General features: G+C 47.5%; 7 protein-coding genes across 12 annotated transcripts; 5 read left to right on the top strand and 2 right to left on the bottom strand.

Moving 5' to 3' along the window:
• The first annotated feature begins 12816 nt into the window (after positions 1 to 12816).
• On the top strand, positions 12817 to 25645 carry PIK3R6 (phosphoinositide-3-kinase regulatory subunit 6). The gene is made up of 15 exons (XM_074921910.1): positions 12817 to 12949; positions 14247 to 14316; positions 14731 to 14914; positions 15700 to 15847; positions 17017 to 17103; positions 17568 to 18024; positions 18690 to 18761; positions 19530 to 19659; positions 20154 to 20264; positions 21826 to 21916; positions 22613 to 22683; positions 22867 to 22957; positions 23426 to 23496; positions 24587 to 24699; positions 25452 to 25645. Exons 1-15 carry the CDS (start codon positions 12931 to 12933, stop codon positions 25606 to 25608), a joined length of 1872 nt encoding a protein of 623 aa, XP_074778011.1. The 5' UTR covers positions 12817 to 12930; the 3' UTR covers positions 25609 to 25645.
• A 7163-nt stretch (positions 25646 to 32808) lies between these two features.
• MFSD6L (major facilitator superfamily domain containing 6 like) lies at positions 32809 to 35402 on the top strand. Its single transcript, XM_074921993.1, has one exon. The coding sequence runs from the start codon at positions 32975 to 32977 to the stop codon at positions 34925 to 34927; it is 1953 nt and encodes a 650-aa protein (XP_074778094.1). The 5' UTR covers positions 32809 to 32974; the 3' UTR covers positions 34928 to 35402.
• Positions 35403 to 42594: 7192 nt separating this feature from the next.
• LOC141967970 (bMERB domain-containing protein 1-like) lies at positions 42595 to 61303 on the top strand. Its single transcript, XM_074922258.1, has 7 exons — positions 42595 to 42670; positions 49254 to 49374; positions 54935 to 55008; positions 58518 to 58632; positions 58764 to 58837; positions 59487 to 59642; positions 61191 to 61303. The coding sequence occupies exons 1-6, from the start codon at positions 42595 to 42597 to the stop codon at positions 59603 to 59605; spliced, it is 579 nt and encodes a 192-aa protein (XP_074778359.1). The 3' UTR covers positions 59606 to 59642; positions 61191 to 61303.
• Positions 61304 to 70427: 9124 nt separating this feature from the next.
• CCDC42 (coiled-coil domain containing 42) lies at positions 70428 to 83325 on the bottom strand. Its single transcript, XM_074922362.1, has 8 exons — positions 83197 to 83325; positions 74175 to 74356; positions 73732 to 73837; positions 73502 to 73606; positions 72769 to 72966; positions 71815 to 72036; positions 71010 to 71168; positions 70428 to 70526 (listed from the first exon to the last, which is right to left on the bottom strand). The coding sequence occupies exons 1-8, from the start codon at positions 83323 to 83325 to the stop codon at positions 70428 to 70430; spliced, it is 1200 nt and encodes a 399-aa protein (XP_074778463.1).
• Positions 83326 to 135024: 51699 nt separating this feature from the next.
• MYH10 (myosin heavy chain 10) lies at positions 135025 to 239178 on the top strand. 3 transcript variants are annotated; one of them, XM_074922324.1, is made up of 43 exons: positions 135025 to 135129; positions 137811 to 138188; positions 151199 to 151355; positions 173765 to 173792; positions 185211 to 185313; positions 191180 to 191209; positions 195121 to 195213; positions 198988 to 199051; positions 200698 to 200796; positions 201725 to 201868; positions 202164 to 202259; positions 206155 to 206273; positions 206668 to 206820; positions 207199 to 207372; positions 209168 to 209341; positions 211058 to 211172; positions 212232 to 212294; positions 214774 to 214967; positions 215237 to 215358; positions 215683 to 215752; positions 215855 to 216015; positions 216628 to 216736; positions 216819 to 216950; positions 218270 to 218476; positions 219670 to 219807; positions 220374 to 220497; positions 222696 to 222867; positions 223616 to 223828; positions 223929 to 224073; positions 225499 to 225705; positions 226774 to 226878; positions 227898 to 228050; positions 228389 to 228637; positions 229182 to 229394; positions 229894 to 230106; positions 231410 to 231571; positions 233006 to 233134; positions 234387 to 234475; positions 234725 to 234848; positions 234951 to 235159; positions 236017 to 236125; positions 236478 to 236650; positions 237484 to 239178. In XM_074922324.1, exons 2-43 carry the CDS (start codon positions 137844 to 137846, stop codon positions 237626 to 237628), a joined length of 6024 nt encoding a protein of 2007 aa, XP_074778425.1. In that variant the 5' UTR covers positions 135025 to 135129; positions 137811 to 137843; the 3' UTR covers positions 237629 to 239178. The 3 variants fall into 3 exon arrangements, with proteins under 3 accessions (XP_074778425.1, XP_074778426.1, XP_074778427.1); XM_074922325.1 differs by lacking the exon at positions 212232 to 212294; XM_074922326.1 differs by lacking the exons at positions 191180 to 191209; positions 212232 to 212294.
• Positions 239179 to 239767: 589 nt separating this feature from the next.
• Positions 239768 to 268400, bottom strand: NDEL1 (nudE neurodevelopment protein 1 like 1). 4 transcript variants are annotated; one of them, XM_074921736.1, is made up of 10 exons: positions 265742 to 265866; positions 258789 to 258886; positions 257170 to 257323; positions 255771 to 255919; positions 254560 to 254696; positions 252469 to 252642; positions 251573 to 251664; positions 249194 to 249345; positions 246133 to 246167; positions 239768 to 241354 (listed from the first exon to the last, which is right to left on the bottom strand). In XM_074921736.1, exons 1-10 carry the CDS (start codon positions 265808 to 265810, stop codon positions 241347 to 241349), a joined length of 1068 nt encoding a protein of 355 aa, XP_074777837.1. In that variant the 5' UTR covers positions 265811 to 265866; the 3' UTR covers positions 239768 to 241346. The 4 variants fall into 4 exon arrangements, with proteins under 4 accessions (XP_074777837.1, XP_074777840.1, XP_074777838.1 ...); XM_074921739.1 differs by lacking the exons at positions 246133 to 246167; positions 265742 to 265866 and adding an exon at positions 268285 to 268400; XM_074921737.1 differs by lacking the exons at positions 246133 to 246167; positions 265742 to 265866 and adding an exon at positions 267801 to 268031.
• Positions 268401 to 281130: 12730 nt separating this feature from the next.
• On the top strand, positions 281131 to 281796 carry RNF222 (ring finger protein 222). The gene has a single exon (XM_074922349.1). It carries the CDS (start codon positions 281131 to 281133, stop codon positions 281794 to 281796), a length of 666 nt encoding a protein of 221 aa, XP_074778450.1.
• Positions 281797 to 284252: the final 2456 nt, after the last annotated feature.

Raw genomic sequence — 284252 nt, 5'->3', positions numbered from 1 at the left:
GAAATAAAATACAGCTGATGCTATGGGTATTTTAAGAATTGCAGAGAGGAAGTGGGGATTTGCAGCTCTGCAAAGAAGTGGGATGAATGCAGAGAAGACTCTGGTCTTGCTGAGCTGGCAGACAGCAAAATAACCAGTTACGGGATGAAATGTGTCTTGTGTCTGCTGCAGGGAAAGGAAGAGATCCAAGGGGGGAGGAGGGGGACAGAAAGCAGAGAAGCCCTCACGGGTGTGGATCAGGGAACTGAGAGGCTTCTGCCTCTCGCTGGCACTTATGGAGGGCTTTTAAGCCCTGCACGATCATATTTTCCCTCAACTCATCTATCGTCTCCCCATGGTCATGTGTGTTGGCTGGGGCCTGTGGGCCCTTCCTGTTTCTGGGTAGAAAGCTTGTGGTCACCGGTGAGCTCAGACACATGCACACAGAGCAGAAGCGAGCCCTGCCTGCGCTCAGCGGCGCTGAGCGTGGGCTCCGGTGCAGATGCCGCGGGGATTGCTGCTTCGCTGTCTAACTCCCATCTGCTGCACCTCGGCCGAGGAGCCTGTGCCCTTTGGCTGCGCCTGATCTGCTGCCTCCTCCTCCTTCCTCCTCCTCGCAATGTGCTTGCTGGGACGGTCCTGTGCCCTGAAGGGAGCTGTGATCCTGGAAGCTGGAAGGACGAAAGGAAAGGTGAGTGCAGCCCAGATCTGAGTAGGTTTGGGACAGGGTCCTTCCTTGCATGGTGCCTCTGCTCCCACTTGCAGCTGAGATGGTGCAGGGAAAGACTGTGGTAGGGGATATGATGTGATATGATATATGATATGATATGGTATGATATGATATGATATGATATGATATGATACGATATCCCGAGCCTTTGGGGAAGCAGTGTAGGGGTTCCCAGGTGAAAGCCTGTGACTCTCTTGCAGGTCTGAGTTAGTCCACCAGGCACTAGGACCAACGCAGAGTCCATGCCCAGAAACAGGGACAATATCCCCCTACTTTCACCAGCAATGAGTCATTTCAGGAGAGATGAGGCAGGCAGAAATGGCTGTCTGTAGTGGGGGGCTCTGATGTCTTGTGCTTCCCTTCTTCTGGGGACTGCACTGACACATGTTGGCAGCAGCAGCCCATCTGCTGTGCTGGGATGTGAGGATGTGGCAGAGTTAGTCTTGAGGGTCTGGTCCTAGACACTCGGTGAAGTCTCCTTGGCTGAGCATCCCTGCATGAGTGCAAACCTGGGAGAGGGGACCTGGCTTGCCTGGAACCCCGGATGGGAAGGGGGGGCTGCAGCGCAGCTCACACGCTGTCTGTGCCTGCCATCCCCACACAGCACGTGCAAGTCGTGGGCATGGGGACCCCACCTGGCTCACGTCACGTGTGGGTTTGGTGGTCACAAAGTGTAAAGGTGGCTGTAACCAGGGTGTTTAGCCGCATGGTCTGTGACCAGAAGGGGTGGCCATGGCAAATGAGCCAGCAGGAAAGGACTTGACCCTGCATGCAGAGGACGCAGGACATCCCACTCCATCTTCTGCAGGGAAGAGGTGGTCCCAACATAACAGCATCACATCCCAGCATGTCACATCTGGTCTCCCAGAGGATTTATGGCTGCTGCGTCCTGGGAACAGGCAGAGGCACACAGGGTGGGTGTTGGGGACTGATCCTGCTGAGAGCAGGCCGAGAAACAGCCTGGTGTAGTGATAGGGATCCTGCTACACCCCAGGTTTCTGGGTGCCAGAGAGTGACATCTCCCACTGCTCTGACACCGGGAAAGGAGGCTCCATGGTGTGTGCCTGCAGTGCCACACACCCTCTGCTAAAATGCTTTTTCACCCAAATCAGCAGCTCTAAGTGTGTCATTGAAGCCTCAGATGGGTGTTGCACCCCTGCAATGCCACGCGTTCAGTGTATCCTTCCTGTCAGGTGATGGGCTTCATCCCTTTTGGTCAGCCTCTGCCCAGAGCAGCCTCACTGCCAGGGCAGGGGCTGGCAGTCTCCTTCCCAGGGGTGCATTGGTTGAGTCTTTGCTCCCCGACTCTTCCTGCTCAGCCAAAGTAATGCCAAGGTCAGATCATCTGGCATAAATCAGCCTGGTTTGTTAATGTCACTCAAACTCTGCCCATGTACCTCGGGTGGGGAGCAGCCTCCATCTCCACAGGCAAGAAACTGTCTAGAAATGTTCTGCACAAAGGTTGAATTTAGACCTTGGTTACAGCACAGGCTCTTGCACCTTCAAAGCCTTCCTCACCATGTTGCTGGGTTTGGATTTGTGTCGGGGTGATTGCAGGGCCAGCTGCTGTTGGGAAAGTCCTGCTGAAGCTCAGGAGAGAAGGGCAGGCAGCCCTCCATCTGTCGTGGCCAGGGAGGGCAAATGTGGTCCTGCTGTCTGAACTGCTCTGAACTGGGGCTGATGCCGTCCAGCCCTTCCTGTCCTCAGCTCTGCATCCTTCCTCCTACTTTGGTAGCCCTGGTATCCTCATCCCTGGGGAGCAAAGCAGGCAGAAAGTGTTCCCAGTGAAAATGGGTGATTTTCTGCTCATATAGGTCCCTGTACTGGTTATGGCCAGGCCAAGCAAGAACCAGCAGCTGGTGCCTGGCAGGAACCAGACTGACCCTAGTCTTCCTCACTGGGCTGTTTCTATGTGTGTCCTTTCATGCCTCTTCTCATACACCATTTACCTGTCCTCTTGCGGATGGTGTGACTGGACTCTGAATGTGCTGGGGACCCGGTTTTGGCATTTTATGTTGTATTTCTTGGGAGACCCAAGCACTCGGAGCAGGCAGGTGGACTATGTATTCAATCTCGGCTCCTCTTTGCTGACAGTGAGGAAAGCCAGCACGTTTTAAGCAGACAGATGAACTGAGAATTGGTTTCTCAGGCAGGAGGAGCTCACGTCACTCTGGCTCTCTTGAGTCCTTTTCTAAATCTGGAAACAAAGCGCTGGCAAGTAGGTTCCATGTTTGGTCACCAGCTCCCCTCCCACGTGCGGGCAGGTAGGATGCGGATGTGGAAAACCACCGACACAATTAGCAGCGGGCTGTGTTTCGCTTTGGCAGGCGGCTTCTCGGAGCCTCGGGGCCGGCGCGCTGGAGGAGCCTGGCGTGCAGCCCCAGCTCTGCTGCTCGGCACAGGCACTGTGGGTCTCCCACGGCACTGGGGACCCGAGCACTATTCCCAGCAGGAAATGTCATTTTGAGAGCTGCAGGGCCAACCCGCTCACCGCTGTGTAATGCTGCTCTACCCTAGTTGGTGCTCTTATGCCTGCAAGGGATTAGAGTATCATTCACTTCCCTTCTGTAGCCAGTGGCTCAAGGGGGTGATCTGTAATTTTTGAAACTAGGAGGAGTAATTGATGTGCTTCTCTGGCCCAGGTCCTGGCACACCAGGAGGCACATCCCATTTCTGCCTGTAGAAGTAAAGCCCTGTTAGTCCACAGACAGATGTCTGATGTTTGCTGCAGGCTCTCAGGGCTGGGGCATGACAGCATCCTTCCTTTGCTCCCCGCTCTGTACCAGGGGTGCTGAGCACCTCCAGGAAATCATCCTGTGCCTGGCCAGGGGTGACAGTGTGGGTGCAAGCGGGAGGGCAGGAACAACCTGTGGGCAGCACTGCTGCCATCAGTGTGGGGTGCTGAGGGGGAAATGGTTTGCTGACTTTAGTAGGCACTCTCTGCCCTGCTGTGCACCCCTGGTGCACCCCAGGGCAGTCACCTCAGAGGAAAGGGCACGTCCATTGTCACAGCTGTATCCACATGCTGCAGAGATGCGATTCCGAGGTTGGTATCAGGCATCAAGTTGAGCAAGAGGAGAGTTGACATCTTCTCCCCTCTCCTGGCTCCAGACCAAGCTGCCTGACACCTGTGCAAGCAGAGGCAGGGTTTGCTATAGTAAGCCCCTGGCCTGCAAAAGGACCCCTGTCCTCGCCTCCCTTGTCCTCTCCGCTTTTGACCATGGCTGGGAGCTGCCCCCATGGTGCTGCTGCTCGGCGGACATCCGCCTCAGTGGCTCAGTGCCAGGCCTTGTTATCCAGCCTCAGGGCCAGAAATAAAGGCCACACGGGTCTGGGGTGGGTTTTGAAAACTTTGCGTGCTGCAGGAAACCTTTAATGAGTTTCTGAAAGTCGCCGACACCAGGATGCTCTCGGGGTGTGAGTGGTGCGTGGCAGGGGCATTCCTGCGCGTGTCTGACCATCTTCCCCTGCAGCTGCAGAGCTGTTGGGTTTGGTGATGCATATTTACAGATTTAGGACCTACCTAGACAGAGTTAAGTCCTAAATCTACAAATTAAATAGAGCAAATCCTAAATAGAGCAGACATGAGCATGTGTAGGCTGATGGCCTGACTGTGCTTGGAGGGACATGGAGGACTGACAGGACTGTGTTGTTATTGCTGCCTGTGCTGGTTTGGGGACACTGGAGATGGGCTCCCTGTTATCAGCCATAAATGTGGGTGTTTCAGGGAGATCATAACATTCAGAATTATGGGCTGGTTTTTTCCATCCCTAAAGGCAAGAAGAGAGGGCAAAACCTGCAGGCTGGGAAAGCCTCAATCTAGAAATGCTGAAAGTGGTGTTGCAGATCACTCAGGCTGTAAATACAGGCAGCACAGTCCTCTGTATGGGAAGATGGGAGGGGGCAATGCACTGGGGGAGACGCTGCCTCGCCATGGGCACTGGGGGGGCAGGACCACGAGGTGCTGGAGCAGTGGGCTGGGAGGGACCCAATCGTGAGCGTTTTGCATAGAAGATGCTGGTGTCTCCTCTGCTCCCCTGTGCCTGCCCCACGCCAGCTCCCTGGCCTGCTTGTAGTCATGTCACAGGCAAACGTCCCTTCCTTCCTCTTCAACTCTTAGGATTATTATTTTTTTTCCTCTTTCTTTGGAGAGAACAATGCTTGAGGGCAAGGGAAGCTGTCCGGCTCCAGGCTGGCTTCCCTCTGCAGTGTGGCCGGCTCCTGAGCTTTCCCTGGGGTTTGTTTCTCTGGAATGCTAGATCAGGATGGCAGCAGATCAACACACCAAGCATAGAAACCTCATGGAAATTTGGGCTCTTTTTTTTTTTTTTTTCTTCTTCTTCTGGTTGCACTTTGCATTTCAAACTCAGTTCGACTTAACTTTAAATCCTGGGGAGGATGAAGTTCCTGATCCTGCCCTGCTTGGTGATGCTGATGCTCATCCCTGAGGGGCTCCTTGCTGTGGGAGGCTTTGGGGGCCAAAGCGTTCAGATGGGTTCAGCTTTCTTCAGCAAAACACAGCTCCTCAGACATGCTGTGCTCACCCTTAGGGCTCTGCCTCCCTGCTGGACATCCTCCATGCCAGGGTCCCCTGCCCACAGTGTCCTGGTGGCTTTGCACTCCTCTCCAAGGTTCAGGCTGATGCTGATCTCCACCACCAGCCTGAGCCAAGTGTGCCCTATTTTTTCTCACAGGGGAGACACAGGACCCAAGGCCATGCCCGTGTGGAGTGAGGAGCAGCTGCGCACTCACCCCATTGCTGCAGACGCCCTGCGGCCACCGTGCCTGCCTCGTGCTGCAGCCTCAGCTCGGCCATGGAGAGCACAGGTGGGTGATGCTGAGCCTCCCGGGGTGCTGGGGCAGGGGATCCCAACCAGATGAACCCACTGGATCTGCTGCCTTCTGCCTTCATTACCCTCTGATAAAATATAAGTCTATCTAAGGAGGATTTGTGGCCACTGGGCAGACCTTGCTCTTCGCAAGGTGTTGACAGACCATGATGGAGAGATGGGGAATGAGGCACAAAGCAACTGAGATGCAGCCAAAAGATTTGCTGCAGAGGGGTACTTTGAAAGCACCAGGTCTGGTAACCATTCACATTTTAATTTTAAAGCAGTTTTATGTTTTACTGTATTTTTGGTGTCCATTTTTTCCCCCACGCGTTTTATTTTCACACTGTTTCACAAGGTGGTATTGGTCTCCTGGCACCCTGAGGTCAGGATATCACTACTGAAATGTTTTATTTCATTTCTAAGCCACTGCTGTTTGTCGCTGGTAGGTTCAGATTGTTTTTAGATCAAAGTGCCTCTTGTTTGTGTTGGAACGAATGCTTTGATGCTCTGCTCCCCATGAAGAAACCTCAGTGTATCATGACTGTAGTTGCTTTGATTTAGAAAAAGAGGACAGTATTTATATCAGTGCTCAGGAAAAACTTCCCCTAGTAATTAAAAACATACACAAATGAAAAGAATAGGAAATTTCAAATAGTCCATTATTGCATAATTCCCTAGTGCAAAACCAATGAACATAACAGTGAAATTGAGGAGCTTTACAAATTCACTGGAAAGAAAACGAAACGGAGAGAAAATACAAATTTCCAAGACATTTCCCCAAATGACACTTCCAAAATGAGGAAAAATCCTGTTTCAAAGGACATTTTTGCACTGTAGTTTCTCCCCGCATGGGTACGATGGCATGAACTGTGCTGGCAGAGATGGGGCTTCTTGTGTGTACACACACAACTTCGCCAGCCCATGTGGATAAGTGTGAACCCAAGCATGTGGCTGTTTTCTAACATAGCTTTGCCTCAAGCCACAGCAGTAAGTACTCTTCTGCAAAAGAATCCTGAATTGAATGAATCCTCCGTACAAAGGTCAGTAAACAGGAGAACTATTTTGGCTATTGGGGTGTACTCAGGAATAGGCTACCCCCAATACTTTAAATTTTGCATTTCCCCGTTTCTTTTATGCAGAGCTCTGTCTGTTGCCCCCGTGCCCTGGTCACCATCTCACTGGACCATGGCACTGCAGTCTTGGGCTTGGAGAGGGCACGAGTGGCTTGTCATGTGCCTGGCCACGCTGCCTGCCCTGCGGGCTGGTGTCGAGGAGGCAGCAAGGATGCTGTGAGCAGCAAAGTGCTCCTGCTCTCTGATGTGCTTCACCAGTGGGAACAGTGTCAACTGTGGGGTACCATGTCCACTCCCCTGCATGATGACCCTGGGCCACCACTAAAAGATGCAGTAGAAGTGCAAAAAATCATCTCTGTTTTTGCTTCAAACCTATCCAGAGGTGGTGCATGGGATGAGGGACCAGATACTCAAAGCTGCCCCATCTCCTGCATGAGCATGTCTTGATGGTCCTCTGCCCACAGGAGAGATGCCCCTGTTGGTCTGACCCTCCAGCTGAGCTGTAAAATCCCCCCCCGTATTTTCCTGTTTCCCTTCCCTTAGCTCCTAACCCACCTCCCCTGGTCACCATTCCTTGCGAAGCCCAAAGCACCACATTCTCCACCAACCAGACCCAGCCCAGTTAGCTTTATCTCCTTCCAGAGCCAAGGAAGGAGGTTTGGAGACTGTGGTCCTTGAGCCCATCTCTTAAATAGTGTCACCCTGACTGCCTCCTCTGTTTCTTGTAGGTAAAGGTGAGTGCCCTCACTGCCCTCCTGCCACCTCTCTGAAGTTAGGGAAGATGGAGCTGTGGTAGAAGAGGGTGTGGAGGGAGTGAGAAAATTCCAGAGCAAAACTGGGTGGGAAACATGGTAGTAATGACATCAACCCCAAAAGGCAATCTCACATGGATGAGACAACTCAGACCAGTCAGTGTGTGTCTGGAGCTCCCTTAGGACCTGGATAAATTCCTCCTTGCTTGCATCCTCACCATGCAAGCAAGACCTGCTCAGCCACTGCTGGTGATGGTCTGGACCCCACCAGTGAACATGGAGGCAGGAACCTGCCCCAGGAAAGGGCCTTACCACAAATATCCTCCCCTGGATGTGGCCACGTTCTGGCTATTCCAGCCTGCAACTTCCTACAGAAGGAGAATATCACCTAATAATACCCAACTTTATATAATGCTTTTTTGTTTTACTACAAAGTGGCGAGAATGATTTTGCTGATAGGGAAAGTGTAAGGAGAGACGCAAAGATAAGCCGTGTTGGAGCAAAGGGACCTTGCATCTTTCCCAGCCGATACCCCATGTGCTTTCAGGGCTGACTTTTATTTTACATCTGCAATGTGTCAGCGCACGTGGCCAGACAGCTGTCATGCATGCTCACTCATGATCACGAGCCCTTGCTCCACGTACGAGTCATACCTCAAACTGTGTCTGAGGTCAATGGGCTTACTTTTGGCCGAGAGCAGGATGCAGTTTGGTTTTGATGTGTATGAGGCATGTGTGGTGGTTACCATACAGCAGCACCAACCTCAGACCCCTGCCTGGGGGAGCAGAAGTTGCTCGGAGCCCATGGCTGGGTGGTTGCACATCAGAGAGAGGCTGCAAGGGGTCACAGGTGGAATGCAGGAGGTGACATGACAGGTTGGTGGCTCTGCCTGGGTTTCCCCGGTGGGGTGAGGCTGAACCCATGCAGTGCCAAGATGCAGAGATGTTTCTGCTCTTTCATGGTTCCAAGTTGTGCTTTAATTTTATTAGTTTCTATATTTAATGTGTGGGTTTTTTATTGAGTAAGGGGAGAGAGGGGGTCTGCAGAGCTCATGCCTGAGCTGTGCTCTGCAGGGCTTCTCTATCAACACGTCCCCGTGGGAGCATTTTGCTCTCCACTGTGGCTCCATGGGGTGGCCGTTTGCCCCCAGCTCCAGTGGCCCTGGGCAGAGCTCTGCCCTGTTTCCATTGAGGCTCATCCAGGCTTGAAACCTGCTGAGACAGCCATCCTGAGGGATGCAGTCCCCATACTCACCCAAACCAGTGTCTTCTCCCCTGGGGTTCTCTCCCCTTGTCCCTGGGTGCCAGTCTCCCAGGGGTGCTGGCCTGGCTGCTCACGTCCTCTTTGTCTCTGCAGAGGTGGAGTCAGACATCCTGCGCCGTGTCCGCACGCTGCTGCGGGAGCTGGACGGGCACCACCCCGCCTGCCAGTGCGACCGAGGTAAGATGGACCCCTGGCACGGCTCCTGGGGGTCAGCACCCGCTGGCCCCCACACCTCCTTGCTGGGGCATTGCTTGGCCCCAGACCCTCCACCGCTCCCCTCTCTCAGTCAGTGCCAGGGTCAGGGGACACAGGGTGACCTCACTTCCATGGTGGGGCTCTGCCCTTTCTAACCTGCTCTCAGAGGTGCTAAATCTCTGGCAAGTTCCTGGTGTCTGCCATGCACCATCCTCAGCAGCTTTCATCCCTCCTCTGCATGGCTCTTACATCCTTTGCACCCTTCACTCACCCAGGGGGTCCAGCATTGAGGTGGGACATCAAATGCCAGAGTTTGTGATGCTGTTCCCAGCTCTGACACCGACTCACCACACAGCCCTGTCCAAGCCTCCCTGTCTCTCCCTGTGGGGATGTCGCTTCACCACGCACTGCTCAGCTCCTCGCTAGAGAGTCGGTTGAAATCCCTGTGTTACGGTTTTGGAGCATAAAACTTTAGCTGACCCAGCAACTGAACTGCTACAGCTTTAGGAAATGTAATTAATTTTGAAAAATTAATTTTACCTGGAGCACATGGAATATTTTACAGTTAATTAAACTTGATTTTGTCTGGAATGAGCCTTGACATCTACAGGACTGAGATGCTTTGTGGTCCTTGCTCTGAGGGTGTGCTTGTACCAGCAGGAACCCAAACCCCTCAGGGCAGGTGGTGAGAGCAGGCACTCATAAACAGGGCAACAGAGGGAACAGGACACAAACTTCATTGCCCTGCCTTGTTCTTCTCCAGCCTCCCCAGTCCTAGGATCTCTAGGACCTTTTGCCAAACGTTTCCCAGTATTAGAGGTACAATACATCAATGCTGCATCCAGAATCAGGGCAGTGGCATACTTGTCCCTTGCAGAAGGTCAGTGATTGAAGCAAGGGCAGAGGAGCCTGGTTTAGCTCTGGTAGTTATGTCAGTGCAGCATCCCACTGGGTGATTTTTGCAGCAACAGTGCTCAGGTCTCCTGATTCCTCAATGAAACACTGCCCCTGATCCACTCCTGCTCTGCTTGGCAACCTGACCTCTTTCTTGGTTTTCACTTCTTAGGGATGCTGCGATGGACCCTGCATAAAAAAATCGACCAGAATCCAAGTAACAGTTCTGTCCTGATCAGGATCCTGGTGAAGGAGCTGGAAAGGGTGAGTGCACCATATAGATGTCCCCTGAGTGCTGGGCTTGGCCTCTCTGTGGCATGTGTCCTGCTGTGGGGCCCAGGGGAGCAGAGGGATGGGGACTCATCCATCTCCAACAAGTGTTTTTAGAGGCCTTGAGCCTGTCTGGGGACTGTGGCTCATAGCAGAGAGTGAAAAACTCTGTGGCACACCAGGGCAGAGCTGTAACTCATCCCCAGCTGATGGCTTCAGGGACCAGGGTTTCCTCCGAAAGCAACGGTGAGCCATGATCAGAGCAGGGAACCTCCCCCAGCTCCTTGATGCCACAGCAGCCAAAGGCAGCTGGCCTTTACAGTTTGCAAATAACACAGTGAAAAACACTTCTGACCACCCCCAAAGCTCCCTCATCCCACCCCAGCCAGCTGTAGTCACATGTAAAGTGGAAATTTCTCCTCCGTGTCATTTATTCTGCCCCAGAAGGTGTTAAAGCAGAAACATCTAACACAGTATCCTGTCCCCAGAGCATCTGATGGAAACTTTGCGGTGGATTTTTTGTTTCATTGATTTGTCTTGTCATTTTCTGGTCTCATGGAAAAATTCAGTACCCTCAGCATCCTGGCATGACCTGGTTTGTGGTTTGATGTGATGTCATGTGTAGAAGTAGCACCTTTTTTTTTCTTACGAGCCTGCCTCATTTTACCCAGCGCCCTCTCATTCCGGTGTAGGGATCCACAGCCTATGTTCCCCCCTTCACCACCTCCTCCCCACCCTGGTGATGAGTCCCTGCTAGTTGTCCGTTGTGCAGAAACCTCCCTGTACCATCTTCTCTACACCTTTGTTATTTCTCCTTCTGAGCTGGAAGGATGGAGCCACAGTGCTCGGCATTGCTCACCTCCCGAGTCTCCAGCCAGCTGCTGCTAAGGCCGGGGGAGCCCAGCACCCTCTGCAGAGGCTGTCACCTCCCTCTGACAACACCCCCTATCACACACTCTGCCCTCCAGCCCAGCCCAGACGCCCGTGCACACATCACAGTGCTGTGAACATGGAGCAGCTATTCCTAATCTTTCTTTCCTGCCTTTTAAGCAGCTCTGAGGCTACTTGCAGGCTGTCTCTCTCAGGATGTGGCAGTCATCGGTGCCTTGGGGAGGGATCTCATCAAGTAGCTTTTGCAAATCCACACAGACAGGACACCCCCATGGCCCTTGGCTATGGATGCAGGGATTCCCCCAGAGGGCTTGAGGTCTGCTTTCCTCTGCAAAAGCCATGTCAGTCCCTCCCCATTATACCTATTATTGCTCTGCTACTCTTATCTCTCCTTGCCCAGGAAGGGTGTCAGGCCTCCTGGTCTGTAATTCCCGCCACCTCCCTGGGGAGATTTCCACATCACAGGAAATCAGTCTTACATTTAAATTTTTTTTTCATTCCTCTGGTACTGCAGCAGCTCTGAGCAGTCTAACCACAGATAATAATTTAGCAATTTCATGTTTGAGATCCTCTGGGACCCTGGGCAAATATCAGCTGGTCTCAGCAATTCAGTATTATTTATTTTACTGATCATTTCTAGAGCTTTGCTGCCATTAGTTCCATTTAACTCATCCATCAGCACAGCAGCCCTGAAGAAAGGTGCTGGAAATATCTCTGGGCTGGAAATATCTTTCCCAGGTTTATCCAGGGGCATTCCTGTTGCTGGAGTTGTTGTTAGAGCCAGACCAGGCTACAGGGAGGTGCCAAAACTGTGTCAGCTTGAGCATTCATCTGGCTTCCCACTGGCCAGGATGGGGACGCAAGAGCATCTCTCCTCCCTGTTCACTCTGGTCCACACCCACCGGCTTTTCCCAGAGGTTCTGTATTTCCACATGAGTTTTTGCAACAGAAAGGAGCTCCTTAATGAGCTCAGTTAGAAACTTTTGCTCACCCTCTCTCACAGCTCTTGGTGTGCAAACCATGCTCTTGCAGCAGCTCCTGGAGTTTTCACATCCCTACAGCAGCCTCCAGCCCTGTGGTGTAGCAGTGGCCATGGCAGCGTGGTCCATCCCCCCACACCCCTCCCCAGGGCTTGGCTCACATGATATGCCCACCATGCAGGACCTGTCTGCTCCAGAGCCATCCTGTCCACCCTGATGGCCTGTGGAGGGATCCCAAACCCCACCTTGAGCCGGGGAGCATCACCCCTAAGCCAGGGCGAATGCCTGTGCTCACCTTGTGTGTCTGAGCTGCTGAGAGGACAGAACCCCGCACATTCCGGGGGCTCCCGGGGCTCCCCTGGCTCTGGTCTCTGCTGCTGCCAGTGCTGCTGCCCATCCCAGCATCCTGCCAGGCCCTGCCTGTGCTGACTGTGCCTTTTGGTTCCACAGGCGGAGCGAGGTGACTTCAGACATTACATCATCCCTTTGCTGCACACGCTGATGTACACCTTGATAAAGGTAACCCACCATGGGCTTTGCTGGGGCAAGAGCCAGGGAAATCAGAAGCCACAGGAGGGGCCACCTCAAGTCACTCAGCACCTATTTCTGTGCTGAAATATCCCAGTATCTGCCCAGCAAAGTCCTGGGACTACCATGGGTGGACTCGACTGTGCATTTCCCAGTGTACTGTTTGATGGCTGAGTGGGAGTGACATGTCCTTCCAGGTGACCCCATTTTCTGGAGGTGTAGAAAGCCACAACCTGGCAAAACTTTGTGCCCACAGCCCTCCAGTGGGTATTCCTGGAGGCTTCCAAGCCATTGTAAGGCCCAATTCTGCTTGAATGTTGCATTTAAATCCATATGAATTTGGTGTAGCTCTCTGCCCTTCCACCCTAGGGGCTGTTGTGGGGAGAGCACCGTTGTGGCATTTCCTTATCTGTCCCTTTCTTGCTCCAGGCTCCCTGCATCTCCGACGAGCTCTGTGGCAGAGTGTATGATTTCTGTAAGAAGCTGCTCACCCTGCCCAAGCCTTTCTGCACCATTGGTTTGGACTACGCCATCAGGCTGAAGATGGAAAGGACAGCACCGGGTATGAGGGCTTCCCCGCCCTGCTTGTGCATGGCATGGCAAATGGCTTAGGTCCTCGAGGCAATGGTAGTGGGGACTTTGGGAATTTCCATACCTAAGCTGGCTTTGCCTAATGCAGCAAGCCATGGCAGGGATTTCTGCAACAGGCTGGCCAAGTGCTTGAGGTTTTAGTGATGCGTTTGGATGGGAGGGGTCTCCTCTCCTGATTTTAGGGTGCTGAGCCTTAGTTACAAGCAGAAAACTGTGGGGGCCACCTGCTGTCAATGTAGGTACCATAAGAGTCAAGTCCAGCCCATCTAAGGCTGGGTGTATATATATACCCTCTGTCTATATGCGAAACAGGGTGCTTATGCTCCAGCCTGGACATCTCAGTTATGGAGGTTTCCTTTTTGTAAAGTGAAGTATCCATCTGAGATTGAGTTGCAGGCTGTCCAGCATGGGCTCTCAGGTTTTAGACACTAAAACATCATTAGTTTCTGCAGAGAACAGACCCTTTTAGAAAGCAAGCCAGAGTATGACTCTACTTTCCTTTTTCCTTACATTGCTCATTAAAGTTCTTTTTGTTAAAGTCTTTAAAAGCAATCCTTTAAAACAGTGTAAGGTGCAGACACCTTGTGAGGTGAAGGTAAAATATGAGAAACCTGGTGGGAAATTGGAGAGAAAGTGCCATCCTTGGTAGTCTCAGCCCATCACTATCACCCCAACCACTCTATCTGGAGTTCCAAGGTCCACCTTTATCTCGCCTGACTTCTGGTAAAAGAATGATTCAGTGTGGAGAGATGGGGATCTCCAGCGGGCTTCTATCTGAGCACCACAAGGTTCACAAGATGACAGCACCTGAGCAGTGCGGGGTGGATGTATCTTTCCCACCCCAGAGATGGGTGAGGGTAAAGTACATCTCTCCTGATTCAGAAGCCCGTTGTGCTCTTCATATCCATCCAAATGCTGTCCCCGAAGGGTCCCTGGAGATGGAGGCCAGGAGTAGGGCTCTTCCTCCTGCTTCCGACTCCTCTCCCAAGCTCATAATCCACTAAACAAAGGAAGGGAAATACAGGAAATCGTCCCTGAATAGAAGGGGTTTTCTTTTCATGTAGCATGGTCTATCTTTGTCCTTGACTATTTTTAACTCTGGGCCGGGTTCTTGGCTCTTTCACATCATCTCTCCAGCAATGGATGTTCGCCAGTTTGGCAGACCCACCATCAGCCTCTACAACCAGGAGCAGCGCTGAATTGCTCTGGTAAATTGTGTTGTTATTTCTCATGCTCTGACTCCTGCGTGTTTATCTTGCATTTGCTAGGTATGTTGTACCAAAGAATGGTCATTTCCGAGCAAAGTCTCAAAAGCGATCCTTACCCTTATCAGGAAAAGTGAGTAGCGCCTCTTTGAATGTGTTACTTTCATTTCTTTTAGAGTCTCATAGTGAAATCTTTCTTTTTCCTGCACTCTGAATTCATGTCAGATGGAACAGACAATTTGGCCATAAACCACGTGGCAGCACGTGGTCTTTGGGGACGCAATTTTGTGGCATCCAATGCTTCGCTAAAATGAGCTTTGCACTGCGAGAAGCACATTCGTTCCACATGTCCCAATTTATTTCTGTGGTCCCGGGGGGCAGGGAGCTTTCCTTGGGGGAAGACAAGGCAGAGAAGGGGAATATCAGTAGCAACCCTTTTTCTCTGCATGGGATAATGGAGACGTGAGCTGCTCGGGCCAGCCCTGATGTCAGTAACGGGAAGTCCTCATCTCATCTCCCTCTTTTCCCACCCTCCATCCCCATGCAGGATTTTCATCTTTGCTGATCCAGAGCTGCTCTCTGAAGCCATCTGCAACGCGCTGGTCACCGACACGGAGGCAGCTCAGGTCTCCCAGAGCCCTCGGGCCTGCATGTCCTATGTGATCATCCACGCCATGCAGGCAGCCCTGGGCGAGGACTGTGACATCAGCAGCTTGAAGGCAAGCCTCCAGGTAACTGGCATCACCACTGCAGAACCACGTATGGTTTTCCAATGGTCCTGCTCTTGCCGGGCACCTCGGAGCAGGGGAAGGTTTTTTGGCAAGTGGAGAGAATCCCCCCCTGGCTACTCACTGCTGGTCTCCATCCCCAGTAGCCCCAGTGTCACTTGCAAGGCTGGGCTATGAGCAGACCTGGTGTTAACCTAAAAATTCTTCAAATATAAGAGTTGATGCAGCAGGAATCAGAGATTTTGAATGTTCAGTCTGAGTCTTCAGTTTTGCATGGCAAAGCTGAGCTCTGGGGCTGAAATGTAGGCTCCTCTGTGAACCACTGCTCGGGCAAAAACATCTCAGTGGAAAAGTTTCAACCAATTTTTTTCAAAACCTCCTTCAAGGAGCTGTGGGGCCACAGTAAGACAAATGTCTGGTTCAGAATGGCAACTTCACAGGGGGTCTCAGAAATTTCCACTCCAAAGACATCTTTGTGTGTTGGCTGTCCCCATCTCCCAAGGGTCACTTGAGCTGCCAGCCCTGTTGCTGACTCCCCGAGCTTGCGGCAGCCAGGAGCACAGCACCCATCAGCGACAAAACGGCCAGAAAAAAGCTTTAAGCAGACAGTGCAATGTGGCATCTCTCCTCCTTTAGCCTTTCCCGGAGACAGGAGGACATTTGTGTCCTCTGCTGTGACACAACTTTTGCAGGACTCATTTTCTCTCTTTCTGCCCCCTCCCACGGCCCTGTCTGTGAAGCATCTCCTCTTTTTCCACCTCGAGGTGTTAATATCTGTTCCTTGACAGGATATGGCCACCAGCGACGTCGAGCACTGGTTCCGGCAAGTGGTGGCAGCAGTTGAGTGTGCAGGAAATGAGGCGAGCGCAGACCGCGGCCGGCACGCAGAGAGGCTGGAGAAGATTTACCACACTGTCCTCAGCTCCTTGCAAGCAGGTGAGCTCCTGGCCAGCCATGCACAGGGTGTTAAGAGACGTGGAATTTGGCAGCCCCCTGCCTCACTGCTGTGTCCTCGCCATTGCCCGTCCACCTCCACTTAGGCAGCATCCATCACTGGGACCAGGGCATTGCAGCCTGGCTTCTTGCAGTGACCTGATGTCCAAGACGGCAAACTGCATGTGGCAGTGGAAGGCAGATTTGTCACCGGAGGAAAGGAACTGTGTCCATCTCTGCTGCTAATTCAGCTGTCCTGAGGCCCAGAGACATGCCTCCGTCATTTGCAAAGGGTGCCACAGAGGGACCCTAGGGGAGGCTGGACGGACTCTCTGGTGCTCTGCTGGTGTAAGATACATCCTGCCATGGCCCAGACTGGGGAGACACTGTGCACCACTCCCTGAAACTTCCTTGTACTGATGTGGTGGATGGTGGTACTGGCCCTCCCTCCATTCCTGGCAGTGCTCTGTTGCAGCTGGGTGCTACTGGGGCTACATGGACTATAACAAACATCCCCATCCACCACAGCTCCTCACACAAATCTGGGGTAAACCAGAGGGAAATGGAGGTCAAGCTTCCCTCTTCCTGGCTACTCCTGGTGGAAGGTTCCTGAATCCCAACTCCGTCCCCAGAAAGAGGTGGAGACTGTCCAGTGCAAGATATGGGGGGAACAACCAGTGGTGCAGGGAGAGGAGTGGGACCATCCCCTTTTGGTGGCAGTGAGCTATTAAATTGTCTCACTGCTTCTCACAGAGCCATAATGGGTTAAAAATAGCCAGTGATGGTGTGGTCAGAGGCATCCTTTGCATGTTGTCTGAGATCACCAAGGGAGATCCTGCCACATGCATTGGAGGCCCAGTGCTTTATTTATTCTGCAATCCCTCTGCTGTCTGAAGCAAAGCAAAGTCCTTCACTTGCCCATGCCTCAGTTTCCCTGTATTAATTTCTCTCTTCCACCGACAGTGTAGTTACCTTCTTATGGCTCAGTTTGTGAGAGCAGAGGTCTGTGATCACAGCCTCACGTCTGGCCAGAAGGCATCCAGGGTGGAAGAGCCCTTGGGGCTCAGCATGGGCGATCTCAGCCAGTGTCCGAAGCACAGCACCAGTGGGGGTTGAGGCACTTGTGTGGAAAAACTGCTCCTGTGTTTTACTAGGATCCTTGTTTCCCCCAGGTGATGCTCCCGTGGAAGGGCTGCAGGGTACCCCTCTGCCCAACCCCAACATCAGCTTTCACCTCTGGACAGAGGATGACCAGCTCTGTGAGTGCCCTGGGGGCAGGGGGGCTGTGGCGAGTTCAGATGTTGCCTGAGGCTGGGAAGCCTGTGCAAAACATGTCATTTAGCCCTTATTCTTCAGCAGTGAGTTTCATCACCATCACACAGGGGCCAAGCTTGTGAAGGCTTGCGCTGACTGCACCAGCCTTCCTTCTTATGGGGTGTCATAGTCAGCTGGGGGGATTATGCAGGGAGAGGTGTGAAGGAGATGAGGAGAGGAGCCCTGTGGGACAGGCTGCAGCAGAATGTGCCCAAAGTACCTGATCAGAGCGATACTGAGCTTTCCTCATGGTGTAATGTAAAATGGGACTGAAAGGCTGACTCCTCTTGGACCTGCTGGTGGAGGTATTGGCCTTATGGTTTGCATGAGAAGAGGGGAGCCAGGGCAGGACTAGGGCTCAGCCTGGCTTTGGTTGTGTTTCCCTCCTTGAGCTCCCTTCTGCCCGCAGGGAAGGAATTGGTGCTGTTCATCCGCCCGCTGTCGCAGAGCTGCGAGCCCGACTGCCTAAGCCAGGACCTGGACAACTTTGAGATCCAGGACATCATTTCAGACTGCGAGTGCTGTGAGCAGACCCGCTTCTCCGTGCTCTCCACTGACAGTGGCATCGAACGAGACCTGCCTGTGGCAGCTGAGGAGTCCTATGCCCCTTGCAGCGCTGAAACGGAGCAATCCCGGCTCCACAGGAAGGGTGGCATTAAAAAAAAACCTTCACCACTGGAAAGTGTCGCCTTCCTGCAGGCTGGCTGCAACGGTCCAGGGGCAAAGTCCCCGGCAAAGCTGCAGAGGAGACCGGGCATCCCCCCGGAGGCTGCAGGCCCGCTCCAGAGGCTGCACACTGCCCGCATTGTGCTGTTGGGGGACGACCGGATCCTGGGGCGCCTGGCCCAAGCCTACCACTCTTTGAGGTAACCAGTGGCCACAGCCTCTTTGGCTCTGGGGGCTTGAGGGAAGGGAGGATGGAGTGGGGTCTTTGCTCTTCAGCCAGCTGAAGCAGCCAAGATGGCTGAGGACTGGTTTGGGCTCCAGCGTTACCTGGGACAGGATGGGACCCAGGTGTTTTGCACCCAAATGCATCTGACTTCTCTGGCTGCATGGCATTGTTCAGCTCTGTTGGCCCACATGATGCATTCAGTGAGTTTTTCCCTTCTGTCCATGGAATGGGTTAAATGAACAATGGATGAAGCAAGACATTTTCCTATGCAAAAGGGAAAAATCCTAAAGAAAAGTTTTTCCCAGCTGGTTCACCTAGCCAGGAGAGCAGCCTGGGGTGGGTCTGGGTCGCGTTGCAGGCAGCAGCCTGGGAAACAGAGCTGGGTGCATACTGGATCACCAGTCCCAGCCAAGAGCCTGTCTGCAGGATGCCCCTTACCCCCATCATCTCCCCTCTCTCAGTTTGGGAACCTGGGGGCATTACTGCCATCCTGTCACACGGGGCAAAGGAGGCGTGTGAGGAGGGCACGTGCTCCCATTGCAGAGCAGCTGCAGTCTCCTGGCACTGCCCAGCCTTGGCCAAGAGCCGTGTTCTTCCACCTTCCCCTTGTGACACAGCTATTTATTTTTCCATTTCAAGGAAACGAGAAACGCGTCGAGTTTTCCTGACTCCCAGGCTGAACCTGCAGTTCTACTACATCCCGGTTGTGACGGAGCAGCCAAACACCTTGGCAGTTACGGTGAGTCTGGGCTCCACGGCTCTGGGTGCTGCTGCCGGCTGCCAGCAACTGATGGTGGTTTTGGAAGAAGAACAGGAGGGTTTACAGGAATTCACATCCATTAATGCCTTGTTCCTAGAACAAGGAGGATGGGAGCCAAGACAGGGCAACTAGGCTCAGTCTGCACACTGGCTTCAGGAATCCATCGGCCCCAAAGACACTCAGGTTGCTCCAACCACCCTGACAGGTGATAACTCACAGCTTAGAACTGGTGTTCAGTTTTGCTTCTATCGGAGGATCGAGGGAGTTTTAGCAAAGGATTGATGCTTTTCTTCCCTCCCAAATGCTTAGGGGAAGTGGTCGCCTTTTACTGAGGTCTTTGCCCGCTTGGTTGTGGCCCCAGTTTTAGTTCTGCAAGTCTTGCACTTTGTCTTGGGCATATCTCTTCCGCCCCGACAGCCTCAAGACAGTGACAAACAAACAGCTGCACTTCTCACAGTATTTTAGGCTGGCACAGAGCTGGCTGTGAGTCCTGACAAATGTGCCATTATAAAAATGATTATTTCTTCTTTTTATTCTTCACTTAAGTTTCGTTCTTGAGCACCTGGTAAACAACTGGTGCAATAAATGTTTTGCCATCTTCTCTGGACCAAGCAGGGAAGGGGGAGAAATGGAGGAACCATTCATCCCCCAGCTCCCTCTGCATCCTCTGCAGCTCCTGGTATTTTGAACCATGATCATGCTCTGAGCTGTGTGTTTCTCCCGCAGGACCATGCTGCCACTGACCAAGAGGAGCTCTGCGAGGTGGCCGGGTACCTGGGCAGAGCCGACCCATGGTACAAGAGCAACATCAACACGCTGTGCCACATGATTCCCAAGCTGGCCACCATGGTATGAGGGGAACCTTCCCACCTCCCCAGCCTGCCCCATTTCCCAAACACATCTGCCGTACCTGAGGCTCAGGCCTTGCAGGACTCCTCCATGCCCCAGATAGAGGCTTTCTGCCCCAGGGCCCAGCAGCTGGGAAGGTGCATGTGGCTGACACTACCCCAGCCCGCAAGACACATTTGCTTTGATGGTTTTTTTGGCCAAGGGACAGGAAGTGGCAGATTGTAAGAAAGAAAATGTAAATGAAGCATTTGCTGAAATGCCCCCAACTCCTTTCCTGGCACTTTGAGCCACCATCGATAGCCTACGGAAAAGGCTGGTAGGTGGGTGCAAGCCTTCACTTCTCCCATTCACTTTGACTAGTTATGGCAAAGCAGCTCAGTGCTGCCCTGGGTGACAGCTCATTGCTCATTATTTATCTAGGAAGGCATGAGGGTTTGTGGCAGTATTTTTGAGAAGTGACTGTGGCTGATCTGTAATGTGATTTGCCTCCCCAGCCTTCCTCTCCCAGCAAACATTTTGTGACTGACCTGTTCATCACTGACGTGATCGCTTACTACGTTCGCATGGGCATCCAGCCTGTCTGCTTCCAGGTCTACGCTGTGAAGGTGGGTGCCACATCTCTCGTGCCTTAACGTGGCCCTGCAAGGGCTTGCAGAGCCCCGCTGCTGGCAGAGCTGTGGGAAGTCAGTGGGGTCTGGGGCTTTCAGCAGGTCTGAACCTGGATCTCTGTGCTCTCCAGCCTGTCCCCTCCTTGCCAGGCTCCCAGATCTAGCGATTCCATGTAGCACAGCTCAGCCGGGGTCAGTGATCCCAGGAAGGTTATTTCAGGATCACATAGGTCAGCAAAGTGAGCTATGAAATTACCTCGTCAGGATACAGATCTCCTGCTCCAACTGGATTTGTGTTTGCTCAGGAGCTCTGGCACCTCCTGCTGCTTTAGGTGTTATGAGCAAAGAGGAGTTTTCTGAGTGGCTTTGCCAAAACTTTCCTGTACTTTGCAGGGGCTTTGCAGGACTTCCTGAAACATCATTTTATTTATTTCCTGCCAACTTTTCTCTGAAATGGTATCAGAGTGAGACCTGGCATTTGATATGAGAGCAAAGAACTACTGTATTTAGTCACGTAACATCAACCCCCCCATCTGCTTCTCTGGCAGTTTGCCCCCTTCAAAGCTTAGGGTGGCACTGATGCACATACCTCCTTTTAATCTACCCGTAGCCAATGTGGTAACCTATTGCAGCAAAGGAGCAGCCATTACATGAGCAAACCGTGGCCTGCAAGGAGCTGGAAGAGCTTTGGTAATCACTAGTAGAGCATCACCAGGACTTGAACTAATAACATGTAGCTTGTGAAGACTTGGAGCACGTGGTCCTCAGCTTGTGTGGCTGGGGATTTTGATTTTTTGGTAAATTTTTATTCCACTCATTTCTCCTCCAAGACAAAAATCAAAAGCAAACGAGAGAGTGGGTGACTCAAGCAGGGTAAGAGGAACTGACTCCAGATGTGGTTTTCAGATAGAGGCACCTAGCCTACACTGTTGTCATACAGGGTGTGATGTTGCTTCATCTGGAAACACTAAGCCTGTTTTGCCTTTTTGGTTAAGATCACACTGTTCCTCTTTGGTTGCAGACAGGTTTCCTGGAAGTGAGGATCAAGTCCCACAGGAGTTGGACATAGGGCTAGGAGTAGCTAGGAGAGGTACTCCAAGATCTTATCTTCACATTTTCCTCAAAACAAGCCCATGAAAAGGAAGTAATTAATAGGTTTGAAGTGAGTAGTTGATTTAGGTGTATCGGACAGAAATGAAGTGCCTCGAAGCTAAGGGAAGCTGCTCCCTTTGACCTGGGTTGCCTGTGGGTGGTGGCTGGGAGCAGACTGATGTGTGGGGGCGCAGTGACACCCAGTGGCAGGGGACACTGCCCGTGGCTCTGCTGGCCGCGTCCACCAGCCTCCTGGCAAGGCTCGCCACGCTCCCGGGCTTCTGAAAGCAGAGAAAAAGCAGTTCTCCATCCCATAGGCTCTCTGGCTGCCACGATGAGGTCAGAGATTTCCTTTGAGAATGTCACACCCGGATGCTCTGGGAGAACCTTTTGATGTCACAAGCCCAGCGTGATGCCGCAGGGTGACTGAGGAGGAGCTGATCTTAGAGATTTTCTTCTCTTTCAGATCTTCTTCAATGACCCGGCGCAGGAGCCGGCCGAGGATGTGTTCCTCACGGAGATGCGCACCCAGGTGCAGGAGAGCATCCCCTACAGAGGTGTGTGCGTCCCCCCATGTAGAGTCCTGAAGCAGGGGCTGCACCCCGAGCAGGGCTCCTGCCAGCCCCACTTCCCATTTGCCCCATCCCTCAGCCTGCAGCGTTCAAGGCCATACCATGGGGCAATATCCCTTGTTCCTTGATGAGCAGAAGACTTCCCTAAATGTCTCCATCTGCCTCTCGGGAGCATGACACCAGGCTAAATGAGAGACACCTTGTGGTCCCTGGCTCCTGGTCTCAACCAGGTTTTGTAGATTGTGCCTTTGGTTGGCTCCAGGACCCTTTGAAGTTGAATCAGTTTTGTTGAGGAAACAAGCTGGGCTTTACAGCCATTCCCTTTGCCAGATGTATGCCCTATCAGAAATTCAGCTTCTGCCAGTGATGGGACAAGGGTGCTTGAAGGCTGGACCATTACAGAGATCACATCCAGCCCTTCCATCATGACACCCTGGTGTCTGATCCAATGGATGTTTGCCATTGTGGTTTGGCACAGACCCTGGAGTGAGTCCATCTCACTGGACCTATTGATTGCACGGAGCCTCAGCTCCCGTAGGCAAGGAGAGAAGGGCCAGGGTGCCAGATCACAGCTGCTGTGTGACAGCAGGGGTGGCTCATCCCATGGGAAGATCCCTCTCTGCTGAACACAAACAGGTGGGATGAGTGAAACCTCAATCCTACCTGGTTGCCTCCTTGCAGAGTTAAGCATGACCAAGAAGAAAACGACCCTGGATGGCCCTGGCATTGATCTCACAGTAACATACAGAAAGGTAAGTGGGGCTCTTGGCAGCCCAAAATGTCTCTGCTCAGAGGGATCCCCAGCGTGGCACAGATCTCTTAAAAGGAGTGCTATAGAAGCCTGTTATCTAACCTTTCATTTGTGAAAAACTGCCCCCACACCTCTCCATGTCTGACCTCTCTGCCAGGGTGAATTAACAGAGCCTTTCCTGCAGGTTGTGGTGAGCAACCGGGCGAAGGAGCTGGCTATGTCCCTGCGCTCCACAGGTCTGGTGATGAAAGCCATCCCTGCCAATGAGGCTGAAGGTGGGTTCTTCCTGCTTGGACCTATGTGAAGAGGGTTTGCTGCATTTTTTGGTGCTCAATAGAGCAAATTTGACCATGGTGCTTAATACCAATTGTGCCTGGGCTGTGGGTGTTGAATCAGTGACAGGCATATATTGGAGTCACCACAGTCGGCGGCTGTGCATTTTCTCATGAATCACGTGCCTGGGGCTCCCTGTAATGTAGAGTTCAGCATAACCATAATCTAGCATCTTCCTCTTGCTGCAGCCTTCCTTTTTCACCTTGCCCTTAGCACACCCTCTGAAGTTTCCACCATGAGCATGATCCCATCCAAACCCTTAGCCCATGGAGCTTGCTAGAGTCCTCCTTTTCTGCTGCCCTATGTATCCCAAGCACCTCTGGCAGTGCACCCAAATGTGGGATCTGGCACCAGCCCCACTCAAAGCTGAGCCGAGATAGTGCCAGGCTAACATGCTGTTTCTGTTGCAGACCTGATGTGTCTGAATGTGAACATCACTGAAATCGTTAGGATCAACAACTTGTCAGGACGATCATTCTCAGTAAGTAGCTGTGGATGCTCATGGCCCTGGAGGGGTCAGCCAATGCTTGAAAATCCCTTATGACAATAGTGAAAGGAGAAACACTCTGTGGGGAGGAGAAGGCTTTAGAGCTACCCTGCTCAGAGAGTGTTTTGCAATTACTTTCCATGAAAAAGTCTAGATTTTTGAGCCAAAGCTCCAAATGACATCCCTTCTGGTCAATCCCACACTGAATCTTGTCTCAGGAGACCGTGAAGGACTGAGCTGCTGCTTCTGCGAGCCCAGGGACAAGGTAGAGAAATAAAGCTTAGCTCCAGTCATCATGGCTCCACTTGGATACAGGAGAGGGGCTGTAGTTTTGCAATCCACTGCATTAGCTCCACACCTCCAGCTGCAGTGCCCTCCCCAGACCCCATGTGTTAATCCCCACAGAGCTCATGAGAATAAAGGCCATGGGAGAAATATTTTAACAAATCATAAACAAGCAGCAGGAACTTCAATGAATCTAATTACCAACTCAGAAAGATGGATATGCAAGAGATGGGACTGAAAACTTGGGCTCCTGTCCTTTTCATTTTACATGTAGACTTTTGTTCCAGTAGAGCCCAGAGGACATGCTGCCCGATGGGAATGTGTCACTACAGTTTGGGTGGCACTAAGTAGTGTTGCACCTTGGTCATTTGGGTCCTGGAGCCTCCAGTCTCTCACCTGGTATTTTTAGCTAGGTAGCACATTTTTTTCTTATTTTCACCTGGCTTGTGGAAACACCGAGGTGCTGCAACCCAAGCTGCGCACCAAGATACATCACAGCCCTGGAGAACAGACCATGCCTCATAAGGCATCCCAAACCTTGCAACCTGTGCAAGCATTGCTGGTTTGGAAAGTTTGCCCTTGCCAAATTTGACTAGGTTGTGATTACAGGAAGAGGACAAGAGAGACACTTCCCTCCTTAAAGAAGTCCCCTTGTGTCACATCTGAGGTTTAAAAAAAAAAAAGAGAAATGTCATCATTTGTCCCTTTCATACCCAGTATGCACACATCACCCATCACTGTGCAGCCAAGAGAAGGGAGGTGAGATGCTCACTGGGCTCTTCCTCCTCTCTCAATCCAGGCTGTGGCAAACAAGTTGAAAACACGCAATATCAAAATCAGGAGCACAGAACAGAGGCCCTTCACAGTGTGTCTGGACAAGGACAGCAGAAGAGCCTACAGGAATGTGATCAGGTGAGAATGCCACATGTGCCAGGCTCTGCACATCTTGCCGGTGAACTTGCATCCCTCCCTGGAAGGGGTCCCAGGATGGCAGAGCTGTTTCCCAGGGAGTCCCAGTCCTGAGCCTCATAGATGACAAAGCGCTCACAGGTAAATACATTGCTCCTCCCGGAGAAGCAGGGTGGAGTGATGCTCTCCCACCTTTGTCATTTTGGGTGATGGTGTGAGAAACAAATGATTCTTCCATTTCAAGTGAGGTGCTGTCATTAAGACAGTAGAAGGATAGGTACCTCCAGGGACAAACAGATCTTAGATGTCCTTAATTATATTGTGGAGCTGCTGCTCTTTCCACTGACTGCATTCCTCACCCGAGTATCTCAAACATATGAAGGTAGGGTGAGAGAATTCAGCCCTATGAACGTAGCAGGGATCAATGTGACTATAGTAGTTGTGACATACAGTGTGTTGGAAGCAAACAGAGAGGTGGTTCGAGGCCCATGGGCCATGTGGAACATACATAAAATGTGAATTTCTGAGAATTGAACTGAGCCAGGCTAAGGACACTTGTGGTCAAATGTTAATACACATCAGTCAAAGGTTTCCAGCCAAAACCACTTGAAAAGGCATAAAAGCACTTGTACAACTCCACATGACAGCCTTCCCTCAGCAGTCAGTGGAGAGACCTGATGTTTAACCTGAAATCAGCTTCTGGCCCTCAAGGGCAGATTTGGACATGCAGTAAATACGTTTTTGTGCTTTTGCAGTGTGGAAGTGTCTCCTTGCCTAGAGCCCAGCTACTGCCTGCAAAAGACAAGGACAATGAAATTCAACCTGCATGAAACAGAAGATGTGGGGCTTGTGAAATACATGCCCAAGTCTCTGCTGTTGCCTATCAACACATTTGCAGGTGTCATCCAATGAAGAAAAGGAGAAAAAAGCTGGTGTGAGAGATGTGACATTGGGTCATCACAGAGGAGATGAAAAAAAAAAGCACACTAAAAGCCACCAACACTGATTTTACAACAGTAGTGGTGTAAAAAGCTGCAACAGCAGAGATGGGTAGGGCTCAGAAAGGACAGCTTGTGCACTGCTGAATGACAGCGATGGCCACAGCTAACACCCCTGCCAAGGGGCAGAGGTTGCTGAAGAACTGAATTTTAACGTTTTGCACAAGTCAGGGAAAACCTTTGAGCTTCTTTGTTTCAGGAAAACTGGGGAAAATACAGCTGAGGTGATGGTGCTTGCTGTGCTTGTGGATCACAGACCAGTTGCTACCAGTAACATTTCTGATGGCGATGTCTCACACCCCAGCAGGGGATCGGGGCTGGTTGCGCAGGGTTCTGCACAGCAAACCATTCTGGCACAGAGTGATGTATTTGGGCAAACCAGCAATTATTCGCCTGTCTGATTTTGGGCAAACCAGCAATTATTCGCCTGTCTGATTTAGGAAACCTCACTGTAAGCCTGACCACAGCTGGGAGAGCGTGTGTGTTTAATGCAGCTCCTAGGGAAGTCAGTGGAGAACCTGCTGTTGTTTCAAAGGGGCCACACAAAGCAACAACGAATGGTGGGAACCAGGGACTTGGGAAATGTAGATCAGTATTTAGCAGTGATGAACAGGCCTAGGCAGCGCTGTGGGATATGCTCAGCTGCGAGTGGTATAGATCTGCTTGAAGGAGAAACCTTCACTGAGCAGACAACGGAGGCTGCACAACAGCTCTGTGGTATCTGAGCTGTACCTTGGAGTCCACCTGGGATTTCACTGCAGCTTTGCTACACAACCTCTCTGCATCTGGTCTGGAGCCTCACAAGCAGCAGTTGCGTTCCTCCAGTTGTACACCCCAGGGACAACCACCTACAACCCCAGCAGCAGTGGAGCTCCTCCGCCAGGTCAGCCAGCAATACCTCTGGATCCAGTCTGCCTCGCAGTCCTGGTTTGGTCTGTGCCTGCTGTGTGGGTAAGAGGTGTAGGAGAGCGGAGTGCTGCTCCTGGGACTGATGGATGGGCAGGATGCCTGCAAGACTCCTCCGTTCCTTTCATCTGCTGCTACCATGATGTGGAAACCCTCCCCTGGTTTGCAGATGGGCCAGGCTGAGCTCCTGCTTCCACCCAGGCTCAGACTAGTGTGGTGTTAAGGATGATCATGTAGGAGGACCCTGTCTTCATTCCAGTTTTTGGCTGACTGAAATAATGGAAAAAAGAGTATTTATTGACTTTCTGAATGTGATCTGTGGTTTCTGGAGTGTCTCCGGTGAGTCTTCCACAAATTCATGTTGGAGGGGATTTGGGGGAATTCCTTCTATGACACTATAGTTTTTTTCATTCTCTTGGCTCCCAGATAACCTGTTAGCTGGGCTGCCTTCACTCAGGGGTGCTTGCTTGGACCAGCAGCCCAAAGAAAGTGTCCTTTAGCTTTGTGTATGTGCGTAACAGCTATTCCCAGTCATCTCTGGCTGTCACTGACGGGGAGTCCCTGGAGCCAGCTCTGTGCTACAGGGTGGTGCTGACCCAGCTGCAGAGGCACTGGCAAACCCCTGTGTTAGCCCCAGTGGCTGAGGACAAATCCCCCCACTCTATTCTGTTTGTGCTGGGTCTGCCCAGCCCTGGGGAGCTGCACCCTGGAAGGTCATTTCTGTTTAACCACCCGCAGCTGGAACAAGGACCCCACCCCCAGGTATCCCAGACTGGGGTACTGGAGAGGAGTTACCCCTCTGCAGAACTGCTCGGAGCTTGTGGGTTGTCTTGGCTGGTTAGGCCCTGTGGAAATCTTCCTTGCATTTCTTGACACGTGCACAAGGCTTTAAGGGTTCGACCCTCAGACTTCCCTGGTCCCTCTCTTTGCCAACAAGCACAGTGCTGCCGTGTTCCTGCTTCCTTTTCCCAAGATAAAGGATTGTTCACTCCCACCATGGCAGTCCGAAACAACCGCTGAAATACACTACTGGGGGCACAGCACCTCTAGAGCTGTCGGCAGGTGATGGGTTACTGAGCAGTGTAAAAACGCCTCCAGGTCTCAAGAAATATTTATTCCCAAACCAGCACCAACAACTGAAAGATCATGTTGGACAACAGCAACATGACCATTTCCTAAGGAAGCCACCTTGAAATGCTGGCAGATGTAGCCTCTTGCTCCCAGCTGAGCCAAGCACAGTTCCCAAGCCTTAACGTCCCCCCCCCACAGAAGTGACAAGGCTGCAAGATCTCAGCCTTCAGCTCTTCAGTACTGTTTTCCACCACACAAGTTAAAAATTGTTGATGCCCACCAATGCCAGATTTAGTCAGCAAGTATTTCAGTTCTGAAGGAAACTGAAGTTAGGAGGTTCAGAAACAAGTCCGGAAATGCCTGTTTGCACCAGCTGTTTTCTTCTGTGAGCTGCTGCACAGGGTAACACAGGGTTTAAGGGGTGACCAGCGGTTCTTCACACCTCTGCCTCCTTGGGTCTTCACTGGGGGTTTCACGTACCCTGGCACGCAAGGCAAATGCTTACAAAGCCAAGAGACCATGTGCTGGGTTGCAGCATGGTCTGCAGTGTCCAGAGTTTACTCTGTACAGTTGTAAATGATGTAGATGGATTATAAGTTATTTGTATATGTGTCAGAGATGATCTGTATCAGAAGGTGCAATGCTTTTAATGCCAATTAAAAAAAACAAAAACAAAACCAAAAACCAGCAGAAACTGTCAGTTTGGTTGTTTTTTTTATGTTTGCATGTGACTGGGGTAGGTGGGGAATAAGCTGTTTGAAAAAAAGACATCAGTGTCATTTGGCCCTTTATAGCTGATGTCTTCTCCCCAAATATGTCACAGAGAGACAGACTTGGTCAAAGAGCTCTTTTCTGAAGGGATGGGTAGAAATGGCTGGATTGCAGAAATGTACAAGCATTTAATGTGGAACTCTATAACCCCCATGCTGGCTGGCCCCTGAGTCCTCTCTGTGCTGGTACACTGTCCCCACAGCCAGTTCCCCTCAAAGTCTGTCACTTCAAAGCACCCCATTCCCTCAGTGGGGCTGGCGCTTGGCCCAGCACGTATAGGCTTGGGCTGGAAAAGGGGTGAAACGCTGGCTTTCTCCAAGTGTCCTGTAAAGGCCGCTGATCCCACTGACCACAGGAGATGCTCAATGGTAGTGCAGAAATAGTTCATGAACTCCTGTTAATGAATTAGCACAGAAAGAGAATTTCACGGGTTGTTTTATTTACTCCTGGGAACTGTGGGCAGCTAATGCAGATCACAGAGCAACCATAGTACAGGGAAAGTATTCAGGTATACCCTGTACCCTGGAACTGCTGGCTTCAGAGCAGAGCATCTTCTGCAAGGGGCTGGGTGAAATGCCTGGAGGAACGTGGCAGGTGGTCCTCAAGGGGAAAAGGGTGGACACGATTGCCTGGAGACTGGGAAAGCCCAGAAATCTGAGTGCAGCATGCATGCATAAAGGACAGAGCCTTGGAGGCAGGGCTTGCAGACACAAACCATCCTGGCACAGCTGTGTTAGGGTTTTACTGGGCAGGATTCCCCACATCCCTCCAGCTCACTGGATAGACAGCCTTTCAAAGTCCCTCCTGAATACATTTATTTAAAGCCATTATATCATGCTTGTCTTTGTTACAGCAAAATGCCCCCATCTCTCTCTGGGTGTCCAGCTCGATGCCGAGCAGAGGTGCAAAGACCTCTCCAGTGGATGGTGGCTGGCACTAAGGTGGTTTGGCCAGAGCCCGCGTGTGTCCCTGCATGGTGGCTTGCTGTGTCACCCCATGGTCCCGCTGTGTCATGCCAGGTTTGGCTCCCAGCATGAGTCACTGCTTCCTCCTCCTCCTGCACAGACCCGGACCAGCCTGGGTGGCAAGCAGTGCTATGGCGCTTGCATGTAGTTAAGGCAATCCCCAGCCAGCTGCCAGTGAGATCTGCATTCTGAACAACCTCCTCCTTCCATCACCTCTCCTGAAACACCGCCTAGGACAACCTGAAAACACCCACTGGCTATAAATTATTAAACACACAGAGGCGATACAAATTGCCTCTTTTCCAGGGAGCATTTTGTACCAAAATTAAAACCTTCAGAGGCAGAACAAACTCAGTAATAAGAAATGCTGGTATAGATCATTTTTATGTATGGAAATAAAATGCATCTCCTACCGGCTCCGTGTGAAAACCTACAGACTGATCGAGGGGGAGGACAACATTGCGTGGCCACTTAACGGTGGATCAATGTGTCTTCGTCATACAGCCTCCCCAGCAGCACCACTGCAAGGTGCCAGGAATAAATCAGCTCTAACAGCGCTGTTCACAGCCCTATCCATATTTCATATCCCACCGGGGTGATTTCAGTAGCTCTCTGCTCAGGCAGCCCTTCTCTTTTCTTAGCTGAACTTGCTGAGCCTCTGCGGGCGCCCAGTGTCCAGGCAGTCCTGCCTGCCTTTGCCCTGCTGCACTCAGGACAGACTGTAAAACTGGATGAGGGCAGCCTTCAAACACTGCTGGGATAAACGCAGAACAGAAGAAAAGCCCCTCTTAAAGGTGTTTCAAAGTAAGGAAGATGTGATCTTCCCATGTCTTGCTTTGCGTCCATTAAAATCAAGGCTCTGCTGGTTTCTGTGCTGAGCTATGCTGTTGGCATGTGTTTTCTGGGTGACCCCAGAAGCTGGAAGCAACTCCATGGGATGTCAGTGTCATGACAGCTCCTGTGAACAGTCTGCATGAACACACAACGCGACATGCAGAACAGCCTGCTACAAAGCACTGTAGTAAAAGACTATGAACGCATCATCAATGCATGGGAACAAAACCAAAGAGTCTGTGCTGAAAGAAGGGTATTCCTCATCATGAATGATGATTTAGGAGATCTAACTGCACTGAGCTTCTGAATTCAGTGATTCATGAGCCTATTTATACACGTTTCCTTGCGTCGTGCCCACTGTGCCACAGCAGAGGCATTGCCATGAATGTCAGGGCTTCTGCAGACCACCAGCACCTGAATAACTGCTCCCTTATGGAGTTGCACGGTGTAAACGCTCAGCAGCCAGCCCTTCCCGAGCTCTGCAGGGCTGGAAAAGAGAGGAGCAGAGCAAAGGCATTAGCACAGAATGGAGCTGTGAGCAGAGAGCTGTGGGGGCCAGGGGATGTAGCTGCAACCCTGGGGCAGCTGCCCCAAAGCAGCTTCAACCACCAGTGTGTGAAATTCACTTGGGAACACCCCGGATAGATGAAAGCCAGGGCTGATGCAAGGAGGGATTGCTGTGGGATTAGGATGTAAATTTGTTTTCTAACCTTCATAGAAATAAGCCTTAACAGCCCTGGGAGCCAGACTGGCTGACTTCTACAAAGCAGTGACAGGGTTAGGTTACAGTCCCTGTGATAGGGGAGGGGCTCTGGCTGCCCAGACCACGGGACCTGTGAGCAGGCAGGGGACAGATGCTGCAGATGGGCAGGGTCCAGGCCAGCCCTGACGGGGATGAGGAGGGATGGAGGGAGCTCCTACACCTGAGCAAAGCGTCTCGAACAAGACCCAGTGCCAGGCCAATGCCTTCACAGAATCACAGAAATGTCTAGGTTGGAAAAGACCTTGAAGATCATCCAGTCCAACCATCAACCCAACATTAACAGTTCCCAACTACACCAGATCCCTCAGCGCTGGGTCAACCCTACTCTTACTTCCAGGGGTACTCCACCACCTCCCTGGGCAGCCCATTCCAACACTCAACAACCTGTTCTGTAAAAAAATGCTTCCTAATATCTAGTGTAAACCTTCCCCGGTGCAGCTTGAGGCCATTCCCTCTTGTCCTGGTGCTGGTTCCTCAGCTTAAGAGACTCATCCCCCCTCTCTGCACCCTCCTGTCAGGGAGTTGCAGAGGGCCAGGAGGTCTCCCCTCAGCCTCCTCTTCTCCAGACTGAACCCCCCCAGTTCCCCCAGCCGCTCCCCAGCAGACCTGTGCTCCAGACCCTGCACCAGCTCCATTGCCCTTCTCTGGACATGCTCGAGTCATTCAATGGCCTTTTTGGGGTGAGGGGCCCAAAACTGAACACAGTAATTGAGGTGCGGCCTCACCAGCGCCAAGCACAGGGGTCAGATCCCTTCCCTGTCCCTGCTGGCCACGTTAGTGCTGATGCAAGCCAAGATGCCATTGGCCTTACGGCACTGCAGTGACCCGCAGCGTTGCCCAGGGCAGATCGGTGTCCCCCCACAGCATGGGGCTGAAGGCAGCAGGGTTATGTTGCAGGGGAGTGGGCTAGAGAGTAGCCAGTGCCAGGGGGTTGCCTTGCTTGGAAACATATAGTGTGGAGCTGATGAGATTTTATAGGAAAAAGGGAAAGCATTTCCTCTCTGCTTTGTGACCAGCATGGAAGGTTTTGATTCTCAAAATCCATCCTGACTCTGAATTGAAGAGTTCTGCTTCTTTTTTTCCACTTATGGAGAAACACTGCAGAAACAAAGTCTCCTTTTGGGACCTGAACAAAGTTGGAACATTCCTGCCACCACTTCAGGGAAAAAAATCCTCTGTGTCCCTTATTTTGTGAGAGGCAGCAGAGCCGTTCTGCTCCTCTTTACAGGCTGGGACGCTCCAGCAGGAACTGCCTGGCAGGGGAAGGCACGAGGGGAAAGACCCCGGAGCAGTTGACCCCACGGCCATGGTAACCCCACGGCCATGGTAAACCCACGGCCACGGCCACCCCACGGCCACGGACACCCCATGGCCACGGGCACCTACGTCCTACCCCATGGTGGCCGGCGCCTTGATCCACAGTCTGTAAACCTCCTTCCCTCCAGGATAAGGATAACAATAAGTAACTTAAGGACCGAAACCAAACATTAATGTGGACGGGAAGCATTAAATCTGAACTCAACGTTCAGGCTGGGGCTCGCGGTCAGGTTTCGCAGGCCCATGTACCAGAGCCCGGCTCTGTGCCCGACACCTCCCAAACACTCTCCCGGCGTCGCGCACCAGGCGGGATCCTCGGCCTCGCCACGGCCCGCAGGATCCTTCTGCCCCGGGAGGTGGCGGCGGGGGGCCGGGCCGGGCCGGGCCGGAGCTCAGGGCCGGGGCGGCCGTTGCCCTCCCGGCCGGCAGGCGGCGCTGTCCGCCCCCACCGCCCGCCGTCTCCTGGCAACGGGGCGGGCCCGGGGTGCGGCCCCGCAGGTGCGGGCTGGGCCGGGCCGGGCCGGGCCGGGCGGCGGTTCCGCGCCGTGCAGGTACGGGCACCGCGGCCCGGAGGGGCGGGGAGAGGGGGCGGCCCGGCTCTGAGGTGCGCGGCCGCCTCGCCGGTGCCCGCGGGAGGAGCATGCGGCGGCGCCATGAGCGAGCAGTGGGACGTCGGCCGGGCCCTGGCCCTCTCCGGCCTCTTCCGTCTGCTGCAGGGCGCGGGCAGGGCCTGCGCGGCCCCGTTCCTGACGCTGTACCTCCGGCACCTGGGGCTGCCGGCCCCGCTGGTCGGCGGCGTGGCCGGAGCCAAGCACCTGGCCGCGGCGCTCTGGGCCCCCCTCGGCGCCCGCTGCCCCAGGGGCCGCAGGAAGCGGCGCCTCCTGGTCGCCGGCTCCGTGCTGGGCTCGGCGGGGGCCGCGCTGCTGCTCACCCTCATCCCGCCCGCCGGCCGCGCCGAGGGGCACAACTCCTGTAACGGCAGCGGGCAGCAGGGGGACCGGGGGGCCGCCGCCACGGTGTCCGGTGCGGGCATGAGCGGCTACAGTGTTCTAAGCATGAGTGCTGTTACGAATGCAAAAACTGTGTCAAAAGAAACGATGAAAACAACCGCTGATGTTCTGATAGTGAGTAGAAAGCCAGCGCTACCCAGTTCAGCCTTCCGGGGATCATTTGGCTTGACGGATACTCGTGAGGAAAAAGGCAGAGGGCTTGGTGAAGGGGATGCAATGACAGATGGCTACTTGGATGGTCCCTCTGGCTGGACAACTTCTGTGAAAGCAGTTAACTGGGAGACACAAGAACCAGAAATGCCGGCCTCCTACAGACCTACCTTACGTGGACCGGAGAAGGAAACAAGCAGTCTGGGTTCTGCTGCAATAGATCTTGCTGGTAATGCTGAAGGAACCCTTTATGCTACTGAAAGCAAAGAGCTCTCTTTGTTTAAAACAACTTTTCCTACTGTTGGAGATACTTATGTGTTCGGAAACCTTTCAGACCAGCAGAAAGACACTCAAGATGTCAGCCTCGAGGGAGTGCAAAACATCTTTCAAGACAGAGAGTATCGGATTTTTCTTATGGTACTGGGTGCTGTTGTGCTTTGGGAGCTGTTGGCTACTTCTCTCGAATGGACAGTGGATGAGAGTCTCTATGAGTATCTCGACTTCATTGATGCGACTGATAAGTATGGCAAGCTGTGGATTTGGAGTTACCTGGGTGCATCTGCAGGTGCCTGCAGCATTGCTGTATTTGTGGATCAACTGAATTGCTTCCTCAGCAGTACAACCACCCGCCTCGCTGTCCATTTCTACGGCTATGCTCTCCTGGTAACGCTCTCGTTACTTGTCTGTGTCTTTTTTCCCATTCACATTCCCAGGAAAACCAACCGGGTTAACAAAACCGCCAAAGCCCTGGCCCTGCTGTGCAGCGACAGCCGAGCGATCCTGTACGCCATCACCGTCTTCCTCACCGGCGCGGCTGGGTCTGCGGTGCACAACTTTCTCTTCTGGCAGATGCAGGACCGAGGCAGCAGTGAGCTGTACATGGGGCTCTCTGTGGCTGTTGGGCTACTTGCTGAACTTCTGCTTTATTTCTTCAAAGGGAAGTTGCTGCGGACTTTCTCGGGCAGCAAAATTGCTGCAGTCAGTCTGAGCCTCCTGGCAGTACAGCTTCTGTGCTACTCCTTCTTGTGGACTGCATGGTCGGTTCTGCTTATCCAGATTTTATCTGCCTTCAGCAGCGGTGCGTTGTGGTGGGTGGTTAACATGACAGTGGATGACATAGCCACTCCAGGCATGGAGAGGTCCCTGCACGCTGTTCTCCAGGGCCTCTGCTACGGTGGAGGGGCAAGCTTGGGCAGTTTTGCAGGAGGATTTGTCGTGAAGCACTTTGGCCTGGCAGTTCTGTACAGGGCATGCAGCGTGTGCCTGGTGCTGTGGCTCTTCGTGTTCTTAGTTGTCCAATCTAAATTGCCACGACAGAAAAAAATTAATTATTCTCGTCTCCTGGCTGCCGATTCCAGTGATATGAGTGACTCTGACGAGGATAACGAGAGGGACTGGCTGGTAAAAGCTATGAAGGATGAAACCTTTAATAGGAGTTGGTCATAACAGCATGGGATCAGCTAATCTGGACTTGAATGTAGGAGATCGAGTGGTAATGCAGGATGATGATGATGCCCAGAAATGACCATTAATTCCTAAAGTGCTAAATACATACAGTATATATCTTACAAGACAGATTTTTGTTTAAAAAATTTTATAAATCTTTTTATTTTCTTAATTTATAGCATTCTTGTAGTAATTTTTCCTTTTTAACTTAATGATTTTGCTTCCAAAAGGATTTGCAAGGTATTTCAGGTATACATTTGCTGAAATGAATGTAGATAATTTTTTAGTCAAAATGCAAACTTGAATTCTTGCTCTGCAGAGCTGATGCTGTGGAAGGTGTGAGTGAAAGCTGTGACCTGTACTTTGATGCAATTGAATGAAAAATACTGTAATGCTAACAGCACACTAAACTTTTTCAAGGTGCTGTGTCTGTGAACTCCTTTCGCTGAATAAGGGATGTGAATAAAAAAATGGTTCATTTGTTCTGCTTTGATTTGTAAAATCAGGTTTTGCTACAGACTGTCTGTCTTCCCATGTTTTGGGATTTAAGTGTGCTTCAGCATTGGCATCTGGTGGAAAACACCTGTCATGTCTGCTCGCAGTTAGTGCCTGCTGGCTGCCCAAATGGAGCAGAGCAGGCAGTGGACTTCCTGGGGTTTATTTACCGAAGGTGGCACCCAGCATTCCGGGTGACCAGGAAGCAGTCTGCCCTCCTGATCTGAGCAGCTTCCGTGGGCTAGGGATTAACGTACGGCAACATTCATTCAGAAGGAACTTGGCACTGGCTAAGTTGATCAGGTTGAAGCTGGTGATCCTCCCTGGGTCAGTCCGGCCAGAGGGCAGCCCTCCTCTCACCTTTCCTACTTAGAACTAACAGGGCCTGCTAAGTCCAGAAAGATCCTCAAGCTGCTTTATCTGCCTTGCCTTAACCTCAGAAGCTCACAGATTTCAACACCTCTTTGACAGATAAGATTTGCTTACAAATGAGAAACTGGTGGTCTGATCTCATTACAAGATCTGTGTCAGACCTTAGACGGGGCTGGTGGAGAAGCTCAGCTACCATCAAGAGCTGCTGTCAGTTTATTAGGTACTTCCTTGGTCAAGTGACTTGGTCAAGTTCCTTTGCAGAGGGATAGATTTTAATAACACCTTCCTAATGTTTTACAAACCATGAGACAGCTGCAAAAAGCAGAATATTTATTTAAATGCATATTTAACTTGTAATATGTAAGTGGCATTGCAATCTGTCACCCCGCTGTGTTCTGGACTCGGTAGAAAGTGGCTGGAGACAGGGAAGAGCCAGTGCCAGTGAAGGTAATCTCTTTCTCTGTGTCCATCGATTCCAGGTTATCTGTACATCAAATGCTTTCAGGGCAATTAACTCTTTTTCTGGCACAAATCATTGTGCCATATAGAATACTCTACTGGAATGACTAGACAGAATTGTCCTTGTGCCAAGAATAGTTGGAAGTTTTTATTACGATGTTACCTTCTTCCAGGAATCCAAACTCAAATTGAGAACAATTTTAGTATCAAGAATTAATCCCAGCCTTATTATCATATAATACCTGAGGAACTCTAATTACTTGTTAATAGAGTATCTGACTTCAGGCTTGAGTAGCCTAACTGCAAGCAGCACATCGTGGAGCCGTGTGTGCTTTTGTGAGATGAGCGCTGCAGAAATAGCTGGAACGGTTCAAAATGCAGTTGCTTCTTTAGCTGGAAGTGGCTGCCCTCACTTGAAGCCAACTAAATGGGTTATATGTGCTCTTTTTATCTGCTTCAGCACGAAGTCAGCTGCTGTAATTCCAGTTTAGCAAAGAGGAAAACCTTGAAATGAAAAGCACTTGTGCAATCCGTGCTGCGAGTGTGGTGGCGGGGCGATGCGGGAGCCTGGCAGAGCCGTGGTGTGACCCCCCCCAGGCTCTTCCCTCTGTGGGTGTTTTGGCCTTGGCTGTTAGGTGTTCACTGCCACTGGGAACAGGGAGGATTTAAGGTATGGCCCAAATCTTTACTTCAGTGTAATAATCTTGCATAAGAAGATATATTTTTTAAAAGTTATTAATCCAATAAACACATTTGGTGCTGGTTCGGGGGAGAATCGTATTATGCAGTTTGAAATATGTTTTGAATTACAAACCACTGTGGAAGTGGACATGACAGAGGGCTCACTTTCTGAAGAAATCACCAATTTGGTTAAATCATTTTCCACTGGGGTTTATACAGTTTCTGTGTGTGAGCTCTGGTGACTCAATTTCTTCCCCTCTGATGGTCACAGACCCTGCAAGGCAAAAAGGTAAGGAAAGAGGTGGATTTATATTGTTCTGTGTGAGACTTCTTCACTCTGAGCATGGCTTTATTGTCCTTGCGGAAGTACGAATGTGCCATTTAATGCTGCTGGGAATATGATGTAACTGAGAAGAATCAAACTGCCTTTGGGGAAAACAGATTCTCTTGATGTATTTTCAACGACATCAGTGGTTGTTTTTGCATTACTTTGCAACTATTTGCCAAAAAATTGGCATAGAAACTTCTGTTTCTTTTAGTTTTTATTCTTAAGCAGCAATTGTAAGGTTAAAAGTGATCATAACATCATGTAAGATTTTACAGTTTGCCTACTTCATGGTGAACTTTAAGCAAATTTCAGAGGCCTATATATAGAAATACTTCTTTTTTTTTCCCCTTGGTGTCAGTCCAGGGTCTAAGTTGAGCTGTGTCCTTCTCTGAATACAATTTGATTTAAGTTAGCGCAGGAAGCAAACCATAGTTAGCAAAGAGGAACAAGTTCTGCACAATGACAGGCTTTGTAGCTCTTTGATGTTATATTTCACATAGCTCAATGTATGTGTACCTTGTGAGAGGCTTCAAAGGATCTCAGTAAACCACTTTTATTGGATGAGACATCATTTGCCAAAAAAATGACAAAGGGCTCTTTGCTTATCGTGGAACAACTTACAGGCCCTGCAGGTAGTTTCGGTATAGAGCTGAGGCAGCTGAACTGGAATCTGAGTAACTCATCGCATCAGCACCTTATCTTGCTTTTTAAAAATTTGTTCCCAAGTTATAAGGAAACGAAAATTGCAGATTCTGTCTTTCTGGCAGTTATTTTATGATGGAATAGTACAAATGTTTCCTTCATCTCCTCTCTGCGTGCCTCTCACATCTGCAATTGACTGTGTAAGTGTGGCACTTTCAGAATACAAAATTAGGTAAAACTCAGTGGGCACTGATCTCTAAAAGTTCATTTTTCTTGTGGGTCTGATCAGCATAGTAAGATCCTTCCCAATATTCTCCACAGAGTTCTATAATTCAGCAAACCACCACTGTTCTCCAAAGATTTCTGTAATTCAGCTAACCACCACAGCACGTTTCTCTGTGGACTGTAGTGATATCTGCCCAGATGGATTCACAGAGAGGTTTTTGTATTTTTGTAATGAGTCGTATCCCAGAATTGTAGATATGGTCCATTTAAAGTAAGTCCATTTAGCTGTAGTTTCACAAGAAGGGGAGAGTGATGTTTTTGAGAGCTGTGGAGTTATTCTGCATGTTCTGAATCTTAAAAGCAAGAGCTCTTGAATTGTCTTCTGTGATGGGGTGTAATGCCTCTAGGGCATGGTCCGCGCTGTCTTCAGTGCTGCTAGTAAAAGTGTTTCTCATTTTGTTCATCTTCAAAGTACAGGCAAGACATTCCCATTCTGATTTGAACTCTTAGGTGAATTATGATTACAACATAATACTGAAATTTGATGCCTTTATAATATGGGTCCTGTATAGACTTTTTAAAAATATTAGGCAGCTCCTGACCATTACTGGCATGAGCACTATGTAGTACTAATGCAGGAGAAAAAAAGAGTCTATCTTGAAATATCTTGATGCTTTCAGCTTGGCATTTAATACGTTGCCGTATTTATCAAGAGGGAGCTGATGTAAAGGAATCTCTGCTAATTTAGACTGTACATTTCTAAGGAAACATACATTTTTTTCTGCATTGTTCCTCCCTGGGGCCTGGTTTTGCTTCAATACAAATTACCTTCCTGGCCAAGGGTAATTTTTTACTTTAAATTTGGTATGTTGACACCATAAATCTGTGAACCCAAGTGTAAAGGTGAGTATGAGGCAACTTTAAAATTAACCTTTGCTTCACCTTTAATATTTAGAAATCTTGACCAAAGAAATCAAGGAACAGAAAACGTAGTTATCTTATCACGATCTCACCAGTACAGCAGACAGGGAAGTAGTTGGTAATGTGGCTTCATTTTAGAAACTTTGAGAACTTTTCTACCTCTAATCAGGTTGAAGGGTCAGAACTATGGATGTAGTTACAACACTGAAAATAGGAGGCTTGTGTTAACATGGGTTTTATTGTTGTTGGAATTTTTTACTAAAATGCTGAAATAACTTTAATATTTATTGTTAGTAAAAGGAAATTTTTACTAAAATGCTGAAATAACTTTAGTATTCAAAGCATGAATTGAGAAACATGAACCTGATTTTTTGACAATATCCTAAGGAAAATAAACTCATTAAATAAGTCCAGTTCTGACACGCACATCCCTCCACAGGAACAGGCACTCAGGTCCGTGGGACCATAGTCCTTTCTCAACAAGTGACAAACTAGAACACTTGGCTTCCTTCTGTCACCAAGATGTGCCTAAGTGGTTGGCAGCAAAGGGCCCTGTGAGAATCACCTTGGAATGTTTTTGAAGACTTGGAATTTGTTGAATGTCCCTTAGCGGTATCTGTTGTTTGCTGTTGCCTACTCTGGTTGTTTCTTTGAAGAGCTTCAAATGTTCATGTCTTTCCTGATGTTCTCCAAGCTGCGTTTTAATTCTTTTTGTATTTATCAGCACCTTTCAAGTGCCTGGGAGATTGTATTACTGTTGCTTGGTACTGGATGATCTTCTGTTTATAAGCTTATAATGTAGGTGTACTTTCTATTGTGTAGGTGCTTGATTTCTACAAAAGTGACTGCATACAGGGAAATACTAGTGCTTTTAAGAAATATTCTGCTAGTGCCGTGAAAGTGTTGCTGCTAGTGACTCTCCTCTCATGTAGGCTACTGTGAAAGTCACCTCAAGGCCCATTAAACTTCTCAGCCATGGATTTGAGGATGTAGAGCATACTGGGTGAGGGAAGAACCACGGGGTTTGCCTGCCAGGCAGTTTGCATGGGGCACACTGAGTGTTTCTGAACCATGTGGTGAACTTGGCTTGCATTTACGTCTGCAAAATGGATTTGCAGGTAGTGCTTACATTAGGTATGGCAGAGCAAGTAGCATGCGTTATTTGGATCATAACTCTGTGTATGACTCTGGATTGCTTGATTTAATCCCATGTTTTTATTAAGAATAAAGTGAGGGTATAGAATATATTGAATTCAAGTTACAGCCCACAGCAGATCTGGCTACTCCTGGTGGAAGTAATCCTGTAGAGTATTTGACTGAAGAACTGATTAAAATATTTACTTGTTTTCTCTGCATTGTGGAGCAATCAAAACAAGGTGAGTCACTTCAGACCTGCGTTCGTAATTATAGTGATGGTGGATGCTCATCATTTAATGAGCTGAGGAACAGCCAGTTGGTGGCTATTCTTATCTATCACATTAAAGCAACCAAACCACAAATCCTGAAGTGGCTGTGTCCCTCTGGTGGGCTTTGCCTAACTGAGAGCCTGGGAGTGCAGCTGCCTTGCAAAACTCAGGGCATTCCTGAACAATTCATTCCAATAGTGAAACTTTACAGAAGAAACCCTGTTTCGGCCCTGGGGGGGGTTACAGCACACTTCTGCTGCCTTGTGGCTTTGTGCCTGAGAGGTGCTTCTGTTCTTTCAGAGGATTGCCGGGCGAGGTGCTGCTGCTGCTGCTGCTGCTCACAGTTCACCAGCTCTCAGATGCTGCTGCTACATTTCTAACCCAGAGCAGCAGCTCCCAGATCCTTTCTCTTTTTCCTTTTTTTACGCATAGACTTAATTTTTGTCTCCTCATTTTGTTTATATGCCACAGTTATCCTCAGTGAATGAAGCACCCATCTCCCTTGCACATGTTCTGGTTTAAAACACGGGACAGAATCAAAAGTCAGCAGCTCCTCTCTGGTTTTTGGAGACTCAAATTCCAAGATTTTGCTCAGATTGTTATCCGTTCCAGTAGGGATGTTTCAAGTGGATTAGCTCGGCAGCTTGTTTCACTGGGAAGGGAGCAGCTAGAGACAAGGATGCTGCAAGGTCCTGATAGCAGGTACCACAGTCTGGAGTTTCTCTGCAGAGGGTGATCTTCCAGACTCAACCCTTACGTTCCTGTGCCCCTGTTTTTCTCACCAATAGCGTATTTTACTGCACTGACTATCTCCTTGTAACAATGTTTCTGCCAGCTGGGTGGCAGGATGAGAAGGCAGAGCCCCACAGCTGCTCCCCCAGGCCTGGCCCTCACCTCTCTGCTGCCATCACCCCTGCTGCCTCCAGTGACTTTGTGTGGCACTTCCCAAAACGCACTGGAGGGTGTCCAGAGCCCCCTCGGGAAGGTGGGGTGTCCCTGAGACCAGCCTCGCCCTCGTCTTGCACTTGTGCTCTTGTACAAAACCAGTGTGGGGTCATCAGTGTCACCTCCAGACATGTCCCAGCAGAGAAATGTGTCCCTGCAGAGGATGCGTGTCCCCTCCGTGTGTTCTGGGAAGGGGGTGCGGAGTGTGTGTCTCCACGGCGGTCAGTGGGTTGTGTGTGAATCCTCAGTGGCTAAGTGCTTCTGGCATCAGTCAGGGAGAAGCGTAAAACCTGTGAGCGGGAGGGTTTGCACAGCCCACCCCGTCCCCACCTTCCCCGGACCAGTTTGCTGGGACAAACCTTCAAGGAAGGTGGTGGGACTGGTCATTGCTGTGTCCCGCAGAAGAGCCTGGCCGGGGGGAGGCGAGGTCCCTGCCGCTGCGGTGCTGCCAGGTGCTGCCCACCCACCTTTGAGTTTCAGACCAACACGTACCTTTGACCCTCTCATAAACAAAATCCCAGAATCATCTCGATTGGACAAGACCTTGAAGCTCCTCCAGTCCAACCATGACCCCCTGACCGTTCCCAACTTCACCAGATCCCTCAGCGCTGGGTCAACCCGACTCTCCAACCCCTCCAGGGATGGGGACTCCCCCCCTGCCCTGGGCAGCGCATTCCAACGCCCAACAGCCCCTTCTGCACAGAAATCCTTCCTCAGAGCCAGCCTGACCCTGCCCTGGGCAGCTTGAGGCCATTCCCTCGGGGCCTGGCGCTGGGTCCTTCATTAAAAAAACACTTGCTGTTGTGTTTTTCCATTGGGAAAAGTTACTTCTAGCGGAGGGTGCAGCTGCCCTCCCCTGCCTCCTCGCAGTGTCCTTAGGGGGGGCAGTTAAGGCCGGTGCCCCGTGTCCCACGGCGGTTCTGGGTGGTTTAGTGACAGAGCAACGCGTGTGTCCCCCCCCCCGCCCCGCGCAGCCGTTTCCACCCCTCACCGCCTGTGCAGCTCTTCTCTGTGGTGCTCCTACCGCTGGGGTCGGCGTGGGGGCCGGGCCGGGGCGGAGGGGGCCGGGCCGCCGGTGCCCGGGGGGGGGCGGCGGCCGACAGAGGGCGCGGGGCGGCGCGGAGCGGCGGGAGCCCCCCCCAGCCCCCCCGGCCCGTCGGGGCGGAGCGGGGCGGAGCGGGCAGGGCTGCGGCATGGAGGGGAGCCGGGCCCCCCCCCGCTACGGAGCGCTGGAGTCCACCCGGTGGCCGCCGGCCGGCGCGGGGCCAGGTGAGCGCGGCGGGGCCGGGGCCGGGTCCAAACTTTCCTCCTCCGTCCTCCCCACCCCCGGTGGCTCCGGGACTCCCGGGACCCGAAGCCCCGGGAGCTGGCGCGGAACCGGCGGTTTCAGGCACCAAACGGAGCCCCGGGGGTGCTGCCCGGACCGGCACCGGCACCGCCGCGGGCAGCGGGAGTGGGGCAGGAGGGCTGGGGTGTGGGGGGAGGGAGAGGGGTGAATGGAAGGAGGGAAGGGGCGGCTGGAGGAGGAGAAGGACGGAGAGAAGGGAATGGATGGGAGGAGGCATGGCTGGTGGGGAGAAGGAGAGAGGGAAGGAGGGGAGGGAAAGAGAGAGGGAAGGAGAGAGGGAAGGAGGGGTGGCTGGGGGGAACGAACCGGGGGAAGGAGGTTCGCAGCCCGCCCCCCGGCTGGTGCTGCTCGGGAGACACGGAGCCGCGGTGCTGTCGTGCCCGGTCGCGGGTATGGCTGTGACCGGGAGACTGGGGTGCCCACCCTGTCCCTCGCTGCCTTTTCCCCCTCTCTGACCAGTTCTCCCTGTTGGAAACGAGGTGGGCAGATGGGGAACACCGGCTGGCGGGATTGTCCTGGGCAGAGTCCCTGACCTTGGGGTGGGAGGAAGAGGCCCAGTGCTGGGCTGTGGGCAACATCCTGGGGAGGGGAAGGTCCGACCGCTCCCCTTCCCATCCCGTTCTGCTCCCCCTTTAGCCCCTGGCACGCAGCAGGACAGAGACAGGCAGCTGGAAAGGCAGGGAGGAAGGATGGAGCAAACTCCAGCATCCTTCTTGCAGGGGGGTGCTGCCCGTGAAGCTGCTCAGCCTCTTGGTGAGCTGCCTGAAGTTTTACTTATTTGTGCCTTTCAGCATGGCAATATGTGTCCTCCTCCCACACCTCCCCTGCCTGGGAAGTGTCTGTGTGGAGACCCTGCCCTTGTGGGGTCTGGGCACTTCCATCACCTGGATCCTCCGCTCCCAGCAGCTGGGTGACTTCAGGATGGTCCAGGGAAGGCTCAGACGCTTGCTGGACTCCGGGTGCTGGGTATGGCCCGGGCATCCTCCCTCAGTGCAGCCACCACAGTGGGCAGGTTGTGGTGGCTGTGATGTTTACTGCTTCAATCCAGTTCTGTAAACTCCCAGCTCCTGGGGATCCTTGTGATGGGTGAGAAAGTGGCAACGGTTGGTGTCTTTTTTTGAATGCTGCTCAATTGTCTGCTACCATCCCAGGAAATCTGAGGCCAACCCTGCAGGGCACTGAGCACACGCAGCCTCTTGCCCTACTTGTGCTCAGGAGGTGACCCAGGCGAGCGTGCGCCCAGCAGCGGAGTGTTGGGGGGGGGGCTATCCCCTGTAACTCAGGGGGTGGTTGATACCACATGAGCAGGTGATGCCCCCTTTAAGTCATCCCAGGGTACGTCACCCGTGAACTCTGGTCTGTTTTATGGCTGTCTAACATGGTCCCAGTGGTGCTGGCTGTGCCAAGGGCTGCATGAACACAGCCAGAGAAATGCCCCCTGGCTGCGGTGGGCCAAGGCTGCATGTTTCTCCCTGGTTTACTAGAGGGGGGACTGGCAGGGAAACAGTGCCGTGGTTTGCAGGCTGACAGGAGCTGTGATCTCGCCCGTCTGAGCATGATCCTGTGCTCTGGGACCGGTGTGCTTGGCCACACGTCGTAGTCCTGGAGGCTGGTGTCCCTCCTGCCAGACAGTGGGGGTGGTGGGGATAGCACCCTGCCTGACCAGGCTGCCCCAAAGCTGCCCCCTGCCCGTGCTGCTTTCTGTGGCAGAGTGTGGCACATGGCTGAGTTAAATGCCTCTTGGGATGGAGCCCAAGTAAAGAGCTGACCCCCTCCACAGGGGACTGTCAGTCACTTGCCCAACCTTAATCATGAAGTAAATTGCTCGAAACTCAACCCTGCGCTGGTTGCTGCTGTGACTCATCTCAGGCTTGCTGCTGGCTGTCTAAATGTTTTCACCAAAGACATGCGGAGTGTAAGTCTCCGGCTATTTTACTCCTCACCAACAATTCTTGTTTCCCCTGGGCCATGTGTGGTGATTAGCGCACCTCCAAGTTTAAATCGAAGCTTTCTCCCCTTCCTTGGTTTGCCAGGTTGAAATCGTGGCAGAGGGGGGGTCCTTTGGCTCAGGCAGCGTGGGGCTGGTCTCTGTGTCAGACTGTGCTGCTCTGTGTGCAGCTGTGGGAGCTGAGGGACCCCTCCCTGGGCAGCGTGGCTTGACATGGGCATCATCCCTCTCCAGCCCCAAAGGGAGGCTCAGGACTGTGAGCTTGATCACAACTTTAATAAACATCGCTGCCTTAGGCCCTCACTGGTGCCAGGCACTTAGGGAGGGCATAAGAAACATATTCTTGGCTTTGGCAAAACCACCTCCAGGGAAATCGTTTGCCTATCTGTCTGCTTGCAGGACGTGCAAGGTTTTAATCCCTCATGAACTCCGAGCGGCTGCATTTGTGACTGCTGTGTGGTGTCGCTGCCATCGCACACATTCATGAGTGCACAGTGCCCTTTGGTTTCACTACTATCAGCAAAGCTGTGATCTGGCCCATGCCTCTAGCTGCTGTGGCTTGGGAACTCAGCATCACCCCGTATCTGCTTGGAGAAAGCGTCGTCTGAGCTGGCAGGGAATACCCACGCACATCCCAGTTGCTCATCACAGACTGATCTCTCTATGTGGAATCACAGAGGAATTTGGATCTAAAGGGACTTCTGGAGATATTGAGTCCAACTCTTGCTCAAAGCAGGTAGTTAAATAGTTAACAGTTAAATCAGGTTGCTCACAGCCTTGTCCAGGAGGTATCTTGTACCAAAGATGGAGATCCCACAATCTCTCTGATCCCTGTTCCAGTGTCTGAACAACCCTTCAGCCTCTCCTGGTCCATCCGTGCTCCAGCCCTGCCCTCACTCAGATGTTCAGGTCTTGGCACGATGACCTGCAGCCCTGGGCAGATGCTGGCGGATGGAAGGAGTCTCCAACCAGCAAGTTCATCTTGTCATCCAGTCATCAGCTGCATGTTAGTCACCTGTCTGGATTTACTGGTCTCTTGTGAGGTTTAGTGGATGGTTTTGGTGCAGAGGCACAGCTCTGTGTCCGGGTGCTCCCTCCCATTGCATTGTGCAGGAGGGCTCACCCAGCATTGCCCTTCCACTGCTTCTGCTGTGAAGCAGCTCCAGGCACATGACTGTCCTCTTAGAGCTTCTTGTCCAGGACTTGCTGCTTTGTCGAGCAGTTCCCTGACACGCCTGAGGTCACACTTTACCTGAGGGACATGGTGTGCCATGATCCTGACCACACCACCAGGCACATCCAAGGCCTGAGCACCTTCCAGCTCGGGTGCTGCAACCATGGCTCTGCTGCATGGTGCAGACCTGTGCGCTGTCCCTGCTTCACAGGAGGCTCCTTGGAAATGTCCTATAGGAGGGTGACCAGGGAGGAGAGGTGTGTGTGTGAGGCAGCTCCTTCTGAGCAGGGGGGTCCCAGCCATGCTGCATTCCCCACCTCTGAGGGGAACCCACCCAGAGGTGAGCCAGGAGCTTTCTCACTCTTGTGGGCAGCTGCCTATGGGCTGAAATTAGGTCCCAGCCTCCTGGCACAGATGGGGGAGAGCAACCAGCACTGCCACCTCCTCCCTTCGTGTGCACAGGTGAGGATTCACCTCTCCTGTCTGGGATGGCTTCTGCTAATGAAAAGGGAGAAGCAATGCTGACACTGGCTTGCACTCACCCACTGGGAAACAGCTGGCTGATAACCTCAGCCAAATACTTCTGCCACCAGTGATCAAAGATATTCCAGGTTATTCACCCACCCACCCAGGCCAGGAGTGACAGCCCCCCTCCCCCAGACTCACCCCAGTGCTCCTAGGAGTGATTAGATTTTTCCTGGCTAATGAAGGCTGCAGTAAGCTCCTATCTTTGTTTATTGAGCATCTGTAAAATAATCAGCCTTGTCATTTCAGCCTGGTCACAGAAGCAACACTTAGAGCAATGCAGCTTTTTCCTGACAGGTCTAGAGCTGCACTGAAGTACAGCTGAACCCCAGGGAGTGGCTGCCTACACGCACACACTGGCTGTACTGGCCACACCTTCCCGGGGGTTGTTCCCTGTGTGCCTGCTGTCATCTGCAGGGGGATCCCGCCTGGCCCTGGCGTGTGGCCTCAGCTGTTCAGCAGTGCTGGGGGTGGGTGCAGCAAAATATCCTGGGCAAGAGGAGCTCTGGGGTGGCAGAGCAACAGGGTGCTTGGGATGGGGACCTCAGCATCGTGATCCCCTAGCAACTGCACTCTGGTCCCCTAGCAACCTCATCCTGGCCCTGTAGCAACCACAGTCCGGTCCCCTAGCAACGCCCTTCAGGCCAGTAGAAATCTAGCTCAGAGAGGGTTTTTGTACAAATCTGTAGCAGAACCACTGAGCGAGAGTTGATGGAGGGCAGCACACATCCAACCCCACACTTTGTCTAACCCATGTATTCAACAGTCTGTCCTGAGCAGGTGCTGGCTCCTGAGAGCATCCTTATGGCTTAGAATGGGGAGTGATCGAGGATTCAGCAAACTGGCATTAGTTGACCATGGCTAAGGGAAGAGGGGAATAATCTCCACATAGTCCTTATGAGTTTCTAAGCCAGAAAGAGCAGAAAACTATTCTTCAAAGCAGTCACACCAACACAAACTGCTTGTATTTCCACTAAAAACCTTCTCTGCCAGCAACCTTGGAAACATGGGAATGATTTCTCAAGCAGTTTTACATGATGTGTGTGCAGAGTGGTTTGCCTTGTGCCTTAATGCTGGTTTCTTTGTGCCCTGTCACCCTCAGCACTGACCTGGGTCCCATTTGGGATCCCCAAGCCACATGCTCCAGCTCTGACATCTCCAGTTCCCAGACCTCAGCTGCCCAGGAAATCCTGCTTCTGGAGTTGGTGCTCCCTGACTCTGCTTTCTCCTCTCCCTGCATGGGAAATGTCCCAAGGCTGCAGGAAGGCAAAGTCTTGAAGGGGAGATGTGCCCTGTGAAGCTGCAAAGGAAGCAGAATTTGCCCCTGATGTTTGTGATCTCTAATGTTTTCTCACAGCCTGGCTTTGCTGTAGCTGCTCAGCCCCCTCTCCCCAACCTGTGCTGTGTGTACGTCACAGGAGAGCCAGGGTAGCCCATGTGTGATAAATGTGCTGCTGCGTGTCACTGATAACAAGCTCAATGGTGTGTCTCTGAGAGCCAGATCAGGCAGGGAGGTGGGAGCTGGCCTGGGGCAAAACCTCAGCTATCCCCATCCAATGGGCTGGGGGCTGCTGCGGGACGTGCAGGCTCGCAGGCACTGTGTGAATGGCATCCTCATGTAAATCAGTGTGACAGCCTTGTGCAAACCAGTGGGACACCAGAGGGACATCTGAATGTATATCAGTGGAGGGTGGGGAGGCAGAGCTGGTGGTCAGACCAATGGATTGAGGTTGCTGGGCTCTCATCCTGTCAGTCCCTGGTTTTGCTACTGCGCTCTTCTAAAATATAAATTACAGCCCCTTTTTCCCACGTTTTGCTGTGAGGCTCTTGCCTCTTGCTCTGAGCAAGTGACATCCCCTTTCCCTGCCTCAGTTTCCCCTGGTGGCTCATGGAGGTGATGCTCAGCATTCCAGAGGATGGAGGAAGCTGAACTGGCCCGCTGGGTACCATGGGGGCTTTTGCGGCCAGTGGATGGGGGGAGTCTTCATCCAGCCTGTGATGGAAGGGGTGCAGCTGTAGGAACTTCAGCTCCATAACTCCTTAGCTCTGTGCTATATGGGCATTTGTTCCTGGCAGTACTAGAGGAGGGTGCACAAACAGACTCATGTGTTGGAGATGCCTGAGGCTTACATGGCTCTGGAAAAGAGAGAGACATTCCCATCCTTTCCTCCAGCAGTTTTTATTTCCCTTGGCCTCCCACTTTTCGTTGGAGGCAGAGACCTCTGGAAATTGGAGGCTTTCTCAGCAGCACAGAGCCCAGCCCTGGTGTGAGCAGGGTGTGCTGCAAAGCCAGCACAAGCAAGCAAAATGATGCTTGTTTCTCAGGCTCAGAGAGCTGCAAGCTCAGATGAGATGGCCTGCTGGCCTCCGAGGTCCTCTTTCACACAGATACTTCGTGCATATTGCATGTGTGTGCGGAGCTGCACTCAGCAAGCCGAGCTGGTTTGGATGCTAACACAACAGTGAGCAGCCCTGTTCCAGTGCCCAGTCTCACATAAAGCATAAATCAAGACAAAGCACAGTTGCCAGCAGGTCAGTGCCCTTCCGTATGTTGGTGACTTTCCATGTGCTCGTTGGGTTGTCTTGCAGGAGACAGCAGAGTGGCAAGAATTCTGGAAATGAATTTAAAACTCTGCATGTGCTTGGTGGTTGTGCCGGTCTGGTGTTTGCAGGGAGACGGGTCCCTGTGACAGCCCTGTGGTCCCCGTTGTCCTCAGGTCCCATCTGACATTCCCATTGGAACTGTCAGTGCTAGGTTAACGGTTGGACTAGATCTTCAAGGTCCTTTCCAACCTAGTTGATTCTGTGATTCTGTGATGTCTCCTGCTGGCTAACGTGGCTCCCATTTAATTTCCAGAGGACGAGATTGTTTCCATGGCTGACTCCACCACCACCATCGATGACATTGAAGGAGAGCTCTTCAAAATCGAGAGGATCAGGGAGATCCTGGTGAGGAGGGAGTCAGAGCTGCGGTACATGTGAGTACCTGCCCTCGTCCTGCGCTGTCTCCGTTTCCCAGTGTTTTCTGCCTGCCCGATCAAACGTGGATCATCCCTAGGGATGGGCAGAGCTCAGGCTGCTTTCCACCTCACTTTGCACCTGGAAGCGCAGCCTCTCCCACCGCTCTGGCCTTGCTCTCAGAAGGGGCTTGAACAGGTCCCCGCTACAAGGCTGCCGCTGATGCTGTGATGATTTGAGCCAGCTTACTTCCATGCAAAAAGAGTTTATGATGCAGGTTTAACTACACTACATGTTTCCATATTTAACCATGAGCACCCCGTCTTCCCAGTGAGTCCATACTCTTCCTCAGTGCATGGCTCTTGGGCTGGGCTTGGAAGGGACCTGAGGTTTGGTGGCTCACTGCTGTTCTCTGGAGATATCACTCTGCCCCAGCACGCAGATCTGCAGCTGTTGAACAACCACACGACCACAGTTTACTCTCCCCGTATTGAAGTACTGCACATCCTCCCAGCTCCTCCTTTCTGCCTTCATCCCCTGGCTGCTCAGGTCATCAGGACACATTGGGGCTGGATCTGATGCCTCTCTCCACACCACATCCTGCTTTCCGCTCCCGGTACAGCCTTTGCAGCCAGATGAGGAGGGAAGCTTTTTCTCTGGGGTCCATTTCAATAACCAAACCAGTTTTTGAGTAAAAATCTGTAGGCCTTTCACATTTAAGGCAATCAAATAGCCACTGTGTTGCAGTGGAACTAACCAGCACTTAAGGTGATAAAGAACATTTTCCTTGGGTATATTGGGAAATTTTATGGTTTGGGAGGAAAAGGACCAACATTTATAGTCTGGGTTGGTTAAGCTTTTTAATACCACTAAATTGCTATATAAGTCAGGCCAGTCCTGAGATCCTGTGCTGTCAGGTCAACACAAAGCCTGAGATTTTTTACTGGTAGTGGAAAAGATCATATTTACTGGGCTACAGCACCTGATATGCTGCCTTTTTAATATGTCTGGGTCCCTCCTGGTACCTATGCTACAGGGATCACCAAAGCCTGGAAATACCCCTGTAGATTTGCTGTCTGGAGAAGCTGTGAGGTGGACTGTGATTTAGAGGCTCAGATTTCAAGTGCTGACCTCTTTGAGGCACAGTTCTCCTGAATATATTGTTGAAAAGGGGGTTTGGAAATCATAAAAAATGTAGTTCTTAAATGCTTTCCATGGCAACCAGTACCTAAATCTCAGAGGTGCTGTCAGAATTCACATCTCTTGCTTTTTCTTATCCTTTTATTTGCTTTCTTCTTTGGCTTATACTTGGAAAATAAAAGGAAATCACCTACAGAAACCACATACCAGGGTGGACATGGCTGCAAAAGTGATCACTTGGAAGTTTGGAAATGCCAGGATCGCATCTCCAAGTGGTTTGGCAGTGCTGTGGGCAACTCGAGCCTTGGCTCTGCGGAGCGCAGCAGCGGGGAGGAGCGTGGCTCTGCAGGGCAGGGAAAGCTGAGGGCTTCTGGAACTGTCAGTGTTAGGTCAATGGTTGGACTGGATGATCTTCAAGGTCTTTTCCAACCTAGACGATTCTGTGATTCTGTGATTCCCTAAGCATCGCTGCTGGAGAAGAGGGATCCCAGACCTAGGTTCTGCAGGACAGGATTAACAAAGATGGGGACCTGGGGCTGTAAGGGTTTTTTTTTTTTCCCCCAGTGGGTAAAAATGTGATATTCAGGATGGCTGGACTGTGGGGCTCGGGGAGATGGACATCTCCATTGATGTGCTGCCAAATGGAGGAGTGACCTGTCTGGTCAGTCGATAGCAATCAGTGTTTTCTTCTTGGAAATGCCAGACTAAAATATTCCAGCATTTCTGAGATGTCTGTGCTCTGGAAAACAATGAAGCTCCCGATAGCTTCTGTCCAACCTCTCCTTTTATAGGGCAAAAAGGAAGGTCTGAAACTCCTGTGGGAGATTCAGCTCTGCACTTCACCTGCTCAGTGCTCTGGTCTGCTCCCCAGGGCCAGACAGGGGTAGTATGGCAATGGCTGATGCTGCAATAAGTTTTATCACCAGTGGTAGAAATAATTTCAGCTCCAGCAGCAGACTTCTGGGTGCTTGTCTTTGCAATCTCCCAAATTTTATTGAAATGAGAACTTTTATTATTGCCCATTTATTATTCTCATTATCAGTTTTTACGGAATTAAATTCCAATTTAATTTTAATAATATTTCAGTTATTGTTTGACTGTTTATTTTAATTTTAGTCAGTATATCACTAGCAATCAGCCTGTTGCCCATGTGTGCTGTGCAGAGCTCCCCACTGGTGCTCTTTGTACAAGCTCAGGGCTTAGCCACCACAGGACTATGAGCAGGCAGTAAAAGGACAAACAGACCTCCCTGTTCTCCACGTGCAGCTCCCAGACATTGGTGTCGGTGGACCTGCTCAGTGTGTTATGCAAACAAATGGAAGACACTGTCAGATGGAGCAAAAATCTGACAGAGCCAAGAGGAAATCTTCTCCGCCTGAGATGATCTCCTCCTACAGCAATATCTCACAGGGTCCCTCTGTCAGTATGTTTATTTTCCCTTCCTTTATCAATATTTCTGGTGTCCTCGGCTCAGCTGACAAAGCTGCATCTTCAAGTAGCTCCAGCAAATATGACTCATCCCAGAAGGGGTGGACAGCATGACTCAGTGGAAGGATCTGCAGGATTATTGAAGATGCAGACAGGGCTTTTAGTAACACATACTTCAGAAGTATCAAGGCACATCTGTTCAAGGTGACACCAGCCCATAAGTCAGTCACGTATTATCTGTAGACACAGATCGTGTGTTAGTGTTTCTCGTCACTCATGGCCAAGGAGCTTGCTAGAAATCGGAATCCTAGAATGGTTTGGGTTGGAAGGAATGTTAAAGATCATCCAGTTCCAACCCCCCTGCCCCGGGCAGGGACACCTTCCACTAGCCCAGGTTGCTCAAAGCCCCGTCCAGCCTGGCCTTGAACCCTTCCAGGGAGGGGGCAGCCACAGCTTCTCTGGGCAACCTGTGCTCTTCCAGGTTGGATGATTTCCCATGTGCCCTGCAAAGTATCCGAGGAGTCCTTCTGCATCAAAGGCTTGGGAAGCTCGTTCTAAGACGCTGGGGGTGCTTAGTAGGGCTTAGCAGGGTGTATGGTGCCTCTATCTAGGTGAAAAATGGGTTGGCTGATTCTTCATAGTCAACATTCGAATATGCTGCTCTTCTTGGAGGCTCAGTCCAGACAGTGTGCCCTGTGGTGTTGGTACTTACCACCAGCTTCATGAAAGTGGTCAGTGAACATGATGTTTAATGGGGGCACATGCTTCCAATCCCACCCCATGTAGGCAAGGCACTGTGCACTGGGCAGCACAGGGCCAAATCCTGTATGGGCACGTCTGGTCTCCAGCTGAGAGTTTTGTGACACCAGATCTTTTCCCAGCACAGACTGCTCAAGCTTCAGTGCTCATGTCTGTTGTCTAAAACATGCAGGGCTGTGGTCACAAGTCTCTAAGGTCTAGGGAGCTCTTAGATACAGGCATTTCTGAGATATCAGTGGATTAGTCGCACTGTCATACAGAAATGGTCCTGGTCAGAGTGTCCACATCTACCTCAGGGTGATGTTGGGAACTCCCTTTTCTGCTGGTGGAGATACTTGGCACCATTTGAATGTGCAGCCTGACACCAGCACCCCTGCAATGGGGCTTCTGGTGCCATTGCTGGCTCCAAGCTCCTGGAAGATGCGTATGGAGAGCATGAGGACTGGTATGTCAGTGAAGAGATTGCTTTGTGGATGCACCAGTTGACCAATTTCTGGTTCAGGGGCATGGGAGCCTGTTACATCTGGAAAAACTGGGGCTGGATTTTGGATACAGGCACTTTGTTTTAGCTTCAGGCCAGTTAACAGAGGTGGGGAGATGTCAGATGGTCTGGTCAGGGTGGCTCACCCATGCCAAGGTAAGCTTGGAGAAAGATGAGAAGCATCCCAAATCCCAGCTCAACAGTCCCACCCTGATCAGCAGATTCAGTGCCTTGCCATGGGGTGGCACCTCAGAGAGTACTGACAATATGTATCTTTGGGGGGGCCTTGTAGAAACTCTTCTCAAATAAGCCAACAGCCAAAATCCCTGATCAGGGATTTAAGTTCCCAGGTACCTTAATGACAAGGAAATGGTGCTTCACTGGCTGGTGGCTGGCTGGACTGTGCTGAGGCTCAGGATGTCAGCAGGCTTTTCCTAATCTTCCCAGTGAGAGATAATGTGTAAGGAGCCCAAGGAAGGCTCAGAGCAGAAGAAAAAGTGTCAGATGAGTTGGTCTCATCATGCTTTGGTTGGAGATGTGTGGCCAGTTTTGGCCCTAGGCTGACACAACTTTGGAGAAGACTGCTGGAGAAGGGCAGACGGGGCTGGGCAACCCTTGGGTCGCTGCTCGCTGTGTGTATGAGTTGCTGACAGAAAGCAGGAGGACTCTGAGGAAAGGACCCTAAAGGGCAAAGCAAAGAGGTTTCTAAAGGCAAAAGCTGCTGGCATGAGAGAGGTCGGGGGGGGGGGGAGAGCACAGCCCACAGACCAGAGGCAGCACTGCGGTTATTGTGACTTGTGTCATCTGTGGTGTCACCTGCCCAGAAGAGATCCTCAAAGATGGGCTTTGTTCATGGTGGAGGGAGGTCTCAGCCACAAGAAATCTCTGCTCTTGGGGTTTCCCTCACCACAGGTGAGTGCATAAAGCTCTTCAAGCTGAAGCACTGGTGCTCATCATGCCCAGACACCATCGTTCCTCAGTCTTGTCCAAGCACAGCTTTAGTGAGGACACAGGCGTGCGATGTTTTAAAATAATAAATAAATTGTGTTTTCTCTGCCAGCCCTAGTGAGCAGTGAATAGCACTTGAACTGATAAACCATGGAGTGTCTGTGGTGCTTCTGAGACATCATCAAACTGCCTCCAGCACAGTCAGGGCTGCGCATCCCCCCGTCCGCTCCATCGCCAGCTGCTGCTGACATCTGAGCTGAGCCCATCCTGTTCGGTATCTTGCTGCTGTCGTGTGGTTTGAGCCAGAGATGATTTCATTGCCTGCAGCTTTAGCAGGCTCCTTTTCTTCTGTTGAAACGACCTTGTTTCTCAGCGGACAACCGCAAAGTCTGCCCATTCCCTCCCTCTGTTGTGTTTCATTCTCTACCTTTTTTTAATTCTGCAGAAAGGCAGTGTAAAAATGTCAGATCTTTTTATGTAGCAGCAGCTTCCGTTTGGTTTGGATTTTGCTGTTTGGGGATTCTTTTTTGCAAGAAGGAGAAACACAGCTGCCATTGCATGGTTGATGTGCCAGGTTTTAATAAGGCTTCATTGTCATTAGAGTTGATGAAACTTTTTCTTTGCCAACAACCCGTAATGCAATCCACGTAGCTCCAAGAAAAGCACTGCGATGAAGTGGGCTCCTATTGCCCATAGGAAGGCAGGTAAATCTGTGCTCCCTGCCTTGGGCACCAAGTGCATTGCCTTCCAGTGTTGGTTGGGTGTTGCTCTCGAGGGTTCCTCTCCCCGTCTTTCCCTCAGTGGTTTCCTTTGTGTCTCTGCAGGATGGATGACATTCAGCTTTGTAAAGAAATCAGCCGGCTGAAAAAAGAGCTTCAAAAGCTCATAGCTCTTCCAGGTAAGACTTTGTAAAGCTTCAGAGAGCTGCACCCTACTGCTGCAATCAGCAGAAAGTTTTCCATGAAATAGAAGCTTTTGAACGGCTCCCGCCCCGGGGTGCTCCCAGAGACACTGCTGCTGCAGGCAGTACAGGAGCATCAAGAAATACAGCTCCTGAGTATGACATGGGGTCTTCCGTGGGAGTTCTGCTGCTTGCAGTACTGCAAGGGAGTCCTTGTTCAGGCCTGGGCTGAAGGGTAAAGGAAACAGAAAAGAAGAAAAAACATGAGCTCTTTGAGGAAGAGCATCGGTCTGGTATAGGAGGAGGACAGGAGCTGAGTGAAGTAGGGGTGAACACAGGGGGACCTGCCACGTACACCGAGGAGAATCCCTAAATGAGTTGAGAGGACAAGCAGGGGATGCTGTCAGATCACACCATGGGCCCCTTTTGGAGGTAGCAGGAGGGGAAAAGTCTTCAGAGTCTTCAGGTATGTGAAAAGCAATGAATTCTTGCTGCGGCCACGTCAGAGCGGTGTGTCAGTGACAGGGCAGAGGGCAGCAGCTGCCGGGGAAGGATTCCTGGCTGCAGCCAGGGTAGGATGGGTGTCAGGGGGATGTCATACCGAAGGGGCTTGGCGATGTCCCTGATTTAGGTGAATTCATCATTCAGGATGTTGAAAAAAGGCAAACAGTCCAGAGCAGCATATGTGAAAACTCCAGCTGGGAGGAAATTCTGCTTTTGTCACCCCCCCTTACGATGACCAGTGACCCTCCATGTCCCTGTCACAGCCAGAGCCACCCTTGTCCCTTCACAGCCCAGGAAAGGCCAAACCTCGTTCCCCTAAAGGATCCCACTCAGCCAAAGTTTTCAAACGAAAGCACACACCAAACAGGTCAGGGTTTGAATGAAAACGAGCAAGAAAGGCTTCACCACAAACTGTGTCCATCGCTTTCATAAGGCTGTGCCTCCTCCTAGGACATCCTCATTCATCCCCCAGCAAGGACTTTATGTGTGTTTTCAGAACCAGATGGGAGACATATCCCTGCTTATTTGTACCCATCCAAGCATTAAGATTTGGACCTGGGTTATTTCCACCACTAGTATCTCTCTGAAGATGCTGCTCTCACTGAGACCAATGAGTGTGTAGCAGGGGCAATGCCTGGGTGCAGACAAGGGACCAGCTGTGCACACCGGCTTCCCAGAGGAGCAGCTCAGCTCATTGCTTCTGTACCCAGGGTTATCTCAAAGCCAGGAGTGGCAAGAAACCTCGACCCTTTCTAATGCCATAGTGTTGCTGTGCTGTGTGTTCTTGTGAATCCAGCATGCAGTTAGAGCCCAACTGCTGCTTAATATGCAGGTCTTGATCAGTTTAATACAACCTGGCTACGTCCAGAGAGAGGTTCAGACAGGGGAGGGGAGGATTCTACCATAAAAAACCAGGACCTGCTTGCAAAACATAGACCTGAATCTCACGCAGGCTTTCAATTCAAACATCTTCTAGTTCATAAAACGACTTGACCTAAATGATGGCTCAGGACCAGAGATAAACCTGGCCTTTTCTGAAGCTGGAAAAAGGTGGGTGGCGTTCCTTCATCTGCTTTGGTCTTTCATTTCTAGCCTTTTCAGTATTCCCAGGTTCCTCTGAGAGCAGAAATGCTGCTTGCATCAGAGATGCTCTTTTTGTCTTTTTTATAACTTGACTCAAATCAGACTGTGCTGGAAAAATCCTGCAAATCACTGGTCTTGTGAGTCTATCGCAGCAGATCATTTGTAAAAATGGGCATTGAACTTTGTTTCGGATGAAGATTCAAACACGTCAGTGCTTACTCAGAGCTCAGCCAGACCTGTGGCCTGAAATCTCACCAGACCAAGGTGACTTTAGTAATTCAGACAGTTATTGTGTTCATGATGGACTCTGACATCAGCAAGTTGGAAAAAAAGGTGCAGTGTTTATACAGTGGGTATGTTAACTCTGACATGCTCCCACTCAGGAATGCAGATTGCTAATTAACTCCAAATAGCTGGTATGTTTGTGTACAGCCTGATGCTTCCGATTTGTATGGCATCCCAACGACACTGTGAAGTGCTCCTATTCCCACCAGGCAAGTGGGAGCTGCTGCACAGAGACTGCCCTTGGCCAGGTCACTTTACATTAACTCTTCATGGTAGAAGACCAGCATCTGTGGCCCAGACCTCAGTCCAGATCAGCTTGCTCTGCCAGGAAGCTCAAGCTCACTCCCTGCACAAGACCACAGTTGTAGGAGAAACCTTTGTTTCCCGGGGATGTTTCCAATAACATGATGATTATGAGAAGTTCCTCCTACTCAGACCCCTGCAGCAACACCTCTGATCGATACATAGCAGACTTTAAACTGCAAATCAATACATAGTTTAGGTAACTGCTGAGACCCAGCCTACAGGGTTTGCTCCTTACTGTGAATTTTGCTGCATTTTTATTTAGCTAAAGGAAGGCAGGAGATTGATCCAGCCTGTGCTGGATTGATTTTGGAGCTGGCTGCTGAATTCAGAAATGGTATTAAACAGCTGCAGCACAGAGAGTCTGGTTTCCACCTGAAGTAGCTCTCCATTTATATTTAACACTCCTTAGCCCTATCTCTATCATCTTCATGTATCCGACTTTACCATTATGTATCAATATGTATAGGACATGACTTCATAGTGATGTGAGAGTTTTCCAGGTCTTCACTAACTCACTGCCCAAAGATATGGGGCACAAGTGGGTCCCACTGTGCTCAAGGTAGGTCAGTCTTGGGGTTCAAGTGACAACCAAGGCTAATGCATTCAAAATAGCCCAGCAGACATTTTTCATCCTTGTTGCTGGGGTGGAAATGGGGCTGACAGTGGTTTAAAAGGTCAGATGCAAAGGATGAGATCACTGGATCCCCTTCAGCAAGGGAACAAGGCAACAAAACCAGTGGATCATATTGGTTTTCATGTCTCCGTATGTATGGCATAAATGGCGGTGTGTGGTGTTCCCAAGGCATTGTTGCTAATTCCCTATACACAGCTGGTTTCTCAGGCACATGGAGGGCCTGACTCAGAGGTCTCTGGACCCCTACCCAGCTCAGGGCCAAGGTGAGGCTGGTTGGGTGTGCTGACACGGGAACTGTGGGTTAAGCGCATCCTGGCTGATGGATGATGTCTGAGTCTGACATTTCTGAGCTTGATGAGACCCGGTAGCCAGCCTCTTCAGCAGTGCACGGTGAAGGCCCCAGGGTAGCAAGCCATGGTCATCTCCCACCAGAGAGGTCATCTTGTTGAGGGGCCCTTTCTCTGCTCTGCAAAGCTCACCGTTGCTTCTTGCAGTGCTTAGCCGCATTAAAAATTTGGGGAGAATTTAAAATTTCAAAGTTTGATGATACCAGACCTGTCTCCTCCCAGCCAGGGTGGTTTGGGATGAGGCTGTTGCTTATTTAACAGCCTGGATCCAGGTGACCCCCACTCTTGGCCTTGACATGGGTAGGATGGACCCTGTTGGTATGTTAAATGTGTTCCCTGTGCTGCAGAGAATGAGAAGTCCAACGAGAAGAAGCAGAGGGAAGAGGAGCTGGTACAGCAGATACACAAGTTGGTGGAAACACGGGATTTCCTGGTGGACGATGTGGAGTTTGAGAGGCTCAGGTACTGGGTGCATTTTATTCCTTACACTGAGGACAGTGCAGTCTGTCCTCTGATCTGTATCATCCCTTGCCAGATGCTCCTGGATGCCTTTCTGCTCCTTTCCTGAGTGGTAACCAATCTCTTTGTCACAGGGAAAGGGAAGAAGACAAGGAAATGGCAGAGTTCCTGCAGAGTAAGCTCTCCAAAAGCTACTTCCAGAAAGAAAGTAGGTGGTTGATGAATTTTATTCCTTGCATTGAACCTTCCCTTTCCTAAGCACTCTGTCTCCCAAGACTTCATTGTTCTGCATGGGTCTAGCTTACTGGGAGGCCATCTGTTGCTGGAGGAGGGTGTGGGAACAGGAGGATGCTGGTGCTTTAGATCACATTGTGGAAACATCCCGAATCAGTACAGATGATATGCTTCTGTTTCCTTCCTGGCATTTCCCAGCCACCATGTCCCATGAGAATGGGCATGAGTTTCCTTTTATGGCTGATGTACTTCATCTGACTCTTTCCAATCACCTCCTTACATTTCATCACACCATTACCTAAGGTCACAAGCTGTGATATCCATCCAGTCCTCCTCCTTCGTGGCCTCTGACAGCAGGCCGTCCTCTTCCCTGTGCCTCCATCACTGCTGAAGGAACACCTCCCCAGTGCTGTGGGAGGCATTTCTAGCCCAGGGTCCCTGTGCCTGTGTCCTGCCTGTGGACACCCACAAAGCACACACAGTGATGTGCCTCCTGCATGCAGGAGCTCATGCCCAGCTGTGGGTCTGAAACGGGTCAGTATCTTAGCCCTGAAAGGACCTCTAAGAAGAAGCAATAGCCTGTACCCTTAGCACCAGTCAGACACTGTTTCCTCTTTCCATAGCTCCTGTCAAAGAGAAGAAAATGACTTCCAGGGGGCAGCAAACCTCCGCACCATACATGACCAAAACGGGCCTCACCCTGCTCAAGGAGTGCTGTGGCTTCACCTGCTCCATCATGTAGGACAGCCCCCAGCTCCTCTGCACAGGACATGACCATGGTAGTGTACATGTCCTGGGAGGCTGGGCGGGCAAGAGGGGCTTCCCTGGTGTGCTGAAACGGCCAAGTGCCTGTGCGGGGTGGGTGAGCAGCAACACCTCGACATGCACAGCTCCTGGTGCTGCATGAGGGGCCGGCAGGCTGCAGCCCTGCTCTGGAGGGTCTGCCACTGGGGAGAAGTGCTGGAGCCCCATTGAGTCCTGAGAGAGGGGCTGGAAGGGAAATGGCTTGGTTGTGGTTAGGAGGAGAAGAGGGTGGAGGGAGCTGGGTGGAAGGGAGAGATGGAGGCCAGGGAGGAGCAGAGCCAGGCACACTGCAGGTAGCGGACCCCAGGCATCCCCTTCGAAGTATGTACAGGAGGGAGTTGTTGGTCAAATGTACCCCTTCTGTGCACACCTGGTGCTCATGGAGTTACACCACCAATGCCTTTGTCTTCTCTGAAAGCTTAAGAAGCTGTCAGGACTTTCTGTCCTTGAGGGTCCTCATGTGCCTTCTCCTGCCTGCTCCTTCTCAGCAAGTTGCAGTTAAATCACTGGTATCTGCTGACAGCCACAGGTGCCCAACTGTAAAATGATGTGCCCATTATTTTTAAAACAGAGTTTAGTAAGGACCAGGCTATGTCAGTGGTACAGGACTATCCTCTGGCTGCTGGGGGGCACCCAGACAGTCCCTGTCCATTTGCCAGTGGTTCAGGACATAAACTCATTCTGAACATTGTCACTTTGTAGAAGTCTCACAGAGTGGCAGACCCATGGAGAGGTGCTTCTTGCCAGTGCAGCCTGGTAGGGACTTTCCCTCCTTATCCCAGGAGGAGGCTGAAGTGACCATGCTCACAGAGGTGGGTGGTTGGATCCCCACTGGGCCAGCTCTGCTTGGCTCTCCCTACTCTCATGCCTATGCATGGCACCGCTCCACAACACATGCTGCCAAAATTGGTGTTTGTGAGGTGCAGACAAGTCAAGCAAGGCCTAAATAGCTTGGTGTGGGATGAAGAAGAGGCTGAACTGGTGATAGGTGGTGAGCCGAGTTCGGTCCTGCCAGAGTGTGGTGCAGACACAGGAGAACCAAGTCACAGTTGAGATGATGTTATGTCTATAAGGATGTGCTTTAATACAGCTGAAGTGAAATTCTGTCCTCTAGCACCACAAATCTGAGTCCAGACCTTACATCCCCACACAGGGCAGCTGGAATGGAGGTAAAATCACTGAGCTCCCACCTTCCCCCATGGGCTTCACCCAGTATGTGATGAGCATGGCCAAAGCTGAGTGCTAGGTCCTGGCCGACAGCGTGTGTGACAAGCACTGTGTAAGAGGAAGATGATGGTAATGGAGGTCCAGTGGGTTGTAGTCTCTGTGAGAGGATACAACTCACCCTTAATATTGCCGGAGACTTCCATTGTGGTAGGTGGCCTGACACACAAGAGTTAGTCTCATTGGTATTAGGCCCTCTATAAAGCAGGGTTGGGTCTCTAGCCTTTGCAGAAAGGAAGCACCAAGGGGATCCCATGGTTGCAACCCATAGTTTCCTATCTCTTGACTTTCCTTCCCAGGTCTCCAGCCAGAGTCCACAATCTGCTCTCCTCCGAGAGTTTCAATTTCCCATCATTGTTCATGCTTCCCACTGCAGCACCACCACCAAAGAGACTTCCCAAGCAGGCTGGTGCAAGCTTGAATGATGGCATTTGTCCTTAGTGCCACGTCAACTGTCGTCTCCTCCATGACATCAACAAACACCAAATTCCACCTGAGCTCAGCTTGGAGGAGGTGTGTTGCAGCAGCAGCAAACAAGTTCATGACAAAGAAGACCAGTGCAGTCCTTCACCTGGACAGAGTAATAAAAAAAGCACTGGGAGCTAATGTATGGAGAACATTGTGCTCCACCGTCCAGGATATGCTGTGGCCACAGATGATGTCTCATCCTTAGCCTTGTACCACCTTGTGAGTCTCTATGGGCGGATTCATGAGGACTCTTGGTGGGGAATGTCTGGTCTGGGTTTTGTTGTGTTTGCATTGGTGTTATTGCAAGGTGCTCTATGGCTTTGGGTAGAGCTGAGCAAAGTGTGAAGGGCAGTCCCCAGAGCTGGCTGAATGAAGGGCTAATTCTTGTGAAGTTATCACCTGAGCACAGACCCGGCATGTTGAACTGTGAGCAGATGAGTTACTTTCTTCACCTCACTATTACTGGATTCAGTTTTCAGCTCCAAGAAAAAGGAGGAAATTAAAGCAAAAGAGAAAAGGAGAAAAATTCTGAAGAACAGGGCAATATGCAGAAAGAAATGAAAACCAAACAGGAGATTGCAATAGTGGCAGGGGAAGGTGGAGACAGCGGGTGAAAGACACTCTCACTGCCAAGAGGGCATTCAGTCCTGCTCTCCAGTGCTCAGACAGTGCCTCTGGGCTTGGCACCATGAGCCAGACTCATGGCACCCTGAGGTCATCCAGTGTCTCAGTTTCTGTTGTCCCTTCTGAGCATCCACCCGTGTTGAGGTGGCACAGCCAAAGCTGCTAACGCCTATCATGGCAAGACAGGGGCTGTTTCCTTATGGGTGTGAAGGCCTCTCACATCTCCTGCCCTGTAGGCTGCTATGGCGTCACTGGGTGTCCTGGCGTGGCCTTCCCTTTGGGTGGCTGCCCAAGAGCTCTGGCTGCACCTCTGGCCAAAATGCTGATTCCTCCAGCTCAGTCCTGCTACAGCTTGCTGTAGGGTCTGGAGATGGTGTTCCTGCCTGGGTCACTGTCAGACATGCCCATGCCAGTGAGATGGTCACAACTCATTTGGCTCTTTCCATTGCGCCTAATAGCACATTCATCCTTATAAAATACAGTTCAGGTGGAATACTTACAAGTGCAATCTCATAATCAGGTCCAAGTTCCTCCTGCATTTCTTTTTCAGCACTGCCAGAAAACCCAGTGTGTGGGAACCTGTTCTCCAACCTTTGCAAGGTGGTTCCACTCACTCGTCCTGAGCAATCTCATCCCCATTTGGATCTTACCAGCAGCTGGAAAAGTCCAAAAGCCAAACCAGTCCCTCTGCACACTCACAGACCAGAGTACAAGGCCTGAATGGGCCAACATGACACCTGGTCGTCTCTAGCAAACTTGACACCACTTTGGTCTGTGTCACCTCTGAGTTGACTTCAGTGGTCTCATTCTGAAGCCTGATTGCATTGTGCTGCCCAGTGTTAATGTCCTACAGCATCCCACAATCACCATCTGCCAGTTCATGGTCTCTCTTTGCTTAGTGGAGGCTTCAGTGTGGGCTGGAGAGAGCAACATGTAGGTCACAGCGACAAATTAAGTCACAGAGCTCCTTTCTGCTTTGTCAACCCTGTGTGATGGAATGCGGTGCAGTACACAGCCGGGGCTGTTGTCCAAGCAGGGGTGACGGGCCATCATCGGTAGCATCCATCCTGGAATTGATGGGATAGATTCAGTCACTCACTCCCTGCTTTTCCAGAAAGTATCCAGTGGCTGCTTTGCTTGGTCACTCTCTAGTCACGGACGTGGTGCTACGGGTGTTTGCTTTGATCCACACAGCCCAAAGGCTCCAGACCCAGAAGGCCCCCCTCACTGTCCTTGCCTTCCCCGGGGTCTTCTTGGGAAGGGAGAGTAACAAAGCCAGTTTGTTTAGTTGAACTGAGAGGGAGCCAAAGCCCTTGATTCAAAGGTTGCTAATTCATCCCTGCCTCCACCCTACAAGGCCCCAAGACCCAGATTTCAGCTGCTGAGCAGGCGGGGAGGTTGGCCAGGGGAGCATGGGCAAGGTCCTGGCCTGCTTTGGGCTGTACTGTCTGTGTTTGTGTGTGGCTGGTCATGGCGAAGGGGACAGGCTGCTGTCCTGGTCATACGATACGATTTGGCCTGTATTCCTGTATTTTAGCTGATGGCAGAGGTGTGCAGCACACGGGAGCGACGCTGTTTCATGTGCATTGATTTCAACCCAAACAAATAAATGTCTGTTGGAAGCTTGGTTCATAGATATTTTCCCCACCTGGGACCTTTGTGGAGAGGTTCTCAGGCTGTGTCACAGCAGGGTGAAGTGGAACAGAAACAAGATCCTACATAGGCTGGACTTTGGAGTTACCTGGTATTGCAGGTGCACAGAGCAGCTCCTGCTGCTGCAGCAAGATATCCAGCCCTTCCATTTCTGGCTGTTGACCTAACTTTGCACTTTTAAGCCAGGCTGAAAAATCTTTGTAAGGGCAAGAAAGTGCCTTCCTGAGTTAATATCCTTTAATGCTCAGAGCCCTGAATTCTTTTGATATATCTCTTCACTGATAACAGCCTTCTGTCCTCATCAAGCCTCAATGATGCCATTTATAGGGGGGCTGTGGAACATCGTCTTCTATATGTGGTATTTTGCTTAGTGGAGCACTGAAGGGGGTCTGGCTGCACCATCTCTTCTCTTGGCCCTCCTGTATCCCACCCCCAGGTGCTCTCAGAAGGCGAAACAGGACTGGCAGGCCTGCAAACTGTAGGATCTCATGAGTTTCGGAGTTTCTTGTCCTTAGGATGGGTCATTACGAACATATGAGAAGTGCCTTATGGTGGAGAAGGCAAGGAGGTGGGAGATGGGCTGAGTAGGAGCAGAGAGGTGGGACAGTCTGTGCGTTGCTGGGTCTTGTCAGTTGTGTAGGACCAGGGAAGCTTGCAGTCACTCACAGATACAACGTGCTTTTATGCCAGCGACTGCTGAGAGGGGACCAGGAAGCTCTGGCACCCACATCCTCTCTGGGATCAGGTGGCTGGAATGAGCAAAGCCAATGCTCTAATTCAGGTTTAATGACTTCCATGTCTTTTGCCATCTGGCACCCAATGGTGCTCGGCATGCCAAGTCCCAGGGAAGTGCTAATCATGGGGTGAATAAGCCAGCAATGTCTTCTGAAGTCACTTCTGAAGACAGTGGTCAGTGCTAGCACAAGGTTGTCCTCGTGCCTCCTTGCAGAATGCCTAAAAGGGGAGGTAGCAGGTCTCCAGGTGAGCATCCTAAGGGATCCGGAGCTGACTGACTTTCTGTACAGCCGTGTTCTGTGTCAGAACATGTCCCTGTCTCTTGGACTGCATGGTGGCCTCTCTGCATCTGGCCACTCTGGGGCACAAGCCCCTCCAGTGGGAATCCCACCATTCCAGTGGGGGGGCAGAGCTGTCCTGCAGAGCGGGGAGTGCAGCAGTGAGTACTGGCATTGCTAACTCATGCCCACACTGGTGGAGTAGCAGGCTGCTCCAGAGGAAATGTTGACAGAGTCCAGATTAAACGAATGACAACAATTCAATGTGCTGGGGATTTTCCATCAACAAGAGGCAAAACAGACTGCAGATTTAGCCAATACTTTAATCATCTCTTCTCTGTGCCAAGAGAAAAAAAAAATCTTACAGAAAAACCCACCCAAACCCAAAAAACACAATACAAACAAATCCAAACCCTGCAATTCCTCAAGGAGAAGTCAGGCTGTTAACACAAAAAAGCTTGTTTATTATACACAGCATCACAGAACTGAAACCCTGATACCTGATCAGGTAATTTTAGTCTTTACATCCATATCCCACGGCATCATGAGTCACAAGAAAGTGAATAGAGCCCAAGAAAGAGAATAGAGCTGGTAGGAACAGCATCTTTGTGTTGCTCAGCACAGTGTGTTCGGGCAGTGGCCATCTCCTCTGCTGGTGCTGAGGTCCCTGAGCCAGCAGGACAGCTCCAGCAAGCAGGAGAAGGGGAGCATGGTGGATGGTCCAGGAAACCCTGGCAACCCTCTGAGTTCCAGAGTTGCCTCTCTGGAACAGAACTCCAGGACCAGCACAGCTCTAGCTTGGCATCTTCTGGCATCTCACAAGTGATGAGAGCAGAGCTTGTCCTTCTGATCAGCTGGGGATGTCTTGGCTGGCTTTGCCTTAGAGGGGTTCTTTCCTTCCCAGCTTGCCAGGGAAGGGGAAGAGGAGGGGTGAGTTTCACATAGGCCGAGCAGCCAGTGTCTGTCCCCCACACCCCTATACCCCTGGTTCCCCTTCCAGGCCAAGGATCCTTCACCTCTGTCATGACAGTGACAGTGGACACTTAGGGTATGGCCTTGTCCCCTTTAACCCATGGGCACAATCTCCTGTCAAGACTTCCTGAAGAGGCGTCTTTAGGGGTTCCTTGTCAGGTGAGGAGAGTTGAGGAACTGAGATCATTTAGACATCCTGTAGCCATCCAAGGCACAACCTGTACTCTATAAGCTGGTCAGAGCCTCTGCAGTAGACTCAACTGTAGAAGGACACAGAATCATTTGGGCTGAAAAGTCAGAAAGTGCTTCTGTGGTGGTCTCATCACTTTGAGTGTGCTGCTGGCTATGAAGACCACTAGACATGTCTCAGACAGGAATCACATCTCCTCTGGAGCAGTCAAGGAAATACCATCTTGTCATGCCTTCCCACCTGGGAGAAGGCCAGAGGCAGCATCTCTTCTGTGTCACCCCTCTCTGTCCTTCCAGCAGCTTGGCTGGATCTAGTCCAGGCTGGTGTCAGACACAGGTTTGCCCCACCACTCTGCTCATGACAAAGACATCTGGCAGGTCTTTGGGGATAACTCCCTTCCCCTGATGTGCTCACAGAGATCCCTGGGCTCCTGGTTTCTCCCTCCAATAGCTTACCTGCAATCCCTGTGGTAGACAGCCTGACGCTGACTCTTTTCAGGAGCTTGCTCAGCTGCTCAGAAGGTCACAGTGCTGCATCTGAGGAGCAATGCCATCCGTCCAGAGATATGGAGGAAGAAGGGTTAGTTGCAATGCGTCCCAGAAATAATGGGACTTGAGTATGGCTTACTCATGCCAGGGTAAGGACTTTGTTTTGGGGAGGATCTGCTATTTTTGTTCTGCTGCTGTGACACAAATGGCACATAAGAAAAGACAAAATCTGCCCTCAAGTTTCAATTGCTGGTCTCTGACTTTCTAAAATTAGGCATTTCACTGTGTGGGGGCATGGATGGGGCCACAGAACCAAGCAGTTCCAGCAAACGGTGCTGCAGAGCAGCATCCACACATGCTGTGGCTTCATGTTCAAGATGGTGCGGGGTGCTGGGGCTGAGCAGGAGCAGACAGGCCATCAGGACCAGTCAGGAGCACAGGTCTTCAACTTGGCCTTTGAGTAGAGCTGTAAGGGACATGCTGAGTGTGATGTACTGGCTGACTGTCTGCTGAACGACAGGAAGAAAATATATTGAAACAGATCAGAAAGTGCCTGGTTGGACCAATGTGTCATCTTGTCTTTCTGACACATGCTGAAGGTTCCTCAGAAGAGCTCAGCTCAGGCATCCAGATAAGAGACAAGTCTCCAAACTGACCAGCACCCAGTGTCCAATGGACTTCAGGAAACCTGGCCCGTCAGTCTGTCCTCTCATAAGCCCAGCCTGGAGACAGTCATGCCCTCAGACGATCACTCGCAGAGTGGCGGGCTCAGAGCTGCAGCCCCCTGCCTTGAGCCGCTCCTCTCCCATTAGCTCCCATTACCTCCCATTACCTCCTGTCAGCTGCCACCACTGAGATGCATCAAAGTGGGTGAGGGGGTGGCTGTGGGTGGCAGGAGACGGGACAGCTGAGTCACCTCTCAGGATGGGTGTAAATGCTCCTGGTCCCTTTGGATATGCCACTGCCGAGATGAGATGTAAGAGCACAAACGTGTACTCAGATGAGTCATGAGTTGACTTTTCAGTGCAGGCAGCAGCTCTTTGTATCATCACCAGTGCCTGTAGAGACATTTACCAACATCTGGGACCCCTGAGGGCCTCAGCAAGGTTCACTCTCTCCAGCTTGGTTCTTGTTCTCTCTCTCTTGCTGTATTCGGTCTCACAGAAGAGCAGGCAAGGCCAGCATCTGAGGATGCCGCTGACTGTGGGGCAAAGGGCCTCAGCCCTGTCACAGTGAGCTGCTGTCTCCAAGGAGGTGGCATGCTCCTCATAAAGCCTAGTCCCAGGGCTGAGCACCGGATCACTCTATGCAAACAGAAAGAAATATATTTGCTTCCCATTGATAAATCAATTTTTACCACCCTGAAGTGCTCTGCAAGGCCTCTCAAGACCACCTCTGTGATCCCAGCCATGGCGGAGAGCGCAGCCAGACTGAAGGTGTCAGCTTGGTGGGGAAGAAGGCCCAGGCATGGCAGCAGGAGGAGTATCCCTTTTGGGATTGTGGGAAGTTCTTCCCATGGAAGGAATCACTGCAGACCCACAACCCCGTGTAGGGTCTTTACCAAAGGCAAGGGAAAGGTTCCCATTTACCCTTAGCTCACCTCTTCTTCATCCCTTTTATCCCTCAGCACATCATCCCACAACCCTCAGCTCCTGCTCCTAAGCCATGGTCCACTCTGTTGATGTGGCAACTCAATACCCCTCCCTGTGGGCAGCCAACGAGTGAAAAAACAACTTCTTCCCAACTCTGTTATTCATCCCCTGGGTGATCTGGGTGTCCTCTTTGCTGCTTCTACTCCCAGACTGGGCATTTCTTTCTTCCTTCCACCCTGCAGTCCTTGGAGCAAGGACTGTGTACGTGCACACCAAGCAGAGCAGAGCCCAGACCGCAGTACTGGCTTTGTTGTGACTTCAGCAGAACATGAATCTGGGCTCCTGCCACAAGAAGCAATATGGCCTTGGCAAATGTCCGCACTGTGAGACTCCCAGCCCACTGCAAGGAGCTGTTAATGCCAGGGCTCTCAGTGCACCCACAGGCTCTGTGACCCTTTCCCCACCTGCCAGGCTTTTGGTTGCCTATGCTCAAGGTCAGCCCTGATGTGGGACAGCCATGTAACTTGGGATCACACTGCTGGAAAAACAGATAAGGTGCTAGAAGGAGCTGCGTGGAGCCTTCACTGAAGCTTCTTCTGCTTTGCTCAGGAGTTACATTTAGTCTTAGATCATTGTCCTTGGTCCTTGCCTTGCAGGTAAGCCTGTGCTCAGCCTTGTACCTGGATGATTGTCACATTGCCTTGCTGACTGGACTTTCTGGCTTCACCTTGGACCTGCCTCATCACTGCAGACTAGCTTGGGAATCACTGGACACAGCCATGAACCTTTCTGCTCTTGCTCGGATACCACCTCATCCTTTTGGTGAGGATATCCTCCTGCCTGCTTTGCTGTCACCTTAGCTCTTTCCCTTGAGGAGCAGCCCACTCTTGCCCCTCTCTGATAGTTATTATCCCTGCTTTACAGAATGAACATATAATAATCATTAAAGTGTAGACACGTGGTAGCTGCATAAAGTTGCGACAGCTTTTACTTTTCCTTGCCGTCTGAAATGCAAACTGCCATTCACCTCCCACTGCTCTGGGGATGTATTCAGAAGAACATAGGGCACGTCGTGGCCCACACTGCATTTACATGTCAAGGTTTCTGAAAGAAATGAACTCTTCTTTCACATGTAACAGCTGAGAAGCAATTACTGCCCTTGCACCTGCAATGGAGGCTTTCACTATTGTGTTTTCTTCTGCACTAGCATCACTGTGGACACTGCACAAGGTCATTTTCAGCTGATGGATGGCAACTTGCTAAGCTTCAGTGGCTCAACATGGGGCTGAGCTCAGAGGCTTGAGGGAAATTGGGTTTCCTGGATGAGTTCTTGCTGAGACCTGACCAAAGGTACTGTGTTTCTAATTGACCTGTGAATTCAAACTTGCAGAGATAGCAACAGCAAAGACACACAGGGAGCAGCCTCTGCACCAGGTGTTCCTGCCCTGAACTCATCCTTCCTCTGCTTTCCGAACAAGCAGCCAGCACCAGCTCTGGGGTGCATTGGTTTTCCTTGTCACTCATGAAAGCACAGATCTGGGGAAGGGAGGGTGTTAATCTGTGCTTTCTTCACTCTTGAAGGAAGGGGTCAGGTGCCTGAGCTACCCCCAGGCTTTATAAGCATAGACCGACTGGACTCAGACTTTTCTGGAGGATGCATTAGCTGAATCCACTGGCTCAGGACAGCAGTAACTACTGGAGAGAAGGGAGCTAGGGCATGTGATCAATGGTCTCTTGCCTCAAAATCTGTAAGTTAATGTAATTGGATCCTTGGTCTGTTAAAATGTCCCTCTCAAAAGACTCTGAGACTGGCCTGAACTCCACAGTGTGCCTCCAGAGTAATTTTTAGTTCTTTTGTTTTGTATTCATCATGTTAGCACTCAGGATGAGTGGCTAAATGTGTGGTGGAATAGCTTTGGCTGGTTCATCCTTCACCTATATCCGTTCTCCACACTTTCTCTAACAGCTTGAGGCGGGAGGTGAGTTTTACTACATAGCATGTGGCTGGCAGAGAAATCCACACCAATGGATGTGCTGTGTGTTGTGGTGGAAAATCTCTGAAGCTCTCCCAAAGCACAGTCCCCCCACCCCATTGAGACATCCCTCTCAAACATCTCAGGGCTTAGGCTGAGTGGGAGGTCTGAATGTGAACACCAGTACTAATCCCTATTTGAGGCTATACTCCTACCCCAGCCTGCTCTCCCTTTCTTGCGTGCTTTGCTGGGACACTGTCTCCTGCAACCAGAATCCCATCTGCCAGGGAAGGCGCCCCTTCTGAATGGCATCTGGGGTGAAGCTGTGGATGGAGCTGCTCTGATGTTTCCAATCCTCCCAGGAAATAAAGACACCTTAAAATATTTGATTATTTTTGATAGTAAAAAAGGTGTTAGCGACTGTGCAGAAGAGCCAGAAAGGTATGAAACTTCACTGGTGTAACCTATGGTGGAGTCTACAATATCTGTAGGGCCCTCTGTCCTCTTTCCTTTAACACCCTGTTGAGCCTTTGCTGGCAGAGCAGGTCATGTTGGCATGTCCCTTATAGCTCTGTAGGTATAGATGCTCGCTGGTGGTTCTGCATGTCCTTCTGTCTCACCTCCATATAGATGTCTGTGAAGTCCTGGATAAACCGCTGAATCTAGGGTGGGGAAGAGAGATGGCAGAGTTCAGAGCAGGGATGGGAACAGGAGGCACGGGGGAGCTTGTTGGCCCTTTTAGAGACTACATTTCACAACCAAACTGAGCAGGAGGATAAGGCATTTGCCTTGCTGGATCTGCACCATCAGAATGGGCTTTTTTGGGTGAGTCAGAGCTCAGGGCAAGGGTGAATGAAACCAAACCTTGGCCATGTGTTGATCTGCAATCCCCTACATCCCCTGTCCCAGCCTGCCTGGCTCCCACTCCTTCTGCCCCCACAGGGATCTGCACCCTTCTCTGACTTCTCGGATGAGACAGGTTTGCCTGGTGTCCTCTGCCCATTCCCCGTGCCCAAGAGAGAGCCCAGGTGAAAAGGAAGGTGTCTGTTAGGCACATTCTGTGGGCTTTCCCCTCCCTTTGGGCAGCTGAGAGTCACTACTGCTCCTCTTTCTGAACAGGGAGAAGGGGTTTGGCTTGAGTCTACCATGTCCAGTTGCCTGTGGCTGTCATCCATTGGCACGTTCAGGTTTGCTTTCAGCTGTGTGCTCATGCACCGGAAGAGGCTTAAGATGGCCATCTTGATGGTCCCCAGCTTCAGGGTTTTCTTGGCAGTCGTGTTCTGGATGTTGGCCCAGGAATTCTCCTGAGAGGGGAGGAGACATGCAGTGTGGAGACATACCCCAGCAAAGATGCTGCTTCAGCACTGGAGACCCTGGCTTGGAGACCCTAACTTCCACACACATCTGTTTTGCTAGGAAGAACCTGTTCTTGCCCAGGGCTGCACTGGAAATGGTTCAGCTTGTCTGGTCGAAGCAGATACAGGAATCACCACAGCTGGTCCTTGCCCCAGGAGCCTCCCATCTCTCTGCCAGCTCCGGCAGTCCTCGCTCTGGCAGGGCCTCCCTGCAGGCCCCATTTGCCCTCCCCACAGCAGGAATAGCTGATACCCAGGGAGCAACACATCCCACTGCCACCCTCCCAGACCAGGTGCTTTCCAGCATTGCCTGATGGGATCCAACTACTGGAGCCTGGAGTATCCAATAAGGGAATTTGGCAAGGCCTCCTCAGGGTGATACAAAGGGAGCAGAGGCCAGCAGAGCTGAGGGCATTTCTGCACACTGAGCACTGGCTACACATAAATGTGCCTCATTACAGTCCAGTTTACCACCAGTCTGGTCACTTTTGGATTGGTAAGGAGGGAGGAGAAGGGGTAGGCAGATGCTGTGCAAAGGATGAAAACAGATCTTCCCCTCATATTTCCCTCACGGAAATACCCCATATTTCCTTACCCAGGGAAGGATGTCACTTTGAGCCTGGTCAAAACGTAGTTGGAGTTGCGCCAGCTCGTTTTTATACCGCAGGATCTCAGCTTCTTTCTCTGCTGTGTACTGGTCCAGGAGCATCTTGGCTTGCTCAGACATTTCTTTGTATCCCTGTTGTGTCTGAAGCAGGTGCTTGTGTATCCTTGGTGACATCCTGTAGCGCCAAATGATGTCCTGGATCTCCTCAAACTGCAGCACAGGGCTCCAAGTGTTAGTAATCCCCCTGCTTCCCCTCATCACGACTGCAAGTCCCGTGCTGTTTGGCACCCTGCCCTGACCAGGGACAACATCTCCCCCAGCTGAAAGATTTTCCCTTCTTCACGAGAGTGCCCCAGATGGTCTGTGAGCATTGCCACATTCTCTGTGTGATGACATCCCACGGTGACAGTCCCAGCGCTGTCACGGCCATAAGCGAGGTGAGATATTGAATTCTACCCCAGGTGAGTGGTGCTCTGATAAAACACAAAGCACAACTGCAATTGCCAGTGCTGAGTCACCTAGACATGGGAGGGGGGAAGCTAGGACTGCAGGAGTATGAGCGATGCATGGAGTGATGCCCGGGTATCCTTGAGAGAGGGAACAGCTTTTCTGACAAGTGCCTGCATTCCTACTCCCAGGCAGCTTTTCAGTTCTCACAAGCCATCAATGTGACATGAAACAGTGTCACAAAGGGGTCCCCATTCCCCTCAGCCCTGTGCTTTTCCCCCTTCTAAGAATTTTTGTTTTGTTTTGTCAGGCCTTTACCTCCTTTTCTGGTTCTCCTCCCCTAGCTGGTCCCCTTGGCTCACGTTGGTTGCAGGGAACCTCTTTCCATCCCATCTGAAATCTTGGGTTTGACCAAGTGTTATGATTTCCCTGGACTTGCATGAGTCTAGGTGTTACATTGAGGCCATGATCTGTCTATCTCATGTCTGAACTCACCTGTGAGATCTTCACCACATCCTCCAAATATTTGTTGAAGATGGAGTACTTCTGCACTTTGTTGGAGAGTTTCCGGTGCTTATTTCTCAGGGCTTCCAGTTCCCTCTTAGCTCTCAAAAGCTCACTCTCCTTTTGTATCTTCATCTCTCTTTCTTTGCTGGCTCTTTTCAGAGCTTCGATTTGCATCTTATAATTTTCCTGGTGAAGTTTCCCCCACCAACACACACACACACACACATAGGGAAAGGAAAGCAAGGGAAGATGGAGCTAGGTCACTCAACAGCACTGGGAGGAGATACCTTCACAGAGGAGAGACCAATACTGGAGCACCCCTGGGAGCATTTTCACTCCCTGTGAAAAATGCAAGAGGCCACCCCTCTTGCATTGACCCTTCAGTCTTGGAGACAGACACCTGGGATGGCATTCTGATTTTCATACCTACTGGTATCTGTCCCTGGAAGACACAGGGATGTCAACAGTGGGCACAGGCTGAGACCCTTCTTGAGGGATGTTTGGGGCACTCAGGAGATCACACTGGTACAGGACAAGCTCCCTTCTGCCGAAGCCCTACCAGGGCTTTCCACATCTGAGGTAGAAAGCCCTGCCAGGCCTCTTCTTCACACCTCCAGGCTTGGACAGACATGGTGACCCAAGACTGTCTTCCCAAGGAAGGGGAGGAGGTGGTGGTGTGGCTCAGGGTTATGTCAGCTGAGCTGGTCAGGGGCAGGTGTACCTTTACAGTCTTCCCAGATTTCTCCATGTAGGTTTTCAGCTGAGCCTCCTTGGCGCAGAGGTCCCTCCACTGGCAGGATATGATTTTCATCCTCTCCCTAAAGGCCTGGCAGCACCAGAGTGAGCATGATATGGCTACCTGCACCTAAAGCCAGTCACCTGCCCACTGCTGCCCTCCAAAAAACCACAAACCCTCCCAACCATGCCCCTGCACCCTCCCATCTTTCTCACCTCTTCCTTCACCTTCAGAACTGTGTGCATCTGTTGGTCTTGTTTCTTCTTCTTCTGAAGGCGAATAAATGGAGATGGGGAATCCTCCTCTGTCAGTCCGAGTTCCCTGCCAGAGACGTTTTCCTCGAGGTTACACGCTGGGTCCAGTACCTTGGCAGAGTGTTGGCTTGCCCTGCCCTGCCACCCCACCCAGCACACAGAGCAAAGCGACACCGTCTCAGATCCCATCTGGCAGCACGGCATCCTCACCCCTCCCCTGCAGGGATCCCCCTCACAGAGCAAGAGGGTGCGACAGGGAGTAACAGGGCTGTGGAAGGGAGGTACAAAAGGGGACTGAAATGGTGGAGATAAGGGATGTGAGTTTGCCACAGCGGGAGAAGGAGGGATGGAGGAGACAAGAGAAGAGAATGGAGGGGAAGGAGGTGGATGGAGGACCCCCTCACCTGAGCAAGCGCGGGAGGTGCTGCTTGTACTGCGTGTGGAAATAGGCCAACAGGTCCTCATCTCCCATGGTGGCTATCACTCCAGCCACCAGCAGGGCCCAGAGAGCCCAGGTTCTACTGGCACTGCTACTCTCCCAGGTCAGCCCGGGAGCTGCCCTGCAAGCCTGGGAGTTTGGCAGTGCCTGGGAAAGGCAGCCAGACAGGGGATGAGCCCTCGGGTGCCTTTGCCTCCGCTTTGCAGGATCGTCCTTGCCCCAGTCACGACTGTGGCCGCTTGCTGTTGGTGGCCAGTTGGCATGGAATGGTTGCTGGGGTAGTTAGAAGAGGCTCGGGTGGTTACTTGGCAACTGGAGCTGGGTGATGCCCCCACACCAGTGAGGGGGACTGACCACTGTGTCCAGGACTCTTCAGCACTAAGGGACAGATGAAGAAAGGCAGATTTCTTTCCCTTCCTCTCATTGTCTCTGGTTCTTCCTCTGGTACAAATCAGCCCCTGTGTCCTGTGACCTGTGCTATCTTGGGCAGGTATTTCAGCACCCCTGACATCCATATCCCACTCTCAGAGCTCAGCTTGCTCCTTCTCTCCCAAAACACCAGATGGACAGACAATTAAACCGAGGTACATCCTCAGGGATGCCTGATCACTGTACTGCCCATGGTTCCCTCTCTGTGTGGGACTGAGGTCTACCATTCGCTAAAAGTTAACTGATTTTTTTTTTTTTAAAAAAAAGTTGTTGTTGTTTGTTTTGGTTTTTTTTTCCACAGATCAAGACATTTGAACAAGGTTTATTGCCCAAAATAAAGGGGTGGTATTCATGGGTCAGGTAGGGAAAACCTACAGATGATGGTGACCTTGGGGTCTGCTTCTTCTACAGAAGATTTCACCCACTGATGTTTGCTTCTGTCAGTCTCTGGCTTCCTCGCTGGCTTAACATACAAAAGCATTTCTGTGAGCTACTGAAGCGGAAATACCCCTGGCGTGGTGGAAAAGGCTATGACTCTCTGGGGGGAGAAGTCTTCATGTCTGTTACAACCCTGACTTGCATCAGGGAAGTTGTTTTCAGGCAAACTCACCCCTTGCTCATTATAAACCAGGAGGAGCTGGGGTAAGTCTGCCAGATCCGTCTGGCACTTTAAACATCAAGAAGATGTATGGCCCAGGAAGGTACAATTTGTTATATGAGAGATGCTTCATTTAGAGACAAATGACCCAAGGCAAAGCAGTGTATATGCCTGGCTTTTATTACCGAGGTTCAAATCGGTCCCAGCAGTGACAGGTGACTTCCCCTCTGTTCATGCCGAGTTCATCATGGGGCTGTTTCCATCCTAGTAGGTCAGGCAGATTAAGCCTGGTCTTCTGGAGCAGTTTCTGGACCTTGGCAGGGACAAGTCTTGTCTGGGAGCAGGGCTTGTGCCTGCCTGCGAGGTGTGGGGCCTCAGCCCTTCCTCTAGCAGGCAGGGATCCTTTCTGGAAAAGTCCTGCCCACCCTTGCATCCCCTGGGATGAAGGAACTGCTGGTCCCCAGCAGAGCAGGGGAATGCACCGAATGAGCAACCAGGAAGGTCTCAGCATGTCTGAATTTCAAGTACTTGCTGCAGAGCCAGGAGCTGGGGCAGTGTCTGCCTGGGAAGCAGCAGTGGCCTGCTCTTTCACACAAGCAGAGCTGTGGAGCCGTGTGTGTTCTTGTCCTCCAGTGGCTGAACTGCGCTGCCTGAAATTACAAAACCCTACAATTCTGGGGAGAACCATCTGAGGCAGGTGCTGGGCACCAGGATCAGCACTTCAAGCAATTAAAGTTCATTATCATTATGACTAATTAGAGACAGACATTTCCAAGGGGAAGCACTGGCTGACTTCCCAGTCTCACTGAGAATTCCCTGTTATATGACATTTTGTCACACAAATGACAGACAAGCTCCAGGGAGCAAGTGATGTCATCAGTCACCTATATGTGCTTGTTAGGCACATATTAACACTGAGGGGCTGCCCCTGTGCCTTTGCCTTCATGGTATTTTGTTTTTCTTGAGGAGGTGCTGCCCTTCCACAGCAAGGATAGGAAGATCAGCCCATAACAAAATGGGGGTCTCACTTTCCATGCTAAATGCTCTGAGCAAAACTAATGCTGCCTGTAGGCTTATGAATGAAGGAGTCGTCACCACTGGATTTTATTCTTACTGATCAGTAGAAGTTGTGACTGAGTCCAAGGAGGGTCAGTCAAATGGTAGAGGGTTCAGGGGTGTTCTGTGCCCAGGGAAAGCCCCTTCCCGTGCATCCTTTTTGCCATGTGTTGGCAGTGGGGAGCTGCAGCGCCTGCTGGTGTAGCACAGCAGAGAGCCAAACTCCAGTCACTGGTGTTACTCTCAGCCTTTCTTGTGTGGCATCCCCACATAGTGGCCATCTCCAACGTTATCTCATGGATTCTCCCTGATCCTGCCTCCACCTCCCCTGTTTTGGCAGACAGTGGAGCTGCTTGGATTGGAGATCTTTATGTGCCCCGTCTGTACAGCACCTTGTGACATTTGCTCCTTGTCATCACCACAATGCCAGAATGACCAGCATCAAATACAGGCGCTGCAGCAAACACTCTGATGCCCATGTCTGGGGCCAGGAGTCCCCAGGGTCATCATCTGTGTGAGACACTGAACTGGCTGAGGCCAGGACTGTTAAGTCCAGAATGTGGTGTGAGATGCCCTGTCATTACCAGGGTGTTGGGAAGGTGCTCTGGAGAGCGGCTCCCATGGATTAATCTTGATGGGTTTCCCATGTGGCACATGGGGCTGAGCCTCTCCTGGGACAACCCCAGGAGAAGCCAGGACAGTGTGGCCAGGTCTGTCTGGGTGTGTTACTGGGGATCCTCAGTCTGCTGTTGTTTTCTGAGTTCCTCCATGGCTGCACTGATGAAGCTTGTATGTGCTTGTGGCTTTCTGTGGTGGTCCCCAGCATGGCTGGGCCAGGATATCACTCAGGGGTCCCCCCTGCCAGTGTTTCTCTGGGATCTTTCATGCTTTCAAGGATGATCCCTTTCACATGTCACCCAACAGTCATCTCCAGCTCATCCAGGCTTTGATGGAGCCCTTCAAGCTTGCATTGCCCAGCCACAGCTCTGCCCAGAACAGCTGTCTACTGTGGAGAGGACATTCAGGTCCAGCATCTGTATCAGAAAGATTAGTAAGGAATCAGAAGAGGGACTAGTGCCAAACAGCCACTATCCTGGGGACATAGGGTCAACCGAAGCTAGGAAAGGTGATCTCAGTCCTTGTGGTTGGGAGGGGAGGAGGAGGAGAAAGCAGTGCTTGGGGGAGGAAGATTTGAGATAGAGGGGTAGGAAATTCTGTGATGGCTGGAGAGGGAAAGACTTGGATGACCAAGTGGGTCTGAAAAAATACACCTTGTGTGTATTTTCTCCTGAAGGTGAAAAGGCTGCTGGCTGGCCTAACACTAAGAGACCTGAATTTTAAGTCCCCAGTGACACAGAGGTACCCACTGTGCAGCACCCTGGTGCTCTGGGCATCTACACTGACTCCATCCTCTGTCTTGTAGCACCCTCTTACCCGCAGGATGGGCAAATCCACCCATAAATCACCCAAACCCAACAGACCCCATCAGCAGACCGGCTTCCCAGAGTGCTGGGCGCTCCTGGGCTGATGTCCAGTGGATGGGAAACCCCGAGCTGGGATCAGTCCTCTGTCCACCCAGAGAGAAGCTGAGCAGGGTGAGATCAGACCCTGCATTTCACAGCTGTGGTGAAAGTGCTTGCAGACAGATTTTTATTTTTTAATTATGTTCCTAATCACCATTTGCTGCTTTTATCCTCACACTGAGGTTTTATCTTCAACAAATGCTTTCCTCCTCAATACACCATGCATTAAAAAAGAGTTTCTTCCTATTATGCTCTCCATAGCAACTGCATCAGCTTGCCATGAATAAATTACCTCTGACTTGACATCCCTTATTAGAATATAGAAAATGCCATTTCTGAGTCATAGCTACCCAGGAGAAACCTTTTCTGTTCATCCCTTAGGTACATCTCCCACCTTTTTACTCCTTGAAGAAGACTGGGGGTTTTTGTTTTTTTTTTTTTTTTCTTTTAAATCTCCTCTGCTTGTGAAGCCCCTGGAGTTGAAGGCTAATGAAAAGCTGATACAGACTTTCCCTTCTGGCCTTCAGAAGCTCCCAGAGTGCAGCACAAAACGCCCTTGGTGATAGCCAGTTCCTCTAAATCACACTGGGCTCTGTAGTGGCATGATTTTGAGTGGCCAAATCTCTTCCCAGTATCCTTCCCTGGTTCTTAGGTCCCCAGGGGACAGGCTTGAGGGAGAAGATGAACTTCTGTCCAGGAAGAGCATGATGCTGCATCTTGGTGGGCACAGACAGCATGAGGACGTTCAAACATGGTATCTTCATTGAGTGCCCAGGGTCTTTTGGAGTTGGAGAGCAGTTTCATGTGGAACTGGGATGGTCTGGAGCTGAGGGAAGGTCCCTGCCCTGCTCCAGGAGTCTGTCCAGCCTGAGATACTTCCCAGTTTGCCAAAGCACTTTGATTTTCTCCGGGGCAGTGTGGCCACGGCCCAGGAGAGGGAGCACTTATTAAACAAGTGTGCAGTCCTAGATGCAGTCCCAGTCCTGCCTCGTTTTCTCGCCCTGAGATAACTCCAGGCAGCCTTTCTGGTGGTGGGCAAGGGTCGGGCCCTTTTGCACAGCACTCGCTTCCTCTGGCCTGTTCCCATCCCAGCCTGCCCCTTCGATGTGAATGCCGTTGATGGTGATGGCAATGCAGGATAAATGTGCTGATGTGCAAGGGGGAAGGGGCGGGGGAGCCTGAGTCACTGCTCGGTGCCTTACCCCCCACGCCACTTTGCTTCCCTGCTACCTTCTCTCTGAGTCATCCAGCACACCAGGATTTTGGCTTAACCCCCAGAAAGCCAAGACTGTCAGGGATGCCCATCTCCTCTGAGAACCTCAGTGCCTCTTAGGCAGGCTGGGCTCTGCTCTGGGGAGCTGGTGTTTTCCCTCTCCCAGTGTACCCTGACATGGATTTGTCCCAACATCTGTACCTGCGCCCCAGTCCAAAGGGGACCTCAGATTGCACCTCCCACATTGTGGCTTGGGGGAGGAGGAGGCTCAGGCTTGGGCGCTGATGCAAGAAGTGGCAAGAGAAGGAGCTAAGATGTCATTTCCAAACACCAGACTCTCCACCTATTCGCAAACTAGCGCACCCTTAAACACACTTAGTCATTTCCAGACACCTGAGGGACAGCATGGGCTAATGGGAAGCGGAGGGAAGCTCTGCTCTGCCACCAGACAGCCGCAGGAAATCCCTGCCTGCCTCCATCTCTGCCATTCAGGTCAGGACCAACCTTTCTGCCATGTGGTCTCAGCTTCCAGCATTAGCCCTGGCCTCAGACCTGCCCCTGGGTCTCCTGCAGGGCAGTCACTGCCTATCGCTTTCTCCAAGTGCAGATGACGTGCTGAAGACAAGGGTGAGTTGGGAGCACCAACCTTACCAGTGTGGAGGTGTCATTTCAGGAAATGTCCCTGTTACATGAAGGTTTCACTGTCAGTCCCTGTGTGTTTATATAGGGGCTCCTAGATCCTGACCTCCTGGAGTCGTGGGATTACGCAAGGCTCTTCCATCTCCATTAAACAGAAATTCCCAGTTAAAGAACAACCCCCTGAAAACTCATAACCCCAAAGGCAAGTGCATAGATAACTGAGATACAGTATTTTGTGTCTGACTTTTTGCCCATTTTTTTCATTCTCTAAGACCTGAATCACACAAGCTTAGGGGTTAGCCATCTCCAAATGCTGTGGTTACACCATCAGTTTTACGGTGTCTCTTGAAATGCCACTTCACTGTGTGAGAAGCTGGTCTTGGCTTCCCTGGCTGCTATGGTGGGTTTCTGTGTGCATCAGGCTCCGCCACCAGGGCAGTAACTTGTCCAGTTTCTTTTTTGCAATAAATTATCTCTGATCTCACTTAGCTCGGTTGCAAAAAGGAAATAGCCTGGTGAGCTCACTAATGAAAGGTGTGTAGGCTTTGTTGGAGAGGGTTATTCCACACCTCTCTGCCATCCCTGGTGCTTCAGCTCCTTGTTCCCATGCTGGTGTGGTTCAGCCTGTTTAGAAGTGTGCCTGCACGTGGCAGTGAAGCAAGGAGATGGTATGTGCTGCCAGCTCTCAGTGCAAGAGAACAGCAGCCTGGATATTTGCGTAAATAAGAGAAAAAGGGAACACTTTCTGACTGGAGAAGATCAATTCGACACAGGTATCCAGGGATGTTTCCATTTTAAGACCTCATTTGTTGAACAAATCTTTATAGCAAGTAAAAGAGGACAGTTTGCTCTTTCGTGCACAGAGTGATCCTTGAATCAAAATATAAGGATGATGCAGCAGGAATAAGAAGCAAACTATGACTCAATGTCCAGACATCCCTGTGGCAGCAGCAATCATTGGACTGTGTTAACATGGGCTCATTCATTTGCTGTGCAATGGGGAGGATGCAATAGCTGGAGGAGGAGGAGTGGGTCTGCTTCCAGCCTTCAGATGTTGCCTATTCTCCAGCTTTGACAGCTGGTCCCGCGGCCCACACATCTGGACACAAAAGCAAAGCAGCAGCAGACATTTATTTTTCTCAGGAAGAGTTTGCTGCTCCTTTTTTACAGCCCAAAATGCTTAAAAACTGCATTCTCACCAGACAACAGTGAAGGCCCACAGGTGTGCCCCAAGGCAGATGCAGCTACCCCTTCCCAAGGGTTTCAGGGCAGCAAACTGCCCTTGTTCAGTTCAAGTTGGGATCTGTATTGTGTCTGCTAAGAGCACATTTAAGGATCATTATCCAGTTTCATGGTAGATATCTTGAATGGAGACATCTCCATGGGTCAGGCCATCCCAAGCTCCCATTGCAGCTAGTGAGAGGGATAAGCACTCCCAGGGCATAACAAACCTGATCCCTTAAGGCTGAATGAACTTCTGGAAGATCCTCTTTCTCTCCATGGACTATCCAAGGCACCTGCCATGACCAGCTCACACAGACACATCCAGTTTGGCCACCTTGAGCACCCTTGCCAGGCTCTGCAGACCCTCGCTAGGCCTGGGACCTGCCTAATCACAGGATTGAGCCCGGTCTCCCTAGCTCTCCCTGGGATGGACCTGTAAACAAGAACTCTAAGGATGAGGAGAGGAAGTCTGCCTGGCTGGAGCTGTGGGCTGCAAGAGGGGAAAGATACCCTGATGGTGTGGGTAGACTTCACAGCTAGCCTTGCAGGAGGCAGGTCACTACATGTGCCAAGACATCAGTCCTCACCCGAAGTAGATGCTGAGACTCGTATTTTGGCTACAAGCTCTGCTAAGGATGCAAGAGTAGATTTTCATGTTCCAGCTGCAATTCCTCAGCCTTAAGAAAATGACCCCTTCCAAGAAGCCATCTAAAACATTGTTTGCATGTAGCGGGCTCCTGGAGGCAACCAGCCCCTCAGGTCAGGCACTGTGGTTTAACCCAGCCCACTATCTCTGGACAGCCCTCAGCGAACTCCTGCAAGCTGCCCTAAAGCTGTCCTGTCTCCAGCTGAGTGTCCTCTCCAGGAAATGACGGAGACTTGGTCCTTGGTGGGAGCATTCAGATTAGTGGGAGCATTCAGATTACAGGGCACTAGCACCAGCAGTCGGAGTTCATGCGTCAGTGAAGCAATGCCATTTGCTGTACACATACCTCCAGGATGTCTCTCCTGGCTGGGTTTTAGCAATAGCTCTGTCATGGCTCTGGATTTTCATCTGACTGGGACTCCTAGGATTGCCATAAACCCAAGCATCTGAGTTCATCTTTTGTGGTGCAAATGACCTCAAACCCAGAAGCATCAGATGAATGGTTGTTTCCCAGGGAAATTCTGACAAGCACAGCCAGCCTTGTGGCAACATCAGGAGGGCACTGGAGGCATCAAGGTGAAAAGAAAGTGTCTTCTTTTTTTTGTCTTAGACTTCCTTTTTTTTTTTTTTTTTTTTTTTTTTTTTTTTTTTTTCTGGGAAGAGGCAAGTCCTGGGATGTGGCACCAGTCTGAAGCTGTGGTCAAACTGCCCAGACTGGGGACCTGGACCCCAATGTGCGTCTGGACAGAGTCACAGCTCCAGAGAGACTTGCCATCAGTAAATCCCCCCAGCTCCAGCACTCAGCTGGTTTCCAGCGCACCAGAGGTTTTTGGAGATAATGAGCCTCCTGCACACACATCAGTTGAAGATGCCTCATTTGCCATGGCAGCTGGAAAGGTCTTGCCCTCCCTTTCTTCCCCATCAAAGGTTTGATTTCAAATGCACAGCAGGATAATTGCAAAGCTGGAGGTCTTCAGATTTCTTGGGCTGGATTCAGCTCTCTGGTAACCAAGAGATGCTCAAAGCCCTTTTCCAAGCACTCAGACCTGAGTTAGTTCTTGCTCTTGGGCTTTGAAAACCCTCCTGCCAGGCCTGGTGGCACATGACTCCACTGAGCCCATCGCAGGAGGTGCGGGCAGAGGTGGCACCATGGAGGTGAACAGGCAGATGGCTGAGCTGCTGACCAGGAGAAGAAACAGGATCCTGGTGTGGTCAGATCCCAGGGACCATAACAGAGGGGTGTCTGGATGTCTCAGCTGTGACCATGGCTCCTGAAGAGGACCAGACCTCAGAGATGCGAAGCCCCTGTGGGGAGGCTCAGATCAGCAAGGCTAAAGAGCGTGGGTGAAGTCCACGGCTGCTCACTCATGTTTCTCGCACCAGGGAGTGGCCATCCCAGCCTGCAGCCAGGGCAGAGCCTCCCAACCCTCAGTGCTGCAGCAAGAACCAGGCTCAGAAGCAAGATCAGTTCTGGTCTTTGTCTTGAATCACATTGTCTAATCACAGATGTGCTGGGCAGGATATTTCCACAAGCTGAGTGGCTCTGCTGCAGCTCCCAGTTGCTGAGCAGGGAACATTTTTGCAGACATCTGGGGTTTTTCTGAGTGCTGGCACAGCAGGCATCATGATTAGCCAGCAATGCCATTTCCATGGTATTGCCTCATCCCCAGTTGCAGCCCAGCATAGGGCTGACTCCATCCCACCATGCAGGATGACCTCAGGGGAAGGCTGGATGCAATGAGATGGGAGCTGCTCGCAGTCTGGGATCACCATCATCGCCATCATCATCGTCGTCGTCAAGGGTATGCTCAGGTGTCTGTTACCCTCTGGAACACCATGAAGCCCTGCAACAGTGCAGAAGCCTTCTCAGGTCCTTTCCTACTGCTCCACAGTGGTGCACCAGATCCTTTCTCTCTCCTAGACATGAACAAATCCTGCTGAAATCAGTGCCAAGCAAACAGGAAGAGTTCAGGATTAGACCTGCCCAGGTCTATATTTGCCCAGTTTTGCTTTAGGGCACTACAGATTCCTCTTTAGCCTGTGATCCCCACAGCACCCCCTACACACACAGGCAGCCTGAACCCGTTCTGGGTGTGCTGCCATCCCCACGCTGTATTCATGCAGCCGATGTCTCCTCCAGACCTGCATTTCACATCCTGAGTGCCTGCAACACTGTAAAGCCCAAGTCCACTGATGTTACTCACACACTAGAGCCACACCACCTTAATCAGGACGGAAAATACAGCCCAGAAATCCAGGAGAGAGTCCCAACAACCTCCCTTGAACCAGTCCTGCAGCCTGACAGTCACCCGGGCGGGCTGGATTTTGATGAATGTGTTAAGCTGCCATAATCCGTCCGTGCCTCCTGAAGATGCAGCCTGGTCCCTCAACCCCAGCTGCTCATTCCCAGCCCTTCACACCCCCTGTGCTGGCACAAGTGTTTGGGTAGCCCTGCCCTGGCTCAGTTCAGGGAACCAACTGCCTGCAAAACATGGTCAACATCAAAGAACCTTTCAAGAGCCCACATTTCACTTGTGTGGGTGAAGACTTGTGCCCAGGAAAGGGAGGGTGTTCAAGAAGTGGGGTGGGGCGTGGGGAAGGGGAGGCCATGGCTTGTCTCCTGGTGGCAATGCTTTACACTGATCCCCCCAGCCTGAAAAAGATCTCCCCCAAGCAGGGCTGATGCTGGGGCTGCGGTCCCCTCTGGAGATGCAGAAGCAGCCCAAAACGCTGATACACCTCATAGCATCACTTCTTCCTTTCCATCAGGCCATCGGTCCTGTGAAAAGAGGACATGAGGCTTATTTGGTGTGACTTGATTGTATTAGTGTTTACAAACCATTTAATAATTCACCCTGATTTTGTCTGATATCACTCTGATGATGGGTTGACAATCCCTTCCCTTTTTCTGTTCGGGTTTGTTGCTTTCCACCCCATCTTCCTCTCGCCATCATCCCCACAATCTCTCCCAGATCCCCCACTCTGAACACATTCCATGCATCTACATGTTCCTTTATCCCACCTCTCCTGTTCCAGCCTGTTTTCTCACCTCCCCTTTCATTAACTATCAGGTCATGTCTGGATTTTTATGAAGATTAAAGCTAAAAAAAAGAAACAATCAAGCTCCTCTGCTTTCCCTGCATCCTCCTCTGTTTGTTCTTTCCTGCTGAGCAACGAGCTGAAGCTCTTCTTCATCTTCCTCCCTGCAGATGCTTTTCATTCCACCTGTGGTGCCCCTGCACACAGCAGCCCCTGCTTTCCCTCAACATCGCGCTCACTTGTGTTATCCCTCCAGGTTCAGCCTTGCTCATATGCTCTTTTCAATGCTCCAGTGTTCAAGGGCTTGTGCAGCCCTCCCACTTCTTTTCTGGCAGGTCCTCTGTTTCTCTGTGCAGCAAACATTCCCCATGGAGCTGAGATAGAGTCCTGCTCGGGAGCTATGCACTTTCCTGCTGTCTTTGCCCTCAAACATCCCCTGATGGAAAGGTCCCTGTGGGCTGATGCATCCTTTTTTCATTGATGTCCCTATCCCATGACTTTTGTCCTTGTGTTTTTAATCCTGATATTCCAGCTGCACTACCCCTGAGATTTGCAATTGTATCTTTTCCCTGGCCAACTCTTACTTGCAGGCGAAAATAGGTGAAGAACTCTGATTAAAATGTGGCATCTCTTTGTTTTCCACCAAAAGAAGCCTCCTCCACACGCTCTCACTCTCTGCGGGGCACAGCACACCCGGTAAGGGAAAGCAGTGTGCCTCCAGCTCTGCCACACATCCAGAAAAATGAGGAGGTGATGCCATCCCCAGGCTCTGAGAAAAATAGCAGAGGGTTTGAACATCAAGAAGGAGGCACACACCCGGGGATGGTAGGCAGCTGGGGGTGAGGAACCAGCACTGGTTTCTATGGCTGTCTTCTCCATTGTACAGCCCTGGGTCTCAGCATCCCCCAGCATCCTGCACGTTCTCTGCAGAGCTGCCCAGCGCCCTTCAGGAAGACAGACTGGTCTTCAGGGACACACGGCTCCTCCTGCACTGGCTGCTCCAGGTTTGTGCCCTCCCAGCAGACACTGGTGCATCACTTGAAATCTCCAAAACCCTCCATAGGTCTGTGAGACTGGGCAGAGTCTCTGAGCACAGGTCTTGAGTTCAAGCTGACAGATTACAGGCTGAGGTGTGACCTGGAAGACTTTGTCCTGCCCTGAAGATGGTGTAGGAAGGTGGGCTGATGCACTGTGATCCATGGAGACCAGGGGAAACATGGCTGTCCAGCCTTTGGTGAGCCAGGATATGGGTTTTGCACACAGATCTGGGAAGAATGTGTCCCAGATTAGACAATTTGGATGTTTTTAATCGGTGTGAACAGGGTTCTGAGCCTGGTGGATGGAGCTCAGCTGAGGTTGTCACTGGGTACAGGGGTCTCCACCTTCCTTTGGTGGAGCTGAGGAAACTGTGGGCAGAGCAGGATGCTGGTTTGATGTAGGGCTGCAGGTCCCTCTACCCCCCAGTCCACTTCCTTCCCTTCCTCCACTTCTGAAGTCCCCGTACCTTGCGGTCCCCACCCAGGCACCTTGGCAATGAGGTGGCCAGGCAGCCCCTGGGAAATCCCCTGGGATTTTGGTTGACAGGGCCAACCCTCTAAACAGGACTGTGCTCCACGGGTACTGGGGGTGTCTTCCCTCTCCTGGGGTTTAGGCATCCTCCATCTCAGTTCCCTGCTATTGGTCCTGAACCCATACTGGCAGGTGATTTCTCAAGTTATTGGCAGCTACAGCCAATAACTCCCACTACAATATCCCTTCATCAGCTGTTAAAGACCCCGCTGGAGCATTTAAAGGCGGAAGGACCTCCAGGGCGAGGGTGGTGTGGGATTTTCCTCCCATTTAAAGACACGTGGACCAGTCTTTTTCATAGAGCAAGTGTACAGCTGGAAGTCTATTAAGGCCGTTTTATGGGAGCTCACACTGAGCACTCTGATTAATTAGCTGGCAGTATTGCTAATGATCTCCAGTGCAATGAGTTGTACTGGGAAATGCACAGCTCCAAGGGCTTCAGGGAAGCAGGTCTGATGGCAGGGCTCGGCCGCCCTCCAGACAGGCTGTCCCTCCCCACACGCCGCATGGTGTGTTTCACACTCTTCTCAGCTCAATCAGGGATCGGGGTCCCATGGGGATAGAGCTGTGAGGATGCAGGGCCTTTGCTGGCAGTTCCCTCTGCATTTCTGATCCCTACACATATAAATAAACCAGGGGCCATGCTCAAAGACCCTGGTCAGGGGCTCCCCACATCTCTCTGGCTCCTACCATCCTCGGCAGCTCTCCATTAGGAGGATGGACGTGTCTGTGAAATGAGAACATTTGAAATCCTGTCCAAAATCAAAACGTTTCCCATGTTAGGGAGCCAAAAAGAGGTGAAATGGCCAGTGCTATCCTGGAACCAGACGGCTCTGAGTGCTAGTCCTGAGATGGACAGGAAAGGCAAGGCTGGGGGAGAAACCCAGCCTGGATGGTGTGCCAGAGGCCATGTGGATGCACGTGGTCTGGGAGGGACAACCAGTGCTTGGTCCATGTCCAGTGTCCTGTCTCTCATCTTCCCCAAGCACGTCCTCTACATCACAGCCGCTTTGTACAGGAGCTGCTCCGGACCGAGCTGGCCTGGGGTGTCTGTGACTCCCATCCCATGAAAATCAAGGGGTGAGGTGATATACTGACTGCTGTTTGTGCTGGGGAGGGGCAAATAGGGCAAGTTGCACCAGGGGTAGGTGAGGGTAGCAATGGGGGATGGATACAGCCCTGCCGTTGCATGGACAGCAGACAGGGGTGTGCCTGCAACCCCCCAGATTCTTGCTCTCATCTCTCTCAGGTAGCAACCGAAGGCTGCAAGGAGTGTGGGGCTATATATGGCCCTGGGTCACTTTATGCAGATGCTTTTCTGTGGGGCCAGCTACCCACTGTGCCACACTCCACTGAGAGGGGCCGTGGGGAAGCCCTCCAGGAAGATGTCTGTGCTGCTCAGGGGAGCAAGGAGTGCAGGTGCCATCCCCCAGCTTCCACAGAGTTCAGCATGTCCCCTGAATCACAAGGAAATTCAAACTATGCACAGGGCACAAGAGTTCAGAACAAGCCCAAGTCCCCAGACAGCCATAAAATTCTGGCCAAGATGAGGCAATACGAAAACTAAACATTGAGGCGAGAAAGGGAGCCCAAGGAGCACAGCAGCTCTTGGAGACAGTGTCAGCTCACTTCGGCTTCCCGGGTGAGCTGCAGTCTGGGGAAGCCCATGATGAATCTCTATAGGGTCCTGAATGGGAACTTCAGCTCCTGGGGTGGTGCAGGCAGCTGAGATCCCTCTTCACCACACAGCACCGTCTGGTCAAGGCTTGGATAGAGCCAAGGGAGGGGTAGGGGCCTGAGCCTGATCTGCTGAGCTCTGGAAGAGCCAGTGCTGAGATGCAGCCAGCATTTCCCCCTCCAATCTTTACCCCAAACCAAGACATATGGAGAGCCCTGAGATGATGCTGCCTGTATATAGAGTCACAGAATCATTCAGGTTGGAAAACCCCCTCGGGATCATCGAGTCCAACCCTCAGCCCGACTCTACAAAGTTCTCCCCTACCCCACATCCCCCCACAGCTCATCCAAACGACCCTTAAACACACCCAGGGATGGGGACTCCAGCCCCTCCCTGGGCAGCCTGTTCCACTCCCTGACCACTCTTTCTGGGATTTTTTTTTCCTAATATCCAGTCTAAACCTGCCCTGTTGGAGTTTACAGCCATATCTCTTTGACTTTCAATCCACAGGGTCGCTGAAGGGGCTATAGGGGATATATTCCCAGGATACAGGGATAGAGATTGTCCAGGGAAAGTGTCCATAAGCAGGGGAGCTGGCTGGAGTCAGCTTTGGGGCAGAGTATTCGCAGCACAAGGTGCCCCCTGCTCCTCGCTGAGCAGTTTGCTCCCCATCCTGCCTCTCTCCCTGCCTCTCTGCCTTTCTTGCTGTTGAGATCCCTTCTAGCTGCTCAGGATTGCCCAGGGTTCGGGGAATGTTCCTTTCCCTAAAACTGTGCAGTTGTGTGCAACCCGCAGCAGCATGTGCAATGGGTGGAGCAGCGCTGGCAGAGTCCCGATGCCACATCAGACCCTTCCCCAGCGTCTGAAATCCTGATCCTCGTGGGAACTCCCTGCCACTCATCAATTCTCCATCTTATTTACATACAGCTGCCGCTCACAAATGGGCTTCCCAGGATGGAAACCTCTTGCAGCTTTTTGGAGTGGAAAAGCATGTGAAAACCTGCCACAATGGGCTGCCTGCGAGGCAAACGCCTGCTTCTCCAAGGCTCATTCACTCCCTGGCTTGCCACCTGGATCACCTGCAGCACGAGAGAAGGGCTCTGCCTTGGCTATGGGAGCCCTGGGCTGCATGGTTGCTGACTGCCTCCCCCACTCCCTGTAGAGCAAAGATATTCCCGGGGCTCCTGCCTGGCCACAGGCACCAGGGTCTGAGGCACATCTGAAGCCAGAGCTCAGCCTGAGCGTCACGATGGCCCATGGTGGAGCAGGAGGCACAGCTCTGTGCATCCATGGCTTAGCTGTGCCCACTGGGTCCCTTCTACCCTCCCATTTGTGGCTCTGTCCCCTCTGTGGGATGAAGGCTCTCATGAGGAGCAAGAGGCAGTGCAAAGAGCAGACCCCTATTCCCAAGCTGAGAAGCAGGGGTAGACAGTGGGGCTCAGCAACCCAGCACAAGATCACCCAAGCCCGCTGAATCCTTCAAGCAAGCCTGCAAAGCTGGCCAAGAAAGGACTTGACTAGGAACGGAGGGCAGACAACAGCATCATGCCTCACCCTGCCTTTAAATGGAGAAGTGAGACCTGCCTGGTGTCGATGCCGGTGGTTTCCTGGCAGCTGGTTCATGCGCCAGGCTGCCTGCCTGCCTGTGGGCAGCACGGCCGAGCTTGCAGGTCACCCACACGCAGCTCTGCAGAGTGACCTTCGGCCACCCCAGAAGGCTGCGCGGGGTGGGACCGTGCACACACAGAGCTGCAGGAAAGCAAGCCAACTCTTCCCTGCTGCCAGGGTCTGTGCGGGAGGTCAGAAGCAGAAGGAGCCCAGGAATTCAGGAGAAGAATGTGTTTGTCATTTGATTTTTTCAGTAATATGTTCTGGGTTATGGCTGAATCCTGTTTGCAAAGTGCTGAGCCTGTTGTGAGAGCTGGGAGCAACCTGCACGTGGAGGCAGGCAGGGGAAAATCCACAGCACGTTCCTATCTCTGTGCCCGTTCTGTTCAGCAGCGCTGGCTTCTCCAGGTCGGAAGGGAATTGCTCCAGGGACGTGCAGTGGGACTGCAGAGGGACCCAGGTGCCCCAGGGCATGTGGTCCCAGCAGGTCCCCTTGCACGGTGACAGACCCACAGGAGCAGAGCCAGTTCCTCCCCGAGCCACATCAGCCCTGGGATGAGGTGAAGCACACTGGATGCTGAGCTTCTGAGATCACACTTCCAACAAACTCCCACTGATTTTGGGAGCCCATCTGGAGTCACAGGAACTCCCCAGTTTTCAGAGGGTGCTGAGCCAAAACACCCTGCTGGGGCTGGGATCCTGCACCGAGAGCCCCACTGCTCCCAGGCAAGTGGGAGCAGGAGGAGCCAGAAGGCTAATATGTTTTTAAGTGGGGATGTCCCTTATAAGCCTGAATCAACGCTCTCATTTCCCTGGGGACCCCAGTAGTGACATTTTCACTGCATGTTTTTTGGAAGGGGCCCAAGCAGCCAGGAGGACGGGAGCCAGCACAAGGTCTGTGTGGGAAGGCAGTCAGGCTGCTGGGCTGGTCCTGATCATGTGCCGCAGGGTGCCGGGGAAGAGGACAGCCCTTCCCAACCTTGTCCTGCAGCCTTGTCCTGCAGCCAGGGCACGTGGCACCACCGTCCCATTGTCCTGGTGGAACAGCCAAAGTGAACAACCCACTCTTGGCTTCTGAGAGGCACTTCTTTGGGGCACAGAGGAGGCCCTGCCTCCTGTGCAGCCATGGCTTCATCGCAGCACATCTCAGCCTCAGTGGGGCTGTGTGATGTGACAGAGGGGGGAAATGACTCAGGCTGAGGATGGGGCTGCTGTGGTCCTTCCTGCACAGCAGCCGTGAATCCAAGGAGGGTTGCAAGGAGCTCTGAGAGCTGCAGAGGGCAGGGGCTTCCCTGGGAAAGGGAACTGTGCATTTTTCCAGAGGGGTCTCCAGTATCACTCCCTATTGCACAAGAGCTGCTTGAGCCGAGCCACCCTGAGTACGGACAGCCACCAGGCCAGGACACCTGCCTCTGCTGGGACACTCAGCTGCCTACGATCCCTGGTCTGTTTTGGAGAGGGTCAGATATTCACAGACACTATGTTCCCCAGGCTGGGATAGTCAGGCATGGTCAGGGTACGCTGGCTGCCACAGCCCCAGCAAGCCGAGGAGCAGCGTGGCTGCTGTCCTACCTGCCCACCTCTGAAATTCCCCACCACAAATGACGGGTTTGCTTTTACAGCTGGATTTTCCTGAGGGACACCCACCACGGGGTGCTGGATCCCTGCACAGGGACCAGGGCAGCCCAAGACTCCCACATCACGTGTCCCCACACTCCCGCTGCCCCATCAAGCAGAAAATCTCCTGGGGAAAAGACTTGGGGAGTGGCCACTTCTTAGAAGCTCTGTTCAGGGCCCTGTTCCCCTCTTTCCTCAAGCTGCCAGGCCTCTCGCTATAAATCAGAGGATTTTCCCAGCACAGCACTCCCGCTGCCAGACCACAGTGATCCACTTGCACTTTTGTCTCTCTTTCCTGATGACTTCCCTTCTGTTTGCTTCACTGTGACCTTTGCTGTGAAGTTAACCCCATTTTTTGTCAGGGATGCGTCAGCAGTGCTCTCTCAGAGCCCTGGCCCCTACACCTCCTGTCACTGCGTGTGGGTTTGCACGGATGAGGGTAGGAAATGCAGGTGGGGATCAAAGCTGTGCCCACTGGCATGGAGGCCTGGCTCTGAGTAAGAATTTCTAGGAACAGTGGCTAAACTGTCTAGTTTTGGCTTCAGTCCCCATTTGTTTTTCACCTCCTCTGGTTTTGAGGCATTCAGGGCATCTTCCACATCCAGCCTGCTGTGCCTGACCGTGCCCCCACTCCAGTCAGGATGGCTGGCAGGCAGGGAGGGCTGGCTACCTTCGAGGCTATCCCACAGCTTGGTAGGCAAATGAATGACTTGGCATACAATCCCTTTCCCACTCCATCTTCACCCATGCAGCATCCAAGCAGAGTTTGCAGCTCCACCCCTCCAGATGCACAGCACAGGCCCACAGTTGCCCTGGTGGAGCCAGTGGTCCCCTCCCCAGTGGGAAGGAGCCTAAGGAGGGGGTGTCACCCCAGGACACTAAGGGGCAGAGCAGTCTGTGCTGCAGCACCCCTGTCCTGCATCCCCAGCCAGGGTCCTGCATGCCCTGCAGAGACAGAGGGCCACAAGATCAGGCTTCCCTGGGTTCAATCACAGCTTGAAACTGTCCTCCGGGTACCCAACATGCCTCCTCTGGTCTGCTGGAGGGGATTCACCCTGCTCTGAATCCTGTGTCCTCCTGGGGTCTGGACAAACCAGTCATGGAGAAGTGGAGGGGCTGTCCCAGGTGACACCTTGGTCCACTGGTGACAAGCCAGTCTTCCCTGTGGCCACCATACCAGCCCGGCATGCTGGTTAGCTGCTCCTGACCGGGGCTGGACAGGGCTGAGAGAACATTTCTGCCCCGTGCAGACCCATTCACTTGTTCAGTCTGCAGGGAGGGAATTTACCTCTGTGTTTCCATGCTGATAGGAAGAGAGTTCATCTGAAATAGTGCAGGTAGAAATACTCACCAGAGGCGGCATCCTTAGCCAGAATCTGCTCCAGCACTGTAGTGCATGAGATATCAGAGGAAATATTTGCTCCCGGCGCGTTGCGTTAGGGAAAGTGTACAGGTCAGCCCAGGTGAGGACTTGGTCATGCCCAGACACTCCCTGCTCCAGAGGTTTGTCACTGAAGAGAGAAACAAAGAGTCAGGAAGGGGAACACTGTAGCTCAGGGGGAACAAGAGGAAAACTTGGAACTAAAAGCCCTCTATCAGCTCAGAGCCTACCATGCCCCTCGAAAAGTCAAGCATTGTTAGCACCAAAGCAGTGCAGACAGGAAAAGATGGTCAGCTCCAGCAGTTTCTCTGGAGGACAGCAGCTCTGCAAAGCAAAGGCTGGCTGTGAGGGCTCCACCAGCTGCACTCTGCTCCAACCAGGAGCTGTTCCCAGTATCTGACTGGGTTTATGATGAGAAGAGACAAAGAAACCCTGACAGAAGCAAAACAATCTGCTGTCCAAGGTTTCTCCCATGTGAGGGACAGGAGAGAGACCTCTCTTGGCACTGCATTTCTTTTTCATCCCTTGGGAAGGGCTCTGACACAGCGTGATAGAAACCAGAGCAGTCCTGAGCCCTGCATGGGTGGGTGGGAGCAGGCTTGTTGCTCACTGCCCCAGCTCCACGACAGCACATAGGAACCATGCTCAGTAGAGGGGAGGATTTGGCTCTCCCATGACGTGGAGCATTAATATCCCATCTGGGGAGGTGGCTTGCATGTGCCTGGGCTTGCATGCTTTCTCATCTTGCAGTGGGTCAGTTCAACCTGGGCAGTCTGACAGAGATCACACTGCACCAGTTGACATGTCCATGAGTGGATCTGGTAGCCCCCTCCCTTCCCTTGAGGCTGCAGGGTACTTGCTCATCAGCATTTCTGAGGCAGCCAACAAAAAAGGACCCTCTCACCCTGTCCAGGGCCTCTCCCTTGCTGCAGCTCTGCAATTTGAATGAAGCCCAGGTGGCAACAGCCCAAGGAACTCAGACACCTCAAGAGAGACATGACACAAGGGGCCCTGTGCAATGAGTTGGTGGACATGGTGGTGAGACCCTACAGCAGAGAGAGGAAAATCCACCACAGGCTCCAAAACAGCTTCATATTCTTGGAAAGCTGGCAAGATGGGAAAGGAAAATGAGATGCAGGTGAACAAGGAGTCCTAGATTTTTTGCTATTAAATAGCAAAAAGCAAAGCAAAAGTCAGTGTTTCCATTCCACTTGGTGTTCTGCTCATTTGACCTGGCTTTTCGTCTCAAACTGGGATGAAAATAGGACTTGCTGCAAGACTTCTCACACTTTTCCATTTAGAGAAGAGCGTTGAGACTCATTGATGCTGAACTGGTTAAAAGCAAACCCTGATGCCCTTCCTCAGAGAAGGTGGCTTCTGAGTGGCACGTGCCATGGTCCCATCATGGTGCTCTGCACACTTGTGATTCCCAAAGAGACTCCACACATGTACTTGAGGAAGACCGGAGAGCATCGAGAAAGAAGTAATTGTTCCCCTCTATATGTCACTTGTGGGGACACTTCTGAATTAACTGTGTCAAATTTTGGGGCCCCCCAGTACAGGAACAACAGTGACGAAGTGGAGAGAGCCCAGTGGTGAGGCTCTGAGATGGTCAGGAACCTGGAGGACAGGGCATATGAGGAGAGATTGAGAAAGCTGGGTTTCTTCAGCCTGGAGAAGGTAAAGGGGGAGTCTGGTAGCCAGCTGTCTTCAGATAAATGGGAGGGTATGGTTTCTTTTCAGAGGTACAAAACAAAAGGACAAGAGGCAACAGACACAAGTCACAAACAGGGAAATTCTGATGCGATTTAATAAAAAATCCCCTTCAGCAGGAGGGTGGCTTGACCCTAGAATGGGGATTGAATGAGGCTGACGGATCCCCATCCTTGGAGGTACCCTGATCCCAGTCCTCAGCTACCTGATCTATGTTGGCCCCACTTGGAGCAGGGGTTGGAGCAGAGATCTCCAGAGGTGCCTCTGAACCTCCAGCCTTGCTCAGGAAAGTGCTAAAAAGATTTGCCTCTCCTACTGATTTTCCTGGCCTGTGAACATCCCAGAGGCCAGGACTCTCAGGATGCACATGAGGGAATCCTCTCTGGGAGCTCCCCAGCAACAGCCTTTGGGTGGAAGAGTCCAGACTGATGCCACTTTCCCTGAAGATTTGGGCCATGACTCCCTGGTCATGTATTTGGCTAGTCAGAGCCACATCCCCAGACCAGATCCTGGTCTTGAGACTAGAAAAACAGTTGAATTTGTTCACATGACTTATCCTAGAGAAAAGGGACCAGTGCCCAGGAGTCACATTTAGAAAAATGTCCTTCATGCTGGGCTACAGCCAAGTCCTTCCTCAGTTTCCCAACAGCTTTGCCTTGTGTGTTTACAGCAGCTCTTTTGTGTCTTTGCTGCACAGTGTCTTGTTCAGGCAAAGAAAGGGAGAGGTTTTTCATCCACCTTTGCCAGGAGGTTGTCCTCAAGACAGAAAATGGATTAAACTTGGTGTTTATCTGCTTCTCATTGCAGTCTTTAGCCAGAAGAGATGGCCACACTCGACTCCAGGGGTCCAGGTTGTGGGGGAGCAGAGGGCTGTCGGGCAGACAAGGAAAAGACAGAGACTCAACAAGGGTGGACAGTAAACACGGTCATATCCTCCCATCCTGCTCACATGTGGGATTTTCCTGCCTACCTGCAGAGCACCACGTCCTGCACAGGGCCAGCTGCACTCTGCGTGGCCCCATCCCTCCCTGGGAGGGCTTGCGTCATGCCGAAGGGCAGCCAAGCCTGCACGGCCTTTGAGCTCGGCTTTCCTCCCTAGAGGTGTAGCACCAGAGTGGCTGCGGATGGGCATTAACCCCCAGAGAGGGTGAGATGATCGCTGCCCAGACACGTCCCCACGCGCTGGACGTCAGTTGCTGTCTGCGGCTGCCGAAATGAAGCCCGAATGCAGAGCTTCATGGTAGGAGCTGCTTTCAGCCAGCAAATGGCTGTTTGCAGATGTTGGGAGACGGGAAACATCTGCATTGTTATAGCTGGCGGGTCCTCTGTAAACACAGGATACGTTCATTAAACAGGCTATTTCCCTTCCCCGCCTGACAGTGGGTGCCAAGTCAGTCTTTGCTCAGGTTGGACACATGAAGCTCCACGAGCTCCCCTCCAGCATTGCACCGTGGGGCCACACACCTCGCCAAGGGGGTCTGGCAGGGGGGCAGCCCCATGCCACCAGGCTGCTGTAGGCCATGGGGGTGCTCGGGGTGCTCCCTGTGCCCTGACTCTCAGCCCTGGCACACACAAAATTGGGCAAGGTTGGGCTCTGCAGGTGATTCCTTCCATGGGGGACATAGTTGCTGGTGCACAGTGAGTGCACAGATGGACAGAGGTCCCCACTGCTCCTACGTGGCCAGTGGGCAAAAAGCCTCATCTTTGGCGTCCCACAATATCAAAACCCCTGCACAGGATGTTTTGTGCAGTCATTTACAAAGGAGACAGCAAATGCTGGTACAACACCCACAGCTGGACCTGAAAGGCCATGCCAGAAAAAGGCGTTACGCTTGCTTTGTTCCTTGGTCTTGACTTGAATATGAAAGGGAGCAGAAAATTATTCCAGCATCGAGCACTACCACAGTTCCAGCAAATGTCTCTTTTCCCTCCCAAGACAGTTCCTGCTATCTTTAACACCATCTGGGAGTCCATCAGACAGGGAGATTTGCTTATGGTGAGGGGGAAATGGGATAAGGGAAGTGAACAGGGAATTTTTACTGAACACATCGTGTTTCAGACTCTGCTTTCCCCAGTATTCCTGCAAGCTCAGGTAAGTGAATGGTTAAAAGGACTTTTGAAGGAATTGCTCATCTCAAGACAAAGCAAAGCTGATGCCCACATCAAACACAAACCAAGTTGTCTTGCTGGTCACCCTGCCACCATGTGCCAATGCTTCGCATCCTCTGGGCTGAGTTTCCCCATCACAGCTCATTGTGGTCCCTCTTGGCATTCCCTGAGGATGCTTCAGATTTGAGCTCCCCATTCTGGACAGTCTGCCCACAGAGGAGCGATGCAGCAGAGGGGTGGCTGTGTTGTGTGCGGTTCACCCTCATTGGAGATAAATGGAGGACTCTCAGTGCTAAACTAAATTAACCTTGAAAAATTCATGTCACAGCTGACTGCAGCAATTAGTTGCTTTTAATGAGGTGCTTCACTCAGGCTGATGTGTGAAGGTCCTGGAGGAAATCAGTATCTGCTGCACATGCCCCCGAAAACTGATGGTTGATAGGAACTGGCAGCCTCCTCTCACCCACTCCCCGGTAAGGAATTCCCACATTTATGGCTCCAGTTTTCTGCACACAGGTTTATACACCCAAGTGCTTAGATGAAGGCTCCTGAGCTCAGTGTTTTTCTGGTGTGCCACTGATTTTCAGAACGGGTAAGGCAGTCATTTTTTAACACATATTGGGGAAGGACAAACCATAACATCACTTTGTGTCAAATCCACAGGAAAGGGGCAATAGAAATAGTGTTGGATCTTGATGCAGTGTTGCAGCTTGATGCAGGTATGTGCAACAGCTCCCCGGCTCCGCTGCAGTGCTGACCACACCTGAGGAGGGTCCAGCACCAAGCCCTGACCCAGCCCTGCAGGACCCGGTGCTGTGACCCTCCAAAGGACTTTGCTGGGGAAGGGGAGTGTGGCCTTGCTGGGCGCTGATGTGGGCTGGCTCAGAGCAGACTCCTTGCCCTGCTGCACTCTCTAGCTGCTCTTGTCCCTCAGCTCCTGCTAAGGTGGATCAACTTTCCTGGGCCATCCCATCCCACACTGTCCTGGGGTCTCTGCCCTGCTGGGATACCCCTCTCCACCACCCAGCCAAACCTGTGTTGCTGAAACAAGGCAGCAGCCTTGATCCCGGAGGTATGGAGAGATACCGGCATTGCTGGCTCTCTATGGAGAGCCCTGCATAAGGCATGTGCCTAACTCATCGTCCTTGTTCCCAGCCCCACACCTCTGCCATGCCGCAGCAAGAGGGGTGCAGAGCACAAGCATACGTTAGGGACTCGCACCGGCTCGGGATTGCTAGGAGACGCCAGCCTGTCCTGCCACGCTCACATCCACGGGCTGCAAGCACCGCCGACATTCCTCCTTCCTGTAAGGAGCTGGTGCCACAACATCACCTGGTTTCGGGGAATTCATGAGCCCATGCAGCCCCTGGGACTGCTCTGTGGGTAGTCTAAATCCACTTGCAGGCTGCAGAGCAGCTTAAAAGGATGCTGAGCCAGATGTTTGGCTCATCTTCCCCTGCTTGGGTCTGCAGTTCATTGCTCCCACGCGGCATTTCCTCGCCTGCTCTATCTCTGCACCCCATCAGGGGCCCCATGCTGCCCCCCTGAAGGTAGTTATTATTTTCCACTGTGTCCCTTGGAGGCAGAGCTCCTCTGAATCAAATCCTACATCCAACTCTGGAGGGCTCCTGTCCCTGACCCTAGTCCTGGTGTTTTGCTTCGGGCTCAAACATGCAGCAGCAACATCATTAAGGTGCCAGCGTCGCTCCATACGTGACTTGTAGCTGCAAGATCTGCTTTCACAAAACGACCACGGAATCCCAAACCGCACATTTTGCTGTTTGTAGGTCCAGGTTAGAACAAAGTGATTTCTAGAGATGCCTCTGATTCTTTCCCTGGATCTCCTTTCTCGCTGTGGCTTAAAGTAAATACTAATATATCTAATGTGGATTTCTTTCAAGTGTAACCTCCTCTTCTTGATTTAGCACAAAGGCCCACAATTTTCTGTTTTAAAAGTTATAACCCCATAAAACATCTCCGGTACCAAAAATTCAAAACAGTTTAATATTTACTCATTAACCACTGGAAGAATAACAATGTTTTCTTTTCTTTTCCCTAGTGCAGTTTGATTAGCTCTGAGAAGTCCCTGCTCGGCTCTTACACCTCAGATGGTGCACACGGAGTACTTGAAACTCATCTGTTTCTACTGGGCGCTCCAGAAATACTGGGCACCGCATGTGGCTAAGGTATTGAGACAAAGCTTTTCACAGTGAAAATGGCCTCATCCTGCAACCTCCCTGGCAGCGTCCATCCACAGGTATCAGTATGTCACTGCACAAGAAGCAGAGGACATGGTCCCAGGGCAAAAGTACCAAGTGTAGGGAGAGCTTCTTCCTAAAATCACCATGTAGCTGTCATCTATAAACTTGAAATAGTGCCATCAAAACCAGATTCCTCTAGCATGGGACAAACCTGGATGTGATTGAGCCTTGGAATCTGCTACAGTGTCCAATTTTTGTGCCAGAAGTGTCAGAGAAACAAGAAAAGCTGTGGCAGGATGTATGTTTACGCTGTGATTCAGCAAGCTGCATGAAAAAAGTCTGCCCAATGATTTGAAATGGACCAAGCCAGAATCCAGCCCATTTGTTTGTCAAAAGCTTTGTCATTTCCTGGACAGGATCATTAAAGAGGGTTAAAGTGTTCAAAACCTACTCCAAATGTGGTAGATTTTGCAATGCACCCTGGAGCTCTTTCTAAGTATGCATGTGCTTTGCTAGCAGAATGCTCTGAAAAAGGACAAATCCTTCTAGGTTTGTTCAGATCTACTTTTCAGGACTTGCTTGCCCATCACACCACTTCCCCAGCACGTCCCTGTTTGGTTGGTGATAACTCAGGTGCTCACAGTTGCTGAGCCCCAAAGGGATTTGACTATGCAAAGGCAAAGCCATGAAGGCTGGAGCACTGATTCTCAAAATTACTGTTATCCCCCATCAAGCCCTGGAAATATCTCAGCTCCGGTGCCTCGATAACCCCAGATCTACAGGTCTCCTTCTTCTGCCCTGAAGTCCTCTCAGACTGGAAATGAGCAAGTCAAGTCTTGATCAAGACTTGGTCCAGCACATCTTCCCTGCAGTTTTGACTTGCCTTAAGTCTAGGGAGGATCCTGGACTGCTGGTGACACACGTGAGGAACGGCTCCTCCAAACCACCCCCCTCCCAGTATCCCCGCGGTGTTAGAGCCTGACCCAGGGGTCAGAGTTCTTCTCCAGACCAGGCTGCTTTGGGCTGCAAAGACCTTCTCCTCTGTCCTGGGGTGCAGCATGTTGTGGGGACTCACATGTCCCACCCCACATGTGCCACCCTGACTCCTGCAGTCCCACCAGCCACACACAGTTTTGCTGATCTCAAGGGCTTGGTGTCTGAAAAAAGCCCTCCTGTGCTGCATTTCAGGATCATGCTTGTACTTCAGATAACCTGTGATACGTGATTTTCTTCTTTTTTTGTGTGCCTTTTTCATGTCTGGCAATGGGGCTGAGCTCACGCTGAAGATTTTCTCTTGATAGCAGCCTAAGTGTGGGTCTCTCTCTCCTTTCCCAGATTTTCTTGCAAGAATAAAACTTTTTTGACATTTTAATGTCTCTGTTGAGGCTGGTAGGAAGTGGTCAGCATATTCTAGCTGACTAGAGGCAGCAAACAGACAGGCAGAGAAACAGCATAATAGTTTAAGCCTCAGCAATAAAAGTGTCTTTTGCAAACATTTACAAAGCAGTTCTCCCTTACTCAAGTTTTTCTGGATTATGTATTTTTCTGTCATAAAAATAATTAATAGTTTGGGCCCTTTATGACAATAAATATGGATTTATTAATAATGTAGACTCTGAGCTCATTGAGGCAGAGCATGTTTCCTATACAGAGAGTTTAGGATCAGGAAAAGTCAGTAAATCCTTTTGTTTGACCTCCTACGTATAAGCATTTTGGTCCTTGCAGCTTGTCTAATGGCTAAACCACACCCTTAGTGAGGTGTTCAGAGGTGGGACACCACGAGATGGAGCATCTTCCCTTCCTCTGGCCAGTTGTGCTTGGCTTTGGCCACCCAAACTCTGTGTGTCCTCTCTACTGGGGCTTCAGGTTGGCCTGTTCCCTTCCCCAGGACTTCTGCTTCCCCGTGGCCTGGGGATGAGACCCTCCCCAAGCCTGCTCCATGGACTTTGCATTAATGATGTGGAGCTTGTCGTCAGCTGTGCTGCCTCTGGGTTCTGCCCCCAGCCCTTCACCCTCCTCAGACCACCGTGGGTCCAGCCCAGCCAGAGGTATGAGGAGCATCCAGCCGGGATGGGCGCGACCCAGGGAGGCGGGTGTCTGCCTGGCGGCACCCTGTGACTCAGGAGCTTGCACCACCTTGTAACTGATAAAACAGAGAGACCTAGAGGTGAATCTCGGGTGAATTCCTCCCGCAGCAGTTTTGCACCATGCTGGAGACCCCGCTGGCTCTGTCCATCTAGTGTGAATTTCTCCTGAACAGACTCTCTCTTACTGTGCCCCAGGCTTTCCCACCTGCATTTCTGGTTGGGATGGCCCCTCACTCAGGCACCTGAGACACCCTGCTCTAGTCTAGACAGCTCCAGCTATAAATACATGTGAATTTGCCCTGGGATTATCTGAAGACATCAGACCCAAGCCTCCTAGCAGCCCAAATATCCATGAGACCCCCTCATTACCCCAGCACTCCATTGGGCTCTCCCGGGGGCAGGCAGCTCCACGATGTGCTTCTCCCTCTTCACCGCAGGTCCCAGTCTGCCCTTCTGAAGGTCACCCACGCCTGATCGGGCCCTGGCAATGTGACGGCTCTAACAGCCCCAGAAAAGCAGCACCAGGCTTCAGGTCTGCAGTGACCCATTAATCCATCCCCGGGGGAGCTTCAAGTGGCATATCTGGAAGAAGGGAAAGCTCACAAATGAGCTGTTGTAATGTTTGACAGTGCAGAGGACCCAAGCAAAGAGGCTGGGGTGGGATGGGACTGACTCTTCCCAGACACATGAACAAGCCAAGGGGCTCTGGCTGTGCCTGGGTTACACAGCCTGGAGATAAGTCACCTCTGGTATTCCAGCACTGCCGAATCCTCACACCATGTGTGCCCCATCAGCTGTCTCTGCCTTGGTGCCTGCAGAGCCCCAAGCACATTCTTCGGGATTTAATCATCCTGATGAGGGGGGGGGGGGGGGGGGGGGCAGGTTCCCAGGGCAGTGAGGGAGGAGAGGTAGTGGGAGAGGGAAAAAGAAAAGATGACTGCTCTGGGAGCAAAAGATCCAAATTGTTTTAGGTACTCTGCATGGCCCCAGTTGGGTTATTTATAAGGGTTGAGGTCAGGATCTCTGGATTCATCACACTCATTTCTGCTGCATGCGTTAATGGATCCAGGGCTCCGGGGCCCTGAGATCAACTTCCAAATACAGCCTGGTCCCTGGAGGCACTGAGCCACCCCGCCAGCTCGGGCTCACAACCTCCTGCACACAAGGACTTGTACACAAAGGGGCCTTAGAGACAGCGCTGGATTAGACCAGCTCACAGGGCCGTGGGACAGGAGCCAGGACCTCAGCCCCAGCTGCCCTGTTCTCAGCACTGGCACAAACCTGCCTGAAGGGATGGAAATCCCATTCCCCAAATGATTTTCTCGATGGTTCCCTTCCCGGAGGAGGGGAAAGGAGATCCACCATCCCTTCGACCCAGTTGGGACTTGGCCAATGAGCAAGGAGCAGCTGTCCATCACCTCCCCTGAGTGAAGGGTGCTCACTGCCCTCCTCCAGGCCAGGCTGCCACAGTCCCGCCTTGAAGACATGGGGGCTGGGGTCTGAACCAGCCTCCCCCAGCACCACCACAGGTCCAGGCAGGCCCCCTCAGCGAATCCCGAATACACCGGGCAGCGAGACTCCCTGCTCCCACTCACCCGGCCATTTGCTCTGCCCAGGAAAAGGCAGGTGTGGGGTGAGATGAAGCAGAACACAAACATTGCGTTAATGCTGGCTGGTGCTAATCAAAAACTGATGTTGCACAGCCCAGCCAACAAACATTGCTGGGGATCTGTGGGAAAAATGGGATCCACATGGCAATTCGCACTCCAGCTGCCGCCTTATCTCCTGGAAATGTTATCTCATGCAAACTTGAGCTGGAGCTATTTTATTTTCAGCTGAGTAAAAATGTGTCAGTTTTATATTTATGTATTAGGCCGTAATCCCATGGGAAATTAATTTGTCCAACAGCAGAAACTCTGTCATCGCACGCATCAGTCAGTCTGGGAATGGGGATCTCCAGACCAGGGCTCTGAAATCAGGGGAATGGCTTAAAATAATAACCACGGGAGGATGTGGGAGACCGAGCAAATTACAAGAGCTCCTTCCTAACTGCAAATGTATTTAGAGGGCATTTCACAGTTGATACATAAATGCAGAGCCAGAAGCTTTGTGTAACTCCTGTTTTAGCAGGTTCCCCATAGGGAGGAAGGGGCTCAGCCCACACATGCCACAGGATGGGTGGACAGCTCTGGCCAAGGTGGCCCCCATACGGCCCTTGTCCCAGTGGCACCAACACAGCTGGGTGCCAGCCAGCTGAGTCTCCCTGCAGAAACCAGGCAGGGGATTGTGGATCCTGGACATCGCTGCATCCCTGCCACTGGTGGCACAGCAGCTCTGGGTGCCGGTAGTATACCAGGGAGTGCCCTGGGGACACCCCTGGGTGGGCATCGCTGGGTGCTTGGTGGTCCTAAGTGGTCCCTTGCCTCCGCAGGATGCTCTGGTGAGTGCCCAGCCTGGCAGCCATTCACTGGAGCTGGGGTGAGCCTGGCCCTAGAAGCTTCCCTCCCATCATAGATGTCATGCAGCACCGGGCACAGAGAACCCCCCAGCCCACCAGCACCACCCCAGACCTCCAGCATCATGCCTGTCCCAGGCTGGGGCCTGGAGAGTGGTCCAGGGGCTGCTGGGACCGTGCCCCTCTGAACCGGGGAGGCTGTGCTGGCTCAGTGGGCACACGCCGGCCGCTCGCCAGCCCTGCTCCCGCGCCCAGCAGGTCCCCACGGAGTGACGCACACGTCCAGGGAGTCTGTCCAAGCCGGGGGGTGTCGAGCCCTGGCTGCGGAGCTGCCTCGTTGGACTTTGGCAGCCTGGACAGTTGGTGCGATGGCTGCCAAGTCACGTGGAGGCATTTACTGCCCAGATGGGTATGTTTGTGTGGAGGGAGCAGTGGGACACCGAGGCCTCTTGGTGGCCTAGGGGATGAACAGGACATTTTAAGGGGATTCTCCTTGTTTTTCCCTTTGAGACCATGGGAAGGGAAGGGAAGGGAGGGGAAGGGAAGGGAAGGGAAGGGAAGGGAAGGGAAGGGAAGGGAAGGGAAGGGAAGGGAAGGGAAGGGAAGGACTTGGGTCCCAGTGGTGGGTTCCCCCAAGCAGGGTTAAAAAGGGAACGCTGTCACAGGGCTGATGTTTTCTGTGGTGCTGAGCATCCAGGGCATGAGGACCTGCCTCAGTCAGCAGCAGATAGAGCAGCTCAGAAAGTGCCTGCACAGTGGCAGGATGGGTCCTGGCACTGCTGTGGCCCTGTGCCAGAGGGATTGCACCCGCTTTGCCATGACGGGATGTTCGGCAGATGAAGGGAGTTCAGCAGGAGCAGGCATTGGTCAGGCAGGGTGATGGGCAGGGCTGGATGGTGATGGGATGTAGCAGCATCGCGCCTGTGTGAGGTGCCCAGGAACAGCCAGGGAAGGGTCTGTGGCCCAGGTAGGTGGGGAGCTGCAAAACCGAAGGATGCTGACATGTCCTCAGTCTGGAAAAAATCAGGGTGCCACTGGGTGATGGATGACAGGGCTGCAGCCCACTGAGACTCCTCATCACAACTGACATACTCCAGTGATGTCTGTTTTCTTCTGGTGCGACACAGTCTCCAAAGTCCACTGGGCAGTGGAGCTCCCCAGGACAGTCTGGAGAGCACTTGTCCCCCAGGCAGCACCCACGGCAGAGGGTCAGAGTTAAGGTTATTTGTGTCCCCAGTGGCCCAGCTTAGTGGCTGGAGCCTGCTTGGCTCTGAACTCATGTAGCCAGCACCAGTGCTGTTATAAAAAACAAAAAAGCGCCATAGCCATCATCTCCCCAGATCCATCTCCCTGTGCCACAGCTTCTCCAGCAAAGCCCCTACCACCAAGCCAGGCCTGCGTTCCTCAAACTAAGCTCCACTTTTTAATCCAACAAGCCACCTCCTTCCTCAGCAGCCACGCAACCCCAGGTGCCTCAGTTGCTCTCTCCATCCCACTCTTCCCTTTTCACCCATGCTTAAGCCCAAACTGCCCACCAAAGTGAGGGTGATTCATCCCACCCTTCACACCCTCTCACCCACAGTCCAGCTGGGTCTGGGAGCCAGAGGGATCATCCAGCCCTGCTGGGCTCAGCTGGAGGAGGAGGACGGATATCCCCTTCCCTTTGAGGGCAACTCTCCCATAGCACCACTGCTGCCTTTCTCTGCTTCCCTGCTTTCCAAATAAATTGCACTTCTTTCTTCAAATCCACAGGCTTCCTTTAAGCCTCAAGATGTTCCTGGAAGCTTTTATACTTCCCTCCCTGCTCCAGCCGTGCAGAGCACCACGGGCTGGGCTCGGGCACTATTATCTAGCCAGTTAATAATGCAGCCGAATCCCCCTAGGTTTAATGAATAAATCCAGCCTGTTTTCTCATGGAGACACTCCCACCATTGAAAGCACCCGGGTTGAGTTGGCGGCAGCCTGATTTATAGCCAAAAACACCAGGGCCATGCCAGCCTCTTCTTCTTCCTATTTTTTTTTTTTTTTTTTTAGAGCAAAACCATTCTGGGGGCTGAAGGGGGATTGACACAGAGGGATGCTGAGATGTGCCGATGCTCCTGCAAATAACAGGGCTTTGTTGGACCCAGAAGTTCAAGTTTCACAAGTAAATAGAGACTGGCAGAAGCACGAGGCCAGAGGAGAGCTGGGAAGCGCGCTCCCGAGCAGCTCCAAGGCTGACGTAAGAGCAGCCCCGGAGCTGGCTTGCTCACCACATACCTAATTTTCCCATATAAGGCCAAGGAGAGCAATAACTCTCCTGGCAAGCAGATCAATAAAAACAGATGGTGGGCTTACAATTAGAGATTAAGCACATACCAATCCAGAACAAACAGACCATAAATCATATGTGAAGGAGGGTATTTATAGTTTAGATCACATTCCTTAATTAATTCAAAATGGCCCAGAAAAGAAAATAATACAAAACTGCTCTTTTCTGCTTTGTTCCTGCCTTGCTCTTGCAAAGCTGCATTCTTTTCTCGGGGGGTGCAGGGGACAGGGCAGCCACAGGAAAGACGCCTGAGGGATGATCTGGCCCAGGCTGCTGGGGGAGGAAAGTGAAGGCTGCAGGTCTGGGAAAGAGCCACAGAGGAGGCAGTGAAGTAGCGCAAACGCCCGGGGTTTGATGGCGTGCAGGGAGAGGGCTGGAGCACGGCTGAGCCCTGAATTTGCACACCCCGAGGTTCATGGTATGCCTTCCCCCACGAGCACATCAGCAGCACTGTGTCCCAGGGTGGGCTGGTGGGACAGGCTGATGGGGTGAAGATGCCGGGGTTTCCTGCATGCGGCAGCTCCGGGGGCATTTTCATGGTGGGGGTTGCTCCCAGGCCATGATTTGGGATCTCCTGAAGGACAACACAATAGACCACCCATTAGCACAAGTCCTGCTAACGGGGCATTTGACCTTTATAGCAATGGCCAAGCACGTTTTTCATGCAGAATTTACTGCACTAAATTAACATGCTCTGTAAAACACTAACAAGATCCTTGCTCTTGAGGGGACTATCAAGCTGGAGGAAAATGCAATATGACAGGGAGAAAACACCAGACAAAACTGGTTAGCTCTGAAAATATACCTGGGCCTGAACTGTGGATGAAGGGTCCCAGGCTTTCCAAAGCACCTCTGTGACTCCAGTCCGGACCTATAGGTCTTATAGGAATTATTAATTTTAATGGGAACAGGGTACCTAAGGCCCTTGGGTACCTCCAGACTTCTGAAAGCCCCACCCAACTGCAAGTTGAACTCCCGAAACCATGGCAGGAGGATGAAGAGGTTTCCTCTTTGCGAACACAAAGGACTTCTCCACCTGACTGTGGGAAGAGCCGTGTTGAGCAGAGGATGATATGGGGATGGCAGACTGCTGCATAGCTCCCCTGTGCCCAGAGAGGGATGTCTCCCCTCCTTGCCTCCTCCCAGTCCCCCCTGCCTCCACCCTCTCTCCCATCATATCCCCATCCTTCCAGCTCTTCCGCTCATTATATCCCACCAGCAGACCCCACAGCAAACTCCACATCTTGGCTGACAGGGTTAGTCTTCTGCCAGGTCCATGATTTGCGTTGGCCTGTGGAGGGATCTGGTGGGTGCCTGTGCTGACCTGTGTTACTTTCAGTCATGTCCTGAAGCCCCACCAAGTGGCAGAAGACCCCAGGACACCTGGCAGCAGGAGCTAAGCCCCTTCCCCACCGCCTGCCCCCAGCCCAGGGGGAGCAGGGCTGTTGGCACCCCGAGGCCACAATGCAGAGGGAGCAACTCTCACTTTGTCCCAGGCAGGAGAGCAAAGAGCCAGGACAAGTGTAAATATAAACCAAGCCCCTTTGAATCTTGTCCTTCCCTCCTTGCTCTCCGGAGCACTGTCTAACAAGCAGACATGAAAGATATTGCTGAGCTGCTGGAGCTGGAGACTCTCCAGGACAAGGAATGAAAGAGGGACCCGATTGTCCATCAGCCACCCCAGCATCACCAGCATCTCCGTCTCTCAGCAGACCCTGCGCCTTCTAAATTGGGAAACTGAGATAAGGGGGCTGTACCAGCTGGCGCAGAATATAGTCTATAGTTGCCCAGAGGTGATTCAGGAAGAAAGCCTGGCCCTGGAGCAGTGACACAGGGTGAAAATCCACATTCATTTGCATGAAGCAACCCCATTAGCACTGCCGAGCCCGGGGACATCAGAAGAGGTCAACCCCAGAGGACAAAACGGGCCTCTCTCCAGCACAGCAGGTTGTGGAGAGTGGGTCTGAACGTTTCAGCACCATTTAAAGTCTCTCGCTGGACGGGGCTATTTTAAAATCTTATTTGCACCCTCCTCCCATGTTTTCCCGTGTACCAGGGCTGCTGGTGGGGCACCGTGCCCGTCCTCTGACGTGAACGATGGCTTTGCAGATTGCGCCGGCACAACACTATTTGTTTTCTTGCCACAGCTCTGCATTTTGTGGGTTTGTGGGGGGGTTGCGGACTCAAAGACACGAGAAGCAATCCCAGCCGTGACGCACTTCTCATGATAGTGATCGTGCAGGCATTCACTGACAAGCAAGTCTAATCAGCATGTGAAATAGCTTGTTAGCTGCCCCCTATCATAACCAATCTGTTGACAACCTAGGCTCGCGTAATAAATCAGGACTCCAGATCATGAGGCTATTATAGCCCTCTACAAACTGCATCCGTGATGTTTATGGCAGCCCAGCTACTGTGCAGTGACATTCCAGACCTGCAGGAGTGGCAGGGTCAAGGCGGGCTGTGCATGTGCCATCGGGTGTCATCGAGGTGACTTCGTCTCGGAGACATGTTTCCGCGCTGCATTGCATCTCTGAGGGCTGAACAGGAAAAGACTACATGGCTGAGCAGGTAGAGGATCCCCCAAGTGGTGCTAGGGGCTATTTCATGGGCAGCATCTTTCCCAGGAACAGTTTAATTTACCATCAAGGCTGTAACCCATGCACCACCTACTCTGTGTGCTGATAGCACTTTCTGGGGCTTTCTTCCAGCAGAGATAAGGCCCATAATTGCCGCCGATGTCCTGATGCAGACACCATTTGCTGCTTGCAGGACAATTGACACCTGAGTGTCTCCAACTCCGGTATCAGCCACCATTGCACCCATCACTCTCTCTCTCACACACATAACTGCTCCAACGATTACCTTTGCATATGAAATGCACCAAAAGACGCCTCTGTGTTCTTGTTGGGTCGAGGTAGAAGCAAGTTTCCCCTTAAGACAACTCTTTGGGGGAAATGGTTTAACTTCCTTTTTTTTTTTTTCTCTTACTAAACCTTTTACCTTTTTGCCCCCCCCCCCCCCCCCCCCCCGCACATTTTCATGCCATGAATTATTTTTTCATCATTTCTATTCTTCTATTCAAAGCAAAAGGTACACCGACATTATTATGGAAAACATTCACCAATGTTTAGAGGAGATTCAAAGATACAAAGTTCTTGTAGCCTTGAAGCAGACGCTGTCCCTAGTTGTGCTTAGCGCTGTGCTCTGCCCCAGAGTCTCTGTCAGAGGAAACACGCTGCATTTTATAACAGGAAAGGTGCCACAGAAGGTGTCCATGGTTTTGTAGGGTGACACACTCTGCTGAGACCCGGCAGAAGTGCCCTGGCTGCAGCTGGATGGTGGGTGGGATGGAGTGATGGCTGGCGATGCCCGTCCAGGTCTTTGCAAGCCTGCTTGCCACCCCAGCCCCCTCCCTACTATCTGCGGAGGTGACTAACTGCAGAGTGAGGAGCTGTCGCCAGCTCCCTCCAGGCAATATTTAGCAATCCCCAGCACCGGGGATGCAGACAAGGTGTGAAGCTTTGCGGTTGTGCCTCCTCCCACACGCCTGGAGCGATCAAGGCCCTGGTGATGCCTCAGCTCTGGGCCTGCTCGCTGCAAGCAGGTGAACATCTCTGTTTTCAGCCTCCTCCACCTCCACAGAAGTGCCCTGCGCTGGCTTTCACCCAGGCAAACTTTGCTGATGGAAATGCCACCCATCCCGTTGTCATTAGTCACAGCCTTTCTCCACTGTTTTGGGCACCTGCTGCTCACAGGCTCAGCCGAAGTTCCCCCGGGGACTTCTGGCAAGGAGAGGATGTAGGATGTCCTCTGGCCTGACAGCGGCTGTGGAGGGCTCGCGCTGGGACGGGTCCAGACCGCGGCAGAGGAACCACCTCCCTGCAGAGCTGTCGCATTGGTGCGAACCATGCTGCAAAGCCCATCTCCCTCCCGGCACAGGCCAGCGCAGAGTTATTTACAGGCTGTGTTAATACGATGGACACCATGCCAGCCAACGCACAGGGATTAAACCAAAGCCCTTCAAATGAACCGTGTGAACTGCTGTGGAGGGAGGAGGGAGCCAGCCCTACCCACTGGGCTGCCAGGGCCCCGAGCTGCCCATGGAGCTGGACAGGCTCTGCGGCACCCTGTGCTGCCCCATGCCTGTGTGTCAGCTCCAAGCAGACAGACAGGTGTATCAAATATGTCTCAATCAACAGGAATCATAAACTTGTCGATGTTCAGCACACTTGCTGGTGGTGGCTGTCCACTTGCTCCTGGGGAGCAGCAGCTCCTATCTGGCTGCTTTCATCTGGTATTAAATCACTCCAGGAATCCTCTTCTAGCAGTTAGTCAACCTCCTCCTCCCTCCTGGAAAAAAAAGCTGTTTTGTCAGTAAATGCGATAAAAATCTCCCCTTCATCTAGATTCAAGGAGAAGCTAATCAAAATATTTATACAATCCTCATGATGCTGCACATGCCAGGGTTTTTGTGGTGTCCTGATTGCAGCAGGTCACGCTCGAGCATCGCCCCAGCCCGGAGGAGGAAATCCCAGGCTGGCTGCTGCAGCCCTGGTGCCCACGGACATCTCACATTGCCCCCGTGGCCGCTTTCCCAGGCTCCCTGTCCCCATCCCACCCTGCGCTACCAGCTGCAAGGAGCCGTGTCTGTCAAGCAGCAGAAAGCCTTGCACATCCAGAGGAGCGGGGCTAGGGAGTGTGTTCACTCACTCATCTGGCTGGGCTGAGGCAATTAGAAGAAAAGCACGTTAAAACCTGCAGTTCTGTACAGCACCGGATGGGAGATGGTGTCTCAGGAGAACCCCGGCTACAGCCTGTCCAGCTGAGTGCGGGCACAGGGCTCAGCTCCCCATGCATCTGCAGATCTGCCTTTGTACATCCCAAAGCCTGAGGCTCCCTTGCCCTGCTGAGCCCCTGCCCACCTTGCCCCGGGTGTGTGGATACCTGGCAGCCAGCACCCATCTGGGTGGATGTTGAAATCCTGCGTCGCAGCGTCCCTTGGGCAGACGCATGGGCGTTTCTGCTGCCTTTGTTCACACTGTGAGATCGGAGTGATGAAAAGAGCCACATCTTGGCCAGAGAGGCTGACAAACAGTGCTCCCCACGTCCCCACTCATGAACACCACTCCACGTAACAGTGAATCACAGCCCTATCAACCCTGGACTGTCAGGTAGTGCCCAAGGGGACCTGCTTGTCCACCCTGGGCCATCAGCCAGCCCTTCTCTGGTCCAGCAACTCTCTGTCTACCCTGCCTCATCCCACCATACCCAATGGCTGGCTGTCCATCCCTCCTTCTCCTACCCAAACATTCAGCTACATCCACTAGTTGTGTTTGCTGCCAAAGACCTTCCTGGATGATATGCCTGACCTGGTGTCCCCTTCCTCTCAGATTTGCAGAAGGGCTTGGTAATTTTCTGGGTCATCCGTCTAAAGAAGTGAACATGGGCTGCCTCCTGCAACACCCTCCAGATGGACATCATTGTCCCCAGGTAGACATGACCTGAGATGTTTTCATGAACCAGTGGCAAATCCTGGCAGAGATCATACCAAGACCTTGGTTTGCCTTTGTTGACAGTTCACACGCCTCCATGTCCCCCATGGCAGCGGGTTCTGAGAACATTCGTCAGCAGACAGGAGCTGCTGTGCTTTCACCACACGGACTGCAGCCTGGCTCCTCATTTTGCATCCAGGCTGCGATGAAGCTGCGATGATGAAGATTAGATGATGAAGATTAGATGCTATGTTTCGGTTTCCACCTTTCACTGCAATTTGCTTAAATGTATTAGCATTGACGTGTGGCCCAGCCCCTGCTTGGCCAGGTGAGCCACATTAGCCAGCAATGCATTTTATTTGCATCCTTAGTAGCTGTGGTGGATCTGGGAAGGCCGATTATAGACATCTGGAATAAGGATCTAGAACAAGGTCATTTTTTGTTATTTTTTTTCCAGGCAGTATAAAAAAACCTGTGTTACTTTGCTCCTGGAGATAAGCTTTTCCTGCACCATTGTTACAGGCTATTTTCCTTGATGTACTCTATTTTTGTCACATGCAATAAGCCCTAACATCCTTCCCTATCTCTGTGTGCATTGGAGTCCAGTTTAAAATATTTCTGGCCTTTATCTTAGATTTTCCAGTGCTTAAGCAATACTATATATCCTTTAGACCTTATTTTTGTCTTATGAATCACCAACCTTTAAACGAGACCCTACTGGGTATAAAGAGCCCCTGCTAAACAACAAACAGTGCCGGGGTAATAACATAGCAACTCCCTGCAGTCTCCTCTCCAGCAGTAGCTCTGGCACTCGGTTTGCATCCTGCCGGAGTCTAGACAAGCATTTTTGATCCAGCAGAGAAGTATTAGTTCAAGCTCTGGACTTTGCTCCCACGCACTTTTATCAAATGCTCTTGAAGTGCATTTGAAACCACTAAATCTTCTCCTATTAACAGCCCATTTGCAGATGGAAAAAGTATTTCTGCAGACTTGTGGGGGCAGTTTGTCAAGCAGGTTTCACTAATATTGGCTTCTTGTAAATAAAGACATGATTTATTTGTGCTGGTTTTTCCTTCTCTGGGGATTTTGGTGCACCAAGCTGGTCTCTGAGTTCAACCATGCTTTGCAAACATGGGTATCAGTGTCCACCTGGGGTCTCACTGACTGACAGCTCCTGGAGGCTTGTGCACCCCCTTGCAGAAGAACGAAAGGGTATGAAATGGTCATGGAGAAATTCCCACTGGGAAGTTAAAGGGGGTCCCAGCTATCTAGACAGAGAGGGTCTGTCACGCACGGTAGGTCTTCATGGCGCAGGATGTGCCCCCCAGTCCTGTATTCCTTTGCAGTTTTAAGCTTGCCTTGTACCTCCTGGGGAATGAGACAGGCTTAATGCACTTTGCAGGCAGGCTGAACCCCATACACGTTGCACATCTGTGTGATCCAAGCTGCTAGGCTGGGAACATGGTTCCCAACATTACTCACACTCACTGCTCACACTCAGAGGTTTGTTGTACTCCTCTGTCATCAGAGGGGGCTGCTGCTATACCCTCATCCTCATCTCTCACACCTTGTTGCAATAACTTCTCACTCAGGCGCATTATTTCCATTACAGACAATTTACTCTGTTGTCTTCATTTTTTTGACTGAGCTTTAGTCCAGCAGGTCTGGTGTTAAAGAGCGGCTCAGACTCAAGTATCATGTTCCTCTATTCTTTCCAACTCAGGACATCACCTGTATAAAATGAAATGCCCAAAACAGCATCATAAATGGCTTTATTTTTCTGTACTACCCCCCAGTGCCGCCCGCCGCCCAAATGTCAGTGAGGTCAGTGTATCCTAAAGGAGAGCTCACTGCACATGAGATTGCTCCTGTTTTTCCAAGCTTACCTGCCAGAGCACTGCTAATGCACACAACATAAAAATATTTGGCATGAGTCACCTCCCCCAGAATTTTTCCTCTTGGAAGCAGTGGAAATATTCCTCCTACATATGTAGTACATTGGGTCTGGGTGTGAGTGGAGAGTTGTGTCAGCTGCTTTCCCTCGATGATCACTGCACACCTCCACCCTCGCGTGGGTGTCCAGAGCAATGTGCCACCGGGCTCTTTTCTTAGCCCTTCCTATGGGAACAGACTGGGGCAGCACTGGGCTCTTCTACCTCTTCGCACAGAGCTGGGTGTTCCTCTGGTCAGGGGAAGATGTCTTCAAGATCCTCTACAGCTCCAGCCCTCCAGCTAGCAAATGTGCTGCTGTAAAATCTTTGCTCCAGGCACTCCCTGCCTCCTTACAGGTACTGTTCACCCTTAGAGAACTCTCAAGTGCATATTTTTCAATTTGTACCTTTATGTTCAGATTGCTCAACTCCTCAGTGTGGATGAGTACGGGATGGCAAGTCTAATGTCCCTCATGCATCCCCACTTGTGCGTTTCAGCTCACTGCTAATATCTGCTCCTGAAGCCACCTCAGTTGCTGCTTTGGAATCTAACTTACAAAAAAAAAATGTCTTGATTGCTTACAGCCTGCTGGTCTGCTTGTCCTCTTCACCACTGACCACGTTCCTACGAAAGATCTCCTGAGCTAGAGAAGCTGCTGACTGTTTTTGGAACAGCCCTGAAAAACAACAGAGTCCAGAGTAACTCCTAGCCATTCCTAGTGGTTTCATTTGTGGTGTTCCAGGCAGCCCAAATTCATAGATGGCAGAGATTTCTTTCTTAGGTCCCTTCCCTGTAGTCCTTGGGTTCGCAGTCACTCCCAGGCTGGCTCAGTCCCTTGGTTTGCCTTGTTGCCAAACTGCATGATCAGCTCTCAGCCCCAGTTGGGTCTTGACCTCCTTGCATCTTCCACTTTAAAAGCATCTCTCCTGGTCTCATCTGCCTGCTGAGTGCAGGACAGCAGAGACTTATCCAGCAGCTTTGTTGTTGTCTTTCACTCAGCTACACAATCAAGTGCTGAAATCAGGCTGCCTCCACCTCTCCCTTCCTGTTGGTCTCCATAACCCGCAGACACAGAGGGAAGCAGTGTTTAAACCCTCTCTCCACACTCATGGGGTTCCTCCTCCAGAGCTTTAACTGCTATGCTCTTTCACTCCATCTTTTTTCTTGGTTCATTTTCTTCTGATCCCATGGGAGGGTTCTGATTCCATGGAAATTTCAGAGCCCAGGGCTGTGGTGGAGACCTGCTTTGGTCTGATGGCTCTGCTCTGATGCATCAGTATAATGTAGAGAGCCTCTCGTGCAGCCCTGCACACCGTTTCTCCACTGTGCAGTCCCGTGTAAGGAGGGAGGCAGCGTGTGTGGGCATCTCCCCACCACAGCCATGGCAGGAGCAGCCTGGTAGTGCCCTGTGGCTCAGGTGTGCTGGCCCGGGGCTGGGTGAGACCCCAGACCTGTTGTTAGCTGCAGGCTATCAGCACTTGCCTGGACACAGAGGTCACCAGTGCAGTTGTCCTTACAGCATAACACCAGGGCCAAACCGGCTCATCCAAAATCTCCTGGATGCCCCACAACACCGTGGTCTGTCCCATCCACTCTCCTGGCTCAGACCCAACACCTCTGTCCTGTGGCCGCTGCTGCAGCGCAGAGGGTATCAGTGGCACAGCCAGGCCTTGCTCTGCACCTCTGAGGAGCACAGTGGACTGCCTGGACCTTCCCCAGCAGTATCTCTGACGCCTGGCAGCAGCACAACCACCAGCAGGGCTGACCCCACCAGCAGCCTTTGCTCCCAGAAATGCCCCATGCCGGGATCTGGCTGAGAGTCAGCACAGATTCCCAGACTAAACCCTTCCCACCTGGTGATGAAATCACCCATCAAAAGGCGCACAGCGGTGCTCCCACCATCAGCCAGATGTCTGCCGTGGGCTGCAGAGGAAGGAGCTGGGAAAATAAACATGTCTTCCTGCACACGTCCCCCATTGCTGGGAGGATGCAGTCACTGAAACCAAACCTGTCCTCACTGCCCCAGCTATGAGCGGGGCCAGCTCGACTCCCGATCCATCAGATAAGCACGTGTCCCCGGTCAGCAGGTACCAGATTCACCTCCCAGGCAGGGACTTTGTGGGCCACAGGCAGAACCTGCTTTGCCTAATTTTGAACATACCTGAAACAGAAGGTTGTCAAGCAATGGGGAGGGGCAGGACACGGAGGGAGAGAGGAATTTCTGGGAAATCACAGCTGAGAATGGCTGGAAAATCAAGACCACAGGAAGATGACTGGGAGAAAAAGAGGAGAATGAGGGCAAAGGAAGTATAAGATTTGGTCCACCACTATGTGGACATCCCGTCCTGGCAAGGTCCAGGGCCAGGTAGCACCTGCCTTGTCACTGCTCCCAGCAGCACAGGGACTCCTCACATGGCCCCGAGCACCACTGGACTCACTGCACCCTGGAGCCACTGTCACAGAAGCATCAGATGGATGACGGGTTTGACAAGTAAAGGCTCAGGCCCAGTGTCCATCCCCAGAGCTGACCTGGCCAGGATGCTCTCCGCCAGGATACTGGAGAGGTGAGAGGTGACTGAGAGCAGAGGGATAAAGACAGGACTGGGAAAAGCCCAGAAATAACGAGAAAAACACTTCCAGGAATCCACCTTTCCCATCAAAATAGGGTTACTAATCTCACGTGGCATAGCCTTCAGACCCCAGCTCTGCCCAAAAGCTACCCAGCTCCAAGCACCCAGGAAGGCCCCTCACATCCCATGATGTTTCTTTGCTCAAGGAAGAGTTTCAGCTCCTGGAAGACACCAGTTGGCTCCTTCTTAACGTATTACAACTTAACAAGCTTGGACAAAGCAGCTTCAAGTTTCCCCCTGGGGGAATTCAGCGAAAGCTGTGATTTATCACGTTCTGCATGTAACACTTCCCTAGGCCTGATTCCTGTCTTGTGTCCCGGCTCCAAACGATGCTAAAAATGCTCCTCTCCCCCATGGTCACTAACCTGAGTGTGACTCACTGAGCAGGGGGAGGACCACAGTATTTCACAGGGATTTTATCCCTTCATCCAAGAAAGCTCTGAGGAAATATACATCACTCCTCTAAGGCACGGAAACACCTCTGCCATTTTGGAGAAGGAGAAAATGAGTCATGGAAGGATGAAGTGACATGTCCATTCTCATACTGGAACGGGTCCAGCCAGCCCTGTGACATGGGAATTATGGGGGGCCTTTACTTCTGAGGTAGGAGATGAATTTTGAGGATTTAGCCACAGTTCCCAAAGGCTTTCCAGTAACAGAGTAGTTCTAATGAGGCAGACAGCAATTGGGTTTTCAAGCCAGAAAGTTATCTAAATGCCCTGTCATTGCTCCCAGATATTTTTCTTGCTGATCCCATACTTGTTTCAGAGCTCCCAGGATGCACCTGTGGTGCACAGCAAAATGCACTAATTACTAACCTGGAACTGGTTATGTTTAGGATCATGAATTTATGCTGCAGGGTGCTTCACGTTAACTGTAACAGCCTCAATTAATCCTTTATTTACGGAGAGCCAACCCGGGTGGAAACAAACAGAGGGGAGGAGGAGTTGGGGTGCTTGGGTTTGGTTCCTTGCTCTTTAGCTCTGTTACTGTCTCTACACATGACTTGGCAGAAGGCGGCAGGCCTGGTGGTGAAGGTATCAAATGAGATTTAGGAGATCTGCATCCAGCTCCTGGCTTTGTCACAGATTCCCTAGGTGACTTCAAGTAAGACATCTATTTAAAGCTAAACCTTCACAGCAGCATTCCCAGGATCAGGGTGATCTCTTATCAGGGGCGAGGCCAGTGCTCTGACTTCCTGGCATTAGGGTAAGTACACGTTGGCCATGCCAGCACAGAGAGCCCATGGCTGTCTGAGGAGCCCTGCTGCCGAGCACCCACATCCAGCACAGATGCCCTTTGGTTGAGCATCCCGTGTCCAGCCATGGGAAGCAGAGCAGTGTTGAATCACTGGAGATCTTCCAGAGCTACCGCACATAGGGGACAATGTGGATATATGACCATCTGGACCAGGACATTCCCAGTGCCCCAGCAGTGGTTGTTACTGGTGAGAAAGTCTTGGTCCCCTTTGGCTGTACAACCACAGACCCATGTGTGCATGGGAGCTCCCCCAGTCCCAGGCTATGTCGGAGCTACAGCGTAGAAGCAGATCAGCCAGTAGGCTCATCCCACATTAAAGCTGCTGCAAGTAAAACCAGAAAATACAGTTGTCTCGCCAGCAACCAGCAAGGCAATGGCCAAACCAGCCAAGCTGGATAGAAACCGGTCAGGTAGCACTGCTCACCCTGGTTAGGCTGTGCTGGGAGCAAGGCAACGGGCAGGTTTAGGAAACACTTGTCAAGTTCCTTCTAGATGCCTCCATTTGCATGCCCAGAAGTTGCTTTGGAAGGCATTGGCTACAGGCAAGGAGGATGGTGTGTGACCCCTCAGTCCCAGCCCCAGCAGAACTGGCTGCAGCTCCTGGAGACATGGAAAGTCGAGCTTTCTCCATCTGTGAGCCACCACTGCTTGAGGTGGTGGTTACTGCAGGGGCTCAAAGGTGACGGAAGAATGAGTTTGGCTTGTAGGGCTGCAGGATGAGGAACAGCCAGAATCCCCTACATGCTAGACAAGACTGAGAGACACATGTAGACCCTGTCTTACAGGAGTGTTTGTGTAGATGGCATAACTCGCAGGGCCTGCTCAAGCACCACTTGAAGACCTCTTCCCGTTTTGGTGGACTTGCTTTAGTTACTTGCTCCTTCGACTCCTCTGAGCTGAATTCTGCAATAGCAGCAATGCCACTGGAGATGTTCAGCCTGTATCAGAGGCAGCTCAGGGGTCTGGAGAATTCAGAGGTCCCATTAAAAATGGAGAGGGTCTACTGTTCACCACCTCCTCAACTGCAAAAACAAAGGGTCATTGGATAGAGCTAGGAGAAGTCAAACAGACCAAATAAAGGTGTGGTTCATCCCGTGAAAGCTGGTGGATCAGGCAACTCCTTGCCAAAGATGTGACTGCAGAAGGTTTTCATGGATTCCAGGAGACACTGAATAAGTGCTTGAAAAAGGGATCTGTTGAGATTTGCTAAACCAACAAACCACATCAGGCACAAGTCTACTTCTCTGCAGCAGAGAGCCATTGAGGACTTGGCAGAGAGCAGCTTCACAGCGGTGGAGCAAACCACTGTGCATGACAGCAGGGACCTTCAGCGGGGCGTTTGCTGCAGTGCAGGTCCACCGAAGTGGGTCTCCAAGCACCAGCCAAATGCTGGGCAAATGCTGGATGTGGACTCTTTCATCCCTAATTTATTTGCTTGGTTTGCTAGTGTGTGACCATGGCTAATGGGAGCCACCCATCAAAATGACTCCTTCCCCCTTTAATCTTTAGAGCAGCTATTCAAGAAACAGTGCTGTGACCTCAATTACAGAAAAAATGCACATCTGGACACAATCAGCCCCAACAGCTGTCACAGCCAGGAGGTGGGACCTGCTCATCCTTGCTCCCTGGGCAGGAGCAACAGGATGGATTTGGTGCAGAAGGAGTGTCTCTCAACCCTTGAGTTTGCAGAGCTTCCCCTGTACTGTCTGCCAGCCACAAAACCAAGATTTAATCTTTTATTTCCCCGTCAGCAGAAAATGAGGACAAATGCCCCAGGTTTCAGCAGAAACCCTCTGTTGTCTTTCCCATGAGACCATCTCTCTTGCATCTGATACCCCACTGAGATGCAGAAGCTCAGCCTCCTTTTCCAGCTCTAACCTGTCTCTCTTATACTGATGGCACTAGATTATCTTCAAACTCTTCAAACAAAGCAGGGTCCCATCACTGAGGCACCTGGTGTCCCTGGGGTTAGCAGGAGGGTGCAGGAGGCCAGTGGCACGTTGAGCACCTCACGATGCCAAGCCAAGAGGCTCTCAAGGGTCAGGATACACACAGAGACACATGGGACCTGGGCCCAGAGCTGGGTGGCTTGGGAGGGTTTCTGTTTCAACCTGAGGCATTGTTTCACTTCTTGGTGAGTTTTTTACGAAGTCTGAAAACCAGAACATTTTCTGTAAAAGGAACCAAAGGAAAAACATTTGGGGATAAAACTGTTTCTAGTGAAAATCTTTTGCTCTACTCTGGAAATTGGAGACCTGGCACAACTGGAGGGAACATGCCTGATAGGCAGTATAGCACAGCAAAGGGGGGAAGGCAAAATACCCACATCCAGGTAAAAATATTTACATCCACGGACCCCGACTTCACCTCTGTGGCCATGTCCACAGTGTGCATCTTCCAGGCCAGTAAATGTGGGCAGCTGCATGATCCTGTACTTGTTTCAGAGAGATGCTGGAGCCAGCCATGCTCCTCTGCTGTCCTCTTCCTACGCGAGCCTGGTGACTCAGACTCCTGGCTGCCAGAGCTGGGACAGCTCAAGAGCCAGTTTCAAGGCCTGCAAATGAAATCAGCCCTGTTCAGTCACCCATGGCTTGCCTGACAAGCAATTCACATTTCAGACTTGACTGCAAACTGGTTCCTGGGAAGGAGAAGACCCCTCAAAGCTCTAAGCCAACGTGGGGAGCGCTGAGCCACCAAGGTAGAGAAGGAGGGATGGCATGGGAGGGAGAGAGAATCATTGACAGCCACAGTGGAACTGTCAGACTGCTGAGAAATGCCTGTTCTGGGATATTCTGGCTGAAGCCTGGTCAGGAAGAGGCTAACGATCTCACCAGAGCACGAGAGGTTCCTGGCAGGAGACCTCAACCATCAGCTGAGAGCCTGGGCCAAGTTGAAGCCAGTTTGGCAGGTGATGCTCAGGTCCCCCCTGTGGGGTCCCATCCCAGGAGCCAAGCACAGCACAGAGATCTCAGCTGCGGAGACGGGGTGTGTGGTTCATGGAGGGCCGGGCAGGAGAAGGCTGGAGGTAGCTCCTGGCTGGTGGCCACCATGACACCAGGAGAGCTCAGAGGAGGCTCAGGCATAGGGTAGCTGGGACCCCCTCTTGCCAGGGTGGTCTCACTAACCACAAGCATTCAAATAATCATCAGTTCAGAGTAAATATGAACAGAGGAATCTTTACTATATGAGCCTTTTGGCTTTACCTGCTTCACATTTTCTTGCTAGCTTGCTTCTGCAAAGGGCATTTTGTTTGAAGATGGGAGAGACCAACCTCTCTCTGCGCAGTGCCTCTGTAGTGAATCAGGACAGTCGGCGTCACAGTTTCTCCTGGATGACCTGGTGGTGTTGGTCAGCAGGGCACAGCATTTTCACAGCCCCACAGCCTGCATGAGCCTTGGGGTCATCGCAAGGTGGGGGCTGCCCACCTGGGAGCCCAACTGGTGCTGGGTGTACACTGAGGCCACGTCCAGGGAAGGCTTCTAGGGGCAGGAGAAGGGGCTGTGGACTGTGAGAGGCACCAGCTGGGTAACAGCATCAGCTGGGCTGGTCTGGGGGCTGGGCAGAGCTCAGCCTGCAGGCAGGACCTTGGGCAAATCCTGTCCCTCCCTGGTCCGAGCTGTCTGCCAGCCTGCTCAGGGCCTCTGCCCTTTGGCCATGTGCAGAGAGCCCGCAGGGGGCCTTACGGGGCTGCCCACGGGCGACGGGGACAATGGTGAGGTGCAAGGTGGAGGTTAAGCCGCACCCGCTCCTCCTCCTTCTCACCCAGCCCCGTGCTCCTGTGCAGCGGCTGCATGTCTTCAGGGTGGGTCTTGTACCAGACGGTCGGGTCTGCGCCTCAGCACCTCCTCCTCCTCCTCACCTGCAACCCTCCGGCACGTCCTCGGCAAGGATCGTCCCCCAGCAGGTCAGGAGAAGCTGAGCTGCAGGAAGGGCTGCCCGCGTTGCCAGCGCAGGGGCAGCTGCTCAAACTTGCCGAGCACCGTTTATCTCCAGCAGCTCCCTCAAAGGCGAAGCGATGCCGGGGCTGATAGGAAACCGCTGAGCGAGCAAGGGCAGGGCGCGGGGCAGGTAACACCGCGCCGTGACTCAGCCCGGGGCTCCATCCCATTGATTTTCCACCCAGGCAGCCCAGCTGAGTGCAGGGCAGTTACTCCTGATCTGGGATAAGGGCAGGACTTGGCCATGAGGTCCCGTCCCAGGGATGAAATGCAGTTTGGCTCCCATGCCAGCGGGGCAGCCTCCCCCCCCCCCACTGCTTATACCACTCTGTACCTCCAGCCCTCGTGGGCAATGAGCCAGCAAGAAGCCACTGGCCTCTCCCCTGCCCGGACCAGGACAGAGCTGAACCACACTGTAAAACGCACACATGAGTATTTGCCTTCAAGGGCCTTTCAGGTTTCTACCCTTTACCCACTTGCTGTGCAGTTATTATCAGGAAACACAACTTCTTCAAACAGCGAAGGCCATATTTTCAGCTGGCATAAAGCAACATCCCCCAGAGCAGCCTCCAGAGCTGCACTGCTTTACACCCGCTCACCATGTGGCCCCGAGACCGGTATTTCTCGCAGATAGAATTGCTCTGCATCACAGCTCAGCAGCTTAAAAATATTTAAAGGACTTCTTCAGTGCTGGGAAGGAAAGAGCTGATGGCTGGGAGTCAGCCTGGTGGGCACCTGCGAAAAGGCACAAGCAGTGTAGAATCGTCCTCCTGCCAAGGAATTCCCAGAAGGCGCAGGCTGCTGCTGTGGGAGAGCTGGTGGCCATGAGACGAGAGGTCGGAGTGCTGGGTGCGGAGCTGGAGGATGCTCGGGTGCGTTTCTTGCATCCCACCAAGCTGCAGAGCATGCGTGTACGAGAGGGAAAGGTTTCTGATTAAAGCCAGCCTTTTCAACACTACCTCAGCCTGGGATATCAGATGAGTTTGAATAGAAACAGAGAGCTGAAACTTGTGAGGCTGCTTTGGCAGGCATAACAAATATGTATGTTATGTGCAAAAAATGGTACTAAGCTGCAATTATGGGGGAGCTCAGATATCAGTAGTTTTGGCTGAATAATACTACAAGGTCATTGCTATTAACCTAAACCCAAATGTTATAAATCCAGGAAATTTGGAGCTGAGGTTAAGCGTCAGTGAATTTCAGGCATGTCAGGAATGCAGAGATCAGGCACAAAACACCTGTACTGAGGCTTTAAGAGCGGGTTACATCTCATCCAGCCACCACGGGTATCATTCCTCTCTGTCACTGCAGAGCAGAGAAAGCACCTCCAGCAACGCAGAGAAAAGCGAGGGGGGGTTGTATAATGATTGTGAATTAACAAATACATTTGCACACAGCTCCCGTGCAGGGTTTTGTGTGGTCCAGCCTGCCTGCACATGTTCTTCCTACTACATATGCAGGTTTTGGTTATTCTTAAGCAGAAGTGAGGGTGTTTTAGAGAACCAGAGACTCAGGAGACTAAAACAGAGAGGAAATGTAATTTTTATGCCTATGAAGGGAAGGCTGGAAATGTGAACAACTTGTCTGAGTTGGCAGAGAGATGGAGATGGGTGCTCTGGGACACAGAGTGGCCAGGGTGGCAGTGGGAGGACCACCCTGCTAGTGCCAAACCACGGGGCTTCGAACGGGCTGGATCTGTGCCCCTTCCCAAACACTCATCCGCCAGGGATGCTGCCCAGCATGGGGACAAGTGTTTCTGCTGCAGGGAAACACTGGGTCACAGTAGCATTGGCAAAGTGGGGACCGGCCCAATAAAAGCCACTGGGAACTGGGGCCAAGCAGCCCATGTTGGAGAGGCTGGAGGAGTTTGACAGGGCTGGTGGGCGCAGGAGCTGCCAGCTGCAGCCCCACGCTGATGGCGCAGGGGGACCATGCGGGTTTGCGGCCAGGGTTGTGTCCAGCCTCCAGGGACATGGGGCAAGCAAATGGGTTGGGGTAAGTGCATGGGAAAGCTGGACATCTGCTGAGCTCTTTATTGGGCGGGCATTACTGAACCCATCAGCATCCCCAGAAGTGATGCCAGAAGGGCTCAGTCCAGCCCAAAGAGGCGACATCTCCCCTCTCAGGACAGCAGCTCCCCAACACCAGCGGGGAAGTGCCAGCCAGCAGCGCCTGCAAAGGGGCTTTGCTCAAGGATGCCTCCCCGCTTCCAGCTGTCACCCGCTGTTTGCATCCAGTCACTGCTGCCAGTGGAGCACCCCACGAAGCCTTTGGACTTGCAGTAATCCCTGGTGACAGCTTGCTCCCTGGATGTACGAGCGCTAACCCCTCAGGTGCTGGTGGCACCGTGCTGGCTCGGCGGGTGGGTGGGTGCAGAAGGGTTAAGTCGGCAGAGCCGCAGTTAATCAGATTGGAATCCGGTTTAATTGCAGGTTGCCTGTGACCCTTGATGCCTGCTTTTATGAAGTGATGGAAAATGACAAATATTTATCCCCACTCTGGCAGCAGCCCTTTATCTTCCCACACTGTCATCAGGCTTTTCCAGCCCTGCTTTCAGGAGGGAAGAGTGTAAGCAGATACTATATAAGGTTAAAAGCTGGTTTGGGCAGCTGTCAGCTTTTGCATTCACAGCATTCCTGGGAGGAGAGGCTGGGGGAGGAGGTGTGAGACACCGAGGTAGCTCATGGGCACCCAGGTGCTGCCGAATGGGAATGGGCTTCCTGGAGTCCCCAGTGCCCAGGGTCTCCACTGTCTGCGAGGAGGAGGTGCCTGGTCCAGGGAGCAGGGCAGAGCTGGCACCTTCGATGGGGCACAAAACTGGAGGAGTATGTGCTCCCCTACTTAGGGAGATATGCATGAATCTTGAGTTAGGTGTGGATTAACCTGCAGTTATCCTTGAGGTACGGAAAGCTTTTCTTGCTGTTGCGCAGAGATGCTGAGTGGTGACTTGGCCTCACACCTCCTGCACTGGGTGGGAGCACATGGGCAGGCAGAGAAAAATGCTGGGAAGGGGCAGGCAGGGGAAAGCAAGGCAGGGAAGCAGCTGCAGCAGCCACACAAGCGTGTGCTGCTTCAGATACAGTGACACTGTGACCACAGTGGTGGCCGAGACATTGGTTCTAACAGAGGGCTGAGCCCTCACCAAATAAACCAGCATTTCTGCCAGAGGAGCTGCAGTTCTGTGAAGAGATGAAGCCGCAGTCTGTTCCCGCAGCTGGAGTGTGCCCTGGAGGTCCATGGGGCTTCTTCACTGCCCATCTCCCAGAGCCGTGACCACCAGCACATCCCAGTCCCAGTGGTGCTGAGCCCAGGAGCCCTGACTTGGAGGCAGGGGGCCAAGTGGGAACTCAGACTGCTGCCATTCCCCAGCTCTCCTAAATATCAGCCTGGTTTCTCCTCAGCTGCCCAAAGCTCAGGTGGTTGAGGGGACATCCACCCTCTCCCTGGCACGGCATGCTGGGGACACGGATGGTGCAGGGTGAGCTGCCGTGCTGCTGCTGGCGGAGCAGCCCATCAGGCTTGGTTATACCAATCCCATGCGTGCAGGCCAGGCAGGGGTACCCATGTGGACCTGGCTTGGGGGTGCTGCTGGAAGCCCCCTGTTTTGCATCACTTTTAGCTGCCTCCTTTGGAAAATCTGGGCTGGGAACATGGAGCTGTGAAAACATCTTCTGCTGAACAGGACCTGTCCCGCCACAGCCAGTGTGTGGCTTCACCAGGCTTTCCAGAAAAGAGTAGTTTTCCCCCTCTAAAACCAAGAAATACACAAGAGAATTTCAAATCTCTTCCTCTATCAGATGCCTTCAAGAAAACTGCATTTTTAAATATTAGAAACAAATAAATTGCATTCTGTCTCCTAGGCTTCCAGGGGTCCTTCGGCTACCAGAGAGCTCCTCAGCCTTTCACTGTTTATGGATTACCTTGCTGCCATGGGTTGCAATATTACCCTGAATGGTTTTGTCTCCCAGACATCCTGCAATATCTTAACTTCCATCAAGCGCTGCCTTTCTTTCCTCTGCAGTGCTCGGGGTTTGGACAGCCGCCAGCGTCCTCTTTAAACGTTACCAGAAGGGCTGGCAGGAATTCAGCCCTAATTCATTACAGGTCCCGCATACGTTCGGCTGGGGGTGAGGGTTGGCCTCTTTTGGGACCCTGACAGAAAATTTAAATTGAAATGGGAGGAGGTAGGGGAAAGAGCCCTATGGAAAAATAAAACTCCTGACAAGGATGTGTATATTAAACCCCCCCATTGGCTGCATCTCCTGTTGCGAATCGATAGCCCCGTCCCCTGCAGTGTGGGCTGCTGCCGTTGAAATGGCTCCGGTAATTGCACGGACATGCTGATGACATGGTTATCCCATGCATGCTCAGGCTGGGGATGCTGAGGGCTTCACCCACCCTGAAATAGTGGCTTTGTTCCCCCCTAGGGCAGCCCCATCCCTGCAGCCAATGCACCAGAGCTGAGTGTCCCCTTGTGCAGTGGCCCCGGTATTTTTTGCTGGTGACTTCTCATTTCCCTGCTGCAGGGCTGAAATTCGGGGATTTCCTTCAACTTGAAGCTCTGCTCATCTCTTCTGTGCTCTTTCATCTCCTTTGGTGTTCTTTGCACCATGCAAAACCATCATTGCTTAGCACTATTTAAACACAGCCCCTGTATGAGGACTCCCCCTCTATGCTTATTTCCACATGATTTTACATTGAAAAATCCCTCGACTCTCTGCCCTGGAGGCACAGCAGCACCTGTAGAGGTTGTTCAAGTAGAAAAAATACAAAAAAAGGAGGTATTTTATTTTTCCCAGAATCAGGTTTAGTTTCTGCCCACTGAGATCTGTTGGTGATTGAATAACAACACACATATAAAATTACAGCTAAGAAATAATAAATAAAGTAACGAAAAACTTGAGCTACTAAAAGACACATTCATTTCAGCCTCTTTAAACCCCAGGGTGTAAATACAGGTGGAGGAAGGAAGTCTCCGTTAAATATTCAGCATCAAGATCCTTTAGCACAGGTGGGGGAGGTTGCAGTGGCTTTGTCTCCAGATTGTCTTAAATTCATTTGCTAGATAGGTTCATTAAACTGATACAACTGGGCTATGTGGACTCTCTTCAATCAGGTTGTGGATGGTTAAGTGAAGGTGGTTGCAGCTCCTCCTATGTTGATATGCAAATACCTGCGCCAGGAGCTGCACCTGGGTAACTGAACCCAAAGGGTTCATCCTTTAGCAAGAGCAGACCTTCCTACAGAGCCTTCCAGCAAAGTCAGAGAAGACCAGTGTTAACATCTGGGATAATTAATAGCCTGTTTGATTTAGAAACAACTTTTTCAGATGCTCACACCATCTCATCCATCTTAAACAGATAAGAAAAGGCAAATTCCAATTAAAAACAAAATCATGGAATCATTTTCAAATCACCTTTATCTTCATCCTAAAGCTCTACCAAGCCTTGTCACTATGGTGCTCAGCCCACCCGTGTCTGGGAGCTGGGAGCAATTACTGAGGAGTGTGTATTGGTCCCTGGTTTCTCCATGCCCCTGACACAGGCTGCACCCACGGCAAAGTGGGAAATAGGAATGGTGCCTGTGTGGGAGCAGGGCGAATGACGATCATGGGAATGGGGAGATGGTCACAAGAACAGGGACGGGATCACTGAAGTGGGGCGATGATCACCGAAATGGGGAGACGACCTTGGGAACAGCGTTATGCTCGTGAGAGTGCAGAGATGACCATGTTGGCAGTACCCTATTTACCATGATGCTCTGCCCTTTCAGCCCCCAATATCACGCTGTAGGAACGGTATTTTTGCACTTCTGGGAGCCATTTCTGTGGTACCCAAGAGCTTCAATCTCTGTGCTGTGGTTGTCTCCCCTGCTTCCTGTGCAGTACGCGCATTTTTCACCCGCAGAGCTCAAAACAGCACCATTCATAGGGTGTGTATGAGCAATGGAGGTATTTTAGAAGTCATACCATGGCTGGGTTGTCCCTGCTGGGACTGGCAAGTGCCCTCCACACTCTGTTCCAGCCCTTTGCTGAGATTGCCTGTGGTGTGTAGGGGAGACTGAAGCTCTCCCCACCCTGCCCGGGCATGCTGCTTCAGGTCCGTCTGCCAGCTGGGGACATCTTCACCATATTGTCACTCTGCCCCATCATGCCCTGGGGGCTGTGACATGGGGACAGCCTACACCATCACAGCACAGTGCCAGGAGGGGACTAGGTGCTGCTGGCAGGATCCCAGTGCTCAGGCCAGCACCAGTGCCGTTGAAGGGGTGAGCACCCTGACCTTAACCGGGCTATGCAAACTCACTTTCCCTTTGGCATCAAGCGAAGTGCTGGTGTCCATCTGATGAGGGAGCTGGGCTCTGTGGCATTGATGTGCCGTGCGGGCTGTGCCAGGGGTTAACTGCTCCTCACCCTGCTCATCCTCACCACCCGAGGGAGTTCGTTCACTGGGACCAAGCAGAGATTGATTCTCCACTGCCCCTCCCTAGCCCAGGGAAGGGGTTGGCACATGAGTTACAAACTCAATGACTAGCTGATAGCTGAGTATTGGCTTGCTAATTAAGCCAGCAGGGTTCAGTCAATCATTAAATTGGATTGAATTAAATTGAATTAGATGGTGGCTGTGGGCTAACATCCCAGGGGGAGCCCAGCTGCCAGGGCCGTGATGGGAGCTCCGGTGTGCTGCGATATGGGTGTGATAGGAGGATCGCTGACTGCTTCCCGTCGCAGAACACCCCCCAGGAATAATTTATCTCCTAGACTGTATGCACTAGACTCAGTTGCTGGGTTTCTAGGGAGAGGGTTTTTCCAGATGGCCCTTAACCAGTGTCAGAAAACTGGTGTCCATGAGACCTGACCCTCCTGCTTTCAAGTCAAAGATAAATAGCCATGGAGGAGGCTTGTAAAGACCAATTGGCTCCTTTGAATGAATATGATAAAACAAACTGCATGTGATAATTGGTAACAGGGGGAGACCACCCTCCTCCCTTTTACGCATACTATCATGCCCCTTGCACAAAGGTGAACAGGACCAGGACAGAGATCCTTCATGCCTGTGAGACCAAGAAGCGAAGGATTAACATGAATGGCAAGGGTGAGCTGCAGCAGAAAACATATCCTAGAGCCACTGGGTCTGTCACAGTCTCTGCTGGATGCAGGAGGGTGAGAGCAGCTGGGACACACTCCTCTGCCCCAGCCTCTGAGCTGCCCCGAGCCGGGGAGCAATCAGGACATGCCTGAGGCAGGCAGCAGGTCCAGCCTGGACCATATCACCTGCTCCACAGCAGAAGCTGCATTCTGCACCCTAGGAGAAGCACTTGCACATCCAAGGCAAAAACCTCAAGGCCAGCCTTACAGGACAGTAAAGTCACCAATGAGCCCCAGAGCAGTGGCTGAAAAGTGGCCATGCTGCTGGAGCCGCTGAGTGGGACGAGCAGCACCCTGACCTGCGGGGCTCAGACACGCTCGTGCCCTGGTGTTTGGGTCCACTGATGGACAACCGGACAGGCTCCCACTGGCCCAGATGGTGAGAGGTATTTATTCAAAGACTGGAGAGGGGGTTCAGTGCCAGGCTGCTCGTGAGCAGGCGGCAGCTATAAAAAGCCCTGCAATTGCCTTCCAAGCTGGTGATTCAATAACAAAATGCAAAAGTAATATTAAAGCTGCCTGCTGTGCCAACTGCTGGCTGTCTGCAGCAATAAAAATGCCGTAAATCAGTTCCAATTAAAGACTGCACAGAGTCTAGCAGGAGGCTCCAACCGAAGCTGGGAAAATCCCCGGTATGCCAAAATGGCCGGGGCAAAATCTGCACGCTGTTGCTTGCTACTTGCAGGGGACTGGAGCTGGTTGGAGGGTGAAGTGCTGCAGCACTGGCCCTGCAAACGCATGCTTCAAGTATGAGAGGGTTTTACAGGGTTAGGAGAGCTGGCAGTACTTGTGCCCCATGTCCAAACACGAGGCAGGGCTTGGGAATGCTTTTCTGTGGTTTTCTAAGCAGACACAAGCTCTCGGGGTCAGGTCTGAAGAAAGTGAAGTTGCTGCTAGCCCTGGAGACTGCTGGCCGTCTGGTGGGACCTGATGGTGTTCTTGGGCATGTCCATGCCTTCCTCAGGTGGACCCCAAGGAGCTCACACCTTCTCGCAAGGCAGGGAGACATCCCAAATATACTATTTGCCTTTAAAAATGGGCCCTAGGCTCCCAAGGCACCTCAGCAGCCATCAGATCTCCGCTGCTGGTGGAAGGTTTCTCCCCCGTGGTTGGTTGGATGTCATCTGCAGCTCAGTTTTTGGCTGTTTGCTCCTTGTAGTGGGCCCTGAAGGATTTTTCTCCTCTGTGGCACATTAGGGCATTGGAAGAGCCCCTGAGGGCAGACGGGAGGCAGGCTTGTGGAGCTGGGATGCACAATAACAGGCTTGATTTCCAGTGCGGGTCCTATCCTACTCCAGCAGCATGGCCTGTGGACTGGGGGACACCTCAGGCAGCCTTGGCCCAAGCATCCCCTCAATTCTCAGCATCCCACCCACCCTGGAATGGACACAGCATGTCCCCCAGCCCTGCAGGGAATGGTCAGCTCTGCCTTGCCTTTGATCCTTGTCCAACAGGCACAGCAAGGGCTTCCACTGAGGGTGCTGGATATGCCCTGAAGGGAACTTCTCAGCACTGTTTCTTCTTTGTTGATCCTTCTGTTGGGTGAAAAATGAATGGTTTTAGTTAAATCTCTGCCAGAAAGGAGCAAATGGTGTTGGACAGAGATTCTGGCTCAAGAGGAAGCATGTGGTCCCTTCAGCCCGGCCAAGGGCTACTGCAGGGTGGTGAGAAATGAGCCCTGGGCAGCTGCCCCCTGCCCGCTCCCCAGCCACGACAGCTCAGCTCTCCCACTCTGGGCCTTCAGTGCAGTGACCTCTTCCAGGGGCAGCCTCTCGATTTCTGCCCAGCCCCTCCAGCACATGGCCAGCCCAAACCCTGGACTATGCAGGGGACTTGTGTTCCTTGGCATCACTTTTGTATTTGTATACAATAAATCTCAAAAAACCCCCGCTGAGTTTGCCCCATTATAAACAGGGCATTTAGTTCAAATTAGTAAACTCTCTGTGACCACTGGCAGCAGGGGCAGAGTGACAGGGGAAGGAAAGCGAGGGGATAAAGAGGGTTTCCATCCAGGGTAGCCAAGGTGAGAGTTGTACCAGTATTGATGCACGAGCCCTGCCTACGGGAAATGGAGATGGGGCATGAGAGAGCAGGCTACAAATAAACCCCACATCTAAAACACGAGGAGGGAAATCTTTCCCATCAGGAGAGGTATGTGTGACACGCTCATCCTGCTGGCATCCAAGCACCTAATCTTGCAGTTGTGCTAAGCAAAGGCCTGTTCTGGACGAGGCAGAGATCCCCAGAGAAATGTGCCCTTTGCAAGTGGCTCCAAAGGAAACCTCCAGCATTCTCTTTATTTTTTTTTTTAAGTCTGCAAAATCCTAGGTAGATTGAACTAGACGATCTGAGGTCCATTCTAGCTTGAATTACTGTCTGATCCTACTATGCTTAAGAATTTTTTCTTCCGGACTTTCTACTATATAATGGCTAAATCCTTTTCCGTTAAAGACAGTACTGCAAGGGAAAAGTGCTTCTGCAATGTGAACTGGTGCAACTGGGATGAGAATCCAGCTCAGTGAATTGCAAGCTCCCAGCTAGCCAGAAGTAAAAGGGCAGCTCCCCAAACCTGCCGCACGTGGTTTTCCCGGGGACAATTTCCGATCTCAGGGTGTGGCGAGTGAGGCGGGGGAGGACAGATCTTGCAGACAAGTTCCTGCTTTGAGGGAAAAAGGGAGGTTCAGATTTCTGGCTGTTTTTAAGCAGAGACTTGTGAATGAGCCCTCCTTTTCCTTGAGGGAAGAGAAACGCATGCCAAACTCTGTGTGCACAGAGGGTGGAAGGCATGGTTGCAAAAATCCTGCTCTACCTTCCCGGCCTCTGCTCCTTTCCAGCGTGAGGGATGGAGGAAAGGGGGAGGAAGAAAGAAAGCAAGGGGTGACGTGTGCTCACCCCTGTGTGTCTGGTTCTTGCTCCTAGCATGACTGCAGCAGGATGATCCAAGACGGATCTCATCCTGGATCCTCCGCTTCAGCCCTTCATGTTTGAAGAGGCTCGAGATGTTCTATGGAGTCTCTTGGCTTCCAGCACAACCTGTTAGAAAACGGCTGCGTGGTTGTTGGAGGCTTGCTCAGAGGGAATGCAAATCTTTCACTCTGCTGCTTGGATCTTGACTCATTTGGTGCAGAGGTGGCTATTTTTGCTGATCTGACATCAGGTTCACAGCAGCCTGTCCAACCGTTGTGCAATCCCCTTTTGTGAGTAAGAAGCAGACTTTCCATTCCTGATTTAGCTAAGTTTTTAAACTATCTGGGACTAAAATATATGATGGGTGAGACAATGAAGCTCATATTTGGTGCTGATCCCTGCGTGGTGCCCTGGAGAACACCTCCTGTTTCAGAACGTTTCCTATTGACATATGAGATAAAATAAACGGTGTGGTCCTGGAGGACAGCGTGCTTCAAGAAATAAGTGTAACCTCATCTTACTGTAATTTATTACATCTCGGAAAGCTTTGAAACTCAAGCATTAAGCATGAGGCTTCAATTTCCAATTCCTTTCAAGCTTCTCCCATAGAAATGTTTACTATAAAGTAATTTTGTTGTGGAATAATTTTTCTTTCATTCCTACAGTTCTTGGTGTTTTGATCCCATGCAACAAAGCAGCCAGTTTTCACAAGAGCAATTCTGCCTTTTCCTCGCACCTTTCTTCTGAAAGTGCCAAAGCACATTATACATCAAACGTGATCTCATCTCTGACATGGCAAATGAGCATAACGAAGTCTCTTCTCTTTGCAGGGTGAGTGAGGGCAGGGAAGGTACCGCAGCTACCCAAAGCCGCAGCAAGTCAGGATTTGAACTGGGAACTGAATCTGCATGGATTTTATTCACGTGTCCCCTGGACACCACTAAGCACAGACCATGTCTGTGCATACGCAACTCCTGCATTTAAATTTTTAATTCTAAACCGTGGCTCAGTATTGTTCAGTACTTGAAGTTATTGAGAAAAAAAAATGACCCAGAAAGATGCTAAGATGTCCTGCTTTGCCGAGTCGTGGGGCTCCTGGGGGAGGCCAGACCAGGTCTGTAAGTCTTGGATGTGCGCCCAAAACCTGCCGCAGTATGAAAGCAGGGCAGGGAGGGAGGACGCCAGGCACCGCAGGAAACAGAGGTGTCAAATAATCAAGGAACAAGAGTTGTTCAGCTTCTTTGTGGAAGAACAAACAGCTCTTGGATGATTGTTGTGTGTTTTCCCCTTGCAGAAGTTTGTTCTACCCAGCGATGCCCAAAGCAGATTGGGGATGGAGGTGCACATCACCCAGTATGGAAATTACCTTTCCAATACATGCCACCAGTAGTAAGACCTCTAAATCAGAAATGAATGGAGCATTTTTTTGCCTAAATCCTCCACATTGTTTCAAAAATCTCAAGCACTGCTTTAAGCTTAAGTGGTTCTTATTTACCTGCTCAGGTTCCAGCTCTGGAAACACCCACAGGGACGTGCTTTGCCTTTAGCACATGCATGCCCTAGTAGCAACGGTATCATTAGCCTTCTGTATAAAAGTAGGGAAACAATTTTAGGATTAGGGACCAGCCGAGTTTCTATTTCACATAAAAACCCTTTATGAAGCTCTTTCCAGTCTCTGCTCTTTTCAGTCTCCTGAGGAATACAGAAATATCATCTTTCTCTCTATGGGTTAAAGACATTGAGTGGATTTGGGGAATTCCTTCCTAACACTGCCCTGGATAAATATAATTGTGTGATAAAAATAATAACTCAGTGCTATAATCCTGACACACTCCACGTGGCATCTACAGGATCCTCAAAGATTTTCCATGGAAATAATTTCCTAAATGAAACTAAACTCTTCAAACTCTTTGTCTTTAGAATAATGTTTTCTGTGTGATGTTTTAATTTTCTTTTAAAAGGCACTGTATGCCTAAAAAAGGAAGTTTTGTGACTGAAGCCTGAAGCAGCGTGACGTGAAGGTGCTGACCCGGAGCGTGAGGGCGTTGAGGTGTGGGTGCTGCACCATCCCGAGGCCTCAGCTGCCCCGAGGGGTGACCGTAACCGGTGCATGATGCTGCTCCTTGAACGTGCGGTTTTTCCAAAGGGAGCAAAATGTTCATCGGGCTGCTCCGTTGCAAAGCCCTGGTGCTGCCGAGGAGCTGGCATTGCTCTGTGAATGCTGGCTCAGTATCTCGTAAAGACCTGATGGCTGAGCAAGGAAGAATTATAAATGCTGGGACATGCGGCATGCTGGATGCCTATATTTAAGTAATCCGAAATCTGCGCGGTGTTGGCCTCACTCTGCTGTCTACGGCTGCTCTGGATGGCTCGCCACACAGCTCAGCCATCCCGGCCCCGGGAGTGGCAGTCCTTGCAAAGTGAAAAACAGCTGGGGAGTAACCAGTTCAGCCTTTCGGCTTTCATCTACCTGCGTTTGCGAGTCAACACCCTTATTTTTCAGTGAAACAGGATGTACGAGACCTCCCACTGAAATGGTAATTAAGAGGGAGACTTTCATATAAATCCAAGTGCCAGGAGTTGCGCATGAACTGATTTGTGTGCAAAGATGAGCAGAGGTGACCGAATGATTTCCAGCTCCATGCCAGGAGCCAGATTCCCCATGGTTTGCCTTGTTGCCTCCCTTTTTGAACTGAACAACCCATCCAAAAATGCCAAGTTCTATTGAAATGGCAGGTGCTGTTTTGAAACATTTCCATTCGTGCAGGTAGTTTGCAGAAGCTCCTGCTTCCTAAGCACAGGGGAAAGGGGAGACATGCTTACTCCTGTGGCCAGGCACTGCCTGACCCCGCCAGCCCTTCCCAGGTTCCTCTGCTGCAGCTTTGCACGGTGCCAGGCTCAATCTCCTTCCTCCCACTTCTCTCTGCTCCTCACCCCACTCACAGTCTTGGTCAGAAGGATCTGACACAAATTCCTTTCACCAAAATAGCTCAAATTCCAGAGCCGCTCGCATTTGCTTTTAGTCTGGGTGTAGAAATGAAACCTGCAGCTCAGGCGATGGGAACCCTTGATGCTCCTGGTTACCCACTCGCATGCAGGGCCGGAGCGAGCCATGGCTGTGGTGAAAGGTTCTGCCCATTCCCTGGAGGCTGAATGCACCACGTGTGATCCTTGAGAAGCTTTCTGAGCCAGGGAGAGAAACATGGAAAAATTTAGAAAAAAACCATGGAAGGCCATCATGGTGTTGAAGCTCTCCATCTGGAAAGCAGCAACGCCGGAATGTGTGGGCCAGCAGGCCCCTGAGGCGCTACACCCAAAACCCACCCAGCACTGATTTTCAAAATCCACGTGAGACCAGGAGAACCTCAGACATGCCACAAATGCCTTTTTTTCCTATGCTGAAGCCTCTTGCCTACTCACCTGATTCAGAAGAGGTGCCGGCAAATGGGTGAAGGCTCCAGAAAGCCTCAGGATTATGTTTAAGGAAAGGGAAAAACATGGATGGGAGCACGAGCTCGGCTGGGCGGCCTGGGGCAGAGGAGGCCGGGGCTGCTCTGTGGCGGCTGAACACCCGAGAGCAGGAGCGGGCTCTGCCGAGGGGCTGCACTGCCAGCACCCCGACACTCACCGCATCCGGGGGCCGGGAGACACGTCAGACTTGCAGTGAGGGTTGGGTTTTTATTTTTAATCCATCAGGGTAACTACTCCCGGGAGCAATTACCGAGGGCTGCGGCAGAGGTTCTAGAACCGGAACTTTGGAATTCGCGCCCCGGTGCTTTTCTGCCGGAGCGCCATCCCGCCCGGGGCCCGGAAAGCGGGGGCTGCCACCTCAGACGGGCACCGCTGAGGAGAGCGTGAGGCGGCCCGCAGCACGGCGGGAGGGCTAACCGTTACCGGGGGACGGGCTTCCCCGCTATCTCTCACGTCGGTGGAAGCCGGCGCGGGGACCGGGCCCTGAAAGAACCTTCATCGACCCAAAATACGGGGGGGGGGGGAGTGTGGGTGGGTGAGGGGGAAGCGCGCGCCCGCCCCGCGCTGCAGCACCGCGCGCGCCCCCCGCTGCAGCGCCGGGCACGCGCCGCGCCCCCCGCCAGGCGTGCTGCAGCGCGGGGCGGAGCCCGCCCCGACAGGCGTGGCGGGAGCCCAGTGAGAGGAGCGCTGTGGGCCGACGGGCGGGCGGAGCTCGCCAATGAAAGCTGAGGGGGCGGGGCGAAACGAGGAGGCGGGGTCTGGAGGGTAGCGTGTGGAGGTTGCTATGGCCGTGGCTGGAGAGCGGCCGCGCCGGCGGCCAATGGGAGAGCGCAGGGCGGCGGACGGACGTGGCCGTCGCCCAATGGGAGGCCGGCGGCCGGCGGCGGCAGCGGCGGGGGCGGGGCCGGCGGCGGCGAGCGGGGGGCGGAGGGCTCGGTGTGGCGCTAAAGGAGCGCGGCGGGCGGGGGGTGGAGCGGTGCGAGTGCTGAGGAGCCGGCGGGCGGCGCGAGCTCCGGGGCACGGCGGCGGCCGGGCGCGACACAGGTGAGGCGGCGGCGGCGGCCCCTGGGTCCCCGGGGCGAGCGCGGCGGGGGGCGGGCTCGCCGGGGGCGCGCGGCCGGGCCCGCCCGGGGTGGGGGTGGGGCGGGGGCGGCGGGCCCGGCACACAAAGACCCCCTTGTGTGGGCCGCGCCGCCCGGCCCGCCCGCCCGCGCCGTCGCATCCTCCCGCCCACCGCACCCCACCCCCCTCCGCCGCATCGCCGCCGCTCCCGCTGCAGCGGTGAGGGGAAGGTGGCCATTTTCTGCCTTTCCCGCAGCCTTCGCGCGGGCGGGGCGGCGGCTGGGCGGGGGGCGCGGGGCTGGGGCCGGGCTGCGGCGGGGAGGGGGCCGCTCCCGGGCCCCGCCGGGCCGAGCGGTCCCGGCCGCCTCCTTTGTCCTTTGGGGCGGTGGCGGGGCCTGCGGCCCTGCGCGGGGGGCTCCGCAGCAGGAGGGCGGCGGGCATCGGTCCTCGGCGCCCGGGGGCGGTGTGGCTTCTGCGGCTCGGGCTGCCCCTGTCCTTGAAAATGCCCGGGCTGCGCTGAGGGATGCCACTCCCCATCTCCGCCGGTGCTCCCACACCCCCCTTTTGTTTAGCGGAGCAGAACATGTATGTGTAGGGTGTCTTTTATTTTTTTTTTTTTTTTCGCTAGTCGTCTTTTGGAAGCGCTGGATTCCTGCATGATAAATGTGCTCATTTGAGTATTTCATTTGAATACCATTGTTAACGGAGGAGCCTTGGGTAGAGTAAGCTGCAACTTGCTTTGCTTCTTCAGAGGGTCTTTTGTGATGGGCTCTGTGGAATTAAAGGCCAAAGTGGAAAAATGACCCTGTCTGTGATCCTCCGATGTTAGGTATATTCCTCAGGGGCTGGTGTAAAGTCAGTCCACACATTCATTTCAGTCTTCAGCCTTTAATTCAGCTGGGGAGCAATAATGATTAATTTTGTCATACAAGTTCTATTTGACCTTTAAGTTTCATTGCATCTCAGCGTACAAAACTCAGACTGAGATTATCATAAATGCGTTTGGCTATCGTACCTGGGCAGGGAGCTTTCAGAGACTTGACACCAAATTTGCAGACGAGGGCGGCAATGGTGTTTCAGGTCTTTGTTGGAACTTCAGCTGTAGTCGAGCACAGTGGAGACAAACAGCTATCTAAATCAGGGGTTGGAAGCTCAAATATTAAATCTGTGAGCTTCTTGAGCCAAATGTAGCATTCCTTGACTAATAGTTTCACTTTCCTGGCTGAGGAGTCCAGCTATCACTTAAGGTGTCTCCTCAACGATTCCCTCTTCATTGATTTTTTTTTTTTTTTTTTTTTTTTTTCTCTCGGAGGTTCTTCTAAAATACTCTAAATGTCGAGTCATTGCCTCTTGATTTGAATTAAGCTGTCTGTAGTAAACGGTCTGCTTCTCAAACCTCTGAAGAGTTCAATGACTTCATGCTTACTTTACATTAAAGTTGGACAATGTAACAAATGTCCATGCCGCAGATGGAGACGCAACTATTGTATTTAATTACACGTTCTTCTGAGGATGGGTGTGTTGCAGAACTTCCATCAGTGTGCATACCACGGTATGAAAGGTGGCAGATGTAGTTTGCGAAACCTTCCTTGCTTTTGAAGCTAACCTTTAGATTACTTGTTGGAAAAGACTATCATTAGCTAATGTAACATTTTTCAGCAAAAAGATCTAGTGTGGAAAAACCCAAGATATTAATGACCTGGGTACTAGGTGTCAGGCTTGACCTTGTTGCTCCTCAGGCAGTTACAGATGAAACTCCTAGCTCTGGGAATCCTGGATGTGACAGTGGTATTAACTAGAGATGCAGTGACCTCTCTTACATAGAGGCAAATAGGTGAAGTGAGTGTGGAGGAGCTCTTGTCAGCAGTTTTCCTTTTCTCTTCAAATTACCCATGAAGCTGTTAGAAAATCTAACATCAGTCCTTGCTGTGTCTTGAGCCTCAAGGTAAACTTGAGATCTGGAGACCTTTTTTATGGAATATGGTAATGTCAGTGCTCACGACTGAGAACAGGAGCGGGCTGTAGAAATGCCAAGTCTTATGTTTTTCACGAAGAACATGAGCAGGGTTTAGCTACTTCAACGGCTTGTAGAAACCCCATGTCTCAAGTTCTCGTCTGCAGTTGAAAATCCACATTTGAAAACATTTTTGCCGCCTTCTGATTGCTGTAGTTAGCTAGCCACGGAACATTTTTTTTATAGTTTTCTATCTGTCTCTTTTTTCTTTTACCGTTCAATTCAAGTTGAGTTTACTGGCAAGCTTTTGTTAAATTTGCTTTTCTTCCTTATTTAAGCACAGAACACAGATGTGTGTTTTTCCTGCTTGTAGGTCTCTCAGTTGTTGCGATGTCTCTCCATAGTTGGTGTACAGTTAGAACCAGTTTATACTGAGTTTTCTATACTGTGTCTGGGATTATACTTGACAGACCATTTAAACTTTTATATGGCAGTTAGTTTATTCAGAGGGCTGCTGTGTCAATAGGGGCTCTCAGTTGTGTAGTAACTTCTTCAGTCTGTGGAAGAATTTAATGATGCTTCTTTATCAGGAGAAGATGCAGATGTTAGTGATAGATCATTTAATTGATGTGCCAGAGCTCTGTTCATTTCATTGATAAGAATATGATATGTAACATTCTCTTTGCTTTGTTTCTTTTCCAATTTACAGGGTAGCTGATAGTGGACACCTTCACTTCCTGCAATGGCACAGAGATCGGGACAGGAAGATCCAGAGAGATACCTCTTTGTGGATAGGGCTGTAATCTACAACCCTGCCACCCAGGCTGATTGGACTGCTAAAAAGTTGGTGTGGATTCCTTCAGAGCGCCATGGTTTTGAGGCAGCCAGCATCAAGGAGGAAAAAGGGGATGAAGTGTTGGTTGAACTGGCAGAGAATGGCAAGAAAGCACTAGTCAATAAAGATGATATTCAAAAGATGAATCCTCCCAAGTTCTCTAAAGTGGAAGACATGGCAGAATTAACCTGTTTAAATGAAGCCTCTGTATTGCATAATTTAAAGGATCGGTATTACTCTGGGCTCATCTATGTAAGTACTAATTATTAGATTAATTATGGGTGCTAATCCAGCTGAATTTACCTGATTCCAGTTCCTTTACCTATTTGAAACAGAGGAAGTGAGTCTTGTCTCTGATTTTTGGTAGCCTAAATGCTGTCCCTAGCATTCAGATTAGCCCAGGGTCTTTTTCCATGCTGTGTGCAGGTTGAGAACTCTGTTGTCATAAAACAAATAATAAAAAATTCTCCTATGGAAATAATTCTGCAAGCATCTTTCAAAAATAGATTGCTAAATGGCAACTCTGGGTGCTTAGCTCATGCTGCTCGTTAGAGCACTTGCCTCAGACATGCTTAGCTGATACAGTGAATAGTATCAAATGGCTTGTTTGAACTGATGAGAGATTACAAAACCTAACTTTGCTGAATTACTGTTGCTTAATTGCTTATATGAATAAGCATATATCTTGTTTTAACTTGCTGTGTATTAAAAATGATAAGAGGCTATGCTATGCTCTTATTTAAAAAACAAAGTTGGAGAGTGCTCGGAATGCAAAATTCTTTTTGGAATCTAATATTAACTTAGTGGGCCAGGAAAGAATGTGTTCAAGTGCTTAAAATAAACCAATAAGATAAAGCTTTCTTTTTTCAGTGGTTTTGAAGCACTAATTGGAACATCGGGCTTATCACCATCTTCCTATAGAGTTAGGAATCACACTGCCATTGATGCCGCTTTTGACCCTGTTCCTTCTTTGAGTGATGTTAAATGAGTGCCTGTGCCATACAGTTAAGAGTAGCTCCTTGTCTCTTGGCAAACTGATTGCATAGTGACTTGTTGAGTCAGAGTATCATTAAGAGCTGCAAGTAGACTTTCCATCTTAAAAGAAACTGCAACATCTGCTTAAATGCTTGGCTCGTTTTAATAAACACTTGTTCTAGAGCTTAAATCCATTTTCTTTAGTTCCACTAGTTAGTTGACTCGTTTTCCCTTCCATCTACATATTAATGGGGTACCTTTTTGCTTGGCCTTGGTAATATTTGGACTTATTAAAAATTATATGCAACTTCAAAATACTCTTTGTATTTGTGCTTCTTTGTTAGTTTCCTCTGGTTTTTCGGTTTTTACCATTCCGAGGCCTTCCACCAAGACCCTTAATGGCAGAGCTCAGCAAAAAAATACTCCTGGAATGCTTCCTGCACACTTATAAGTAAACTAATTGGATAATTAGTAAGGGCTGGGTTGAAAACTAAAAGTAAACAAGTTGAGAGGTCAGAAATTTTCAGCGTATCTATCAATCATAGTGCTCATTGTTATGAAAGTCATTACAACTATTATAACTGTATTTCATTATGAAGGTTAAAAGCTGAAGGCCTTAAATGTCAAAGCAAGCTTGAGTCCAAGGTCTCCATGCAGTAAACAGCTACAAGTGTTTCTGGAGGATGGCGCTGAGAACCTGTCACTCTTCTGTATACACAGATGATACAGCACTGTGTTACTGTGGATGACTGACAAATTAAAGAACTTTGTTTTGTGGAAGGCTGACTTATTGTGTATGTGGAGTTTAGGTGATATCCTATAGGTGGTTTATCTTCCCCTCCCTTTCTCAAAAAGGTGCTTTCTGCTTTCATTCTTTAACTCTTGAGGCAGACTCTAAAACTTGATATCCTTGGCATATACTGCTGTCATATAGGAGGACTACTGCATCAGTATATTACTAATGATTTCTACTCCCAAACTGGAAGAAGTTAGTTGGGATCAGGAAGTTAATTGATTTGTTGGCCTCATCTGGAGGTCTGTGTTACAGGAACGTTGCTGGAGGATGTTTCTATGCCACTGTAATGATGGCTTCTTGTTTGAAATTAAACCTCAGCTTTTTTTTTTTTTGAGGGGATAAAAAAAGTGTTTGTGAGTACTGTTAGAGGCTGAAATGCTGGCAAAGGTCAATAGGCTGTACAGAGAAACTTCATCAAGAACTTGAGCTGGTGGGGTTTTCAGTGCGGTTCTGGTAGGGATCTGTCGGGGATCCCTAAACTTCTTGAATGTGGCACTGTCGCTGCTGCTGACTGCACAGCCCCGAGCCACCGCCATGGCCTCTGTATCCTGCTGATGGTGTGTAGAGAAGAGCCAAAGTCAGCTGAGCTGATGAAGGGAATTATGGTGGTTTGGCTATGACAAGAGTTGGTTAAAGGTATGTTTTGATTTCTAGATAGTACTCCCATAATAAACAGACTGAAATCTTATATTTTGATGTTGGTCTCGGGTAGTTAAGATGGAGATGGTGAATCTGATCTGGTTTCCTTTAATTCACAATAGGTAGCATGCAATGTTGCCTTTCTAGGGAGCAGATACATGTTTCCTTTCAATCCCTAGAAAGGAAACAACTGAGTTGAGGTATTTGGCCAGTGCATCTAGTCATCTGTCTATAATCTACCTCTCCCAGATGACACTGCTGGAGGAACAAGGAGGGCTGACTAAAGGCAGCTAGTGCCAGTCGGCATGACCTGGGCAGTGATGCTCATTTCATCAGGAGTTTCATGTAACATCTAAGTAGGGATGGCGAGGAGTTTCTGGAACTTCTAGCATTTCTAATGTCTGCCAAGTGACATGATCTTGGGCTCTGAGTTGCATTATTACTGTGCTGTGGGAGATGAACACAAATGGAGAACGTGGAAGACCAGTGGTTTGTAAAAGCATGATGTCCATGCTTGGCCCTGTCTCTATTTCTGGTCTGTTCATGGCCACACAGAAGATGAAAGGTGGGAGGGCTTGTACAAGAACTGCTGGTAAGGATGGTTGGAGTATGAACTATAGTCACCCCAGTTTTGCTTTGGAGATGAAATAAGTTATTTCATTCTTTAATTTCATTTCCTGTTCCACTTTCAACATCACCTATTACATTTCTTGTCATAAAGTATATTTTAAGTGTAACTACAGAATATTTAAAAAAAATTCTTTCCTGGAATAGCTGTACTATCTGCAAATTCTTTTGAAGTATGCTATATATACTCACCCCTGAGAATGGGTAATTAATATGTGTTCTTGCACTTGGACTTTTCTCCTTAACCTGTCAATGACTAAGCATGATACTGCAGAACCTGAGTCCCTGAGATGATCTCTGCTTATGTTTGGGGCACTGTTTTCATCAAGTGCAGATGTTAGTTCCGTGAAGGTGCAGCCATCTACAGCAGGTTTTTTTCTTGTTACTTCTACCTTTGGTAGGAGTTCTTGTTCTTCCTTGTGTTTCACAGCTGAATTTTTCCAATTTTTGTGCTTTTCTAGGGATATTGACATTTCTTATGACAGTGGTATATCATTTGAGTTGCTAATACTCAAAATTCTCTCTCGTGTCTTGCTGTAGTGGCAGCTTCTCCTGGGTTTTGGTTACCTTAAATGCTTGTGAACTGTCAGTTCTTCAGCTACTATTCTGCCTGCTCTGCTTTAGAGTTAACCAACTTTTACACTGGTAATATCCTTCATAGCTGTAGGTCAGAAACTAGAGGTAGTTCATTGTAAGGGTACCCAGGAGAAATACGCAAAGGCTTAGGAGGTCCTTTGAAGATCTGAAATAAAGATGATTTTGCTCAGACTGCTTTTGTGTGGTGGTTCTTGAATATCCATATCCCATGATGAACTGAGGTCCAGATATCTTTCTGGGAGCGCTGCTTTAAGAAAGGAGTCTAGTTGTCAAGAGGTTTTAGGTTGCCAAGGTCTGTAGCCTGAATGACAAAACATTTTTATGAGACCTGCATGCAGAATGCCACTGAATGCTTCTAGATATCACCCCTGGATTTTGGCTTCTGCTTAAGTCATGTCAGCAAAACATGATTTCATGGAGGGGGGGAGGGAGATAATCTTTGAATCGGACAGTGAAATGGAGACATCCTCTGGAAAGAGTGAATGTTAAGGGTCCATCAGACTTGAATGTTACTTAAGTTCTCAAGACCATTGTTGCCGTAATGCTTTGTGCCAAGCCATGATATGCAAGATTACTGCTCCAGTAACTCTCCTTGTCGTCATTTCATGTGATTCAAGTTTTCTCATGAACCAGTTTCCAGTATGGTATCTTGAATGTAGGAGGTCACTGACTTCCAATTGTTAAACTGCTGTGCTGTAAGCTGTAGATGTTCAGGAGCAGTTTTGTTTATGGCTTGGAGGTTTGTGGTGTCAGTTTGCTGTTGTGGGGAGTGTGTGAAGCTCAGCTGAAGAAGTGACTCTGGCTGTCCAAGCTGTAGCTGTCTCCTTCAGTTGGAGTCCTGGGGAAAAGGACATGCTTGAAATGGGTCTTTGGCTTTGGTGGGAAAGGATGGAAGTGTCAGGGGAGTAAACAAGAAGGAGGATTTAGTCTGAAAATGAAGTGCCAGGAGGGCAGATGTTGCACTTGAGAATATGGAGGGGAGAAATACTTAAGTGCTTTGATGGAGAGCTATGAAAAAGTCTGAAAGCTGCAAGGGAATTTCTGGTGTAGGAAGAGGCGTTCTCTCCATCTTGATCTCTCTGCACTTCAGTATCATCAGTGTCTATTTAGAAAGCTTATATAGAGGCATGTCAGTTATGCTCAAAATTAGGTTTCTACTCAAAGTTTACTACCCAATTTGACTCATATGGCTGATCTGAAGGAAAGAACCATGTCAGTATTTAAGTTGTTTTATACCATTTTGTTTTCTCTGCACTTGGAAGAGACAGCGGCTAGTTAGTGTGCAGTTTGAGAGTCCTTGTCTTTCACTTCAGAGCAAGATGATTCTGTTTTTTTTTGAATTCTGAATTTGAATTTTGAGATATGCTATACCACTTCTAGAACTGCAAAAAGCAAAGTGGTCAGGAATGTTCCTGATCACTAATGTTTCAGTGCTTTGTTAGACAGCATTCTGGATATAACTTTCTTAGTATTTCAAATTTTTAAGTATTAAAAGCATTTCAGTTACTCAAAATGAAGCTGGCTGCATAGATCAGGAGTGTAAATACCTCATTTCTACTTAAATGGAAAACAACTTGTTCTTGATATTGCATACACTGGCTGCGATTGGAATGAATAAGCTAATGACTGTTAAGTCAGGGCTAGGTGACACTTTTTCCAGCAATTTAAAGCTCTGCTTTTGTGTCAGTACCTCTTCTGATGGCAAGAAAGTCCCTTCCGCTTCCCTTCTAAAGCATATTTTAGATGTTTATATGTTCCTATATACTCTTTTAATGAATGCAAAAACATAACCTTATCTTATTAACAGAAGTATTTTGTTAAGCCAAAAAGGGTTTCTTGCTAAGTGCACTAGCAAACGCTAATAGTATGGATCCTGGAGATGTTTGTCACACTTTACTGATTTTCCGGAGAAGTAGAACATCTGAGTTGCAGATGGCTGTATTTTAATGGTCTGATTGGTAAGTGCAGACTAATATCTGAAAAGTTCCTGGATAAATGGCATGTTGTCTACTCAACAGGTCTATAAATGTTTGAGTTAGAAAAGATAATCAAACTGAAAGAAGATATTGCAGGACTAAAAGTCTGTCTTGTGCCGTCAAAATTTCCTATTCCTCTACCCAGTGCAGTAAGATGAGATGGAGTTGCTCACTCAAACACAGGGTGTAATTAAGCCACAGTAAAAACTAAGATAGTCAAAATCCAATGGGCTTTATAAAAATCTATTTTAAAAAATTTGCCATTGCTACATCTGTTCTAGTCCCAGATCTACTGGAGGAAGTCCACTGCCCAGAGCTGATATGTAGCTTGCTGATACCCCCCATAAATCACTGCATTTACTACTTAACTGCTTCCTGACCTCATCCAGTCAAAAGGATTAAAATTAATAGAATTTCTCAAATGCTTGACTTCTATTAACCTGTGTCAATATCTAGATGGCCTCTTGCCTTTATAGGATGTTCCCTGGTGATGACTGTTTTTGGTGAGCCTGTAACCTACATTTCAGTGCTCAGCTGGAGAGTTTCAGGTGGGGGCGTGTGGCATAACATACGGGCATGCTGTAGGTGAAGTCAAGTTAGAGACAAATACCTTTGCTGTTCCTTGAGGAAGGACAAAAGATGATGAAGCACTCTTGAGGAAAGGGTTAGATTCAACGTCAGAGTCCTTCAAACTCTAATGAACTATGCATTATCTTCCCTGCCCACTCCTCCACTTTTTCTAGAAAAGACTTTTTTTGAAAGGGTTATAAACTGTTTACGTAAGGCTGAGAGCTCCTGGAACCTTGCTGCTGATTATTGTTCTCTATGTATATGCTTACTGGGTTGTCTTTGTACCAGTAAAGAAGAAAACTTGCTTACTATTGTGCAATTAAAAATACTTCAGCAGATACTTGTTGATAATTACAAGTATTACATCTGTAATTGGTCTGCAGCCATATGCTACTTTCATTTTTTTATGTACTTTCCATTTTATTGGGGCAGAAGAGGGAAAGAATAAGAAATATGCTGTATTCCCCAGTTCCAGAGCTTGATGTGGGTGGAAGCTCTTATAAAACTGCACTTAAGGGGCTGTACATAAGTTGTTTCTTCGCTTAAGCTACTGCCTCCTGTGAAGCCAGAGCATAACCTAGAACAATCTGTGTTGTTATATAAGCTTCTGTGATTTAATTGCTTTAATTTTCCTGCTGGTCCAGTTGGGAATGCTTCACATTAGTGAGTATTGAAGACTGGTATTAAAATAACCTGTAAGAAATTGAGTTTGTTACTGAATTTCATCTTTTTCCTTAATACAAAACAGTCACTGGATCTAGTACCTAATACATTACAATTTGAATGCCAGCACTTCTGCAAGTGCTGCTTTGATACAAGAACTTGTTTTTAAATTAACTTTGATTTTTTGAAAGACTTATAAATGGGATCAAGTTGAGAGAGTTCTCTGTAGGGTTTACTTTGTTAGAAACGTCAGAGGGATTTAAGGGAAATGAATCAATGCCCTCCTTGCCCTCAGGCTAGCAGAGGTATGAAGAAAATACATGTTCTCGTCACAATCTCTGCTTCTATTAAAAATGGTAGATTAGCAGCCTAAAAAGGTGCAATAACTTGGATTATGGACTGCTGTTCAGGCACTCAGTGGAATACACTGTGTTGCAAGACATGCCTGCATCAGAAGTCATGGGTATCCTGTTCTAGGCCTTCTGTAGAGCAGTCAGACTCCAACACACAGCTATACAGGAGCCTTATGAAAGGATATTAATACTTTTCTGGCTCTGGTGCAACCTAAGATCATGTTTTATGTCTTAGCTGTTGCTGTGGCTGAAGCAGTCATGGCTGTGACGCTGCGCCTGTCTATCTCGGAGAGGCGGTGAGCTGACTGAGCAGGAGTATGACCTGCACTGCTGATCTAATATTGATTTTTCTCTCATTAAACAGATAACCTGAAGGCCTTACTTGTGAAATACAGTTCTGGTGAACGTCCTCTCTTTAGTGCTAGCTGTAGAGAACATCAGCAGACAAGTCTTTTTAAGTTTGGGCTGTACGTTTTCTTCGGTAGCTTCTATGTGTGTTGTGTTCCTTCCCTTTCTCATTCTCATGCACACATTTTACACTTCAGTTGCTCTGAGTCAGTGGCTCTTGTCCCCCAGCCTCTGTCAGAGCTGAGGGTCCCATCACCCCATAGCGGGTTCCCTAGCCTTGTTGGCACCCTTGACCCCAACCTTATGGGTGCCAACAGGACTTTCTTTTAACTAGCAGTTTGGGCTTGTACAGAGATGTCTGGGATAACTTCTGGGTTCCAGCCTTGACTGTGGCCTGGCTGGGGAGCACAGGCTCAGCGTGGTGGTGTGGGGACTGCCCAGAGGGGAGGTGGGTGGTAGCTGGGGATTAGCTGCTGTGCAAAGCAGAGAATGTGTTCCATCCCAGGTTACAGCCTCACTTTCTTTCCTTACACTTCAGAGAGTCAAGAGCTGCCTTCCCTTCTTGAGGCTTGAATTTAGGATTGGATAACTTCCTCGCTTGGGGGGAAAAGCTAGTACATGAGAAGACCATGCCAAGCTTGGAGGACTTAATAGGTCTTGGAGTGTGAAAACCAGGTCCATAACTTCAGGAAGTGAAACCAGACAAGAAAATGCTATGATGATGCAATTTATCAATCTGGAGAATGCTCTACCCCATTAGCATATGGGATACTGTTTAACTCTCTAAGATAGAAACTGCTGGTTTATATTCTAGGTACTAATAGGAGATGTAAGCATCTAAACCACTTTAATTATGTACTAATAGAGTAAATCTGTCACTTCTTGAAGAACTGGAGATGAATGTTGAGCTTGGATACTCAGGTGATGCAAGCTGTTAGAAATTCTAAAAATTTACCTGCATCTTGCTACTGCACTGTGAAGTGATGCTTTAAAGAGGCCTTTTGATGTTGTGCGGGAGGAACCAACCGAACAGTCATAACAACGTGTTCCTTGATGCAAGAACTGTAAAGCTGAGATATTAATCTAAGGAATTGTACAAGGCTTTTGACACTAATACCACCATATGTGTATACCCAGTGAAGGTGTGATCTGGTTTTAAGAGAAAACAGGCCATGAAAACTTTTTTTGCTCTGGAGCCCACACCCCAGATTCAGCCTAAATTCCCATGTGCTTTCACCTGGAAATAATGCGCTCTCTTTTTGCCCCTGGTTCACTTACCTTTCTCAGGTTGCTTACTGCTAGGAATGTATGCAGTTTTCAAAGAGGCCAGTGCCAGAAACCTGAACTCTTCAGTCTGGGATAGCTTACCAAAATCCAAATTACTAAATGATATACTACTGGATAAAGGCTTGTAAGCATCTGGAAACATTCAAACTCCACAATTAGTGTCCTGAAGGAGAGTTTGTATAACAAACCTCTGTCAGAGCACTGCTTTACTATTTGTCTCTGGAGCCTTGCCTAGAGAGTGTGCATTCCAACATGCCTTTTTGCTCTTGGTTGATATTATCTATATCCTGTTCCTCAGTAAAGTGTGTGTTTCAAGCAACTATCTTGTTTGCAGCTGATCCCATGATCTCAAGGCAAATAAGCATCTTTACTTGCCTTTAAGTTCTTAGTATATGTATCTACCTCTGTCAGCTGAAAAAATTAGGAAGCCTGGTTCTTCATCCAGACTGGTTAGTTACTGGACCTCTACAGTGCTTGATCCTACCTGCAATTCAGATCTGATGGTTTTGCAGAGTCCCTGTACTGCAGGATGGAGAGGAGGCACAGGGCATCACTCTGCCCCTTTGGCATGTCTGAAAGCTCTGGGCATCCTTAATGCTTATTTGGTGGTATCCTTGAAGTAGGGTGTCCATTTGTAAGGAAGGTCTGCAAGTATTCCTGTTAATTCTTTCTATTTCTAGTCACCAAGAAGCTTTTCAAAGTGTTGAAATCAATCTTGACTTACTTCTCATGTCTTCAATTTGCTTGTAGAAAGCCCACACCTCCAATCTGCTGTCTTGGATACAGTAATAGACTTGCACTGTGAGACTTGAAGTTATAAAATAGCTGTATGAATTTTTTTGTACCGTTTGCCTCTTTCCCAGTTAAACGACTCAAAAGTATCCCTTCTGTGTTTACATGCCTACCAAGCCCCCAAACCAACCCCTAAATATATTTGTGTGATGCTTTCTGCAATAGATGATGGTCTGGAAATTTGGGAGCCTTGTGTGAGAACTTAATTCCGTCTTCCTATGTGTAAATTAAGGCTTTACAGTGTGGTTGTGTTTTGAAGGAAGTGTGGGGTTTTAAATTCTGCAGGGAAGCAGTAGGAGAGTGAACTAAGTGACAAACCTGCAGGAAATCAAGATGTTGGAGTTCAAGGTGCTTCTTATGAAGAGCAATGTCATGACACAGACTTAATGGTCAGGGATAAAAACCTATCCTTTAGATTTAGTTTCAAATAAATGAACCCCAGCACTGGTGAAATAGTAGAATTTTTGTACTTTTTAACTTGTAATTTGGCCCTGTTCAGTATAAAACCTCTTAAATGAACCCTTTTCATTTGCCTGGGACACTTCTTCCTCTAGGTTGGCTATGTTGGCCTCTAGCTGGATTTTGCTGCTTATGATCATGCCAGATTCACTGATTCCATCCCATTACTGCGTTGGGAGATAACCTAGAAAGGCTTCCAGGTTAGGTATCATCAGTAGAGGTCTGAAGGATTAAGTTTGTTTTTATAAATTATTAATTCTTTATGTAGCTGAATAGTAATAACATTTATTTCATGTGTGTTAGGGAAATAAACAAAATATGCCAAAACAACTGGGGGAGGGAGGGATGAATAATCTTCAGATAGCTGTTCTTATCTTAGCACTTAAACTTTTTTTTACTTACCAGATCAGTTTATTCATGTCTGGGGAAGGGCAGTGATACTGGGGGGGAAAAAACAACTACTTTCCTTTGTGAACATAAAAAGACCAAAACAACTGATAAAACTTTTAGGTTGATTTGCAGAGAAATAGAGGTGTTGCTCTTGAAAGGAGGAGACTCTGTAATATAGTTGGTAAATACAGCAATACCCTGACAGCTTAACCATCAGGCACTGCTCTGAGAGTTCCCACCCACAGTGAGACACAGAACAGCATCCCATGGAGTTAAACTGCGAGTCTTGGGGTGGGTAGAAATCAGATCAGGGCTCAGAAGTGCTGCTGGATGAGAGGCCAGAATCATCCTGTAGGAAAGAGGTCTTCTAGCTTAAGCAAACGTTCATGTTGCTACACTGGTCAGAGTGTGCTGGGACAGATCTGGGAATGGACTTTGGTTACATGAATTCTTTTGCTTGTGACCAGATCTCATATGCAGTCAGTAATCCACAAGTTTCTTTTTCATTAGATGTAGCTGTAGTGGAGAAACACAGCATAGGTGCTGTTCAGTGATTTTGAGCAGGTAATTATCCGGTGGGCTTGGTGAACATGTGCCTGCCCTCTAGTTACCCTTATTTGAAGACTAGAATGGAGACCAGGCTTGTGGTAATTCTAGATGCCTTCGTGTCACCTGTAGTGATGAGAGATGAATGTGGCTGACCTCAGTTGAGTACAAGAGGGGAGACCATTGGCTAGGAACGTAAATCCAGTATTTATCAATTACTTGTCTCCTTGGTCAGTTGTACCAAGATATTAAAATAACTGTCCAGCCTTCCCTCTCCCTTGCAGTATCACTAGCGGCCATGAATGAGTTTGGTCTGGGAAGGGATTCTATTACCAACCAATTCTTTTTGAAATTTATCTTCGGTAAGTTACTGCAAGGGCGTGGATGCTGGCAAGAGGGACAGTGGTAGGAACGTGTGGCTGGGGAGGAGCTGACCACTTGCCAACAGACCCATGCTTATGTTGAGTTAATGACTGATGAGTTGGTCCTTATGCTTCTCAGTTGACCTGATAACATCTATTTCCTTTCTCTTGAGAAATAAATACCTTATTACCAAAGATGTTTGGCTGGGTAAGGTACTGCAGTGCTTATCATCCAGCAGATCTGACCAAAGTGGAGAGATTGTTTTCCTATAAGGACATAAGATGTCCTTGTGTCAGGACATCTGGCATAAAACCAACTTTTTTTTTCCTTTACCAGTGGTGCTCCAGACTCAATTCAGAGATCCCCTTGTGTCTGTCTTTCCAGAATCACTTGTAGATGTAGAAAGAACAGGGCACCTTTTTGTCCAAATAAAATATTTTATCTATTGAAAAAACAGGCAGATCAGGATTTTCAGCTACTCTGATACAAATGTAGCAGAAATATATTTTTTTAAAATCGACAAACGTTGTAAGAGTTACCTGCTTAATACCGTAGGGTCTCAACAGCTGTTAATGCTCTCTACTCCATTCCTTCTTTCAGCCTGCAAAGATAGGAAAAACAGTTTTCCTGTCATTCAGAAAGATACTTGCTGTTTCTGTCAAAACTGGTCTCTTGCTAACATTCCTGTGCCAGTAAAGATGTGAATAGTATTAATGACTAAAATAATGCACTTCCAAAGCATGCTATGAAATAAAGGTGAATGGAGAGATTTGACTTTCTTAAAAACCATCAGTTTAGTTGATTTTTTTTTTTTTTTTTTTTGAAAAAGACAAGAGCCATCCACATGCCTTAGTTCAGGGAAACACCATGGATTAGCTCTGGTTTTTGCATGGTCAAAACTGACTGAGCTTGATCTTTGATCCCTAGTAAAGCCCATACAGCTGAGCCACATTCGTCTGTGCTTCCTGGATAACAAAGTGTGGGCGACTGCATTTTTTTCTTATATATATATTTATATGATATATTTCTTTAAAATAACTTCCATGGAGCAGAGATTGAACTGTCTGAAGTAGCCTTTGATATTTCACTTACAGGGAAATGTGGACCTGTTTGTGTAACTTGTATTGTGTACCCAATTTTGTAAAACTTTTACTGAGGCATTTCTGTTTAGTCAAGAAATGCCTCAAGAGAGTCAATGAAATAAGAGGGTCAATGAAAAGTAAAATATGTGTTTGAGCTTCTTGTTAGTATAGTAGTCCTGGTAACTTCTGATCATGGTCAACTCTAAAAGCAGAGTATGAAATGTCGTCTGCAGTGCCAGCTGCCAGGCTATCCATCAGCTGGGGTGGGACAGTGGAGGGAATGACCTCCAGGAGGAGACTGCTTTGGGATTGAGAAAAGCCGTTGAGCAGGAAAGACGTAAGATAGGAGAAAACAGTAGGACAGCAGAAATATTGGTGGTTGGAAAGAGGCTTTTTCCTTATCCGAATTATTTACTCGTTATTTCTGAAGGAACTGATAATAAAAACATAACTTCGAATGAACATTTTAGTGAAGGAGTTGAACCTCGAAAAATGCCTGTAAATCCTGCAACTTGGAAATGGAAATTTAAATATCTGTGGGAAGGTAATCAGATGCTCCATTTCATATTTCCTCATGTTTATTATCTTTAAATTACTTTTTATGCAGGTAATTAAAGAGCCTTTTAAGAGAACTAGAAGCCAATAATTTGCCTATAGCGTGTACTTTGAGTTGCTCAACAAAAAAACCTCAATTTTGTTCTAAGATAAATATTATAGAATCTGTGAGTTTTCTGCTCTTCATGGCTCTATTTCAATACTGTTTGCTAACAGAAATGTTTCTCTTTTTTATTTTTTTAAGACCTATTCAGGGCTGTTCTGCGTAGTTATAAATCCTTACAAGAACCTCCCGATTTATTCAGAAAACATTATCGAGATGTACAGAGGGAAGAAGCGCCATGAAATGCCACCGCACATTTATGCAATATCTGAATCTGCATATAGATGCATGCTACAAGGTAAGAATTAGTTAAATGTTAATTGACAGTTAGTTGGCAGCTCTTTGTAATGTATCTAAAACTCAGGAGCTTCATTATCCAGCTATGTAGTAATTTCTAACATGATCATAATCTTTACTACTACTTAAAGGGTGGTGTGAAGTTTTCCTACCTAGAACCTACACTTTCCGAACAGAAATAACTTGGAGATTGACCCCTCTGTGCATATTTGTCTGACTTATGGAGGCACAGACATAAGCTAACACTAATAGGAAGTGTACTGTGCTGGCTGGTGGCACTGAAAGTTGTAGTAGAAATACTTTCTTTAAAAAAGTAGATGTAGGATTCATGTCAAAAAATGTTAGTGCAGCGGCTTTGAATGAAATAAGAATGAAAGTGTAACTGAAGAGGGAAAGCTAAAGTATGTTAATGGCTTGTCTCTAATTCTATAAAAAGCTGGTGTTTTGGCAGCTGAGAAGCAATCTAAAGTGACAATGAAACAATAGTATGTTTGAGTTCAAACACAGGTTAGGGAAATCCTGAACCTTGAAGATTTAATTTTTTTTTTCTCCAAACTGGTATAGGTCATGTCTGTAGTAGAATAGAGAGTAAGTTTATGGTGGGCAGTATGTTCTGAATTTTGGCTTTAAGGCTCTGCTGGACAAATACGAAAACTGTGAATCTGACATTATATGAATGTGCTGAACTAAAGGCATGCTGTTGAACTTGTAAAATTGCACTTCTGACAGTCTGTTGGAAACAGCTCATACTATCCAATATTGTCTCATACTTAGGCAGCTGTTTTACTGATGTGGAAACACCAGCATGTTGTGTCTAGAAAAGTCCGTGTAATGAAGAGGCAGGTCTGAAAAACTTAATGTGTTTTCTGCTGTATACCTGGTATAGATGTACTGGAAGTAGGTTAAAAGCTATTTGACCTAGTTCACATAAACTAAGAAAACACTTCTGCTACCAGGTTAATCATTGTAATCAAATGAAATATCTTTTAAGAAGACATTTTCTGTCTTTAAATCACTAGAAGTTTTGTTTCTTCAGTTGTGCCTTTGTCTTTAGGGCTGCTTAATAATAAACTGCAAGTTGCTGGATTGCTGTGTGCTCTTTCACCCCAGAAGAAACTATGCCATCACCACTGAGCAGGGTGATTCAGGGGCAAGCAATGGAAGAGCATCAAATTGGGGCCACTGAGAGTTGTCACACTTCTCAATGGATATTTGGGGCTCTGATTTTACATGTCTTTTATGGAAAAAAAACCCAAAACTTAAGGCATCTTGACCTAGACCAGCAGCCTCTAACAGCTCAGATCAGAGGACCCCTTATAACAAGTGTATGTGGAGTAATAGAGCAAACTTCAAGATTATTTTAAGGAGTTTATTCCTAGAAGTCTCAAGTGTTTTGTGGATAAGGGCTTCCCACCCTAAAAGCACACTATCTTTTGAAATTGCCCCAAGAACTTTTCAAAAGTTCTTGAGACAAATGTCCTCTAATAAAGTAAGTCAATGTCTAGTTATGACACTTTAGGTGCTCCATATATTTGTTCACATGCCATGCTAGTACTGATTTGTATCTCTGGAGATCCTACTGCCTGTACAAATTTTACTATTTTTGGAAGATGAAATGAAAAAAAATTTCACATGATGGTATATGTTTGCTTACAGTTTTGTTTTCTTTCCATACTGATATATGGAGGTATATATTTTGTATTAAATCTGTGTCTTTTTGTGCCCCCTTTCTCTTTCTTTTTGAATTTGATAGTCTGAATTCTTTTCACTTGAAAGAATGAAGCCCCAGATTGGAATAAGAATAGATGAAAACTGTGCAACAGGATCAATTTATTAGGGAATAACTTCTTCAAGGTTAACTAAATTTGTGTTTCTGGTGCCCTTCACCTGTGTAGAGCCACTCCCTGTTTATTTTAGCAAGTGATTCCAACCAGCCAGTGAACTTTCCATTGATGGTTTGCCTTCACAATTGCATTGCTAAGGATAAGTAAAAACTCTAGAACAGGCATTAGCAGTTTTGTGCTTGGCAAATATTTTACTAAGCAAAGTGTTCTTGCCTGATTGAATAGAAGCCTGAATTGATAGAAGGCCAATGGCATCCTGGCTTGTATCAGGATTAGTGTGGCCAGCAGGGACAGGGCAGTGATCTTGCCCCTGTACTTGGCGCTGGTGAGACCGCACCTCGATCACTGTATTCAGTTTTGGGCCCCTCACTACAGAAAGGACATAGAGTTACTCGAACGTGTCCAGAGAAGGGCTACAAAGCTGGTGCAGGGTCTGGAACACATGTCCTGTGAGGAGCGGCTGAGGGAACTGGGGGTGTTTAGTCTGGAGAAGAGGAGGCTGAGGGGAGACCTCCTGGCCCCCTACAGCTCTCTGAAAGGAAGCTGCAGAGAGCTGGGTTTGAGCCTCTTTAGCCTAGTAGAAAGCAACAGGACAAGAAGGAATGGCCTCAAGTTGCGCCAGGGAAAGTTCAGACTAGATACTAGGAAGCATTTCTTTCCAGAAGGGGTTGTCAGGCGTTGGACTGGGCTGCCCAGGGAGGGGGTGGAGTCCCCATCCCTGGGGGTGTTCAAGACTAGGGTCGATTTGGAGCTCAAGGATATGCTGTAGGTGGGAACTGTGCTAGGTGAACAGTTGGACTAGATGATCTCTAGGGTCCTTTCCAACCTAGATGATTCTGTGTGATATGAGAACTTGCCTCTGTGTGATTGGGTTGGATCAGAGGAAGAGAAAACCAGTGCTGCTTGTGAATTTATAATAGACTCATGAAACTTTACAGACGTTGCTTCCTTTAGGAGGAAGCTGGTGTACAGACTTTGGACATATGCTTGCTTGAAGTATGAAACTCACTGCTATTTGTATTAGTGATTTTATACAGTCACTCTGGCTTTATGTAATTTTGAAGCAGTGATCAGTCACAGTAAGAATGACCTAATGAGTATGTCGATAGGGGGTAAGTGGAGAAGTCTGACACTAACACTGCTCAGTGCTGGTCCCTCTTTGCTTACAGAGCCTCTATGGGACCTGAAGCATAGACAGAGGTGCTTCAGGGAACTGAATTTGTCTTGGTGTAACTAAAACTTGCAGTTACAACAACTAAGGTTTTTCTAGTCATTAGGACATCAAATAATACTTGTCTTAACTGTAGGACATTATTATAATTTTCAGTTTATTTTCTGGTTATCGGAGGCAATACAAGGTCAACTACTGAGTGTGCTAGAATTTGTTAGGGAGAGCTTGGTTCTCCCTGCCAGCCAATATAATGCACAGTGTCCTTCATCTTCTAACTATGTCTTATGTTTTCCTGGAGTTTCAGTCTTAAACTAATGAAACAGAAAATACATACATAAAACTTTTAGCTGGTAGAAGTAGATCTCTAACTAAGAGCTAGCTGCTTTAATCACAGTGATTCTGATTTAAGTCATCAGCAGTATCTGCTAGCATTTATTTGCAGGATAATCCTTGACCAAGATGCTTTTGCTAAGTTACTAACACATAGTATTATAAAACTGTCCTACAGTTCATGTCCACATTTGTGCACATGTTGCTTTGGGAAGTGGAGACAGGATGGTAGAGAGTGTGAAGTAGTGGAGGAGACTAGTTATTCCAGTAGTATTGCAAACCAAGATTTTGCTATTATAGCATGCTCATATCAAAAGAAACCCGTGAACATGCTGACTTTTCCCATATTTGGCATCTGAAGTTTAATTATTACAATTCAAAACTGAAATTGAAACTGTAGGCATGCAATTCCTTTGGATAATATGACCATGCTCTTGTAGAAGTACCTTAACTGCTAATTTAGGTCAATGAAAGTGGTTGGTTGTTTTTTTTAGTGGTATTTCATTCAGTATAATCCATGTTTACTTTCCTTGTAGCTAATCATAAACTACTAATTTTCTAGGTGTTTGAGAAGTGCTTATACTGACTAACAGGATACTTGGACCTTAGCTGTGACTTTCAACAACATAATTTATTAAAACATTTTTTTTTCTCTACTGATAATCAGGTACAGGGAGTAACCTTTTGCTCAATATCTTAATTCTTTCATGCCTTAAATTCAGAGCATGGATGATTGGAGATTGAGTTTCTGCTAATCTGAAGTTTTATATATTTTTAAATATTTGTGTTTAAACAACAAAATATAGATTTCTAGTTTAGATTATGAAAGCAAAAAGTTTTTTGGTTGACAGAAACAACTGACACGTGCATCTGAATAGTTTTTCTTTCTCTTAAATGTTGCTGGAAATACTCCATTTTGTTAAAGTGGTGATACAAACAGCACTGCACTTCATTGTGCTCTCTGTTAGGTACAGGTTGTGTGGGAGCATTGCTAACTGCCAGTCATTGAACTGCTTCTCTGTTCTTGTCCCCTGAAAGAATTTCCTGTTCAGGAGGACCTTCAGCCCCGCAGTCTGCACAGGTCAGCTCTCATCCTGCCCTTTAGTGGGGAGGAGAATGGGCTGAAAAATCTATTTCAGTGCTTGTTAAACATTGAGGACAAAGGGGAGGGGGGAAGAGCCATGAAACAGAATATGTTCAAAAAGCCCAGTTTGCCATTTTGGAGAGGGAGTAGTATTTTCCAGAGATGTACTGGATTAGCATAAGCTGTCACAATAAAGAGGGAGGTACAGAATTGTTTTTAATGGCTGAGTGTTGCAGATGAACAATTCAGTGGTGGTGCAGCTGTGATGCACTAGGGACTTGAGGCAAGTTTTGCAGGGAAAAGCAAACCTCATTGATTGATGGATGTCATAAGTGTTGCCTTTTCTGCAAGACTTTTGTGAACACAGTCTTACTGAAAACAAGGAAGAAGACATTGGGTGCTTTTGGTTATGACAGTCAGGATTTCTCTTCAGGAAAAGACTCATTACCTAGTGCCTTGACCTCAGAAGATAATAACATGCAATTCAGCTTTACATACTGGATTTCCCCTCTCCTAGTAATTATTTTTCAAAGTAGTGTGGTAGTAGGGTAAGTGTTACTTCACGGGTGGTTTAGTGGGTTTCTCCTGTGCTTTCTCTTAATTTTCCTAATGTTATTTTGAAGTGGTAAGCACACATAACCCAGGGGCTTCTAGGCATATTAAAACTGTTTAGCCCTAGACAGAAATCAAATGCATAAATGCATAGAGTTGGAGTTGGCATACTTCACAGAAGAGTGCTAGACTGAGCTTTTTCACGGCTGCTGGACAGTTGACATGGTCATAAGGAGTTGGTATCCTAATCCCTGTGATAACATTGACCTTAATTCTGTTTGTAATACAATTTGCTAGTGTTCTGTACTGCTGAAAGTTATAGCAGTAAGAATGAAATGTTTTGGCAGGTACTAGGATTTTCTTTCAGAAAACCGATTCTCTCATATTTCATCTATGACTATATTTTACGATTAAGAGAGACTTGATTGTGTAAAAGCAGCACTAACATGCATTTTTTCTAGTGCTTTTATCTTACTTGGCTTTCTTTTCTCCCTCCTCCCTTCCTCTTCTCCCACTGTATTCCTAGAGGAAGTATGGCATTGTTTTATTATGCCTCTATTCATTGACTCTTAAAAGTGCTTTGGAAGAAATATTAAGGAAAACTGGTGTGCTTTTTGTTGCCAAAGACCAGCTTGTCTACTAATACTACTCTTGTATAATTATGCTTAGTGTCTCTTTTTTACCCTGTTTCCCTGAGGACATCTTGAGCACTAAATTAGCACTGATATTTTAGGACTGCCTTTAATCCTGTTGCAGAGAAGGTTTATCGGAAAAGGTGTAATAGGTGAAGTGAACACTTTGTGTTGGAGAAGCCAGTACTGCCTACAGATGCAATACTTCTCTCTTAAAAACATTGTATTGATCTATATTTTTAGTTTACCTTGATTTAAGTGCTCCCTTTGGGGATGTTGTTTCCTGCCTGCTGCCCAAGATACGGAAGAAAAGAAACTAAAATATGACAAGGTCTATTAAATCTTCAAATGGAAGAGGAAAAAATTGTTCTGAGACTAAAAAGCCTGGGAGTGATGACTAGCATTCTGTTATGAGAGGAGTATATAGTACTTCATATATGTGTAATTAATATTCTTGATATTTTCATTACATCTTGACTTACCAAGATGTTCCCCAAAGCTTTTTAACTAGTTACACAGTGCAGGATGGCAGTCTAAGAGAACTAGGTGCTTGGTAAATGTAATGTGAAGGATTTATAGGTCTCTTTATTGTTACACTGTGATTTCTGGTTTTTGACTCTGTCCTATCAGGCTGGTGTGGAATGTAAATACTGAGGTAACAATAACATTAACATCAAGATTGGTTTGTATACCAATAGCAGTGTAATATACAGTGGTGTTAATGGCTGAGTGGAGGGAAGGAGATTCTTGAAGCAAGTAGAAAAGAATGAAATCCATCCTGCTGAAAATTCTGCTGCATATTTTGAATCTGAAGTAAAATGAGATGCTTCAGTCAGCTGAACCTATTGTGCAACATTTCATCTCCTTCCCCTCACTCTTCTGTTCCATCTCTTGATATTAAATCTGTGTGCTTCAGTGACTGTAAAGTTATTTTCATGAATTAAATGGTCACACCTTGCTAGACCATCTCTGAATGATATCAGTAGCAATTACTTATTGAACAAACTCAATTGGACGTAGTTTCTAGAACTAGATTATAGTATACTATCATGTCTTTTTTCTTACTTTAGTGCTTGTGACAACAGTTCCTAACCTCTGTCTTTCTCTGTCAAAATGTGTTTGGTTCCCTGCTCATTATTGGTGTTCAGCCTCAAGATAAAAAACTTAATCAGACATGATATTTACAGAAAACAACTTTTTTCTTAAGGCTCAGTTGCTTAGAAGTGTTATTTGAAGTTACCCCCAAAAAACTTCAGTCAAGCACTTCAAGAAGTAACTTTCCTATATTTAAAAATGAGACAAGAGTGACAATTGTAACATAAAGAATTTTTGGTTTCTTTAGTGCCTTTTTCTCCCCAGTTATGAAGTGTTGCAGCAGATTAGCAAGTTCCATGGTCTCTTTGGTTGATATTCTGATGAACTGATGATTTTAATTTTAAAACTTGCTATGTAAGCTGGCCTCATAATTGAATTGTGGCTGTGCTAGCCTACAGACAGGAATTCAAGACTCTGTGATTCCAACTTATGAAGTCATTCATGAGATGAATCATTTCGTGCATATTAGCCAGCCAGCACCTGACTCTACTCTGAAGCTTTAATTTAATTTTTCTACGTAGTTGTGAAATGGATAATTCACTTCTGCTTGGCTTTAGCCTTCAGATGACATACATCAAAACATTACTGCTTGTGCAACAGAAACTTAAATGTATTGTAATCTTGACAGCACATAGCACTGTAACAGCGCTGCTAGGTGTTGCGTGTTTTGCACAATAACTGGTTTTTGTTAGTCATGTCTGCATTCCTCTGGGGTGTTGAACTAAGAATTTAGCTATAACTGCTACTGCTAGCAACTGCGGTAGCTCCTTGTTCATCCCCCTGCTTCTCTACTTAAATTCCTTTGTTAAACTCTGGCAAGGAAGTGACAAGAAGTAGGAGCACTTTTTACCGCTTAGCAAGCAGAGATAAGTGGTAAGGGTCTGGTGGTGTTCTGCTCTTTGTCTTCAGTAATGCAAGGCTCACATCACCAACACGATTATCAATTTATATCTCATTGTATATCTAGATTTGTTTCACTTGTCCATACTTCATGTTTTCAGATATTTGGCTGCTTAGGTACTCCTGGCAGACTTTGTGTACCTTCCTCAGTGATTCAGATTTGCAAGGTGTTGTGCACCTCTACTATGCTGTTTCATAAAGCAAGGTCAATAAAAGTTCATGGAGTATTTATTCACTCCAGGGGGTTAAAATTCTTTTTATTCATGGGCTTTTTCAGAGTGATGGTAAAGCCATCAGATGATGTGTAGAAAGAAATCCCAGAAGAAAAAAACAGGAAAAAATGCCATGTCTTTATGTGCATCTGCCATGAAGTTGATTGGGGAAGTTCTCAGGCTGGGAGTGTTCCTTTGAGGAAAACATAAGGGGATCACTCTCAAACTGAAGGGTTAGTAAATAGAAAAATGATGGTAGCGAACTGCAAGAACCAAATTCTTAATCTCAGAGATGGAATAGCAGACCAACTGACTGTGCTGCACAGGAACATTTGGCGCAGAAGATTTGGTACCAAAGCACTCACATGTCAGCTACTGGGTGCTGTCCCCGAGATTGTTTCAGATCTGGGAATCTGAAGACCAGTATGCTCATGACTGGTATCAAACACATTGGTAGAAATTGTTCCACACTGTAAACCTAGTCTGCGCAGGGATGTACGTATGCATAGAATCCTGTATAAAGACTTCATATGGGTTTTCTAAAGAGGGGTCATGTCTTGCAAATGGATTAATCTGTGGATGAATCTGTATGGTCAAGGGAGGGCTGTCTGATATGGAACATGTGGTTTTCAAAAGTAATTTGATAACAATCCTAACCAGAGGCTCTTGTGTAACTGCAATATGAGAAAAGGCCTTTATATATGTAAAGAACTGGTTAAAGATTGACCAATCGTGTCCATTGTTTTCTGCTATTTATGGTTTGGCAGGGTTACTGCTGAAAACCCCATGGAACCTGCACTCATCGTGTTCATACTTCTTGTTTATAAATGTGTTGCCTGGAAAAAAGAGGGGGTTGGGAGAGGGTACTTGGTTTATATTGTTATCCAGGGTAGCAGAACTGAGAGCCTGATGTGAAGAACTGTGCCTCAGTGTATAGGACGTTAAAATAGTTTGTGAGACTCCATGTGTATGACTCCACAACAGTGGTGTACTGGGGGAATTCACTTGGTTAGTCGTGTTGGAGCTGTTACTGCCTGAGTAGGAGCTGCAGGGGGTGAAACAGATCTGTGGAAGTTAAATGCAGTCTTTGGCAATGGTTATAAATCAGATGGAGAATGTAAGGAGTAACTGGAAAAGGGATCAAACCAGGAAATAGTTTTGCCATAAACTTACAATACATTTTATACATTTACTCTTTGTTCAGCTCTGGCCTTCCCCGCTTTGGGTGAAGAGGAAGTAGGACAGGAAGGCATTCAATAACCAACTGAAATTAAGAACTGTATTCAGCATTGAAATGATAATTCAGGTCAGATGTGACAGAAGTCTAAATCTGAAGTGGCACAGGGGAGAGGGAGTAGCGATCCTCCCCCCAGCCCATCTCTTCCTATGCAAGAACAAAGGGTCATTACTTGGAATTTGCAAATGACATGTTCAACAAAAGCAATTTTTTTTAACAGCACATCTAAACTGTGGTAGTCTGCACCTCAGGATAGAGTGCGTGCTGAAAGCCTAAGCTGGTCCAAAAAGCCATTTGGGCAATACCTGAGCTTGAAGTCTGAGGATAATGAATAAGTAAATTGCAGAATTTGCTGGCTGCTAGGAAAGTGCACTCATCCTTACCCTCTAATTTTGGTCCTTATGTTATCTGCTCTTGGAGTGTGATACTGATTCTGGTTGTGTATCAGTAAGTAACCTGCATATAAAAGTGCCCATGGTTAAATGGCAATAGTCTGTGTCTTCATAACTCTGGAGGGTTGTGGAGCCTCACTGCAGTGTGCAGGAGTGGTAGAAGTGCAGGGGTCTGCTGTAGCTGGCTTTTAAGAGGCTGAGACTATTGGAAGCTGCAGCACAGGTATTAGTTTATTGTGACTGCATGGAGCTTGATTAGACTTTATGGGGGTGCTTTCCATAAGTATTATTACTTACTATGCTGAAGTGTTAAACTGGCCAAGAGGCAGCATCTGCTAAAATGTCATTGTATCTCTTTTTAAAGTGGTAGTTGTTAACGGTGACATTCAGCATCTCAAATGAGATAGATTTAAAAGATGAGGTTAAGTTTTTCTCCACAAAACCACAGGGAAACATTGCCTTTAGTTCAGGAATGAATTCACAGAAATTACTGGGTCAAAAATTCCTCCAGTGATTATTGTCTTTCTCATATCATTGTTTTTCACATCCCTTTCTTATTGAAGACTAAGGGTGGAAGAAAGGGGGTGTTAGGTGCTGAAAATGGGTGGAGAAAAGTTGTAGTTGGTGGGGAGATGCTCCTCCTGTTCCCCTCCTCCTCTCCATAGGGAGATATTACCCCTCTCTTAGGGTAATATACACTAGATTTTTAGATGGAAACAGTATTAAGCTATGTAGAAGAAAGCACCAATTAAAGCCATTTTGTAAACAGTGATTGTTCATGACCATTTCTGATAGGGAAGGATTACTTTAATTATCAGCAGATACTGTGAAACTATCAAGAATTTTAGTGCTTTATACTTCTAGGAATAAATGTTTGTGTTGGGTCTATGTGCTTGAGAGAGAGAGAAGAGGATTTTAAGGATTTCCACCTGAAAATAACATAAGGAATACATGATGCTTATGTTTAGGAAAATGGCAAAGGGTAGAAGAAAATGCTTGTGTGTCTTCACAAGTGCATGTGAGTGTCTCTCCTCCAAAGGAAAGGTGATCCAAATAGATCTGTGAATTTTTCTTTAAAAGCTATATAGGTTTATACCTATATACAAGGTTTATATTGTGCAACTTGGAATTGTGAAGTACAGTTAGAGACCTTAGTGGTGATTTAAGCACAAGAGGGTAGGCGGTGTGTGGTGTGTGTCCTCTGAATTATTGAACTTCCTTAAAAACTGCTCAGAATCAAACCTAGAGGAAGTCTGTGTTTAAAATATAAGAAAGTAGCATAACTTGGGTCCTTTGAGGAAAGGATTTTAGTGTTTGAACTGTCTCATTTAACTCTAGATATGCATTTCTCCCTCTCTCCAGTCTTAATTGCAGACATCTTGAACATTGCATGGCACAGAAAGTTGATTGTGCTGTACCTTCCCACATTCACAAGGTAGTTAGCCTCAACAGTTTGGCATGTAAAGGGGTGGAAGCTCATGAACTTCAGTCTCCTGAGATGTCTCATGAGACTGTAACAGTGGTTTTTGCACATTCTCTTGGGAAAGTTTTTTAGAACTTAGGGTTTTTAGTGGTTGGAAAAAGTAATAACTCCACTGCTGAAGAGGCATAAGAAGTCTATACAGCAAATCTGCGACTTAAAATATTTTCAGATAAACTTACTAATTAAACTTACTAACTAAAGACTTTTTATGGATCTTAGAAAATACCCATCAGAAAAAAAACAACTTTTTAGCTGTTGCTAGGTGATGTGCTAAAATCACTGGTGTGTGTAGTGTGGCTGACTTTACTGGGGGTGGGGTGATGTGCTGGATGAGCTGTGTCCTGTCCTATGTGTGACTGACAACAAAAAGCCAAACCACTGACCCTGTTGCGTTGAAGTTAGAAAGCCCAGCTATGTGCTCTTATCGTACTTGCTATCTTTCGAAACTTGTGGAGTTCAGGCATAATGAAACAGCTTAGGGTGAGCCCACTAGACTGAAAGTTGGTTCACAGCCAGTTTTGTTAAGTGTTTTGTGTGTGTTTATTTGTTTGGGAAGGAGAAGAGCAAAAGATGCATGAGCTTAAATAGCAGATATTACAGTTAAAGGACCACCTTGAATCATTGTTTCGGCTGACAATGTAATCTTTGTCTGGGCAAAATTGTACTACAGGGGAAATGGAATGACTTAAGCAGGTTTGATGGAGAACAGAAACCACGACTATGCTGAATACTCTACAGTCAAAATAAACCTTTTCCAGCCTGTGTCCTGACAGCTACTACTAATTTTAGGTTACTTTTAAGCAGCATGCAAATAAAAACTGAAAAGTAAGCATAGGGATGGCCTGTGTAGAAGATTTAGGAGCTGTTCATTTCTACTGGGAAAGCTCTTTGGGAGCCACAAATCAGGAAGGCTGAGAACTACTCATCAGTGTCATTTGAAGCACAATAAGCATAAGTAAGCGAGTCCTTGCAGCTCTAGCTGGAGCAGTTTAAGAAGTTGCTGCCTTATGGATTGTAACTGCCCTTCAGCTAAGTTGCATTAAACACTTGTGTGAGAGCCAGTTGTTGGCTTTGACCGTAAATCAGTCCCACAAGTTGTAGCTGCCCCTCTGGCTCGATGGTGTGGTGCACCAGGAGCACTCTCACGGTCACAGCGATGGCTCTCTTCATGTATTGGCTCTTTGCACATCTCCCCCATTGCTCACAGCACAGACCAGCCCTTGGGACTGTGCCTTTCTCTGGTTTTTCTCCAAACTGAAGGCTGACTTGTGTTCTCTGCTTATCTCCTAAACTACAGCAGTCACCGCTTTCAAAAGGCTAAATAAATTTGGTATTACATAATAGATTAGGGGTGTTTGCGAGTCTTGTTATAAATCCATACCTGTTTGAATGAATTTGTTAGGGAAGGAATGTGTTACCTATTAACTTCTGCTCACAAATGTAGCAACTCTGTTTTAAGTTGGACTTTACTAAAGCTTCTCTTAATGATAGTTAATAAAGGTAGTGAAAGACTGCCAGTGAAAACATAAGACATGTTTGAGCTTCTTCAAACTTAATGAGGGCTAAAAAAAAAATTCAAATTCTATCTGGTATGTAATGGAGAAGCTACCCACAGTTTCATTAAGTGGGCAGGATGTAGTCTAACAGCTATTTGTTTTCTCCTTTTAATGCTGATTCAGCCCTGGCTAGCAACTTGGAAAACAAATGTCACAATTTTTTTCTTTAGGAATTTGGATAATTTCAAGCTAATGTTGCAAATACTTAACTTGTGACTTCTAAAATAACCTCAGTTCATAGCTTGGCTTATTCTTCCCAGGTCTGATGATGTTGTGGTAGGTTTAGCCACTTGCGCTCTGCCTGTGCTGGGGTGCTCATGCAGCAGCTTGAGCTGTCTGGGGTGAGCGAGTGAATAATGAGTGTGGTCATGAAGTCTGCTGTAGACATGCAAGAAATACTTGTATTCAGTGCTATGGTTCGCCATAAACAAGTTGCAGGGTAAACTGTGACTGGGGCTTGACTGACCTCTGCTATGCTTCATTTGGTAATAATTAACATACTTAGCAGTTGGTCAGCAAGCAAAACTGAAGTATGGCTGTTGTGATTTATCTCAAATCTCACATCTTTTAGAGTAAGGGATAGAACCACTTTAAAAAAAAAACCCAAAACCTTTTATTATTTTGACTTCACGAATAGTAGGAACACCTATAGAGAGTCTACATCAATGCCCCCACCCCACAGTGAAGAGGTGCTTTCTCAGCCCTTCACTAAAGACTTGGCAGTACCTTGGAGTAGTTAGACAGAGGCAAGAGAGAAATACTGGTCTGTCAAAAGTGGTTTGTGGCAGTTCAACCTGACAGCTTTCTCAGGCTGGTTTCTAGGTAGAGGAAATGCAGTAGACACTGGCTGGCTCTGTCTTGTATCATGCTATATGGGAAATACTAGGTAAACAGACAAAGTTGGGAATTGGTAATTGATTTAAAACAGCACTATTGTATTTCTTTTGAAGCGGGTGGCATTAGGCTAGAGGGAGAGATTTGTTGTAATTCTTCATGGACTAGTGTCTGAGCCAGCATTGGGGGCTTTGAGTGTTTTGTGGAAAGTGTCTGAGCACTGATGAAGCAAAACTGATAAATATTATTATTCTAAATCTTAAACCCACTGGATACCCATGAGGAGTGAAGTGCACCTGAATTTGATCTTTCTTCTAGTATAAATTAGTGTTACATGTTTTAGGACAAACAATGAGAATTTCTACAAATTCATTTTTTGACAGTTTCAGTGAAGTCATACTTGGATGTAAAAATTAACCAGGACTCAAATAAGCTGATGATGACAAAGCAAGTAGAAAGGTAAATGCAGATTCAGGGTACATCGAGAGATGGTTTTCCCCTAAAGAGTGCCAGTGCCCTTGATCACTTCTGACCTTCAGAGGTTCCTTCCAGCTTTGAGGCCTTTTAGTCCTTAGAAGGACAATCCAATGATTCTACTTGCCTTTCTTGAAGATACCTGTGACGTCACCATCCTCTAGTAGCCTGAAACCTCCCAAAGAGTAACCTGACAATGATATAGTTCAGCTCCTTCAGAACCGGTGAATGTGTCACATCAGATCCTCGGGGCATGTGTAGGTTCAGCTTCCTTAAATAGCCAGTACTGGCTTGATAAAATTTGGGCATTTATAATTTGAAATATCAGCTTTGTAGTGTTAGTAAATTACATGCTTTCTGAAAAGCTCACATTGTGTAATGTGTTACTGTTGGCAAGATACTGACTGTATTCCTGTAAACTGTCTTCTTTTTGTGAAGTTGCAGAATGTGCATTGAAGAATGAATGAGTAAGCTGTAAATAGCAAAGATCATTGCACAACCAGAAGTAGAGGTGAAATGTAGGATAAACAGTGCTATTGCAGAAATCTCATGGTGAGCGTAAGTGTGTCAGGGTATATTTGTTCTGCAGTAAGGTAGATACTTGGGAAACAAACTTGTGCCTGTCAGTCTTCCTATTAGGCTTGTTAGAGATGTTTGTTGCAAGTCACTTCATAGTGTTAAGTGCTTGATAGTTTATGGAGTAACTAGGCAACATTTTAAAGACAAACACAAAATATAAAGGCATGTTTCATCTCTGTAACCAGATCTCTTTCCATGCTTATCAGTCTAGTAGGACTTAGTTTAAAGGAGGAAAAAAAAAAGAAAAAAAATGGTCTTTGGAACTTGAAGAATGACAGATTGTCAGACCACCTGCGTGTTTTGTTACGTAGCATTTGTGGCCCAGTCCTGTGAATGTTCTGGCAGCAGCAAAATCTGTGCTGATGGGAAGGTCTCTTTCCTCCAGGCAGTGACCCATTTTCACAAAACTTGTCAGGAATTCAATTTTTAAATGTCCTTGAATAGATTGATATTTGAGCCTGTTCACCTACAGTAGAGGGCAAATATGCACAGATCTTCCAAGCCTGACATCCACAACAAACAAGTCTATTGACCAGGGAACCAAGCTTTTCTTGGTTTATGGTCTATGGCACCTGAGTATTAAATACTGTCTTAAAATAAAAAAGAATCCTCCATTCCCCCTATACCGCTGCTCTTTTTAGAAAGACAACACTTTCTTCTATTTGAGAAATATCAAAGAAGTTGCCTCTTCCACCCCAACATAAGCAGTAACTTTTTTTTGGTTATGCCTGCTACAGAAATGGGGCTGGCATTTTATCCTTCCTGAATAGATATTTCATGCTCTGGAGAGATAAAAGGAAAGGCCATGTCAAAACAAATAAACTTCAAGAGTCTTGTGCTTGGGTTTTGGGAAGGACAAGCCTTGATATACCTGTAAATACAATAAAAACCATTTTCCTCTCCATAATTTCCTGCTGGTTGATGGCTGGATGGAAAAAGCCCATAGCTTTTTGTTCAGCCTGAGTTGGGAAAGCAGGTTAATACTTGTGTACATCCATCTTCACTGCTTTCCTAGAATTAACCTTTTTATCTTGGCACAATTAGTTAATGTTCCTACCTAAATGAAGGCTGTATGCAAAAGGAAAGATACTTAAAGGAAGGGCAGGGAGATTGAGAGACAGTCAATGTTTGTATGAAAGTTACTGTATTTGACAAGAATTGTAGTTGCCAAAATAATCAAATGTTAAATCTGAAAGCAGGGATACATCTGTGGAATTGTTTTCAGACTTGCATATTTGTGTTAAGGTCAAAAAATGGCTTTCTAAATGGGTGGTTCACTCTGTGGGATAACTCCACATGGCTTCTTCCATTCATTCTGAGCAAAACTGAGGGATAAAGGCAGTTAAAATATCAATATAGTGAAGGGCAATTGGAGCAAAGATAGTTGTAGAGGGTGGGCATCCGTTTACTTGTAAGCTCTGTTCTGTGATAAGAACTCCATGCTTGCAATGCTACTGCCTTTGAATTTTGGCAGGAAATTTGAAGACAGATTCTTCCTTTTCATTTGATTATCTTGTATCAATTTATGAATGACTATAGTGTGACCAAAACAGAACTAAGTCATGCTTTTAAGAAAAGCTGCTTTGTTAAAATACAGTATTTCTTTTATAGACAGACTCTATAGCTTTGAGCTATGACTTTTCAGAACATCCTGTCTGAACCAATTACCCAACAAATGTGTTTAATGTACGTCTGGAGCCTTCCCCAGATTTAACAGGGATTTCATTAGGTCTAGTCTAGGGGCCGGAAGATTCTTCCATAGTTTGGTGAGAGAGCGGATGTGGAGTAAAATGGTTTGTGTTCTAACAGTCAAAACTTCATGCGTTTTACTATATGTACATAGTAAGGTAAACATCAGGATCTATTCTTTCTGGATTTTCAAACAAAAAAACATGGCAACTCTTGCAGCCAAGCAACAGGTTTGTTTGAGGAGCTGCCAGTTGCTTTCCCCAGAGCATATTCTGGGGAGATGAGAGCAAAGCAGGTTTAAGACAGTGTAGGGAAAAATAGCTTTGAGCTGTAATTCTTCTTGTCCTTGTATTCTGGTAATTCTCCTTGGCTTCTCTTCAAAGTGTTCGTACTGTTCAGTGTTGTATGACTGCGTTTCCCTAACGTGCCTGCTGCTTTTTACATCCGTAAGATGTCTTTCAGCTCTACAGCAGTAGGTGTTAAGGAGAGCAGGAGTGAAAGAATTGCTTCCATGTCTGATACTTCCAGATGCTAAATATATAGCTCAATATAGTGTAAGCCAATCTAATGATTAGTCACTTTATGTATTTATGTATTTTGATAGAATGAGTTTTCTGCTGGTATGCCACACCGATTGGTTTGCTATAGGAGACTGCCAGTGCTGGCTCAAGGGAGGCAGTGTCAGTGTATGCTGGGGGTGGAGGAGGTGGCCCCTTCTGCTGCCTCCAGCTATCCATTTGAGAATGGCCTGCAGCTCACTCAAGCTGGGGAGTGTTTTTTTAAGTAGCTATAGGGTGACCAGAGCGTGGGTAGCTGGTACAAGAGGTGATTTTTCTCTTTCCATACACTAATTCCAGTGTTTGTGTGGCTGCAGTATAAATTGGTTCTGGGAGATGATCTGGTTGTTGGTTCCATCAGCTACTTGAACAGGCATCACCTGCATCTCTGGAGTCCACTGCTGGTTCAGAGGGAGGAATGGGATGGTGATACTGGGCAGAGGAAGCAGAGACATCAATGGCAGCTCAATTTGACAGCAGTGGGGGAGCTTCAGCCTAAGGCTAGTGCCAGGTTGTATTGCCTTTGTGCTTCCAAATTCCTCCATTCCAAAGGACAATGCTAGTCTATAAAAAGCCTACTTCATAAGCAGAAATTCAAACTCTGTTTTTATTCATAGACTCTGCATAATTTTGGAAATTTGCTTTTCAAATTAAGAATACTATAGTAATCCTTCTCTGTGCGACTTGAATGTTATGGTCTTCAGTGTAGTTTGAAGACCTTGGATAATTAAATCCAAGCAGTATATCTCTGAAGTGATAGATTCCAATGGAACTTTTGTGTTGGTTTAAAACCAAAGGGTTGATCTTATGATGTAGCTTGGATTAAGAGCTTGGTTCTCTTATTTCATCCTCTCTTATAACATACTCATCCTCATGCTTATAATCATCTGATTGAGTTAAATACTGAGTATCTTTGATTAGTGAGCTGAGTTGCTTTAACTTATGATGAGAAAAGCACCAGAGTCTGCTCTGGGGACAAACTGAGCTGTTGGTGTGGCAGAGCTGTGACGTACCTTTTCCTAAGAGACTGGAAGTTGATGATTTGGCTCAGTCTGATAATGAAACTGTATTGAGTTATATGGGAGTAACTTGCAAGATATTTATGCTGATATCAAAAGTTGCATTATTCAAGTTGTCTTATAGGTGCTTTTTTCCACACTCAAGTGTCTGCTTACATGCTGAAAATGTAATGTACCCATTGTGACTTTGTCCGGAGTATCAACCATTCCAGACCAATACCCTTTCTTGCCCTTTGCATGGAGTAACAACTAATATCATATTTGCTAATGCTGTTCATGAGAGTATTTTATTTGTATTTGCTATTTCAGTTGCCCTGAAGGTTGCAGATAAGGATTGTCTGCTAACTTGTTTTTTACTACTTAAGTTGCTTATAAACCCCAAGGGATTTGTTGAATTGGTTTAATCTTTACACAGTCCTACAAATCTGTTTGAGTAATGTTATCTTATGAAGACTTTACTAGAGGGAGACGGTTTTGGTCTGTTCTTAATCACAAGATGTATGTAGAAACTTTATAGTGTTTTCCAAATATTTTTAGATTTCTATGAACAGCCACCTCAAAACACTGTGTCTTTAATAAAAAATTGCTATTAAAACTTTGCTAAGGATGGCAGATTATTCTTAAAATTTAGGCATATTCTCTGTCATTAAAAAAAATAATCTGTTTTGTGGGCTTCCTGCTGCCCTTGAGGTTGAAGCAGGGTCACTGAGAATCACACAGTTTTTTGCAAGTATTGTTGAGAGAAATGTGCAAAGATGAGAAGTTTAGTACTTCTTCCCTGTCCCAAATAACTCATCGGGCAAAAGTGCCAGATAAGAGCTTGGTGCTTTCAAAAGCCAGACTTACAGATATGTAGTTACTGCTCCTTGGAGCCTTTGGGAAGAGGACCAGCTGCTCTCAAGGCTACAGATAAATTGTGTTATTTTGGGGGGGGGTGGGGTGGGGGGTGGGGGGGTGGTGTGTGTGTCATCAGAACAAACAAACTATAAACAACTCTTCGATGTTCTTCTGTCAGAAACTTTTCCAGTATGAGTCTGGTGAGATCAGTTTTTTTTCTTGGGACAAAAGGCATCCAGCACTTGACAACACAAAGCATCATCGTGAGCCTTCAATCTGTAATTTTTTTGTTATTGTTAGCTGAGTGCTAGATGCTGGAACTGGCCATTAGCCCGTGATCAGAAGGCAAAACCTGAGGCTTGTTGTTGTCTGTCTTCAACTTTCATAGTCTGTGAGGTTCAGAGTCTAGATGGACATAGGAAAATGGATTTGAAGTAACATACTTCAGTACGGGTTAACTTCCTTCATAAGGTCTCTGTTAATTCAGGCTCTTGGAGATAGAAAAGAAGAAAGCTCTGCTGCAGTTGCTGGAGCTTCTGACAATGACAAAATATATACAACTGTCTGGACTTGTAGACTTTCGGACTGACTGGGTGAGAAAATGTATTTATACAGTGTTTTGCATGTTGTAGAACACTAGTCTTGTGTGGTAAATTGACAGGTAAAATATGTCATGATACAAAGCAGTGACAAATTACCTGCAAATAAACAAGTTTGTCTGAAGGAGAATTTTACCTGTGTTCTTAATTTTTAAGATGTGATAAACTGAAGATCTGTAGTTTAAAGGAAACTGTAGGTTTTGACGAAGTTACCTATCTACGGTGACAAAATTACAGAGAAAAGTTATTCTTGGGAAGTGAAAAAAGGGGAAAATTCTAAAGTCACTTTAGCAAATGTCTCAGTATTAAAGCTAGGAAATACTAATTTTCTGCATTACTCATGGCACCATCTTGGGATTCAGTAGTTTATTCTAAAAGAACAAATAATTTGTGCTGTCCTATGTTTTGGGTTGTGGTTTTATTTTTTTTTCCTGGCATAGGGGGTTGCCTGTGAAGTGCATGAGTCACTACTAGCTACCCCTGGAAACAGGTCAGGGTCAGAAAGTTGCACTTTTTTCTAGTTCATGCTGACAATGAGGCATACAGTAAATCTGACTGCTGGGGTTCTGGGGTTTGTCTCCTGCTGGGACTAAAAAGTTATTTCTGATAGGACTTGAAAGACCAGCTGCTGTATATCAAAACCCAAAGAACATAAACGTTTTTAGAGTGTTTTCTTAATGTTTCTGTTGTCATACTCCCACTGCTTTTGCTTACTCTCAGCTTTTATTTCTCGCAGTCACAGGCTTCCCCCTTCCTTTTTTTGGTGTGTCTGTACAGGAGTTGCTGTATTTTGTGCAGATGCAGGAAATGATCTGGTACCATCCCTGCAGTCTTGTCAGGAGTATCATCAACTTCTTGAATCTTATTTTCTTTCCCATTTTTAATAATCTAAACTACCATTCTTCTGCTCTCCTACTACAATCATTCTGCTCTGTTTATTACCCAGTCGGTAGGATTTTTGGAGCTAACCTCAGCTTGCAGGACACAGATAGTCACAGGGGTGCAGCATTTGTCTTGTGCTCCTGGTGAAGTGCAACCCAATGCAGTTTGTCTGCGCAATGGGTAAGAGGATGACTAGTATTTCTTGCTATTTGTGAACAAGCTAGTGCAAGCAGTTCAAAGTACAACTGTGCATGTTTTTAACACTTTTTTTTTTAGTCAGAAGGCACCTCATATTTTTCATGATATTTGATGTTAAAATATAGTGGTGCAGTCCACAAGCCTCTGGTTTAGCTAGCTGTGGCAATAGCATCTGGTTGCTTTGAGAGACTTGACTTCATGTCCTTCAACCTTTCTCTTCATAAACTAATTAAAACAACAATATTTTGCTGAGACCAGGTCTTTTCTAGCTGGTTTGCTTTTTTAGATGTGGCTGTATGAACATAGCCTTCTGGTCTAAGGTAGATTGAGACTGCTGTGTAGAAAAGGGATGTCAGGTATCCTACAAGTACAGTTTTTTGTACAGTGTATGAGGGCACTGATTCAGCTCAACACAAATCGGACCAAAAACCAATTGGTCAGGAAGCTTTCCTGTTCACCTCTTGTCTGTGCTACACTGATGACGAGTGCTGGCACAGCTGGAGGAAGGGCACAGGGCACGGTTGCCCCTTCAAGAGCAGCCTGTCTTTATTTTGGCTGTATATGCTGGTCGCTGGGCTCTCCAGCTGCCTGTGCTGATCCAAACCCGGGCGTCTGCCTGTGCCCCGGTGGGTAGCCTGGCTGTGCTGAAATGCGTTTTCTGCTCTGTGGCTGGCCTGCTCAGGGAGCTGATGTGGCTAAACATGAACTGGTTTTGTATCTGGGTTGTTCATCAGAAAGCGTAATGGGGAGATACACAGCTCACGGCTGGATTTTTTTTTTTTTCATATGCTACCTATCTAAAGTTGAAATTCTGCTTCACTGCTGACTTACACAACAGCACTATGAACTCTGCTCATTCCATACGTAGGATGACTGGTTTCCTACAACCTGCAGAATGCAACAGTAGTTTGCAACTCGGTTTAACGATTGTTTCTAATGGGTCCAAAAGAACTGTGAAATGTTGTTTGTTACTTTGCTTACGAAATGGTCATAAATATATTGAGGCTGTATATATGGACACAGATCTGTTTCAAACCTATTAAGCATGTGGGGAAGCTGCCTTGTGGCATCTGAAGCTGCCTATTCCTCCTGCTAGAACTGGGCTCTGTGTCCCAGAAGGAATGACAACCATCACGTTACCAATTGCTCCCTTTCTATGGTCTGTCAGAGCGCCGTGTTCAAGGAGAAGGGGCGTGCGCGGAGAGTGGCAGGGGGTCTAATGTGTAGTCCTGAGTTTTACACTGGAACAAAATAAAGCTTGAATTTAGTTATTATAATGTAATCAACTGCAAATTACCAATCAGAACAGAAAACTTGTTTGAAGTTCTGAATTTACAGGAGGCAATTGTGTTCTTGTGGACCTAGTGACAAACAGCTGAAGTGTAAAAGAAAGATCTTGGTGATGCAGATTAATGAAAAAGATGTTGAACTTGTTGAAAACCCTGGCTCAAACATGGGGTTGAGAACACCTTTAACTGAAACGTTTTACTTTCAGCAAGTATATTTGAATGCTTTTGATTATATAATTTTTAATATAGAGTGTATGATGTTGAAACATTCTGTTAAAGATCCTGTAATTATGAAACACCTCTTGCAAAGTATAACTGACCTTCAGGCATTCTTTGCAAAGGTCGTGAGCACAGCAGCGGGTGTCACAAAAGTGCTGAGCCGTCCCATATTGCGGAGTTCGTCTCCGTTCAGTATTTCCCTGGATGTCCTTTTGACGAGTCTTTAATGAATAAGCTAAGTTATAGAGACACTTTAGGCTTGCCTGTTAATTCAAAAAAGGAAAAAAAAAAAAGCTGTAAAGCACTTGTTTGTTGGAGATGTTAGTGCTATTTCCAAGTGTCTGGTTGTTAATACTTGAAATTAAAGTATTCAGTGAGAAGAAAAACAAATTCTTTGATTAATCTAGGAAAGGATGCATACAGAATAAAAAACATTGGGCCAGCTTTATCTTACAATATGGTTAAAAATATTACCATGTATGATTATTAATCAAAATTATGGCTTTATTAGAGGAAATGGCAGAACTTTTAGAAATGTCTGAGCCGTTGTGTGTGTGTGTGTGTGTGAGTGGTGTGTGTGAACTGGAACAATTAAGAGATATTATTAAAATTGCTTGACAGTAGCCTTAGAATTGTTAAGCTGAAAAGCTGAATTTTTAAAAAATATTTGTTTAAAATAAACTGTCTAGCAAATTACAGGACAACATAAACAAAAAACTGTAACCATGTTTGTTCTTGTTTTGCAGACCGTGAGGACCAATCAATTCTCTGCACGTAAGTAAACACTCTTCACTTGAGCATTTTTGGAAATCTGTGTTGTGAAAGGGGTATTTGATACAGCTGTAGTCAAAACTTGATCTTTAATCTTGACAGACAGTGACTAATACTTCAAGATGTAACATGAAGTGATACTTAATTTGGGGAGATATTATTTTAATACTGTAATTCACTTTATTGAAAGTTTTATAGGCATGTGCTATTTAAGAAATGAGTTTAAAAATGTCAGTCAGATCTGAATCAGAAACAAAAAGCTTTAAAAAATGTACATCTGTCTGGAATGCTGTGCTGTAACTACTCAGTGTGTAGTGCCTGAGGGGGACATGAATCAAAAGTTGGTCTAGAAACCCTGCTGAGCAACAGCTTAGCTTTGGATCTGCTTCAAATGGGAGAGCTCTGAAGCTGACACTAAGGCTGCCTTTTGCTTTCTCTGTGTGCACCTGAAGTTGCCCCACCCAGGAGCAAACTCTCGTCTTCAGCCTAAATTTCTCTGGGATCTGGAAATGCATTGGTGGGGTAGTCAGCACATGAACATGCTTTCATGCCTATGACACTGCTGAGCTGAGCTATCTTTGGGCTGCTGTTAGAAGGGGTGATCCGGTTTCCTTTCCTCTCCCACATAGGCTGTGTGTTTGTTTCTGCAGCCTCTTGTGCTAGTGTTGGAGGTTGGCAGCCAACATAAGCTAGTTCAGGGAGTGGAACTGGCAGTAAACCAACCCTGCCACAAATAATACTCTTCAGCAGTTTAGTTCTCTGGGTCTGCACTCAGGGCTCAGAGGAGTACGAGTCTGAAGCAGGAGGTATGAACGTGCAGGAGGGGAACTGTCCCTGTTAGTACCAGCCTGGGGCTTAGGATGGTTCAGCTGTGTTGTGAAACCACACCTTGGCTCCATTCTGAAACTGCTTGCAGTTAGCAGTTTTGGGTATAACTTAACATATTCAGTTATCTGAGGAGAGAGGGAGGATATGGTACCTTGCGTGCCTCTGACTTGGTTATGTGGTCAGTTGACCATGCTGTGTGCCAGTGCATACCAGCTGCATTGAGGCCATAGTTTGTGAGGATGCCTGCTTCCTGAAATAACTTGATGGTTAGATTAATTGCTGGAAAGAGACATGGTTTCAGTTTCCTGCTTGACGTGAAGGGGTTCAAATCTTCATCTCCTGCTTCCTGCAAAAGTGCCTTAACTACCAGACTTGATACAAGACTGAAGGTGGATCCTTTCAAGCCACGCTTTTTTGAACTATGGCTGCCACAAACACAAGATTAATGGGTCCTAGAGACACAGAAGCAAATACAGTTCTGTGCTAAGATAAAAGTTGATCCAGTTAACACAGGCTTGTCTAGGTAGGTCTGTGGTTCCTGCTATTAGTGGGACTTCTGTTTTCATGTGATGGCCACTAAATATGTGCAATGTACAAAACAGCCCTCAAAGCAGGGATGGGATCCCAGAGTGAAAAGAAATGCTTTGTTCTTGTGTGTTTGTGGATGCTTTGACAGTAGTGCTTGCCCCAGGTGAATTTCTTTTTGAAGTAGCTTCACATTTTGTGCCTATGCATGAACGTTGCACTCCTTTACATGGTCAGCCGAGACCACAAAGGTTGGAATGGCAGTGCTACAGGATTTAGTGAACATCTGATCTGTTAATTTGCAAATTGGAAAGCCTTTAAGCTCTCTTGCCTTCAATTTTGTTATTACCTCACCTGTAAGGTTACCGTAAGCTTTTGATCCTTCTGTACTGACTAGACAATTGAACCCTGTTTTATATCTGGTAGAGCACACTTCAGCATGAAATATCTGGGTCTTGTGATAAGTTCCACATCTTGGCTAGGTAGTGGGTAGGTTGCTGTACATCCATTTGTAGAGAGAAGCTTGCTTCCAGATGGTGAGGGTGGGGAGTGGACACATGTCCTTACAAGTCAGACCTCAGGAGAATGTGACCATATCCAGTATGGAAGTCTGGAGCTGCTGGGCACTGCTGTGAGTGCAGTCCTAATATTAAGACCCTCAGAAGTGGTCATGAGGACATCTCTTCTGTTGGATGTGTAAAATGTTTGGTGACAGATCTACTCCATGCAAAATTTCAGAAGCAGTGAACAATACATCTCTGAAGGATTTCAACACTGTCCTGGAATCATATCAAAAAACTAAGTAATGAAACTATTAGTACCATGACATAACAAAAGTTTTGCTACCTTTAATTCTGTGTCTTGGTTGTACCAGTGTTAAAGGCTACAGTTAACAGAAGTGTGGCAGAGTCTAAATAAAGCTGTGTTTCTGAGCAACAGACTCTGGATTCTATTGGCTGTCTTGCCACTTTAACTTGCATTTCTTACCGAAGTACTTATACAGCAGCATAAAGAAAATCAAGGTTAAAAAGATCAATGTCACTGCACATGGTTTACAAGGATATACACATTTCTTCAGTAATGTGGACAGATCTGTGACCTCAGAATTACAAAGGGTAAGACACTGTATCTCCAAACTGGACATATGGGACCAAAGAACATCCAGTCTAGGTCGTACCTTTTGAGAATATGAAGACAGATGATGTGATACATGGTAGGATCCAAGGTGTTTGTGTCATCTTGAAGTGGAACACCAATGTTCCACCATAGCCCAGGAGACCTTCCTAACTCTGTCTAATCATCAACACCATTTAGATTCTGACTATAAAAAAGGATAGTAGTTGTTACCAGACTGCTGATCAGGGTAGTGAACACTTTTTCTCTTAAAATAAGTTTGTCTTAGGCTGCTTTTCAGCTCTGTGTCCAGTTCATAGAGAAGTGCCATCCCAGCCATTTGTATTCCCCTGCATGTATCTTTTGAGCGCATAGACTACAAAGTCTGCTTGCTGCCTGCTGTGGTACTGTCTCTAACATGGTTTCTCTCATGGGCTTCATGGGACTGCTGTGTTCTTTTGTCAAGTTTGCATTATAAACTCAGTACTTGACATCTGGCTGGCTGGGTTGTTAAATCCTCTTCATGAATGGGGTAAGACCATGGCAACCTCCTTTGTGTAGCAGGCTAAAAGGAGGTCTAATGTTTTGATCAAGAGTGGACTAGTGTCCAGGACTTCTATTGCATGGCTGACTCTGTGGTGAAGAGGTAAACTGTGTGTTTCCCTTCTATGCCACTGGTTTGACTGGTCTTAGTCTAAGGCAGGAATAAATAAGGTGGAAGGAGTGTGTCTTAACTGCACCAGAGGTGGTTTCAGAAATTCCTTCGACAATTCATAAAAGGCCTGGAACATCTTATCCAAACTTTTTGTTTGAGGACTTGGATCACATGACTGACCCTGATATTTAGTAGAGCCGAAAGTCCTCATAGTACTACTCTTTTTTTCCTCCAGTAGGAGTGGTTCAAGCTAGCTAGTGAGAACGAAACGAGTAATAGTATTTGAACAACACCTTACCAGGTCTCTGGATCCAGCCCCCTTTTATTTTTGACAGCCAGGACTGCTGCTCTCAAGGGCATTCTTAGTTGCAAGATTGGTGCTATTTCAAGCCTTTGGGTTTGGTTTAAGTTCTTCCTCTTCAAAGACTGTGTCTGCACTTTTTCCAGATGCCTTCCCTTGGTTCTAATACAGTGAATGTCTGATGGATTCATACCTACCTTGGAAAACTTTTAAACACTCTTGTCTTCAATATTGTTATTACCTCCTTTGCAAGATGACCTTAAGCTTTTGATCCTTCTGGACTCAATGGACACCGGAATCCTGATTTATATCTGGTACACATAGTATTTTCTTACTCTAGGCTTGAAAGTGCAATTTAAATCTGGGGTTAAGGCTGTTTCATTGTCTTTGCTTGTCCAGATCTTTAGGAAATACCAATCTGTTTCCCCTGAAAGGCCTGCAGTTGTCTTCATGAAGTGACTGTTCTAGTGAATAGCTAGCTGTGTTCAGACATGCCATGAAACTGCAAAGGTGTTCAGTGTATTTTATAACACAGTTAAACCACTTTTGTAGCTACATTAAAGTATGTCTTCTCTCAGATGCTCTGTAGACTCTTGGAGATCAGTTCACCTCGGGTGTAACAGTGCCAAATGATGCAAGTTGGTTCAGTATTTGGTAGACACTAGTCATTGTTTGCATGACAGGACAGTATGCAGGCAGTATATGTGTTGAGGGAAGGTGCATGCAGGTGGATCTTCTTGAGAAATGCAGTTGCTGAGAACGATCTTAATTTTTTTCCGTCGGAGAACTGTGGCAAAGAATATCCTGTATTCCACTGAAATGCTGCAGATAACAGGCATTCATGTAAAGGCACTGTGTGGACTGGGCTAGCCTTGATGGGTGGCTCTCCAAACATGCCTCTCACCACATTTCATTATTTTGAAGGTAATGGGATTACTTGGAGGTCTCAACTTCATCACCTGCTGATGTTTCAAGAGGAGTTTTGCATAAACTGATGATCTTAAAGTTATTAATATTTTCTCAAAGTCAAACTTAATACCAAGAGGCAAAGAAAAATGCCAATGCCGCTGCGTTCTCTGGATGCTTGTCTCAGCAGAACATCTTGTCCTTTACCTAACAGGGAAGCTGGTTCTTCAGGAGGGTATTACTCAGATTGCCAGCTGATGTGGCTGTCATTCAGTTCTCCAATCCAGACTTGATGACATAGATGACTTCCTGCTCTTGCTGCAGAAATAAGAGTTGTCTCTGAACATAAAATGGTGTGCCTTCTTCCTTCTTTTGTTTTTTGTTAACCTTCTGTCTCTTCCCTTTCCACTCTCCACCTTTTAGGAAACCAAATATAGACAATTGCATTGCTGCGAAGTCTAGTCTACAGGGTTTTATTCTGAGTTAGTGGCTTATGTGATGGATATTTATGCACTGATTTACTTTTTTCCGAGTCTCTCTTGTTTCATTGTGTCCCTTTCCCCTTCCCCTCAACCACATCTGTTCTTGTAAATTGGTCAGTACTTGAGCCCTAGAGACAGAGTTTGTAGGAGAAACGTTTTGATTAAATTACATAGAGAGGCTTTTTTCAGAGTGAACCAAAAGCCATTTTCCCATGCCCAGCAGGACGCAATCTTGCTCTATGGTATAATCCTGATTTCCTCAGGTAGTGGTGATGTGATTTCTTATGTGCCCTTTGGCCTTTCACCAACTGAAAAACCCAAATGTGTGCACAGTCACATACACCTCCAGTTTCTGAATCTGTTGGGCAATTTAGCAGACATTGATGAAATCCCGATTATTGTCTGGTTAATGATGAGATGGGAGGGGCTGAATGAACAATAATTGAGATAATTTCTTCTTAGCTTTTTAAGTTGGATGTCTTAATTTGGGATGATAACCACTAACAAATTGTTAGTAAGGTTGCTGGAGCGCTCTATTGCTTTGTAGTTTAGTTCATTAAGCTTTTCAATAAAAAAAATGAACAATCAACCCCCAAAACCAGCCAGCTAGACTTAACTAGCTTCCATGTAATCACTCCACCTTGACTGGAGTGCAAATGACAACTTATTTGAGATCATCTGTCTGTAAATTCTTAGTTTGTTGAAAAGAAAGGAAAATGTATGTAATTCCAGCAACTTCCCATTTCTGCTAGTTTATAAATATGTTATCAGCTTATATTAACCCAGCATCCATTTACAGAAATGTGGTGCTGACTTGTACAATGAGGTATGTGCATCCTGTAATTTTTTAATTTCTGTAAGATGTGAAGTTCTAATGAACAGCTTTGCAGGCTTTTTTTTTTTCTTTGAGAAGCTTCAGCTGCTGACGTTTTGTTGATTCTCTTTGATTATTGCTGTCTGTCAATTTTAAATGGGCATTCCAGGCTTTTGGAGGCTGACCAGTATGAAGAAATTTCTGTTGTGGTATACTAGGAATCTGAGAAATATTATAACCTTCCCTGACTTTGTTGTCCTTAGCTGCAAGATGACTTTTGGCATGTCAAATATGAAAATGTGCTGTATTGCACTTTTTTAAGCAAGTATGTTCTACATCAGAGAATCTTACCACAAGCTTATGGTATTCTCAAAACTGAGACTGGGCTTGATAAACAGTCATTTAGCAGATGCTTGCAGCCGTACAAGGATATCTAATATGAATTGGCTTCAGTAGGAGTGGCGGGGTGTGGAGGGAATAGAGGCTGTTTATTAAAGGACAACGGCAGCAAATACCAAACATTTTTGTATACAACCTCTGGCTAGAGTCCAGCTTGTAACATTCCCTAGACAACTGGTGTTGAGATGATGTGAAGCATCTAGAGAGAAATGAAAGAGCTGTAAGGCAGGCTTGTAAATAGTAAAGCCAATTAATGACTCTTCTGCGGTAGTCAGAACTATCAGTTATACCTCTTCATTTCAGAAAATTAGCCAGGTGATTAAGACATCCTTTTAATTACAGGTCTTGACTGTAAATATCTGTTAATTTGTAACTGGCAGATCTGCTCAGTTGTGTATGAGAATAAGTGTCTCTTCTGTTCTTTGCAACTGCTGTTGTGAGAAGGACAAATGACCATTGTGTTGGGGCTCTTACTTACGCAGTTACTTTCTCCTGGAAACAATTTTAAGTGCATACTTCCACGTTTTAGCGCCTTATGTAAGTGGCTGCTTCATATGAAACGAGGCATTGCTGGCCACAGGACCTGTAAGTGGCAGGTCAGGATTCCTGTCTCTTGTGAAATCGGGCATTGAGGAGAACTTGCCCGGGTGTCCAGGTGGTGCTGCCACTTCTCTGCAGCAAGACCTTCCATGTCCAGATGAACTTCTTGTCCCAGAGCTTGTTGCTCATCAGGAGTGATAGAAATAGACTGAAACTTCTAGGGCAGAGGGAAAGTTCAAGTGATCTCTAAGCTTCCTGTATGGAAAATACTGGCGTGTTTGGTTAGCTTTTCAGTGATTTAAATCACAGTGATCATCCGTAATGGGACAGATGACATTAACTGCATCTGACCATCTTAATATATTCCAGATCCTCATCTTCACAAATATTGTTAGTTTGTAGTAGACTTTGTGCACAGATAGCAAGATGAAGAAAAGTCTGTCTTTGAATTTTAAAGCTTTCTTTGTATGTGTGGTTTTGTGTCCCTTGCTCCTATGTGACTCATGGCACTAAGTGTGTCCTGCAGAGTCTCCTGATCTGGTAGTGAAATTAATGGCTAGCTGAGTGATGGTAGAAGAATGCCAGTCCTTGCAGAAGGACTTCAGTAAGCAACTTTAAACTGATTTGGCTTCCCTAAAATCCCAGACACTCATTTGCCAGTTCAGGAAGAGGTGGTGGTGTTGCCTTGTCCTGCCATGCTGGGTGCTGTAGCTTTGGCAGGATGTGTAGATGCTTCAGACCTATAACAATATTGACAATAAGAAAAACAACTGCTTTCCTTTAGAACAGTGTTTCCCCTTAGAATAGGTCTTTCCTAGACAGGTGTTTGACCTGTTTATAGAATAATAACTGCCATTGTAAACGGGCTGTATGGGAAGAGCACACTGCTCTCCTGAAAGTCAGAAAACCAGCTTCCATTGCCGATTGGTGCCTGTTTTCCTTTCTGACCTGCAAGTCATCATCTGCTAGATTTGTTTTGCCTGTTTTCTAGATGGCAATCTGTTCAGCAGAGGAAATGCCTTTTACTTCTGTGCAAGATTTGGACTTAAGTCGCTCAGGGAAAAAAAATTGCAGCTGGTTGAGAAGTCAGTCAATTTTTTTGCTAACCAAATTGTAGCTGAGAAATTTGTCTGAAGAGTACTTTTGTTTATTGAAAATTACATCATAGCTTTACATGTAACGAATTTAAAACCATGTAAAAACTTTAAAGTGCTCACGCTAAGCTTTTCCTATATCAAATGTGCTTGAAGCTGCTTCAGAGCAGAAGCTTTGCTGCTCTTGGGGAAGGTGCTTTAACTCTGAATACTGTGGACTGACCTGTCTCCAGCATAGTTTGCGAGGGAGAGACTTCAGTTAATTGATGGAATAACCTTATCCCTCCAACTTGAGGCTGTTGCCTAAGATGGTTTGCTTACTTGGATGCACTGTTTGACACAGCCCATGGCTGGAGTTGATACAGCATTTCAATTCAGTCTCATAAGGTTTTCTTTCTACTAGTAGTGGAGTTGAGACCTGAAATGAAGGAGGTGAAACAATGACCCTACCGTAGTCATAAGCAAAGCTGCCATTGACTGAAGTAAGGCCAGGATCTCAGCCAAGGGTTTTAGTTGTTTAATTTATGGTAACATATTAATTGAGTTGTATTAAAACAAGGTTTTGAAAAAGTTAATCTTTAGCTCCGTGATACCATCTCCATTCCATAAATATTGTACATAGTGTTACTAAAAGTTTACCTTTTTTGGGCAGGTTGGTAGAGGTAGAAGATTTTAATTTATTTTTATAATCTGCGTGTTTGCACGCCTGTGAAAGAACTAATGTATGCAGATGTCATTATTCCTATAGATGAAAAGAGGACTTTATCCTAAATCTTCTAATTCTTTTATAGTATATGGCAGCGGAGCTATCTAACACTGTATCCTGCAGGAAATATTTGGCATACTTTTAAGCTCCAGGGAGAGGAGAACTAGGATGATAACATCCATTAGTGTTGCTTTTGAATGAGAACTTGCATAAAGACTTTCTCTAAAAAAAAAATCCACTCTTAGATTTAAAGGCTTTTTAGTAAAAGGAATGTATTTCAAGCTTTTGACCTTCCTGTGCTTTACTGGTGTATATGCCAGAAAAGTCTGTTGATCAGTAGACTTCTAAAACTGTGTGCTGCCTTTTTAGAAAGTCGACATCTGGACTGTATTTATTGTACTATTTTTCTCTTCACTGGATGTGTCAGAGTAGATTTTTCTCCTTTAAAATTTAAACTTTGTTTCTGTAATTTGACAGAAAAGATTATCTAGTTTTAAAGGCACAGCTAATAATGTGTTCCCAAGCTTTGATGACGATAAGAACAAATTGTATTGGTCTAAAATGTAAATGAATATTTTGCTGTACTTCTTATTTCTCTTACCTGTTTGAATAGCTTTGGCATTAAGCGTATTTTAATACACATCTAGAAACAGGCAAGACTGCTGTTATTATTGCTTACAGTAATGAATTATGTTAATGTAAACACTGCAGTAAAAGGGAGACTAGAAATAAAGAGTTGAGAAGCAAGAATTGGCATCTGAGGGTTTGTTGTGTTTGGGTTTTGTTTTTTTTTTTTTTTCCTGCTTATTAATCTTCACATTTGTCTTGTATGTGATGACTCTGGCCTAGGTAGAAGTGGTCATTTTCATTAAGAGTCAAAGCTTGCTATTCCACTTGTAGTGGTCCCAAAGTACACCCCGTTTCTGTGTTGCATATTGATGGTATCTTGGCAAAAAGGAAACCCAATTATCCATTAGCTAATTCTCAGAGTAATCTTATTTGTAACTAGTTCTTCAGGTAGTACCTTTCAAGTTTTGATGCAGTGAGCAAAGCTAGTATAGTCAACAAGATTCAAGGAACTCCAGAAAGTTTTAAGTGTTTGACTGCCATGATTTCTTATCTCTCATAGTCTGTATTATTTTTCCCGTGATGTTTGTCTTGTGAGGAAAGATGAAACAGAAATGGTCTTAGGGAGGCTGATGCAGTTGCTTCTGATAAGCAGATACCATCAATAAAATCAGGTGCCTTGGTTAACCCTCTAGTATTGCAGGCCACAATTCAGTAACGGAGGCTGTGATAAATATCCCACAGCTTGTCTGCAGAATCATGTTGTTCAGTGTTTTCAGTTAAAAGTTTGGGGCGCTTTTTCCTGCAAAACCTAGGGGCTGATACTGTTCTGTCAGGTCAAACAGATGTTTCACCTCAAGCTTGTACCTAGCTCTCATAGCCTCTTCTGCGATGAGTTTGCTCTGCCGTGAGTGAGCTTCCTCAGTGCCCATGACTAGCTAATGGATGGAGATGCACATGCTGCCATCTCTTAGCAGGGGGACACCTATTGCTATTGCAGTTGTCCTGGGGGGGTTCCAGGAAGGTAAGAAGAAATGGGTTTTACAGTCCCTTCTCTTTGAAAATCTGGGGCAATATCCTTTCAGAATATGCAAAGTTAAAATGTCAAATGCTATATTGCCTCACTTTTGTACATGTTAAGTGTAATGTGAGGATAGGGATGCTTCTAAGCTGTCTATCTGATCAAGAATTGCAGGTCTGAAGGTACTAAATACCTAAGTAAATGCAGACTAGCTACAAACCTGGGGTGTGCAGCATGGTGGAGGTAGATGCTTGTAACGACTGCGAAAGAACATGCTTAAATTCAACCCCCTGCCCTCTAATATAACAGTGTGTTCTAAGTATCTTAGCTGAGAAGTACTCAAGCACACAAAACATGTACTTGTCATTCTTACAAAGTAGTTGTTTTCCAAACTTTAATTTCTGAACAGCTGTTGAATAACAGAAGTACTTTCACTCTTTCCATGCAAATCCCCATAATAAAATCCTTTTTAGCTTCACACATGCAGAGCTGCTAATGGCAGTCACTGTCTCACTTGAAAGGGGATCTTCCTTCAGTAGTTCACTGTCATTATATGTTCAAAACCATTCATATTTTTTAAAGCAGAGTAGTTCACTGCTAAATTGGACCTGGTAATCCCTTTGATGTGTGGATTTATCAGGAAACCAGACCTAGGTTTAAAAACCAAACCAAAACAAAAGATCTGTAGTAACATCGTTTGTGACTGCGCTGGTGTGAACTTGGACACATTTACTGCCTAGAATATCCCCTATGTAAACCTTGCAATAAATTCTGTTTAAATATGTTTTGCTTTGCCTTAAAAATGCGCATTTGTCCTCTTTATTGATCTGCATACCATACCACTCTGCACTAATAACTTTATTTCTTAATGAATTCATTCAGTCCTGTGGCCATTAATGTATTTTTAAACTAGCTAAGAGTCTGCAATGAGCAGTGCAAAGAATCTGTTTGTTTAAAATGTCTTTTACTGTACTTCGAAACTGGTTTCTAAAGATACTGAATGTTTCTGTCAACTTGGTGATTCTCATAACCAGCTCCTGGTATATAAATACATTAAAATGGTGCTAAGTATAAAAGTGTGTGTATATATATGAAATATGATTTTAAAAATAATATGTATCTGCACTCTGAATAATTCTATTTCTGGCCTTGTGATTGAGGCAAAAGACAAGTTTGGTTTTTGTCGCTTAGGTAACAAAGGAATTTGGGCATACAGTCAAAAGCTTTTAATCAAACTAATGTTATGTATTGTATCAACATCTTAATGCTAAGGAGATCTTTAGGATGAAATTATTTTAAACAAATACCTTGTAGTTCCCTGCAACATCAGTGCTTTTGATTTTTAGATAATTGGTGAAGGTCTGTTGCGTAGTCAAAGTCATAAATTGAATGAAATGAGGTTGCTGTAAACAAAGGATTGATAAGTTGTTGAAAATTAATTTTGAGGAAAATGTCTGAAATGTTTTGCAGAGGTGAATCTGGTGCCGGGAAGACTGAAAACACTAAGAAGGTTATTCAGTACCTTGCTCATGTTGCTTCCTCCCATAAAGGAAGAAAGGACCATAATATTCCTGTAAGTTGGGATATTTTCTCTTTTGTTTATTGCTCTTTTTGAAAACTGCCATCTTTGCATCTAAAAACCCACAAATTTTTTATTAAAGATAAGATGTAATATAATCCATATAATGTTGTCTCAACCATTATGTTCTCTTTAGTCGTGGCTGAAATGAGCTGTTACATCATAATTTCCAATTAATGTTAGCTGTTTAACTTCTGTTGTGAAATTAAAGGCTTTATGCAAGTTTTGTAGCTAGGAACAGTATCAAAGCTTTCTGATGCAGTAAACTCCAGTTTTTCAAAAATTTTATTAACTTGGGTAATTCTTAGTGAATTTAGTTCCCACTAGATGTAGTTTTCAGTACTATATTTGTGAACAAGCTTTCTGTTCTTTCAAAAATTAACTTGTAGATGGGAAAAATCATCAAGCTTAAACTGACATAGACTTGCTGTATCTAGAAGTCAGCAGCTAATAAAAAGATCATATTTTATTACATGACAAACAAGAGAGTATATACTTATGTCAGAGAACCTTGGATTTTTTGGTAACTTATCACTGATTTATGTAGAACTTTATTCAGATTTACTACTTCAAAATTTGCACTGATTTTTTTTTTTAGCAATTCTTTGCTTTAAAAAATATTAATTGGTATGTATATCTGTTGCTATGAGCACTTGGATCTCTTTGCAGTGAAGTATTAATTCAACTTTGCTACAAGCAAGTGGCTTGCTGTAATCAATACCAGCATATGCCTGCTCTTCTCCAGGAGCATCACAGGTGTCTCTGGTGGTTGGAAGCTTCCAAAAGGTTTAATCTAATTTAGTAGCAGCGCAACTTCTGTAATTTCTAGTTCATGGCACTTAACACATTTTTGAATGTGTCAAGACTGAAACTCCTGGAGAAACAAGAGATGACTCTTGGCTAATCTGTGAGGAAAAAAACCACGAGGATTTGAAGTGGGAGAGAAGGAAAAATTGCTCTGCAGGTAGACTTAGAGAAATCTAAGTGTATGGGGAAACTCAAATCTTTGCTCTAATTAAGAGGAAATCATGTGACCCTGTGTGTTGATACTTATTCAAGTTGATGGTTTATTGCACGGAAAAGATGAAAACGAGTCTGTGTGGTATTGTGCGGTCTGAGTGCACTGCAGGTTGGTTGGAGACCTTGGAAGGAAGGTTCTTAGGGTTGGAGTGTCAGCAGCGTTAGGTGTATGTTCGTGGCATTGTGTGTTGGGAGAATACACAGCTCTGGGGAAAGCTGTTTAGAATGTCATACCTCAGAACTAGTTTCCTGTGTAGGTTTTGATTTATGAATGTTCCTGGCTTTACTGCTGTGCAGCCTTGAACAAAGCCAGCATTTTTTCAGTTTCTACTGGAGTAACATTTTCTACAGCTTTTTTGGGGAGAAGGGAATTGTACAGAGAAGGGAATTGTGCAGGGTTTGTACCAAGTACTTCTAAGTATACTATTGATAACTGGAAACACCTCAGGTTGTGATAGAGACTTCTGGAAGCCTCTTGTCCAGACTCCTCTCAAAATGTGCCTTCTCTCAAAGTTAGATTACATTGCCCAAGACATTGTAAACTTGAGTTTTGAAAATTTTGAGAAATGGAGATCATGCAGCTTCTCTGTGAACTCATTCTAGTGCTTAACCCCTTGAAACCCTATTTTTAACTGTTTAAAAAGTACTCCATGTTTGTTTGGCTTTTCTGATGCTGTGTTTCCATGAACACTGTGCTAGTACCTCTGCTGAAAGAAGAATGCCTTTCCAAGTTTTGTCATCGTAACGATTTCTGTGGCTGCTCACCGGGCTTGGAGACTGATGCATTTAGCGTTCTTAAGATGTCCATATGGCTTTAAACAAAACAAGTTTCCGTCATTGTTTATTGTGTAGCTACATAGCTGGTAAGAAGTGAAGGCACAGGAAAGAAAGAGCAAAAATGGGGTGGAAAATGTAAGGGAAGGGAGGGATGAGTTGCCCTTTTGAATGCAGTATTGGCTAATTCCACTTAAATTGTTGGTTGAATTGCGACTTAATCACACTGCTAAGTAGAGAATTAGATGGGATGGTGGTGTTCATCTCAAAAGAGTTTTGAAGATGTCATTTGTAATCAGCTGCTTCACGAACCAGCGACTGTCTTGAGGAATACTGGAAAAGTTTTTATTCTTTGCAAAATGTAGTTCAGGCAGAATAAAAAGAATATGGTAGTTTCCTGAATAAAAGTATGATACTTTGATCATGCACTTTATTCAATGCAGCACCATAGTAAGCATTGAATTAAGCATGTTTATGAAAAATGCAGAATGTTTACCTAATCAAAACAGTTTTGAAAGTACAAATGTCTCCCTTTTTCTATAACAATTCAGTTTCATTAGTGCAAACAAAGAATGTGTAACCTACACACCTAACACTCAGAAGTTAGGAAGTGTCAGAACTGGGGTTATAGATGTAGCCCTAACTAGTTCCTGTTACATATTCATTAGAAAACTGTAGAGGTCTGGTGGTGATCCTTAGTACCCATCTGTATAACCTTTGCCTTACCCTGTGCACAGAGAAGATGCTAAATAGGCTTGTTAAATAGACTGCTAGTCATGGATCTGTTTTTATTCATCCTGTTACAAGTAATTATCAGTGACATTATTCATATTACTGAAACTGTTCTGAGTGCTGCACTGACTTTGTTTTATGAAGCAATTTGGATGCTCATGAATGAATAATTGCCTTCCCAACACTGTTCTGAAGTCTAGGGTTAACTGTGTTTTGCCTGACAGTGCTGTGAATGTATCAGCAACAAATGTAGCCCCCCGTTCGACACCTCAGGCCATGGCGGGAGCAGCACTGATGTTGTGCCATGAAACGGATGCTCACCACGTACGTTTTCCAGCAGTGCTGATTGAAATGTTCAGTTTATGCAAAGAGCATCATGTAGGAGCTCTGCCTGTCCCATAAACACATTTGGCATTCCGCTGCTGGTCCATGACTCTTCTTTCCCAGCAGCCCTCTTTCCTAAGAGCTAGTGACTCTGTGCCTACAGAGGAGTCCTGCATAGCCCTTGGCATCTATCTCATCCTCAGAGAGGGATCCTGTGGGAAATTGAGTCAATAACACGTGGGTAACCACAGAGGGTGGAATTACAGCGCTGAACCACCTTAATACTAGCGTTTCCTAATTTTTGAGTGTTTGAACCTGTAGCCCCACTGTCTCATTTCCTGTTTAATCCCAAGGAATGTTAAAAGTATTGTCTTGGGCACTGCACTAGGAAGTGTGGGGTGGTGGTAAAAAAGAGAAGCTTTAGTAACTGTGGGACTTGGCAGAACTAGGTGAGACGAGGGTAGTCACTTAAATTAGGAATAGAGGCTGGGCTTTCTAGAGCCAAGTAATGGAGGGGAGGGACAAGTACTTGGTGGTGAGTTACAAACATTATCTCATCTAAAGACTGAAGGTGGGATGAAAGTGAGCCTGAATCCTTGCCTGTAGTGTGCTTGGTTGGGAGTCAGAGCTGATGCAGGTACAGTCGTAGTTGATGTGTAGTAAGGGAGAGAAGATGGAAGATACCTGCTGTAAATAACTGAAAGTTTTATTTTCACATCCAGCAACTCTGAGCTCTAAAGAATTTGGGGAGTTGGGGTGGTAGTTAAGAACTTTGCCAGTAAATCTGAATATTTTGCCTGCACCAAGCGTTATTGTGTTTTATTCAGTCGTTAACTATGCCAGACATAGACCAGCTTTATAAAAGACAACCATTGTGCTTTAGCTCAGGCATCTCAGCGCAGAGCTGACCCACACTGGTATCTGCTGGTCTGGTCAGCTATCCCATGCTCCTTGGCCATACAGAGGAGTATCTCTTGCCTTCACTCTCTGTAAGCTTAGGAGGTGTGGAGAAAAGGATATTTAGAATAAAAGGAGAGGAAGAGAACAACTACAGGTAATTGGTGAGGAGGCAGCTGTGTCTAGAGAGGGTTTTGGGCAGATTAAGCAAGGAGGGTAGGAAGGAAAAGGAGACTTCTAAACTACTTAGCTTTGTGGATCATCAATCCTATGTACTAAGTGAGGTAGGAATGAAAGTAAAAACCCAATGAAGTAGGGTTGTTAATGCGTGTGTTAGAGCTGCTTTAATGTAGTTAAGAAGTTTGAGTCTTAATTCTGACTCTTGGGTTCTGCTTTAGTTTGCAAACTTTGTTTTTGAATGGGGAGGGAAGTCAGTGCAAAATACAGAAATAATAATTAGAAAAATAAAATAATTGCATACATGGCTTTCCAAAAGAAGGAAGAGTGATGGTTGTCACTTACTGTCCAGGAACGTGCATGTTCTGCAGGCTGCATGAGGCTGGGGGTTGCTCCTAGCTGTGCTGTTAGGCTGTGGGCACACCTGGACCTATTCATGGTCAAATACATGAAATAAGTGGATGTTGTCAATCGTGGTAGTATGTGCAGTAGTTCTATAAAACAACTGCATCCATCTACCACTGCTGTCTCCTCTTCCATTCATCCTGGTACTGTCTACCTCTGGTTCAGATGAACGGAATTTGACTTTTGTTCATTTCCTCTCTTCCCAAACCCTTCCCACCCCAAACTCCAGCCTTCACCATGGTGTCACTTTAAGCTTGGATACTTTCAGGTTAATGATTGCTTTCAGTGACTGCATTTGCCTTTATAGCTGAAAAGCTAAGTTGTTAAATTTGTTTTATTAATTTCAAAAGAAACATAATTGGTTTTGAAGTACAGGATCTGGGTAGGCTTGCTCAGGCTGAAGCTCCCCTCAGGGAGGATTTCCCTGATAGGCTTTAACTGCTTGAATTTAAACACAAAAGTTAATTGTGTGTCTGAGGACAGAAACAGGCACCCTGAGAGAGCAGCTCATCTTGTCTGAAGCAAAGAAATGCCTCCTAGGTTACCCACCCATCTCCAGTGATTACAGAGTGGTAGCTTCATGCTGAAATATCTTTTTAGATGCCTGAATTGTTTTCTGAACAGGTACAGTGCAGATTTGCAAAATGCACATCACTTAACTGAGTAAGCCAAACCTTTGCAGCTGCCTTACAGACCTCTGTCAATCTGTTATTCTGCACTAAAATAGTGCTAGTTGTTTAAAATAATAGACATAACGGAGGGAGTGTGCATCTGGATTGGTATGAAAATCTCTTGGTGTGTGTTTCGCCACAGTATTTTCCCTCTAGGCTCTCTGATGTGAAGCTCACGATTATTAAAGTTGCAGACTGAGCCAAGGAAATAGTAATGGAATCAAACCTGCATTTCTGCAGAAACTGTGCAATTTGAGTTCTGAGGGTATTTTATTTTACTTTATTACATTCATGTTCTTCCTAGCAAAATTTGAAGGTTTTCCTTAAGATTTTGCTTCTCATGTGGACAGTCATTCTTGAAAGAAACAAAACTTTTGTCTCAGTTGTAGGTTTGCATTTCTTTAATACTTGAAGTACAGTGCAAAAACAAAACCCCAGACTGCTTTCCTCTTGTTTTTATAACCTTTTTGATTTTTGAAGAATAATGATCATCTTATCCATACAAAACCACCTTGAAGTGACTAAGGCTATAGAGAAAGTTACTTGGTGGTGTGGGTTTGGGTTTTTGTTGTTGTTTGGTGAAACTGGAAAGCAGTGCACAACTAATTAAACTGTTGTCCTTTTTCCTTGTGCTCAAGATCCATCTGTCATCTTGTGTTTTGTTCGGAATTAGTCCTTTTCATAAACAGAGGTTTTGGTATTTTGCGCATGGAATAACTTTTTTCTAAAATTAATTTGAACAGTTTCTGTGAAGTGGTATATAGTTAAACTAAACCTACTGACATTAATAATTTGGGATGTAACTTGCAGCTGGAATGCTTGCTTGCTAACATATGCATTTGTTTGTTTGCAATGAACAGCCCGAATCACCTAAACCCGTGAAACATCAGGCAAGTGTTTTTCTTTATGCTTTTAAAATTATGTAGGCGAACTGATATATATTCTTCTAATTTCTGTCAATTTTTATACATGGGAAATCTTGTAGAGGTGTATAGCTAATAATAAACTTTGTAAATATTTAACTGGTTTTGAGAGAATGGACGAGTGAACAGCTTGCAAGTTCCTCAACATTGCAAAGCACTTCTCACTACTTCGAAGTGGTGTTACTCTGTCCTGAAGCAAGAGGTTCACCCTCTCTCTCTAGCTGACCTTCTCCAATATGTTGTGTGTATACTTGGTCAATGTGCTGCTGAGAGAGTGCAGAACACTTTTAAAATATTTAACAAAGTACTAAATAAGAGATGGATCAATGGAAACTACAGAATTCTTTTGACTTAACCTACAGTTTTGTCTGAATATTTTCTTATAGCTTCTTAGATAACCTGATAAAGACTTTGATCTCAAGTGTAAAAGGCTTGGCATAACCGATCATCTTCTGAAGTAGTTTCCCCTGACTTCCTAAGTGGTGTGAGTGATATATCTGTTCATTGTTGCTGCTTAATTAATGTTTCCTCATTTGAGCTTCAGCTGCTCTTACTCTTCAGGTTGGCTGGAGCTGCCATGCAGAAAATGCAGCCCGTTTCCTGCTCCCCTAATCCCTCTCTTCCCGTGGGCAGCAGTAGTCGATCTGTTCTAGACCACCTGCTGGTACAAGAGTAGGAGTTGCAGTGTTCCCAGTGCTATGGAGTGTACTTGTGAAGGAGAATAAAGAGGAGGGTTAGGTGGAAGTTGAGGGTAAGACTTTAGAAAGAGATGAAAATTGCTGCCACATGTTATGCAAGTTAAATGCTCTACTCTAACCTGAGATGGTAAGTGATGCCTTTGTCATGGGCACGAAATTTTAAATAAAGACAAAGCTTTGCAACAGCTCCGTATGGTATAGCCAAGGCTTGGTAACTGAAGAAGCTACCATGAGTTAGTTTAGCTGATTGTATTCTTCCCCTTACATTTTTCTGAAAGCTGACTGTAGTGCCACTTGAACTGTAGTGGAAAGGAAAATAATACAAGGAACTTCAAGTTAGGTCTTGTGTATTGGAGGCAAAAAGAAATCCTATGGACAGCTGTGATGCCTTTGCTAGTGTGTGGTAACTTGTTAAACCTCTGTAACCCAATCATGTGTCTGAGCCCACAGTCTCATTTTCAGAAGTTACAGACATTCTTAGTATTTAACTTAATCCTCCCTCCTTGAAAACCTCAGTCAATTCTAAGGGTTTTTACTAAAATATTTCTCTGTTCCAAAAATAGTTGGAGCAGTGTTTAGTTTAAACCTCCTTTTGCTTAGAGTTAGCATGTCAGGATTGAAATAAACCTTTTGTTGGCAAACATTTTAAATGTTATCAGTGGAAACAGGCTAATCCAGAAGTGTTGATATTGCATAAACCATAATCATTAACATTTCTGTTTCAATGTCATTTTGAACTACAGAGTGGATCCCTGTTGTATGTGAGTAGCATGTAGTTTTCCCTGCCTCACCAAGGCTTCACGATGAACTGAATCACTGGGATGCCGTTTTTTCTGAAACTGAGACAATAACCTGTCCTTATCTTAATGTTGTCCTGCATGAAATATTGCATGACTTCACTTTCTCCACAATACTGTGATACTGCTTTTTCCAAGTTCTGTTTAGCTGCCGATGCAGGAGATATGCCTATAGGCCAAATTTACACTTTTCCCAAAACACTGAACACTTCTAAAAAAGAGAATTGGTTCTTGTCCATAAAGCAGTCCATCTAAAAATGCAGCCTACTAAATAGAAGCTGTTTAACATAATGTGAGAGGTTTGCTTAATGATGGCTACAACAAGTCTACTTGCAAGTGCAGACCACAGAGGCTGGCTAGGCTGTGAGCACTCTGTTCCTTCTCACGGCTCTCACCCACATCTGAGGACCCAACTGAATGTTCTCTTCAAATGCTCAGAGGTGATGTAGCAACAAGCTACTAAGAACTTTTTGCATTCAGTTGGAGAATTTGAGTGAAATGATTTTACGATGCATTGCAGAAGTTCCTCTGCGCAAAACCAAATTAAGGTTGTGGTACATGGAAGCACTTTAAAGCATGGATGAAGCGTGCCTGCAGTGAGATGCTTTCAAGTGGCACAGCGATGTTCTGTGGAGGAGTCACATTTTGAAGTCAGTGTGCTTTCTCTTCCAGAATAGCTAGAATTTGAAATGTAAGCTGTGACATGCTTGCTGCGTTTAATATACGTAATGTGGTTTATTTCAAGCTGTGTACAGCATGGTAAGCAAGCTTCTCATTTTTATACTTGGTGTCTTAGCAGGAGCGCTGACAGCATGGTTGGGAGAGGGGGATGAGAGGGATGGTGTGAGCAAGTGCTTTCCCGCTGTCTGATGCCTTTACATAGGAAACGTTTAGAATATAAATTGCAGACGTGCATAGAGTGTTTATAACAGGGTTCTAGTTTTTCTCCAATTGCGGATTTTTTTTGTCAATTCACAGTTCTCAGGAGAACTTTTAATGTGGACAGACCCGAGCATATAGTGCGTAGGCACTGTGGCCTGAGTAGTGCTTAGTGTGCTCTGGGCTAAGACTCACACATTTATATCTATCTGCTTTAGTTACTTCAGAATTCAGAGAATATGTAGTCCCAAAGGGAATGTATTTGGAAGTAAACAAGTTTTGTGCAGATATCTTGAGGTCGCTTTAAAGAACTAGCAGCCATTAGTTTCCAGGAGGAGCTGAAATCTATTTCATTATATAAACAAAAGCCTCTTTTAGGTGTTAAATAGTGATTTTTTTTTTTTAAATTTTTTTTTTTTTTAAATGGCTGTGTAAGTATTGACCTCATGTGGAAGCCTTAAGAGACATACGCTTCCCATTCTTTGATGTTCAGTCTGGGACCATTATTCACCTATGCTATGAATAATTGGAAAAAGCAGGTTTATGAACAGAAAAGTCAGTTTTTGAGACTACATTCCAGACAGCTTTGCTTTCCTTTTTTTTTTTTTCTTTTTTTTTTCTTTAAACCATCCTTCAGAGCAGGAAGGACAGTATCACATTTTCCTATGTACATATATGCCTCCTGGGCTTATGGAAGGAGCACAGACTTTTTTTTGTTACCAGACTGCCTCACACAGCAATTGTAAAAGCTGTTGTGCAATTTCCTTAAGATAAGTACTTTGATTTCTATGTCCATTGGCTTGAACTTAAAGAAACATTTAAAAACATTAAGCATACTGACTGATGTCGCCTGAATTGAGCAACTTGAAAATGATCTTTGTATTCAGTGTTGCTCAGTTCCATCATGCCATTCTGGTGTGCTTCTCAGGTGCATTCAGGGCAGAGATGTTGCAATGCTGTGAATGTCTGGCTGATTGCAAGTGAGTATTTAACTGATTGGAAAGTCAGTTTGAAAATAGCTATTCCAAAGTAGCTATATTGTCAAATCACTAAATGAGAAGTTTAAGAATAACTTTGCACTAAAATCTTAAAGCAGTTTTTCTTCTTAAGCACTCAAAGTCTGTGCCTAATTTCACTAGCTCTAAGCGTGAATCTTCTTTTCATGTTCAATGATTTTCAACATCCATTAAGTCCTATTTGGTCACTGCTCTGTGTGTGTATGTGTGTGTGTTGTGTTTTTTTTTAAAACCAACCAACCAAACCCCAACAAAAAACAAAACAACCACCAAAACAAACAAACAAAAAGAAACACATTCTTCACTGGATGGAGGAGACTATCAGCGAATTTAGAAGTGAGAGGAAAAATAACCCCCTTCTGAAGATGGTATCACTGCCACAACCTGGGTAAAATGACTGTCGGGAAGAAACAGAATGTAGGAACCCGTAATTGCATGTGCATTGTGCTGATGTCTGATGTTTGTTTTTCTGTTTGTGTGGTTTTTAGGGGGAGCTGGAGCGTCAGCTGCTTCAGGCAAATCCAATTCTGGAATCCTTTGGGAATGCAAAGACAGTGAAAAATGACAACTCCTCCCGCTTTGTGAGTTACTCCTTTTCTCTTTTAGAGTATGTAAATTTAGATTACTGTTTGTGAAGAAATTCCCTTTTTAGGAATTTATCTAATTAGTATCAGAAGCTTTCTTTGTTCTTTCCTCTACAAATTCAGATTCTCTTAGAATACTTTCTGCATTGTGTTGGGGTCACTGAAGATGTATCCTTGCTGGCTCTTGGCAAAACTTGCTTTAGTTTTATCCAGTTTCTAACTTCAGCTGTCCTTGAATGGACAGTAGTGTTCCTAGTGTAACAGATACAACTAGGCCATAGAGCTAAACTGTGGATTGCATGCACAAATTACTGCTGAATTACTATAAAGTATGAGGGAATTTGGCTAAATATATAGCTTTCTTGTCAATAGCTATGACTTTATTGATTGGTTTAGAGAGAGCATCCCTGACTTTTTTTAAAAAAGCACGAACTTTGCCTATAAAAATCCTCTCTAGATTTCCATGCCCTTCTCTCTGACTGAATTACTGAAGGAAAGACAGAAAGGCAGTATGACTTATTGAAGGTGTTGGTCACTCTTGTACCTGGCTGATGTTTTTCTTGTGTCAGTGCCTTCCATTCACATACTGTTTTCATGGGAGATAACCACTTTTGATGTGTTCTATTGTTTTAAAAACAGTGGTGGAACTTGGGGTGGATTGCTATTTACCACTTCTTAAAACTTTCTTTCTGTTAAAGAAAAAAGAAAAAAAAAAAGGAAAGATGGTTTTCATACAAGTTTAAAACTGTATAGGAGGTATTAAATCTTTTTTTCTTGAGAACAAAACTTAAATTTACAGAACAAATGAAAGATTTCTTGGCTGCCTTGATATTTCAACAGTTGCTTGGATTTATAATGTATGAACTTGGCTCCAGTGATGACTCTGGAAGACGGCATGACTAAATCCCTTAGCCTTTTCAATGAAGAGCAGCAGAGTACTGTAGAAATTCAACTTTGATAATTTTATAGCCACATTATTTACAGTATTGCTTGATGCTTATATATGTTGGGTTTAGGATTTATAATATCAACAGGTTTCACTGCACAATAATTCTACTTTGTTACACGTCTTGAATCCATTGAAGATTATACTAATTTAATGAGGATACTTTTTTCCTAAAAGATGTTAGCATCTGGTTTGTGTTATGTTGAAGTCTGCATTGCCATTGTGAACATAATCACTCAGATAGCTCCAGCTCTATTTCTATAAAGGAGCAAGGATAATGCACACCAGATGGTGTCATATCATGCAGAAAAAATAATATTCGGTAAGAACCATTTTAAAACCTGATTTAAAAAATAGATATCCTCCCACAAAGTGAGAAGTGCTGTTGTTCAGCCCATACAGGCTTGACAGTCTCCATCATGCAGTATGAGGATGCCAGCCTGTTCCCTAATTGCTGATAATACCAGATAGGACTGAAATGACTAGTGTCATGTCTTTTTTTTTCCTTCTACCAAAGGCAGTGTTCTCTTGTGTTTCAGGAAATAAAGTCTTTAGTTTGCAGTGAATGGCAGAGTGGACTTGGTGGATTCATACTGCAGAACTAAATGCTTCCTTCTGATATGGTTTTTACAAAGCCATATACTTAGTGCTATAGTGACAGTGTAAACAGAATTCAGTTGTTAGATGACCATCACTTCAGTCTCTGAGAGATTAAAGATTTCATAGCAAGATTTACTGGTGCTAGCCAGAAGGATGTATTAATATTTTGCTTTTAAGAAGATTAAATACTTAAATAACCTCTCTAGTACAGGCTTCAGTAAAGACTGAACTTTGGAGCAGGGAGCGTGTGGGTCCCCTTTTCTGATGTGTCAGCTTGTTTAATGACTGCATTTCCTTTCAATTATTTTTGTTCATGGAACTGGTAACTTGACAGCAGAAATTAGATAACTTTTAAGGGTGGAACAAAGTTAAGTAGTCCTGAATCTAGATCAGAAAAAGCCTCTGGCTAGACACATGTAATGCTTTGTGTTTGGTTTTGCATGTAACATTGCAGATTCAAGCCATATCATTCCAAGATGGCTCTGCGGTACCTGTTCTGGGTTAAAAGTGATCAGCTGCCGTTCTTGACATGCTAGTGCTGACACTTGTGCTGTATATCTAGTCTATTGGCTGAATTTCAGTAAAATGTTAGTTCATTCTTGGTGACAGTTATAAATATAGATTTCTAGAATTGTTACTGAGCAAAAAGTATAAATGCTTCAGTTACAAGCTGAGCTTAGAGTGCCCTGTTTCTTCATACTCAGAAATCTGAGTTCAGGTGCTGGTCCCTGACAGGACATGCTTGAAAATAAGCCTTGTTCCTTGGTGAGGTCATTTTAGTGCCACTGGCTTTCCAACCAAACTGCCAGTTAAGCAGTAGGGAGTGACCATTGAAGCTAATTTAAATTATTCTACCAGTTTTCTTCAAACTTGAAGAAATCACTTTGAGTTGAAAACATATAACCACAGTCAGGGAGCAGTTACTTTGCTTAAGACTAAGTCAAGATAGGGCTGGTAGGTAGGTTCTACCTTTCTCTGGATTCACTGATTTGGTTGGGGGGAGAAACTTGGTCACTTCTGTGCACGCAAATCTTCTCGACATGAATGGGATTTGTCAGGGAAGTTGGAGGGTAGGGTGTTCTGGTAACAAGTTGGAATAGTTCAAATTACTGCAGCAACTTGTTCAGGTGTAAGTCTGCAGCGTGGCGATATACCCCCAATATACACTTGCTAGATTGGGCCATTGCTAGAATACATATCCTCTACAGGCTTGTGGAGTAGAATATTTAATATCAAAATCAATAGTACAGTCCCTGAGCTGAATGGATCTGCCAAAGAGGAATTAATTTTAACATACTAATAGCACTGATCAGTTGCACTTGAGGTAAGTGAGGATTTGGATACTGATTATAGGAGGGCTTTTAGAAGGCCTTTACAAAAGGTATTAGTGGGTGGCTTTGTGCAAATACTGTCAAAAGAAGCATTTAGACACTTGTTGGCAAACTGCTGTGATGCTCCCTGATCTCCAGAACCTCTTCATATGTGGATTGAGGACTGTAGAAATTGGACGCAATGAAAATGGAGAGCCCAGTGTAGTCACTGAGTATTGCCAGTGGTTTCTTCATATGTTTGCAACCAGAGGAATACCTAACAGCCTGATGTGGCTTAAAACTGGTGTAATATATCCACTTGCAACCCCTTTCTTTCCAAGAGCTGCTCTCTGTGTGGGAAGTGTGCTCTTTATTTGGTCCTTTGTGGAGAAGGAGATGTATGCGGAAGAAATGGGTATAGTGTGTCTCTTAATCCTTTCTTTTACCTACTGCTAGAAAAGAGAGGCCATGCAGATAGCAGCCATTCTGGTTTTGGAAATGAAAGTATGATGGGCTGGGCAGCACGCAGATTCAGGATGGCTGGAGATAAAGCACCTTTAGGCTCCAATAAGTTCGATACAGAAATATGTTCATTTAAAATCTCAGCATTGATGTCAGCTGTAGACAGCATGTTTTGTCAATGCAAAAAACTGGAGCTTCACTTCCAGAAAAGTTTTTCATAAGTCTGAATTACAAACATATCTAGGATACTAGTTCTTTAATTTTTAGAAAGCTTTTGTATGCAGCATAACACATTCCACTGAAGTGATGACTGAGCACATTGAAGGGAAAAGATTTCATTTTAATTTGTGTGACATGCTTGTTATATGAATGCTAGTAGGATTATGTTTTTATGTAGACAGCATTGTTGTCTTAAAAAAATCAGTAATTACAAAAAATCTCTTTTCTTTTCAGGGCAAATTCATTAGGATTAACTTCGATGTTACTGGTTATATTGTTGGGGCCAACATTGAGACATGTATCCTACTTCATGCCACATCATTGTAAAATGCAAGTTTCCCTATTGTTTTGCTTTTAACACTAGAATTCACTGGAATGCAGTGAAAGGTTACCACATTTCTGCATTCCTTTGACAACATCCATCTCTTCCTTTGTTTCAAAATAGCTGATCAAATATCACAAAGTGAGTGTGCTTCCTCATGCTTAGGAATCAGATATCCCAAAATTTAACACTCTGAAACTGGATTTTCAGACTAGCCTTAAAAGCAGGGTATGTTAAATAGGGAAACCATTTAAAGTGTGCTCGCTCTGTGAACATTTCTTTCTAGAATAAAAATGCCTCCCTAATCAGAAGCTGAGCGACTGTGTTGTGCCAAAAGCTTGGTTTTGCTCTCATCAGCACTGCAGAAGCAGCTCTCTGCCTGGGAGGAGGTGGTGCTCATTATAAAGTGATGGAGCTGGAAGTGCTGGGACACCTTCTGTTTTCTTAAGTCTTCTAGATACCAGTGAAGGTTGAATAACAGGAGACCTAGTAGAAACTAATACTGAAGCCTAATTCTGTTTTAACAGAATTAAGGTTAGTTTTATTTATGATTGTGTAAGAACAAGTAAAAATACTGGCACTGAAAGCCTTTCTCTGAAGTTGTTTTCCTTATACTAAAAATAATGTGTGTAAATTCTTTTTAGTTTAGCCTGTTTTCTGGGGGAATAGCAATAGGGTGGTCGTAAAATTATGAACTCGGAAGTCTTGGTAAACATTATCATGTGAGTATTAATCATAAACAGTGCTGCAGTTAAGCTTTCGTTCTGTTGCTGTTAAACTGATTAATTTTAAGTGCACTGAAAGTTTGGAACTGTCACAAAATATAATTTCCCAATAAAGCTGGGAAAGATCTATGGTTATTCAAAATGTGCTTTAATGGTAAATTATTTTTTCATTGAGCACGGGAATGAGTGCAGTTTTTGCTTTTATGAAAGTTCAGATGGATTGTTTTGGTTAGAGCTTTATGAAAACAGGAGGACTTACCTCTTGGGGATTTCTTTCTTCATCACAAGAACTTCTCTCTCACCCTTGCTTTGTGTGTCACTTCAAATTACTGTTCCACATTTGTTTTACAATATGGAATATCAAGAAATAAAAACTTAAGCTGCTCTAAGCCGTAATGTAATTTATTAGACACTATTTGCTGCCCAAAATTAATTTGGAAGCTGTTTAAAGGCAGTAAAGATTGGGTGTAAAAATGCAGCGCTTGAGAAAAATGACAAATGTACTTCAGATAAAGTATTCCTAGTTCAGCAGCTGCTGAGTTTTTGGTACTAAGAGTTTGGCTATGACCTCAATGAAGAAAGTGATTGAGAAAGGATGGCCAGCTCCCCTCTCACTTAGACTTCAGCTGATCCTTTACAGACAATTGTCAGCTGTATGTGGCAGGGAAATTCAGTCAATGCTCAAGAAATTATTTTGCTGGAATTAAATGTAGACTCCACCAGTCTGAATTTAAATTCTCACATTTAAAGTTACTGAAAGTTCATATTGGACATAATCTTGTCATTACTATTGAAGTTCTATTTGGTCTTTAATTATATAGCCTACTTTAAAATTTTTGTTTGCATTGGGTATTTTAAACTAAAAATTATAGAAGATCCTTGACTAGTTATAATCAGACTTGTTGGAAAAGTCTCGTGCTGTTCGTCAGGCTAAAGATGAGCGGACATTTCATATCTTCTATCAACTACTAGCTGGAGCAGGAGAACACCTGAAGTGTAAGTTGAGAATCTCATTTTGTAAACCTGTTCCTTCTGTGTGCCACATTTGTTATTTCAGTGTTAACAAAGTTGAGTTGGAATGATTTTTTTGGTCTGGAAACAGTGAGTTCTAAAAAGAATGAAAAGCCAGGTGGCTTTGTTTTGAAATCACTTCTAGGTTTTATCAAGTATGAGGTCAGGCAACTGTTGCATTTCAAGCAGATGGGCCCCTCCCTGACAAAGTGCAGTTTGGGCAGGGGCTGGCTGGGAATCACTGGGTCGAAACTGCGGCACTCCCAGCTGATAAAATAACAAACCCAGTCGGCAGTGACAGCCCTATCTGTCCTGGACCGTGCCTTCAAACTGGGTAGAAAAGCAGCTGTTTTACAAAAACATAATGAAACCCTGAGGCTTGCTTCAGCCATTTCAGTACTGTGTTGGTTGTTATTCCCTTGGTAACCGGGAATTCCTGTTAGGTTGTGATAAAATGTAGCCGTGTGAAGGTACAGGCTTCAGAGAGTTGATCCGCGCTCTCTGCTCCCATATTAGATAAGCCTGTGTTTAGCATCCTTGATGTGGTTATCATCAGTACCTGACTCTATTTCTGCTTGTGTCTATTACCTTTCAATAGAAATACTTCTTTTTAGGATATTCCAAATAGATCTCACATAATCTCAAATCCCTGACTCAAGTAATGTTCTGTTTACAGGCTTAATGCGTTAAAGTGCTAATATAGGTTGCTACAGATAGAGATTCAGGGAATCTGGCTTCAGCTTTTAAGGTACAATAATTTTTACAGTTTCAGAAGCTGGTATAACGACTTGTAGCCATATTTGAGGAACTGATTTTGTAAAGCATAGCTTGCACATTTAGTGAGAACAGAATACAGGTGGGTGTGAACAGCATTTCTTGAGCTTATTTTTCTGTCTCCTTCTCCACAATACAGCTGACTTGCTGCTTGAAGGATTTAACAATTACAGATTTTTATCTAATGGCTACATCCCCATTCCTGGGCAACAAGACAAGGATAACTTTCAGGAGACTATGGAAGCCATGCATATCATGGGATTTTCGCATGATGAGATCTTGTGTAAGTATTGAGCCTTTTGGATTTTTAAAATTACTTTTTTCTTTTGTGCACATGCTTCCTAATTTAATGTCACCAAATTTAATGTTGCTCGAGTGTCTTGACAACCTGCAGCAAATGTTTGCCTAATGTAAGCTAGAGTTGAATTAAAATCATTTGCCCCAAAAGTACAGTACAAACTTTATTTCCTTTCTTGATTCATTCTTTGAATTTGGAGAGTGACACAAGTATCAAGAAAAATTTGTTAAGCTGAGCCCTCTTCAATTAAACTCTTGCATATGTCTTTTTGTTAACACAGCAATGCTGAAAGTGGTGTCTTCAGTGCTACAATTTGGAAATATTTCCTTTAAGAAGGAGAGAAATACTGATCAAGCTTCTATGCCAGAGAATACTGGTGAGTTGATCACATTTGTATGGCTGTCTTTAACTTGAACTGTAGTTTTCTTCCTGCGTTTGTTTAGTGCATATCTTTAAAAGTACAGAGCAGTCTTCTGAGCTTCCTTGATAGCATTCTGTGCCAAAAAGAGGCCATGACTGTTGTGGTAGTAGCCAACGGGCAATTATTAATACTCTTCTCTTTCATTCTTGTAATGCAGACAAATTTAAGTATCCATCAACAGAATGTATGCTGTTTGCATTGCTTCTAAACTTTGAACAAGTATTTCAGTTGTAGGCTTGTTTATTGCTATCTACAAAGACTTAATCATTAGGAAAAAGTGCATGCTTAAATCAGTTTGTTTTCTTTGGTTCTTGACAGCCGTTTTCTTGCCAATGATAAGAGCCCTGGAAGCCAAGCACAACTTCCATAGTGAAATGGCTGAACATAAAAATGCTGTATTTAGAAAAATCTGATTTCTGAAGTGGCATGGTAGCATGACTAACATGTAATTTATTAGTTAGTACCTGTAACGTGATCAGCATTCTGAGGATTATATTTCTTCACAAAAAAAAGATAGCTGCCGACACAGATCTTGGGTTTTTAATTTAGTACTTCAGTACCAGCCTTTTAAATGGTCTCACGGAAAGTCAGCTTTGAGAACTGACTTCAGTGAAAAGAGCAGCAAAACACATCATTCAGAGGACCTGCTGCACATGCATGACTCAAATTCTCGTCTGTGTCTCATTTCATAATTGTCCTAAATTACTGTGCATGTAGGTTGCTTGCAGTGTCCAAAATTTTTGTAATTTCTCAGGGCAGTGGCCTACTGCCCAAAGCAGTCCAGCAAGCAGCTGTGAATTCAAGTTCAGTAGTCATTGACTTGACATTTAGCTGGCAGTTGGCACCTCAAGTTTTGCAGTGAGGAAAAAAAGGTTGGGTTGAGGGATCAGTTTTTTAGACTTTGAGTGCCAGCTTAGGCAACTCACTTGAGTCACTTTGGACACCCCTGTCCATTTAGGTGTGATGTAGAAAGATACAGATGCTTATTACTTCCTTACTACCTTGATTTTTATATTACCTTTGGGTTTTGGGCATAGCATTCTGAATTGTAATATTGGATATAAATATATTGATAGTTGGGTATTTATAATATTGGTACAAAATTCTGAATTATAAAGCAAAGATTCTGAAAAGGTCAGATCATAGTTAAAGCATTATTTCTCTTCTCTTATATTTAAAAACTACTTTGGTTATGTGGCCTTGTATCTTTCTGAAGACACCGAGTGAAATCAATCTCTCCCATGTCATCTGTACTGTCACATCTCACTGTAATTGTCCTCCAGAGAATTAAGTGTGTCTTGATAGCGATTGATCTCATTTAGAGGTATGTGTCTGCAATAGGTCAGGTTAGTGTCTCCATAGATGGGAAGGAATTTGTGTGGATAGTGGAGGTGTGAACCTGGACAACAGGGATTTCAAAAAATATGGAAAGAAAATTCTACCCTGTAGATAATAAATACAAATAAAAAAATACCTGTTTCATGTATAGATAAGAAATGTCAAGAAAACCATATAGCCTTCATGGATGAAGATAAGGGAGAAGCTGTATTTAAAGAATCCTTTCATGCTTGCCAGATTTGGAAGATGTCTTTCAGCAGAAAGGGCAGAGGTTCACAAGCAACCGCACGAGCTTTTCAGTATCTCTTGCTTTCTAATAATTCAGAATTTTATATCCAAAACCCAACAGTAATAAAATTGAAGTCAGGACAGTCAGGGCTTTCTATACAATCTCACCTTTTAAAAGGGACTTATTCGGTTATAAGCAAACAAGATGAATTATGCTATATTATCTGAAATGTTGGCTACAACTTCCTCCAGTGTCTGACTCAAAAGTGATTTTTAGTATTACCTCTGCTATGGTTTATTGTTACCTAAGCTATGTTTTACTACAAACTGGAAAATTAGGGACAATAAATTCCATCTTACATTTCATGAAAGAGGAGCTGAGTGTAGTGCACTGTACAATGGAGTACAACATGGGGGGGAAAAACCTGTGTCCCTTAAAAACTGTAGTATTCTGTATATAGTATCCGTTAATCACAGTACCAAGCTGATGCTCATGGTTAACTAGTATTTTCAAGTTCTTGTTTGTTTTCTTTTTTAAAGATCCTGACAACATTTGCTGCTTACAACCTTAGGTGTCAAGTTTTATGATGTGCATTTTTATACTCAAAGCACAGAAATGCTCCTGCATGTAGCTAAAGTCAAAGGAGTGCTCAATTTGGGATGCTACCCTAATTTCACTGATTAAGTTGTGTGTTGATTCATGAACCCTTGCAATGAATATATAGCCAGACAGAGAATCTCATCATTAAGAGCAAGTTTTTAAAAACAGCAAAAAAAAAAAAAAAAGCAGAGGAAGCTCTTAATATCTTGGTATTAAAATCTATTTTCCAGTGATGATTTGTAAAAATAGCTTCTTTTCATTTTGACAGTGAAACAATGAGCTGTCAGTTACGAAGTTAAGGGGTTAAAATACTTGGTAGTTTGAAGGGCTTCCTGCTAAAGGGCAACACTTACCCAGACCTAAAAATACCTTTATAGTGTCACTTTCATTTTTAGAAGTATGGAATCATAAACACAACCTACTGGAACATTGATTTAGAAAAAGGGATTGTAGCAAGAATATGTAATGATCACAGAATCAACTAGGTTGGAAAGGACCTTGAAGATCATCTAGTCCAACCATTAGCCTAGCACTGACCGTTCCCAACTCCCCCAGATCCCTCAGCGCTGGGTCAACCCGACTCTTCAACCCCTCCAGGGACGGGGACTCCCCCCTGCCCTGGGCAGCCCATTCCAACGCCCAACAGCCTCTTCTGCACAGAAATCCTTCCTCAGAGCCAGCCTGACCCTGCCCTGGGCAGCTTGAGGCCATTCCCTCGGGGCCTGGCGCTGGGGCCTTGGCTCCAGAGACTCATCCCCCCTCTCTGCCCCCTCCTGGCAGGGAGTTGCAGAGGGCCAGGAGGTCTCCCCTCAGCCTCCTCTTCTCCAGACTGAACCCCCCCAGTTCCCCCAGCTGCTCCCCAGCAGACCTGTGCTCTAGACCCTGCCCCAGATCCGTTGCCCTTCCGCTTGTGTCATTCAATGGCCTTTTTGGGGTGAGGAGCCCAAAACTGAACCCAGTAATTGAGGTGTGGCCTCACCAGTGCTGAGCACAGGGGTCAGATCCCTTCCCTGTCCCTGCTGGCCACGCTAGCGCACTAGCTGATGACGGTGTGGGTAACAGGTTATTTCAGATAATGAACATGACACCAGGAGAGTTCATGCTGTCTAATGTGAGCTGTTGCTTGTGTTGCTGTTAATAATAAAATATTATAAACCCATGCTTTAAATTGTTTAAACAATGTATTTTGATGTAGCCTGTAATAGCAGCATTACACTGGCATACCTGCCTGGAGGGGAGCACAGTTGTTAAGCAGCCGTTAGTATGATGGAGAGTTCACGTGTGATGTTCTCATACTGTCCTTTCTTCTGGAGATGAGGAAATGGATGTTCCCTCTTAAAGTAACAAAATGAACACTTGTGCGTGGGGTATGGGCTGTTAAGTGACCTCCCTGCAATTTCATCAAATCTAGTGTGTTCTGCAGTCCCCTAAGGACATTCAGCATTCTATCTCTGTAGAGACATCCATCAGCCTTGCGCTGGAGGCCCTGCGGATGCGGGCTGTGTGCTGGGGTACATCCATCCACGGGACACGAGGGCACCTCCCGAACTGCTGTTTGGAATGGCAGTTCAGCTTCTAAGCTGGCACATGGCTGCCTTTGTCAGTAGCTTGTTTCACCGGTGTTGCTAGCTGCTGTGGAAGGTGGAGGATTTAAGTGCTTCCATTTATTACTTTGATCTCCAGTCGCACAGAAACTCTGCCATCTGCTGGGAATGAACGTAATGGAGTTCACCCGGGCCATACTGACACCGCGCATCAAAGTTGGCAGAGACTACGTTCAGAAAGCCCAGACCAAAGAGCAAGTAAGTTTTGGTGCTTTAAAGATGAAGTGAAACTGTACCTCATCCTGATTAGCTCTTAATAAGGAACATTGGGTTAAGTGTGTACTGCCACTGGTAAAAATCAATGGTAGAGTAGAAGAAACCTTTCCCTTTCCTTGACCTTCTGCTGGTTTCATCCTTTAATGTCATTGTTGTATGTATCAAACATGCAGAGAGCTTTTGTTTTTTTATAGAACAGTTTAAAAACAAGTTTTTCATAACATTAATCAAACTACATATTCTGCTGCTTGTTTTCATTCCTCAGTGGTATTAACTCCATTAAACTTCTTCTGTTACTTAGTTATGTGTGATAACATCTGTGTGTTCTTTTGATGACTTCTCCAGGGTAAATAAACTTTCCTGTTTGGATTTTCAGGCAGACTTTGCAGTGGAAGCTTTGGCAAAGGCCACCTATGAACGCCTCTTCCGCTGGCTTGTTCACCGCATTAATAAAGCTTTGGACAGGACCAAACGACAGGGAGCGTCTTTTATTGGAATTCTGGATATTGCTGGATTTGAAATCTTTGAGGTACTTCAAGATACAGATAATCAGACTTGCGTTTTCGCTTTTATTGTGTGTTCAGGACTAACTGTAGAGTCACTTAATGCATGGTATTCCAAGGCTGCAGGAGGGTTTTTGTTTTGTAGCATGCAAATGGTTTGACAACACTAAATTACAGTGCTAAAAGGTCATACTTTAGTCCAAATTGTTCTTTTATATATGATATTTTTTCATATATATAATTAAACTAATAACAGGGAACATAAGAGACTTGTATAATGTATTTTCTAATTTTCTTTGTTATATTTGAGTGTTGCAGAGTTTGTAAGGTCAAATTTTCAACTTTCAGATACGTGATAAATCCTGTCACTGAATTATTCTTGCTTGCTAATGTTATTCTTGTAGTTGAACTCCTTTGAGCAACTCTGCATTAACTACACCAATGAGAAGCTTCAGCAGTTATTTAACCACACAATGTTTATCCTGGAGCAAGAGGAGTACCAGCGAGAGGGCATAGAGTGGAATTTCATTGACTTTGGACTGGATCTGCAGCCTTGCATTGACTTAATCGAAAGACCTGTAAGTTTGTGTGTTAATAATCCTCTGAGAAGAGGTTAGCCTTCCAAGTTTGTATTTTACTGCCTGCAAATTTTAAGACTGTACAGGCGTTTCTTGTGGTGCTGTCACAAAAAATGAATTAACTCGAATGCTGAAGTCCAAAGTCTAAAATACTGTGAACTAGTAAAAGGATTTATCCTCACAGGATTTTGCCCTGATGTTACAGTAGAATGCTGAGCTAAACTACTATTTTTATACTTTTTTCTGTAGTACTAATGAAGTACTTAATCCTGTTGCATTCATATTAAACCATGCCATTGTGTTACAGGAGCTGTAGAGTGGTGGCTCAGAAAGCTTTTCTAGACTTAACGGCAAACTTTTTTTCATTTGTGATCAGTAGCAAAATTCCTGAGACTTCTTTTAGGGTAGAGTTTTCTGCATAAATTTGCCTTACAAATAGGAAAACAGTATCTTAAAGGTGGCTTTAATCACTGTGCTTTTTAACTTTTTTTTTTGGTTGCTTAAAATATGAAAGCTGAAGAGGGCTTCATAGAGCAGGAGGACCAGTCGGGGGACAACAAAGATCATCATTCCTGAAAGTTATCATTCTTCACGCCTCAGAACTATGCTATCAAAATTATTTTGACCTTTTAAATTAAACCTAGGGCATTGCAGTTACTACTCTCTACATTTCTGTGTGTGTATTCTAGAATACACATAAGCTGCCAATGATGCCATGCTCCTGAAGAGCAGAAAAGCCCATAAGCTATGTTCTTGTTTTTATTTAGAGTAGGAAAAGGGAAATATTGTTTCAGTTATCAAAGGTTTGTACTTTGTATGTGGAAGTCCAGAAGGTTCTGCCTCCTTGGAAGGTAAAATCTCTGCCAAAAACCCTCATGGGGTAAGTGCTTGCTGTATGCAGATGTTTAGGAGAATATGCTAAAATACATCAAGTTACTTGATTTTTTTTTTTTTGAAAAGCAGATGTCAATACTTTTATAATTGTTCCGTAAGTGTGATGCCATGTAGTAGGCATATAGAAACATCTCTCTTCAAATGTGTAATCTTTACATTCAGTGGAAACTTTTTAAGTGTAAATCCCCTTATATTACATTATAACCCCCCTTTTTTTTCTCCATTGTCTTCCTCTGTGCATCAGTCTCCTCTAAGGAATATAATCCTGTTAAACAATTCTCCAGCTGTAAAATACAGACATTGGTTGTTCCCTACTTCATTTTAAAAATACACAAGCCTTCAAATGGAGTACTTAAATTATGGAAGGAGGAGAGGGAGTATAGAAAACTGTGCTGGCTGCTCAAATGGAGCCTGCTGAATCTCTTTGGATGCTGGTACTGGATATCAATGCAGGGCTTGGCAAGGGAAGGCTTGGCGGCTGCCACAGTAGTATCGAGTGGCTGGGAGGGATAATTGTCTTGAGTTTAGCCCACATTAAAGCATGACATTAACTACTGTGGAAATGTGGATGAGCTGCTGTGTACAATGTACGTGTCACAGAAATTTTTAGATAGCAACTCTAGAGGTCATCTATTCCAGTCTCTGCTCAAAGCAAGGCTCTAGGCAGCACTAGATCAGGTCAGTCATGCCTGACTCTCTATACATTGGAATGAATTTGTTTGAACCAGTTATGTTCTTCATTGGACTGGACTCCCCCACAGCTTGTTTTAATATAAATAAAATTTGAATCAGTTTAGAAAACTCCTTATTGTGGCTTTCAGTGATGCGGTTTAGATACCAAAATATTTTTAAAAAAATAATAATTAAATATTAATGCAGATTAAATTCAACTGAATTTCAGGCAAATCCTCCTGGTGTGTTGGCATTACTGGATGAAGAATGCTGGTTCCCTAAAGCTACTGACAAGACATTTGTGGAAAAATTGGTCCAAGAGCAAGGAACCCACTCCAAGTTCCAAAAGCCAAGACAGCTAAAGGACAAAGCAGACTTCTGCATTATTCACTATGCAGGGAAGGTAAGGGTTAAATGTTAAATACTTGGTTATAAATGTTGGGTTTGGGAAAGTACTATTCAGTATAGATAACAGCTCTAGAAATACTTGTGCAGGAGGGTGGCCTTCTTTAAATTTCTTGAACATATTCAGGAGAGCTGGGATGGAACTCGTGTTACCAAATAGAACTGAAAAATAGAAATGAATACAAATTAAGCAAATATTTGAGTTCCCTTTGATTTTGTTGCGAGGTCTTACAGGTGAGTGTTTTTTCAGGACTTTATTGAAAGGAATCTCTTCTGAATATCTGTATTTCCAGGATGATAGTAGGGCTGTGTCAGTACCATCTTTACTTTTATCTCCTCAGTTCACATAAAACTTTCTGTGTATCCCCTTTTGTAGGGAAGCTGATATTTTTTTTCATTTTTACTGTTAGTTCAATCTTCAGCCACCTGCTGAGGGGGACAGAGCTCAAGTGGATTGTGAACATATCCATGAAATAACAGTGATTCTTGTACTTGGTGATCATGAAGGATCCACAAAGGCTGTGCTTTGTAATTAGTTTCATAAATAGTTAAAACTTAATCCTAGTATGAGTTTTTGCCCTGATACTTAAAAGAAGCAAGTTGTGCAAATGATTAAAAGCTATCTTTCAATTTTCCTTTAAAGTACTAATGGCTTGTTGTTATCTATTTGTTAATGCCAGTAGTGCCAACTAGGTAACTGTGGCAAAAAGTGAAATAAAGAAATTATACATTTTATTGTATCAATATTTAAAACATTATGAAATCATCATTGTTACTGCAGTTCATAACAGGCTGCCTTTAGGTAATCAAAATGAAGTGAAACAGCTTGGTGCCTGACTACCAGGAAGTAATTGTTCTGAAGAATGGTTTAATTCTGCCAAACTGAGTGGGCATTTCTGGAATACTGGCACTGCATATCCTCCTCAGACAGAAGGCATTTTTCAGTTTTTGATCAGCATGTGTATTCCTTCAAAACTGAAATAATTCATAAAATAGCTTTTCTTGCAAGAAGTATTAAGATAACACTCTTACTTGGCTTTGGATGCTGGAAGCATTTAAAGGTGGCTTTCCTTCCAAAGTCCTTATTTAAAAGCAGAGGACTTTCGGTTCGGCTGAATCAAAGATGTGCTAGTCTATATAGAGGTTTTACTGGGCTTATGGAATTTTAGGGCTCTCTTTTGGGTTGGGATGAAACACATGTTGGTAGCATTGAGTTTTCAACTGCTGAGCTAAAGTTTTAATTGCACACCACAGAATTGGTTCTCTTGAGCTTTGTTTTCTTTATAGAACAAAGTGTTTTAAGTATAACAGCTATAGTGAAATTAAAAAAAAATCGTGCTGCAGCACATCCTTAATTTACTCTCTAGTAATTTAGATAAAGTAATTAGATTCTATATAATAGAGTTCTTTTTACAACTTCACAGTGAACAATAAAGCCTTATTTTGGCAATAACACGAGGCTGAAAATGTATACCAGCTATTAGTAAGCAAAAGTTAGATTGCTAAATTTTTAAGAAAGCTCTCATTTACTTTTCCAAAAGAATAATAACTTCTTGTGGTACTTTGTTCTAAGGAGGCACAACTAACACAACAAGCAAGTATGAAGAAGACAATAGGAAGAAACATCAGTATAGTATTCTGAAAGCTTTTTTTTTATTATTTGAACCTAAAGCTGGGAGCTTATCTGATCATGTGCAACTTGGCTGCTCTGCAGGTAGACTACAAGGCAGATGAGTGGCTAATGAAGAATATGGATCCCCTGAATGACAATGTGGCCACACTGTTGCACCAGTCTTCTGACAAATTTGTTGCAGAGCTTTGGAAGGATGGTAAGAGATCATGTTGTGAGCACACTACTTGTTAGCAAGTTTTACCTTGTTGGATGAGTTTGGGGGTTTTTGTGCCTGCTCCCTCCTCACCCTTCACCTCTACATTGTAAATATCTACGGCATTTTCTCTGTTGTTTAGCACCAGAAGTACAACAAGGAAGCTGGGTTGCACCTATGGTCCCTTGCACATGTACCATTTCTGAGTAGCTGCTTCTCATGTTCATTACTTGAACTGATTCACTTACTATAATACTTATTACCCTGTGTCAAATTTCATGTAGAATCTTGTCCAGAACTCTTAGTTGGATTTGCTGCAGTGGAGTCCTGAACATAAACAGCTGTAATGGTTCTTGCTGTTAATAAAATGTGAGCACTAGCACAGTTGTTTCATGTGCAGTGGTGGGTGATATCCCGAAAATCTGCATATTCTAAAATAAAATTCATTAACAGCCATACTAGTGCTTAGATATTGCATATTAAAATAAAATACAATGTATTCCTATTTTAACTGTGCATTGTTCATTAGCTAGTTTACCTTCACATCAGCTGAAAGTACTTATCAACGTTTTTACCAAATGACTCCAAGAAGCAGAAATAGCCAAATAAATACTTATCAGGGACTTTTCTGTTCTAATTTTTAGTGTCACAGTATATTAATTAGAGTATATTTACATGTCACAGTATACAAATCCTGTAGTTTCTTATTCAAGGAGGCAATTAAGCTTGTGATATAGATGATGCAATAGGTTAATACTGAGTTTCCCTCTTACTTGGTTCAGCTACAGAGAGCAGTTTTAATGAATATATAAAGAACTTTTTGGTTGGGGATCTACTCCTTCCCTTTTGAGTACACGCACAGAAGCAAAAGTGTTTTTTGGTCCAAATATTCAAAACCTGCTTCCACAGATAATGGAAATGTGCATGGAATATGTTGTGGCCTGATTGCTTTTGTAGCACAGTTAAGTCTGTTTGCAACTGATAAACCTGTTCTGTATACTAACTGAAGTGTCTTGTGTATCTGCTCTTCTGTCTTTTTTTTTTGCTGTTTCTCTGCCTTAGAGATTCAGAATATTCAGAGAGCCTGTTTCTATGACAATATTACTGGTCTTCATGATCCACCAGGTGAATGGATATAAAAACAGGAGGCCTATTAAAGGCAGGGCTGTTGTATCTACAGGAAAACCATTTTTGCTCGTAGGCTTGCATGAACTTTTCATTTCATGCTAAACTTAGGTATACCTCCACAAGGCAAATGGTCTCTGAGTGCATACCTATTGAGTTGCTGCTGCATACATATAGCATCTATATTTTATGCATTGCATTTAAGCATTGCAGATCAAAAGGTTTGTTGCTTCCTAGTTCCATGTTGAGATACAGAATTGCTTAAGTGGTAATTCTGGGAGCCCCAAGCATTTGAGAGAATGTATAAGCTTTGTAACACTATCAAGCTTCTTTCTGCAGTCCAACATTGACGAAGCTTTGGAATGTTTTAGAATGTGGATGTATTCTTTTGCGAGGAGAGCTGAAGAATGTATTGAAGTGTCAGAATGAGTGCTGCAGTTTTAGTGGGGGTAGTAAGTGAAATAAACTTCTTCCAGACTTGTTGGAATTGTTCTTCTATATAAAAACCTCTGAACTTTATTATTTCCCTTTGTAGAAGCTGCACACGTTTTCTGGGGTATCAAGAAATCAACAAATCCACTTATTTGAAATGTCTTTTTGAAGACGCTTTAGATATTTCATCCAACCTTTTCCTCATTCTTCTTGTATTACTCTCCCCAAGTTGATAAATATGCGTATGTGAAGGTTGTGCCTTCAGACTTCTGATCTTTACTTGGGTTTATCTTCTATTACTCATGATACATCACATACTTGAGGAAGCTAGTGGTGTTTCCTAAAGTAATTGCTAGAGGGTTTGACTTCAGAGGCTTTAGCCAATGGATGATTGTCCAGTCGTGCTGTTCAGTAACTGTTCTTAACCTATAGAGAAGGCTTACGTTTAATAATCCTCTTTGAAATATGAATAACTACCTTACAGTTGGAGGACAGAGGGAAGCAAAGCCAAAGATGCACAATTATCAGATATGTTTACAAAATTTTTAAAAAGTATGAGGCCAAACAAGCTGAATGGTGTCTAGTTGTTAGTGGTGTCTGGTGGGTGCATGTTTTTAATATTTACAAACTGTTATGTTCATCCTTTGTAAGACTGATTTCCAGTAATCTCTATCCCACTTCTGGTTTAGAACTGAATTCTGATTCAAAGTAAATATTTGGGATATGATCTTATGACCAATGTACCACCTACTTACTCTTGTAACTTTAATAAGCTGCTTAGATTCTTGTGATCAAAACTGTGTGGAGGATCTGGGCTCTGCTCTTAACTACATGCAAGACTTACCAGTGATTATTCAAAACTGTTGCCCTGTATTTTTCTGATTTTAATTTTATTTTTTTATAGACCTTTGAAAACTAGTTGAAAGTGTGAGGAAAAAAAAAACCAAAACAAACAACCTATTTTCACTTCTTTGTCATACATGAAACTAATTCTGGTAGCAAAGCATAATTGCCTCTGCTTTGGTCTGGATGAATGTGAAGATAACGTCACAAGATTGTAGCCTACATATAATTGCTTCTTTCTGCTGGCCAGCTTGGATTTCATGGCTTTCACACTGATACATGCTGTGTATTGGCTCAGTACTAAGAAATGCCAGCTAGAATTGTTAAGGTCCTAAGCCACCTGTGTATCTTTTTAGTGAGCTGATTAAATAATTGTTAACATGCACATGGAATCATGTTTGTGTTTTTTGCCTAAAGGTTTTAATGATGGCAGTCAGATTTCTAATTTGTGCTTCTGAGGAAGAAACCACAGAGATCCTTACCCAAAATGTTAAAAAAACCCCAACCAAAACAAACTCTATTCTGATGCTTTATGGCAATGTTGGAGTGCTGTGGTGTGCAGTTTTGCTGTTTAAAACTTGTCTTTTGGCTAGGGAGGTCTTTGCAGTTGTATATAAAACTCAGAAGAATTCTTCAAAATAGCAGACTAGCAGAAGTCTGGCAGATACTTTTTTTTTTCCCCTCTTGTCACTGAAATAACATTATTTCCAACTCTTCTGTAAATAGTTATGCTTTCAGAACACTTTTGAATATTCAACGAAACTCAGACTTAATCTATATAATTACAAGTGAGTCTTCATTTTATGCAAATATGCACAGATGTCTGATTCCAAATGTTCAACTCAGAAATACTTTGCATTGTAAGAATTCAAATAATTGCCAGTTTCCAGGCAGCTTTCTATCACTTAAAAGTTAACTTAAAGAAAGTAGCTTTACTGGTCATGTAGAACTGCAAGTAAAGAGCTGGATATTTTAGTCTGTACCTACTAAAGCTACACTATTCTGCTGTATAAGTTTGTGGCTTTTGGTTCCACTGCTTCTGCACAACGTCCCTAGTACATGCTGACTGCCTTGCCCTACTGATGGCACCTTCTGTCATTTGTTCCGCAAAGCTTCTGCTGCTGCACTGTTGCTCCTTTTTCTGCCTATTTTTATACCTGACAAATATTAAAGTCCACTTAATTATTTTCTCTTGTCCTTCCAGTGGATCGTATTGTGGGTCTGGATCAGGTCACTGGAATAACAGAGACAGCTTTTGGCTCTGCGTACAAGACCAAGAAGGGCATGTTTCGCACTGTTGGCCAACTGTACAAAGAATCTCTCACCAAGCTGATGGCAACGCTCCGAAACACTAATCCCAATTTTGTTCGCTGCATCATTCCAAATCATGAAAAGAGAGTATGTACTACAGGCCACTCCTGTAATTCTTTCTCTTTATTAGAGCTTTTACATGCATTTTAAGTTATGCATGCTGACTGTGTCTTCCTTTTGAAATCATAAGCCAGGTTTCACAAAACTTTCACACTGATCAAATATCTTCTTAGTATCCCCTGCACATCCCCTTATTTAGACAGTTGACTTTGTAGAGAGTAGCCTGAAAAACTTAAATTTCAGTTTTTCATTAATGCAAATTGAGACTAAAAAACATGCTTGCTTTGTTTGTGCAGGCTGGAAAATTGGATCCACATCTGGTTCTAGATCAGCTTCGTTGCAATGGTGTTTTGGAAGGAATAAGGATTTGTCGACAAGGATTTCCAAACAGGATAGTGTTCCAGGAATTTAGACAGAGGTAACAGCAGGAACAGTTTTTTGAGTTTTTTATGAGATAAAGTTCCTTATTAAATATCTGAAGACACCCCCAACCCCCTTCCCCAACCCAACTGGAAGAAAATACAAAACAATGTGTGAGGTCTTGAAGGGGCTTGAACTTGAAGCAGTTAAATACTACAAGTTTATTCTAAAGACAATAGGGAAGGGGGAACAATCTAAAATGGACTGTGGGAAAAACTTTCTGGAAAAATTCCTTAGCTGTGCTCTTGGTAACTATATCTTTGGGTTTGTAATAATGTAGCTTATTGTTGAATGTAAAGGTGTATTTTCATTTGACTTAAAGGTATGAGATCCTTACTCCCAATGCAATTCCAAAAGGTTTCATGGATGGTAAGCAAGCCTGTGAGCGTATGGTAAGTGTTTCTACCTAAATATTGTTAAAACATTGGAAAGTTGAAACAAAAGTTGTTGTTTTCTTGATATAAAAAAACTCAACTGCTTTCCTGTCCATTTAGATCAGAGCCTTAGAGCTGGACCCCAACTTATACAGAATTGGACAGAGCAAGATCTTTTTCCGAGCTGGTGTCTTGGCACACTTAGAAGAAGAAAGAGATCTGAAGATCACAGACATTATCATCTTCTTCCAGGCAGTCTGTAGAGGATACCTGGCTAGGAAGTATGTGTGCTCTTACAATTTCATTTTCTTGTAGTCATCTTGTCTCTTTGACAGGGAACTGTGCATTAAAGCTTCCACTTGAGGAGAGATTTTCTTAAAGTGTGTTGCCTGATAAACTGTACCTGTATTCAAGGTATTAGGTGAATTTTTACCTAATAAGAATGTACACCTTCATTCCTGAACAGTATCTTCTTTACTTCATATTGTGTTTGATACATGCAGTTGTTTATGGTATAGCTAGTGGCTCCAAAACTGTGTCTTGTCCAGTGGAGCAGGAGGATCCTGAGAGGTACTCTAGAAGGCTGTTTTCTTGAAATTAAGAGACAGTTCAGCATCTAATCCATCCTGACTTTTTATCTTTTTAAGAAAAAAGTCTGTTAAGAGTAAGAACAAATAGCGTTTGTAATTATAGTTTTGAAAATGGTGAGTCTAGTTCTTGCTCTGCCCCTTCGTGTAAGGAATGAGTGTTCATAAATCAATGTAGTCACCAAAACTTAAAAATAAGCCTATTTATGGTCTGCAAGTGTTCTAGGGCTGGGTAACCTTAAAATTAAACACGGACAGATGATAGGCTGTATTTAACACAAAATGTTTTGCTCTTTCTGTCTTCAGGGCCTTTGCAAAGAAACAACAGCAACTGAGTGCACTGAAAATCCTGCAGAGGAATTGTGCTGCATATTTAAAGCTTAGGCACTGGCAGTGGTGGAGAGTCTTCACAAAGGTTTGTTATAGTCTGTGACCTTCTCTGACTTTTGTAAATATGTGAATGCAGGTTCTCACTTGTTCATTTCAAATCTTTACAGGTGAAGCCTCTTCTTCAGGTCACTCGTCAAGAAGAAGAACTTCAAGCCAAAGATGAGGAGCTAATGAAGGTGAAAGAAAAACAGACAAAAGTGGAGGCAGAACTTGAGGAAATGGAAAGGAAACATCAACAGGTTTGTCTTCAATATCAGCTTTTGATATCTAGAATGTGAATTGCACTACATCCCATCTGAGGGAGCCATGTTGGGTAGACACTGGTGAACAAAAGCACTGACAATCAGGCAAGCCTTTCACACTCAGCTAAAATCTGGAATAGGAAGATAGAGCATGACCCATTCCTCCAGGAATGCTGAAACATCATGTTAACAAAACTAAACTGGTTTTGGCCTTTCCTAGTTTACAGAACTTCAGTAGCAGTGTCATTTTCCTTTTCAGATGCATTTTCAGAGTGGGATACTTCTGTGGTGTGCATGTTCTGTTTAAGATGTGGGGAAGCAATTATGACAATTATTGGACAAAACGGGAAATGAATTTATGATAAGTAACTTTAATAAAAAGCTGAAAGAGTGTCAGTGAAGATAGACATGTATTTATCACTGTGGTAACTTTGAGACATGCTAGAACTGGGATAGATATCTATCTAGAAGGTCATAGCGTCGGTTCCTGTTGGTGAGAGGGCTGGCAGGCGTGGCCTGTGAGGAGTGTTGAAGGACACTGGATTTGAGTGGGCTGAAGGGTGACCTCATTGCTCTCTACAGCTTCCTGAGAAAGGGCAAATGGAGATGGAGGTGCTGATCTCTTGTCCTTGTGATCCTGTGACAGGATGTGTGGGAATGGTTCAAAGCTGCATCAGGGAAGGTTCAGGCTAGATATTAGGAAACACTTTTTACCCAAGAGATTGCTTGAACACTGGAACAGGCTTCCTAGAGAGGTGGTTGATGCCCCAAGCCTGTCAGTGTTTGAGGCATTTGAACAATGCCCTTAATATGCTTTAACTTTTGGTCAGCCCTGAAAGTGGTCAGGCAGTTGGACTAGAAGATTGTTGCAAGTTCCCTCCAACTGGAACTATACTGTTCTGTTGTCAAGTTTACACAGTAAGAATTAATGTGTTCCAGTGACTCCCAAGGGTCAGCTTCAGCCCAGCTACCCATGGCATTGCTCTGTCATTGTGCAGGAATGAGTGCAAGGAACAGTCCAGGCACTCCTCTCATCTTTTTGCTGCTGGTAGAACAGGGCAGGTGGAATAGGTGCAGTGGGATTTGTTCCTGAAATTGGGAGGATGAGTGAATATAGCTGTAACCCTACTGTGAAGGCTGGTGGACTGCTGATAAAGCCCCCTGCTAAACTTCTTTGGGTTTGGATGTTGATGGAGTCAAGAACTGTAACAGAACTTGGTCTTTAAGTAACTTTCTAGTTGGCATATATATAATCTCTCATGAGAGACTTTGAAATGTTATTCTTACTGCTTTACTCATTTTGTGTATATTTGCAGCTTCTAGAAGAGAAGAACATTCTTGCAGAGCAGCTGCAGGCTGAGACAGAGCTCTTTGCAGAAGCTGAGGAGATGAGGGCTCGCTTGGCTGCCAAAAAACAAGAGTTGGAAGAAATCCTCCATGATTTGGAGTCCAGGGTTGAAGAGGAAGAGGAAAGAAACCAAATATTGCAGAATGAGAAAAAGAAAATGCAGGGCCATATTCAGGTATACTTCTTGGTAACTGGAAATGGAAAAGCATGCAAACAGGACAGTTGAGGATGGGGAAGCTCCCTCAACATCTCTATGGCACGGAGGAATTTAGGTCCTTAGCACCATGTGTGGAAAAAAAATCAACTTTTGTTTCTTTTCTCTTCCTGTGTTCAGTGTGTTCAGCTTCTTGTGGTCTCCAGGCATGTGAGGGTGAGGGAAGAAAAAAAGTCCAAATGCCCTGTTGGTAGCTATAGTGTATGCAGACAGAGTATTAAAGATATTGAGCACTTTTGGGTGGGGAAGAACTGGGAATGACTGCATGGGGCTTACCTGCTTTCTTACAGAAACAAAGGCTGATGGGGGATGATGTAACTTAGGAGATAAATGTTCCTTTTTGACAAATCCAGTGAATATCATGAGGAATATTCCTTCTTTGACTTTTATGAAACTATAACAACTCCTCCAAGATACTTGAGCTTTTTTGTGAAAATCAGATAATTCAAATGGAAGCTTCTTAAATTATGGGGACCTGAGGGAATGCCTGAGAACTTGTCTTTCAAAATATTCAAGGTACTGAATGGGTACAAAGCCCGTATCTCACAGCTCTTGATGCCTTTTAATAAGTGTCCATTCATGTGTTGCTGACAATCTTATTTAAAACCACGAATGAATAGAAGCACAGTACAGCATTGCTTTTCTAATCATATCTAGCTAGTATCTGAACCGTTTCAGCTGTCATATTGAGATCTAGATTCATACTGAAGTCAGGAGATCTGTTTCCTGTAGCGTGTCTTCCTAGGCACTTGCTCTTTGACACCAGACATCCTATTCAGCTGGAGCATGCTAGGAAGTCTCTTGACATAAATCCTGATCTAATGTGGTTGTCATTAAGTAGAATTTTTTTATTTTATGTTCAGTATTAGGAAGGTGAAAAACTCTGAAGCGAGTGTATGTTTCCTAGAGTGCATATTTCAGCCAAAGCTGAAATACAGAGCATAAAAAATGCCATGTGTATCATGTGGCCTTTAATTTCATTACCAGTCATTAATACTATAAATGAATCCAGCAAAGCACATGCATTTTTAGTGTTAGTTAGGGCAGGTTGCTTTTCAAAGTAGTACATCATTTTCATAAAGTTAAAAGCAACAAAAAAAATTAACACATGGGGAACCTGGAAAATGCACAGATGCAATTGCTTTTCTCCCCAGGACTTAGAGGAGCAGCTTGATGAGGAGGAGGGAGCTCGACAGAAGCTGCAGCTTGAAAAAGTGACAGCTGAAGCCAAGATAAAGAAAATGGAGGAAGAGATCCTACTGTTGGAGGACCAAAATTCCAAGTTTTTGAAGGTGAGACCAGTATGCATCGTGGAGATTCTCCACATAAGTAGTAGTGATGCCAAGTGATACCTCTCAAAACATTTGAGACTTCTATTACATCATCTGTAATTTTTACATTATTACATTATCTGTAAAGCTTGCATCTGAAGGCTTGAACAGCTTGAAGCTGAGACACTTAGAGATTCTTTTGAACTGACCTTCAAAAAAGAGGTATTTGTCATGCATTCTTCCCCTTTTCATAAGTCTTCCAAATCTAAGAGCTGGAGACAGTGTTTGTCGTTGCTGCTGTTCTTTGCAAACAGATTTCCAAAAGTGTACAACAAATGCTGTCCTAAACCCAGGCCTCCCATGTGTTAAATTCCAAGTCTCACTTTCTTGGAAAACAAATGTTTGTGTTTCTGTGCTATTCCAGTTGATCCTTACTACTGACAGGTCAGTCACTTGAAATAAAATCTGTATTATATACACTGTTTAAAACCTCTGTATGGATTTTGTATATTCAGTTATTTGTGCTGCTTAGAGACTCTTCAAATTGTGCTTCAGAAGTTATTCTTTCTCCCCTTTCTTCTAACTAGGAAAAAAAGCTGATGGAGGATCGAATTGCTGAATGTACTTCTCAGCTGGCTGAAGAAGAAGAAAAGGCAAAAAACTTGGCCAAACTCAAGAACAAGCAGGAAATGATGATCACTGATTTGGAAGGTTTGTTCTTACTTCATTTACCTGTTAGCAGCTTGAACATCGTGCTAGAAGGGAATGAATCCCTTGTTACAGTGTATGTGCTATCTGGTCCAGCCTGCTAAGTGTAACCTTATATGTAGATACAACAAGCTGTTGTTTTTTTCTATCTAAGTCTTGAAAATAAGTTGTGTTGCTTGCAACACTTGTTGCATCTGGCTGCTCAGTCTTTCTCATGTTTAGCTTGTTAGGTTTTCATTTTTTGAGAATCCATTTCATTATAGACACACTCAGAAATCCATGTTGTTGCATGCATCCCTTAGTAATAAGGTAAAATAGCTGTCTCTTGGGACGTTGCTACACTTTTCTATAATAACATACTAGAACAATGTATTTCTGGAAGAATGTTAGTAGGTATTCATTAGGCTTCCAGTATTTTTTGAATAAGCAAATCTGAATTGTTTTTCTTAATGCTTTGCTTATCTAAAATGGTTCCACTTCTTTAGCCATTTATTTCTGATTGTTTTGCGTGTGTTGTCAAACTATATCTAACCTTTCTTGATTTTATGGGTTTTTTTAAAATTACTTATATAGCTATTGTAAATATCTATTGTGCAATATTAATAAACTGCCAAGTCAAAATTGCAAAATATAAGGCAATGTTACACTCTGTGCCCTAATTTGGAAATGGTTTTTTCACTTACTGTATTATGGTCAGTCATACCACATATTTTAAAACTGATGTACTTATGGAAGAATACCAAAGTTTAATCTTATCTGTATAGGAAGGTATTGAACTAACAGGGATAGTAGGTGATTGATGTACCTTTTATTTAAAAATTCAGAGATCTTAAGATGGGCATAAGTAAGCTTTGCTCCCTGGAGAATAATGCTTAAGTAGTTGTGTGCTTGAATCAGGACTAGTGTTTCTGAAGTTACTTGACAGATGTGTTTTGGTTATGGTACTGTTCCAAGACAGATGACTTCAGAAATGGAAATTAAAGCTTAAATATAAGACATGCAATTTATTGGCTAGTGAAGCACAGTAAAATGATATCTACTCTTGGAGATGATTCAAGAAGCCATTAAGGTCTCTCTCCTAGGGTCTTGGCTAGGCACTGATACTTGGGAAAAAAAATTTAATTGTTTACTATGAACTCTTCCAATTGCAAAATTGAGTCTTGTGACACTGTTCTAACTGTCACTCACCGGGATTATAATGTAAAAACAGAGAAGTACTATTTTTTTGAATGAGGAACTGTTTAGAGAAAACCAGTGTTATTTGAGGTTGTTGGAAATCCCAAAGAGCCCTGGGTGGCTCTCAGAGATGATTCCTGAACGTGGCTCCCTTTCTGTGTAGAAGATGTCCTGATTCAGTAGCAGGTTTAGGAACAGTGTGAGGGAAACCTCAGCTGAGGACCCACAAAGTATTGAACAAGTCTAATAACTTATTTTTATGCTAATGCATTTGGAATTGTGCTAATGCTATGCTAAGCAAAACCTTCCTCTTAAATGTATTACATACCTGGTCATTAGCTAGCTGTAAACAATGCAGCTGGTAACTATCTTAATCAGACAACAGGCAGATGAACTAAATGTGTTTTATTGCTATGACACTGATAACTGGATAGTTTTCACAGAGAAATACCTTAGGGCAGGAGTATCTCAGCTACACAAGTAAATTACAGGAAGCTATCAGGGTTCAAAGTCTTGCTAAATACCAATGGGATGTGAGTTGGTGCCACACATACTTGCGAAAACAGTTTATCCAAGTTTTCTTTAAGTTGTACTGTTTTCCAGTAGACCTTTTGGAGTCTAGCCTAGCCCTTCCAAAACTATGCAAGCCATAATTTTTTTCCAGTCCATAGCTGATTTTCATTTTTGAATCTTGATGTCTGTTATTATCTGGCTTAACAGCTCGAACTGCTCTTCTGTGAGTTTCCACTCCTTATTTTCTATCAAGATGAGGTTATGTTTCTGTTCTCTTATTTCAAACTTTTTTCTCTACTCATTGACTTTCTTGACTTTCTCTATAAACGGTACAGTTCTACTTTGTTGTTTCATCTTTCCCAGTCAGCTTTCCAGCTGCAGACTGGAGAAGGAATTGACACAGTATAGATTAAACTTCTCACCCTTACTGCCACCCCATGGCCCCACCCCTGAACCGTCTGAGGATGACAAGAGAAAAAATTGCATATAAATACAATTCTTTGCTTCCTTAGAGCGCTTGAAAAAGGAGGAAAAGACCCGTCAAGAATTAGAAAAAGCTAAAAGAAAACTTGATGGTGAAACAACAGACCTACAGGACCAAATAGCTGAGCTGCAAGCCCAGATTGAAGAACTGAAGATCCAACTGGCCAAGAAAGAGGAAGAACTTCAGGCTGCTCTTGCTAGGTCAGAGCATGATGATGCTTGTGACTACAGAAGTGTGGTAGAAAACTGCTTCCCCAGACAGAATTTTAGCTGACTGCAAACGTATCAGAACGGGGAATGTTAAAGAAGCCAGTTCACATTTGTATTAGAGCATCTCTAGACACCAGTGCTGTGCGTAGACATGGCAAAAAAAAGTAATTGTGTTGTTTGACTTGCTCTACAAAGCTTCCAAAAAGTTCCACCAGGGTGTAATAGTGTTTGGGCTGTGGAAGCTTATTTAGTCTCCTAGAGTTCAGTCTCAGGAGGAAAAAAACCCCATGTAATTCTGTGAGTTGTCTTAACAGGGTACTTCCAGGGATTGGGTTTTTTCAGACATCAAGGCTTCTGTGGTAGTCTTGCAGTCACACGTTATGATATAAGCTAAATACATTTTGTAATTTTTGAGTAATGGTCTATAGTTTTGCACAAAGAGAAAAATCTACAGACACTGCATTTTTGGGACATGTTGAGATCTACAAAATTGGAATACCTGAATGTAAACTCGAAAGCTTGATCATTCTGATAGTGCCTCTGTAGTACCTGGGGCACTGTGCTTGTCAGGATTCTGAGAATAACAGTAGAGGCTTTCTATCTATGAAGATCTAGAAAGTCAATTCTATTCTAGTTGAAAAGTTAATATATCATTTATGTACATAAATAATGCTAGACTGTTACGAGAATAGATCTGAAGGTATGAGCTATTATTAACTGTTGTGCCTCTGTTTAACAGAGGTGATGAAGAAGCAGTTCAGAAAAACAATGCACTGAAAGTGATAAGAGAGTTGCAGGCTCAAATTGCAGAACTCCAGGAGGATCTTGAATCTGAGAAGGCATCGCGCAACAAGGCAGAAAAGCAAAAAAGAGATTTAAGTGAAGAGTTGGAGGCTTTAAAAACTGAACTGGAAGATACCTTGGATACCACTGCAGCACAGCAAGAGCTGAGGTAGAATCATATGTCTGTGTAAAAAGGCACCTTTAAAATTCATCTTTAGTTTACAAAAGACTATAATGTTGATTTTGATAACCCTTGATGCTTCCTCTAGGACAAAGCGTGAGCAGGAGGTGGCTGAACTGAAGAAAGCAATTGAAGAGGAAACCAAAAACCATGAAGCACAGATCCAGGAAATCAGGCAGAGGCATGCTACTGCCCTGGAAGAGCTCTCTGAACAACTTGAACAGGCCAAAAGGGTGAGAAGTAAATAAATTACAGAAATACACTTTTCTGCTTCAGGACTTCTTATAAGTACCATAAGTGTTGCGGTCCCCTCCACTGGTATCTGCAGAACTAAGTTGTCCTCTATACACACATAACCATTGTAAATTGAAACAAATACATCATGCTGGTTTGAATATATTGTAACTATTAAACAGTCTTGGCATCTCTCTGAAGTGTTCATTAGACTTCAAAATGGCACACCTAGAGATAAAACATGTAGTAGTAGTCTGTAGGAATTCTCCTGCAGTCCACATGCTTATTTGGTGAAAAACAGCTTCTCTGCATGAGTGAACTGCAGAATACCTCTAAATAAGGTAATTGTAATGTTGGCACTCACAAATTACAAACTGTGAGTGCAGGTAGTGTAAAAGTTCTGCCAGCCACTCTTAACCTCATGCTTGTACTGTGACCTCTAGTGCTGGATCTCTGGAGTGCCTTGCCGGTTTGCACAGCTGTAGTGTGTTCTCTGGTAACCACCACAGAGCAGGCAGGAGGCACACCTGGGTAGCATGGTTCCTACCAGTGCAGCTTGAGTGCCTTGTTCAAAAGCAGAATTATTCCAACACTGCCAAAGAAAAGAAGTATCTTTAGTTCATGAAATGATAGTTTTGGTCATTCATAAATGTATGTGTGAACAACTCGTATACTGTAGTAATATTGTTATGTAGGGAATACTTCAAGCTTCCTTAGTATTTTAAAATAAGTGAGAAATATAGTAGTTACAGCTGGTGGAAATCATAGTTTATTCACCTGAAGATCTTATGAATGTCTTCTGCTCCTTGATCATTAAATATTCTTAATAAGAGCATGACAAGATAATACCCTGCAGTCTTAAGCAAAGGTCCTGTGATGTGATGTCAGTTCTGGTGATACACTAAGAATGGCACTTAAAGGTCCCTTATGCCAGTTACTGCTTTTTTTAAAAGGTTTTTGACAAATGTCAGTGCAATGGTGAAAAGTGCTTTGTTATGCATTTCCAGGCTGCTATGCCTACTAAAATCAGGGCGGCTTTAGTTGATAGCTGTCCTTTTTATTTCTGTGATATGAGCCATGCTGATCTCTTAATGGGCACATTCCTTCTTACTTACAGTGCTACTCATACAGTCATTTTACAGCAGTGACGTCCCAGATCTTGTTAAATTCATAGAAGTATGTTTGATCCTCACTTTACCTGTGATATCTGAGAGTGAAATAACTTGCATTAACTTAGTCTTTGGCCAACATATACAGAATGTTACATGGCAGCATTTTAAACACTCCCTACTTACAACTTGCTGAGCACTTGTTTTATCTCTGAACTTGTAAACCCAATTTGCTGGACTGAATATCTTTTTTTAGCAGAAAACTTTATTCATATGTAACAAAGTGTTGAATTTCTTTCCTTTTGTCTTTCATAGTTCAAAGCAAATCTTGAAAAAAACAAGCAAGGCCTAGAGTCCGACAACAAGGAGTTAGCCTGTGAAGTGAAGGTACTGCAGCAGGTCAAGGCAGAGTCTGAACATAAGAGGAAGAAGCTTGATGCTCAGGTACAAGAGCTAACTGCTAAGGTCACAGAAGGCGAAAGACTGAGGGTGGAGCTGGCGGAGAAAGCTAACAAGCTGCAGGTAAGGCTGTAAGTCCTAAACTGCTGAAACATAGTCAAGAAACTAAAAGTCTTAACCATCTGCAGAAATGACTTTCAAAGATGCAGCTCGGTCTACAGGAACTGGGCCTGCAGTTGACATGGGAGGTAACCTCACTCATGCACTGTCATGTACCTGAGGGCACTTAAAGTGGTGACGTGTCTAAGGTGGAGATTGCGGACAGCCATGACATTAATCCTGAACTTTCTGAGCTATGTGAGAATCAGAGTGGCTTTTAAGTATGTGGCTTCCCATCCTGGAGACCAAATCCTGTAGGAGGCTCTGCACAGGCAAGCTGCTGACAGCTGGCCTCCTGGTTTTTGACTTGGATATGGAATTGAGCAGATTGGGCTGAGCTCAGTCGTAGGTGTGAGTGAAAATGCACTGATTGATGGTGGCCACAGGTTTCTTTTGTGCTTCAAAATTGGGAGCTAGGCAGATAGGGATTGCAAGTAAAGGCCCAGTTTTCTGGGAAATGGCGAAAATATGCAAAATGCAATCAGGACTGACTTAAACCAACAGCAATGAGTACTTCAGGTAAATCAAACTAAAGTACTTCAAAAATGGAATGGCCCAGTTCTTTTCAGAGGAAGCGTTTGTGTAGTCTCTCACTGTATATAAAAGTAGCATGGCCTAAAATAGCAAGAAGAGCTGGCACCTGGCAGTAACCTTTTCTCTTGCAATGATGCTTTAAACCCAGCTGCTACCCTGATAATCCCTGAATTAATGGTCACATAAAATATATGGTCCTATAATTAAAAATAGAATTTATGTATGAATACAGATATTGGAGTGATGTGCTCTGCTAAATAGCCATGCTTAACTCTTGTTATGTTATACCGTGTAAGTTCAAGACTGACGTCCAGCTTGAAGCTTCTAGCCAAACTTCAATATTTTTAGCTTGTTTTATGTCTCTGTTGGGATCTGTTGTTGTCTTGCCATACCTGGAATTCGTTGAGGTTTATGTTCTGCAGTTCCAGCTCCCAGTGGGATGTAGGCTTTGCAGTGAGTCAGCTGCATGCTGTTACCTTTAGACCACTTGCTTTGCAGAACGAGTTGGATAATGTCTCAAGTCTCCTGGAGGAAGCAGAGAAGAAAGGCATTAAGTTTGCCAAGGATGCAGCTAGTTTGGAATCTCAGCTTCAGGATACACAGGTGTGTGTGCAGTAAAGCTTGAACTTTGCGCTGAAGCTTTGTTCCTCATTGAAATGCTAACTGCGTAACAAAAATACATTTTTCACTCATGGTTTGGGAAGTCCCTTGGGTAGAAGCTGTATTTCCTATTGAAGTCTAGTGAAATGTGATGTATAATGATTGCTCAGCTACATGTGGAGCCAGTTTTTCATTATTTAAGATTCACTGCTTGATAGACTGTAGCCTTTCAAACTGGTCTCTGTGGGAGATAAGAATTAAGTCAAAGAAACCTTTCTAAGTAGAATGTTAATGTAAAGATCCTTGGGGTATATGAAAGGCATGAGGGACAATATCCTGTCTTTTACTGACAGCTTAAGTTCAGACTGACAGTATTTGTTTTTGAGTTAAATAATGCAGCTTTATGCATGTATTCATCACTTAAATACACTCTATTTTCCCCTTGTATTAAAATGCTAATTTTGACTACTTGAATAATGCTAATCACAATTAGAGAGCTCTCTGAGGAAGAGGGTGGAGGAGAGGGGATGGTGGTTACACCTTTCATTAGTTTCCATTATGACAGAAGTTTCCCCTGCCAAATTACAGCTATCTTTAAACTGACCTTTATATTTAAGCAATGGAGCAAAACTTGGAGGCATGCTGCTATTGCAGGATTCGCTGCTATATATTCTTCCCATGTGGTTTAAAATAGCTACTCTATATGCTTGTCTGAAAAAAGAAAAATTTTGAAGGTGACTTTTGTGCTCATCCCTTTAAGGACAGAATATTATCATCCATTAACTTATAGAATGGTGGCATGGATTCCCTTATCAGAAACATGCTTTATGAAGGTTTAAGTGTGCCCAAAATGAATGATCAGTGCTTATTGGAAAACCCAAATTACGGATGTCTTCATAAACATGTCCTTGTGCAAAAATGCTATGGGAAAAATAAATCTGAAAGTCCATATAGAGGAGGGTGGTAGCCCAAGGCTGCAGTGAACACATTATGAGCTTCCAATATGCCTGTTTGTGTAACAGGAGCTGCTTCAGGAAGAAACCCGCCAGAAACTCAACCTGAGCAGTAGGATTAGGCAGCTGGAAGAAGAGAAGAACAACCTGCAAGAGCAGCAGGAAGAGGAAGAGGAGGCCAGAAAGAACTTGGAGAAACAGATGCTCGCCTTGCAGTTACAGGTAAGCTGTTGTACATGGCAGAACTTCTGCAAGGCCTACGTGTTCCAGGTGAGATGAATTGGTGTCCTAAACCCCTCAGAAAAATGTCATGTAATTTGCACACGTACCTAGACCAGATTTTGGAATAAAATTCCTTGTGGTGTTTCTCCACTGCAATAATGACCAGTACAACTAACTGAAATGGACAGAACTTTCCCCTACTTAGTATCCTACTAACTCACAATTTTTGTGTTACTCTAGCAGTAACATCTCTTTCTGGTTTTGTATTTTGGACTTGGTGCCTTTCTTTCCTTCTCATGACTCACTGAGGAACATTATTTTCTTCTGTTAAATTTCAGTTGGCTGATGCTAAGAAAAAGGTAGATGATGACTTGGGAACCATTGAAGGCTTGGAGGAAAATAAGAAAAAATTATTGAAGGATATGGAGTCCTTAAGCCAACGCCTAGAGGAGAAGGCAATGGCTTATGACAAACTAGAAAAGACAAAGAATCGCCTGCAGCAAGAGCTGGATGACTTGATGGTAGACCTAGATCATCAGCGCCAGATTGTTTCTAACTTGGAGAAAAAGCAGAAGAAGTTTGATCAGGTAGTCTAGTTTCCTGTCACCTTGTTGCTTTCTATGATTTTTAAATGGCATCTTTTTTGTATTGTTACTGCATAAATGAGCCTCATATAAAGAAGGGTCTGATGAGTACTGTGGTTATTGATAAATCTTTTGTGAACCGCTTGGCCTTTAAGAGTAACTTGTCACTTATAATTTCGGTGAGCTAAATGCCAGCTTTGAGTCTTGCTAGATCGAGTAATAAGCTCTTTATGTACAAAAAGGAAATCATATTGGAACAAAAACTTTACTATTTTACTCCCTCAAGATAGACCTAAGAAAGGATGTGAAGACTGAACGATGATAATAGTACTAAACTTACTTAATCTTGATTAGTAGCTTGCTCTCCTCATCTCATCCCAAAGTAGCTGTTTTCTTACTAGCACTTTGGTCAAGATTGAGAGACTAGACAGCTTCTAAAGGTCAGCTAAACTTGGAGCATTAACCACTTCATGGTCTAAGCACCTGAGGCAGGAAGGACCTGTTTGCGTAGTACTTATGAGATGGATTAATTGTTTCTTATATTCAGATGCTGGCAGAAGAAAAGAACATTTCTGCCCGATATGCAGAGGAAAGAGATCGTGCTGAAGCAGAAGCAAGGGAGAAGGAAACCAAAGCACTGTCTCTGGCTCGGGCTTTGGAAGAAGCTCTGGAAGCAAAGGAGGAATTTGAAAGACAGAACAAACAGTTGCGTGCAGATATGGAAGACTTAATGAGCTCTAAAGATGATGTGGGCAAAAATGTAAGTACAGGTCCACACCCTGTTTTGTTATATACTGCATAGGGCATAACACAGGAAAACTTCCTGGCTGGAGAAATAGATTGGATGCAAAAATAGAACTTTTTGAAGCTAATTTATAACCCAGAATTCTGGAGGAAATAATGCTCAGAATAAGAGGGTGGCCTATATTCACGTCAGGACTTCTCAAACAGTGTGAAGACGTGGGGAGCAGAAGTTGCTGGCCAAATGACTAATGGTACCTGCACTAGATTTAAGAGCTTGTCTCATTACTACTTTTTTTCTGTGACATTGCACAGCTCATCTCTCCGACCATCTGCACAGATGTTGGCGGAGTTCTCTAATACAGACTTAGAGATGCTGCTCTGCCTGTTCTGATTCATTGGCCAATTCAGAGCATCACAAATGTAGTGTATTGAGTTCGTATAATGTCTTATTTTGCTGTTAACTGCTGATGTTGAGATACCTGAAGGAGAGGGTCTGATTAATGTTTGTGGTTTAGGTTCACGAACTGGAAAAGTCAAAGAGAACTTTAGAGCAACAGGTTGAAGAGATGAGGACTCAGCTGGAGGAACTGGAAGATGAACTGCAGGCCACAGAAGATGCTAAGCTTCGTTTGGAGGTGAACATGCAAGCTATGAAAGCCCAGTTTGAGAGAGACTTGCAAGCCAGAGATGAACAGAATGAAGAGAAGAAGAGGATGCTGGTTAAACAAGTATGTTTGTTTTACTGTACTTCAGTTACTTCCTACTTTACTTCCTACTAGGGTGTGAGGATCTTTTGCCAAAGCTCTTTGGCTTCGGTGATAACTTGCTACCAGAAAAATACAACTCTTTCCTTAAAGATCCCATCCTATAGAACTCCTAAGCAGTGATCTTTATAAGCAATAGAATAGGTCTTGTTGAGGACTGGCCACTGTCAGCTGTTAGTCTGTTACTGTTGAGTGTTTTTGAAGGACTAGCATGTAAGCAGAGGTTTGGCTGTTGCTGCTGGGGTGTATTTCAAGGACTGGGGTATGTTAGTTGGACTTCCAGGTTCATCCTATTTGGTGCACAGGAACAAATCCATGGATGCTGAGAGAGACTGGAAGACTGTAATTAAGTGAACAGATTCCTAAACTAAAATTGTGGCAAAGATTTGCCAGACTTTAGAATTCTAGTAATACAAAGCAGGTCAGAAGAGACTTAAGAAATGCGTTTAAGATTTCATGCTTGTAAGAGAAGATGGTTCTAAATTAGCATCAAGCTTTGAGGAAAAAGCAACCAATATTCCAAGATTTATCACAAGAAAACAAAAATGTACAGTCCCTAAGAATCACTAATATAGAGATCTCTTAGAAATAAACACGGCTTGAAGGGCTTTTGAAGTTCACTGCAGTGCAGAATTGCTATTATCTTGCACTGGACAAGAGCTCTTGTCATAGCATGAGGAGGGAGGTTTGCTTCAAAACAAAATATATTCTTTCATGTTGGTAACCTGTGGCATTTCTGGCTTGGCTTTATTTTTGCAAAAGTTTGGCTTAATTCATGTTGGCTTGCTGCTTAGGTAGTTCTCTGTTTTGTTTTGAAAAAAAAAGTTGTTGGTTTCTAAATGCTAGTAGCACATCTGTTTCAAAGGGAATGATTTAATTTTCTTGAAAATAAGGTGATTCTACTTATATTTCTCTTTATGGTTCAATCAGAATTAGTGACATCTGCCCTAAATGTGGATAGACGTGCTGGGCAAGAAGCTGATTGCTGACTAGCTGAACAGATGAAATGGAAATGCTTCAGATGCTGAGTTATTGTCTTTGTTTTCCTTTTTGTCAGTTGAGAGATCTCTGCTTTCAATTTGCGGATATATTTTTTTTTTTTTTTGCCAGCTGCATTGTCTTCCCATGTAGCTTGCATTCTTTAGTCTTCTCCAGTTGAGTAATGGTAACTCTGCTCTGCAAAGGCCTTTTGGAGTTGCTGATCATTTTGTTAGGATTTTGTTTGTCCATTCCTGGAACTGAGCCTGTTCTAACCTTGATTTCACAGGTGCGAGAGCTGGAGGCAGAACTGGAAGATGAGCGCAAACAGAGGGCTCTTGCTGTGGCAGCCAAGAAGAAAATGGAGATGGATCTGAAAGACCTGGAAGGTCAGATAGAAGCTGCAAACAAGGCTCGAGATGAAGCAATCAAACAGCTACGTAAGCTCCAGGTAGGCACAGCGAACCGACTGAGCTGCTTTCTCTCCTGCTGACAGTCTATCTGAGGGTGTTGCTTGTCATGAAACACACCTGTAGCTCAAAGGCAAAAGGAGTTTCAGACTCGACTGTGCTGACATAGGTCATAGAGTATCTGGCCTGAACTTATCACCTGCTCAAAACTCCTCTCATCCTTTTGTCAGTAAGGAGTGAAGATTGTCCCCCATGTACTTCTATTTGGTAGTCATCTTTTTCTTTATGTCAACACTTTGAGTAAGGATTTACTTGAGAGTTGCTTTCTAGGCTGCATTTTTTAAATTTTTGGTTCTTTGTATCTTTGAATTTACTGATTTGAGCACAGCTTTTGCTGACTGCTGCTTCCTCAAGTTGACCTTTTTAACGCGTTTTCAGCCAAAAACGCTCCAGAGAAAAAGGAGGAGTAAATTTCAGTTACTTCTAAAAGGTTCCAAGATGTCCATTCTTTTTAGTTTGGCAAGAAAAAAGCCGTCTTTGTGTCGAGAATTTTTTTCCCATTTTCAGAAAAATATTCAACGTTTGTTAGTATTCAGTTTTGCCAAAAATCTTCAGTGCCATGGCCCAAAGCTGCAGGAGTAGGAGGCCATGGCGAGACCATGTAAAGCATATGGCAAATTAAATTGCTTTTCTGCCCTGTCCACTTAATTCTTTGGCAATCCTCCTTCAACTGAATGAGGGCAGTTCTGGAACTGAGCCCTGGTTGAACAGGGAGCATAGATTAAAGCAAGAAATGCTGGTAACTAGCAGTACCCTGACTTGCCAGTCCAAGAGGACAGGGGACAGTGAGAGAGTTCATAGCTGACCTCCGTCCACTTTCCTACAAGCACCTGAAATAAGAGCTCTCGTGACTGGTGGTATTCTAAAGATGCAGGTACAACTTAAATGCAGTTTCTCCGACTCAACTCTTTTAGCATCTCAAGTCAAACTTGTGCGGATTAAGATCTCAGTCTGTGTTAACGGTGTTTAAGGGATCCATAAGCACGTGCTTCTAGCTGTGCAGAATGGGGCATTGTGTTACTTCTGCTCCAACAACAGTTTCTTACCTGTAATAAATTTTGGGCTTTATAGTCAATTTAAGTCCTTTTTAAAAAGTTATTCCAAGAGCTTTACTCTGTAAGTTTCATGACAAATGTAATTGAGCAGCTATTTATTACTGTTTTTTCCTACAATATACCAGATAAGTGAGGTGAAGTCTTATAATGTGATATTTCTGACAAGGAATGGTGATGGAGAGATGAGAAAATGAAGTCTTACTATGAAAATAAGAATTAAAAATGCATTTAAGTGGAATGATGCCACTTTGGGAGGAAGGTCTTACCTCTTAAGGGCCAAAGTGCTTCAGAGCTACTAATAAATCTTGTGATTGTCCTGATGCAGCATGGCTTTTTCGTTCCCCTGCTTTCCAAATGCAGGCTCAAATGAAAGACTACCAGCGGGAGCTGGAAGAAGCCCGTGCCTCCAGAGATGAGATCTTTGCACAGTCCAAAGAGAGTGAAAAGAAGCTCAAAGGTCTTGAAGCAGAAATACTCCAGCTCCAAGAGGTGAGATTGAAATCCAAGAAATTTGTTTTTCTTGCGAGTAAGGTGAAGTTTGAGATTTAAAAAAAAAAAAAAAAAAAAAACAAACCTGAAAAGCAATCTAGCGAGTTGAACAAAGCCAGGAGAACTTTCTCTACCCCCTGCCCCAGGTCATTAGTGAACTACTTTTGGCTTTGTAGGAATCGTTCAGGTAGTCTGGGCTTCATTTCTCTAGCTGGGTAGCAGGAAAGCTGTACTACTGCTTAAACAGATTTGGGGCCTCATTAAAATTTACAAGGTGGTTAGAGAGTTTGACAGGTGCAGTGCACAGTGTCAGTACTAAAACTGATTATTGGAAATGTATAAAAACCTAACAAACCCTCTAGTACCTCAGTGTACCATTTAAGTCTGTTTATCATTCTGCCCTCTTAGGTCCTCATCCCTTTCTCTTACAGGCACGTGTTCCCTCATTGTTGGCAATTTATGTAAGAGCTCTAAGTCTTGCTGTGTATCACTTATCCCGTTATCTCCTTGGTCTGCCACAAGGTCAAACATCAGCAGAATTGCCTTGTGTGAGAGACTGCCTCTTTTTTGTCCTGTGTTAGCTGCAGACCAAAGTTTGAAGCAGTTGCTCAGATTTCACTACACTTACTGTTTGAGCCTTTACAGATAACCGATGACTTGCTGGGGCTTCTCCATGTCATTCTTTTGTGAACTTCAAACTTGTCAGTCTTGCACTTGCCGTGCATTAAATTGTCCTTAGTAAATGCTTGAGTGTTTCTGCCACTTAGTACAGGTTTATTATATGAGATTCAGTGCTGTTTATACTATTGTGCTAAAGTTTTATTTTCTATACTTTGCTTGCATTTATGCTATGTACTCTATAACAACCTAAAAAAAATTGTTGATTTAGTGCCTACTTTACACTGACTGAGTTTATTAGAGCATGTGACAGAATGTTTTTCTCCTGCTGTTTTAGGGTTTGAATGTTACTGATCTTCACAGATTTTTTTTTTTTCTTCATTAACTTTGCACAAGGAGAACACTTCAGGGCTAAGGAGAAGTAAATCCATTGTGGTCATATGGCGGTTAAGGGGTGGAAGTACCAAGATGATGTCCTGCTAGCTTCTACAGCTGTTGCTTCTGCTTATCCATTAAAAGACCTCAGGGATATCACACTTCACAGCGTCTCGCAGAAGTTATTAGAAGGCTAAATTGTTTGCAGAAGTTTTGAGATTCCTAATGCTGTAATGAATCTTTTCCGAAACCTTTACAGGAATTTGCTGCGTCTGAAAGAGCCCGTCGTCATGCTGAGCAAGAAAGGGATGAGTTGGCTGACGAGATTGCAAACAGTGCTTCAGGAAAGTGAGTCTCCAAATGTATTAATTGTGCCTCGGAAGAACTTCAAGCACCAGCAGCTGTAGTTCTCAGTAGTCTCCTTGCAAATTCTGTATTGACCTGTCTTCATGATAAAAATTCCGTGTCGTTATGAAGAGAATTGCTGATACAGTAGCTTCTCATGACAATTTGCAATGCCTAAAGCATCAGAAGCAAACTAGCCAGTAGCTTTGTATCAGATCTGAACATGTCTTGACCCAAATACTTCCTTTCTAGGTCAGCGCTGCTGGATGAGAAGCGCCGGCTGGAAGCTCGTATTGCACAGTTGGAGGAAGAGCTCGAGGAAGAGCAGAGCAACATGGAGCTTCTCAATGAGCGGTTCCGAAAGACTACGCTGCAGGTGAATCCGTTGTTGGCAATGCTGTAGGGGCAATCTGTTTCAGCATGTGGGTAGGTGGAGGCTCTGAATAGCACCAAATGATCTTCTGTTCTCCTCTGAAAGGTTGACACGCTTAATTCTGAGCTCGCTGGGGAGCGGAGTGCTGCCCAGAAGAGTGAAAATGCCCGGCAGCAGCTGGAAAGACAGAACAAAGAGCTGAAAGCCAAGCTGCAGGAGCTGGAGGGATCTGTGAAGTCTAAGTTCAAGGCAACAATTTCTACTCTAGAAGCCAAGATTGTGCAGCTAGAAGAACAGCTCGAGCAGGAAGCCAAGTAAGGGGGGAAAAAAAATATATGCTTGCCTGTGTTTTCTCTATCAGTTGAATGTCTGAAACCTCCATGCCTGAAGCGTTTGTGGGGCTGAGCTGTGAGCTTACAGCACAGGCACTAGGGTCTGTTATCTGGAAACCCACTGTTTAGGGGACACACTTTAACCAGACTGCCGTAAAGTAACTGGGGTTCAAAGTTTCAGAATCTATTTGCTTCATAACTGAAACTGCTGGATTATCCATGCGGTTAACTTCAAGAGCTGTGTTGACTGGTAGTCGCAGGATCCCCAAGGTGCTGTGGAAATTTCTTGAGACAAGGTGGAACATCCCCTTGAGACACCTGGTCTCTTTTGTTAGAGGAAGCCACAGCTTAGGCATGACAGCTTGAGGTGGATCCTATGATCTGCAGAATTCTTTCTGCAGGGAGCTGTTCCTGTCTGCCTGTGCCATCTTGGTCTTCCAAATACCTTTTTCTCGTCTAGTTGCTCAGAATCTGAAAGTGGACTTGTTGTATCACCATCTGTTCTTTCTGTGCTTTGACTCTGCAGACCGTGTTACTGGTTAGCAGTAACTTTAAAGCTGCTCTGTTCCATCTTATTGTGAAGAAGCGCCGCCTTATCCCTCGTTTCAGCTGGCGCACCATACTCGTATTGCTCCAGTGCTAAGACTTTGTGCTTTCGAAGCTGCATCCCAGCCAACCACTGGCGCACCAAAACTGAGTTGGTTCTGTTGATGGTGGCAGCGTGTTAGGAGGACTCGAGTATCAGTTACACAATGGGGCCAGAGCCCTTCAGAAAGGACAGATCTTGTGTTCCCAGCCTTCAAGTACTGGGACAAATTATGGCTTTTGATTATTTTTAGGGAAAGAGCAGCTGCTAACAAATTGGTCCGTCGTACAGAGAAGAAATTGAAAGAAGTCTTCATGCAGGTGGAGGATGAGCGTCGACACGCAGACCAGTACAAGGAGCAGGTAGGTGGAAGGGCTTACCTTTTGAGGCCTGCTTCTCAGACAAGGCAAATAAAACCATACTTTGAGTAGGAAGGGCTTGTTAAGAAGTATTTTAAGATCGAAGGGAGTCTTGTCTGGATGACCAAACCACGAGAGCAGTTCCCAGCAGTCAGAACCTCCCTGTGTTAGCCCTGGTGTGATCTGTTACACGTCCTCGTCTCCCAGACCCAGGAGCTCTCTGCAGTGTTTCTGCCTGTCCAGGCTGACACCTTGTCCCCAGCTGGGGTGGTCGGGGAGGGCTGTGTTAGCTGGGCCCTAGTCGTGGGGTTGCAGCTGCCTAGTTTGATTCCAAGTACCTGGTTTTGTATTTTAGATGGAAAAGGCAAATGCCAGAATGAAGCAGCTCAAACGCCAGCTGGAGGAGGCTGAAGAGGAAGCCACACGTGCAAACGCTTCCCGACGTAAACTTCAGCGTGAGCTGGATGATGCCACGGAGGCCAACGAGGGCCTGAGCCGGGAGGTCAGCACCCTGAAGAACAGGCTAAGGTGAGTGGCACTGGTGGCAGTGGGCGGGCGGTTGTCCGAGCCCTGGGTGCCCGCAGTCTGTGTCTGTGGTGTGTCCTTGGAGAACATCCAGCTGTGGAGCTGCAGCAGCAGAGCTGCTGATGTTAGGGAATGGGTCAAACTGGAGCCTGCTGGGAGCTGCTGCCCATGCCTGAAGGAAGCTGCCAGAGCACAGGGATATTCCTTACAACTTGAGCCTGAACTCCTCAGAGCTTATGTTGGCAGGTTCCTGGGGGTTGCCAGTTCAATCCAGCCATAGGTAAACATGACAGAGTCAGGTCAGCTGTGCTTTTCCAGGGACTGGTACTGATCCCTTTTTTCTTGACCCACCCTGGTGGGAGTGTTTTCAGCACTCAGTTTCCTGAGAGCAGATCTTGGAGATCAAGGTCTGTGTCATGTACAGATGGGAGTCAGCAGCAGTGAGGCTGCTGCAGAACAGAAACCACCTCAAGAGGTGGAGGGGGGCTGAGCTGGTTGCTGGTCGGAATGGCAGGAGCGCTGCAGTGCTTCACAAACAGGCAGTTGGTATTTTTTTAGAGAACCTGCTCTAGTTAGTACTCGGTCTGTGCTGATACAGAGAATATTTTAAGTTACTTGGGACTTGCAAAATTAAGGTGATAGTGTCAACTAAGCAGGAATACCAGAGTGTGCCTGAGCCTGGCACGCTGACCCCTTGCTCAGAGAGGGGGTTTGAAGACACTGGGTGTGAGATTGGCCCCGTTCCCCCGTGGTGGCCCCGTGGCTCAGCAGGGTCTTCCTGGGGCTGTGAGCGAGGCGTGACCCAGCAGCAATCCCCGTCTGCTGCTTGTTGGCAGGAGGGGGGGGCCCATCACCTTCTCCTCGAGTCGGTCCGGGAGGCGCCAGCTGCACATCGAAGGGGCCTCTCTGGAGCTCTCAGACGACGACGCCGAGAGCAAAGGCAGCGACGTGAACGAAGCGCAGCCGGCCCCCGCGGAGTAGAGCCCATCACACCGTTTGCATGCAGAGACCTTTTACACCAGATTCGGCAGGAGGAGGAGGACTTTCCTGACCACCCAACTGCCTTGTGGCCGTAAATCTGCCTTACGACACGTCGGCATGCTACAAGGTTACTTATCATAGGTCAACTGTGTCTTAAGGCTCTCCAGCCTCACCATACTGTACCCTGCTTCTGATATAGGTACAACTGCTTTTTTATATATAGTAAACAAAATGGGATCGTCTCTGTTCAGTGCATCTATTTTCCAGATACTCATTGTAAAGCCATTTTATAAAGCATCATGTGAAGGATGAAACTTTTTTTTTTATCAATACAGAAACTTCATTCCCAGAGGGTAGGTGGTTGGGACAGACCCATTGTCATGACTATGCATGCTTTGTTGTACAGACAGCATCCTTCCATTTCTTCCGTGCTCAGGCGGCCCTGGGCTGTATTGAGTCTGTTGGATCATTGAAGACCAAACTGCACCTGTATCTTTCTTTTCTCCTAAATTGTTGTGATCAGCACACAATCAGCAAGTGAACTGTGAAAAGGCCTTGGGAAAGGGTTAGAGGGAAATGTAGGGATGAACGAGTAGTGTCCATTTTTAACCTGCAGTATCATTTTGAAGTGTTCTCAGCACCTGCTCATCAGTTAGCGTTCCTGCAGTACAGGCAGACTGAGACAGCGTCGCCGTTCCTCATCTGTACAGTACTTCTGCGTTTGTAGAGACCTGCTGTTACCCTGCCCGACAGACCTGTATATATATTAAGGCTAGTATAATGTGAACACCAGTGGAAAATAAACATACAACACAGGCAAAATTAATTTATTAATTTATGGCCGAGTTAGTCTTCAGGACGTGGAGCCGAGTGGCTGCAGGGTGAGAGGAGGTGTCTGGGCAGCGGGGGGCTGGCGCGGGCCCGCCACGGGGCTGCCGTGGATGGTGCCTGCCTACGAGTTAACATGCCAGTGGATGTGAATCCTTTTTTTGTTGTTGTTGTTTTTGGTTTTTTGTGTTTTTTTTGAACAGTATTACAGTGAGTAGTTAGCGTTCTTTTTGTTTAAATAGCTGAAAAACTGACATTACAGAAAGTGCCTTAGACACTACAGTACTAAGACAATGTTACATATATAATTTGCCTATATAACAATGATTTAATGTATTAATTTTGACTGTGCTTCATATCATGTACCTCTCTAGTCCAAGTGGTATTATTGATATTAGTGACAATGAATCAGTGTTAACTAGGAAACTTCCTCTGCCACATGCTCAAGAAACATGGATTTCCTTTTTTTGGTTAAAAGCTTTAACATCTGTCGCAAAGGTTTTGTTGTGTGTGTTTGGATATTTTTAATCAAACTGGCTGTTGACCACCAGGCATCTGACTGCAAATATCTTGTTTTCTTGTATACCCATATTTCTAGACAATGATTTTTGTAAGACAATAAATTTATTCATTATAGATGCGGCTGCCTGCTCTGTTTACTTACCGGAAGAGCTATCTCCTGAGGCTGGCATAGACCTTAATAAACAAGACTATGACTGGAAGCTGCCTTTTCCCTTCTTCCTTTTTTGTTTGTTTGGGTTATTTTTTTATTTTGTCCTGAATACAGCATGAATTTACCTTTCAAGTCAAATGGCCCCCTCGGGGCTGTGGCTGGAAGCCTGAGGCTGGTGCCTGCTGCAGGGGAAGGGGGTTGCATGCCCAGCATGGCCCTAAAATCCACCCAGGGCTGGGAGGAAGAGGATGGGGGTAAAAAAATGGAGTGAGAGGACAGCTGGTGCCTCCTGCTCCCAGGGGGGTGGTGGTGCTGACAGGGGCTTTTCCTGCTGTGTGAGAACAACCCCCTCTGACCTAGGGGTTTTTGGGGGGTGACTCCACACCCCCAAGGATGGGGTGTGCTGGGGGGCTCCAGTGTGGGGACCTGGGGGCATGTGAGCCAGCGCTGAGCCCAGTGAGTGCTGGGGAAGGGCCTGGCCCCACAGTGCTGCCAAGGAAACACCTTTCAGCAGCTCTGAGAAGGCAAGAATCCCCCTTCGAGGGCAGCTGGAGCCCCAGGGTGAGGGGAGCAGGAGCTGCAGGGAACATTGCATGACAAAATACAGCCACTGCCACCATTTCTGCAAAATCCACTGATTTCACATTAAAAGAACTTTATTTTTGGAAGAGTAGTCTCATTTGTTTCTGATTTTTTTAAACCACATCATGATCTGTGTCACCATGGTGGTGTGGTACGCTGTCCTATTGAAACATGCCATATAGATTTTGAATAAATAAAGCTACAAAGCCCAAGTTATGTACAAAGATCTTAGGCAAAGATACTATGTTTACAAACCTATGTACAATAAAACAAATGTAAACAATCAAATGCAGCAGAGGATGCACAGGAAAGGACCATACAAACCCTCACGGCAAGGGGGGGCTCTCCCCCCTCCCTTCTGCTGGAGCCGAGGGGTTTTTCTCAGCGCTTGTAACTAAACCAACTTGGAGCTGCAGAGCCAACGGAACGTGATGGACCAGGCCAGGAACGATGATTTCTAAACTCACAGATCAAACCCTGGCTGGGTTTGCTGGTTCATTTTAAAAATCCACCAACTCTGAGGCACGTAGACAGAGAAATCACACAAATACATTGCTTGAAAGACCCACACGGTTACACAGTCGCCCAAAACTGTCACAGAAGCCTGTAGGTGACGCTGTAAAATCCAGTCCTATAATACACAGATGGGACCATGGCTGTGGGGGCTGTAGGGGCCGGGGGGGTCACAGGCCTTGGGGCCAGCTGGATGAGGAGCCCCGGCTGTGGAGGGGGGTGTAGTTTCACTGCTGAAGGGGGGGGGTATGGGGGGGTATGGAGGGGGGGAGAGCAGAGCTGTGCTACAGGCACGATGAGCGCCCTACAGCTGCTGCCCACGTTACTGCCCTGCAGCTGCAGGAGCGCCGAGGGAGGAGGCTTCAGCGATGCCCCCCGCCAGCTCACGGTAAGGCATGTGATGGTGTGACTGACGTGTGCTGCCCCCCAGCACCCCCCCACCTGCCCCCGCGGGGCTGCAGGATTCGTGCGTCCTCCCCTGCCCGCTCCCCCCCCGGCAGGAGGCAGATGGACACACAGCGGCACCTCCCTGGTGATCGATTCAGCTGCAATAACTGACTCACGTACCTGGACCCGACTCCTGGGCGTGAATGTCCCACACGCCCCATGCCCCAGCCCCAGCCTGGCCCCAGGGAGGGGGCTGAGCGGGAGGGCAGCAGCTGGGCAGGGGGCAAGGGAGCCTTTAAGAGGAGCAGCCAACGTTCGTGTCATGCCAAACCTAAGTTAGAGAGAAATCAAGGGGCCAAGGACTGCCTGGCCGAGGTCTGGTGAGCAAAGCTCCTGCATCTCCTGAAACAGAGCACTGCGTGGCTCAGCGTGCGCAGCGCAGGGTCTGGGGCCAAGTCAGAGACTGTCTGCTACGGCAACAGGAGAAAATAAACTGTATTAACATGACATGAAGGGCCGTGAGCACAGGGTGGCCTCTGGCAGCACGGTGCAGGTCGTGTTCCAGCAGGGCGGGAATGGGGAGGAATCGGGAGCAGTTCTTCTCTTGGTGGGCTGAAAAAAGCGTCCGCAAGTCCGAACACGACCTCCTGCAGGCTCATACGCTCAGGGGGAGCATGCCAGGCGCTGAGGATGGTCGAGAGGCTCCCAGGCCAGGGGGACCTTGATCAAAGCCATTTACTGCCCTGAGAAAGAAGAGATAGGCCGTTAAGTGACGAGCAGCTCAGGAGGCGGCACTGCTCACCTCTCCCCATCACCATTAGCTGGGAGACAGACAGACCCGCTCCTCCCTCCTCCCCACACCTGTCACCCTGACTGTACACCAGCTGCTCGGTGGGGGTGGGACCAGGGCTGCTAACGCCCTGAGAGGGCTCCCACCTCCGGCTGTGAGGATGAGTGCTCACCCTCAGCCAGGGACACGCAGGTCCCCCCCCTGCCCAGAGCTGGCCCAGGGAGGACAAGTGGCCCCTGCGCAGCCCCTGGGTCTATGTGCTGTGCAGCCGCAGGCCCAGGCGCGCTGCAGGCTCGGTCCCCCCACCAGCTCCTCTTCCCTGAGCCTTGCGGACACCCCGGGGCTGTGCAGGCAGCGCCGTGGCACCCTCCCACAGGGGAGCGCAGCGGAGCCAGGGGTGGCTGCACCCACCTCCCTGGGTGCCCCACGGGCGGCGACACGAGCTCTGCCCAGTCACGGGGACGGACGCAGGCGCGTGGGCTCGGCCGGAGCAGCGGGAGCACGTTACAATGCAGCAGCTGCCTCTCTGCTACACCCCCCCGGCTGGGGGGCAGCGGGAGCCCCAGGTGCCTCCACACCCCCGGGATCCGTGGGTTCCCCCCTTCCCCAGGCTGCAGGGAGAGGCAAAGGTGTGGAGAACCCAGCTTCCTGGTGGGCTGGGAGAGGAGCATGTGGAGCTTCTCGTTCTCTCCTCTGTTGCTGCTTTGACAGATCTTCTGTAATTAGGCTCAACACAAAGCATCTGCCCAGGCTCACCATCTGCTGATCACCACCACCACAGCCTCGACAGCCAGAAGCAGTTACACTCCTGTATCAGGACAGCATGGCCGCCCTCAGAACCAGCACCCTGTCCTCGTGGTCGGGTTTGCAATCAGAAGGTGGGGGAGAACCCCCACACCCCTGCAAAGCAGGGCAGGTCCCTGTCTCGACACCTGCCTGCTCCCAGGGAGCTTCCACAGCTCTGCCGGAACCAGGAGCACGCCAGGAGATGCCGTTCGGATCAGTCCTGGCAGAACTACACCATGGTGCAAAGGGACACTGCAGGGGACAGCTGCTGCTGGTTAGATCAGCGAGCTGCAGCAAGTAAAAGCAAGAAGGAAAAGTGAGGGCTCTACCGATGAGGAAAAAGCCAGCCCGGGAGCTGGTGGCTCTGGGGTTCAGAGGAGCTGAGAGGAGCCCAGGGGACCCGTGTGCCATCAGCTCACAGGCACGCAGCTCACGGCAGCGTCCCCAGGACACAGCGGTGCCACTTCCACGCTCCCTCTCCCTCACGGCAGCGCTCCTGGATGGGGAATGCAAAAACCCTGCCAGCAAACCCAGAAGCTGCTGCCGCTGCACTGGGCAGTTACAAAATCCTTCCAGAATGAAGAGCTAAAATCTCAACATTTGTTGGCAAGGTCAGATTCCCATGGTAACGCAGCAGCTCGGTGCCGTGCGGAGCCGGGCTGTTTCCTTTCTCTCTCTTTGCTGTTAAACATCCACGCTAGCACAGCCTGAAGCACGTCCTAGCACCAGGGTCAGAGCAGGGAGAAAGCACCTTTCCCACCTTCTGCCTATTAAGCTGGAAACTCAACTCCCATCTGAGTGTTGCTTTGATGCATTTCAAAAGGCAAGCGCCTCCCTGGCTGCACGCAATAAAAAGCTGCTGGAAGAGGCTTAGGGGCAGAGGTATTTCACTCTTCGCATTTGAATGAAGGGGCATGAAGCCAACCTGATCCTGACATGACTCTGCAAATCAGTTATCAGCTAGAAAGCATCTTTGCCAAGTAGGACAGGGAGGAAAACCAACAAAACCCAAAACCTAACACCAACATCAAACAGGATTAAAACGTGGTAGCTTGCTCCCTTCTGAAAGGGTTAGAGAAAAGTGACACTCAACCAGCAGCCTGGAAGTGCTTGTGTTTGCTGAGTCCCGTCAAAGCCAAGCTCTAGGGATTTGTCACGTTTCCTGCACTAAGTTCAGAGCCACTCTCTGTGACTGAGGCTGTGGGACGGTGCCCGGGCAGCGCCAGCGCCCTGGTCGGGCCGGCCGGGTCCGCAGCTCGGCTGGGACAGCACCGCTCTCTGCAGCACCGTGGGACGGGCAGGCTGGGGACCACAACTCATCCCTTTCAGGCAAGTGCCATCGCCCCCCAGGCAGCCAGTCCGTGCAACCCAGCAAACCACAGCACCGCACGAGGCCGGGCAGGAGGGGCCACGTCCCCACAGTGCTCAGACCTCAGCGCATTCATCCCCCCTGCGCCCAGGCAGGTGCCTTCCCCACCACCAGGCATCCCCTGCCCGCCTGCCACCACCTTTCTGAACCAAAACCCAACGTGTGGCGTTAGCACATCGCACTGTGCCAGGGACAAGCCCAATCAAGCAGTACAAACTTCTTCAAATATTGCTGTTTCTGAGGCACCAACTGCTCCCAAACTGGGTTTGCAGCACTCGAGCTCTGCCTGTGGGGAGAACAAGCTGCCCAGAGCTGCTGCCATCCGACAGACCTGCCTCTGCGGGCAGCTTCTCTTAAATGAAGCTACACATCTCTAACCCTCCTCAGCTCCTGCAGAGGCATGTTTAGCAGTGGATGCCCTTTTCCATCTCCTAGAGGTGCACAAACAAGACCAGAAGCCATGAAGCCATCAGGGCTCCGCACAGACGCCACACGGACATTACAGGACTCTGCCTAAATCCCCTGTGTCACAAATAATCCAGTGATGCCTGAAACAGGGAGACCAAGGCCCATCGCAGAGCCAGGGCAGCAAGAGGATGAGTGCTCTAAGTGTTGTTACAAGAGTTAACCAGCTCAAGATGTGGAGTGCTCGCTACAATGCACAAGGGAGACATGGGGATTCTTCCTGCTGAACATGTTAAAGATAGAAACCTCATTTAGAAGCCTTTTGAGGTTTTCCCATTGTTTGCTAATAAAAAAAATAAAACAGGAAGGCAGCGCAGAGCGCTTGTTTGTGGCAGCTTCTCCCAGGATCTGCTCCTGGAGTCAGGTACCTGCACTGTTCATTGCACCCTGCTGGCCCAAACTTGCCCTTGGTGCAGATATCAAGATAAAGCAGCGGCTTTGATTTGCTGAAAGCCAGTTCAGTAAGTGGGGCACAGGAAAAGGCTTCAAATAGTAGCAGCAGTTGGGGGGATACTGAAAGCTGACATGATGGCTGAGCTCACTGAGGTGTTACCCAACCATGGATTTCTGTTGGTAACATGAAAAGGGAACAAATCAGCATTACTGCAGTTAAAGGAAAATACATTAAACAGCGCAACTGTAAAAAAGAACAAATAAAATGTGGTGGAAGCCTCCTGCCTAACCTCCCACAAGTGAGCTGGGAAGAGAAGTCCTTGAGCTCAGTCTCCAAGGACTCGGGCAGCGCCGGGAGGAGCACACCCCCTGCTCCAGGCCTGGCACGCTGCGGGGCCGCTGCTGCTGGCCGCCTGGACACCTGCAGCGATTAATCCCAGCCACACCAACTGCCTCCTGCTTCTGCCTTCTTCCCCATCCCTCAGGCCCCACCCACCCTGCTCTGTGCCTCCTGTGAAACCGGGCTCCGGTGCGTCAAATGGAGCCGAAAGCACCAGTCCCTGCTGAAAACGTCCCCTGCAGGGTTTCCGATGGATGTTTCTGACTGCCTGTCCCTGCGGTTACATGGACTTTGTGCCCCTCTCCAACCGCGCTCTCTGCCCTGATGGCTAAACATAGATTTTTAGTCATTAAATTGTATTTCAAGCTGTATTTTGTACTTAGCACCTTATCTCCAAGACTCCCTCAACATTAAGTATCCAACAAAACCGCAGCTGAAGGTTCTCCTGAAGCTGAATAGCCCAGCCTGAGGAGTAAATGGATGTGGTCAAAGCATACCTGGAGACCAGCCCCACAAGAAACCAAGAGGAAAACTGAGCTTTTAGGCAGGTCAGTGCTTTAAAACACTCCATTTACTCTCCCAAGCAGCAGTAACAGCACAAGGAGGTAGAGGAACACCCAGCACGGAGACATCGGGAGGAGGATGGGGCCAAGGCTGTGGCAGATCAGGCTGGTAGGGACCTGCACTTTCTGACAGCACGAGGAACCCTCCAGAGGAGGGAAGTGAGACCAGTCCCACCCCTGGTCGCTGCAGGCCGTGCCTGGGCCAGCCCAGGGGCCGCACGTCCCTTCCCACCAGCCCGTGACGCTGGTACCTGCGCAGCTTTGCTGGCACCACCGTGTCACCCCGGGCGCTTCCAGCTGCCCCGGCAGAGCTGGGCAGGGGTGGTGACAGCGAGCAGGGGCACCACACGCTGTCCCTCCCCCTGCTCCGGAACCCTGGCCGGCTCCCAGCACATCTGGGCCTTTCTTTGCTTTCCATTAGCCAGAGCCACGGCAACCCAGCACCCGCAAGCTGACAGCCAACAAACCACTGAAGGAAAGACACGACCAAAGGGTAAACTAACTTTCAAAATTAACTACATTAACGGCAGCAATACTTCATCCTGTATCTGATGTGGCTGATACAATCAGAAACATGCATTTGAAGAAATACTAATTAGATCAAGAAAGCAAGAAGCACTCAATCTCATGGTTGCAACAGGTCACAGCACCAGAGGAGTAAGGAGAAAGGGAGATTATAGCCTCAGGCTTTGATCATGGACTATTAGTTTGTAGTGCTAACAGAACTACCTCATGCAGTTAGCATAACCAACTCTGCACCTCCAAGCACCAAGTTAAAATGCATGCAGCTTATCATTGCAAATGAATTCATTTACCCATGACCAAGGTGGGGAATATGACCTTTTCACGCCTAGTGGAGAAAAATTGAAACAGTTTATGCATACAATAAAGACATTCTTGGGCATAATCCAGGATGCAAGAACTGAGGCACAGCAAAGGTGTTAAACTAAACCTCACCAGACCTCTCCTCTTTGACCTCTGCATAATGAGGCTGCCCTGCAGGGCTGTGGGGGGGGGTCCTACTGCAGCCACACCAGCATTCCCACCACACTGCAAGCCACGACCCAGGTAAAAGCCTAGAGCATTGCAAAGCACAGTACAGCATTTGGGATTACTCACCTGCATCTGAGTTACCCACAGTTCCCTCTTTTCCAGGGAAACTTTTTTTATAAAGTGGACTAGCGAACAGAAAGACCACCCTGAGTTCACAGCCTGATGTAGGCAACTGTGCCCACTGTGTAGATTTACCTACATGCTTCACAGGACTGCTAGAAGTGTGGAAGCAAAGGCACTTCTCACACTCAAAACTTTAGTTTGTTCTATTAAACCAAAGCCCAATACATTCATAAAACTAAACTAAGGATAAACATCACGTCCTTTGACATTCGAGTGTAGGAAGGGGAGTGGGGAAAGACTGAATGTTAATGCCCCGAGGAGCAAACACCCCATGTTGGCTCATGTGCTGTCTCAGCTCTGCTGCTGATGTGCCAGGTCTCTGCAGAGCCCATCAAGGTCAGAGACATTTTGTTCCCCAACTGGATCGAAGTTAATAGCCAATTTAGAACAATTACAACAGCAAAAAACAAGTATCTGAGAACATCCTCAGGTGCTGTTCTGCCATGCCCTGGCATCGAGACAGAAACAGTATGTTCCTGAAGGAACAAGTCTGCAGGAAACTGATCTTATACCAGACATTTCTGAGTTTTAAAACAAGTAGGCAAGTCCTGACTCTTCCAATTCTCCAGCAAAGATTCAGTGCAAGCCCAGCTGTCCTCCAGGCCTCCCCTAAAGTGATGCTCCCCTATGCCAGCTCCTGCCTATCAGTGTCTTCAGCTGCCTGCTCAGCTCCACTCAGCCAGCAGAGGTGTCTGATGGGAGATGGAGACTCCTCAAACATTTTAACCGATAAAATGGCAAAGGAAGGAAAGTAAACGGAACTGCAGCGATGTGGCCGAGTTACCTCTGTTGCAATCACACCACCCAGCAACCAGCTGTTCTGGCAGCGGCTGCAGACTGGATGGGATCTACAATCACACGTGGCTGCTTCAGGCTCCAGCAACAAGTAGGGGCAGGGAGAAGAGCTCAGGGGCTGGAGAGAGAGGAGGAGAGGGGAGAAGACAGGGCACGCCTCGACTCAGCGCCGCGTGCCCAGCCACGGCATGACGGGGCTGGCCTCATGGAGGTAACAGCTTGGCTTAGCTTATGTGAGGACAAAATCATCCAGGTTTTATTTACCTAACAGCCGTGGAGACGCGTACCCAGCACAGGCACTGCGCTCACCCTGGGCAGGGGCAGCGAAGTGGAGCAGGGGGAGAGGCGGCGGCCATGTGGGGGTGCAGAGGGGGAGGGCAGGGCAGCAGGGCCACACTTGCAGATAAGCACATCAGTCATTTCCACCCCCTTTTCTATCCCATAACCACCTCCAACCCTGCTGTAACAGCTCTCTTTCAGGAGGCTGGGTCTCTAAGCCTTTTTCAGCTGCAGCCTGCTCCTTACTTGAGGCAGCCAGCCCAGATAACAAGTGTGATGACAATCTGGATAATTAAGTGACCCCCACCCCACATCACAATCAGCTTATTCGTCACACCACAACTCAATATAGCCATGCTGCCTCCTAAGAACAGCTATAATCTCTCCCTAGCTACTAGCCTGAGAGCTTGCACCTGAAACACCGCCTGTGCACTGCCAGTGTGAGCGCTGCTGTGGGGAGGCACAGACCTGGCCAGACAACCCAGAAGTCTGTCCAATTTGCACGTGGCCACGGACTTTAGTCTCCAAACTCTTCCTTTCCAAAAGCAGCAAACAACAGTGGCTCTAAAAACTCTGAATGACAGTTTCTAAGATGCAATGTGCCCTGCTACCCACGTAGCAACACGATTCAGCTCAAACGAGGATTATTGTAGGAAGCTCAGCCTGTCTGCTCTGTATATGGCACTCAGAGGTTGGTAACAGCTCATTTAATTCTCTCAAATAAGTTCTGGGTTGAGGATGAGCTGAATATTAGCATTAAATTGCACTGGCTTGAGGTTTAATGTGGAAGACTACCACTGTGCAGGGAGCGTGGAGGGTGTTTTGCCCAGTGGCACCCAGCAAAGCTCGCAGTACCACCGTGCTAACCCTGGAGCTCTTTGCCCCACTCCTCAGGGCTCCCCACCTAACCACAGGGCCCTGTGCTACAAGGGACTCTGGCAAAATCCTCCTGCTGAACCACTTCCTGGTTTCCCGGGGGAAGCTTTGACCACAGGCGAGTCAGAGGAGACACATGGGTTAGTTTTTCCTGTGAAAGCAGCTTCTGGCTTCATGGCTGACGCACAGCACAGCCAGCCTGGAGGCAGTTGCCCCCTCAATCTGCCAGAATTACACCGTTAATGACGTTTTCTTTTCCCCTAATAGAGGGGGAAGCAGAACAAACAGAGCACCACCCTCCAAGTCAGCGTTTGCTGCCTGCACTCAGCTGTTCTCACCAAGGGAATCTCCAGATTTGTGGTTAATGTACTTCCCCACGCACGAGTGCACCAGTAGCTATGGCAACTCCACCACTACTTGAGATCCTTTCAAAGGGCACGTTCACTTCACTAGCTGGTTTGCTGCCTGGAGTTTTGAATTACCTGAGATGCAGCTGCCAAAAGATTAGGCAGCAGAGAGACAGAACAGGCACTGACATCCTACCAGCTAAGAGACAAGCACGTTTGCTTTTCTGTTTGCTTTACAGAAATCAGCACTGTCACCTTCCCTGTCCCCTGAGACTCTGGCTTCAAAAATTATTTGTCCTATAGGATGAAAGCTGTGGTGGGCTGAAGACAAGCCAAGAATAACTGCTCCAAGTAGCATCCTGAAACACACTCCACTTTAGGGCAAAAATATATCCTTACTTACCCTTTGTCAAAGAAAGAAGTGTGCCCCGGGTGAGGGTACTTTGTGCCGTTGCTGTTCATCATGCCACTGTTAACGTTCCCTGAAATGTAGGATTTCCGTGATGCCTGGTCCTTTGCAAAATTTCTGCAAGCAGCTAATTTGGATTCTAAGGCCTGTGAGAGGGGAAAAAAAAGAAAAAGTCAAAAAAGTAATACCATTAAGAGAAAGTATTTTGCTGCTTGAATTCAGGCTTTGTCATGGCCCCAAGATCACCATGATCAGGATCCCAGTGTGATCACCTTTGGCAAAAACAACTGAATGGGAACAAAGCTGTCATTTTCTCTGTCACCCAACCACACAATGAGATGCTGATGCAGACTGCCAGGCATGACTCTGTTCCATTAGGGCTCAGATTTTAGAACTTATCAATTCTCAGTTAATTACCTAAAATAACGAAGCCAACTCCTAGCAGAAGCTACCAAAACTTCTTGCTTCAGCAGCTGCAGTAAGGCTGGCATAAGCCCTCAGAAAACTAAGACAGACCCTAAGGCAGAATCCTCAAGTTTTATGAGGGACTGCATATTTGAAAGTTTAATTTTTTCCCCAGGACATGCCTTCTATGCTTCAGAACAAGAGGTTCAGGAGGGGGAATCAAAGGCAGCAGCTAAGCCCATCTCCATGCTCTGTAACTCACCTCTAATATTTCTAAGCCAGCCTAGTGTGATCTTGTTCCCCTATATGAATTGACAGTCTCTGCCTCATGCACTGACTCCTGGCAGGAAGGACACCAAAATCCTGATCCTGTCCTTCAGATCAGACCTGCTCTTTCTGCCATCTACCACAAACCAAGCTTTAACTTGAATATCCATCTGCTCTAGCAGAAGGGCCTTGCAACTATCTGTTACATCCACCCTGTGCATGGGGCATTCAGATACCTGCAAATGCGTGCATGGGAGACAAAAACTCATCTCCCCAAATATGAGGTTTGGTCCTGTTCCATGTAGAAAAAAAATATTCTATTAAGAAGGCCCTAAGATGCTATCAGAAGTAAGTGGGCACTATACAGTCATATTCTAGAAATCCATGTAAGCTTACTTAGTGAGTACCTAGGCAGATACAAACAACTACCCATCGCGTGGTCTCAAAGCACCTGTCAGCTGGTAACAGCCAGTGTAATCTGTGCCAAGTGACTCCCCGTCCCAGCTGCAAGCAAGAAAGCTGAGGGGAAACGTCTTGAGGAGAAAGGGAGTCTAAGGGTTGGGATGAGGCATCCTATGAGTAACCAAACCCAAAGAAATCCTGAACATCCTATAATTATTACTAAACAAATATGCGAGCTGGAATTTTGTATCCGTGGCAGAGCGGGTGTCTAAGAGCAGGCTGGGGAAGAAGCACGCTTATTTGGCATTTCCTGTCCTTGCAGAGTAATCACATGGGATTGTGATTAAGCTCCCTAAATCCCTTGGAGACTCTTACTCACAATGATCCCATTTTAGACGTGTCACTCTGTAACCCCGAGTCGTCCTGCTGCCCTTTCAAACCAACTACAAGCTCACTGGTTCCAAATGCAAGCAACGAGGTAATTTTTTATTTCAAACTTTGCTAAAACAACTGTCTCTACTACAGCTATTGCTGTTTGCAGTGTTAACCACAAGAGACAGAGAAAAGCCAGCACCAGAGACTAGACACGGAGGCTACCCACGCTTCCACTCAAAACACTAACCACTCAGGCATGTCAACAAGCTTCTCACTCCTCAAAAGTCATGTCTTCCTTGAACTGGAAAGCCTGGCATCCTAAACAACACTGTAACAGATGTTTAAACCACTCCCTCCCCACTTGCAGTGGTAATCCTTTTAAAGGCTCACACGTTTCACTTCCCCATCAACCACAGATGGGAACATTTGGCTTTCTCCTGATTTATTTTCTCACTTTCTTATCAGAGGTTTCTAGATTTTTTTTCCCCCATTTTCAGCACCTGTTGCAGATCTCCCCAGGCACATGAGGAGATACCAGCAGCATGATCTCTGCTCCTCGCTCGTGCACAGCAGGCACCCAGAGCCCGCGGTCCAGCTCTGCATCTTGGTCTCATTACAGAAGAAGCTGGAGGCCAATTTGAAGTAAGAAGTAGCTGACAGTGTCTAACACCATATAACAAAGCGCTTGAGAAACTTCTTACCACAAGTATGGATTTTGTCACCCAAAAATTGGCTCCAGAACCGTAGTAACATGCTTTACAAATCAAGATAATTAAATAAAAAAACAGCAACACTGAATGCGGATGATTTGGAATCTACAGCATGTATGAAGCAGGGGCCAAGGCCTTGTTGTAACTGCGCACCAGGATGAAAGCTCAGTGACAGCAGCACGGGGCTAGGAATGCTTCAGTTCAGGGCACTCACCCCCACTTTCCGTAACAGATCTCCCACAATGTTGAGTGCAGATATTCTAGCTGAAGGAGTAAGGGGGCTGGTACCAAATCCGTTTGGTATAGCTGCAAACACATACACATTTTATTTTATTTTATGCTCCACTCCTCCACAGTTCATTTAAAAAAAAAGTTCTACATAAAAAGGTAAATCTAAAATCTGCTGCAGACTCCTGATACAATTACCCCACAATACCACACAGACTACATGACCACTAGCCATGGAAAAAACTTAATTCCTGTCCACTGCCCTCTTTCCCATTAGACCTACACGCAGAGTTCATGCACTCTCCATCTGCAAGGCTACTGCCTGCAATCCATCTAATCCAGCCAGAGCTTCCTCTGGAATCTACTCTTTCTAATTTGAAAAATAATGGATTAATCCTTGTGATTGTCCGGAGTTTTGCAGATGGGGAAAGGGACTGGACTAACATCCTGCTGCCTCATAGAGAAAACAGAATCCCTGAAACATGTATATGGTAACAGAGACTCTAGACTGTCAGAATTACTGACCACCATTCACCCACCACTGCTACTCCACGTTTAAGCAGAAATATCAGTCACTGCACTTCCTTGCAATCCCAAGCGTCTTCCGTGCTCTACTGCAGGCACCTACTGCAGAGTGCAAGCCCCCACCCCCTCAGAAGCAGTATCTCAGCTTCACTGTCCTCCTTTTCCAAGCTATTTACCCATTATACTCCTTAAATGCACCTGATGCTGCCCCAGGATTTAAATACACCTTATGCAATGCATGTAGGATCCACATGTACCTACACTTACTTCAAGTTCACTAACAAGCACCTGGTCTGAAATTGTTAACAAGCTGAACATACTGCCAGAACAACTAGACACAGTTCCTATGACTTATACCTTTTGGGGAAGGAAAACTATTTTCTGATCCTTTTCCAACGGGCGTAGCTGGCAAGGAGAGAGATGCTTGGACAGCTGAATCCATCTTCTCACAGTCTAGAGTTGGAGAACTGGGTGCTGACTTTCGGGTGACTTCTTGTTGCCTCTCCCGTACTGCTAACTCTTGCCGTAAGTCTGAGAGTGGAAAGAAGAAAAAAACCCACACCTATTGGTGACTGATTTCTCTAACAAATACTCTATTTATTTGGGAAGGAGAAGAAATGCTTTTCAAGAAGCCAGTATTAACTGCCTGCTGCTGGTTTTCCCCAGCAGCAATGACCCCACTGCTGAGCAGTCACAGCCCAGCACCACTTCCCATCGCAGCTGGGAGCAGAGGCTGCACCCAGAGCTGCGTGGTCCCAGCAAGCACAGCGGGTGACTTTTAGCCTCAGTATTTTTCCCCATCTGTAGTGTGAGTCCTGTGGAAAACATACAACAAAAACTGTAGCTGGTCACAAACACCTGATGAACTACATTCAGCTCCTGCTCCAAGAGGGGTTGGAAAAAGGGAGGAATGACCTATTCTTGTGTTTCAAATTCCCCATGTTCTTCTTCCAGTTAATAATCTACAGCACTCCACACTAGCCAAAGCAGTCAAAGCACCGTACCCAGTTTCTTGATGCCTTGACAAGTGTAAGAGCAGACTGGAGATGCTGGGTAGTCCAAATGACAAGGAAAGAGACTGGAGATTAGGAAACCCATGATTTATTCTCCCCTTCTCTCCAGCCTGCTGCTTACCCTACCTTGTCCCCTCCCATTTCCACACGTATTTGCTACAAAGAACATCCAGCACAACTCAGCAATGAATCTATAAAATCTTTATAAGGGACTAGATGCAAATAAACAGTACATTACAAGGGGTTTGTTCCTTTTTGGGTAGATAAACTTAAATCTTTCACAGACCTCTTATTCCTTGCCTCAATCTGGTATAATGTGCAAGAGCAAAATCAGTTGTACATAATGCCTTTTAAATTATCTAAATATTTAGAACTGATTTCAAGTAAAACAGCACAGCTGAAATGAAAATCTATCTAAGCCCTTAGAAGAGCATTTGTGGCTGTTCAATCAGAAATGTTATATTTGAGTTTGACACCACATTGGTTCCTTCAGTGGCTAGTGTTCCTGCTTGCTGTCGGGGGGGGGAATAACATGTAGCTTTGCTATCTGAATAAATGCTAAAAATTTCCAAATGACTCATCCAAGAAACAAGATGTCTTTTTTGCTGATTATTCCAGTGTTCTAGAAAACAAGTCCCCTAGGGTTTGCTGTTTTTTCCAGTATTATTGCCCCGACTCCAAATTACAATACATGTATTTCCTCACAAAATACTTGATCCTCCCTTTTCATATTTATTATAAAAACCCTGTGCTTCTAATAGAGGCTTTTGATTTGTGGGGCAGAAACTTGGTTCAAAGGGGAACAGCAACCAAAAATCCCAACCTGTTATCAAGTGTGCTGTCCTGCACTCGAGTCTAGGCCTTAACTGAGGGATTATTTTAGAAAACTTCACTTGGGAATCAAAGTTGAAAACCACTAATCTCTAAAACTATATTAATGACAGGCACAGGCTTATGAGCATACCATTAGCACTGTTAGAGAAATCACTTTCCACCAACCATTAAAAAAATGTTTCCTCAGCATCCTCAATGTGAAATCCATTGGGGAATTCTCAACTCCTGATCATATCCCAGAACACTATCCCAAACACCTCTGACCCACAGGTCTAACCAGAGTCTTTACCAAAATAGCTTAAATAAACCAGGCAACTTCCAAGAGGTTTAGAAAGAACACAGGAGACACGATTTTTCAAGAAAGTTATTTAACCATTTATCACGTATTTCCCTGTCATTTCCTGTTATTTCCTTTCCAATAAAAGGCATTAAACCACAGTGAGTGGGAACTTTTGAAGTACACTTCCTCAATTCTGTTACATCTGTGGAACACAGTATTTTTGTAGTTAAAAATTCTGAATGAATCTGATATTAGTTTTGCCCACATGAGGAAATTTTTCCTTTTAGCTACAAGACACAGAACTAATCAAGCCAGCCATACCTCTCGCTTCATCCTTTAATCTCTGTACAGAAACTAGCAATGATTCCTTGTCATCCAGTTCACTTTCTAAAAACGCATTTCTCTCAATAGCTTGGTTCAGCCTTTGTTCAAAGTCTTCCAAAGAAACTATTGTTGCCCTAGAAACAAAATCCAGAATATTAGGTTCTCCAGCTCAGCCAACATAAAAGCGTATTCAAAAACATAATAGAAGAAAAATGTTAGCAGGGTCTACATTCAAGTTAGTCATTTGAAAGCTATAGAAGTGCTTCTTAGAAAGGACTAATACACTCGAAAGGAGCAGGGGAATAAGATGAAAAGAACATGATAGCATCTGGCTCTCAGAGGTGTACCAAAGAGCTGGGAAAGAGCCAATCCAGCACACCCATCTCCATTTTTCCCAAGCCATGCTACAAAGCCATATATTTAATCAGTGCACTAGCTGAGGTGGTGCTGTACTCTCCAGGGCTCTGGACAGGCCACAGCCCAGCAAGTGCAGAAAGCAGGGCACTAGGATGTTACCTAAGACCCAGTTTGTTCCATGAGTTCAGCGGGATAACTCATGTGTGTCAAAAATGAGTCATGAGGTTAAGAGCCTTGTGGAAACAGGGCCTCAGCTCTCAGATCTTTTTGCCAGATAGCCAGAGGCTGATTCCTGGTCCCACTGAATCAACGGCAGAATTCCCATTCAGCAAAACGGAAGCACGACCTACTCCAAAATTGGGTGTTTAACAGCAGCCTGTTCATTTCATGCACTTATACAGGACATATTTGCTTCCTATAGTCATTAAACTGTTATGCAAGGGAAGACTCCTTTAGCCTGTTTTATTTAAAAGGGACTATGTAAAGCATTCACTTCTTACTTCAAAGGGACTTTGAGCTACAAGAATCACAAATATGTTATAAGAGTCACCTAGCTGGTAGTACCAAAAGCAGCGCTCTGGCCTGGCTTGCTCTGCCCCTACTTGCACTGCTAGTTTCTCACAAGAATGGGAGGCACATTGGTCCCCCGTCTTTCCTGCTGTAACATAATGCTACCAGCTGATGGAGGTGAACTCCAAGGGTAAACTGCATTTTTCAAAGGATCAAGTGTCTTGGGGGTTCTTTGACTGTGCGTTATTTTCCCTTTTAAGGAATAATAACGTGATTAATCTGAGCAGCAAAGAAAAGATCTAGTGAAAACTTTAAGGACAGAAGAGGTTTGCAGCCTTCACCTCTTTGCACGTTCCAAGTCGTCGTTGGCCTGCTCCAGCTCCCTCACATACTTATGCAGCTGATCTTTAATGGCCCGTGTCTGGCTCAGGTCATCCTCTAACAATGACACTTGCTTGTAACTTTGTGCATACTGGTGCTCCAGTTTCTCCTGAAAGAAAGAAGTAGTGAGATAAATATCAGTTGCATACACTCTCCAAGTAAGTAAAATGGGACAAAGAAAGCAACATACTCGCTGCAGTCTGCTGACATGGGATTGCTGGTAATACAGAGCAAAAACTGGGGAGTTGGAAGGAACACGCTCTGAACATCAGAACTGGACACGGTATAAAACCACAAGCACTGCATTGTGCACAGCCATCTCGCCACGACACAGCTGGCTGGCTCAGAGATGCATCCCTGCATCTGTTCCCAACAGCCTGCACTGACAGCTGCTCTGAAACCTCAAACATCTAACGAGTCAGGAAGAAACCTAACTGCACAGCCTCCCCTTCAGTGCCTCTCCCTTGACAATAGCCACACTGTTACCAGAACTTGTCTGACATCTCCATTAGCAAAAATAAGAGCCACTGAAATCTGTTACAAAACCTCCAGGTCCACAAGCTCATAGTCAAAAGACTGGAAGAATTCACTCACAAAGCACAGCTCTGAGGGTACACGTAGGTGCTTATGTAAGAACCTGACCTCATAAAACACGTACTAACCCTACAGATATAGGTGGGACTGGATATACAAACAAGTAATCCCATTAACTTTATTTCCATTGGGTAAATTTCCAACGTTAACCTTCACTAAAATAACCCGACTACCAAAAATGACACTTTCCCAAGATTCTAAAAGAGGCAGAAACTTGTTAACATAGAGACGTCAATTAAAAGTCACCTTCTGCACATGCAGATCCTTATGCAATCCCTGTCTCCACAGATACGGCTGTTAAGAATGAATTAGGAGATTCTCTCTGAAAAACGTGCACAAGTCACCCATCTTCAGCTTTCTTTAAGGTCTCATAAAACCAAGGAGACCTTCTGGGCAAAAACACTAGTATGCAAAGAAAGATAACACAGTGGTCTGACAAAACATACGTGTGTTGTCCACCATTGCTATGCCGATGCTGCCTGTGTAACCCACAAAGCTACTGCTTGTCAAGGCCTAGAGAATTCAAACAAGCACAGCCCCGACGACAAGAGTTTCACGATGTGTACAAGAAAAATTCCACCAGAAATTTCCCTGGTAAGTGTCTGGCCTTATTTGGAGTACATGCCATATTCACGTCTGGATCTTAAACAGACAACTCCTTTACTTCATGTGGATGTTCAGTGATCAAGAACAGACCAGACAATCTAAAGCGAGATCCAAGACATATCTGTAAGAAGAGGCAATGCTATTACAGAAAAGACTTACCTTTAATGTTTCCACTTCATACTTCAGTCTTTGGTTATCTGCTTGCAAATCTCTATTCCTCTGCTCAGCTTGCACTAGTTGTGCCTCCAACTCAGCTTCTAATTCTCTGCTTCCCTCCTGAAATTCAGCCAGCTCTTCACGAGCTTCCTGGAAGCTGCAAGGAGAGGATTTAATCAATTGAAAATCCAGCATCTCCCAAGTTAAAACAAAATCCACAGCTCTTTTAAATTAATAAGCTGAAAAACCAAGAGTTTCAAAGCACTTAAGTATCATCCATAGACCTCTAAGGGGAAAAAGAAAAATGAGGAAATAGAGAAAATACATCATTAAGCTTAACTATAAAAGGAAATTAATTTTCTTACATCAAACAAACAGCTACACTAAATGCATGTGTGAATACAAACTGGTATCAAAGCTATTTACAGGATCCATGGGAGTCTGACAACACTTTGTACTCCATTAGATTTCACTGCTAGGAGATTAAAGTCACTGAATTAAACATTCAACCTGGGTTTGGTCAAAAACTAAGACAGAACAACAGTTTCTGGACCTCTGTGCTACCTGGAAATTTAAGGTTCCTGAAAAGCATGAAGGTTTGAATCTCAGGGTTACTGAGCACTGCGGCAGGAAGCCAGCACATACCTACTTTATACCACTGCAAGTTATTAAATACTAGATGTAGTCACCCCACATACTTTGCTTATTAAATTTGCATCTTTACCATATGTAATAGCTCAGCTCTTTGCAATCTGCAGATAAAACTAACAAGGTTTTAGGAAACAACATATCCACTGGTATCCAAGAGACAGAATTTTCTGATGCCCCAAACCAGCTTAGGTTTCTCCATATGGACAAGCTCCTCCACATGCCCACCCCTCTCCCCCCAGAAAATACCAAAACCAAACAAACAAAATCAACTTGCGCCTTGGGCTCTTTGGGCTTGAGAGCACTTTAACTGGCTTCATCTCAACTGCACATGAGTAATACTGAAGGCAAGGAAAGCTTTCCAACGAAAATAAATTGGGAGCCTCCAATGCCCCCCACTCCAGAAAAACCCCAAACTCACTCCACCCTCAAAAGAAGCACAGCGTTACTCAAGACAACAACCTCTCTTGTGGTTTTTGGTAACCAAAAAGCCCTGTGCCCTCTAAAAGATGTAAACCACTGGGGCAGGCTGGACTATGAGGTACAATACACTTCAATAAATTGCAGCAGACACCAGATCAGCCCCTTTTCATACCAATAATTCAACTACAAGAAGCTTGAAGGAACAGTAATGATACAAGGCAAGCCCAAAGGTGCCTTCTTATGATAAAACGCCAAGATACTTACTTAAGGCAGCACTCTAATTATACAAAGACGCACATGACGGCAAAAGGGCTTTGCTCTTGCTCATACATGCTTGAAACATACCCTGGAGTTCATGGAATTGTAATGCTGTGCAAGAAACACTCAGCTCCCACAAGGCTGGAAACTTTAAAGCTCGATTTAAAGATGGAAATGCAGAGCTCCTTTCTAAAATATCTAATACCCATCTTGGTGTACCCTTGCAGAGAAACAGATTAAACAACGTTCTGGTCATTAAGAACGAAACCCAGCCTGCAAATCTACAACAGTACCTTTGTTTGTACTTTAGGGAAAGCTCTTTCCAGTATGCAGTTTCCTCCTTTGGACTCGAAAAAGTTGGGATTTCTTCACTGTCCATGATCAATACGACCTGCAGGATACAAACATAAGAACACACTCGGGATAAATAAACATGGAGACCGCCCCTGAAACTGCTGCTAAGTACTGGGCTTCATCGCCACAGCCCTTCTGACAGCGGCATCCAGACTTGGCACCCGCCAGCGGGATGTTAACGATCCCTAACAAGCATCGTTCAGCACAGAGACCTGCCGCAACAAGCAACGTAATTTTATCCAGCTTCTGGAAATGCTCGGGCAGCAGCCTGCCATGAGACCAGAAATTTTGGCTGTATTTTGTACCTACCACCGAAACAGCAGTTAATGCCACAAGTTCACTTAGGACCACAGTCAGTAAGGATATTAAAACTTACAGCTACCAGTTTGCATTTTTGCTTGTAAAAAGTTCTTAAAGAGATTTTGCCTCCTGTTGCCAACACAGCGATGCACACTACAACTCCTGCTAGAGCTGCAAAGGCATGTAATGAATGAGGACAAACACGCCGAGGTCAATCACTAACACAGTGCTGCAGAGATTAAAATTCAATTTATTCTTCCTATGTGGAGTCCTAGGTAACTCCTGCTTTCCTGTAAAACATGCAGGTAACAGAAGTTATCCACATAGTTTTGCTCCCTCTGTCTTCTCAAACTGACACAAGAAGAATCAGCCTCTCATAAAATTACATGGTCACGTCATACAAGAGCGCTTCCATCCTGGAGGTGCTCAGAGGACCAACTTCCCACGCCAAGGCAGGGGGGCCACACTCTCTGGGTGAGGACCTCCCCTCTTCAGCTGCTTGGGCCACTGGATGCCATTTGAATTGTTGCTCGGCTATTAGCCAGCGTGAGAAGCGCAACCCAACATGGGCTTTTTATATCGCTGCTCAGTAACGGAGCAATACAGAGTCCAGGGGGACACAGGACACGTGAGGTCTCAACACTCACCAGGTCTCAAACTGATGAAAATGATGATGTGGTGCTCATGGTCCTGCCAAGCAGAGCAGGGCGAAGAGACGTGCTCAGGCAGGCCCAGCTCCTGACCACAGCCAGGAGATGCACCACACCATGTACCCCGTCTGAGCTCTCCCCAAGCAATCCCACAACTCTTTTATGGGTAGGCATCATTTTTTCCCCCCAAAAGCCAAGACTCAAGTTCTGTTATTAACACCCAGGAAAGAATAAGCCGAAACCAACCTCTGCTCTGTTTAAAGCAGAGGCTTTAAACAACACTTGCATCAAGCTCATCAATCGGTAATAACTGACCTAGAAGTCCTGACTTTCACACTCTAACAGGCATCAATGGCCAACTCTGTCCCTTCAGGCCTCAAATTATCACACTGGTATGCCCTGCATCTCAGTGACCCACATTTTAGACACCTAAAAGGGGGACAAAACAATCCCATGCTTTCATCGGAGGGCAGACAGGCTCATTTCAGAGACCGGCACTTAGCTCACAAATAAGTGAGGCAGAACTGGCACATTTGTTCTTCAGCTGAGACTGCAGCTGCCACAATCAAAGGGCACAAGATCAGATGTATCCAGAGGGTGCTAAGTGCCTCAAAAACACCTCAATTCTTGCACTGTGTTGATTTAATTTTACAGCTTTATTATGAAAGCAAGTTTGAGTCAGGTCTCCATGCTGCCCAAGAGAACTGATGGCGTTTTCTTTACTGCACTGTCCCTGTACTGATAAAATAAACCATACATATGGATCCATTATAATTCCCCCCAGTACACGCAGTGTCGGGCCTGCTGTACCTCTTCAGATAAAAATTTCTTAGGGTGCACTTGCTTCAGTGGTTGCACCTGTTACCAAGGCTGCTCAATCACAACACAGGGACAAATCCTAAATCCTACGCAAAAGAGTGTTTACAGTGGAGGTAGAGCCCATGAATCACCTCCCAAACTGTCGTGGTTTCACAGCCGGGTGCATTAAGGCAAACAGACATCTGCTGTGGCTCAGGCAGTTCCTGACTGCAATTCAGATTGCCAGGAAAAGGTGAACAGCTCAGCTGCTGCTGCTGGCTGTAACATCAGTCCTGCACTGACCTCACCGAAACCGCTTCGGTAAAAGTCATCTGACCTTTGCCTCTACAGCACGTGGCTCTAAGCCAGCACACTCTGACAGGCTTAATCAGCAAGAAGCACATTTTCCCCCAAATAAATGAAGCATAGAACAGAACAGGGTCAGCTCTCACAGCTCCAGAGGAGCTGATCTCAAAAGGTAAAAGGTAAACAGTCAGTAAACTACCCGTCAGCAGAATTCAGGAAGCGTTTAGAGAAAAGGAAGCAGCTTAGATCATTTCCTAGAAGTAGCTGAGATAAGGTTACGCCAGGGCCCAAGGCTCCTTCCTGTCTGCTCACATGGGGCACACCCTCGGAAACAAACATCCGAGGAATCCCTTCAAACACAGCAGTCTGCGGGAGAAGGGCTGCCTGGGACCCACACGTACCTCAGACTCACCAGGTGCTGATACAGAAGATATTCCCACCCTTGCCAAAGACCCCTTCCTTTTAGACACCAGAGAAAGGAGATTGAGCCCTGTGGTACTTCAGGCCCCTCGGCAGGAACTCTTCCTTCCCACACCCACCCTGTGGGTGCAGGCTGACCTTTTCCAAGTCTACCGTCCCTTGCCTGCCCTGGTTCAGCAGGTGATAGTTCTGTGATTGCCCACGCCCCGTGTCCACCATCACGCCTAATGCTATCAGCGTGGATTTTTGATCTAACTGCACTGCATGAACACCTACACCAGATGCTAATGCCAGTGTGCAATACTCCAACATCCACATCCCAGTTTTTGTACAGTTACATCACTTGTCTTCCCTTGCATGCATGGGGGACAAGAGAAAGAGATAAGAACACACATACACACTCTGCAAACAAGGTGGTTCAGGGCCAAAATATTAGCCTGGGAATTGGGAGATGCAGACCTGCCACCAGCACAGATATAGCCATGAGTAAACCACTTCACTTCTGCCAAGCTTTGCCCAGTCCCTCTATTTATGGTGCAGAAACACAAGCATATCTAAACACGTGTATATGCCTGGCAGAAAGCGACTTCTGGGCATTATCAGAACATAACTAGACAATTTTAAACTTCCCATATATGGGAGAGCAGATGCCCACGGAATACCAAGAGTTTAACAAAAACTGCTTTGCTTCAGCCTGTTGCTGGTTGTCCCAGCTCTGGGCATTATGTGAGGAGCTGAGAACCAGCACGGCAAGCCCTTCCTATTCACGGGCTTCTTTGCATACGTGGCACTTGCAGAATCAAGCCTTTGACAAGCAACACTGAGGCTTTCAGGATACAGACAAGACAATGCAGCAGCGTCTTCCAGGGAAAATGAGAGCAGGCTTATGCTGCTGCCCACTCGAATTCATTACAACACAGCTTAGCATTCACGCAGCGCCCTGGGAAAACTCAGTTACGCGGGCATAACTCCAGGATCCAAAGCAACTCTCAAACAAGAACTATGTTCAAAAGGCGGTGGCTCCTTTCAAGCTCCCCTAACACAGTCCACAGGACAGAGTAACTCTACTGTTAAAATGGAACAGCTTTTCCATGCAGCAATCATTCTAGAAAAAAAAATAAAAATGCAGCTTGTAGGTTAAGAATGTCTCTAAATTGGGGGGGGGGGGGGGGGGGGGAAGTATACAGGACAAATCTGGTTCCCCTCCTCCAAAAGCATCCTTACAAGTGAGATGTTCAGTATTCTCTGGATGTTGCAAGAGCCAAAGGATGAATCCAACATGTAGCAGGAGTAACTAAACTAGCATGCAGACAGTGTTTTTCAAGTAGCTTAAGGAATCTTGCATTCAGGGCCAAACCAGAATCTTCATGGAGCCACCTTTCAGCTAAGTCATGAAAACACAAACACAGCTTGAGGTGTAACACAGTACCTTAAGAAAGCTTCCCGGGCTCTCCATGTGACTGGAGGCTGCTGCTAGGCTTTGGATCAAATATCAGACCAAAACACTAAGCTTGAAATACAAGACGATGTTTCAACTTCTGCCCACCCCTTCCCACAGTCGGGAATCCACTCCTCTCCATTCTCAACATCAGCTCAATTCACTGACACACCACGGTAAGGATGAGCTCTAGAAGCACGTTCAAAGTGATTTTGAGTACTGCTCAGAGGCAGCTGCAATCCACCCAGGATGTACCTGCAGCATCTCAAGCGGCTGGATAAATCATTCTTCTGATTTTAGTCACCCCACATTCTCCCATTTAAAATTAGCTTATAAATATTTACCATATAAAGTGAATGAATATTACTTAATGATCACAAACAGGTAATTTTTCTGCACATAGGCCACCAGCTTTCTTCCACACAATCCTGTTTGTCCAGTATTTTCAGACACCAAATGTAAAGGATTAAGCAGAGGCAAAGCAAGGCCACTCAAATGAGACAAACTACAGTGCTAAGGTTCCTCCATCTACACTTCTCTGTCCCATTACCGAAGGCAATGCAAATGTCCATCGACCTTTGGAATTAAACAAGTAACCACCTAAAACAGGACTTGATAAAGAAATTCTGCCAAGCTCACATCTGGCCTTCAGTTCTCAAGATAACAACCTATTCTGGCTATCAGAGTCCCCAAAACTGCCAAGTGCCATGGAATTACCGCAGGCAACCCCTTCTCTCAGGGAGTGACTCTGCCGTTGAGTGCTGGCACCATCCAGACCTGCCATGGAGAGCAGGAGGCCCTGTCAGCAACCAGGTCTTCTTCCTCTTCCCATTTCATGCTGATTCCCAAACAAAAAGGCAGAAGCAATCTTGTTTCCACCATTCTTCACCTTCTCAAATCACAAGAACTAAGAGGTAAACTCCCAAACCCCTGAAGCTTTGGATTTTTTTCCAAAACCCAATCAGGATTCAAAACAAAGGAACCTGAGCATTCCAGTCAAAAATCAAAGCCAATTTTCATTGTCTTTCACTTATTAGAATATGGAAAACAAATAAACAAAAGACATGGATTAGATTTCACCAATCAATATGTGCTTGTTTTTCTCATCCTGAAATAGGAGCTGGAAGCATTTTCATATGCGTTTTGGAAGGCTGCCTGCATCCATTGCTGCTTTGGAAAGTCAACCTCTGTCTTTTCCTGCAATACTATTTTTGAACTGAATGTTCTTGGGTGAATCACAACAAATGCCTCCTTGCCTCTTACAACAGCAGCATATGAGCTTTCAGGAAAAAAAGAAAGTCAGAGGACAGCATCAGCATAACACTCCTTCCTTTGCTGTAATACTCAATCCTGCATTTCCAATTTGGACAGCACAGGTGGCAGAAGATAACCAAATCCTACCTGCAGAAACTTTGTTCCAGGTTCAGACAACAAGATAACCAAACACCATTCAGTAAAGCCTTGTTATCTCAATAGCCTCTTGTGAAATTGGCCTTATTAATCAAATAAACCAGGTGAGCCTTGGTCATGTGAATGACCAAGCATAACACACCTTGTGAATATGATATCCAGTGGGGCAAAATGCCCCTTGATGAGTTAGTCAGCACTGGGATGCAAGCCTTGAAACCAGAAGAAAGGTACTGATGCAAGAAGTCTCTTTTCTGAAATCAAGCTACAACTACCAAAGGCATCAGGATTTAGTATTAAAAGCCATTTATCCGTCTCACAAACACGGGAAGTTTAAGACATCTGACCCTATTTGTTCCCACTGAGGCACCTTAAAAAGGAAAATCTGACGAGGCTGGTGCTCCTGATGCAGGTTCAGGCTCTGCAGAGATGAAGGAAAGGCCCCTGCAGACGTGCATGTCCCAGAACAACCTGGGCCTGACCACAAGAACAATTTGCTCCCAGCTCCACACCCAGGAGCCCCAGAGGGATGAATCCACACAGAGCAGAAGGGTGCAGAGTAAACAGCAAACTGAGAAGGAAATTAAAGCTATGAAAAGGATATGCTTCTTCCTGCCTCCATCTCTGCTCTCTGGAAAACCACCTCTTAGGAAAGTCAGTGAGATATGATGAGCACCAGGAGCACTGATCCTGACTCTACAATGGAGGCTGACAGCTAGCACAAGCTGTTATTACATGCACAGTGCCCTCCCCCCCGAGATTATCCACCCAGCTTGCACCTTCTCGAACTCACAGAACTGCCTGGTTTCTCTTTAAACCTTGAAAAGTTACAGAGCATCCTGCCCAGAAGCAATGAATTTATCTGAGAGCTTATGATACCCACAGCAAAGAGCTTGTGACAAATGACAGCACACCAGACCCTTAGGCCTCCCTATTATCTCAGATATTAATACCATCCCGATGACGACATTCCCTGGCAAGGCAGTGGCCAGAGAGCCAAGATGCTTCTGGACACTGCAGAATGACAAGTGGCCAAGAAACTTAAAGGGAAAAGCATTTAGCACAGGTTTCTTCCAAGAGGAGTGAATTCTGCTACTTTTACATCTCCGAAGTTCTACCAGTGATAGAGAAGGAAAAAAGATTTTGAAAAATACTACCCAAAAGCTAGTCACAGGCATCAACAGACAGGGCCTTAGGTGTCTTCAGTAAGCACTTAACAAGATGAGAGTTAGTTAAAAATAAATACCCAAACTCTACGTTGATCAGCAGAGGGAAGGAGCACAATCTGCTACTGAGCTGTATCAACAGAAGAGCCCTCGAGGGACACAATCATATCAAGAAAAATATGCTTTGATGGGTATGTCTGGCTTTGCCCGTGGATGAGTGCAGTACAGTAGTGAAAAGACAGCTTGCTTGAACACACCTCATAGTTTATCTTGATTGTGTTTGTGGTGTCACAAATGTCAAGAAGGACTGCAAATAAAACCAGTTCCTTTCTGTAGTCTGACTTTCCCTATGTCTCAAAAACAACTGTAATAGACTGAGGGAATAAACAGTTACTTTGTTGCCATACTTTTTGGTACTCTACTCCCAGACATGTCTCCAGAGACAAGACTCCTTGTGGAACCAAGGTCACAGACATCAGCAATCTTGTGTTTCCCCTCCACTTTCTTCTTTTTCTTTCTCTTCTCTTTCCTTCTCCACCAAATAAGGAATTATCTCACATGTCTGCAACCTCTAAAGAGTCAGGAAAAAACAAAAACAAAGAGGGCTTTACCACAAAGAGAGGGGAAGAAAATTAAATCACTATGCCTTTGAACACATACCCTCACCTCTGTAACTCCCAGTGACGTGAAGGATCCAATCTTCACATCTGCAAACCAAAAGGAGAAGCCTGGGCTCTGCCTCCACGTATGTAACTTAAATACACAGCCCAGACAGGTCTGGGTCTGAAAGAAGACAGAGGATCTCTTCCAGGGCAGATGTAACACTATTAATCCAAAAACCACACTAGTTACCCACACCTGCCATATCCCCTACAACCACAGGTAACTGGCACTATCAACCAGTGTGCCTGTGCACTCACACTGCTGACATATCAAATTTAAATATAAATAAATATAAAAGCCTCCTAGTCACTTTTCTGCCCTGGGACACCTTCTTTCTCTTACAGTTACTAATATCTCTAACAGAACACTGACCTTCACAAGGCCACCTACCCTCTGCAGTGTCCAGGAGTTGTTTCTGGAGGAAGAAAAAAAATAAAATAAAATTTGCTTAAGTATCCAAGGAACTCTTCTACTGGAACTTCACATATTTAACCACCTCTCAGGGCAATAAACGCCACAGGCATTCAAAAGTGCCCTCCACCTCTCCCCACTCGTGACTAAATCAAGATAGCTTCAGAGAGAAGCCCTGAGTCACCAAATGCTCCCAGTGTAAACTCGCCCAGAGCAACAAAGCTGGGCTGTGGGTGGGCGAGGACTGCTCTCCTCCTCCCTGGGAAAGAGAGAGCGATGTTAATGGGAAGTCGCTTCACTGAATTCTAACTCTAGTAACAGATTTCCTCTTGCGTCAGACACGTTCATGCTTTATGGTGTGTCTGCGGCAATTCGGGTCAGACTCATCAAACTGGGGGTCCGAGGCAGGGACTGTTCCTTTGGACATGTTTACAGAAAATACAGCAAGACTCGCTAAGCTGAGAGGGATAAAAACCTCAGAGAAAAATCCTCACAGAATTACTGAAAAATATTCGACAGAGACGCACCCTAGGCATCTGATCTATCAAGTATTTTATGAGAATGAAGGCAAATCATATATCCAGCTTCCTTGACAGTGACTGGGGATGGATGACAGAAAAATAAACACCACCTGGGACAAAGCCACCTACAAAGGAGGCACAGGGACGGTCAAGGGAGCAGCCGTGCTCCCCGATGACAGCCTGGCAAGTCACGGAACTTACTCTGCCGCATGTTTCTGCACACACACACAGGGTTTAGTCCCTTCGCGTTTGGAAACCGCTCTGAGGACGGAGCGAAGTCAAAAGCAGTTCGTCACCATCGCAGCCGTCCTGGCTCCCCCCTCCCCGGGGCAGCACAGGGAGCACAACCCACCGCGTGAAGCAAGTGTCCCCTGCTGTCACACGGCCCAGGCGGGGCTGCTCCAGCCCCGGGGAGGGCCAGACCTGGGGGCGAGTCGCCTCGCTCGCCACACTCCTGCAGACCGGACGGCAGCCGGAGCAGCTCAGGAGCTGGTCGGGCTCCGTCGGTGGAGCAGTTTTGCCTTAACGCACCCAAATTTCGCAATTTCGCGCTAACCCTTGCCACAGAAGCGCACCCCCGGGCTGCCTTCCCCCCCGCTTCAGCCACCCCGACCCGGGCTTGCTACAGCCCGACCCGCTCCCGCCGCCCGTCCCCGCGATGAGCCGTGACGAGGCGAAGCGAGACGCGACGGTGCAACAAGACGCGTTTCCTTCCTTCGGGCCCACAGCCCGGCACCGCCAGCGCCCACGGCAGCTCGGGGCCCAAAACGCGGAGTTTTAAGGCAAACCCGCGCTCCGCCGCCGAGCCTGCCCGCGGGAAGGCAGCTCCACGCCGGCCACGGCTCCCTCCCCCGCGCTCCCCTGGAAATACCTTTAAGAAGCGAGGGGAGGGGGGTGTCCCCCCGCAGGCCGCTGTTCCCAGGCGGACGCGGCGGGCCCCGGCGGGAAGGGCTGCCCGCACCCCGCGTACCCCCACGGCGCGCTGCCGGCCGCGGGCTGCCCGCCAGCCCCTCCGGAGGCCGCGGAACGGCGCGGGGGGGGGTACGGACGGACACACACCGGCACACGCAGGGCGGTGGCCGGGCGGGCAGGGCCGAGCCGGGCCGTCCAGTGACGGGCACTCGCTTCCGCCAATAGGAGGCGGCGGGGCTGCGCTGCCAGCCAACGGCGAGCGGGGGAGGGCGGGACCTGCCCCGTTGTCAATTTGCAGCCAATCGGCGGCGGGGTGCGGGGCCCGCGGCCTCCGGCACCGTCAGGGGCGCCCCCACCCCCCCGCGCGTCCCCCTCCCCGCGCCCCCGCCGCGCTGGGCCGGGCCGGCCGCCGCGGCGATCCCCGGCCTCGCGCCGCCACTCACCGGGGCGCATCCCCTGGCACGGCCGCAGCACCGCCCGCCGGCGCCGGCTCGGCCTCATCCGGGGACTCCGCGGGGCGGGGCCGCGCCCGGGAGGCACCGGGCGGGCGGGGGGCGGGGCAGCGCCGTCACGAGGGGGCGGGGCGAGGGGCGGGGCCCGCTGGGGCGGGGCCGGGCGGGGCTCGGCGGCCGCGGCCGCTCCGGGAAGCGCCGGTGCGCCCCGGGACCCCGCCGCGGCCCGGCGTGCGGGGCCCACAGCTGCTCGCCCGCAGCCCACCGGCCGCCCCGTCTCTCCCTTCTCCCTTCCCACCGCACCTGGGCGCTGCCCCCTCCTCCGCGGCTTTGCTCCCCGGTGCCCCCGGGCGGGGCGGACCCCGGCGCCGGCACCGCACTCGCGGGTCCCTGAACATCCACCGCTAAGGGCGAGCGGGGAGCGGGGGCCGGGCGGGCCGCTGAGCCGCCCTCCTGGCTCACCCCCATCCCTGCAGCCGCCGCCTTGTTCCCTGCGCGGCTTCTCTGCCCCCCAAAAGGAGGAAAACTCATTCTGAACCCGCCAGGGACCCCCCTGGCCCCGAGCCAAGCTTAGGGCAGCCGACAGCCCCCCGAGACAGTCCCCGTCCATCCCGGCTTTCTCATTCTCCCCTTCCCCAGCACAGCGTTGCCCCGCATCATTGCCCTCGTGTCCTCGGCACGTGCCCCCGCAGCCCCCCGAGGCCACGGGCAGGGGAGGGCAGGGTGCCACCGCGGTGCCTCTCATGGGACCTGCCCCGCAGCTGACCTCCCGGGTCCCCCACACTGACCTAATACTTAACGCTTTCTTTGCATGCTTAATTTCCTGCCCTCTGTAATTAGCTGGCCGGCCTGTCATTAGCATCAGGCGGTGCTGTTGGGATGCCCTCATGCTTCCCTTGCTGTGGGCCAACGCTGCCGGCAGCGTGTCACTGCAGTGGCCAAAACCGCGGCTGTGCCGGCTGCCCTCGTGGGGACAGTCTGTGTCCTTCGTGGGCCGTATATGGGCTTATCCAGGGCTGATGCTCTGGTACTTTTCTACATTTTCCCACGGTGGATGGTTCGGGTCGTTGCAGACAACCTAAGGATGGAGAGCACGCGCTGCTCCCTGCCCCCAGGCATCCAGCCAGTACCATGGATGTCCCCCGACAGTTATGCAGGACTTTTTCGGGTCACCCTGCGTCACCTGCATATTGCACAAGGCCACAAACAAAGCTCCGCAGCGTCAGCACTGAGCCCAGGACGTGCAGCAGAGCGTGGCTCCAAGCCGCACGCTGCACCTGAATTAGAGGCTGCGAGGGGTGGGGAAGCCACAGCGTCCTGTGAGAAGTCATCCTGATGGCAAGTTGCCCTTGGAGCTGTCTCATCTGAAGTGAAGCCTTATTCCCAGTATTTGTGCACCTTCCACTGTATCCCCTGTGCCTGGCTGCACCCAGCTGATGCAGGTGATGATCACAGCCCTGGTCACCCTTTCCGCTTCCCACCTTCTCACTCCATCTGACTCTGTCTTTGGCTCCCTGAAACCCTCACTTGGAGGGCAGAGTGAGAGATTGAGGCAGCTGTGCAGAGGCTGGAGACCTGGCTGGGAGAATAACTCCTTTTTCAGCATCCAACCCTGTGCTGCTCTGAGCCAGGAGCAGCCAGAACCAGCAGTGCTGAGTGCAGGCACAGCCCAGCTCTAGTCGGGTGCCCACCATCATGGTCTGGAGCAGATTGGGTGCCCATTCTTATGCTCTGGAGCAGGTTGGGTGCCAGCATCCCAGTCTGGAGCAGACTGGGTGTCCAGTTTTCTCACTGCACTGCAGAAGCCGTGAGGAAAGGCCATGTTCTGTTTGTATCGTGCATCCCACATGGTCCTGGTGCATTTTTTCCCCTCACTCTTCAATTACGGAACAGCCATGCCCAGGGGACAAAAGTGTAGTGCAGTCAAGGTACAAACGAGACCTCGCTGAGGAGTTGCAGTGGTGCGAGGGCTCTCTGCACATCTGTCTGCACCTCTGGACATCTGTCCGCAGGAGGGGGGGATCACTGCCACTCCTGGCTCTGGTCTGTGTACCAGCACAGATGCCTGGTGGTACCTTGCTGTGCCAGATAACCCAAGCACGGATCTGTAACGTCACTACAGTCATCACAGAGATCACGACTTGTGAGAGGTGCTGGAAATGAACTCTGTGTGTGTGTGGAGGGAGTGTCTCCTTTATAAAAGTGCCAAGGGTGTATCTACACAACCCTAACTAAATTTCCCCAGGGGCATCTGTGGAGTGGCACACACCTGGTCTCTTTTCTCTCTGGTGGGATCCTTTAAACCTCAACCTGAGCTCTCCAGTCCCTCTTTCTGAGCTGGTTGCTTAGGTTAAAGAAATACCCTTTGCCTCTCCCTGTACCCGGTGGTATCACTGTCCCAGCCAGCTGCCGACATTGATGCAGCATCTCTAGGACTAGGGATGGATGTCACCGGCTCCATCAAAGCCGCCTTTACCAACTGCCTCCGTCCCAGCCCAGCGGGGTTTTGCCTCCACCGACAAGTCATAGTGCTGGTGGGGGCTGTATTTCCCAAGAGGTCTGGCACGCCTGCCTGGTTAACACTGATTTTTAAGTCAATGTTTGCTTTGAGGTTGCTCCTGGCTGCACCCCATTGTAAGCCAGAGCTGTTCCCATGCATTCGCCGAGGGCTCGGCGCTTCCAGACGCACAAAGGAGCAGTCACTTAGCATTAGCAGCCCCACAATGTGGCCGTGTCTCCCACCAGCCGAGCCAGGTCTGTGTTTCGCCAGCAAAAGCCCCTCTGCTGAAAGGCTGTGAGAGACAAGGCAGCAGTAATAGATTTGAGCAAAGGGGGGGGCTCTCACAGGGGCGGGGGGACCCAGCACGAGCAGGAGCCAGGGCTGTCCCACGGTCCAGGCGTGGGGCTGCTGTAGGTTATTTCAACATGGGGTGAGCGGGAAGACATGGGGCGGGATGGGTTATATATTTACAAGGATTATGCACAGTGCGGAGTGATCCATGGTCGGGACAGCCCCAAAGGGTGGGATACAAGGTGGGTGTGGGTCCCCAAGGAATAAATTATGGGCTGAGAATTACTGTCCCAGACATGGGGCCCTGCAGTGTGCAGGAACTCCTGGGCATCACCTCAGAGAGACGCTGGCAAAGGTTCACGAGGGAGAAATAGCCACCAGGACTGGATTTTGGAGAAGGGTAGGGTGTTCCTTGGAGGAGTGTCTGAGACTGACAGCTCTTACCATCTCCAGGAGAATCTGAGAGCAGCCCAGCCAGAGCGGGGACACATCCCCAGGAGGACACATGGTGCTGCCAGCATCTCCCCCTACATCTCCCCGACACTGGCAGCACTAATCCTGTCTGCCTGTACACCTTAATCAGCTGAAGTGGCTGGGGGAGAACTGGATGCTGCAGGGAGCCTCTCAGCTGCCCAGCAAAGGATTTGCTCATCGGTGCAGTGGTTCCTGAGCTGCCCCAGCCATGGTGGGGGGACCTGGCAGGGCTCCAGGGCCAGCAGCAGCCCCCAGGAGAGGCAGCTGTAGGGGAAAGGAGGCTTTTCGTGAAGGAGAAGCTGGGTTGGGGTGGGAGGCAACCCAGAGAGCTGGGCCCTGATCTGTGCTAGGCAGCAGAATCCATCTGTGATCCTGGGGAGGTGGTCTGCGAACTGTCAGCTCATTGCACCTCAAGAGCTTTGTGGGGCTTGGACCTGGCCTGGCCGCTCCTGGGCTTGGGAAAGGTGACCTCAGATCCAGTGTGTTTCTGACCACTGGAAAAAGCCCAGCCAGCCTCTGACCTTGCACAGCTCCCACCAAGGACTCCATGTCACAAGTCTGCTGGCCTCAGCACTGGCAGGTGCTGGAGAATATCAGCTTCCCTGCTCAGACTGATGTTTGCCTCCAACCAGCCCTGATCTCATCCCCCCCACCCTGCCTCCTTCCCTGGCTGGCCCAGGACTGTGTTCAGGGCAGAACCTGCCACCTGCACATGAGACCTGCTACTCACGCCTATCCATGGTCCCCACCCCAGCGCCACACTGACAGCAGCACCAATATTTCATCCTTGTAACCCAATGCACTGGACCAGGGCTGTTTGGAGCCCACCAGAGGTGGCTACTGTGGGGCTCTGTGCTTGCCAGCAAGGAGCAGGAAATGGGTGGGACTGGATGCAGGGGTGGATGGGGCTGGAGGAGATGTAAGGAGGGATGAGTTTGGGGAGGGTATAGAGCTGGGAGGGACACAGGAGAATGTTCAGGGAAGAGTGGGGCTAGGAGAGGTATAGGGAGAGATGGGGCAGGGAGGGATGTGGGCAGGGCATGGGAGTGGGGGGAATGCAGGGGGTGCAGGTCTGTGAAGGATGTGGCAGGGCAATGGTGTGGGAGGTGTATGGAGAGGCAGGGGTCTCGCAAGGCTTTGGGGAGTGGGGATGTGGCAGAGCAACGGCTCTTGGGGATACAATTGGCTCAGGCAGAGCCCCTCAGTGCTCCCTGCCCTGCCCCTCCAGCCAGGCTTTGCGGATGGGGATACCCCATGGCTCTGCTCTGAGGCGGGGGCCTGGTGGCTCTGTGCTCAGCAGCCGGGCTGGCCCAGCCTCTGCTTGCCCGGCGCTGTGTCCTGGCAGCCTGCCAGGATGATGCAACGGCCAGGAAAGCAAAGCCACTGGGTGCGCGGCCACTGCTCCGTGGCATGGCCAGGGGGACTGTCCCCCCAGGATTAAGCAGGGCTGGATGAAGCTGAGTGCAGCGTATGGCCACAGCCCCTGCCCTCGTAATGCCTGCAGCGGCCTGGGGCTGGTTATTGAGAGAGGAGAGGTTGGGGGCTGGCTGCTTGACGTACAACCATGTGTCACCAATAACCAGTGCTCTCCTGGGATGTATCCAGATGGCTCAGCGGGACTGCTACCCAGACAGCCCAGGCAAAGGCAGGTCAGGTGAAAGCTTCAGGAAACGGAGCTTCATTAGGGCAGCAGCTGCCACCAGCCAGCAGCCACATCTCACTGCCCGCCTGGGGATGAGGGACTCCCATCCTCCATGGGTCAGCCCGGGGCGAGACCTTGGTGTGGGGACCATAGAGCCTGGCCAGAGGGATGGCCAGCTCCGGGGCCAGAGGAAGGGCTGACACTTAACAAGATATTTCTTCAATCACAAAAGCAGCAAAAACTCCATTGTACTCAACAATGGGGTCATTTCATTTATTCGCCCTTTATCCTGCACCCAAAATCCCCCTCTGAGCTGGCTGTATCCATCCATACATTTTTCGATAAACGTTACTATTTTTATTGACTAATCTGAGTGCTGCCTTGGGTGCTTGGGCAATATTTGCTAAATCATTTCCGTTAACAGACTTTGCCAGTGATTCCTAAAAATACTTGTTTGCAGCTCAGCTTGCCTGTCAAAAGCAGAGCCGCCCTGAAATACTGATTTTCTTCATTATTGTCCAGCTGCTTATGGATTGCAGGGGTGACCCCTTAGGCACCCCAGATCTCCTTGTGTTCATTTTCCTGGGCATCCATAACGATGGATGTGGAGGGCCCAGGAGATGTGGGAAATGGCTGTGACAGCCATGACGCTGGCTTGGGAACGTGTATCTGTGCTGGCTCTATCATCCCTCCAGGATGTGGAAGGGGACACCAAGGCACTACATGCTCTGTCCCCCATGGAACACTGTAGGTTTGGGGGTTGTCAGGACCCTTGTGTGTTTTCCAGCTGCCCCCAGCTGGAAGGGAGGGTTGAGGTTATCCTTCCCTTGTTTTGACTACAGGGAGGGCAGACCCCACAGGATGGCAGGATGGGGAGGATGGCCCTCCTGCCTCCCGCCTTCGTGTCTGAGCAGATGCACTTGTGTCAAGCACCCTCCTCTCAATAACCCATTTTGGTTTCTGGTTGGCAACCTGCTGAGTGATCCTGGGTGGTGAAGCAGCTCTGCCTGCAAACTCTCCTCTCACAGCACCACACTGACTGCGTGGTCATAAGACCCTGGAAAAATCATTAAACGGACCCAAATTGAGTATTTAGTGCTTATCTTATGGATCCTTTCCTTTCCATGCTGTTCCAGGATATGTGTTGTTGCAGGGCAAGAAGCTGACCTGTGTTTATTCCCATTAATGGCAGCGATGCTTTTGTAATCTCAGCCCTCCAGGATCATAGGAAAAACCCAAACTGTGACACAACCTGGCAGCCAAAATCATGGGGAACATCCCATTTTGGTAAAAGACCCCAAATCCCCCACCCCAGCAGCCTTTTCTCCTGACATTGCAGGGTTTCTGTGCTGTCCCCCCCAGAATAAGGCTCGAGGGAGCTGCCTGGTAAAAAGGCAGCCAGAGGGGATGGTGTGAAAGAGTCAGGCAATCCTCTCTGCTTCAGGGGATGCCGGTGATAACATGTGCCTGAGGTGGCATGGCTCATGGGGCCGCAGAGGCAGGTCAGAGGGACCGCGGCGAGTCTACACCTGGTCTGCGTGCTTCCCCCAAAGGGGGGGACAAGCAAAGGGACAATCTGCCATTCTTTGGCCACGTTTGATTTTTACCCCTCCTGGGTTTTGATATACTGCTCCCCATCCTGGCCCTGTCCCCGGGGAGTGTCTGCTGAGTCGCTGGGCTGGCAGGACCCCCAGAGTGATCCCCGGGTGAGCACAGCCCCGCAGCGCGGGGCTCTGCGCAGGCAAGTGGGCAGCTGCCCGCCCCGGCTGCTGCCACTGAATAGACGCCTTCTTCTCCCTTGAGCATCTGCCCGCTCGCTTCAAAGCCGTATTGTTTCTCCATTACGCACACGATGCCGCGGATTACCACTGCAGCAACTCCCTCCTGCTGTTAACCAGCATCCTGGAGGGGCAGGGGTGGGATGTGGGGTGGGACCAGGCCCGGGGAGATGGGGACGCACGTGGAGATCCAGCCTTGGGCCAGGGGAGGGGGATGCCACCACATCCAGTGGGGTTTGTGCAGCCCTGGTCCTGCTGATCGTCTCAGGTGACTGCATTTTGGCTGCCCCCAGACTCACTCAAGGCCCTGCAGCGAGCTGACACCCTGTTTGGTGGAGGGCATCTTTTTGGGGGAAATAAGTGTTGAAGGAGTCCCTGGAGACTGTAGTTGCCTTCCCAGTTATGGGAAAACCCCATGCACCATGGGGCTGAGTGGCTCTGCATGGACTGGATGGGACAAATCCCCCACATCTGGTGTCAGAATAAGGCCCCAAGGGCTCATGCCCGGCTTGGGGTCATTCCCGGGAGGGTTTGTTGCCAGCAGCAGGGAGGCAGGGGCAGCTCTGAACTGTGATGCCCAGGTACCATGCAGGTCCCTTTGCAAAACCTGCAGCATTTGGCAGGAAAAGAGATCAGAGAAAGGTCTGGGGACATACCCAGTTGTTCCTTGGTGTTTGATAAGCATTCATCCCATCAAAGGGCTGGAACTAAATTTCTGATGGACAGGAGGCTGAGCAGATCCCATCCATCCTGGTGAGGAAGAGGCAGCATTCTAGCTGGTGGGGACCACCAGCTCCAGACCTTGGCACCCCTGGAGAGGCAGCTCAGGGCTTTTTTTCAGTGCACCCTGGACTCTTTTTTTTTAAAGGTGGAGAAAGCACATCCGAGAGCACCACCTCCTGGCCACGGCAAAAAGCACCCGAGGAGAAAGCTGAAAGAAGAGCTTCTGTTAACGCATTTTGGGCCGTCTTGGCTGAATTGGCATCCTGATGGGGGGTCTCCATCCTGTCAGGTACCTGATGGTCAGGATGGAGACACCCAGAAGGAGAAGACACTGATTTTGCCACTCTGAATTCAAGGAAAGCAAGGGTGGGAAAGATGTACAAGCTTAGGGGCACCCAAGACAGGGGCACCCAAGACCCTTTAAGAAGCTTGGATGCCCCCAGGGTCATGCACCTTTTCCAACTACGTGAATTTATTTTGACAGCATGGGACTGGATATAACTCAGACAGGGGCAGGACCCTTGGACTCTCCACCAGCACGGTGCAGCACTGGGAAAGTAGTTTTGTTTCACTAAGCTTCTTCCCCAAATAGGAATATCTTGCTGGGCTGCGATTGAACATGGATTTACTTTTCTCGCCCCTTCCCTTCCCCTCATTTCCACCAATGCCAACAACTCACTGTGTTTGAGCTGGGTCTGGCAAGAGGTGGGAGGAGAATGGGTTGAGCAGAAACACCTATAAAGCCTCAGATTTGCAGATTGATCATCGCTAAGGGAAAACCTGGGCGAGTCTGGGAGGACTGGCTGTGACCTGAGGTAGGCTTGTTGGCCCCAGGGTGATGGGGAAAAGTTGCAAATGATGTAACGAGCCCAGCATGGAAAGGAGCCGGAGCAGAGTCAGGAGGGGCAGCATCCCCACCACACTGCAACTGGACCTGTCCTGCAGCTTCATTGGGGACACACTGAGGCCACTGCGCAGGAACAGTGGCCATCAGAGCCACCATGTTGTGTACCATTCATGGCACTGAGAGAGGAGAGTCTAGACGTGGGCACAGTGATCCCTCCTGCAGTTTTTGTCAGTCACTCATTTACAGACTTCCCAAGCCAGAGAATTCATCCAGCCCAGCCTTTCCAGCACCCACCAGCCACGTGGATGGTCCCTGCATGCACCTTGCCACCAAGAATAAATCTGAGATTTTCTCACCAGGATCCTGGCCCCAGCTGAGTGAAGCGATGTGGGATGTGTCCTTGCTCATTGGAAATGTCCCTGCTTTATCAGTTAGGGTCTGGGGAAATGCAGCATGGATTTGATGTGGAAATATTGAGACCCGTAGTGATTATTTGCCTGGCACCAAAAATCACATATAGATCAATCTTCTGGCTTTAAATATGTTTTGAAAATAAACATATTTTCATGTTCACATAACTATATATAATAACATTTTCCCTACTCCCCACTTGGTTGCTGAGAGTGGGAAGTTTGGGTGATGCTGTGGGAGACAAGGACTGTCTCTCCAACATCCTCTTGTCCTTTCAAAAGGCTGAAAAGCTCTGCTCAGGTGCCACCACAGTTGCAGGGAAGGGACCCTGGACACACCGGCCCTGCAGCACGGGCTGTGTCCTGCTCTGGATCAGAAATGTCCCTTGTTCTCTGGAAGCCACTTGCCCCAGAGCAGAGAAGGTCTCAGCTGTGGTCCCTGGAGAAGTGCTGAGCCTGCTGCCACCTTTGCCCCTGAACCTAGTTTCTTGTCCTTCAGGCACCAGCAGACTCAGTCCCATCACGTAGGAAAGATGCTGCCACACTTGAAAGTGGGGCAAAGGCACTGAGAAAAGCCATGCCCTGGACAGAGTGAAACTGCTGACAGAGCTGGGCCATGATATGCCAAAACTCCTTTGATTTTGGCGTGGTCAAAGCAGCAAAAGGAGGCAGACTCGTTTTTCCAGTGCCTATGTATAGAGTTGTGAACTCATAGTTTCCGACTGTGGGGAGCATTCAAAGTATGGGAAACAGGAATTTCCACCCCGCCTCAGTGCCAGCAGAGAGTAAATTGAAGCTGGGGAGATGCTCAGCTGCCCCAAATCTACTCTCACTGTGCCAGAACACTTGTTCAGTCAGGGCTGGAGATCTCGGTGCGTGTAAGCAGCCCTGGCACCTTCAGCAGCTTCAAGGAGGGGCCAGGGGATGGGGACACCTACCCCAGAGGTGACTCTGCGACCTCAGCCCTGGCACTATTGCTGCCTCAGAAAACTGAGATAGCAAGTGGAGTGGCTTGGTCCCTGATCCCAAGCAGAGGTATGGAAGTTGTTGACATGCTCTGGGTGTCCTTCCAGCAAGGGACAGGGCTTCATGTCTTGAGAGGTTCCCTGTGGGGCACATGTCTCCTACCATGGGTGGTCTCTGAAAAGGGCAGATGCATTTTGACAGGGTGCACAGGGTGTTCCAGTGCATCTGCACCCACCCTTCTCCTTCCAGAAACCAACCCCGTGTTGTAACAGCTGCAACTGCTGCGCCCACAAGCGACTGATACTGCTGCCCACGCCTGCAGCCCTGCGCCCTGCCACGGCACCCAGCTGCATGAAACCACCCCTTCTGCCCACGGAGGGACTCCAGGGCCCATCTCGTTGGGCTTTGGGTGCCAGGGCTGCATCTCCTCTTCTGCATGCCCCACAGACTCTGCAGAGCCCTGGGCACCTTCTTGAAGCCAGACCACAGGGCTGGGAATGCTTCTGCAGAGCATCTCTCTGCCCCAAGGCAAGATCTCCCTGTATATCCAGGTTTTTCCTGAAGACTTTCCAGAGACCCCAGATCCTCTGGGACATTCAGGCCCCCTGATGGTTCAGATCCAGATCCTGCAGGTGCACTGCCACAGTCAGAGCCAGGAAAGACATGCAGGCAGGTGCCTTGGGGTCACCGTGCCTGCTCTGGGCACCTCTACTCTGGATGTGGCAAATAGTACCCAGATCCCTGTGGAGCTGCTTGGCAAGACTGAGTGTGGGCTGGCAGTCCCGTGGCCACTGGCCGGGCTGAGGTGTGGCAGGGGTGGCTGGAAAGAGTTGAGATTGAGGTAGGAGCAATCCGCCCCACCAGCAGTTTTGTAGGGAAGGTGTCTCTTGGCTTCTTGCCTGGGGGTCGTGTGAGGGATGAGCAGCACCCTGGGACATGGGTAAGACCAGAGGGAACCTTCTCTGTGTGGGTTTCCAGCCTGCACGTGGACAAATGGTGACTCACAAGCCACCTGCAGCTGCTGAGGTGGACAAGCATGGGGCTTCTGCCTGCCCTGATCCCTCAGGACTCCTGCTGCTGCCTGGATCATGGTTCCCAGTGATGCTGGAAACCTGCCACAGGAAGGTGCAAGGTGGTAGTGGCCCCCATGTCTGCTTGAATGTATTTGTTGGGCCATGTAGTGCCACACTGGGGCTCTGGTGAATGTCCGATGATGTAGGATGAGGGGTGCAGGGTTGAGGGGATGAATGGGGGATGAGGAGTGGAGGGGGTGTGGGGACAAAGACATGGCCACGTTGAGGCATGGGGAGGGGTGGTGGGTAGAGGTGAGAATTGTTTGGCAGGAGCCCAGCCCTGATGCAGAATGCTGCAGCTCACCCTGATTTGCAGGAACAGAGGGGTTTGGGCTCCTGGCATCGCCTTTAGTGCCTGTTTCATTGAGGTTTGACCCCAGGGATGAGCCCAGCTACAGCTTCCCATTACATAAGGGAAAGCAGGCAAGGACCGTGCCTCCTGTCCCTGCCCTCTGACGCCTGACGCCGGCTCCTCGCCCACTCCCTGGCGAACCAGACAAATATCAGGCCTTTAAAACCCGAACGAGTTCCTCCGCATTCACTCCCCGGGAGCTGTCCCTGTCCCTGCTCCAACATTTGCGCAATGCACCCGCATGAAACACGCAGCCAACACCTCTGTGTTATATAGGTGTCCCAGTCCTCTCCTCGGCTGGTGCTCGGTGCTGGGGCTGGAGCACGGCCAGCCCTGCTTCTGGGGACAGCGGTGGAGCGCATGGAGGGGCCCCTGCCCTCGTGGCCAGGTAAGGGGACTTTGGGGCACAGAGGAGCAGGTGCATAGCGTTGGGGTCTCCTTCTGCAGGGCTTTGGGGGAGCATCAAGTTCCTGATCCCTCCTAAACCGGAGAAGGAGATGGGATCTTTCTTCTCTTGCATGGGGAGGGGATGGCTTGTTGTGTTCTTGTGTCCATCCTAGTGCAGGGGGTGGCTCCTGTGAAGAATATGGCAGCAAAGGAGGGGATGGCAAAACCTCCAGAATTGGTTGTGAGGATGTCCATGGGCACAGTCACGCCTGAGAAAAGGGGTACAGGTTGGGTTGGATGTGAAAATGCTTAAGGTCTGGAAAAACCTGCAGGTTTTATGAAGCTCCAGTTTCTGAACCAGTCTAAGAGAAGGGAGCTGAGCATCCCTCCTACCCTCTCTCTCCTTCCCTCTCCCCTCTCCTGTCTTCCTTTTCCCTTCTCTCTTTCCTTTTCCTTTTCCCTTCTTCCCTCTCCTCTCTTCTCTTTCCCCTCTCCCTTCCCATAAGCCACCCCATGAATGCTCCTGGGAGATGTATGGGAGACCTTCAGACCCAGCCCAGACTGGGCATCACAGGGGCCCCGCGCTCCCCCTCACACCCCGGGCCAGGGCGGGTCCAGGTGAGCTGGCTGGGCTCTGCCCTGCTCCCTCTGACTAACAGGAGACGCTGGTCTCTGAGGCTTGCTGCCCGCACCCTGCTGCAGCGTGAGGAGCACAACCTGGAGATGGCAGTGCCCTGGCCACCAGCCTGGGACATCCTCCAGCAGCCTGGAAGGAGCCTGGAGCGGGTGCGCGTTGCCTGCCCTGGATATGGCATGATCCCTCTCCATCCCCCTGGGGTCCTCTGCTCCCACCTCCCCACTTACCTGGCCTCCCCCTGCTCCTCCCAGCCCCTCTGTGTCCCCTGGGATGGGAGCATCTCCCTTTCCTTGGGAGGCTTCTCTGTGGGATGGGAGTTCCCACCCTCTGTGCACCTGGAGCTGGCAGCAGAGCACAGAGGCACTCGTGATACAAGCTGAACCTGTTTTAATCAGTACCAGGCACTGAGCAGGTAGACCCAGATCCATCCAGGGGCTCATGCCTTTTTCCATGTGATTTTGCAGCCAGGGATTATTGCTTCCAGCAGTTCTGGAGCTGAGGTCGTCCTGTCATCTCTCTTTCATCCCAAGGTACACACTGAGAGGCTTAATGATACTGAAGATGCCCTGCCTTGTTGAGCGCACGCCTAGTAGCCATCCACTGCTACTGTTAGGGGAAAGAGGGCAAAGGCAAGAGAACAGGGAGGAGGAGGAGAGGTGAAGAGGTGGATCATGTTAATCATTGCAACCAAGACCTTTATTAACCCATCACACCTCGTTCTTGCAGCTGGGGAGTGCCTGGGGCCAACAGAGCAGGGATGTCTGAGACCTCATCCAGCAAGGAGAGTCCCCCGGCCGAGTGCCCTGTGTGCTATGAGAAGTTTCACCCGCTGGAGGCCATGCACCGCAAGCTCAGCTGCGGGCACACCTTCTGCCACGACTGCCTGGTGAAGTGTCTGCTCTCCGCCAAGCTCGATGGCCAGGTCCAGAGCAGCATCATCTGCCCTGTCTGCCGCTACGTGACTTTCCTCAGCAAGAAGAAGGCTCTATGGCTGCCCAAGGCTGGCACCAACCCCCGGACAATAGAGATGCCTCTATCACCTTCCTCCTTGTCCCATCTGACCAAAATGGAGGCCAGCAACACCTTGGTGGTGCCCAGTCATTTTTTGATGCCGGTACAGAGCTTTGACCAGTGCTGCAGCCCAGGAAACAGCCCTGTGGACTCACAGGGGGTCCCAGGAGAGCTGGCAAGAGAAGCCCACATCTTTGTCATCAGTGACCATGGGATGCCACTGGTGGATGTGGACTGTGGCTCCCTGGGGAGGAGAAGCAGAGCAGAAACACGGAGCTCAGTGTCATCCAGCTCAGCCCTGGGCGTGAAATGCTGCCAGTCACCCATCGCCCTCGCTGTCCTCCTCATCTTGACTGTGGCCATGCTGGCGGCTGTGCTCCCTTGGCTACTGCTGGTGAAGAAGGACTCATAGTGGTGGGGGATCAGCTTGGATACTAGAGGGGTGTTGCTGATGCTGGGACAGAGCTAGGACTGGAACCTCTCTCAAAATGCCCTGGAGAAAGCCCAGAAGCAGCTTCAGGTGAAGCTCTCTCACCTGGCCAGGGACTGAATGGGCTTTCAGACCTCCTCTAGATGTCCGGGTGCTCATATTGTCACTGCTGGCATTTTCTGCCTCTTTTGGTTAAAACATGGCAGGTCTGACCCTGCTAGTGGGTTCCTCCTGTGTCTTAGTGAAGAAGGTGGTTGCTCCTCCTGCACCCTGTGACAGCATGTGCAGGGGGTGAGAGGACTGTGATGGTCCCTCCCCTCCATCCCAGCTCCTGGGGGCTGTGACCATAGCACACAGGTACCCAGATTCAAGGGACAGCCAGGGGCTCTGTGCAACAGATCAGGACTGCTGGGCTGTTGGGCTTTGGGAGGTCCCCAGGCTCCCCAGGCTGTCAGGGCCATTGGGGTATATGATGCAGCCATCCTGGAATAGAAAGTCATGGCTTTCCATCCCAAAGATGTGAAGGTAAATCAGAGCATCTGGCTACTGGACAACAAGGACAGTGAAACCAGAGAGTAGTGAGAGACATCCTGCCCCTGTGAGCTCACCTTCCTCTCTGCCAGCCAACGCTCCCCTCCCTGCAGAGCCATGGGGTGGGAAAGGACACCAGCTCATCCCCCAGGCAGTCCCAGCCTTGCCCTCCCTCACCTCTCTCTCTGAGTTCCCCAGGATCGTGGCCATCCTCCTGGTGTCACAGACATCCCTCCTGCCCTGGAGATCCAGGGACAGGCAACAGGGTGTGTGGGGCAGGGCACTAAACCAAAGATCTGACCTGTATAAGGGGGTAGATTTGGAATTTCACACTGCTCTCCTCTCTAGAGCCTTGTACCTTGGCAAAGTGGTGCTTTTTCATCCCTATATCCAGCTCCTGAGGGTTAACAGCCAGCAGCTCATTTTCACCTGTGCCAAACAGGTTAGGCACCACACAGTGCTGCATGTCTCCCGGTTTTGCCCTCTTTGGGACTGGTCCCACGCAGGGCAGTCTCAGCCCCTCATCCCGAGGCACCTGGTTTGGGAGGAGACTGGACATCTGAGATGCACAGTTGAGCTTTAGGACCCTCCATGCCTGCTCTTAGAGGAGGGGGAAGTGGGGACTGCTGGTCACCCTCATGCCAGAGCTGACTGCTGGTGCCAGGGCCCCTCATTGCGTTTTTCCCCAGCTGTGCACCCCAACACAGCGTCTGTACCTTTGTTGCCACCTTTGTCCTCCTGACCCAGTCCCTGGCCACATGGGTGCTGCTCTGGCCCCATCATTTGGGAATGTGCCCTGAGGGCTATGGCACTTTCATGGGTGCTGCAATGTGTCCTGGATCAGGAGAAGGAAGTCCCTCAGAATCACCTGTCAGCGGTGACAGCCGGGTGGGGGGCCAGCACACGGTTCCCATGCTCCTAAAGAGAGGTTCCTGCTGCTTGGCTGAGCATCAGGTAGGACAAAGACAGCCAGCAGTGTCACTGAAGCAGCTTTGGCATCAGCCAGAACATTTCAGAGGAGCAAATAAGAACCACTTGGGGCTGGAAAGCAGTGAGCAGTCTGGGGCAGAGGAGCTGATGGCATCCCACCCCTTCCTCTGTGGTGACAAGCAGGGCATGGTGCCCCGGCTGGGCTGACGGCTGCCTGGCTTCTCCCTGTGATGTTGGTACTGCACTCCCCCACCCCGTGCCTCAGTTTCCCCACCCACACCCGGGGTGCACTGACCCTGGGAGATTGCCTGGGGAATAGTGCTTGAGACACTGTGCTGGAATGGAAATCCTATTTCACAAGAAATGATTACCTGATAATGGCGCGTCCACGCCTCATTATTTAATAATAAACCTTATTATTAGTCTGTCTGGGAAATTAATGCAGGGTGCTAGGGAACAAGCTCCTTGGCAGAGAGCTGCTGGGTGGTGGGAGTGAAGCCTCCCCTCAGCTGCACCTCGGGGGGGCTCCCCAGGGGTAGAGCTGGAGCCCTTTCGGTTGGAGATACTTGGGCAAGGCGATGGGGACAGGAAGGAGCTTCAGTGGGCGCACTGGGGTGAGATGGGATGTCTTGTGCTGTGTTGGGGTGATCTGTAGGGCCAGGGGAGAGGGGACCAAGGCTGGGGGTGTTAGCAGGGACAGCCGGTGCCTTGGACCGAGAGGCCTGGGGTGGGGGGCCAGGGGCATCACCCCCTTCAGAGGCGAGGAGAACGTTTGCCACAGGGTGGCACTGCTCGGACAGAGATCATGGAGTAGAATCAGAACCGTTTAGTCTGGAAAGACCTTTAAGATCACCGAGCCCAATCGCTAACCTAACACTGCCAAGTCCACCACTAAACCGTGTCCCTAAGAGCCACATCTACACGTCTTATAAATACCCCCAGGGATGGTGACTCAAGCACTTCCCTGGGCAGCCTGT

This window comes from Athene noctua, chromosome 18, assembly GCF_965140245.1.
Source record: "Athene noctua chromosome 18, bAthNoc1.hap1.1, whole genome shotgun sequence".
Lineage (NCBI taxonomy): Eukaryota > Metazoa > Chordata > Aves > Strigiformes > Strigidae > Athene > Athene noctua.
The sequence above is the reverse complement of the archived record's forward strand: the minus strand, read 5'-3'. Positions and strand labels throughout refer to the sequence as shown.

Bases quoted from the DNA above. Each gene is read 5' to 3' on its own strand.
- RNF222 (XM_074922349.1), top strand. From the start codon at position 281,131: ATGTCTGAGACCTCATCCAGCAAGGAGAGTCCCCCGGCCGAGTGCCCT.
- MFSD6L (XM_074921993.1), top strand. From the start codon at position 32,975: ATGAGCGAGCAGTGGGACGTCGGCCGGGCCCTGGCCCTCTCCGGCCTC.
- CCDC42 (XM_074922362.1), bottom strand. From the start codon at position 83,325: ATGATGATGGCGATGATGGTGATCCCAGACTGCGAGCAGCTCCCATCT. The intron at 73,607-73,731 runs GTGAGAAAGATG...TGGTGCTGCCAG, and splicing joins TTCTGAAGGTGAAGGAAGAG to GCCTTTAGGGAGAGGATGAA. The intron at 71,169-71,814 runs GTAAGGAAATAT...CTCCCCTCTCAG, and splicing joins AAAGTGACATCCTTCCCTGG to GAGAATTCCTGGGCCAACAT.
- LOC141967970 (XM_074922258.1), top strand. From the start codon at position 42,595: ATGGAGGGGAGCCGGGCCCCCCCCCGCTACGGAGCGCTGGAGTCCACC. The intron at 42,671-49,253 runs GTGAGCGCGGCG...TTTAATTTCCAG, and splicing joins GCCGGCCGGCGCGGGGCCAG to AGGACGAGATTGTTTCCATG. The intron at 55,009-58,517 runs GTAAGACTTTGT...CCTGTGCTGCAG, and splicing joins AAAGCTCATAGCTCTTCCAG to AGAATGAGAAGTCCAACGAG.
- NDEL1 (XM_074921735.1), bottom strand. From the start codon at position 265,810: ATGTCTGTGACCTTGGTTCCACAAGGAGTCTTGTCTCTGGAGACATGT. The intron at 251,665-252,468 runs GTATAAGTCATA...ATGTGTTTGCAG, and splicing joins TAGTTTTCCTTCCCCAAAAG to CTATACCAAACGGATTTGGT. The intron at 241,355-249,193 runs GTAAGTAAGGAT...CTTCTTTCTCAG, and splicing joins ACTTCTTTCTTTGACAAAGG to GGCAGTAAATGGCTTTGATC.
- PIK3R6 (XM_074921910.1), top strand. The intron at 19,660-20,153 runs GTATGAGGGGAA...TTGCCTCCCCAG, and splicing joins TTCCCAAGCTGGCCACCATG to CCTTCCTCTCCCAGCAAACA. The intron at 23,497-24,586 runs GTAAGTAGCTGT...CTCTCAATCCAG, and splicing joins TGTCAGGACGATCATTCTCA to GCTGTGGCAAACAAGTTGAA.
- MYH10 (XM_074922324.1), top strand. From the start codon at position 137,844: ATGGCACAGAGATCGGGACAGGAAGATCCAGAGAGATACCTCTTTGTG. The intron at 138,189-151,198 runs GTAAGTACTAAT...TATTTTTTTAAG, and splicing joins ATTACTCTGGGCTCATCTAT to ACCTATTCAGGGCTGTTCTG. The intron at 228,051-228,388 runs GTAAGCTGTTGT...GTTAAATTTCAG, and splicing joins TGCTCGCCTTGCAGTTACAG to TTGGCTGATGCTAAGAAAAA.